The 261,371-nt window shown below is 41.4% G+C and overlaps 8 protein-coding genes and 2 long non-coding RNA genes across 22 annotated transcripts in view; 7 read left to right on the forward strand and 3 right to left on the reverse strand.

The window, feature by feature from the left end:
• Positions 1 to 34,745: 34,745 nt before the first annotated feature.
• On the reverse strand, positions 34,746 to 69,411 carry PPA2 (inorganic pyrophosphatase 2). Its single transcript, XM_053940328.1, has 12 exons — positions 69,251 to 69,411; positions 67,553 to 67,617; positions 65,829 to 65,873; positions 57,591 to 57,644; positions 55,054 to 55,173; positions 52,599 to 52,685; positions 51,175 to 51,301; positions 43,455 to 43,582; positions 41,596 to 41,681; positions 40,523 to 40,592; positions 35,978 to 36,017; positions 34,746 to 34,924 (listed from the first exon to the last, which is right to left on the reverse strand). Exons 1-12 carry the CDS (start codon positions 69,378 to 69,380, stop codon positions 34,896 to 34,898), a joined length of 981 nt encoding a protein of 326 aa, XP_053796303.1. The 5' UTR covers positions 69,381 to 69,411; the 3' UTR covers positions 34,746 to 34,895.
• Positions 69,412 to 79,529: 10,118 nt separating this feature from the next.
• Positions 79,530 to 115,225, forward strand: ARHGEF38 (Rho guanine nucleotide exchange factor 38). The gene is made up of 14 exons (XM_053940845.1): positions 79,530 to 79,719; positions 90,259 to 90,455; positions 92,913 to 93,036; positions 97,434 to 97,581; positions 100,560 to 100,577; positions 104,545 to 104,744; positions 105,242 to 105,375; positions 107,169 to 107,273; positions 108,442 to 108,564; positions 110,346 to 110,666; positions 112,430 to 112,570; positions 113,697 to 113,895; positions 114,074 to 114,333; positions 115,040 to 115,225. Exons 1-14 carry the CDS (start codon positions 79,533 to 79,535, stop codon positions 115,223 to 115,225), a joined length of 2,343 nt encoding a protein of 780 aa, XP_053796820.1. The 5' UTR covers positions 79,530 to 79,532.
• Positions 115,226 to 121,126: 5,901 nt separating this feature from the next.
• Positions 121,127 to 138,742, reverse strand: INTS12 (integrator complex subunit 12). Of its 4 annotated transcripts, none has more exons than XM_053940788.1 (8): positions 138,654 to 138,742; positions 137,144 to 137,297; positions 132,160 to 132,323; positions 130,104 to 130,250; positions 129,406 to 129,593; positions 125,530 to 125,689; positions 124,077 to 124,229; positions 121,127 to 122,322 (listed from the first exon to the last, which is right to left on the reverse strand). In XM_053940788.1, the coding sequence occupies exons 3-8, from the start codon at positions 132,313 to 132,315 to the stop codon at positions 121,741 to 121,743; spliced, it is 1,386 nt and encodes a 461-aa protein (XP_053796763.1). In that variant the 5' UTR covers positions 132,316 to 132,323; positions 137,144 to 137,297; positions 138,654 to 138,742; the 3' UTR covers positions 121,127 to 121,740. The 4 variants fall into 4 exon arrangements, with proteins under 4 accessions (XP_053796763.1, XP_053796762.1, XP_053796764.1 ...); XM_053940787.1 differs by lacking the exon at positions 138,654 to 138,742 and adding an exon at positions 137,801 to 138,009; XM_053940789.1 differs by lacking the exon at positions 138,654 to 138,742 and adding an exon at positions 137,366 to 137,485.
• A 63-nt stretch (positions 138,743 to 138,805) lies between these two features.
• Positions 138,806 to 184,006, forward strand: GSTCD (glutathione S-transferase C-terminal domain containing). 5 transcript variants are annotated; one of them, XM_053940781.1, is made up of 13 exons: positions 138,806 to 138,825; positions 141,127 to 141,231; positions 142,581 to 143,012; positions 144,201 to 144,662; positions 147,885 to 148,139; positions 148,849 to 148,942; positions 172,327 to 172,442; positions 172,678 to 172,722; positions 173,108 to 173,236; positions 175,261 to 175,394; positions 177,069 to 177,099; positions 180,991 to 181,060; positions 183,326 to 184,006. In XM_053940781.1, the coding sequence occupies exons 2-13, from the start codon at positions 141,139 to 141,141 to the stop codon at positions 183,460 to 183,462; spliced, it is 1,998 nt and encodes a 665-aa protein (XP_053796756.1). In that variant the 5' UTR covers positions 138,806 to 138,825; positions 141,127 to 141,138; the 3' UTR covers positions 183,463 to 184,006. The 5 variants fall into 5 exon arrangements, with proteins under 5 accessions (XP_053796756.1, XP_053796761.1, XP_053796757.1 ...); XM_053940786.1 differs by lacking the exon at positions 173,108 to 173,236; XM_053940782.1 differs by lacking the exon at positions 138,806 to 138,825 and having other exon boundaries at positions 141,132 to 141,156.
• A 6,526-nt stretch (positions 184,007 to 190,532) lies between these two features.
• Positions 190,533 to 200,008, forward strand: LOC128787524 (uncharacterized). 6 transcript variants are annotated; one of them, XM_053941709.1, is made up of 15 exons: positions 190,533 to 190,619; positions 190,834 to 190,981; positions 191,456 to 191,597; positions 192,382 to 192,674; positions 193,444 to 193,538; positions 193,943 to 194,012; positions 194,528 to 194,631; positions 195,067 to 195,121; positions 195,299 to 195,390; positions 195,782 to 195,836; positions 195,950 to 196,035; positions 196,430 to 196,484; positions 197,630 to 197,777; positions 199,331 to 199,385; positions 199,716 to 200,008. In XM_053941709.1, exons 2-13 carry the CDS (start codon positions 190,973 to 190,975, stop codon positions 197,660 to 197,662), a joined length of 1,089 nt encoding a protein of 362 aa, XP_053797684.1. In that variant the 5' UTR covers positions 190,533 to 190,619; positions 190,834 to 190,972; the 3' UTR covers positions 197,663 to 197,777; positions 199,331 to 199,385; positions 199,716 to 200,008. The 6 variants fall into 6 exon arrangements, with proteins under 6 accessions (XP_053797684.1, XP_053797685.1, XP_053797688.1 ...); XM_053941710.1 differs by having other exon boundaries at positions 195,785 to 195,836; XM_053941713.1 differs by lacking the exons at positions 196,430 to 196,484; positions 197,630 to 197,777; positions 199,331 to 199,385; positions 199,716 to 200,008 and adding an exon at positions 195,496 to 195,608 and having other exon boundaries at positions 195,950 to 195,981.
• A 460-nt stretch (positions 200,009 to 200,468) lies between these two features.
• Positions 200,469 to 201,546, reverse strand: LOC128786594 (uncharacterized). Its single transcript, XR_008430354.1, has 3 exons — positions 201,380 to 201,546; positions 200,637 to 200,780; positions 200,469 to 200,549 (listed from the first exon to the last, which is right to left on the reverse strand). It is a non-coding gene; the product is annotated as an uncharacterized LOC128786594 (long non-coding RNA).
• A 4,110-nt stretch (positions 201,547 to 205,656) lies between these two features.
• Positions 205,657 to 212,002, forward strand: LOC128787461 (translation initiation factor IF-2-like). Its single transcript, XM_053941622.1, has 11 exons — positions 205,657 to 205,743; positions 205,958 to 206,112; positions 206,587 to 206,728; positions 207,485 to 207,564; positions 208,405 to 208,508; positions 209,095 to 209,307; positions 209,674 to 209,728; positions 210,151 to 210,242; positions 210,655 to 210,724; positions 211,226 to 211,329; positions 211,729 to 212,002. The coding sequence occupies exons 2-11, from the start codon at positions 206,104 to 206,106 to the stop codon at positions 212,000 to 212,002; spliced, it is 1,143 nt and encodes a 380-aa protein (XP_053797597.1). The 5' UTR covers positions 205,657 to 205,743; positions 205,958 to 206,103.
• A 10,593-nt stretch (positions 212,003 to 222,595) lies between these two features.
• On the forward strand, positions 222,596 to 226,594 carry LOC128787435 (uncharacterized). The gene is made up of 6 exons (XM_053941570.1): positions 222,596 to 222,682; positions 222,897 to 223,051; positions 223,526 to 223,667; positions 224,453 to 224,742; positions 225,512 to 225,606; positions 226,011 to 226,594. Exons 2-6 carry the CDS (start codon positions 223,043 to 223,045, stop codon positions 226,366 to 226,368), a joined length of 894 nt encoding a protein of 297 aa, XP_053797545.1. The 5' UTR covers positions 222,596 to 222,682; positions 222,897 to 223,042; the 3' UTR covers positions 226,369 to 226,594.
• An 11,111-nt stretch (positions 226,595 to 237,705) lies between these two features.
• Positions 237,706 to 241,666, forward strand: LOC128787408 (uncharacterized). The gene is made up of 6 exons (XM_053941509.1): positions 237,706 to 237,792; positions 237,995 to 238,149; positions 238,624 to 238,765; positions 239,550 to 239,815; positions 240,584 to 240,678; positions 241,083 to 241,666. Exons 2-6 carry the CDS (start codon positions 238,141 to 238,143, stop codon positions 241,438 to 241,440), a joined length of 870 nt encoding a protein of 289 aa, XP_053797484.1. The 5' UTR covers positions 237,706 to 237,792; positions 237,995 to 238,140; the 3' UTR covers positions 241,441 to 241,666.
• A 17,525-nt stretch (positions 241,667 to 259,191) lies between these two features.
• The window catches only part of LOC128787207 (uncharacterized), a 3,109-nt gene continuing 929 nt past the window's right edge, over positions 259,192 to 261,371 (forward strand). Inside the window, exons 1-2 of the long non-coding RNA XR_008430611.1 lie at positions 259,192 to 259,805; positions 261,007 to 261,154. This is a non-coding gene — a long non-coding RNA (uncharacterized LOC128787207). The remainder of the gene's footprint in view (positions 259,806 to 261,006; positions 261,155 to 261,371) is intronic.

A 261,371-nucleotide genomic window follows, 5' to 3' on the forward strand; every position in this document is an offset into this window, starting at 1 on the left:
GACAAATAGACAGCAAAACACTGAATTTGTTTGAATATTCTAAAACCATGGTGCTATCCAAGAGAATGGTGTCTTTTATTTTATCAGTGAAACAGTTAATGCCTTTATAACAAAATGTCAATGATGTAGTCAAATGTTCTTCAGCAACAGGGAGGACCTTTTCATTCATGTATGTATTGAAGTTACCTTGTGTTAAAATAAGCTTACTTTTTAACATATGGGAATTACAAAGACCTCTGGATTTTGCTCATCCAGTCAAGTCCTAGAAAAGGACAATAAAATAGAGAGAGAGATATTTTTTTTTAAATAGTGTTTCAAAAGCACTTTGTCTACCTAAGCTTGGCAACTTGAACAATGCTAAGGTACTAAGACATTAAAAAAAAAAAAAAAGAAAAAGAGTTTACTTTGATTTTAAAATGCAAAGATAATTTTTTAAACTAAAAAAGCTTTTAAATACTTTTGGTTTAGCCATGCATCAGCTAGTGGGCTACATATCCATTTTTAATACAGTCAGTTATGGTAAAAATGGGCTTACTGGATATAAGGGAATACTTTAGTACACAAAACACATTTTTTTCTGGTGCTCATCTCACACATCTATACTGTAAACTCTTTTCTACTATTATTATGACAAGTTCATTGCTCAAATATGTACAGTTTTAAGGAAAGAATTTTATATTAACCACAGGTAATAATTAGCAGCATGCAACAGATTACACCTAGTTAGCTTGGGCTTCTGCTGTTTCTAGAGATCTGTGTGCTCCCACTATGGAATGGCAGAACTGCTTTTGTGTTGATAATTATGTACATTGTGGTGCAAGTCATTTCTCAGTGCAAGTGGCCTCTTTTCCAGAAAGACTGAGCAGACCGATGCCTACACAAGATGAATGAAACAGGGTTAGTTCTGTGCGATTCCGTTGATTAACAGAAAATAAATAGGCAGCTGGCTTGCTGTGGTGGTTTTAAATCATTAATTTCTATTAAAAAAATTTAAAAAGCAGGAGAGTTGTATAGTAAATTAAATTGTAAACAAAACTTTTTTTAACGCAATGCTTTAGTATTTTAGTACTGTAAAAATATTAAATCTATATATATTTGGGTTTTGAGCTGAATTCACAACATGGTGCTACTCAGCCTGCTACAAATATATCATAATGTGAGCTAAAAATACATTAAAAGGTTTGAGTGATGTTCCTACTTGTCATATACCTCAACACTAGTTTGGCAATAGGATATTGAACTGAGTGTGAAAGTTTATATATTGTATACCATCTTTTTCCCCCAATAGCCTTTGAAAAAAACAAAAAAAAAGTAAACAAAAAAACTCTCAATACTTGACATTTTAGCAAGTATAACTTGAATTTCAACTTTTTTTTTTTTTTTGGTTCTAAAAATTCAGGGATATTTCAGCTCATGTTCTCCTATGCCAACGTGTCACCTGTGTGTATGTAAAGCTGTTGTAGGTTAAATATATTATTCTTGGTTTTTTTGTTTTTGTGGGGTTTTTTTTGTTGTTTTGGTTTTTTTGGGTTTTTTTGGTTTTTTGGGTTTTTTTTTTTTTGTTTTTTTTTTTTTTTTTTTGTTTTTTTTTTTTTTTTTTTTTTTTTGGTTTTTTTGGTTTTTTTGGGTTTTTTTTCCAGGGATTTAATGTTTCTCTTTTGAATCCCTTCTCTTATTTTTCTTGTACATGTATTGTGTAACTAAAACTAATTTTGTAAATTTGTTAGCTCTTTTTATTGTAACAGAAGTGTTTAAGAGATTTAGAATGTTTTGACTGTTTCAAATGATTAAACAAAAAGAAAGTAGAATGCACTGAGCTGATTAAAGGGAAAAATGTAAGGCAGGGGTTTGGCAAGTGACTGTTTGCTAGAGTTGTTCAAGTCACTCTCTAAACAAGGCTTTTTGGATACTGTAATGAATAAAATAAAATATAAAAAGGTACAGTCAGTACAAGGGCTTCCCTAAACATGCAAACCTCCATGTCCCAGCTATATCTTGTGCAATATACTGTAAGATTAAGTTTGGTCGAAAGAAATTCTATCCAACAGAATCACAACCTAACTCAAGTAAATCAAAGGAGGCCTTTGGGTTTAATGGCCAAATATTTATTATGGCAATTTTGTTTTTTCTCAGTCTGTGACTTTATCCACTCATTGAAACAAAAGTTTCACCTTTTTCGGAAAAAAAATGATGGTTATATGTCAGATTAAGTAAATCACTATATATCTTCATCTTTTTGTGATTTTTTTTTTTTAATCCTATCTAATTCATGTAATCCATAGTAGATGTTTGGTTAATATGCCATGCACTGTCATTTGCCAAACTGCTGGCAGCAGGAGCAGGAAGTTTAGTTGGTGAATCAGTTTTGTATTGTAAATACCTGAGCTGTAATTTTTGGTGTACAGAACCCTGCCTCAGTTGGAACGAATGACAAAGCAGAGAGAGTTGCTTGTATAGGATTATCAGGTCGATTATAGCCATACTTGAAGATGCTTCTGAGAGTTGTCAACTTTACTTGAATGAATTTTTCATCTTGATTGACGCACAGCAGTATAAAGTTCACTTCTAAAGCTAGTGGTTAACTCGTGTAGGAAACTTTAGCAGTTTGACACTAAGGTAATGAACTTCTGTGTGCATTTTCTATGCTTATGTTCTACTTTTTTTTTTTTTTACTTTAGTTTCATTTATTTTCATGAGATGTTTGGTATGTCTATAAAAAGAATCCAAGGATGGTTATAAATACTGTAAGTATTGTAATGTAATGCAGGTTATTTGAAAGCTGTTTATTATTATATCATTCCTGATAACGCTGAGATGTGGGTGTTTTTAATAAAATTTATATTTATTTAATGCACTCTAAGTCTGTCTTGCAGAAACTTGTCTTTCCTTGTCATTTTTACCAGCTAACAACAAAGGAGGCATCACACTCAAACAAAGTGCATCACTAGGGACTTCAAAACAGGAAGCCGAGACATCACATTTATTCCTAGTTCTGCTTTGACTCTTACCTCTAAGAGGATGGACATAGGCTGCTGAGCCCAGGCTACTGCTCCATAAAATCTGTGTTTACAGGGAAGGAGGGAGGCTTTTTTATGGGCAGGAAGAGACAGTAGAGCTTAACTGCTGGTTTTCCACTGGTGTTTGTGTACACAAATTAATATGGCTTATTCACTGTTCCAGTGCCCTCACTGCTCAACTAACAGCCACAAATGCACACCTAGCAGAGGCAGGACAAGGGGGAGACTCTAAGCATTCATTCATTTGTTTGGGGTATTCAGCTGTACGTGGTTAAGCATTTTTCTGCTTTATTTCAAATCACTCCCAAATGGTGGGATGCTCCAATAAATAGTATTGTGCCAGGGGAGATTTAGATTGGAAGTTAGGAAAAAATTCATCACCAAGAGGGTTGTAAGATTGAAAAAGGCTGTCTAGGGAAGTGGCTGAGTCACCATCCCTGGAGCCACTCAAAAGACCTGGGGACATGGTTTAGTGGTGGACTTGGCAGTGTAGGTTTACAGTTGGACTTAAAGACCTTAAGTGTCTTTTCCAACCTAAATTATTGTGACCAAGAAAAACCCCAAAACCATTAAAGCCAAAAACCTCAGGTATAATCTAAATCACTCACAATCTAGAGAAAAGCAGAAGCACAAAGAAAGTGTGTCTGAATCAATACCAGGACATACATTCTTGGAGGCATCAGACAAAAGCTTGTTCTCCTGGTCCCCTTGTTTAACTTCAGGGGATATCAGGACTGAATTCTGAAATAGCCTATTCTGTGGGAGAAGACAGAAATTACTCTCTCCACAGTTGCAAAATTGTTTCTGTGACAATAACAAGAATTTTCAAGCTTCCTTTCTTAAGAGCCTGAGTTTGTTGTCAGCACTGGTCACCCCATCCATCAATGCCACACACCTTGGAAAGCCCCCCTGCTACACACATTCAGATCACTCAGTGTCACGGGAGCGCAGCAATTTCACACTCAGCAATCTGTAAAGTTCCCCCAGCTCTCAGTATATTCCCAGATGGGAATGTCTTGAGGCAGGCTAGCACCCTGCATCAGCCAAGTGCTGCTCTTTTCTGTGCAGAGGTGCACGTTCCTGCATCAGCCAGCTGAACAGACGGATGCAGCGGCTTTAACAGAGCTCTCACAGCCCTTTAGCCTTCCTTGGAAAAGAATCCTGCCATTAATGAACATCCCCACTGGCTTTCTTTCAGCATAATTTCTTCAGTGCACTTCCAGAGATCTCATTCCAGAGGTGCTAACACAGCACAATGTGCTCATAGCCAAGACCCAGAGAAGTCAAACCAGACCTTCCCATGACACTTCTCCCAGGAACACAGGCTCTTCCCAAGACTTGGGCAGTTTGCTGCTGTGCCTCAGGGGGCCGTGACCACTCACTGTCACCACTCAAACCACTGGCTGTAGCCCCCATACAGTGGTTACAACTGGGAATGCCCAGCTGAGCATCCAAACAGCTTCTGCCTCAACTTTTCACTCATTTCCTACCTTTAGTCATCTCAGAGAGAGGACAATGCAGCTTTTTCACAGGAATGACTGGAAAGCCTGTGGTGACAAGCCAAACCAGGGTGAACAAACCCCAAGCAAAAATTAAGAGCAACAAGTAATTATGCTCAGAGATATGGAAAAGTATCCAACACAAAAAGGATGAGAAGAAAAGCACAACATTTCTCTTGGAGAAGCAAAGCAACTTACAGAAGGCAGGGATTAAGTCGTGGGCAATGGTGGTTTTGCTATATGCACATTTTCAACACACTTTCAAATAGGAAATGTTTTAGAAAAGCTCAAATCTTTTCACTCAAGTAAAGATCCAAGCAGAGGAACAAGACCTTGGATTTAAACATAACCCCTGTGATTTACCCTCTCTGCACAACAGAGTCTATAGAAATGCACATTCTCTTGCCTTTAGGCTGTTCCCAAGAGCAAGGCCCTACCAGCAGAGCTCTCTGTTACTTCTACACTTGTGTGATGAGTGCTGCCCCAAACTTGCAAAGGCTTGCTGTAATCCAGCTGCACTGATACTAAAACTGGCACGTATCATCTCAGCAGCAAATTAATACTCTGCTATTTAATTGACACAGTAACATTTCTTTTTCCTGAAAAAGATGCATCTGTCAAGTTCCTGTTACAGTCGACTCTGTTTACCTAAGGCAGACACAACTAATAGTTTTGAGGCACATTTTGTCTCAGAGAACTGAGTTCCACCCCCACCAGCCCATGAGCCACAATGACTGCTCTCTGTGCATCACTCTGAGACACTCTGCTTTCCAACTATGTTCATGCATTAAGCGAGTCCATTTACTTTGACCTGCAAATTATTCCCTAAGTTAGTTTAATTAGGGAAAATATTGTGCTAGGATAGATTCTTGCAGAATTTTGGAGATAAGTCAGCTCTATGTTTTATTTGCCTCACCTCTAACCAGCAAAGGTAGTATCTGTCATCAGCACAGAAAGTGCTGCTGATTTAAAGAAACAAGAAATGCTCATTTTTAGAGGGAAGAAAAATCTTGCATGGAGAGCAGGAATGTGAGAAAGAAGGAAGAGATCTGCTGGTCTAAAGACCTCTGGAAGAGGTCTAAAGATCTACTGCTGCTGTCCTTTCTGATGGGAGAACACTGAAGCTAGAAGCTGCTTACTTGACTTGGATGTTGCAACATGGGGCACTTAAGCCCCAGACAAACACCACTGCCACTGCAGCAAAGTGGGGGCAAGGGGCCCCTGTCCAAGCAGGGGAACATGAAGGAGGGATCCCCAGATGATAGGCTATGGAGAAGAGAATTACATACCTCCTACAACATGCTGTAAAAACATCTCCAAGGCTTTTCTGTTTAGAAATCTCTTTACTGTTGACTTCAAAAGATCTCCTTCCTTGCAAGTTTGTGAGAACAAGGCACCATTTTTTCTCCCCCAAAACCATTTTGCCATTAGTTCAGGTGTTTGGAGTACTCACAACCTCGGCACTCAAGTCCTCCATGTCTGAACAGATTCAGATCACCATCATTCTAAAAAGCTTGAAGTACTCTGGGGTACACACAAGCACATCCCATCAGCCCCTTCCATCCCACATCACCAAGAAACACTTCCCAACATTATATGAAGGAGTGATGGAAGCCTGCTGTTCTCCTTCCTTTTAAAATGGGGTTTAATCCTCAGTGTTAAAACCAGTGCCATCCTCTTGTTTCATGAAGAAGCAGAACACCACTGCTGGAGGCAGTCACAGGAAGGTTTGCAGGGATTTTTCTTTTACAACCCATTTCTCTCCCACTCAAGATTTGCTTCAACTACCACACTAAATACTTTGTCTTCATAGTATTTTACACAAGGAAAACCATCCCAGGGTAGGCATATTTCCTCTTAACGTCATGGCAACAGCTGTACGCTCCTAAATCACAGCAGAAAAGCCAGCCTGGCAGGAACAGCTTGGGATGGTGGTTCAGCTTCCTTTTAGTTTCCACTGCATTAGCAATTGAAACCTCATTGTATTTTGAGGCATAATCATCTTCCTCTTATTTTTCTGCTCCCATTGTGATTATTTGTAAAAATGACAGCACCATTATCTTCTTGTATGTAACACTTCATACAGACCACTTTGGTAAAGAGATTCAACTGGAGGGGATGGCTTAAAGTGCTGTCTGCTCTGAAAAGGGCTGGGTAAAGTGGCATCCTGGGGCTCCCAGTCTGCATTTCATTTATTGTTGTAGGCCAGTGTGCCTGATTTGGAAAGGGGGGGTGGCATTTCCCTCTCCCCCGCACCTCTCCCCAAACAGATGCAACAGATCTCCCCTGACTGGCCCTTCTCCCCACCTATGCAGTCCTGGCTCTGTTGACATTTGTACAGGCACAAAGCTGGCCAGATGGCAGCAATCCAGTTATAATTAATGGGAGCAAATGGTTTGCTATAAACAGAGGAAAGGTTGGCATGGGGGAAGGTGACAGATGTCAAGCAAAGGGAAAACATCTATTAGCTGTTCCATCCTCCAGTGCCACCCCAGTGCATTTGTTTTGCGTGACAGCCCTTCAGGCCTTGGTTTAAAATATCCAGACTCCAAATATTGGGTCTGTATTCAAACATTTGCAGCATCCACACAGCCCTCCTAAGCCAGGATACTGGAAGGGATTGTATAAGGCAGAATTTTAAAACCTCAGGCTTGCCTGCTCTTCAGGAATTTATACAGTCTTATAATCAGTAACTCTGGCAAATCTCCCCTTTGTCTCTTCTGTGAACACTCTCCATACCAGAAGCAAGCAAAGGTTTTGTCAGAGGGCTGCAGTTTGCAGGCATTTATTCTCCCAGCTCTTAAGATGAAAATGATTGTTCATTTGCACGAAAGAATTCCAGTACCTCTGGCACAGGATGCAACCAAGAGCAGCCTGTTTCCACCTGGACCCAGTTCCTGCAGGAACCTTAGGCAAGCTGCAGAAACTCCTCAGCTGAGCTGCTCCAGGGAAGACAGGGACCAAGTCCATGGCACAGTGCATATGTGTCACAGAGGACACTCTGGGCTCCTCTTGTCCACAGCGCCAGGTAAGAAATACTAGCACAGAGGAAAGTCACCTGTACTAAGACAATGCTGCTGTGAGAGGATGCCAGGTGATACCAGCCAAACCAGAGCAGTACAGGGAGGAAAGGGCAGTCTGGCAGTTCTGGAACACTCAAATTGCCAGGCAGAAACCCCAGCCTCATAAGGTGACAAGACAAAGGTGAACCTCTCTCATAGGACTACCAACATTTAGATCTGCTCTCTTGGTAATTTTCTCAGCAGTAATACACTGGCATTTTGCAGAAGGATTTGCATCTCAGGACTCCTAGCCCCAGCACAAGCAGAACGCAGATTCCAAGTTAAATAAAATTGAAAACCAGATGTGTTTTTGACAAGGAAACCAGGTCAAGTGTAGCCACAAGGTTTCAGATCTGCAGCTGTGCCTGTTACATGAAGAAAGCAGTGCTGCCTCCTCCTCCACCACATTCTCTGTTGCTGCACAGCAGCAGCTGCTTCCTTGGGAAAACCAGGCAAGCAGCTTCGTTACACATTCTCAGACTCACCCCAGAAAAATACATTTTAAGTGCAAGGGAAAGAAAACTTCATAAAGTCTGAAGAGAACAAGTTTTCTGTGAATCCAGCAAGTATTTCTATGTGCTCTCTTCATGCATTTGCAGTTAGGCACTAAGGAACTACCCAGATACACAGCTAAGTATGTATGTCACAGAGGATGGCTCAGGCTGGAAGGGACCACAGTGGCTCGTCTGGTCCAACCTCCCTGCCCAAGAAGGGTCAGCCTAGAGCACATGGCACAGGATTGCATCCAGATGGTTCTTTAGTATCTCCAGTGAGGTACACTCCACAATCTCTCTGGGCAATCTGTTCCAGTGCTCGGTCACCTGCACAGTAAAAAAGTTCTTCCTCATGCTCAGGTGGAACTTTCTGTGCATCAGTTTCTGCCTGCTGTCTCTTGTCCTGTTGCTGAGCATCACTGAGCAGAGCCTGGCTCCATCCCCTTGACACCCTTCCTTCAGATACTCACAGACATTGATGAGTTTCCTTCTCTGTTGTCTCTTCTGGAGGCTGAACAGACCCAGCTCCCTCAGCCTTTCCCCCTAAGAGATGCTCCAGTCCCTCATCACCCTTGTGGCCTCTGCTGGACCCACCCCAGGAGCTCCATGTCCCTTTTGTGCTGAGAAGCCCAGAACTGGACACAGCACTCCAGATGTGCCTCACCAGGGCTGAGCAGAGGGGCAGGATCACATCCCAAAACCAGCTGGCAATGCTCTTCTCAATACACCCCAAGATGCCAATGGCCTTCTTGGCCACAAGGACACCGCAGGCTCATGGAAGGCTTGTTCTCCATCAGGACACCCAGGTCCTTCTCCACAGAACTGCTTCCAGCAGATCAGCCCCCAGCCTGTGCTGGTGCCTGGGGTTATTCTTTCCTATGCATACGGTCAGGTACAGCTGACATTTAACTAGCTGGGAATATTAGAAGCCACTTTCTTCCTCTTCCTAAGAAAGCAGTTTGCTGCCAGTTGATAGTCACAAGTTACATGTGGCTGTTAAGTTACACTGTGAAGATCTTTCTACAGAGAAAGCCATGGATTGTCACTCTAGGAAATCTAGTGCCCTCTTTTAGGAGTGTTATACTTGTGCTGATAAACAAACCAAAGGTTTGCTGCATATGTGGGGCCTGCCTGCTTGCCTCTAAAGCACAGACCAAGCGGTGAGCAGACACTGTTTGATCCGTGGAAGGTCCTGCTGCTAGCCAGTATTCCCAGACAACTCCTGCAAAAGAGCAAAGTGCTTGCTTGCTCAGTTAACACCGATAAATCAACTACAGTTAAGAAGAGAGATTATATATTACACAACCTCTTGCCACAGAGGCTGGAAAGAGATCTCTTGCCTACCACACACACAAACATCTTCCAAAATGCAGCTGGGTTCCTGTTAGGAAGCATGGTCACTGTTTTTAAATGACTGCCTTGAAGAGATTTCAAGCCTTCAGTGCAGGGGAAAGAGCATTAGTCCAAGACATGCCTCTCCTTGAGGAAGGGGATTCCTCCTGCCACTCAACCCAAATCATAATAATGCATGTGCTAGGCCAGAGGGAGAGAACTATGCCTAAGGGGAAGCATGACTCTGTAGTATGGGAATGAAGATCTTTGCTGCCTATTCTCATTTCTGCTTATGGATGTGACGTTAATATTAAACAGCACATTAAAAGACAGTGCTCAGAAATAGCACTTGACCCCTGCCTTCCTCTTCACAGGCAAGAACCTTCCCCCGTAGGCTCTCTCCTTTCCCAGCTACAATTTAAAAGCAGCCAAAATAGAGGTGTGATGCTTATCAGGAGCTTGGTTCCCCCGAGCATTGAGTCTACTTTGATCACAACTTAGGCAAAGAAATTCTTCATTTTGGGGTCAGGTCACATTTCCCTATGAGCTGTGCTGTGGGACTCCCATTCTAAGCAGTCCTGAGTGGGTACAAAAGGAAAATCCAGCTGGTCATAGATGTCAGGGAGGTTCCTCATCTCCAAGGGTAAGTAGGGACTGAAGAGGGACGAGACAGACTGCAGTCTGGATTTCAGCATCTAAACTCTGCTTAGAGCCTTCTTCAGATATCCAAACCCCTAAGCTCATTTTCTAGGTCACAGTTCCCTTCCAAAAGGTTCTGCTCCAAACCACACGAGAATGTTACAGCAATAAACACATTATCAATTTAAGTGTTCAGATACTGTGGTAACAGCATCTGATTTTTGTATGCTTGATCTGGGCAAGATTAACTTTTTTTTTTTTTCTGTTAATGTTAACTTTCTTTTTTCCTGCTTTAAACTTCCCCTGTTATGAGGTAAGCCCTATTAAACCCCTTGGCTTTTCCTCATCTTTGCTTTAAAAGTACCTCCTTTAGAGAACTGTTCTATTGTCAAGCAGTTTATTAAAAAAAAAAAAAAAGAAAGAAAAAGAAAGAGTGGGTGAGGGAGAATGAATGAAAGAGACAGCTTTCTGTAAAATCTTCCAGCTCATCTAGTCCACCTCAAAGCAGGTATAGACAAGAATAGCTGCTCAGTGTGTGTGTAAAATTGTTTTACCAAATGTGGAAGGAAAAGCATTGATTCAGTCTCACAGACACGAGAAGTCAGGATTGCACAGAGCTGCCATTAGTGCTCTTGCTGCTGTGAAATCTGAAAGGAGTGGAACGGCCACTCGCTCAGAGGCCAACATAAAGGCAATGAAGGAAGCCAAAATTACTCTTCTGAATTTCCTCTCACTGCTGCTATAATTGGGCACCCCAAGGAATTTTCTTCTTGCTCACAATGCTGAGCAGTTAAACCCATCACTGCATACATAGTAGGCAGCACAAAACTGTCAGATTTTTCGTTGATTTTTCATAATATGATCAATCAAATAATTCACTATGACCCATAAAATCCTATGTGCATCATCAAAAGATGGGAAAGATGCTGAACAGAAAAAAAACCAACCCAAAATACTAAAAAACCCCAGAAACAGAGATGCAGATCTACTTACTGCTTTTTTCTCCAGTAAAAGTCCATACAAAATTGTTTCCTTTCCAATTCTAATCAAATCAAGTACTGGTGAGGGGAAAAGCCAAAGCCCATTGGCCAGAATCAACTTTCAGCTGGAGAAGTGCCACACAATTCAACAACCATGCTTGTAGTTGCCTCAACAGCCAGAACGGTGTTACAAGACTGGCTCTCAGCACTACAAACACAGTGTATTCCCTTGTTTGGAAACAACAGCATGAAACACTAAACAAAGCAGCCCCCCGTGCAAACTTTACCAGCTTGCAGTGAACTGCCCCAAATGTCAAGCTGAAAAGTGCATCTTGCCACTGGCTGACAGCTCTAGAGGCAGAAAGGGCCTATCCCAACTCATCAGCAGTGACCTCGAAGAGCTGTTGGGGACTGCAAATGGCCCTGGGGCAAAAGGTGTCTTCTGTTGGAGTCTCCCCCAGATTGGGGTGACCCCAGGAGGTGGCAAAGTCTCTCCTCCAACCCGGGCCTTCAAAGAAAGACTCAGCAGTCTTCAGTTGTCCGGTCTCAAGGTAGTTTATTGCATGTTATCTCAAGGCACACACACTCCCTGGCATTCTCTCCAACTCCTTCTCCCTCTGCGTCTCTCTCCATCTCTCTCTCTCCATCTTCCCTGCCCAAAGGCTGGTGCCGTCTTTTATATCACACATTACGTATTAAATGTTTATAGTTTTTCCCCAATGCCTATCACCTATATTGAACAGTGACTTTCTACTCTAAACCAATCTGTGAGTGCCAACATCACCATGAACATGGGGGTTAGGAAGGAGAAAGAAGGAGGACAGGGCACGCCCAAATCCCTCCATCTTAGAACTTCTGACCCCCATGTACAAAACTCAGACCCCTCTGTACAAGGCCTAAAACCCCCCTGTACAGCACTCCAAAATCCTACCTTTTACTTTGTGATTACTTCTATTATAATATCTAAACTTCTGTGATTTCTTGTTCTTCCTGCAAGGTTGGTAAATTGTTCCATGGGTCAAATTCAAAACCACAGGGGTTTCCGGCTGCCTGCCAGGGTCTCAGATGCTTCTGACTTGGACCCGAAACATCCAAGAGTGTCTGAGGGACACCTTGGGTTCCGACAGTCTTCTACTCAAATGCATTCTTTGGCCCATTGGGGTAAGATTATTACAGGTGAAGACACTGACATTCTCTTCCTCAAGTGTAAATCCATGTGTGCAGAAAGCAAAACCCCCCATCACTGAGGCTGAAGGGCCATTAACTTTAGAGCTGGGCTTGATCATCGCTGTGGGTCCCTTCCAACTCAGAACTTTCTGCAAAAGAATGAAACAAATCTTGAAGTCTATAGAAAAAGCGTGGCCAAATACACTACAAACTCTTGGAACCTTAAAAGGCTTCAAGCTGTGCATGCTGAAAACCTTGGAAAGCCACCTGATTATTGGAATATAAACAGGTACTTCAACTACTTTTTAACATCTCACATTAACTAGCCAAAACTCAGCTGGCCACTTTGAGAAGTATTTGAGTGCAGACTAACTGTGGATCAGACTACAGTAACAACCATTTCCATACTTATTGAAACATTTTTTTTCCTTCCTCCAATTGTAATTGGGGGAAGAAATCTGTAATCTGTAGATTTACAAAGTACACCTTTTTTTAAACAATTTTTGATTGCTCACAGAACAGTCCAGATAGACTGCAAAACCTAAGTTTTGGGATATAAGTAGTAGAGATTCTGGGAACTGGTTATGAAATGCAGAGCTTTCTCAGAGCCTTGGTTTACAGGGCTGAGCTCAGCAAGTGAGAGCTGTTTCAGAAGGCACTGCTGTGACACTCTTGTCCTTTTAAGATCCAAGAAACTCTCACAACAGCCTAGTTCTCCAAAGGTCCTTCCCAAAAGGCAATTCATAAAGTTTGAAAGCACTAAGATGATAGTGGATATGGGACTTGTGGAAAGCTCAAGGCAAGACAATGTAGCCATTCTGCAGAGCGCTAGAGAATAACCACAAAGGTGTAAGAACTGACAGAGATGTGAGTGAACTGCACTCACCCTTGCCCATCAGTCAAAGTACAACAACTGGGCAGAGTTTGCACAACTCCAGCCAGGCTCACCACAGCCTTTACTCCAACATGCACACAAGCTACACTGAACCAGAAGCACCATCTGGTAACTGCTACCAATCACAGTAAGATGTGGACTGGGGATTTCTGAGTGGATCCTATGTGACAGAGGAAAGGCTGGCATGAAAGAAAGAAAAAGGAAAATGCTTCATCTCATTCCATATTCTCCCTATGGAAAAAGAAAAAAAATGTAACAAATGGTGAAAAACAGCACAATTCTGGCACAACACAGGAAGAGGAAGGAGAGGGAGGACAGTCTGAAGGGAGAAACTGTTATTTTTTTGTTGTGGATGCCATTTCACCATTGCCTGTTCCAAGCTGCAGGAGTCAGGCCGAGACAAAGAGGATCATTCACACTGCAAAGACAACCTCCTGAGTGTCCAGTTTCTCCATGGGCCACACAAACCGTGACGAGACAGCAGTACCTACAGAGCAGCCCCTGGGAACCAAGCTTGGTGCATCCATGGGAATGGCAGAGAAATCGATCCCAGCAGCCAGAATTCAGGCTTCAGAGCTGCAGCACAGGACTACCAGGACATCAAAAAAACCTACAAAAAACTCTCAATTCTGTGCAGGGCTCAGGGAGTTTCTGCAGCTTGCAAATTCCTCCAGGGATTTTGAAGATTTCCTTCTTTGCATCCATTTTCAGGTGCTGAAGAGATCTAGTCGCACAACAGGTTGGAAACACATTTCTCCTAACAGAGAAGGAGGGTCTTTAGTAAACACCATTTCCCAGGCTGTTACTTCTGCTTGGGACACCCAGACTGTTGGGGAAGATGAAATAGGAAAGCCCTATAAATATGATGGCCTGGCAAAAGATTTAGAAAATACAGATATTGAGATGAGAACAAGATTTGAGATACCAAACCTTAATTACTGAGCAACTAGAAAACAATAGTATAGCCAGATTGAAAGCAATCCCCCCTTTCTGATTAAACAATGTCCTTTACCTACAGATAGATCCTAAGGTCAAGTGGAATGTTCTGTCTCACCCCGCAATGTATGGTTCATCCCATACCTGTAACCCTCCCCTGAAGTATCAGGTATCTGTAACCCCATTGGCCCAAGTCCTGTTCCAGCCCACCTTGAAGCCCCCTGATAAGGTGTGGCCGAGGGACCGGACGCTTTCTTGGACCTTCCTCTTGGGACCCTCACCTGGAACCCTCTCTCGCTCTCTCCCCCTGGGCCTGCCACGAGTTGCGGCTAGCAACTCCAAGCAGGGCCCTTCACCTTTTACAATAAATCACATTTTCTAAGACCTGACTTCAGAGATCACTCATCTCCATCCATCCAAACCATCCAGGAACCCAGCGTTCCCTGCACCAGACTTTTATGCATCAGTAACAAGACCTCTTACATCTTCTAAGAAATCCTGCTTTCCTCATCCCTCAATAGTCTCAGACCTTTCAACCTCACTGCACTGTGACTGCAGCTTTGCAGGAGCCTTTCAGAGCTGTCCCCTCTTCTACCTGGATCACCAGTCTAACTCAACAGCATCAGCTGGCAAAGAAATTTTAAGAGCAAAAATAAAAAGCCATTCTGAGAACTATTAGGTGAATTCTACTTGCCATTGTGCTATTTCTGTTCACAGTGGAATATTTTAATAAATTGTATACTTGTGCACTACCTTCCATCAGTCAAAAAAATGCCCAAACCTGCTTATGTCTTCATGACATTTTCCTGCTGGGGATCTTTAATACTGTGGCCATCAATACTAATCCCAGGAAATGAACAAAAGCCTTCAACCATCAACAGGAGCTCGCACAGGACTCTACAAGGGAACATCATACCAGCTTTTGCAGCCACCAAAATGCTTGTCAGAAGTTCCAAAAGAATCATATCTATTCAGGAACTCAATAACCTGTTTATCATGCCTACAGAAAACAGCATTATAAAAAGAATACTTGTGACCTGTAAGAAAATTAATAAAAAAGCTTATCTCACAGAGTGGCAAGGAATGGAATCTAAACCAAGATCTAAACCTTAAATTTTTAACTTTTTTATTTTAAGACATCTTGAAAATGAGAAAGTTAAAATGGAACTGGGGATGACTAATTCCCTTGGGCTGGAAGATGGCATGATGACTGGATGGCTAATAGAAATAAATTATATTCTGAAAGTCTAGGAAAAAAGTAATACACTCTAATGTAACTAGCAAACAGGAGGTAAGGAAACCCAAGGAGCAAATGTCAGAACTTCCTCACACATTTCAAGCAAGTCAGTCCCACTCTTTTTCAATGTCTTTCACAGGAAGAAAACGCCTACACTTCTGTAGCCAAAACAGACCTCTTGTAAAATGGCCTGACTCATTCTGGATACAGTCAGCAGGCAAGTTTATTTATTTGGTCAACTGGCAGTAGGTTGTGTAAACAGTGTAAGATCACCAGGTTCCTTCACCTGCTCTGTGCCAGCCTTGCTCACGCTGGGCTTGTCCCCATTGGAACGGGGACATTCCATTGCTAATGAGCACTGCAAGCCTCCACCCTGCCCAATTGGGAGCTGTCTCAGTTCCAATAGTTACACTTCTAACACAGGGTCCTCCTTATCAGCTGAAGGGAGAGGTTTCACCCTGCCAAAGTAAATGCTTGCAAGGTCCACAGGAAGAGAGCCTAAGCTGTGGCTCCTTCTGTAAGGCACAGAAAGCATTATCAGTGTTAGTAAACAGTGAGAAAGGTCAGTACCAGCCAGTTAATAAACTAATTCATGCTCCTTAACTGGAATTCAGTCCCAAGGTTAGTAAAGATCTAGCTGAAACCTGAAATGTTTCCACATGCAGGCAGCATCTCAGATTTCTCTTTGATAACCCAGGATTCAATGGCATCCTTCCCCTTGAGAGGAGGTTTTACCTGTTTTCTTGGGCCCCAAGACACTAACCTAATTTAAACATACGAGCTCTTGTGCTCAATCACGTATTTACTTCCAAAATGTGTTATTATATTAACAAAATAGTCTTACCAATGCTGTATTAAAAACAAACAAACCAATCAACCAGACAATCATTAGCTTCAAGAGCATTTAATCACACAGCCTGAAAAAGTTTAAATGCAGGAGCAGACTTGTCCATAAATCACAGAAGCCCTTTTCACTTTCCAGTGACAACACAAACAAACTTTTCACTTTCTCACAGCCCATCAGAAGAGCCTTAATCACAGCCTCACACTCATTCCCTCGCTCATTAAATCAGAACAGATGCCACACCCCTCATCACGGCCCATCCTTGGGTTTGCTCACACCTCCAGGCAAGCAGGCTGGGACGGTATTACAGACCTCTCCCAGGCTATTTTATCACATGTGGAGCACAGAAAGAACATGGGTAGTTACAGCACAGCATAACCCAGAGTGGTTTTATCATTTTCCAGCTGGGTTATATTTAATGGGTTTTCTTAAATTTATTTTTTTAGAAGTCATACAGTAAAAACAATCAACCAAAAAAATAAAATCCAACTATCCATTATCAGTTACCAGGTGCTTTATTTACACAAAGTATTTTCACATGTTTCAGTGATTTCTTTTCTGACAGTGCTGAGAGCTAACAGCAATGAATTCAGCCACAGTGGGACTCGAGCAGCTCCACAGGTGGCATTGTAGGGTCTAACCAAACACAAGGCCTTGGGTGGAACTTGGGACTGTGTCAACAGAATCACTGAGCTCACCCAAAGTCCAAAGACAATCAGGTTCCTCAGGAGATGCAGGCAAGTGGCAGAGCCCAGCCTCCCTGGGACCTTCAGGTCTTTTTGAAGAAGCAGCATCACTGGTCTATGATGCACATCCTCTGATTAAAAAAAACCACCTCTAGTCCTACTTTCAAGGCAGGAGTCATTGCTTTTAGACCATGACTCATTTGGCATTTAGCTGAGATGTGGTAGATTAAGCTTAAACCCTCTCCATTTCGGAGAAGATCCAATTTTATAATTCTTAGCTCCCAAGAAAGCATCCTAACACTGAAGCTCAGGCTCTATCCCAGAGCCTGAGCTTTCTCAACTCTTCCAGTGGCTGCTCATGCATTTTCATTATATGGAGAAGAGCATGAAACACTAGAGCCTCTCCCTTCACTTCAGATACAGGCACTCAGACTACAGATCTCTTAGGCTGCAAGATTAATTCAAAAAGTTGGATGAAGGCTGCTCCCACTGAAAAACCAATTGTTTCTACCTCACTGGAAAACTCCACTGTAAGGCACAAGGCAAGGACTCCAAGCCCCGAGCCCAAGGAAGGAGTTAAATTGCTGCCTCCTCACAATTACCTACTACCATCATCTTCTTTCCTGTTTAATTGAGCTTCGCATTTCAGCCACAGCTGCCATTTCATGATGGGAATTACACTTCCACAGCACCAGAGCAATGATACCCGAGATGGCTGTAAAGAAAAAGTCCTGCTAAATCCTGTCAGAGCAGTCACACTGCAAGGAAGAGTAACACATACTCTGAGGTGCAGACATGGTGGGAAGGATAAGAGGCAACAGAAAAGACAGTTGGTACTGCTCTCCAACACACTCTTAAAATCCTTCAAATTTTAAGCTACAAGATTTCTTGCCTGTTACACTGCTCAATGCCTTCCACACTCACCAACAGTATGTATTAAACTGAACACACCTTCTTAACTTTTTTTCCCCCTAAAAGCTGCCATGATCTACCTTGGAAAGAGACCTCCCCTCCTTTGCTCTTATTTTGTAACCTCACTTAAGAGGCAGCAGGTGTACCCTGGGAAGGAAAACCCTCCCCTCACTGCTAGAGAGCAGCCCCCAGCCCAATGCTGGACTAGTCCCAGTCAAACCCACTCTGCCCAGCTGCAAACCCTCTCAATCAGCTAAGGGAGAACAGGTGAACACATTACTAAAAAGCTGCAGTATTGTGTCAAAACCAGAGCAGGTTCAGCTGGGTGCTCTCCTCCTCAACAATGTCTGTCATTTTCACCTATAAACTGAAATACTGTGCCTTTGACTGATTCTGTCTCATAGGTATGCCAGTTTACCTTTAAAAAAGTGGAAATGACAAAACCTGTTTTTTGCATTCCTCACAATTAATTGGATTTAACTGGGTGGGGAGGAAGGGAAATCTCTCTGCACTGGTTTGGTTACTTTCTGTGTAATGGTGTAATTCAGCTTTTCCCTGACACTACAGAACCCAGCTATGCCTTGCTTAACAGCAAACTCCCATTCTGGGAGTCCAGACAGTTTCTGTGGCTCCAGAGCAGACTGTCTGAGACTGCTGTCTGGGGCACAGAAGCATAATTATACTAATTATGAGAGAGAAAAGATAATAGATAAAGAAGTTCTTTTCCCTAATCAGCTCTAGGTCAAAGCTTTACCTACAGCTAACAAGGAAATAATCTATTAATGAGCCCACATCAGGAACCAGCATAGTCACAGCAGTGCAAACACAGAAAGTCATAATTTGCAACAAATGGGTTAGAGCTACATTTAAAAAAAAGCTGCAGTCCTGGGCTTATTTAGCTAAAGACATTATTATCTTTAAACTGCAACTGCCTTAGAACTTGGTCTGTTTAGAATGAAGGGATCCACCTAAAGCAATGAATACAATATACTGGTATTTCAGAGTTAGAACAAATTCTCAAAGTCCAAAACAACCTCTGAAAATGCCAATGCATTATACCAGGTATTTGGAAGACAGTTTTTCTTACTTCTCCTGCTAAGCATGTTGCTTATTCAAGAGAAAGATGCCATCTATTCTTGAATGATGCTAATGCATATATCACAGAACTCTGGGTGTTAGACCATCCCAGGCAGCTTAGAGCTTTCTAGAGAAAGTGGACTCTTTCTTGTACAACTACTTTATTGTGTACTCTATATACAGTATGTTGTATATTGTACATATATGTATATATTATGTACTCTATATACAGTCTTTCTTAATAGAGGACTAAGAAATTGATTGACAAAAATATTAGTGCAGACTTTGGATATGCTACAGCTGGATTTTTTTTTTTTGTCACAGCTAGTAGACATCCCACCAGCGGCTGAAGTGCAACAGGATGCAAAGAACTGATTGTCAGTGCTGTGCTTGTAAGAGCATGGTGATGGCACACATTAGAAGCTATCCTGGCTATGTCTCAGCTGTTGCTGTGACTGGTAATATTTTCAGGGTAGCTGGCTGGAAGCAAGCCTGCTTTTTTTCTGTTTTTCTTTCAGGGAAGAAGGAATTGCACAGATGCAAATCACAACTGACAGGTGCTTCACCAGCAGCCTGAGGTGAAGGTGGGACATGGGGTCTGGGCTTTATGGTAGCTCCTCTAATTCTATTTCACCTGTCATAATTACATAGTTATTGGAGGAGTTAATGTATATTTTATATGCAGCCTGCTGGGAGGAAGGTTTGGGAAGAAAGAAGTGCCAAATGCTACTTTTCCTCTGTAAAAGCACATACTTCCAGAGTGTTGTGGTGTTAATGTCCCCTAAGAAACAAGCTGTTAATCTTTTTGTGGACCTAGGTTTTTGGCGCAGTAGGGCTGCACAAAAGGACATAAAACTATTGCAGTATCCAGATTTTGCAGCAGAAGCAACAGTTGTGATTTCAGCAAGCAAGTTCCGCATGCAATGTGCAGGAAAGAGCGCAGTCGACGTAAACTGCTCTCTGCAGCATGAGCCGGTTCAACCAGCACCAGGGAGCACCGAGGAGAGAGAAGCTCCTTAAATCCCCCTCTTCAGGGGCTCAGGCTGTTCATGCAGGGCAATAGGAGGCCATGCTTTTCATCTGCAGTTCAGCATGCTGAGATCTGCCCTGCCTACCCCTTTGCTCTCATGAGGAAGGGCAACATCTCCACTACACAGCATGAGCAAAGGAAGCAGCAGTTTCCTTGCCCTTCCTTAGCAGTTACAGCACTCATTCAGGATGTGGGAATAAAACATAGTTCCGTGTCTACATGCTGGAACTCAGATCCATCTGCTCAGTTTTGCAAGGGCTGAATTTCCTCAGAAATTGGAGAACTGAACACTCTGAATCATTGTGTAAAATGACCTGTCTGGAAGCTGCTTGGATGGAGCACTGCAGGGAGAGCAGCCTGTGTATGGCTCAGGTGACACAGATGTGCCACAGCACTTAGCCACGAAGAAAAAAACAGAAGTGTTTATGACAATGGCAACAGCAGGACTGTCCAAGGATTTATGTATGAAAACCAAGGATCATATGGTTTCCAAATTTAGATGGCCACAAGCAGGCTGCAATAGGAGCTGCATTAGTTCTTCCTGCAGACCAGTGCTTGTGACTTCCATGCTCCAGATCAGAGGCAGGATGGACAGCATCTCATATCCACGATAATCAGGCCCACCAGAACAGAGCCCAAGCAGAGTGCTTCCCAATAACCCAGACATAAATAAATCATAGGACTAGCTGTTCATTCAGAAAACTAAACAAACAATATCCAAGGCCATGCTTGCTTCCCTGTTAGTTATTAAAATTTCCCAAAAAGAAACAATGCTAAAACTGTGTACCTGCTAATAATTTGCCTGTAATTTCCCATGTTTTATAGCCAAGCAGCAATCCAGGATTGCAGCCTGAGAAACACTTGAACAATGGTGGTTCTTCAAATACTACCATCCTTTTCTAAAAATATTTCATTTCTGAAGATAATGGGGAACAACTATCCAAAACAAGGCAAGGCAGCATCCCATCTTGTGTTAAGAAAAGTCTGACAACCTCATGTCAAAGACAGAGGTCATAGCTGCTTTTTTGTGATCACAGTTAACAGTTCAGAGACAAATAAGGAAAGCACTCACTGTAGTGGAATTGTTAGGTTCAGCTGGGAGAATGGGAGAACTAGCTTACACTCTAAACAGGATAAACCAGCTCCTATCGGTTTACATAAAACACCCTAAATAACAATTCCAACACCATGTGTCAAATCACTGAACCAACAGAGCATAAGATCAAATTGCTGTTGGATAATCAACAGGGCCTCTGAGCCAGAGTGTGCTTATCTTCAAAGAACTGCTATTCACCTACTGATTCTTTAAGGCATCTCATGCTCTTACACTCTAATTTTCTTTATAAAATATTAGAATGTCAAAAAGATGGTAAAGGGAAAGTACAAGCATATAACGGAAAACATCTAATCTTCTCTGTTCAAATGCACCTCAACAGACACAGGATGGTCCTAAGCACTGCACTCCTCCCGAGTCCCCTCCTCACAACCCTGCATTTCTAATATTAATCTTCTAGACTCTCATCCAGCTGAAGTGACCTTGGTTGGTGTGCAGAAATTACTTTATATTGCTACATACTGCATTTAAACATTTCTGCAGTGCACTGTTTCTGGTCTGTCTGGCTGAAGTAGCTCTGCCTCAGTATGTTCCTATGCTTTTATTTCTGCAGCAACCATTCAATCACTGTACCATTCTTAAATAATATTCTAGAAATGACACAGCAGAAGTCCATTTTTATTTGTACCAGCAATTACTGATCACTGCCTGTTTCTCAGCTTTTGGGGTGGTTTGATTGTTCCTGAGTTTTTAGTGCTTTTTAAGGATAGGATTCTGTTTTGATTTGAAAACAGGAGAAAGAGAAGGGAAAGTAATTGTTAACCTTAAAAATCTGTGTACATGAAAGCTGTGTGTTCTTTTTCAAGTAATGCAAGTTATTTCCTGCCTTTTTGTTTGTGATTGCAATTACTCTTATGTTGATAATGTAGGAGTCAGAAGCCAATCTGCTTGCTTTTAACTATGTTGACCATGCAAAGCAGATTTTAATCTAAACAATAAGCAGATTGAAGCCAGAAATAAATATTGGTCTCCAAGTAAAGGAAGCCTACAGGATATTCACAAAGTAATATTTTTCAGGATTGGTTCCACTGAAATTTGTAAAGTGAAATAAATTGGCAACAATTCCCTTATTGACAAGAACAACAGAAACCATAGTAATTTTAAATAATGATTTCCATTTCTTAACATTTATAGAGACCACTAGTTTTTTGGGTTTTCTGACTTTTGGGTTTTTTTTTCCTAAGTGATTACACAGCATAGATGTAGTTAAACAGAGGATCCAAAATACATCTGCCCACCTTTGTCAGTGCTGCATTTCCCCTGACTTATTTAGTAAAAAACAAATTACACTCCAGATTTATGGGGTCTGAAAAAAAGCCATTAGTGAGAATTTGATTTGCATAATTGAAGTATCACCATGGAAAGTAAATGCTATTTATTATCACAAAAAAGCAACAAAATTGAAGTGGTGTTATTAGGTGTTCACTTGCATTGCAATGGGGAGAAAGGTCAAAAGCATTCAGCATTTTTAAAAAAGCAAAAATATCTTCAAAGTCACTCACTTCCAAACACCTAATTCATTCCTAACAATTCACTATAGCTCCCATAATTTATGAATCCCAAGGATGCACTTAAACATCTGCAATTTCATTATTTTATGTTTTATACCATTAGCTTAAAATTTTGATGAGTCATTGTGCAGGTAACAAGTCGAGAAGCTGAATATTACTACTGCAGGAGAAGCAATGAACCTGGCTGTTCACCATGATCAAGAAAGGATTATTTCTTGTGACAGGTCATAGCAGAGGATTTTCTTGCTGTTGTTTAATACCCGCAAGAGCTGAAAAAACAGCTGCTTGGTTTGAACATTTCAAAATTCCCCAATGAGAAAATTACCTTTGTTTTTGACGTCTTTTGTGTTTTGAGGAGGCTTGTTCGGTTTGTGTTTTTCAAGAAAAAAATGCAGAGATCACAACCAACTTGTTTGAGATCTTTCAAATTCATAAAATCTTTTTTACCAAAGTATAGCAGCTTTCACGAAAAACAACAGAGTAGACGTTTCATAATAGCCACATGAAATAAACACGGCTGTTTTATATATACATTCAGCAAAAGGTACTGAAAATTTGCCATTTGCAGAATGGCAGTGAAATACTATGCAGCCAGTAGTGAAGAGCCTCTTACTCCTGCCCTTACAGAGAAGCCATGGACACTGGTAGGGCCACATCCCTTGAGGATATCCTCTGCCTCACAGGACTTGCCTTTAGCCACAGTCTAACCCCTTATTCCAGTTTTCTCTCCCCTTGTAATTACAGGAAATGAAGCTGGTGTCTCAACTACTCCGTGACTTTCAAATTCACACACTTTCTCCAGAAGTTGCTTCATCACAACCCATAGGTGCCTCTCACATCCTTTTCTGATGTGTTCTGTGAAGCCTGAGAATTACAGGAACAGATCTAAATCAGCCACTACCCTGTCTGCTTCTATCTCCTCTACCCGATTTCTGCATTTAGTGTTGGACTAAGTTTAGAGAAACTCTTGTCTGATTCAGCAGTTCTGCTAATGATCACACAAGGAACACCACCACTGGCTTGCCGCACCTAAATGGTAACAACTCCTTTTAGAAGCAGCATTCCCTTGTGACACTGGAGTTTCAAACAGGCTAAGAGCAGTAATTCACCAGCTTCCCTTCATCTAGGTCAGGTTTCCCAACCCGTGGTTTCCACACCATGCATGATGTGCAAAGCCAACTCGAGAGATAGGCACTAAAACCAGACCCGCCCACAGTTGTTTCTGTGGAGGAAATAGGAGCAGCAAATACTGCCCATGCAGCTCAATGCTTCTTCCTCTTGTGCCTGCCAGCAGTCCCAGACCTGCTACCACGTCTCTTCGTGTGCAAAAAGTTAATGCTGAAGGCGGAAATCAACAATCTTTGAGCGTTTACTCATTTGGACAAGATTTCTTTTGCTGTCCTCTAGGCCTGGGTTTTCACAAAAGCAGGCTTTGTGTACAAGGGTATTTATTTCACTGTTTTCACTACCCAGCATGAAGTACAGCACCAGAGATTCTCCCATGCCACATGACAGTGGGTCCCAGCAGTCCCTCTGCTTTCCCCTTCCCTGACTTGTGCTTCTGAGGTAACCAACAAATTACTTAGTGAGGATGTGAATAATGTGACCATGCAGCCATGCAGCTGTGCTCAGTCATCTGACTGCCATGTGGCATTAACTTGGAAGCTAATCTGGATGAAGCTGTCATTTGCTTTCCCCTCAGCTCACCTTCCTTCTTTCCATACCTCATGAAAGCCTCCTGTAGGTTCAAATAGCATTTTTCCACTCAGGGTATTGCAGCATTTGCCACAAACTCATTTCAACATCAAGAAAGCAAAACTTCATAACCAAGTCCTGCATGGGGGTGGGAGAAAGAAAAAGCAACGGCAGTAACTCCCATCTCCATGCCCACCTCCACAGGCCGCAGCATACTCCCAGAAAAGCAGTCCTCTGAGCCGACACCCTGCACCACTTCCCCTTTCCTGTCGCCGTCCCAGCGCAGGCAGCGAGGGGGAGAAGCTCTGTGGTTGCTGCCTTGGCCCCTTCTGCCAGGGAAGCAGGAGGAGGCAGGGAGGGGAGCGGCTGCCCGGGGAGCAGCGGCGGAGCTACCCCTGCTGCTGGCGGGCAGAAGTGCGGGGCGCGCCGGCTCTGCCCTCGCCCGGCCCCGGGCCAAGCGCTGCGGGAGCGCCGGGAGGCGGCTGCCGTCCCCCACTGCTCAAGGCCACGCTCCCTGTGTGTAGGTGCTTAACCGAGAGTCACCCAAAGGTCATTAAATGACTCCGTCTGCAATAAAACTTGAAAGTCCTGATGCTGTAAATCTGCCACTTGCTGAGACCACTAAATCACATATAGAAATCAACATCTGTAGTAAGTCTTCAGTTTCACAAAGCGTGACCATGCTTCAAATTTGGGATCTGGAACGCAAGAGACAATTTTCCAAGTATTTCAGAAGGAAAAATTACACCGGACTTGAGACCACTGTTTGTTTTTGATAGTTTTAAATGTGACTTAATATTTACATAGCTCCCTCCTTCAAGCATATTTCTTTTCATTTGCCCGCACCACTGAACTGTGTTCTCCAACGAACTTCCATAAGTGATCACCTTAATGAAATAAACCATTGTCTGTTCTAACTCGATACAAGGAATTGCACCAGGCCACTGGATACAGGGCAGTAAAAAAAAGCCATTAACAAAAATTTGAAAAAAAACACGGTGAATGTATGATCAAAGGTTTCTGTAAACATGGAAGTACTACTTCTGTTCCACCTGACATTTCCACCTGCCATTTCTCTTCCTGGATCAGTGCCTGCACCCTACAGGAACTTTTTTTAAGACACTGTAACTAGGAAAAGAACAAAATTGAGACTGAGAGCTTGGCGGCTTTTAAGAAGTGAATGAATCAAATGTTCCCCCTAAGATCATGCTCCTTTCAGAAGTGGTTGGGGCCTAAAATATCTGGGGAAGTTGAGGCTACCACCTCTCTAACCCCTCACCACAGTCTGACCGTGTTCTCAGAATGAGAAACGAGCTACTGTGGTCAGTGTGTCACGGGGTTTTTGCAAATGATACAGAAAAGATGATGGGCTCTGAGACACAAACCCGAATACATGGGCCCTCTTTCATTCACTCCTGCTCACAAGTATAAAATCAGAACTGTAATGCACAAGGTGGCATAGTCTCTCATTTTCATATATATCACCTTCTTTCACCTTCAGCACCCAGACAACTCCAGTTCCAACACTTCCTACAAATCTATGTTCTCCAAAAAGGAGCGCACAAGCCCTCAGCTTGCCTGCACGCTCACTATCCCCAGTCTCAGAAGCAACAGCTCAGCAAGGAGAAAACTCTCTAGAGCTCTACTGCTGCCTAATCCACATGCAGATCAATTTTTCCCCTGTGTAAATTCCTCAGCTTTTCATTCTCCATTGTACAGCTCTTCTGCTGCCTTCTTGTCTCAAAAACAGTCAGAATGCCTCTGGAGGCAGACATATTTCACATGGGATGCCAACAGTCCATCTTCTGCAGAAATAACTAGTGGCTGGATCATATTATGATGCTAAGTCCTTGTCAGCCCTCTCCACGAACATCTGAAATGGGCCTAACTAGAATTAACAACTTTGGAAGGGGAAAAGGGAGGGAGGAAAAAAAAGAAAGAAAAAAAATGGCCTAGTGTTTGCCAACAAACAAACCATAAAAGTTCCGTTGAACTTCTCCTTTCTGCCTTCCTCAGATGGTTCTCTTTTTCAGATGGAAAGGGGAACTGTATAAAGAAAGACTTTTCTGATCCTCTTTCCAAACTGGCTTAATTATCATCCAGGGTTTGAGGCTGTTAGTCACATCATCCTACCACTACTGTGATCCTACCAAGTAATGCCCTATTCCTTACTGTTTAAAACAAAGTCTAGAGATTTTATTCCTGCATTGCAGTTCCAGTTCTGACATAATCTATGAACAGACCATTTCCTCTGGCTGTAACAGAGATGTCCATCACTAACTGTTCACACCATGCTTTGCTCAGTTACCACTTCCTCAAATCTGCTGACTTGTTCAGTCTGGTTATCCTTCTGATAGACATTTCTATCAAAATACCCTTGCTTCAGTTAAACAATCAAAGCTATAACACTTTGAAAGCCTGATCTGAGAGGTGGAAAGCTCATGAGGCATTTGATACATTCAGATGTTGTGCATCAACAGCCTTTTGGGGACAGTCTACTCAACTGCATCAGTCCTACCCATAAAATCTCCCTCCCAGAACTACTGCTTAATTTAACATAGCTACATTGCGCATTGTCAAAAGAAAGACATGTAACATTTTCTAGTCCCCTAACAAGAGGGAGGGAGGATGGAATAAAATTCTGGATATACTCACCTTCCTGTCCCTCACTCTCATGAGCTTCAGGTTCAAGCAGAATACCTCTTGGCATTCCCCCTCTACACTGCTGCACAAGGGATTAAAGTAGTGATTAGAGCATTGTCTAACAAGGACAAGTCTGCCTCAGCCCATCTGAAAAATTAGACAGGAAAAAAAAGCAAGATATACTCAATTGATTATCACAGCTGTTTTTTGCAAGTAATACTGTAATTCAGTTAATAAAGTTGCAACTGAGTTTAACTTGGCTCCAAGTCCTTTAATGTAAATAATCTGCTGCTGGCATTAAACATGTTAACATTTGAGCATATGGTCGAAACACCACACTTCTACTGAAACAAACATCATCAGCGTGAATAAAAAGCCAAATACACAGACTCCTACACCAGAACATCTTATTAATGGAAAACTGCTAACAAATATAGTTATTTATTGGGACCCTATGAATAGTTCAGCTTGGATGGCTACAGTCTCATCATACAAATATTTTCAGCCACCCTGCCAAAGGAATTGCTTCTGGTTTATACTTTCATTAACATACAAGACTGGAAGTAAGAAAAAAGAAAGAACTGCAGTAGGTCTGCATTATGTGCAGAAGTTTCTTCATGTATTAAAAGATTTTAATTTCCCACCCCTGCCACCATGTGTGAGGTGAGAGTTCTCTGTCAGTGCTGCAGAAGTATTTGACTGTAACACAGGCTAGGTAGGTCAGTAATCTCCAAACCAGCTCAAAGGGTTTGTAAAAATAATTTAAATGATGCTAGCTTAACCCCTGAAAGGCAGTGACTCTTCACTCCCAAACTCTTCATTCTGGACGCACCTTAGAAAAAGACATGAAGGTTGGTGTCATTCCTGAAAGCTCCAGGATTCAGCTGACAGAAGGACACAACAGATGGGGTTTTGTTCTCGGGAAAAGAACTTCCTCGAGGTAAGTCATACTTTTACCTCCTCTGTGAATACAAGGCTTCCTTTTCTACACCTCTGCAACATGTGGTACGTAGGTCAGCAAGACATTAAGATACAACACCATGCATTTAAGGTCCCAGTATCCTACATTTTTACTATTTAGGGTATGCTAAATTTATCCTGCTTACATGGCTGTTTTGTGTTACAAGCAGCCAGTCTCCTCCACATAACACAGAACTGTCAAACAATAGCACCATAACATTGCATTATGGAAGGTGAGGGGCCAGGGTCTGTATAAAGCTCTCCTCTTTCACATACCAGCCACTGCCCCTGAGTAACCAACTGGTGTTCACCTGCTCCTCAAGTTCTCTCCATGGCACAACAGCAAAAGAATTTAATTCTTCTACCATATCTTACCTTTTTCTTATGCTTATGAGTGTTAGCTCTTTGAGGTGGTAGGTATATTTTGATGCACCTACTACAATGCTCTCTGATCATGGTTACTAGTTCTAATAGATGCAGAAAATGGTTATGGCTGCAAAATTAGGTTTCTCCATGATTAATATTCTGGAAAGTAGCATCTTTAAAAATCAGAAAAAAACAGTTTTCTAGATGTTATACAGAATAAGCATTTTATTTTTAAGGATACTCTATCATTTGATGGGTCAGAATACTTCAGTGCAACATGGTTTTGAAATGAGTAATTTAAAAATAGGCATTTTAAAATAGGAAAATGTATAATTTAAAAATTCAGAAAGCAAAACCCAAAGAGAACTTGGAATGAGTCAGCTACATCTATTCACTATGCAACTAATCATCATAAAGAAACCATTTCTGCTAAACTTATTTTAATAAACTTATATTTAGAAACTGATTAGGCTTTTAAGTTAAAAGGAAAAAGTTTTAGGAGCTGCCATGCATATGTTCACTAACTGCTATGGCTTGCTTGGTCCCTTCTTGGAAAAGGACCTATCTCCCATCCCACTCCTCATCCCTATTTCTCCCCGGTCTTTGAAGAGATTTCTTTTACACGAGATCACCAGATCACATACTCAGTGAAAAACATCACGTGCTGTGCAACTTGCATACATGACACTTTCGGGCAGACCATAAGGATATTGGTATGATTCAGATTAGCTATACTATGTATGCAACAAAGAGCCTGTACGTCACAGAAATATCATTATGATATTTTCAAGAACTGTGTCACTTCTTCCAAGAAGTGTGAATTGAAGAGAGACATCTAAGACTAATTTGCATTTCAGTTGGATGTATCTTGAACCATTCCAGTTCAAGATAAGGTGCTAAATGAATCCAAGAGCAGACTTTACAAAGCAGATTAGTAATCGGGGAAGAACACCTTTACAGGGCTTGAAAAAAAGGGACAAAGAGGTTGCAGTGACACTTAGGTCCACAAAAACACATCTCAAATATGTTGTTGTATTGGGACAGGAGATGCCATTTCCTTTCCCACATCTGAGTCCCCTCAGTCTCTCCTCTTGTTCTCCCAGTTGCATGACTAGCTACAACTTTCTTTTCATATGCACTTCACAATAGTGCTTATCCTATTTTCTCTTACAGGATTTCCCTTCTATGTATACACAGCAATAGAAACTTTCTTTGACAGGATCTCAAAACTCCTGAACACTTAGAAGCTTTGTGCTGCCAACCTACAGAGTCAGAGAGACATTTGTTAGTAAACGTATTTCTTTGATCTTTAAGGTTTTTAAGCCACTAATGTCCACAACATTACTGTAACATAAACAGATACTATCCCTATTTATAGACACAAAGTGAGGGAGAGGTTTGCATGGTTTTTCAGTCAGAAAGCTCTTGATTCCCAATTCATAACATACAAGGAATCTAGTTAAAGCAAGACAGTATGAGGCAAAAAGTGAATTTCAGTGAACAGCTATCAGGGGAATTTTGTCCTCACCTGACTGTACCTTCCCTCTTATCCCAGCTCTCCAAGGAAAGCAATTTTCCACTCAGTTAGATGTGATTTTTTACTACACTGTAAATTTTTAAGTAGCGGGGTATTTTTACTTTGACTCTTAAACCAGTTTTGTTCCCAGGTCTCCTATGATTTAAAGTTAAAATGCTCAAAACTTCCAGGTGGTCAGGAGTTATACTTTGAATTTGGCATTTCTGCACTCCAAAAAAACCCCATGATTAGGCCCATTAGGGGACTTAAAGGCCTGCTTAAAAATTGAGTCTAGTCTCCTAAAGAACTCACAAGGACAAGATGCTAATTTACACCTTGAACTTTCATCACCACTGATGCTCTTTTCACTCTTAAAATACTTATGCCATCAGACAACCCTTGGGCAGATCAGTCTGACTAGCAAAGCCTGCATCTTCAGCCAAATCCTGCAGAAAGCCTGTCAGTATAGCCCGCTCCTCACTGCAAACAAAGCTGAATGAATCCCACATTTTCCAAGACACTGGAAGGAGCTCCCCCCTCTCAATGCTGGGGCAAGTCTCTTATTAAAAATCAGACCTCTCATAAAAGAAACTTTTTTACCCATTTTACAGGTGGAATAAAGATGACTTGGCCTGCTCAAGCCCACAAGGTATGCCCAAGCCCACTATGGAGAAGCAGAATTTAAAGTTAATTCTTTGTAGTCCTTGTAAAGCTTTTGACTACAGGTAGATGTTTACTCTTCAGCAAATTAAAAATGTGAAATACAAAATGCTTGAGAGAATTCCCAAACTTGTAGTTGGTATAACAGCAGTGGGCAGATTACTTAGTAGACCAACCAGGTGCATAACATTCCAATATCCCTATCCTCACACACAGACCAATAAATGAGCACAGGACTAGTAACAGCTAAAAAGCACAACCATTTCAGTGACTACACTTACTCTCTTCATCCCAAAAGAGAAGCCTATAAGACTATACAGTGATTTTTTTAGAACTGGACACTGCACAGAAAACCAGATTTTCAGGTTTGAAAAAAACCCCTTAGTTTCCAGGTAAGTATTACTACACACACAGAAGCAAACAACTAGGTGTGCAACTGAACACACAAATTTGCATATGTGCTCTAACACCTGAGTAATGCAAGTATTTTTCTTCCAAAGATAATGAACAAAAAAATTAGTAATAAACTTGGTGACATCTGTAAAGAATCTACAAACTTTATGAGGATGTTTTTAGGGAAAAAGCTAAAGGGCAGCACTGCTCTGGCACATAAGAAATATTCTTCATGCAGAGAATAGTAAAATTATTTCTGTGTTCTGCATTTTCCCTTACAAAGAGAAACCCTTTTTTGACCCTTGCAAGTAGAGCAAATCATCAACAAAATCTTACATACTGACTTAACATGCTGAATTACTGACGAGACTGACTCAGTTGTAACTAACAGATCTAGAATGAAAATTTAAAAAAAACATGCAGCACTACTTGAGTTCTGCCCAGAGCATTTTAGAACTTCTGCTACAAGAAGTAGTGAAGAATTAATTAGCCAAAGATGACAAATAATTGCAAAGTGATAATCTGCTGCAGTGAGCTTGGCTTTTTTTGGTCTACTCTCTAGACCCAATCTGTAGCTTCAGGAAGAGAACACAGCAATAACAGTGAGCTATGAGAAATCAAAGACTCTGTGTGGGTGTATCAGTCAGTCAACATTGCTGAGCACCGAGGCCATATCTGCATAACCCAAGAGACTCCCAGGAAATCAACAGTATATACAGTTGCTGCTTTCCATTATCTACCCCCACTCAGGTGGCCAAAGATTAAAGCACTATTTCTGAGCACTTAGGGGATGCAATTACAACTTTCGTGTGGTAGGTAAGCCTTCTTCCTTGACAAGTGCATCCTATCGACCTCTCTAGTTGCATGAAATCAGCATTGTTATGTATTGCCTTTATTTTTTAGGCATGTTTTAAAGCATTTCAGTCATTCCTATTTAGAATTCTGTTCATTATTTTTATTTGCCTGAACCTCTTGGATTCTTTCTGTTCTCTTAAAAAAGCTGAGCTTTTTTCCTGTTTGTTCTCTAAATCCCAGAACTCTGGTCCATAGGCAATGGAATCCAGGTTGTCAAACCTGATAGGAAATCACCTTACACTTTACAGCAAGGGCAGAAAAAACAAACTCTTTGCACTCTACTGATGTAACACTGGGCCTGCGTTTTCACCAGAAAAACTGAACTACAAGCCATTAAAAAGATTCAGTCCCAGCAAACGCAAAGGGAAGCATGAAATACTTCAGTCAGTTTAATACTGCTTTATGCTGTAGCTCACAAGTGTTAAACACAGAAAAGTTATGGCAAGGAGTAACATCTCCTTGCATAACATCTATGAACAGTTCTCCCAAACATACCTCAGAATGACTTCCTATTCTTCCAGAGGTTTTCAGAGTATATCCATTATTACTAACAGCATGACAATAACATCCTGACAGGGACAATACCATCCTTTTTTCACAGTCCTTTTATTTTCACACTTTAAAAGAATAATGAACATTATTTCCACGTAAGTAAAACTCAAACCTCACTTTTGACTGGGGGGATTGATGTGTGAACTCCATGCCAGTGAACGGTACTATTTTGAGCAGCAGCTAATGATTTACGTAAGTAAAAAGAACCCTCATTGTTAAACAGCAAGGGGAGAAAAAAGTAACCTCTCCTTTCTCTGCAAAGCGGAAATCAGGCCAAAAATGTATCTTGAAAGAAGTATGTACATGTGAGTATTATATATTCAACCCAGAGAAAAATACAGATAGGATGGATTTATTTTCTGAAGAAAAAAGTGATGTTTCTCTTTATGTCCTCATTTCCCAGAGATACCAGTATCAGATATAAAAAAGTTTCTTTCATTAAACTATTGAAAAGTGAACACTGCTACACTTACCTTCCTGCTAAAATGAAAACAATTTTAAATAGAACAATATATGCAAATAAACACAAACAGAAGACCTAGCTTGTGAAAAAAGAAAATAAAACAAAAAAATTGCTTATTTCAGACTTTTTTCCCTAGGATCCAAAAAATATATTCTAATTTCTCTGTCCTGTCTCTCTACAGCTCCTTCATTATGCTTAATTTCTGAAAATTTTCAGTGGCATCCAGTGCATTCTCGCAGCAAGGCTATGTGTAACAGCACATCTTTATATCCCACCCGGGAAAAATCTTCAAAGAATGAACATGAACACTTTCCTTCAAACTACTTTCACCATGACAGTCATCTGTTTATATATTCAATATGAAAGAAATATTTAAACATTTTCAAATTTATGGTAGTATTAGGCATCTCTGATCACTTCAGTTTTCCCAAGTACTATTTGTTACTTCCCTGCAGAAGGCCTTATATGATTTAGAAATTTATTTTTGCTTCTGAGATTCATAACCACATTCCAGAAATATACTTAGAAATTAAAGAATACTGCTAAAATTTACATGAAGTAAAAATGAAGTAACTTATCTTGACAGTTCAGCACAGGTGCATTTGTAATTAACATTTGGTCTTCACATGGGTACAACTTTTCACTCTATGTCTAAAAATAAAAGCTAAGAAAAAGGACAGCAGTGATTATGTAGTGGGAAAATAATTTGATTTACATAGTACCCTTCATTGTTCAGCTGTCCTTAAGCACTTCAGAAAACAGCAAGCCTCCTAGGTGTACTACCATATGGGAAAATACAGCAGCTGTTCTGTGAGCTACAAGAACTCACCTCTAACCAGAGAAATCTCATCCTGCGAGGCTGCATGCGAACACAAGGCACTCAAGAAACATTTACTCTGTTTAAGAAAACCCGCGGGTATAACGCTGCATGTACTTAGAATTCTTAAGTATAAAATAAAGCATGGGAAATCAGTGCTGTAAGTGTATGTTGGATGCAACATGTCTCTTGACTACAAAAACTGAAAGTAGCCCCTAATATCTGCATTATGCAATATGTTGCATTTCTCCTATCACACCTAAACCCTCTGTATAAAACAATGCAAAACTCTTATGCAGATGGAAGAAATTAATTTCCTCTTAAGTCTGGGGCCCAGTCAGATCTCCAAAGTGACTGGTGCTTGTACACTAAACAATACACTAGAGGAGACAAAGTAAGGGAAATTTTATCCTAAAATCAAAGAGACATTCCCAGAGGTGAAACCTTTCTTACTAAAAACTTATTCTTTGTAAGGAAAAGTTAATCCTTTCTGGCAAGCCACAGCCTAACTTTTGCAGTTCTTTGTCTTCCATTTCCACCCTATGACAGCAGTGCTAACCTTCTGTTTCCGTCATTGGACAAAGCAGACAATGCTCACCTTTGGTCTCAGTAACAAGCTGGATAAAGCTGTCTGTCTATATTATCATTTCCTCTCTTTCTCCTTAATATCTGCCTTTTTTGTCTTTAATGAACACTGTGGTACAGATAGGCCAGACATAATCCTGCAGTAGGAAAAAATGGCAGAGATTTGTACCATGAAAGCACAAAGCTCAGTTCTGTACATTTTATTAATCTTGTTATTAATTATTGAACAAATAATTATCAAAAGCATACACAGTTCTAAAAATGGAAGCTTTCCATAAGGAAAATCCTTCCTTTGTGATGAAACACACAAGTTATCAAAACAGGATGTAGAACAGAGAGCACACGTGCATCCTTACTTCAATTGTTATGGCATTAGTCCTTCCTAGTTGAATTAATCTTTGGAGGAATGTTGTATTTTTTTTAAAGCAAGCATGCTCTGTTCCTAACTCTATGAAGCCTGCAGAGACAACTGGGCACAAAAGTGAATGCAACTCAGGAAACAGTCACCTATCAAAGAACATGGTAAACTCCTAAGCCTCTTACATAAAGATTACTGTCAACTTCAAACGGATTATAGTCAGGGTGGCCAGAAAAGCCCTCAGACAGAAATTAACACCCAATGCACCCAATGACTCAATTATTCCAAAATCTGGAGAAAAGGGTTGAAGACAACTTATCTCTCATCTCATTTGGTACACTTCATGAGTGGATAAAAGCAGTTCTGCAGTTCTCAGATTCAGAAACAAGCAAGCAAGCAAACCCCTCCTCTTCCCTCTGCTCCACCCTACACAGGCATAGAAAGAAAATATTCATTTTATAATGGCAGAGTTTATTTACATTAGAGAAGGTTTACACAAGTTGAAAAGTTGTTTCAACAGGAATCCAACAATCAGTGCTTTTGTCCATCTTCAAAGAAAGGGATGATTTTTGATGATGCACCTTCAGAAGACCTTGATGATCACTTAGGAAAAAAGTACCAGGAATCAACTAAAACAAACAAACAAAAATACAAGAGCTACATTAGTTTTATACGACCAGACATACACAAACACTTGAAAAAACAAGATTCTGCCCTTTCAGCTACTTTCCCTCTCATAACAATACTGCTATGTTAGCAGTATTAGCTGTGTTAGCTCTATTCTCCACCCTATGAAAAGCATGGCCTCAGAATAATATCTGTTCATTTTAACTGTTAGGCTGTACCAATCCTGCAACAAGTTATAACACTGTTGTGACCATTCATGGAAAACATCACAGATCAGGCAGATGATGTTCAGTTTTCTGTCAGAGGTCTGAGATCTAATACTTTGGTAAATAAATGCTATTTATTGGCATGCCATATAAAGGCAAATGGAATGCAACTTGCTTTCCCATGACATAGGCTACACAGATGTTGCTTCTCAAACAATTTGGCACTCGGCTCATGACTAAGTTTAACTTAGTATTTCTGTAACTCCCTCCATCTCAAAAAGCACATGTGTCCTCTCTATAGTCCCTGCCAGTAGAAAAATCTTTTTTAAAGTAGTTAAAACTGAAAATGTAGGATGCATTCTTATTTCTTAAAGAAAAACACATGTTCTGTTAACATGAAAAATAGTCGTAACAGTGAAAGGATAAAGTTTTGTCTTTAGAACTTACACTTGAAAAGTAGGTATGCTAATGTCAATTTTAGGAAAAGGAGCTGTTTATTTGATTAGTTAGCTACTGTGAGAAATGGATAAAAACTAAAGCAAAGCAACCTATCTCCTTTAAAAAGGATAAATGTCATGCATTTGCCTTGCATGATCAGTAAGAGAAAAATTTTGTCTTCTTTCTTTTTATATGGACTACACTTTCACTCAAAAGTAATCTCCCACAAAGCATTCATGAATTTCTGTTCATGTTCTATTTAGAAGGAGATAGGCAATACCATATGACAGGATATAACTATTATAATTTTCAAAGACACAAAACTGCCTTTTTGCAACAAAACAGTTTTCATGCCAATTTTTAAAGCCAGCAATTAAGAGAAGTCATAAGACATCTGAGGAAAAAAAGTACCTTCTGGTGAAACAGGATCTCCATTCATAAACACTGGTGCCTAAAAAAGAGGAAAAAAAAAAGACAGGAAAAAAACCCCAAACCAACATTTCAGTACTTACTTAAGGTTTCACAGATAGCACCCAAATTCAAAGGTATTTTAATGCTCAAGTCAAGAGATATTAAATAAACCAGAATTTTCTGTTGCCCCCACAGGACAATATTCTACCTTACAGATTTCTCACCCCCACTGTACAAATTTCTTTGTTGCTCATAAATGACAAAACAAGCACATGAACAATGAGTGATAGATTAATACCTTACCTAATGCAATGGAGATTTTTGATGACTGTATCACCTTTGAGAATAACAGGATTTGTTGTTTACATCTAAAGAGTATAATAACTAGAAAGGCATTTTTATGTGTTTCACTGTCAAGTTTGCATGTGAATATATACACACACACAATTTACATTAAATACACGCAAACAATTTAAAATAAATGTGTGATGATACTCTTTTAGAATTCCATTTTGACAGAATAATTCAGTTCTGTAGAAAGTGACTATTTTTTTTTAAATTCAGGTCTGGCATTTCAAAGCTGGATATGCCTCTATTCAATCACAGGAGTGCACAGCCTGTCTTGTCCTGTAACTTAAAGGACGAAATTAAAGACACTTTTAACACATCTGGAATCACCCTGCCTCATGGTGAGGATGTAACAATTTTCCACTGCCCTTCCTTAGCACAGCAGCACTCAGGCTGAGCTGCACTGGTGTGACACAGCCTTCCTGAATCTGGGCAAGCACAGGACTCCAAACACTGAAGAGCAGAACAAAGCCTGTGAGGAGGGAAGGAAGAAGCAGGATTCTTCTTCCCACATTGCCCAGGATAATTGCCTGCATGAGAAGGTTATGTGACTGGTCTGAAAGGAGGTACCAATATGACAAACATAACCCAAATCATATCAGCAGAATATCCCCTCTCTTTCCAGCAAAATCCAAGCTTTATCTCGTAAGGCAGGGAGATCCAGAGGTCACCATTTATAAGCAGGTGCCTGCCACTTCTGAGCAAAAAGCTTGAGATAAGGACTCGGTACTTTCTCACCATGACCAGGATCAAAATCTCACCTCACTGAACCAAGAATCTCTTCACTACACAACACTTTCATCTGGAACACCATTTAAAAACCAAATAAAATAATTAATTAAAAAAAACAAACCCCAGACTAACAACCCCACCGACCTCTTGTTTCACAACTGGCTACTACAGAAAATTCTACCTTTACTAAATCCCAAATGGAAATGTCCTCACAAAAAGTGTATAGGGAGAAAGGCAATAAATAAACTTTCTTGCTTAGATCTGAATCATTCAAAACACATCAATAAATACACAGATTCAAATTCGGCTGGAGATTTCCTTAAATTATCAGGAAAAGTCAAATATTTTTCCCTGTAAAACACTGTTCTGCATTTTATCAAAAGAGACAATCTAGCAAAGCTTTCCTAGTTCATTTGCCAGTATTATAAGGAAGAATTATGTGATAAGTCTGAGAAACATTGCTCTACTAACTATATATAGATTGTCTTGGAGATTTTCCAACTTGCAAAGCTTCTTCACAGAGCAAGTAATTCTTAGGATTAATATTTAACAAAGGCTTGGTGGTTCTGGTCAGTTTTACAGACGGCAACACTTAAAAGGCTGACATAAACAGTGTATCTTAGCACTAACACATTAATCTATAAAGCTCTATTGCTCCTGGAGTTAGTGTGCAACATAAACTGACACTGGAGCTGAGACACAGATGAAACAACTTTCAGAGGCTAGAGAACACCAGAAATTTTCACTATGTAGTGTTAAAAATTAATCTAGATTTGTAGTTGCAGAGGTCTGGTGTAATTTTGGCTGGTTCAAATGTTCAGTATGTGCTCTTAAATGCACAGTTTATCTTCTATCTCTTTGGAATTGATGGTCATGGCAATTCACCTGCTGTAGAATCATTCTTAGTTTGCCCCCAATACAGATGACAGTACACATGCCAACCATCTAGAAACTCCTTCAGTGGAGTGGAAATTCCCCAACCCAGACAAGCCATTCTACTCCCTCATCTGTAAAGTAACAAAAGGTCAAATAATTCTGTGAACAACTGGACTACCTTGGGAACCACCCAGTCAAAATCTATAGGAAACTCTGATTAATGCACCCTTGGTAAGGATTTGAATCTTTTCTATTTGGTTCTGTTATAGTTCTCTTGGCTCACCATAAAAACTCTTCCATAGCAATAGTGAGTGTTGCCTCTTGGCTTTTGGTGTCTTTGGGTTTTTTTGTTTTGTTCTGGGCTTTTTTTGAGAACTCAATATATCTGATTTAAGGCAGTAATCACTCACTCAAAAAGGCTCAAAAATGCTGCAACTGAAATCTGACACTGGAAAAAGAATTGTAGGGAACCAGTTCTCACTGCAGAAATAGCTCAGAAATTTTGCAGTAGCTGAAATATGTTTCTTACTGTACTTGCATACAAGATCTGCTTCAGCTTTCATTATTTTGTTTTTATCGAGGACCTAATAGATGGATATAAATTAGAAGAAAATGTGTCTGCTTTTTGTTTAAATTAAAAAAAAAACACCAACAAAAAACAACAAAAACCCAAACAAAACCCTCTGCAAACACAGGCAGCTTTCATTTGAAATCACCACAGCCATTAAAATTCTGCAGCCAGCACTCACGTAGTTTCACTTCAGTGTGAAAGAGATGAATGTCTGACAACCAAAGCATGCAGTGTAGTGTATTAGACAAAAAGATAACTGCTTAAAATGTGCAAGTCAACCTCCCTGCTTATATTTAGAGTTCAACTGTCCACGATTCCTATTTCAAGGCCATTTTACTTTTTTAATTATTGCAGACTGGCAACTGCATGCAGTAGGAACAATATTTATAACAGAGTATTGCATATTTTCCCTGTCTGGAAAGCACCAAGAGGCAGCACCCTACAAAGATGTAATTAAAATACTTAGACTGAACTGAAACAGAATGTTAGAAAGGAATATCTGGAAACAACTTTACAAAAACATTATCACTTAAATGAATGTGAGGCACAAAAAAAGAGAGGAAGTCATACTATTTGATAAGAAGGGAAGCTTTCAAAAAAGAAAGGCATTACAGTTAGATACAAGGTATCTATTTTATGAACTGATTTTACTAATTTCCTCCCCTCCCCGAAAACCACAGAAAAAAAAAAAAAGATTTGTTATTGAGAAACAAAGTAAGACATACCACTCATTTAATAATTATTTACCCTCAAAGAGCAGAGAATGCAAAAGGAAATATTCCTTTGCACATTTGTCATAATTCAAATATATTTGGACTTGAAGTTTTAGTTACATTTAAAGACTCATAGTTATTGTAAATTTGAAAGTACAGAGAAGGTAAATACTTGCTTATAGCTGTGACTGACATGTCTAAAATCATATTTGAATTCCAAATGAGTTTTTCTTTCACTTAAAATTTACAGTCCCATTAATCAACAGTCACAAAAGCAAGACAGAGATGCTTTAGAAGAAGTGCTGAAAGCAAGGTATCTGAATAAGGAAAAGTTTGGTTTGACACATCTTTATGACCTAAACCAACATTTCTTTCCAACCGAGAGTCTTATTTTCTTGTGACAAAACAGCATCCAGGACAACACATTCTTATTAGAAATGCTGTTGGAATGTTAACTGCACAGACAGTGGATGGCGTGTCCTTTGACACCTGAACTTGCATAATTACTGTGACTGTTGAGGTGAAACACTGGGTGCCCTGGCAGCCATGTACACATGCAAAGTACCTCATGTGGCCATGAGCACAGGCTCAATCACAGCTTATGCTAGAAAAGAAAAAGTAATACTTGGGGGCACATTTCTCCATGTAGTTTCTGGTAACCTTGCTTAATTTCTGGCACCGAAACTAGTGTATTTTGAAATGGAAAAAAATCTCCTCCACTAACATTTACACATGAAAGCATAAAACCTGCAGGACATTTTTCTTGCCTGAACAGGAAACCTGCGTGTTTTAATTTTATGTTAATTTTCAGAATATGACTGGTATTCTTTAAGAAACATTCAAATAAGCATCCCCTCTCTTACAGCATTGCATTTAATTATGCAAGTAGACAAACAAAGGATCTGTTTAGTGATTAGGGACTACAGTCAGCTCATCAATGAGTTCTAATACTGGGTGGTAACTCATGGCAACAGAGGAGACAGAGAAGACAGTGGGCTAGATACAAATACCAGTCCATCTTGCTATTCAGGATCAGAAGAAACAGCACCGCAGAAAGAAAAAAAAAACAAAAAACAAAACTCCAGCAGAACAGTAATGAACCCTCCAGAAAGTACAATTGTACCACTGCAATGAAAGGTTTCTATCACAACGATTACATTTCCCCCATAACCTTTCTGCTCCTTCTTTTACTTAAATTTTTGCTTAAGGAAAGGCCAATTCAATTTAGCTGTTTTATTTCAGTTTTGGAGCTCTCAACAGTCTTTTCCAATTAATCATTAAAAGAAAAAAAGTAAATATCCTTACTGACTGCACAATCGATTGGGCATCCTCCTCACTGCAACAAAACGGGCTGCCACTCACCAGAATATTTGTGCTGAAAAATAAAATTTAAACCTGCTTTATCCATCAGTGGAAAAGAGTCACATGCAATTAAGTACTTATGGAAAAAACCTACCATCACATATCAAGCTCAGAAATGTGTATCTGCAAGAGATGAGGAAGCGAAAGACACAAAGTAATGCTGGAAGGAACAGGTGTGTGGAAGGGTGTTCTTTGTTTCTTTGCGTTTGAGGAGGTGTGTAGGCTGTGTATTCTGTATTAATGCAAGCAGTGCTCACACACAGTGCTTCTGGCTTCTGCTTCTGTCCTGCAGAGGACAACAGTCAAGAAGCTAAATCCCCCCAAGAAGTCAGCAGAAATAAATTGGCACTTCCCCAGGGAGCTGAGGAACACCTAGATGGCTAGCAGAGATGATGCGAGTACACCCCATCTCTTGTGCCCTGCAGGATAGCCAGATTTGGAGGCAGATCATGGAAGTAACAGCAGGTTACTTCAGCAATCCACCTGTAGTATCTAACAAGAAGGAAAATCAGACCAAAATTCTGCTCCTTCATAAAGCAGCAGATACCCATAGTATTTCCATACAAACTCTGGGACCACATCCTTGGCAGAAACGTTTCCCCTATGAGTCTATATCCTTTCACACCAAAAATGACTTGGATCATGAGTTTTTAAGATCCTACAGAATAAACTGCACAAACTTCAATTCCCCAAAGTAACAGAATGAACAGTAACAAGACGCCCAAGATTCTCCCAAAACAATACTGAACACTCTGGGACCATTTCTCAAGAGTTGAAGTAATGAATGTCACATCTATGTAATCAATACATTTCTGGAGCCACTTACCAGTAAATCATCAATATACAAGGAAGAATTAGTCAATCATACTTTATTATCAATTAATTAGCAAACTCATTAATATTCCTGTCATCTCAAATTAAAAAAAAAAACTAAGCAGTTCATGGACAGCTGCGACTTTTTGAATAGCACCGGTATAGTACAATATGAAGAGCAAGAGATGTGACTGGATACGTACCACTTTATAGTGCCTCCATCAACTTTTTTATGAAGCAAAGCTTTCCAGTGTTCATGGGTAGATTTAATAATTTCAACAGCAAAATCCTAGTTTACAACAAGGAAAGTTTTGTAAATTAAAATGTTATTAAACAGAAAAAAAGCCACAGAACTAGTTTATTAAAACATACTATTTCCTATGTTATTTTAAGGCACCTCCTTTGAGGCCTCATTAAATTTCCCTTTTTATGTAAAGAAACAAACTTCACTATTTATCAAATATATTGGCAACACATTCAGGACTTTCCCTCAGTCTGCAGCCACAAAACACAAATGCTACGTGAAAGAAATTGAATCAACACTAGATGCTACAGGGATCCCTACTGCTGTAGAAAATTGTACCAGGCTGTAAATGGGATCAAGTGTGTGAGCTATGACTCCACCCTTACAGATGCAGGTCACAGTTCAGGTTTCCCCTGTAGAGAAATAACTTGCATTTACTTTATTAATGCCCAATCATATACTTAAGCATTTGCAAGATCAAAACATGTCAGCTGCTTAACAGTTTCTGCTTGATTGAAATAAAAATATTGGGGGTGAGGATGAAAAAGCTTCCAAAAATTAAAGTACAATAAGCACTCGGTGTCCAGATGATGACTGCTAGACTTGCAAAAAGCTGCCAACTGAACATTCACATTTATTAACAAGGAGTGACTTGGAAAAGTGCCACTGGAACACTATGAACTTCACCAGAGCTGCTGGAGCACAGCCACAGTTGCCTCACCACATCCTGGGTCTCTAGAAATGCTTGAGAATTATTCAAATGCTCCAAACCAGCTATCTCAGGGCATTTAGTGCCTCCAGGCTGAACTCCAATGGCCTGACAGGGATACACTGATCTACTGTCACTCCACAGTGCAGGAACACCTCTAAGAGCAGTTCCTGGGTGAACAGGGGAGAGTTCAGGTTATCAAGCCCTACAACTCCACAACTGATTGATTTAAAAGGCAGTTTTAGTGCAGAGGGGAGTCAGGGCATTTCTTTAACCAGACAAATCATGTAAAGTTGCCTGTGCTGGTTAGAAGGCATTACGTAACTCTGACAGCTCCCTGCAAGGCTAAACTGGCTGACACATGGACATCATTCACGAGAAACCTGTGATTCTTTGCCAAGAATAATCTACACAGAGTGTGCAATACACAAGTTGCAAAGCAATTTTATTCAAATCATATCCAATTTCTCTAGAAAAATCCATGTATTTCCTCCAACAAGGTCTATTCTCTGGTCCAATCTCCTTTCAAACATTGGTCATTCTTACTGTAAGTAGTTTAAAAAGCCACTCATTTTATTCTAAAAAAAAGAAACAAAAGAACAAAAAAAACCCAGAAAATAATTTTTCAAGCCAAACACTTCAAATGTTTTTACAAAGATTTACCAGAAAAAAGTATTCCTTGAGTAAATACAAAATATGAAAAAATCTGTAACCCATTGTCTTAAACTACATACGCCAAAAGCAAAAGTCAGAAAAATTTACCAACAGGACTACAAAAACACCTGAAAAGACAATCTGTTCATTACTCTGACACAGAGAATGAAAATGCTTTGAAAAACACCTACAAACACACAGATGCATGTGTAAATCTCATCAGGATTAGGACTAAATTTTTTTTCAGACTTTCTTTAATGACCTATGCATTTTCCCTGAACAAAGTAGAAGGCAGAAAACATTATTTAATCCTAGCCTAATTAATTGTACACAGAAGTCCCTCCCATCAAAATTAATTTCATTAAGCCTTTTTCTTTATGATTCAAAAAATTCTAGGATGTATTACAGCATCCACATAACAGAATGATGCATTTTTAATTTTGCATTATCTTCACCTTGTTTTTAAATTCTCCATTAAAAGCAAAGTGATTTTCTGGTTTACCATCAGGAACTTTATATAATTGGAACCAGTCAACTGTAGCCTCAAGATAACCCGGTTTGTGCTTCTTGACATCATCGATATCTGTAGGTTAAAAGGATAAAAAAAAAAAAAAAAGACTTGAGCATTTTCACTCACAGGTTTCAGAACATTAATTTTTAAAATTTTCCTAAAGAATCTGAAGCAAATTGATTTCACTGAATACTTTCAAAGTCATTGTTAAACTTCACTTTATTGCATTAGCTGCCCATAGTGCTACCTCATGATTTCACAACCACACTAAGCAGGTAAACCAGTCGTCTCCTGCCCTTCATTAATTAAGACCCAAAGGTACAATGAATAAAAGGACCATATTTGTGTCAGGAGAAGAAAATTCCATATTTATCTCCATAGTCAGTTCTTGCAATACTTAGATTATTCACTGACGTCATTTTTTCCTCCAGCAACTGCAGGGGCTATGAGCACTTTTTGATAATGGAAGAATAACTATAAAAACAATTTCAACACATAGATCTTTAGACCAGCACCTCTAAACAAAATACAGGCTTGACTTGTCAACATTATATTAAAAGGCATTTTTTTGCTCACTTTAGTTTGAAATTCATCCCATTCAAGACATGACAGAGATGTGCCAGGAGCTCTAAACACTAACTTTACTGATAACCTTGTGGTATCTGCATACTCACAGTGATAAACAATTCTACCTCTACAATCCTGATGGACAAAGATGTGATAGGACACAAAGAGGAATGCATTCAATTTGTGGGACACCCTTGTGAAGCAGAGATGAACACTGCCCTGGTGTGTACAGTAATTCTGCTTGAAGACTACACTGCCATATCAATGACACAGTTCTTGATCCACCCCTTACCTGCTGTGCATATCAAATTTTAATGGGCTGTCCATTGGGACTACCACCACTTCTGTCACTTGCAATAGCGTGGTCCTACCAACCCCTTAACAAATTAACTCCCTGCCCACATATTTACCTGGAAAAGCTTTGAACACTGTTCTCATTATTTTGATGTAATAAAGGATTTCGTCCATCCCAGAAGCCAAATACTTTGTAACTGGTGTAATCTTCTATTTCCTTTCCACAGTCACTTCTGATGGAAATGGGAGCCGACTTTTTACTGCTGTAGTCTAACAGCTATTTCATAACCTCACTCTGCTCAGGCCACCTGCCATGTTGTTACTCTCCTCTAGTGTTTTGCAAGTCACTTGCTCATGTGTCTGTTCCTCATTCCTTCTTGCTTTCTCTCAGTACTGCCTGGTTACTTCATTATCTTCTCCCATAGGTATGCCTCACTTGATGACATCTGGTCGGCAGTGATTTCTGCTAAGATACTCTTCTGTCTATCCAGTCCTATAAAATCAGAGTTGCTTAGTCCATGGAATTGATACCTAGTCATGTGCTTTCCATCTTTAAGTACCTAAATGTCTTTTAAAATTTCATTGTGAACCTGAACAAAGACATTAATGTATTTCTGAAGAGAATAAGAGAAGAGAAAAGGTCTTGTGCTACAGACCATTCAATTCTCAGTAGACCACCAAGGGAGATGACATGTAGACTGAACTGGGAGGCCAGACCTATCTGAGAAGACATTCTGAGTGTTAATAGGCATGTCATAGATGCCACTGCCAAATTCCACTGCATTACCACTAACCAAAGAATAAAGCATAAAACCTTGAAGAACCCCATGTAAATTTTTGCTTTGCACACACTTTTTTACAGGGCTACGTGTTTATGGGCTCAGAGTAAAACACATTTTGAATTTGGCTGCTGGCCATCTTTCTGTAGGAGATCAGGAAATTTCACTGGCAGAATCCCAGAAAAAAGCAAGGGCACATAAGGCTGTGCTAGAGGCAGTCTTCTAGCTGAAATACGTGTTTAAGAGCACAAAAAGCTTTTCACTAGGGTGGGTGGGCGAGACCAACCAAGAAGGAATGATTTAGAAAAGGGTGGGATCTTGGTTGGAGGCCGAATGCTTCATTTGGGCACTAATAAAACTGCAGCTCCAATTCAAATCAGTTTCAGGACTCCAATGTATCATCCTGTTATCTCCAAGCAAGAGAACATCCCTCTTCCAGCCTGAGCCATTGTCATCTCCTCCTCTTGTGAAGTTTGAATTCACAATATCTAACACTTGTTGAAGAGACAGTATCTCCTCAAGTTTGTAAAGCAAATGAGGCTGCTGCAGCAATTTCCTTGGCTCCCAGCAGTGGACAAACTCCAGACCTCCATCTCCAGACACTACTTAAATTCAAGCATACTTTCTCACACTGCTGCTCCTTTTTTCTGGTTCCTGTTCCAGCAAATGTCTCTCCTAACTCTGCTTCTCCACTCCCCCTACTTGGTTATTTGCCTCCTACTCCCATAAAAACTGTACATCAAAAGTGCTTTACAGTCTACTAACTGGCACTTGGTACTTTTCTCCATCTGCTGTCCCTTATTTAGAGGTTTTATTTATAGTTATTTGAAGGACGCAAATATCAGGATAGGCTTTGGGACAGACTCTCATTATCTCCTTTTGTTAGAGATTTCATCTTCATGGATAGAATCATCTCCCTGAATTTCACACTCTCTCTACAGGAAAATACCTTGCCTAAGTAAAATGACTAAACACAATCATACTCCAGCATTATATGGATGGATTATACTCTAGTTTTGAGGACTTAAGAAGGGGGCATTGGTTGCTTTTATTTCCTGGGTTTCTTGCAAGTTATTCTCCTTCATCCCTATGCTTCACTTCACTATTCTTTACTATAAAGGACAGCTACTGAACATCAAATGGAATTTGAAAGCTTGACTTCAAAAAAAAAAAAAGGACTCCAGAACCTCTATATTATAACGGAAGTTGGTGGCAAGAAGAAGAAAAAAGTGCAACCACACAACAAAACAAACCCCAGAAAAGTATCCTTGCTGTTGCTGTGGAGTCAGCATGTAATACAAAATACAAGGAAAACAGCAGCTCTTGCATCATTCATTCAACAGCCACCTCTTCAGTTCATTAAAAGTCACCACAGAAAAAACTTAAAAGACGGTTTGTCTTCCACTGAAATCTAAACAGCCTCTTTGGGATATCAGGGGGGAAAGGAGAAAAACCACATTCAGAAAACAAAAAAGTAAGCAAAGCAAGGTAAAAGAAAAGATCACAATAAGCAGTATGATAATTTACTACACTAATATCTACAGAAGATAGCTTCAAATTATTATGATTTTTAAAAAAGCAAACAACTTAGATGTCTTTTCTGCTGCAAACACTGTCAAGACAGTCTTGTTTGACACTGACTGCTTATCTTCCCTTAGAGCTATGTACTCACACTGATGTTAAAAGGGGCAGGTTGGGCAGCAGCAAGTATTTACATGGGCCAAAGCAGTTTCACCTCTGCCAGCAAGCCCTGCTCAAAGTAGCAAAGCAGGTCAGGCTCCCGCAGGTATGTTATCAGCATGTCCCCATGGGGCTCTAAGTGGGAATTTCTCTACACTGCCTGCATACAACCATAGGTCTCATTTTTATGGGCACCAAAGTTAAGTGCCAAGGGTTAAAAAGAGACAGTGGATCACATTAAGGGTTGCAGTTCAGTGTCCATAAGGAAAATCCCTAGAGGCTGGCACCAAGAACTGCTGCTACCTCTCTGTCAAGGGAGTGAGCTAACATGAATGCAGATCCCAATTCTAGCTGGCTTTACAGAAGAGAGCAACAAAAGCATTTGTACAAAACTACCATTTTTAGTACAACAGATGCTGCTTCTTGCAAGCAAAGCTAAAACAACATGTTTGCAGCAAGCTTTCTAAACAAGGTCTGTGGGAAGAGAGGACATATGTTTTTAATAACATCTTATAAACATTTACAGGAAGCAGCAGCTACATTCCATATAAAGGCTTTTGGTGTATTTTGTGCAGGGGGTAGGAGGGAAGCCTTGGTACAGCAAATTAATTTCCTTATACTGAGTGCTTACACAAATCCACAACAAAGGTCTTCTGGGCCTCTGCTGCTTCTCTGTGAATAAATACACTCACATGCATCGAGTGTATACATATTGTCTGTAACAATATATAGTGCAAAATATACAATATGCCTTAGTTTTGCCATTTATGGTTTGATCACTAAACCCTATCTTGAAATGTGTATTGTAAAAGCAGCATGGCAACACAGCACAGATAACTACACCAGTGCCAGCAAAAGGCAGCACAATAAAGCCAGCAGACATCACCGACTGCTGTTGAAGAGATCTTGGCATCTTTCCAGTGAGCAATGGCAGCAAATATGGCTGCTAAGATTCCAGGCCAGTAAATCACCTCCAAAATGCCATGCAGTATATATGATGAGTCCAATTTGTAGAAGGAGGGCAAGGTGACCTTTGGAAAGCCAGACTTCATACACTGCTTCAAACACAATTCCTGCTTCAACTGCCACTGATTTTTAAAACTTCTTGTCCAGTATGAAGATGCCACATACATTTAGATCAAATCACAGCATAAAATCATCACTCCTCCCTTCTGACCCGAAACTAGAAAAGCATTAGATATACAAGTGAACTTCAGTATATTAAATTCAATCCCGACTATAAGAATTTACTTCTCCTCCTGGCTATTTTACAAAAAAACAAAACAAAACAAAACCAAAACAAAACAAACAAAAAAAATAAACACCAAACAAAAAAAAAAAAAGAAGCAACAACAACAAAATAAAGAAAGCAACCCAGCCTATTACACCATCAAGATTTAGTGTTTCAGTCTGTAAAGAGGAGCTTTTAGGGCTTTTCTCAGAGTTGTTTGGTCTAAAGTTGCTCCACTGGTCCACTAACAGCCATCTGCCTAGCAACTGCCTGAGTAGAAACACAACAGCCACAAAGACAGATCTTAATTAAATAGATAAATCTGAACATGTCTAGTTGAAATCTAAAAGCAACTTTCTCACACAGATGTCTACACGTGACATACCACTTATATTTCATGAGAGATTGTCCCCATGCCCTCCAGAATTAAGCGCTATTATTTCAAACAGATTACTTTACAAGTCAGTCCAAAAAGACACTAAGACCCTGCTATACCTACTGATGACACAATTCCCACTTAAACAGGAGATAAGCACTGCCTGTGATTCCTGGGTATTGTCACTGTACACAAGAGTTTCTCACTGCTCTGTGTGAAACAGAGAATTCTAGGCAGGGCTTCCAATTTAAACCAGTATTTATCAATAAATGCCTGCACAATACAGTCTAGTGGAGTGCTATGAATAAACAGCGAGAAGCACTCAGAAGTTGTGAAGTTGTGACTTCTGAGTTCTGTGAAGTCTCAGAAAAATCAATTGCGCTTATGAGAACGATCACAATCCCAGAAGAATAACCCAGGTGCCTGGGGTGTGCTTAAAGAGACAAGGGGAGTTAACACACGGTGTGGGCTCAGGATGGGGTTTGCAAGTAATCACCACTGTGGCGTCTTGAAATTATCTTTTCCAAATGTTCACTGGGGGCTCTGCACATACTGAGCTGAAAGCAAATGTGATGATTCTCAGTGCAGTTGGAAATCTTTAACAAATGATACAGAAGTGACTGGACAGGATTAGAAGGCAACACTTAGTCTCATCTTCCCCAGGAGGCCACCTCCGTAACACAGCAGCACATCAATTACAGACGGAGAGACTGGTTTTATCCGTAGCTGCCATCCCTTTATGCTGAAATAATTAACAACTTTGGGAAGGGGGAAAAACAAGTATAAAAGGACATATTGTACTGCCTGCTCTGACAGATTTGTTTGTTTTCAGACTGAAGAATGATTGCTGTTAAACACTGCAAGCCAGTCATGTTTTCTGAAAGCAGACAGGGGCGCTTTTTTCCCCCCTTTTCTTTCTTCTGTAAATCTTGGGCTGCAACTCCAGTCCCAAAGGGAAATCATATTAAACTGGATAAGTAGTTCTACACTTCTCTGAATCTCAGGACAATTCTCTTCTTGAAGTTTTGCACATATTCCCTGATAAGAAAGGATGCACATAGGAATCAACTACAGGCAATGGTTTGCCCATTCCACCCACTACTTTTTCTTCTTTTTTTAAGACTAAAGCTCTTACTTCTCCCCGCCCAAATAAACTAAAGCTGTAATGGAGCTGATATAAATCAGTCATTACCTGGAAAAAAAAAAAAAAAACAAAAAACAAAACCAACCAAAAATCCAGGGAGAGCTTTCAAATACAGACAATTAACCCCAAATAATAAATAATATTGGAATAAACTACCACCATTTTGCTCCTGCTTAGTAGAATCCTTCTGAATTCTCTCATCCACTTTTCTGACCATATTCTCTCAGAAATTGCCAGGGAGGAAAGGTAAGTCTTTAAGCAGAACCGTGTCTAGAAATGAAATGCTATTCACTTTTAACTACTGACACGTATATTGCATTTTACTGCACATTACAGAGTGGTTTAAATTGATACTGACATTAACAGCAAACTATTACTTACTCTTTCCTTAAGCTGAACTTCTTAATCTCTAACTGTCAAAGTAGTTAAAGAGTCATAAACACTATGCAGTAATTCATCTGCCCAATGATTTTAATCAGCATCAACCCAAGAGTTTCCTTTTCCTCATCTCTTCTTCTCCCCTTCTTTCCCCACAAGTCAAGTATTCTCCATGTGAAAGAATTTCACCTGCAAGAAAACTGAGAATGAAGGGCTAGTCTAGTGACATACTTTACATTCAGAAACCATGAAAAAACCTCAATGGCTGAGTAAGACATTTCCTTAAAAAGCTACTGGATTGCTCTATTCTTACAGAATGGCCACTCCGCACCTGGGTGCTCCCTTACCAACAAAGAGCAGACTGTCATTGTACATACCTGATGGCATATATGGTTTCTGGTTTCCCAACAATCAGTTTTAGACAAACCTCCTCACTTAAGTCTCATGATTCCCAATAATACTCCATTTGAGGAAGCAAATCTCCATTTATCCAGACAAAAACTGCACTTTACCTGTGCTATGAAAACTTAACTTCTTGCAGTTTTAACACATCAGAATTACACCAAATATGCTATTCACATGGACACACACACTTCAGTATTTGAATACCAGAAGTCTGATCACAGGGAGGACAAATCTAAGCAGGGTATTTCCCCCTGCACAGCTCATCATCATCAAGGCTGATTAGGGTAAGCTGCATTAGCAGTTTATTTTGCTAATTTTCAAGCTAAAAGGTGAAACCTAATTGCTCATAGTAAGCAGCAAACTCTGGAAGCAATCCTCTTAAAAATGGGAAGACATTGGAAATGCTTTTTTTTGAAAGCAACACAATGCCTGTAAATATAAAAGGAACAAAGGGAAACAGTAGTGTGCTACATAACATAGAGCAGGTAAATATGCACTATTACACTGTACATAAGCCTGTAATTACTGGAGGTCACTTTCTAAGAGTTGTGTTTCAGAAGTCAAAAAACTTTTTGCATGGCATGTTCTCTTGAAAATCCAAGACAACCATTTTAGAAGTTTAGTGTGAAAGCACATAAGCCCTACTTGAAGGCAGTACCTGACCTAAACAACAACAACAAAAAAAAAAAAAAAAAAGCACCTTGCCTTTCCACTGTCTGCCTCTTCTTATGCTGGGAGGCCTAAACTCAGGTACCATTCTGCTGTGCAAGTTTATGACATAACTGCTTTAGGAAAGACAAAAATACTTGCCATGGATTTTCTGAGCTTCTGGGTCATCTGCACTGATGGCAATTATCTTCCAATCTGTCTCTCCTTCATCAACAAGAGCTAAAACACCCAAGACCTTCACCTGAACAATCTCACCGGAAGAACGAACCTGAAACAGAAAGTAATGCCACATAGATTTGGAAAGCAACAAATGAAATTTCTCTCTTACATTAAAAAAAACAGTTTTACATTTTTGACTAGCAGGCTGTAACAAAATTGCAAGATAGATCTGCAAACCCAGTACACATCTCTCTAGTATTTCTAGCCTTTCTCCCACCATTACTACTCTCCAATCCTCAATTCTCCAGTCAGCATTTATTTAAGTAGACAAGTAGCTAAAATTTTTTTCCTTCCATTTTACCCTAGCTCCCCCACACTTTCTTGGTCTTCCCTCCAAACTGTAAGTCAGAAGTGTCTCATACTCATTTTTTAACTTCTTCCTGTCCCTTGACTCTCTACTTTCTGAACTCAGGGTCCTAATTTCTGTCTTACTGTTCCTTCCTCTGGATTCCAATATACACATATAAACACACAGCACTTCCCCAGAAATACCAACACAACCATTTTTGCATTTTCTTTGGAACCTTCTCCCTACCAGCTAATATTTCCTCTTTAATGCTTTCTGGATCCCCTGAAATTAATCTTTAGGTTTCTTACCCCAAATAAATATATAAAGCGGCTTTCACTGAAGTCACCAATTAAATTTCCCCTTACCTAAATATCCTAAGAGATCCCTCTTTCAAACTCATCCATTTCATAACCTCATTTTTGATACACAGCATTGCTCCATTCTTTGCTGCCTCTAGAATTTTCTTTCAGTGAGCTAAACCTTTCATTTATACCTACTAGTGGTATTTGCTGCATCTCTTTTTCAGCCATCCATTCCATGACTCTTAACTCTGCAACACTGCAGCAGGTTCCTGTCTTCTCTAGAAAAGAGGATCTACTTCTGTTAGCACCCATGAGTAAAATCAAACCCACCTCCTTTGTGGGTCTGACTTTAGAATTCTAAAACACATGATGCTGTCATATTTCCTTATTCTTGAGCAACCTATTCCTAGCCCCAATACTGCTAACAGGGAAAAAAGAAATAAATCTTTTCTTTCCCCAAAAACCTTAACGATCACTTCCTTCACCCAAAACTTACTGTCCAGCTATACAACTTCAGGATGTTGTTCTTTTATCTTCCCTTTTAACCAGTAGAAATCCTACTTTCCCCTATCCTTTTTAAAAATCCACCATTTTCTTACCTATTCTCTCCTTAAATCCTCTATTGATACTTTTGTCAGTCCCTAACATAATTAACACATCTTTTCTTGTTTTCTGTCTGACCGTCTCTTTCAGAAGTTGCTACCAAATTATTAAGTTAACCTTGATAAATTAAATTAATCCTGATAAATACAAACCTTTGAACCTATTTCACACACATCAACAGGATCATTATCCCCACAACATCCAGTAATGTTATCCGTATGGTTTGGATCTTCCCAGGTCTGCCAGGGAAAAGAGAACTATCAGTTAGCTGCTGAACTGCAATTACAACTCATCTTACCACTAAATTACAAAGATTAGCAAAAGCAACAATAAAAACATCAGCTTTCTGAGAACAGGCTTGCTCAATGGGAGGAGAAAAAGTAAACAGCCAGTGGACTGACACTGAGTAACTCATACTCAGAACAAGTGACATGAGGATTACTGAGGCCATATTTTTCCTGTGTCAACAGATACACTTTACCCAATTGCAGTAATTATGGCATCAGAGCACCCTGAATATGGATTTTTCTAGTTACTAGTGACAGTGGGATCAAGCTAGGACATCTTACAATTACATTTTTGTTATACTTGTTAAATACCATGATATTAACATAAGTTGTTTTCTAACACAACTAAGCTTTGAGCTAACCAAAAACTCCTATACATAGATTTGTCAGCACCCAATAAGCTTTTTAAAAATTTTAGATTTAGGTATGAAGTATTTCTGAGTATTTTGAGACATGTATATTCCAAAGGACAGCTAAGAGTTTAAGACCAAACAGGCAAGTTTAAACCCCTGCTCTGAGCACTGCACAAGCAAGGAATCCTAGCTGAGTTATACTAACTTCATTACTACACAAGTACTTGCTTTTACTTTTACAAGTAATGAATAATTCATTCTACAGTTGAGAAGCTTTTCTTTTAAGAATTGTGAGTCCAATCTGGTATTGTTGAAAAGATTACAGAAAACTTTCTTTTCCAAGGAGCTGCACTGCTACTCCTATTGTCCATGATCGTAACTCCACCTCAAACTTGTTCTTGAGAACTTGACTGATACTGGAAGGCAAAATGGTAAAAAGAATATGCTTAGGTGTTTAGGTAGCAGAATCATTACCAAAAAAACCTGCTGAAGTGAAATAGAGACTTTAAACTTAATATTTATTTTTCTAGTACGCTTCACAGAATCAACTAGGTTGGCTGGAAAAGATCTTGGAGATCATCAAGTCCAACCTATGATCTAACACTACCTCATCAATTAAACCATGGCACTGAGTGCCACGTCTCATCTTTTTTTTAAACACCTCCAGGGACAGTGACTCCACCACCTCCCCTGGGCAGCCCATTCCAATGCCTAGTTAGTCCCTCTGCAAAATTTTTTTTCTAATGTCTAGCCTAAACTTCCCCTGGCACAGCTTAAGACTGTGTCCTCTCATCCTTCCAAAGTGCTTTTTATTTAGGACTGCATTATACCAGTACTTCTCTTCTGCCCAGTCACACCTCTTCTCTTCACCTCTAGGTTAGAAGGAAGGAATAGTATTGTTCTCTGGACAGCACAGCAACTTCTGCTATGATAGCAAATAGCCAATAGTCTAATATAATAAAAAATTAAAATGACAATTATGTTCAGCCCTCCCCAGCTCACCAGGGATGCCAAACATTTCTCCTGAGGAAAGCATTTTACGTACAAAATAATGCACTTTGTACAGGAAAATATTCACATTTTCAAATAATTCTGGCTTTACACTAAGGAACATACGAACTTCAAAACATTAAATGGAGTTACTGGTTTCCAACTACACCTACTTGGAAACTTTGTCTACTGACACTGCTGACTGGACAAGACCTTCACTGCTGTATTCAAGAACCTGCCTAGTATCTCCTCTCCAGAGATCAAACATGTAAGCAGATTTTTGGGACTCAACTTTCATTAATTATACAGTTAAGTGCAAAGAAAATAAATTACTCTTTTCAAACTCCATCATGTTCTTCGGTACTAACTGAAGTCTAATGTGTTATTCACTGAAAAGAAAAAAGTTTAAAACTTTTCATTATGCTCAAAATTCAGCCATTAGATAGGCTTTTTCAAGGCTCAAAGTTCAGAATGTGTCATGATCAGTAAAGTCTCACAGTTCAGAGAAAAGTTAAGGACAGCAGTTGAGGTTTAATCTAAAAAAGAACAGCACTTGCGTTCCTCTTTGTTAAAGATATTAAGAAATCCCAGTTAAAATTGAAGCTGCAGTACATGAAAATCCTAAATGAGTTTTTAAATAAATGCCTTGTTTAAGCAGAAAAGGTCTACTTGACAAAGTATTCTTGAATGGCAGACAATGACAATTTAATTCTGCCACTACAGAGACAGACTAAAGATTTGAGATTTCTTGATCATTTAACTCCTTCCTGAAAACACAGTTCATATTTATTCCCACACCCAAATTCTGATCAATATTTATGGACACAATAAAGTTCAACATAAAAAATCCTGATTTACAAATGTATCAAAGAGAATCACCCCTCTTGCAGCTGATTTGCATTCAGGCAGTAACCAAGACTTACAAGGCAATTTACACAGAAGACAGAAAACTTTCACCATTATAACAAAAATGTTACCTGTGGGAGGGCACCATAATTCCATATATAACCCTTGTGAGGAAAGATATTTGCCACATATCGAAGCTTGCCTTTCTTTGTATCATGTTTAATGGGATTCAATGGCTCCTCAGTGGCAATCTAAGCAGATAGTGAAAAAGGGCGGGGGAGCAGGGAGAGGGAGAGAGAGCAGAAAAGTGTTAAAATGGAAAGCAGTTCATTCCATACCCAACCAGTGAGAAAGATCCATCTGGCAGCACATGCTTGTGGTTTGAGGACTATTAAAACTACTGTAGCCTCACTGAATCTCCAGGGTCATATTCAAAACGCAGCTTATTAAGGTATTAAATAATGCTGTAAAGTATGCAAGAAAAAAATGAATCTAGAAGAGAAAGTAATAAATTTCTAAGGAGGCTGTCATGGTCAAACATAAAAACTGAAAGGAACTTAAGTCAGAAGCTCTTGCACTTTATAGTACAAGTTTAACAGACATACAAATGGTGGCACAACATCTTTCAACAACAGGGGCTTTGACAGCCACAGAGGAAACGTTTCATGTTCTTGCCCTCTGCTCCTTGCTCTCCAATTGCAAACACCCCTTCTTTCCATCACCTCTCAGCATACAAATGCTTTTTCACAAGCACAAGTTCCTCATAGTCACCAAACCCCAACTTAATGCATATTTAGAACAAGTTAAGCTACCATTTGAAGAGGGAATTCTTATTCCCAAAGAAGCACTGGCAGAAGAGCTGAACTACAGCTGAACAGTAACATCCTCCCCCAAAGCCCATACACAAACCACACAGGTATAGTCACTGCCTGAGTTACCCACCACAGCTAATTTGCACTGTAACCACCCTTTGACCCTCCAGACCACAGCCCAAACCATGTTAGCTCGGCTCTTGCTTACAAACACTCATATGAGTGGCAAAACATTTGTTACAGGCTCAAGTGATTACATTCAAGTGGTGTATAGCTCCCCTGCATATGCACACAGCCCTCAGTCCATATTCATTTTATATCCCTGTCGTTTTACCTGAAGCACTGTCACCGAAGTCATCCCAAAGGAATTCCACCTTTTAAAACCACTCCAACCTGTCAACCTGTATGTACTCATTCCAAAAGTAAACCCTCCCCAAGAGCCAAGATGAAGCTTCACACATTTCTGGCTTCACACTGGATTCTACCTGCTTCTGGTCATAACCTAACAGTGAAGAGCTCAAACAGATCACCTGGGACATTGATGGAAGTGGAGCTCAGCAATGCTTTTTGTTCATGGAAACTGGGACAAAGAGGAGTAACTGAGGGCAGCAAGGAAGAAGAACAGAAATATAACAAGCTAAGGAGCAGAAGATCTGTTGCAGAAAATGTAAAACTGGGTAAATATTCACACTACTGCAAGGCTTAATGTCCTGAAGTCCCCATTGCATGTGAGAAGAGATAAGCAGACAAGATGTGGTAATAGCAGGTATTAGCAGCTTACCATGGTCTGGACTGAAGGACTGCCAGGACACAATGGCAAGGCGACTACCTTAATTGATGCAGCAAATTTTAAGGATATTAAAGGTTAAATATTGGGAAACTACATCTAGTCTCCTCCATCAAACCCAAAAAGCCTAAAATCAATGATTTCTAAACCTAACAGGACAAACTTTTCTAGCCTTGATATAATGTGCTGAAAGAAGCATTGGGAGAACAACCTGTGCTTTAGGCAGAGTTCAAGTAGCATTATCAGAAGGATCCTCTGCAAAAGAGAACTCGGCTGCCACAATAAATCATGAGCTTAAAATAAGGGGTAAATATCTGAGGTAACTCTGCTTGAAGAGTAAAAGCTGTGATGGCAAACACAGTTCTATCATCAGGGAAAGGAGAAAAAAATTCTCAAATAGCTAAGGAGGTTCTTTGGCATTATTTTCAGTAATTAAAAGAGTTAACAGCTCAACCACAAACTTCCTTAAAAGCATCTGGGAAGCACGCCTAAAATTAATGCAAATGCTCAGGAAGACAGGACATATCCTGGTGAGATCTCTTGTTTCATAAACACTACAGATACGTTTACTACTTGTAAAATATCTCCCTGCAGGAGTTCATACTTTCAATCAGTGAAGTCCCCAAATATTTTTTTTTTTGTTCATAAGGAAATGCTCTTTTAGTTTCAACTCCATTTGTTGGGATTTGGCCTAACACACTATACAGTGGAAATGATTAATTAAATCATCTGAGTGGAGTGTTCCATAAGCAAGCAAGCATTAGTCTGAATTCTGGAAAACACCCTAAAAGTCAGTACTCCAGGACTCTGCTGCAGATATGCTGCACTCTGCAGTGAGAGGGCTGTCAAGAAGCAGTGCCCAGCTGCTTTTCCTGCTTCCACCAAGAAAACAATTATAAGCTCAACACTTCCTATAATTTCAAGAAAAGCATATGCACCACTTCAATTTTTTAACATTTTAATGTGCAAAGAGCAATCCAAACTGTGATTAAACTCTGCCTACTGGAAGCCACTGCATTGTTGTAACTTCCACAAATACCTATATAATCAAGGTATTTTTCTTAATTACCTCCATTTTTGCATTAGTCCAACGAGGCACTTCTACAATCATATTAAACAGGACCTAAAACAAAAAAATAGTGACAGAACTGAAAATAAATTCCACTTGACAATTAGTATTTTACAGTAACACAAATTCTCTCCTGTGCATTCAGCAGCAACATACATCACATTTCTCTATTACAGGTGCTTGTATTTGTACAGTTCCTTTACGGCAACCTCCATGGTTCATCCTTTCCCTACCTCACCCCTTTAAGAAGATGGGCAACAACAAGCAATGGAAATACCCCAGATGGTTTTTGTTCCCATGTCAATATTACCCTTTACAAAATGTTCAGAATGTCCATGGAATGGTTTGCCATGAGGCAGAGGTTCAGTCTACTTGTCAAAGAGGATAGAATGTTTCTATAGGACAGAGTTAGCTTCCCTTAAGCAGTGGAAAGGACAATGTTTTGGATTTTTTCCCCCAAGGATTTATTCCTTCAGGCCCTCCTCTTTTGGCTTACTGTTTTGTAAAAACTCATGCAAATGACACTTCTGTTTCTCAGTCTAATCTGGTTCAAGTGAGCCAACATTAATCCAAAAGCAATGGCAGAGGAAGGGCATGGACACAGACACCTCACATTAATGTTAGCCTTCTTCCTAACAGAAACAAAGCGAAGGATTTTAAAGAAGATGGTGTGGGAGGAAAAAACCCAATAAACATGTAAACTTGCATGTTTTTATAAGAAAAACAAGCAGTTTACACCTTCTTAATGAGGAGGTTAAAGCAACATTTTCCAAAGAGAAAAATTCTGTGTAACTGCCATGAGATTTCTTCTTATGAAGCTGAGTTAAACCCTACCAAGGAGCAGAGTACTACTGAATTGGGTAACTACAACAAACCATCAAGCAAGGTCTACAACCTGTTTTAGACTACTACAATAACCTCAAAAATATCACATTGCCTGGGACATCTCTTCACAGCCAAGGAAAACTCACAATGGTATTAGCAAACAGGTCAGGAAAGAAAATGTTTTTGTAGAAATTTGTAAGAAAAAAATATAAAGTTGAACCAAGCGAAGACTTGCACTGACACTCTAACTACACCACAATTAAGGCTCCAGTGAACTGGAAATATTGGTATTTTTGATCCTTGTACCCTGCAGCTGCAACAAACAAACAGCATTACCAGGGTCAATGTCACAGTCTGATTAAAAGTAATTCCAGTGGTTCTATGATCATCTCCTCCCAAACAAATCTGGAATGTGGAAAGCAAGAAAGCAAAGGAAAATCCCAACTGTCACTCAGCATTTCTACTACGAGATCACAAGCTATGCACAATACTGACAGCCAATTCCCAATAAATTTAAACTATATTTGCCATCCGCAAGTACTGTGCCCATACTGCAATCACTTCTCCCAATCAGGTCATGATCAAATAAAAAAAAAAACTAAAAAAGGAGAAAGGTTTCAGATAAGTCTCAGTTTCATGAAATACAACTTATGTATGTAAGAATAGTTGAAACAAAAGTAAAGAGGGCTCAAAAATGTCAACACTGAGCAAGCAGACAGAACAAAGCAACATACATGCATGAGCAGGTAAGAGAAGGGTTGGAAGAGAGCCAAATAAAGTATGCACATCCATCTGGGAAACACTTGGAAAAGAGAAATGCACAGTATGAAAGCCAGTGCTGACAAGAAACTCTTAGGGAACTGCCAAGCAGGTCAAAAAATTGTTCTGACTGGTAGCTACAGGCAGAAAACTTACGAACTACTGGAATTATACAGGATTTCTTCCCCTCCACCACAATCCAATATTTTTGTTGTTTAGATGCTGCCATATGCTTTCCTGACCATGTAGAATGCAAAGGCTTCAGTAGCCTCTATACTTGGTTTTGAGCTTTTAATTAGTCAACAGTTAGTCCACGTCTTCACCAAACCAACTGTCAGGGTTGGACTACACTGGACTGAAATTAATGCAATGCTGCTCTCAAAAACATAATAAAACCACTTGGATTCAACTCAGCTTGAAGACCAGGCCCTCATAATTTGTGGTATCAGTCAAACGTGAATTGTCAAGAGTCTTAAATGTGACAGCCTGACAGATTAATTTGTATGCAAAAAAAAATCCCCAAAAGTACTCTCTCTAATGCTAAGCTGCCACAAGCATTTACAAAAGATTAATGACTTCATTCCGTGTTTGCATTTAAAAATAAAAAGTTTTATTTATAGGGCAATCAAATTTTCATAGTGGTAAAACTAGATTCACTCATGTGGAAAGGAGAGCACATACTAGATATTTTGACAGACTGAAAGAGCACTAGACTACCTAGCATTTTAGGGTTTTTTTCCTCCTCTTTCCTGTCTTGTTTTCCTCCTTGACTAAGTATCACACAGGAATGTTTCCATCACTCTTTTTTCCCCTAGACCAAGCACCTATTCTTTCTAACCATTTGAAAGTTGTCCCCCATCCCTTGCTGTAAACTGTCCCTGCCTCAGCTGAAAACATAAATGTAAGTGTCAGACACCACCTGTCTCCACAGATTACCATCTGCATGTGTCATTCAGCGGTTAGTTTTGGCTGGTGAATGCATCTGGTAATTGGTATTTTTATCTCAAATCAGTAAAATAAAAAATTCCACCTCACCAACCCCCTAAGTAAGCACTTCTGCCCCCTCAAGCAATGGGAAGACTGTTTCAAAAGCCCATTTGACACACCTTCAAATCACAGCAAAAAGATCTCTCATTAAACAAAACTATTGCTGGCAAAGTTTACCATTTTACTGCCTTAGTATATCAGCAGTCAATTGGCCTGCCTGTGAGATCACTGCAGTCCGGATTTAACCCAGGTCTGCAAGAGCCTCATGTAAAAGACACTCCAGTTCATGAGTGCCAACCATACATCAGGCTGGCCGACAGTTTCCTCAGGACAGTATTCCTGGAACAAGCAAGAAAAGAGGACGAAAGTGTCCTAGATTCAGAAAAAGGGACAGAATCCATCTGCCAGGGAAAGGGAGCTGAAGAGCTCAGAGGGACACTCAACCCAGAGTATTGTGCAGCTTGTTTGACTTTGGGTCAATGTGAACACAAGACAGATATTTGTACTTAAACCTCTATCATACCTTGAAGAGGTGATGTGGCAGGGGAGGTCTCAAATCGACTTGCTCAACACAGAAAAGTCAAAAGTACATTTCCTAATTCCTAAAACTGCATAAAAAAAATCAGCAGAAAATTACATCAGTAGGAACAACCAGTATGTGTAAATGATACCCTTTATTTCCTAAGTAGATTACATGGGAACTCACGTAGGTTCTAACTGTTTGCTTTATTCGGGTGTTGTCTTTAACACTTCTTGGCACCTTACTGCATTCCATTTCAGCTGAACATCATTTCTAAGGTATCATGGTTAGTTTTTGTTGAGACAAGCAAAAATGTCTCTCCTTCACACAGAAAACAGAAAGGGTTTTTGAAATTTAAAAAAAACACAGAAAGATAAAAAGATATACAAAAATGCTTCAGCATATTTGTACAGAAAGTATTGAGAAAAGGAAGGAAAATACAGACTGTTACACCAGGTAAACATTTAGTCATCAATCTCTCCTCTAAGACTGATAGCCTTAAAAAGCAACTAGTTTTTATCAAGTTAAACTACTTTAAAAAAATCTAGTTCTGGCTGTATGGATTCTTACAGAAAATAACTCATTTTCATCTGGGGCTGCTTTTAGAAACCCGAGTATCCGAAAGAAAAAAAAAAAATCCATGACCTTTCTGATGCCTGCCTTTCTGGACTGCCCTATATCCCTCCCCAAACCAATTCTTCCTTACCTAACTTTCCCTTTCTTGTTCAACTAGTTTCTTTCCCAGTCATTCCAAAGTTCCTTATTTCATACACTTGAGGGAAGGGTTTTCAATAGGTATGATTTTGCTCAAGGGTTGCAACCCTTAATGCTCAGCTTTGAAGGTTCAGATAATTTGAGGCAGATGTGGAGTAACCTCTATAGATTGCAACTTCCATCACCATGCATGACAAGAGATATGCTAAAGCTTACAGTTACTTTGGTAGTTTTTACAGTAGAATGCTTAAAAAATCTAAAAGCACTAGAGGCAGCCATTTGGGGGCTGCTGACTCTTTGTCATAGAGAAGTTCCGAGTCCAGAAGAAAGAGAGAAGAAAAAGCAGCTACCATTTCCTTTTTTTTCCTGTCTGCTCATTTGCAATCTGGCAGGGATTCTCATCAGCCATCAACTGAACATGGCAGCATGCACCTGAGGACTAACAAGAATGAAAATCATAAGCTGCAGTCTAGCAGTAGTGTGAACAAAGGGTGATGTTTAAAAGGAAGAAAGAAAATAAAAGAAAAAAAAGGAGAAGCTAAATATGGATTGTCATTAAATATATCCAGAAATAAATGGAGTGGGACTTCCTTATCAAATGAGTAGCCAGCCATGTTATAAGCATTCCCAATGTAGCACTTGCTAAAAAGTATTTGCCAATTAAAACAACAAACCAGATGCCGGCAACATCTGGACACCAAAGAGAAAGTGGAACTTCTCCAATATAAATTAACATTCCACATAACAAAAGAGGAATGCAATGTCCAGTATAAACAGAGTGCCTGCAGTCTCTTCACAGTGTACTTCCCTCCTGTTATACTGGAAAGGGAATCACAAACATCATGCAGGTACAGGTAGGTTTTACACACAGGAATCTCACTGGTGTCAGACACATTCTCTGATAAACCAGTTATGGGACACATTCACCTGCAAAACTATGCCATGTACAACCCTGACATGGATAAATATGAACCACTGGCTTTCTCAAGTTTAAGGAACCTTGGATCAAATCACTGATGTAACTTTCTCAGTAAACCAACAGTACTCTGGGTAGATTTCAACTGGATTGATGAGTGAAGATTACTTCCACTCTCAGCATTTGTTCATCTGTAGGAACACAAAGCAAGGCAGCATCTAGTGGACACTTCCATAGTGAAAGTCTAGGCAAGTTCAAGCATCAGGGTGAAAGGTTCACTGATAACCTAAAATTTGGAACACAAATCCCTGACCACATAAGGGACACACTGTAGCCCAGGTCACATATACTGAAAAACTGTCTAACATGACCAAGGACAGTTACAGAGACTGTAATTAAGGCAGAACACAAAATCAGCACAAAGTGTGCACCTGCTCTGCACGGAAAGTGATGACAGCTTCTCCTTTCTCATGAAGCATACCAACTTTACCAAATGACATCTCTGACACTAGTTTTGAACACTGCTGGAAGCACAAGGTCAGATCACCTATGCAGACTGCATACCACCCTGATGAGCCCTTAAATCTCACCTGACTAGTTAATTTATCAGAAGTTTTTGGCTCACAGAAGCATCTCAGCTGAAGTCCACAAGGGCATCCCAGCAATGTGCAATCCACAGGATGCAACAAAACAAAACCTGTGTTGTTTTTCTTACTATTTTTTTTTTCAAATGCTCTTGTGAATATCTGCAAGTTAGAGGACTATAATCTCTACATGCTTGGACAGACTCCTTACCAGGGCCAGCATTTGAAACACTGTATTCCAATTACACCTGGGCCCTCTGAAAGACACCACATGTGAATATTTCTCCAAAGACATACAATGACAAGTAGATTAGAAACCCTTTCAACTACAGCAGGGAACAGCATATCATGTTGGCCTTGAAAAGAAAATGATGACCTCTTCAAACCTTCTTCCTGCCAGACAAGGAAGACCATATTCAACAGTCAGGTTCCAAAAGTTTTGACTGTAAACCTAGTGGAAACATCCACTTTTCCAGAGATGTGAAACTTTTGAAACCTGTCACAGAGGTAATTTTAAGACTGGAGCTGAATATTACTTCTTTCAGCATAGTTTCTACCTCAAAGTAACTTCTTTCTTGTCCTCAAACAGCCAAAAACCATCTGCAAAAGCAAAAAGGTCAGCTGTCAGCAGAGTCAGCAAAGCTAAATTTAACTGAGATTTGGGAAGGTCTAAAATGTTACACGAAATGGTTGAACTAGTGAAAACAGTTAATACAAGAACACATAAGTGTTTCCCTTACAAACTACAAACTGAGACTGCAAAACAGCCGACACAGATTATAGGATGTGCACTCTCTATCCTACAAACGTTGAAAGCTGAAACTTCTCTAACTTTGAAACCTTTTCTGACATCAGGAACACCAAGAACAATTTAAAGTAGATTAGACTGACTGAAGAGACTCTTCCAAAATGATCTTCATTTTCCATAGCTAGACTGCCATCTGATAAACACCAGTTCAGCATAATTTAACAAACTTAAATTAATTTAACTCTTAAGAGGGCTTGCTTTTGTCCAGAGTAACAAATAACTGCCACCCTAAAAGCATAAATTTCAAAGATGTGTTTCCAGGGCAAGAAGAACTATCACTTTTGAATTCTGGTCAAATTCAGTGGAGGATTAACTGAATAACAGGTATCAACAGCAGCCTTTGTATTCCTAGACAAGAACTAGGAGTTCAGGGCTTCAAAGGTCTTCTGAAATCAGTACATGACATTAAATTCCTCATTTCCCCTTTATTCCCTGATTAAGCTATGCTTTCCCTGCATACAAGTACACAAGGATGCATCTCTCATCAGGCAAGGTGAGGAAAGCTGCTGAAGAGCCCAGTATAAGAAGAAACTGCTTTCCTGAACACAAAGATCCCCCTGTTTTCTCTCCCCTCCTCAAATCCGTAAGATCATGATGAAAAAGGTGTTCTCACATTTCACCATCTAAGTACATTCAGGAAGCATACAGCCTGCATATGTTTGCCTAATTGTATCAAAAGCCTGCTAGGATTGAAATGCACATTTGCCTTTGTTCATTTTCTGTAGCTCTATTAAACCACAGTCCAGAACTGTCTCACAGCAGGAATTATGTGAAGCAGCCCGGGAGGCTACACTGGCCAAGGAAACAAGAGCAGCTCAGCCTCACTGGCATGGTGCCCCCCTTTCCATAGGCTACTAGAAACATGGTTTTCAAGAAGCTACCATGCTTCTCACAGCACAGACAAATGCAGTTTTGAACAGTTTCAGACGCTGCATGAAATGTCTTTGCACTGGCCAGTATCTATAAGTAGCTAAGACACAGAATACTTGACTTGCCAGCAGGAGCTGTAAATAAGAATTGATGTTGCAAGACAATGATTTTTGATAAGTCTACTGGCACATACTCTTTCTCCTGAATAGGTCCTCTTTGAGGCATGATTCTACATCTTCTAAACAACACCTAAAAGGGCATCAAGCTACAGGAAATCTAAAAAGCCTTACTTGAGCATTGTAGCTTGAATGAATCACAGAGCAAAGGGAGAGGAAACTCATAGTGCAGGACTGTGTGGTGACTGCTGTACAGCACAAGAACCAGTGCACCACACACTGGCTGCCAAACTATGGGAACCCAGACAGAACAGTTCTTTCACATCAGATGGGTAGCTACAGTTTTGCAATATGACTGGCCAAACACACAGGAGGAGATAAGGACTGGGACACACACCCGCCCACCCACATACAATGGCCTTAAAGCATAGTTTGGCTCTTTTTTTCCCTATCACATTCTTTTACTAAGTTTTAGATGAGCCTATGCCAGGCAAAGCACAGCAAAAAATGTTATATTTTGGAAAAGGCACTTGAATAAATAAATCTTGTTTCACAGTAAAAGCCTGAACAGATCTTCCATGCTTTCCAGGCTTCTGTCAGCCTTAATTTCAGTTCTGGATAATGCTGAACCATTAGCAGATGTGGTTTTTCTCCCTTTGGGCTTCCCAGCTGAGTACAGAAAACAACATAACCTCAGCTCCAAGATACTCAGTATAATTTCTGCCCTAACATACTTAGGATTTTTGAAGTTCTGTATATAAACCAAACATTATCCACAGTCGGAGAACAATGAATATTTCATTAAGGGAGGTTTTACTGCAAATATTTCTGAACATAATAGCAAAAAAGATAACACATCTACACTGCAAAAGTCATAACAAACCTTTGAAAGACTGGCATAAGTGTTTGCCTTTGAGAACATCTTGATGAATAAAGGAATTCTGACATTTCTGTCCCATTCAAAGAGGAGAATATTAAATCCCTTTAAGTCTTCTCCTAAAAGACTTGCATTTGAAGATATGTCAACTATATTCAGTGACAGCAAGTTCACTCTGCAGAAAGTGATGTTGGAAAGGAAATAGAGGAAATAGTTGGGGGGAAAAAAAAAAAAACAACAAGAAAAAAAAACTCAGCAGTACCTCAGATCCAGTAGTCTTTGGCCTCTTTGCAGGAATTTCTTTATCCTATAGGGAAAGAGTGAAGTAAAGAAGTATATAAAGAACACTAGACAGCAACATTATATTCACATAAATACAGGCAACAGCACTTTGCAATGCAATTGAAACAGCCCTTTGTGAGCACAAAGGCCTAAATTATAACTTTTAAAATTAAGTACTCAGTTTTGTTTCATTGTGAAATTCTAACCTTCGAGACATTAACAAAGGAAGATAAAAAATGTACAAAGATACATTTACTTTCTCCCAGCTACCAAGAAATTTGAGCAGCAATTTAAGTCTGTAGTCAACTAATTGAACAGTCATCCTTCTGTACAGTTGAAGAAGACAAAAACCAATCCAAAATAAACAAAACCAGTACAAAAAATAAAGCTGGATTTCTCCATCAAAGTCTATAAATCTTAGACAAGGGGATGGAAAGACTCTAGCATACATCCTTAAGTCATCCTCCTGAAAACAAGGCAAATTAACAGAGACCTTAACCATGACTTCCCTTCTTGCTCACCCTTCAGGCCCTATATTGGGTAGAGTGCTATTTCCCCACTCACACACTAAAATGAAAGTCTCTCCACACTGATCAGACACTCTAATTTACCCTACTGGCAGAATCACACACTATAAGCTACTCCCACAAACTTTTAACTCTAGGTGCAGGCACAGCAAGGCCTCTGGGAACATGTGATGAAAATGCCCATTGCTTTTCCAGCAATAGCATGAACTGAACATGGTATCTTAATAATGACACTCTGAATGGCCTGCCTTTCCCACTGACAAGCACTTAGGTCTGCTGATTGAAAAGGTTTCACTCAGATTTCTAATATCTCGGATTTAATAATTTAGGAGATTGGTTCATCAGTTCAGGAGTCTCCATATGAACATGTTCAAACTACTGACCTTTTGCACCACTCATATCACCCATAGAGACTCGGCAACAAAACAAGAAAACGACTAAAACTCCCCCAGCCTGTTTGTGTCACAAGCACCCTGTGATAAGCAAACCTCAGCCTAAACCAAAGACTGGCAGTTCTCCCATCAGTGACAGACTAAACAGCCGTTTCATTATTGCTGTAATGAAACCCCAGGGAGGGCAGCTAACAAGACGTGACAGCGCTCAGCTGCACCTCGCGCACTGCACTGCGAATCTCCAAAGGTGTGATTACCACTTCTCTCCTGGGCATTGCTGCTGGCTTCCAATTCTAATGCTCCTTTTGGGAATTAAAGACATACACCATAAGTTATACAAGTGTGTGCTGTACAACCACGACAAAGAAATGTACACTTTTAATGGCAGGTGTAGAAAACTGCTAATTCAAAAAGAGTAACAGTACAAAATTAATTCAAGCACACATAAACACAAAACTAAACGCAGAAAATTATCACAAGATACAGTGAGGGTTCTCCTGCCCTCAATCACTTAGAGACTTAAACAGATACCTAGGCTTGAATAAACAGCAATTATGTTTCACTGTAAGTTATTAAATTCAGTAGAGAAAATTTGGTGCAGTCATCATGCCTGTATTACATAAGGCATCAGTCTGGGTTAGAGTGGTCCTTTCTGGCACTAAACATTTCTCTGTTGATTACAAAAAAAAAAAAAAGCTTTTAAAACCTGCACTTTTATCTAAAGAACAGCAGAAAAACTATTAGCATTTTGAAATTAATCGTGTTTCAAGGCATAAAAAACATACCTCTTTAGATCCAGCAAACAAGGGAATGTCATGGAATGGGGAAATATATTTACCATCTGCATTCTCTGAAAGACAAAATGAAGTAGCATTGCAAACCTAAAGATATGGTATAAGATGTTGGTGTTGCTAAACATCACACAATACAGAAATGTGTGTATGCTATGACTGTGCATTGGTTAAACTTTTTCTGAAGTTCAATTTCAAGCACGTACCTACACAGAGGACAAGGAATTTGAGTGTTTTGACAAGGATTCATTAGAATCAAAGTTATTGCTTTAGAATTCAACACTATGCTTCTCTTCTACCTGGCAATACAAGCTATACAAGGATGAGAAGATTCTTTCATTCTTTTCTACTCCCTGACCAAACACAACAAATAAAAAAAAAAAAACACCAAACCCAAGGAACCCATTTGCATCAGTAGGGTTTCTAGCAATGTTGCCCCTATGATTGCACTGTATTTCTAATTAAAAGAGTTTCATGACCACAAGTCCACCCAGCGTAATAGGCTAAAGTCTGATCAAGAGGAGCGAGGGATGGGAAAATTGCTCTAGGCCCTTGATATGAAACACCACACCTCGAAACCAGCAGAAACAGACCTTAACTCAATGGGGGTCCAATCTGCACTGCAGCCTTGCCCCCACTCTGGAAAGAAACTAATTTCACTGGAGCATATGCTTAAGTTTTCCAAGTCCAAGTATCACATCAAAAAAGTGCAAACACTAATTCAAATCCCAAGGAATTTCTTCTCTGGTAGCATCCCTATTCATAGTAAAGGAAAAAGCAGACAAGGCACCTCACTTTGCTTTGGACTTTTGACCACCTCAGCAAAGAATAGTAAATGGAGTTGATGTGCGATGCCTGGAAACCTCCCAGGTGCTCCTCCCAAATCAAAGAAAGTTTAGTGGTTGGCTGTTTATTCCACCAAATAAAGTGACTTTCTCTAGACGATGTCCTGCACTGGCAGCCCCACGAATGAGCACAAGGGAGCTCTGGCAGTGCTGCCAAGCAGGCACACACCGCCTCCGCTTCTCCCACACCAGCAGACGTCAGAGGTCTGTAGGTCAATGGACCAGAAATGTACAAAGCCACTGCGGTAGGACTGGCACACAAACAAGACAACACTGTTACGAAAATACGTAATACTGAACACGGCACACCCTCAGCTCTCGCTGGGTCTTGAGACGCCTCCTGGAGCACTGCCCGTGCCCTCGCAATGTCACTCGCCGGCCCCCGCTCGGGATTGGAGCCCCACGTGTTGGATGCCAGCCTTCCGCCTCGGTGACGTGTCTGCTGGGAGGGAGGGCTGCCCTGGTCACAAGGGACACGCTGGGCTGTCACACCACAGAGCTTCTCACTACTATCACTGGGGTGCCACAGGCCCCCGCGGCCAGGCTGCCACTACGCGGCACCACGGCGGCGCTTCACTCACGGCGTCCTCCGGAGCTCAGCAAGGGCAGGGCTGGGCCGGGGCTGAGCAGGCCCAGCATCCCCCCTCCAAAAGCCGAGATGTCTACAGGATCTGCTCTCACTCTCTACAGAACCACTGCTCTCCCCCCTACAGCAGTGAGAAGGCTCGGGGGCGATACCTCAGCCAGCCCGAGGAGCCGCCGCGGGAGCGGGGAGCCGCCGCCACCTCCGTGCGCCGCGCGCGCCGGGGGAGGAAGGGGTTTATGGAGTCCGGGGACTGCTACTTACTAAAGTAGAGGCGGTAATCGGGCGAGTTGGGGCGGCCCCGCTGTTCCGTGCTGTAGCGGGACATGGCGCCCAGGCGCCCCCACCCCCGCGCCACCAGCAGCACCCGCGACAGCCCCGGCGGCGCTCGCATGATGGCGGCGGCCGCGCGCCGCCTTCCCTCCCCTTCCTGCGGCCGCCGCGCCGGCCCTGCCCCGCCTGCTGCGGCCCCGGCCGGGCCCAGGGCAGCGCCGCGGGGGAAGCAGAGGGGCTCGGGGCTGCCCAGCCTCCAGGGAGGGCTCCAGCCGGTTGAAATTTACAGTAACGAAAGCCAGCCCCTCCTTGAGGCGGTAGGTGACCCCAGCGGGAGCCAGGCAAGCTTGCGCAGGCGGTAGCCCAGGTGTACCCAGGCTGAGGTGCTCGCAGGCCACCAGCACTGCCAGGAGGGGGAATGCCAAGAGGATGGAGCCAGGCTCTTCTCGGTGATGCAAAGCACTAGGGCTCGAGGGAGTGGGCAGAAGCTGACACACAGGAAGTCCCACCTGAACACGAGGAAGAACTTCTTTACTGTGCAGGTGGCCGAGCACTGGAACACATTGCCCAGAGAGGCTGTGGAGTCTCTGTAAAAGGAGATACTGAAGAACCATCTGGACACAATCCCGCTCCATATGCTCTAGGCTGATTCTGCTTGAGCAGGGTGGTTGGACCAGATGAGCTGCTGCCTACCCTTCCAACCTGACCAATTTGGTCATTCTGTGAAAAGTGTGGATGCAAAATTAGGGATGATGGTACCAAGGGTTGCTATCCTTACCCGAGGCCCACAACAGAATGAAGATCCTACCTGCTGCTCCCTAGGTACAGGAATGTTAGTTTCTTGGCACACATTTTTATGTCACCCAAGCCACTCTGTGTCTGCTCTGTTTACAGCTGGGCTGTTTGCATGGGTTCCCAATCAGAGATAAATTTTTATACTGAACCCTGCTGATACTTCATTTAGATTCTGTATTCATCTTGTATTGTTTTTAAAGCATAATAACTCTACATATGATCTGATTCCTTTAAATTCCCTTTTCATTGATCCTTGAGGATGATTTCAAAAGAATTTCCTCTGTCAATAAGGATGGCAGTCCTTGAAGTAGTGCTTCTTATTTGTGGATCTTTCAAAAATTCCTGAAAAGTGACAAATACCACTATTTGCATTTCATTGGAGAGACTGAGGCAGAATAACTTTTGTTGCATCATCACTCTTAAATCTCAAGCCAATTATCTTGTGTATTCATCTTGAAAGGTGGTCAATATTAGCTTTGAATGTTAATTCTGATTTGAATTACCCTGAACAATTTCTGCAGGCTAACTCCATGTTACCCTCATTATTTTATACATTATTTTAAATGTTATTGGGAATGGTTTTTTTTTTTTTTTTTTTGCAGCAGCAGCAGCAGCAGAAAGGCTAAGTCAGTATCTTCCTTCAGATTTAAGCAGCATATAACTACTTCTCATTATTTGTTCCCTTTAGTACTTTGGTAGGTCAAGCTTCAAAAGTGTTGGGATTGTCTGCTCAATGTGTGCAGCAAGGACACAGAATTATTTTACACTAGAGCAGGAGATTTTCATGATGGCCTCACTACTGTTCCCACATGTACTCTGAAATGTTTCAGTTGGAGCTCTGGATCTTTGATGAAGCTGTAGTCTAGTGTGTGGATTTCCCATTACAAGAAAGCTCTGGGGGAAAAAAAAAGCTATGGTCTCCTCTGATTTGTGCCACTGCTTGCTGCATTTGTGACAATAGACATCTCCAGAAGAGCAGAGAGGCAATTTTGCAGGGCCATTGCCCACTTCTGCAGAAGCTACGAAATAGTACTTCATATTTCATCAGAGGAGTTGGCATCTGAGTTCACCAAATGCAAGATTTTCAGGGATAATCCCCTGAATTGAACATGTAGGGGTAAAATTCTTCATAGAATCATAGACCTGGTGGGGAGGGTCCTTAAAGATCATGTAGTTCCCCCTGCCATGGACAGGGACATCTTTTACCAAACCAGGCTGCTCAGAGCTCCATCCAACCTGGCAATGAACACTTCCAAGGATCACATCCACAACCTCTCTGGGCAACCTGTTCCAGTGTCTCACCACCCTCACAGTAAAGAATTTCTTTGTTATATCTAATCCTAGTCATACTCTCTTTCAGTCTGAAGCCACTCCCCCTTGTCCCATCACTACATACTCTTGTAAGAAGTCCCTCTCCATCTTTCTTCTAGGCTCCCCTCAGATACCAACAGCTCTCTGTAGTTCTAAAGTTTTTAAGGTTGTATAGAAGGCAAACAATCTGTTTTTCATGTGGAGTAATTAAAAAAAGGGAAAAACCTATATAACTGTTTTCTATTGTAATAAAATCTATTATGTGCTTTCTTTGAGTTGGCCTGCTGCTGAAATGGGCAAAGCTAAAAGGAAACATGTGCCACAGGCCTAGCATTCCACCTCTGTTTAGTTCTGAGGCATCTGGATTTCATTTATGGAAGGTCAGAGCCTTTGAAAATCACTTACTGAGAATACACACAGGATTTTTACACTTGCAAAGCTGACAGATGGGTGTAAGATTATTCTAGTAGGAGTCCAATTCATATATATTTTCCTCTACAAGCTGGAAAGTGAAACACACTGCAGTGTCCAGGCATCCTGGTAAGATGCACAAAGTCTGAGCACAGAGTTCTCCATTGCCTTGTGTTGTGAACATGGTCTTACCTAAAACTCTCTCATCTGTAATGGGAAATCAGCTGTGAAGCACTTAGAATTTATGAAATATAAACAAGTTTTTGTGCAGGTGCTGTTTAGATGCATAGATAAATGCCATCATGTTACCTAGCAAGGGTAGATGATAGAGCAGAAAACTACAGTGACACCCTGCTAATGCTACCAGAGCAGAGAACATGATGTTTTACTACTCTAAGGTATCCAAAATTATCCTAGTACTGCAGAAATAGTAATTCTTTAAATAGGTTTGATTGTATTTTTCAGTGTTGTGCAGTGTATTACACAGAATATAACTGAAGTACACCAATACTCCTCAAGTCATATTTGGGTAAGACCAACTCCCTGGTTAGAATAAATTTACCTACCATCCTTGAATCTTTGAAACAAATCAATGTCTTGGTTCCAATATTTACCTTGAGTAAATTCTCCAAAATTACCAAGTCTTTTACTGCCAAGGGATTTTTTTTTCACATTCATTCCCAAGCATTTTGCATCTAGCTCCTTGCATATCATTCCAATTGGGCCAGCAAAAAGCATTTATAGGACTGATGCCGTTCATTTACCTTGTAACAGCTCCCACTGAAAAACAATCAAAATATTGCTATTTATTTCAATGGAATTAGAGCCAGGTCCTTAAGACTTAAGTAGAACTTACATGGTGCTTAGGTTTTATGCTTGCCCTCTGCACAGGGGTGAATCTCATTCCAGCAAAATGCCACTGGAGTATAGCAAAAACTCAGCAGCAATATAACCATCTAAGCCTGAAGGACGTCCTTATTTCAAAAGTTTGCACTCTGCAGTGTACATTTACATGGATTTTAGATAAATTTTTATATACACACATAAATATTTAAAAATTAATGTTTTGCCCATTAAAATGCTGTACAAAATAAATGCGGAAAATATTATCTATATTATAATTTAAGGAAACCCATCCTCCTGAATGAAAATAATTTTCATCTTTTCACCTAATAAAGCTTTGAAGTATTTCATTAGTATGACTATGTGCTATTTCAGTGCGTTTGCTCTTGGCTGGTGATCACATCATTATCATTAAATTTTGCTGTAATAGAAGTTCTATCTCCATGGCTTATAAGACCGTTAATCTGAAGGAATCAATTCTTGCCAGCCTTCTGTTTTACTGCTACCTGTATGCAAAAGTCACAGCCGGGTTTCCTCCCTGCCCAGCCACCTCAGTGGAACAGGTCACTCCCTGGGCCTGCTGGCCAGTGCTCACTCGTTCAGCCAACACCATCTCCCCCAGCTGCCAATGGACCAGCTGGAACCAGTGCTCCCCTAGGGCAGATCAAGCCAGGCAAGGCTACCTGAGGCAGTTTAGGGACTTTGGGCTAAGTTATTCAGATTGCTTTTCAGCCAAAGCAAGTTAAGGGCCATGAACAACTGGTGCAGGTCTTTGCACTGACAGTCCTCAGCAGGAGAAGGATGATGAATCATTGGAGTCGGTGACCTCTTTCATTGGCACAGCTGGATTTGGCTGTGAGGATGTCTAGAGAGGATGTCTACAAGCAGCCAACTCACATATGGATTTGTATATTGCTCACTGATGGATGCCTGATGGCAATGAAAGACTGCATCATCTAACTGAAAGGAGTCATTGTGTATTTCAGTAACTAGAATTAGGTTTATCAGGTTACATTACTTTCCATCCCAATGTGAATAAGAACAGAGGCTCCTATCCCAAAGACACTAAGTACCTTGGGTCAAACTGTGAGCCCTTGTTTTGTAGCAGTGAACTCACTTCAGTAAGCCAATTGCTTTAAAGAGACTGGTCTATTGTATTTATGCAAAATTTGGATTTAGTCATAATACTCATTGCTGTTAGGAAGATTTTAAGTTTACACCCTGTCTGTCCCTGAATAAATTGTTTGTCTGAGCTGTTTTGTTTAAGCTGTTTGTTTCTTTTTTAACCATGCTTTTTGTTAGGATCCCCTGTGAAGTGTGTTAGGATTTTCTTGCCAGACTTAACTTCTCTAGACCTCTGCCTAGAAAGTGATTTGCCTATGAAGAGGCCAGGACACCACAACTGAGTTTCTGACTAGTTTTGTCAGATATGTCCATTTCTTCCCTCCTAGGTATCTGTACTGAGTTAATTTTAAGCTCTGTGAACCAAGGATTTTCAACCTACCCTAACTCAAATTAAACTTGTTTGTGAGTATGAACTGAAGCTAATTTTTTTAAAGACTCTTATCTTTGCTACTCTAAGGCACCTCTCCCATCACAAAAGAAAAATCACCAAATAGTATTCCCTCTGGTTCATTCTTTCATTCATTCTTTCACAAATGTACACAAACAGGAACATAGAGAGAAAGAAAAATAGGGTCCAGTTCAGCTATAAGAATACTGTCTGGAAATATGAAATTTTAGTGTGAAGTTGCAAATCTATAATGATTCAAAATAGAGACCTAGAAGGAAAATCTTTCCAGTTGCTCATAATAGTCCATTTTTAGGTTCCATTCCTCTCTTGATTTGTGAATTGCCAGACATAAGGTTCTCAAAGAATTCCACAGAAAATATTTCATCTTGGTAATTTCCATGCCCTCATATTTTACACTGAAACACACAATAATGAAGAATCATCTTCCTGTTCTTTTACCTATGCCTCGCTCTCTTGCTTGTCTTTCCTCATTAGCTTTGATATCACAGTGCCATCTACTAGATCAACAGAGTCAGGTTATTTTCCTTAGAAAATTACATGGCTGTAACACTGAAGAAATCAAAGGGCTGCTCAATTTCCTGGCAAGTTCTCTCTCCTTCTCACCTCCCAACCCTTTCAAAGCATCACTGCCCTTACATGTCCCCCTTTGGGAGCTGGCCCAGCTCCAAGCCCATCAGACCTACACAAAGCCCTGGCTGGATAGATCCACAGCACTGCAAGGACAATTCAAGCCCTGCTGACCCTTTTCTCAGCATCCCTTCTCCTCTCTGGCAGGTGTTTCAATTTGAGAGATGGGTCCCCCTCTGTAGGCAGAAAACACGTCAGCCTTTTGTGTGTGTAAACTGGAGCAGAGGCTTTGTTTGGAGTAAGAAAGCATCACAGCAGTCAGAGGAGATAGATTGCATATCTTGAAAGGCTGAGCCATCCCTTCTTAGAAATATCCACAGCCTAGCCTGAGCCCCAGCAGGCATGTACTTTATGATTTTTTCCTACAAATATTTAGACAAGAAACACTGTAGACAGGGCTAAAAGAAATTATCACTGTGCACTTACTTCTAAAGACCTGTTTCTCTACAGGAATCACCAGTCTGGCAAGATCAACACTAGGAGTGAAGGTGAGACTGCCACACTAAATAACTTTTCACCTACGAGACAGGCTTTTTTCTCTTTTTGTACTATTGAAAGGTGTTTGAAGTTTTTTCCTATGTATATTTCAAAGTAATTGTGATTCAATCGTTGTGAAAAATCAGCATGTAGACTCCAGTTTTACCTATCCCTAAGCCTTATCTTTTTATTGCTTTTTTCCTCACCTGTCATGCTGTTCTTATCTTACCAGTACTGTTGCAAACAGGTAGAGTGTACGTACCAGCCACTTTCCTGTGCTCAAAGTCCTCGATGGGCCTTACACAGGATTGTTCTTATCAAATCCTCCACGTTTTGCCCCTCAGAAGACATTTTTGCTATGACACGTGCATACAGGCTGAGTGACAAGGTACAGGCTTCCTTTTATTTGCACTGAGGCTTCTCTGTATGGAGATGGGGAGCTACAGAGACATCTGCACTCTTTGCTGTCATGCTTCACCTGTGGGGAAGGTAGGACAGCTTTCTGCAGCAGTACCATGGTACCTTTCTGCTTCTCCACTGCCTGTCAAGTGTGATCTCTTTACATAGGTGAAACTGACAGTCACTCTGCAGCTGCAGACTGAGACTTTCTTTTCCTTGGTGTGTGTGCTGGCCATTGCAGTGAGCAAACTTGGAAATGCCAATCCCATGCCATTGCCACAGGTCTCCAGTGTTGGTCTGTGCATCCACTCAAAGGCAACAGGCATGGCACTCTACCCACACCGGTATTTTTTGTATAACTTCTGGGATCCTAAGTTATAAAGAAATCTTCTGTAACAGCTGTGAGGTATGACAAGAAAACAACTAACTGTTTGCTTACTTAATGACCATTAGTCTTTATGGCGCTTCTGGTTCATTTATAGCTCAGGACTGAGATAAAGGTTGGCATTGACCCTACAACAATCAGCTCTTGTATGTGGCCAATACAGTTGCTGGGGAACACAATGCCAATATTTTCTGTGTTGACACCAGCACCTGTTCTGTTTCTTAAGCAGGGTGGCTTCTGTGCAAATAACTCCTGTGAGTGTTCGCATCAACTGGATTCCAGTTCGCTGTGTAGAATTGAGCATAACAGAGTAGTTAAAGAGATTTCCTCATTCATTGTAAAAAGAGCATCTTGTCCATGTACATACCATATATTCCTCATGTCTTATGGATTAGTGACTTTGGTACTGTTTTCCCATCAGTTGTTAATGGGGCCAGAAGACAGCAGGAATAAATTGAAATTGCTCATACTATTGGGAGTGGCAGTGAATGCTTCTGACCCGTGCTTTCTGTGGTCAGAACACACAGTTCTGACCCGTGCTTTCTGTGGCATTTTGTTATAGTCAGTAAAGATCAGCAAACAGTAATAAGAGTTTATAGGGGTCCTGCTCAAATCTGTTACAAAACAATAACATTGTTTTTATGTAGTCCCTCTGCTGATTGCCAGGCATAGCCCACAGGTGTAAATCCACGATGGGATTTAATGTGATGATGGATAAACCCAGTTGTCTCTCAAATTTCCCTCCCTCCAAAGGGGATAGGGAAGCCACCAGTTCTGAACATGTCCCACTCATTTGGAGTATCACAGAAGATATGGTATTTTCAGCCTTTCCAATGTTGGGCGGCACAGAGGAGATATTTTGTAAGTTCTCATCTATATTCTGAACTGTGGTGTAGGCTTGCTTTGGGCTCCTGGCTTTCTCCAAAATAATGCTGCTGGCTAAAGCCATGTAAACCATTCCAAGTACAACAGCAGCAGCAACTACAGCTGGCCTTCCCCATAACAATTTTGTTGCTGAATGAACATGTACTTTTTCACTCCCTGTGACTGAGTTGAAGAGGAAGAAGAAGACAACTTTTGCATGTGGGGAGATTACTGTCATAATAAACACCTGAGCAAACTTTACTATATCCTGTCTTGCCTGTAACTCTGCATATGTGCCAGAACTTACAATGCCAAGAATTCTATTGAGTTTGTTCTTCCACCTTCACCCAGCCAAGATACATTCCCCAGTTCTCCTCCAAACCATTTTAATTTAAATAAATATAATGAAATCTCATCTAAAATTATGAGACCTCTGTTTTCTGAGAAGCATGACACTGAAATCATGGTGGGGAGAGATATCTTCTCGGGGTAATTCTGGCCTAAGCAACCATCAGCCCTACGCACAGCTGCTCGTATTTGCCCTGTGTCATCCCCTGCTTCATGCTGCCACAACTGCTTCCTTAGCTGGTTGAGGAGCTAATCAGAAGCAAAAATCCAGATGGAAAATAGCCCAGGGAAAAGGGGAGAGGGAAGGAGTTTTCTGCCAGATCAGTTCCTCCATCTCATCTCAAATGCGTGTGTTTACGCCCTGCAGCAATAATGGGAACAAATTCATCTGGGGAAGGGGGGCAGTCAGGGTGGTGACTATTTAAACCAGTTTTACCACCCTCGATGAATACCAAGCTCTTGCTTCAAATAAAAGCTCCTCCCAAAGTCCCCAGTGTAAGGAAATTGTCTGGTTGATTTCTCTAGCTCCCACTTTAGTCTGTGTACTACTTGTTGCTAGAGCTTTGATGCTTGTCACAAGTGTGTCAGCAGTCTGTCCCTGCCTACGCCTCTCCCTGCTGTCACCACTGCTTTGCCTTTCAAGGAACTTTTGTGGTCTGACTTTCAGAATACAGAGTTTCTTAGGAAATATCAAAGAGGAGGCAAGACGTAACACATGAATTGCCTATGTAATATGTGACTCTCTGTGTGAGCACGAAGTCTTCCCAGTGTTCCCCGCACCACTTTATTCCTCTGCCAGGCTGTGTTTGGGCTGGACACTTTGTGCAGCACTGGCATGGTGCTGCAATTTGACATAGTTTATTGTTATTGCTTAACAGTTTCATAACCTCTTACTTTCACTACTGGGTAGAAATGAAGGGCTTTGATGAGGAGATTGCATTACAGGACCAGTTTTGTAAAGAAAAACAAAACTTGGAAAAGAGGTTACACTACTACGTCTCATCCCAGCTTGTTTTTTACTAGACAGTCCTTCGGGGACATAGCGTGGCAGTGCTAAAGCCAAACGCTCTGCCAGCCTCTGTCAGAGGGACATTAGTTGTGTCCCCTGGCAGATGTTGTGGCAATAATTGTGCGTGAGACTGACACCGATTAGACTGCACCACGGGGCTCCCACCAGGCATTTCCTACAGCAGCGAGGGCCGCAGGTTTGGGTATCACAGCAGCAGCAGTGATTGCTACTGATGGCTGTTGGGGCTCTTCCCAGGATAAGTCCAGTCCAAGCTTAGATGCCAGCAACTCCTGCTGTTTTGACATGAGCTTGATTAGGCTGGCGCTACAGAGGATCACTAGACAGCACATGTGTGCCAGAGGCCATTGCTAACAGACAGGATAATAAGATCTCTTTCAGGAGCTAATCCAGAGGGTATTATGAACAGGTGTTTTGGTGTCCGCTCCCCTGGCTATCACAGCATGGTGGTTGGCTGTGGTATCCTTCTCAGGCCCTTGGCAGGCTTTCACCTTGGTTTTGGCCCCTCTGTGTGGAGCAGGACAGAGCCTGGTTTGAGACAAGCATCAGCTCCATGCTGCTTCCTACATCCTGGAGGGGCTTTCATGTCCTTCTCAGCCCTTTGCTTCATTGTCCTGGGGGACTGATCGCCTTTCAAACCTGTAGAGCCGGTGTTTCCAGCCCAAAAGCTACACCTCTCAGTGGGGTCAGGAGACTGGCAGATGCAACTTGATATGCAAGGAGCTGGGGACCTGACCAGGCTGTCGGAGTGAGGGTCGAGTGGGTGGCTGGCCTCCCCTTCCCACTGGCCTTGCTCTCTGCTTCCACCTGGCCGGCAGTGCAGAGAGGGAAGGGGGCTGCCGTGCCACGCTCGGGCATCTCCCTGCCAGAGCCTGGAGGAGGCAATTCCCGCTCCTCTGTGCCGGCACCCCCGGCCCTGCGGCGGGGTGAGGAGCGTGCCCTGCAGCAGGGAGAGGGCCCGGGAGCGGCTGCGGTTTGGGGCTGGCTCTGAAAGCGGCCCCGCCAGGCGCGCTTGCACACAGGGCAGGTGAATGCAAACGCTGCCCGGGGCGGCAGCTTCCCGGGGGTGGAGCTGCTCCGGCACAGGTGGCAGGGCTGAGCCCGGGGCCCTGCGGAGCCTGGCGAGCCCTGCTGCAAAATCAAGGCCAAAGCAACCAGTCTTCACCTGGGCAGGGCGGCCACCTCCCTGAAAACCGAGCTATTGTCCCCCCTCCACCTCCACCACCACCACGCAAAGCTGTCCCTGGCGAGCATGGACTGTCCGGGGAAGGAAGGCACCGGGGGAAGGAAGAGGAATTTGACCCTGCTAAGGAACAAGCTGTACATGGGGCAGAGGAGGAGGACGGAGCCCGTGGTAGAGAGCACCACCACCGCCGGGGACCACGGCAACTTGAGGAGGAGTCAGTCCGACAGGACAGAGTACAGCCAGAAATTGCAAGGTACTGGGGAAGCTTTTGCGTGCTCTGCTACCAGGGATGCTCTGAGCTGGGGAGGTGTCTCCATGCTCTCCAGGCTGCAGCCTTCAGATAAGGAAGGGAATGGCAGGCTCTGCCCCCCCGCCCCCACACCCACAGCTGGAATGAGCAATGGCCCCTCTCAGCCTTGTCCCCCACCTCCAGGCTGTGAGATGTTTCCCCTAATTTTTCTAAATGGTGTTTTGTAGACGGGACACAAAATATAATTGAAGGTTTTGGTGAGTGCCTGCAAAACTCGTATGCAACCAAATCTTTCTCATTCACCAGAATGCATTTGCAGCACAAACAGTAATGTGAAAATAGGATGGCTCCATCCTATCTGTCTTTGGCTGTTGCATTAAGCGGGGTATGTGCCAAGTCATTAGAAGCATCAAGGACTTTTTTTTTTTTTTCTCAATTAAAAATATTGTGGTCTATAAACTGTTGCATAGATTGTAGAAGCCTGAACTAAAGTATGTCCAAATACATGTTCAGATGGATATACTGATGAAAATTATACCATTCTGTGATTATGGAGAGAGTTGCTTTTCAAATAACCAAATTGCATATGAACCGCAAATTGTAGTAAAGTATGTCAGTACTGGATTTGTCAATCAAAAATTAAATGTGATGCCACAAATTGAGGAAAAGCATGAAGAATGTGAATGGCAATTTCTGGGAGTGCTCTGGAACACTAACAGATGAATTTCTGTGGGTTTCCAGGGTTTTGAACAACAGAGTTTGAGTATTATTATAACTGTGTATTACTAATAGTGCTATAACTGCTTAGTGACAGTCATTCTTGCAACCATAATCCTTTATGAGGAAATAAAATAGAAAAATACTTTGGATTGCTGTACTGTGGTTTTGATGCACTTAATTAGGAAGTTGCATTGCTTCAGAGAGACAATAAAAGCAGAAAATAAAATAATAAGCCTGAAAATAATAGGTTTTCTGTGGGGACTGCATATGCTGAGAACAGAGAGGTTCATCAGTTGTGCTATTCCCTTCTCATGACAGCTAATCAATGAGAAGGTGAAAAATACTCAGGTCAGGCCCAGGATTCAGGAATCTGGCTGGGGTGTTTCAGGGCACAATCATGGATCGCTGTGGCAAGCTCCTGGCACATGTCCCATCAAAACAGCAGATTGTAACTCGTGAATGGGCTTGGCCAGGTGAGGTCAAGGCTATCAGAGAAGTATCCAGCAAAAAGGTGTGAAATCTTTCTGTCCTGTGTCAGCCGTATTCAAGCCATGAATGTCTCCTGTTTAAAATCTGAAGCCGAAGCAGTGGGGAAGCCCAGGAAGTCATGGCAGAGCGTGAGGTTATGTTTATGGCAGCAGTCCAAGGAGACAGTAAATCCAACTTTACAGCTCCTGCCACACGCTGAGACTGCCATGGCCGCGTATTGCAAAGCACGGTCTGGTATCAGCTCACTCTGTTTGCTTGCGTTTGTTTAAGAAAAACAGGGATGGGTTAAAAAGGTACCTGCAGGCTTTGCATTGGATTAGAAGTTGCCTGTCGTCAGAGTGAAAATACAAAGGCGATAGAAATTCCTATAAAGGATATTTGCAGTCGCCATAGAAATGCAGTTGTGTGCCAAGACCTGACCTGGATCAAATTTTTCTGAGGAAGATGTGCCTGGATCTGATAACGATCACGGATCCCGGACCTAATGTGCTGCCTGCCCGCACTGACGTTGTGCTGTGGTTGTACACCTTTGTGTTCTGCATTTTTCTCGTAGTACTTGGATGCAAAGCAGCTTACAGCAAGGAAGTGGTTTTGTTGGCACAAAGCTTTTGAGTTTTTCATTCTTGTTAAAAAAACCAGCAGCTCTGTTGGTGACAGCTTGTCTGGTGTGTGTCACCTGGTCGGGACTTTCTGATCACCCTAGAGTGGTAAATGCTTTGTAAAAAGATACAAATAGTAATTTGCACTTGCCTCCAATACGAATTGTGGGAAAAGCTCTGTGTTTTGTTTCCTCTCCCTTCTATTGGCTCCCGTTAATATGTTCTCTAACACATAATCTGCAGACCTGGGCTAGGTATTAGCACAGACAAGGATGTGTAAGACAGAGAGATGCAACAGCGGCAAGCCCTGCAGAAGGAAATCTGTGAATGGGGCAGGTTTGCACAGGTAAAAGTCAGGGGCTGCAGGACCCTGATCTGTGCTAGTGGCGGGCAGCCTAGGCAGAGCACAGGGACCAAGGTGTCTTTACAGACCCCGGCGCCTACATCAGCATTGCAGTACATTTGTGCAAGGTGAAGCGTAGGCGAGGCACCTCTCGAGGGCCTTTCCAGCCCCCTGCATACTCTAAAGTTTTCCCTGAGTAGGAACCGGGCTGCTGCCCTCCTCAGCCATTTCTAGCAGCTCTGAGGTATATGCTCAAAATGCAGCTCAGTGTGGTGGAAATAGAGGCCCCCAAATAAAAGCCTGTGAAGAAAACAAAACAAAAAACCCAAGAGAGCAAGCAGTCAGGCATAAAAACTCCCAAGAATCCAATTTCTGCGTTTGGATTTCTTTTAAGTTTTGTTTTATACAGTAGACCAGTGTTTTCTATGAAGAGTGAGAAAGAGATTTTCTCACTCTAGATCTCCAGGGTAATCGAGGTGGTTTGTTCTGTCAGTCTACAAACAGCAGTGCACAATAGCATTGCCAAAGGTGAAAACTTCTGCAAGTGTTTTTCACTTTAAAATTAAGGATTCGTTAAGACACAAGAAAGCATTTTCTTGGTTAATGACTACAGTAGATGCATCTATTCAATAGCTTATCTGGTGTGAATGGCCATGCAACGTTTCCTGACTTTACTCTTTTTAAAAAGGAAACAAGATGCAAAGTAACTATTATATTCTCAAGGAGCTTGGCAAGCATTCCTGCCTGTACTTCAGCTCATCCTGTGGGATAACCAAATGCCTGCCAGCCTCATTTTAGATAGGGGAAAATAAGGTGATTGCCATCAAATGCCAGGTTCATGATAAAACCATGCAGTCATTTAGAACTTAGATTACACTTGCATACTTGGAAGAGTCCCAAAATACCTTGATCAGGCCAAATATATTTCTTCCATCAACTGGACATTACTTTTCTGAAGAGGGAAGAGTGGGGTTGAGGAAGATATATTCACTAGCATCTGTGGTGAAGATGCAGAAATAACATCAAGGATCATTATAAGAGCTAAGGCAGAGCTCCTGTGACATTTCTATGCATTGCACTGCTCTACATTCACTACAAAATTCAGCAAGTATATTCTTTCAAGAGGAATGAAGAAGTTGCAAAACAAAAAGTGATATTTAGCATCTCTATTTTCAAATGTATTATCTATAGCTGGTTAGCTGGTATGAATTATCTTTTATACAGTGAAAATCCATCAGTAGCAGCTTTAAGAGTAACTATATTAATATTTATATATTGTATGAATGTTGGGATCAGTCTTTGAATTAACCCAAAGCTTCCAGTCTGTGAGTACCTGTATATTTCAATAAAAGGGGTTTGCTTGATGCAGTTATTGGCACATAAATGTTTGCAAGATCAGGGCAAATTAGCATAAAGATGCTATTAACTAAAAAGGGCACACCATGAAAAGGCATTTGAAACATAGTTCACTATCTGTTAGGTTTTGGGCAGATTGCTGGGTTTTGTTAATAATTCTATGCCAGACTTGTGCTTGCTGTGAAAAATGAGCTACAGAAAGTGGTGAGTTTCCTGAAGGACTCAGAGATCACATTTTCAGTGCTCAGCGAAACAATTAATGCCTCAAAAAAAGCATCCTGTCTTTCAAATTATTACATATTAACTCCCTTACAACTCTGGCTGTGAAAGGGTCAACTGCCCTGGTAAATGATTTGCACACAGTTCAATTTAAAATGCATCAGGGACAGACCCATATTAGATAGTGATTCAAATCACACAGCTGCCACAATACACTGCCTCAGAGCTCACGTCTGATCCCTGAATGCCGTGTGTTTTCTCTGTCTAATGTAGTTATGAGAAATAACTAACACCAGTAATGATGCAGAAACCAGCAAAATTATACAAATTCTTGGAAAGCTACTATCTCTTGCTGTACAAAAGCCCAGTCAGAGGCAGCTCATCCACCTTTGCTCCATCTCAAGCAGGGCACCTTCCTCCATCCCATCCTCCTCCTGCTTGCAGAGCACACCACTCCTTCCTGCATGGGCTGCCCATGCTGTCAGCTTCTTGCACCTCCCACCAGTTGTAAAGATCCTCTGTGTCACTTCTCAGTTCCTTATTTGCTTTGTGTTAACTTTCTACGGACTACAATGCAGATAATATCTTATTTCTCTGCAGAATGTATTGATCTGTGGTGCTGCTGGCTTGCTAAAGTACAGTAAGGAGTAAAATTTCAGGTTATTTCCTGATGTGCAGGAGATGGCTCGATGCAAATTGTCCCCCCTGTGATAAGAAGTCACGATCTAACAAATACTTCTATTTTCTCCCATGCAAATTCAGGCTCGGGGGATCTAATTCTGTTAACTTGTGCTGCAATAAAGCTGGAGTTGTTCCTTGAACTTATTGCAGTGTCTGTCAGGCTGGGAAGTGAGCTTATCTTTTTAGAGCAGAATCCATTTTGTGCCGCAGTGTTTGCACAGCACTTAGCACAACCAAGCCCTGCTGTGGGGCTGAGGACTCCTAGGAGCTACCGCAGTAGAACTGGCAACTGCAGCCCAAGGGAAGACTGGGACACAAGGAGGGTTACAGATCCTCCTCTGAGCATATTAGCAAACATTTTATTAATTGGGATACTTTGCATTGTGGGCCACAGTTCATACAGCTAATCCATGCCAAATCTTGAGGTGCTTGTGTCCTGGAGGAAGTGGTTCAGGTACAGCTCTTCCTCAGTTCCTGCTCTATTAACATACTAGCTCAGTGCCACAGGGATGGTGTATTTATACCGGTATGTGACACCCTGGGAAGGTTTATTTGTAAGTATTGGAGCTAACAATAAGGGCATTCTTCTGTCACCTGATGATAAGCTTTCTTCCCTTCCACCATGGTCACATGAGAGCTCTCTGTAGTCCTGTCAGCACACTCATAATTAGAGCGGTCTGCTGTCAAGGAATTGAAGAAAGAACCTGCATGTTGAATGTAAATATTCTCTGTACCTTATGGAACAGAAAAATGATCAAAGATTGAATGACCTAATTGCACAGAAGTCTCTGATACAGATTTTATAAGCAAACCTGTTGCCCAGGAATACAGGTGCAAGGTCATTCCAGTCCTGCAGTGTTTTCTTACTGGGCTCAGAAAAGGGGATTTTTGCATGTGTTGCTCACAGCCTGTGCACAGCAAACCTGCTCCTGTACAATGCTGCTGTTTTTCTTTTATTGAGCCTCTCAATAAAAGAAAAAAAAAAAAGGTTTTCCTCAAGCCCCTCCCAATACTTTTCTATTGCAATATCCAAGTTGGTCTTCAGTGGCCTAATTTGCACCATGTTTGTACCGTATTGTTGCACTGTAAGAACTCTGGTGGGAACTGTAAGGACACCCCATGTGGTCCCTCACAAAGGGAGGGGCATCTGGAGTAAAACTCTGGTGCGTATCTAATATGATGCACTTCCTTTGCACAGAGTCACACTCCATCTTTCCCCACTGCTTGTCCTGTTTTAGGCTCCCTCACTTCCATGGATCCCAGTGTCTCAGTGCCCTGCAGCCTTCCCAGCCTTCCACTGCTCCTGCAGTGGATGCAGGCGTGTAGAGAACAGAGCCAGAGCGACAGCATGAGGAGGGAGAGGAAAGCTGCCTTGGCGGCAGTCTCTGGACTTGGCTGCCTGCATTTCATTCCCAAATCCAACTGATAAAAGTCGGTGTACATTCCCTTGTGTAATTGCTAGGTTATCTGAGGGTAAAGGCTATCTGAGGACTTGCTTTCACAGAGGAATAATTTGTCCAGGGTGATAAAAAACTCATGTTTAACATGTGAAAACACAGTAATTCTGTAATTTGTTTGTTATACCTTGATAACTTATGCTTTCACCAGTCCCTTGTGCCAGGCAAAATCCTCGTATCTGTGCAGTGCAAGTACAGAACTCACATTCCTTTGGCATCTTTCAAATGCTGCCTAAGTAACAAAAAGGTCTGTAACTCACTCCACGCACCAGCATCACTGTACTTGTTCCTATATTCTGTGCTAGTTCCTTTGGTTCCACATGGGAAGCACTGGAATGGGGAAAAATCTGGGTCCCCACACCAAGAGCAAATGTAATATCCAATCAGAGCATCTTACCTGGGAGCAAGGATGGATAGGACAGACCTCTTGGAGCTGCTCACTCTCTAGACATGAAAGCCAGGGAGATTTATGCACAGAGTGGCTGCTCCTCTGTTCACTTGATGTGGGTCCCTGTAGTGAATGAATAAAATGTAAAGAGTATTTCTCCACTACCTCTTTGAAGATTAAGGTTTGAAAATTAAAGTATTAAGTTACCTTTAAAACAAACTGCTAGAAACTGCTTTATTTCAGAAAATGAGGCATCCTGCTGAAAGTTTTTCATAGAGTTTTTAGTTGATACATTAAGCGATCAGCAGACTTTTGATACACCAGAGCAGTGAGCAACAAACTTTTGATACATTAAGCGAGCAAGAAGCAAACTTTTTGATACACCAGGGAGCCAGCCAATGAACTTCATGAAGTGGATGTGATGATTGCTGCTCTCAAAACCCTCTAAAAACAAACGCCTAAATTGTCACTGGGGGGACTGCGCTCCAAAAATCTACACAGTGCCGGAATCTTTGCTGTCTGTGCTGTCCTTTGCTGTCCTGGCTGCTCCAATGAGGCTGCCCATGCTCCCCATCTCGCTCTGGTCCTGCTGCTGTGGCGCTGCTCCCTTGCTGGGTCACTGGACTGCTCTTGGAGAGACTTCACCGGAGAAAGACCCACTGCACCCTTGCGGATCTTCGCCATCGCACTCTATAAGCCAGCGCTGGACCCATGGTGGTGGTAACCCCTTTCCTGTGCTTCTTGTAATTATTCTGGCATTTTCCTACTTTTCTGATTTTCTCTGTTTCTTTCCTCTTTTATGAAAAATAAAATCGCATTATCGTTCTGGATCCCAATATTTAACCTCCTTTGTGTTTTAATCTCGCTTTCAGGTATGTTTAGCACCTGGTACTTTTCTGCAGTTGTGGATTGAGGCAAACCTGCCTCTCCTCCCTTTAAGCAGATTGGAACAGTCCCCCAGTATCTCCCCTGGGACTAGAAGAGAGCTGCTGCATTTGCACATTGCAAGCTCTGTTCCTCCATGCCCTCACCACATTGTGGGATGTCTCCATCTGGGGGACATCTTTAGACTTCACACTTGCAAGAAACTGCTTTTGTAGCTTTTGTCCTTGTCATCACATAATGAACCTCTTGTTTCGCGCAACTACAGTCATGTACTTCAATACACAGTTGAAAAACCTACGTCATCTCCAAAGGAATGTCCTCTAGAAAGGCAACTCCTGCAGATAGCTGACATCACAAAAGCATTAATTACAAACATTGCCTTCTACTTTTTATTCTTATGTCTAGTAAAAGTTCCAGTTCATTTTTTGTAAACGGGGCTTAAGACATAATGGTTTAATAATCTATTCAACAGACTATTTTTTCATTTTTCTATACTTGGTATCTCTGAGGACAAATGAGTCAAATTCTTACTGTAGCAGTTAATCCTCAGCAATGTCTTTTCCTGCTAATCCTCTCTTCAGCTGTTCCAGGGCTGGTACACATTACCAGGTAGAAATGAGTCTGATTATATTCCAGATATGCACTCACTGTTTGTGCAATCATTAAACTTGCACTTACTCCACAAGGATTTCAGCAAACTACTAATGTTCTCAGACTGGTCAAAAGCAATCAACTGAACATGAAATCATACATTTTGGCTGTAATCATCACATCAAAATCTTGCTGTTGCATTCTATAGAGACAGATACGCCTGAAATGAAAAAGTGAACATATCAAGTGAAAATGGAAAATTATATTACATTTAACTAAAAGAAACATTTATTAAAAAACATGTTTTCTATAAGGAAACAGCATCTAACTAATATTTCTCATGATTACTTCTTCCTGTTGAGAATAATTTTTCTTTCCTGGCATTATTATGTATCATGCAATAATGATAATAGATGAGCCCTGACCTAATTCAAGAATCAAATTTGATCAGGGCTATCTAATGACACAAACTGAAAGAACAGCCTCTCGAGGGATTATGACTTCCAGCCTGAAGTGAAATACAGTGGCTTTATTTTGCTCATATAATGGCCTCCCCTGCCAACAGTATAACAGATTAGAAAGTTGTTTTTTTTATATAGCATCTTGTATTTACCTTAAAATTCCCATCTGATATCATAACATCTGTGTCTAAGACAAAATTACACTTCTGAGATCTTCCTCTCTATGCTTTCTCAGGAGCTGCCCTGAACTCTTCACACGCAGTTACATGCATGCAAACAGTTTCACACCCAATCTGAAGAAAAATCCTGATTTTGGTGCAAAAGTGAAATAGAAATGGATTGTTCATGTGGTTCCTTGTGAATTTATAAATGTGGTTGCATACTGTAAGTTTTTAGACAAAAAAGTACTTGCTGCTTTAACATGCCAGCAGCAGGCAAGGCAGTCCCGTTCTGCAACCCTAGCAGTAAATTTCTCAGAGGGAGTTGTGAAGTGATACTGGTACCAGTTTTGCTCTCCTTCTCACTAAAGGCAGAGTCTGTAATATTCAGCACACAGCACCTTTGGTGGATGAACTCTGCAGCAGTGCAAACCCTTGTGTAGTTCATGCACTCACACCAGCACAAACTCATCAGTGCAAGGTTAAGCCTAAAATTCTTTTGATAGCCAAGGCCTTGCAGAGGGAAGACATTCTCTTTATGTTTCCATTTCATTGTCTCTCTACAAACTCGAGGACAAAATGTTCATGCCTGTGTTATACACAAACTTCAAGGGTAAAAACTCCAAGCTGAAAAGTGTATCTAAATACAAAAAAGTTTGAGAAAACAGCTCCCCTACTCCTCTGCCTTCCATTCCCCCACCCAGGTCTGTTTAGGTTCTTGGTCCTCACTGTTTAAAACTAGTGGTGCAGAGACAGACGTGCTATCCCAAAAGCAGCTATTTAAAGCTATCTGTGGTCACATCAGTCTCACTTGAATACCTGGTACAAGATTCATTAATAAAAATCTGTCCTTTCTGGATATCAGTGGCCAGCATAATTGTAGAAGGGATGGGCAAAGATGATATATTGGATTTATCATATTTTGCACCTCTTGTTGGAAGATGGCTCAAATCCCTCTGTCCTGAATGCTGCTTGGCTCCCACAAGTCCATCTTTGGGCTATCCTCTAACCCTTGGCTGGTGTTGTAGGGGCGAGTTGTGCTGTTTGATGCTCACTGGAGTGCTCATGACCTTACCCTTAACAATCGATTCAAATAACTGCAATATAATCAGTGAGCAAAGCTCCTGATACTGCTTTCTATTACCTCCTTCAGTACAGTCTGTACAAGAAGCTGACATGAAGGTGTAGCAGTCTGACTGTCAGCAGAGATTCCCATCCTCTGCTGCTGAGCAATGAAAGCTGGGGCTGTCAGAGCTCAGCCTGAGTGATGCAGACTTGAGCAGGCTAATGATATGTCCATCTTTGTTGGTACTCTGCACCATCTTGTGGCTAGCAGAAAAACACCAGAATAGCCACCAGCAAGTGGGAAGACCATCATTACAGATAAGTAGTTTGTGTGCACATCCTGTAATGTACATAAATTACCCATCTGTAGAAGAGTCACTTGCATTTTCATGTATTTGAAACAAAACAGATATCCTAGGTGGAAAGTACTGAAAAACAGTGAAGAATGTCCTAATCCAAATGATCTCTGTTCCAATAAACAGTTGTTATTGATCCTTAAAGATTTTCTCATATTCTTCTTGAATTCCTTTGTCTCTTTCAAAAAAAAAATTTTTTTAAACAGAGCTGGAGGATTCATCATCATTGTTAGTAACATTGTCTTCACTTGAAAGTTTGTCATCCAGTACTTGCAGTCCTCAATTTCCCATGAATAGACTCAACGTTACATTGTACAGAACAAAGGTTATTATCGTGAAGCTTTTTTATGGTAAACAGCCTTTTTCTTTCACAGGAGCACATTTTTTTCCATCCTCCAAATCATAATAGAAGTCAGACCACGACTGCTTTCAAAGGAGTAGAAGGGCATCAGCTATCCTTGAATTTCAGTGTGACAAGAATTAGACTCGCCCATGCTCCACAGAAAATTTCTTCCCGATACCAGACATTAAACCAGGGAACCAGTAATGGGTTATCCCCTTAATGCCAAATGGATGAGTTGCTTTGGCATACCCCTGTCCACTTTTAGAAGAAGGAGATGGGATGACACTCAGTCTGATTTGGGTTTGCCATTTCTTATGCTTCTTTTCCTGCTCACCATGGCCATTTGTCCACCACCCACGGTCACGCAGGGCAAGCTGGGTGAGCATGTGGAATTATGACACTCCTCACAAATCTCTTCCTTTTTTTACCAGAAAAAATGGCTCCACAGGCGGTGTCCTCAACCCCTGCCACCCCACCGCAGGAGGACAAAGAAGAAGAAGAAGTCAGCAGACGCATGATGGCCAGGAGGGTGAAAATCATTGCAGAACTCTTGCAGACGGAGAAAGACTATATCAGCGACCTGGATCTCTGCATCAAGGAAGTGATTCAGCCCCTGAGAAACATGCAGGTGAGTGCCAGGGGTGGAGGATGAGGCGGTGATGCCGAGGTCTCAGCTCAGCCACGTTCTGCTTGCAGACAATCTCCATGTAAGCACAAGTGTCAGCACAAGAGAGACATGGTGCTGCGAGTGGATCTGGAGCCGGTGCTCTGGGATGTGATGTGTCAGGGCTCTGGTGAGGAGTGTGGAAGGTCAGATATGCTCCTGATCACTTGTGCTGCACTTGTGTAAAGCCTGCATTGAGGTACTTGTCCAGAGGTCAGCTTGAATATTCTATCCCTGCCTATGGGCTGCAGTAGCAGCTTCCAGCTCTCCCATCTGCTCTGTAGTTATAACCCTTGTTACGTGCCATGGCAGATGTTTACTGGTACCTCCAAAATGAAGATTTTTTTTTTGGAGTGGCATGAACCTCTGCATCAAGGTTAAATTCAGTTGTTAAGATAACTTTACGCATCCTTTCAGACAGCTGTGGTGGATAAATACCACGCTTGACAGGCTAGTGAGGATTTGGTATATTTGTATTCCACACAAAAGAGGTACATTTAAGAAAGAAGGCTCATAAACTACCTTTCATGGGAAAGACCTTATTAGGCCAATGATACCTATTTTCTTTTCAGCTGAGGCTTCAAAGAGCACTGTTTCCTCAGCAGTATTTCAATTTGAAGAAAAATGGTGCTGGAAATAGAGGAGATTGTCCAGAGAAAGATTTGTGTTTGTGAGGCCTGAAACATAGCATCCACAGAGGCTGCACGAATGATATCTGCTGCAGAAATAGAATAAAAATAATTTTAAAGAGACCTTAACCCACATAATCTTTATGCAGGGTTTTGTATTAAACTGGTAACAAAATACAGGTGCAGACACCAAAGTGTCTTTAGGTGACTTTGGCAGTGCCTCTTAACCTGTGCTGCTAAAACTCCTGCAGGATATTTTTGCTTTTCTAAAACTCTGTCAGAATTTGTTCCAACCCATTTTCAGAAGAGCTGGCATCTGCTGACACTACTTTAAGGAGTTCTTGACTTCTTCTTCCTCCCTCACTCCTTCATCCACTTAGAAGTAGTCCCCACTTGACTTCCTTTCCAGCCTGACCAGCAGTGAGCAAGAGTATTCTCTGGTTGAACTGGCTGAGATTTTTGACAAATGTGCCATATTCCATCACTCTTTTTCACCCAACTGAAATAATTATTTTTGATTCTGTCCTTTGTCACTGTGTTAATGTGTGGAAGTGTCCATGTATGACATAGTTCCAAATACTGTGTAGACATGCCAGGGAGGAGGTCAGAAGTCCTGTGCTAGATATATACAGGAAAAGTAATTTAGAGATTAAATCTGTCCTAATCTAATAACCTCTGCATTTTTGAAAGGTTTTCAGAAATGTTATATGTTTTTAATGCTAGTTGTCCAATAAACTACCATATTGAAAGTTTATAATGTGTGTAGAAAATTGGTCTAGACAATGAATCTGTTTCATATTTCCAAATGGATAAAACATGTTTTAGCCCCTATAATGCTTATAAAGAAATTAACTGCATCAGTATGAAAGCATATTTCTGATTTTGTTACAATAGCATGCAATTTGATCCTCCTGGCATCTGGTAAGCTGCTATGTAAATCAGCAATTCTCTTCCAAATGGAGAGGTAGGTTCAGAGACTATCGAGATGGGTGATGAAATTGTCTCGTCTTTATTCTCAGTATGAGCACATTACCACTGGTAATCTCCAATGATCCCCAAATAGTAACTATTGCCCAGCTGTGCAATGAAAAGTACATGTCCTGGAAATCTTTTACTTCCTGTAAGATAAGGAGAGACACAGAACCAAATTTTCTGTTGGTAGAAATTGATACAATTCACTGAAATCCATGTTGTGTGCCCAGGCTCTGTAAGAAGTTCTTTAGGTTGTATTAGTATCCCGAATTAGAAATGTGTTTCTTTTAGTGGAAGTTATATGATCTTGACTTTGGATTTATAGGACAACTAACTTAAAATGGCACCAGCTATCTAGAAGTCTTTGTACCTGGTAGCTATCACCAAAGTGCCAAGCTCTCAGTTTATGTAGTGGCCTCTGATAGTGAGAGGTAATCAGGGAATCAAACCCACTGTCAAGTATTGTTTTCCCCAATGGGAAAGTAAACAAACATTTCAAAGCCAGCTAAGGATCTTTTCTTTATTCAGATGATAATATTTATTTCCTTTCTAGGTAAACAGTTTCAGATTAGGGATAGTTCAAAATTAGGTTAAAAACACTTGATAACATACACTTTGTCAACTGCGTCAACCATATTATACTAATGTGAAAACTGTGTATGTGTCCTTGAAGTCAAAAGGAGGATGTTTATATGAGGTTTTGCAGAAGTGGTGCTTCCTGGAGTGTTGAACACTCAGGGCATAGCAAGAGAAGCTGTGTAATACACAATGTCCTTCTTTATCCTTTGTCAGTAGCTGCTTAATATTTGTATTCCATTAGATTGCTCGCTTTGACGTGGATGGCTTGTTTAGCAACATTGAATTGGTCCATCAACTATCAGCCAAACTGCTGTCATTGTTGGAAGAAGCCACAACAGATGTGGAACCACCCATGCAAATAATCGGTATGTTTACTGTCCTCTTGAGTTCTACAAAGCTACGTGAAAGAATAAATACTCTCCTGTCCTCTACTCTTATCAGAATTAGCTAGTACCCCTCTCAGAGGCTGGCATGCTAGAAGCTGTCCAAAATGACATTTGAAACCTGTCCAGTTGCTGTACTGTACTTGTATGATTATGATGCTTTTTTCCCATCCATCTGAATGCTGAGAGAAAGGAAAGGAAAGGAAAGGAAAGGAAAGGAAAGGAAAGGAAAGGAAAGGAAAGGGAAAGGGAAAGGGAAAGGGAAAGGGAAAGGGAAAGGGAAAGGGAAAGGGAAAGGAAAGGGAAAGGGAAAGGGAAAGGGAAAGGGAAAGGAAAGGAAAGGAAAGGAAAGGAAAGGAGGCCTATTGCACTGAGTTATACATCTTACTGCTAAGATCTGTTTAATCTAGTTTGATATTGCCTACCTAAATCCACTTGTGCTGACTCAAACTCTTATTTTGCATACTCAGAGTTGTGCTATTCATGAAAAGCATTAAAAATGTTTGGAATAACAAGCATGTCAAACCCCAACCCACCCCAAACACTCTAAACATGTATCTACTGGTGATACAGTTCCTGTAAGAGGTGGTTAAATGTGCTTGACAGGGACGCGGACAGTAGAGAAAGATGTAATGAATCTGAAGTTTGTGGGATTCTGTGTGGGAATGTCTGTAGGGATCACAGGTTTTTTCAGCAAATAGATTGGCCCTGGATATGTCACACCAGTCAGAAGTTCTGCAGGTCAGGTCATGAACATTAAGGCTGTGATTCACTTGACATTCTGGCACAGCTGGAGAGATTTAAGAAGTTACCAGCACACATCAGCTCTCCCATGACTGCTTTGTCAGTGCAGAGGCACCTTAGTGTGAGCTACCTTAAGGGATCAGGTGAGAATTCTGAATTTGCTTCAGTGCAAAGCCAGACAGTTTAGTTTTAAAAATTAAACAGTTCTGTTTAAAAAACTTCCAGCTGTGATTCAGAGGTCAAGAGAGGTTCTTTCTTTCCTAACCTGACCACATACCACAGGTACCACCTTATAAAAAGTTCCCCTCTTCTCTCAAATAATCGGGTAAAAATATCAGTTGCCACTTTACTAAGAAACAGGATATTAAAGCATAAGAGGCATGGGAAAAGTATTAATCCTAACACGTCTCAATCTGGTTTGCCAGGGCAACAGCTTAACGTAGTTTGATGCGTCTGTGTTGTTTGGCAGTATTTCTGTAAAAGTGCATCATGATGAGTCATACTCTTAATAAGCAATGTTCTATTCTAGCAGGAAGTGCCTTTCTCACAGCCAAGAGAATCATGCTATTAGTTCCCTGCCACATTCAGAAGTAAAGACAAACAGTTTCATCTACCTATTAGGGATTTCTTCAGAATCAGACAAAGAACCATGAAAATGCATGGGATCATTGGTCACAGAGTCGGCTAACTTATAACAGGAAAAAGGTTGTCAAGTAAGGTGTGAGACATTCTTCCAAAGGCTGAGACAAAAATAGGGAGAATAATTGCATCACTATGAGCAGTAATTTACTAGATTTATTGTCCTCTGAAAGTCCATCAAAGTAGTAATTTTGTTTTCAGGATCTTCAGTGTAAAAATTGTTGAAGCCAGTCTATAGAAAAACCACACTCATCATATTCTATCATGTTTAATGTATTTAAAAATCTTGCATTGAAGCATCTTACTTTGGAGGGCAACCCAGTCATGGTGAGGTTCAAAAAAAGTGATAATTCCCTGCTTTGAAAGCAAAGCAATGTGGTTGCTCATATTCATGTCTTATTTTAGTCTATGTTCTCCACACTTTATGCTATGTCCACATCGACAAGTGGTAATGTCCAATAGGAGCAGACTTGCAGAGTGAGAGTTTCTGCTAAGGAGGTGGTATCCATACTACACATTTTAAGAGTTCTTACTTCAGCTCGATTGAAGTAAGTAGCCTATGCCTGTGGATGGACATGCCCCTTATGGTTGGACTGCATAAGATGTGCCCTTGGAGTGTGTCTTCTGGTAATTATCATCCTCAAAGGGATCCACTTTGTGTCACTGTGACTGCTCCACCACACAGCCAAGGCCTGGGAGATAAGGACTAATGAGTGGTTGGTTTCAAACCCCATCTCCTAATCTGAGCTAAAATAGGTTAAATACCTTTTGTAGTTATTTCCTGATTTTTTTTTCTCCTCTCTGTTCTGGATACATATTCTTCATATTCCTCTGTATATGGAAGAATATGAAGACTTAGCTTTAGCTATTAGACTCCTTCCTCCCTCTCCTACTGCTGTCCGCACTGGAAGCACCACTGAGAGCAATAGGAAGAAAATTCACTGCTTCATTACTCAAGCCTTCCTCCCTAGGAATTTCTCTTTGAGACTGATGACCAACATACTCCAGAAGAAGCATCAAGGAGATTTGCATCTCTCGGAGTATTTTTAAAGCTGTGCCAAATACAATGTGGTTTTGGTCCATAAAGCAAGCTCCCAGAGTGATATACCCAAAACTCATCTGATTTGGTCCGTACAGCTCAGAACCAAGATGGGCTTTAGGTTTTAGAAATCCACCTGCTGTTAAAAGGCCCTGTTCATGAAATCAGCACATGATTTTTCTCATCATTGAGCATCAATGGCAGTATCTGTCACTGTGGCACAATACTTCAGTGAACAGAACTTGCCCAGCACTTTCCTCCTGGAGAAGCTAATTTTCAGCCTGTAGTATATGCTGAAATGAGCTGTAAGGCTACGTGACCTCACTTGAGGGCTTAGCGTAATTCAGACCGTGCTAAGCACTTGGAGTTCTGCTTAATGTTAGCGAAAATTGTGAGAGCTCATGATCTCTAGAATCTGGTGCCAAGCAGGTGGGATCAAGGTTAAGGCTTGTTAAGGTTTCCCTTTAGGTTATTGGCTAATAAAGACCTGTATAGAGTTGATGGGAAAGCCAGGATGTAATGTGCATTGTTAGCCATCAGCATTAGCACTAAGCACAAGGCAGAGAAGACAGCTAAAGAGCATTTAACTACAGGATGCTGGTGCTTTTCTGACTGTGCCCTTACAGTAACTAAAATGTACTGTAGTGGTCTTAGCTCCTCATTGTTTTTTCCCTTATTTGCACCCTGAAACCAATGTGCATTAGACAGCCCAGTTAACCTTCGCTGCTAGGGGAGAAAATCCAGGGCTGTGTTACTGTGGTAACTGAATCATTTTTCACTTTAAGATGGAGCAGTTCAATGCAATGTATTATGGAACAGCACACTCCGGTCAGGACGAAACATGCAGGATGCCTGACAGCTCAGCGCTTGCTCTGCGAATGAATAGAGAGCTCCCAATTAATGCAGTGTTCAGCTTTTAACTTTAATAATCATTGCTGTAACTCAACAGGAATGTTTATAAACATCTATTTGGACTGGTTGCCACACAGATATCATTTTCAGTAAATGCCCGACAGGAGTTTTCAGCATTGCTGTTGTTTATTATGTGCATTTCCGAAGATGCTGATCAGGGGCTGCTGCATAAGTGTGTAAGAACTGAAATAGTATCTCAGCAGAAGAGGTGAAGCATGCTGTCCTGCTCAGATTTCTTACATACACAGAACCAGACACAAGAGTTTTAGGCTGAGAGAATTAGGCTCCAGAAGTAAATGGGAAATGAGTGTAGGACTACTTTAGTGCCTCTAAAATTCCCAACTGTTCTTTCTGGGAAAATGGTGGTGTGAAGGACTGGAAATGGAAATGTTCTTCCTCTTCAGCTGTATATAAACCTAGATATTATATAAAAATGGCTGTAATCCATGGTGGTTTTATTTAATTAGGGGAGGGTTGGAGGTTTTTCTTCTGTCGTGTGGAGAAAATTCTCTATTCTAGGTCATAATAATTGCCATTTCAGGTTTTGCAAAACAGATAAAATTGAAATGGCTAATGGAAGATAAAGTCATTATTCCTGTTATTACTCATTTAAATTCACATTCATGAAAGAAAGTCAAAAGGAAAACTAACAGGCTCACATTCATCCCTCCTGCCAGCCCATGACACAAAAATGGTCTCCCTTTATTAGTTAAGCTCTCCTGTGTGTTTTCCAATGAAGGGGCATTAAGCTGGGGCAGTGAATTAGGAGGCTGTGTTTGAAGGGGTGTGAGGTATAGAGATTTCATGCTTTTCCCCTGAGGGAATTTTTGTGCATTAACACAGATATAATGGTGCCTGGCTATGACAAAGATGAGCAGCTGAGAAATACATGTAATAAATAATGCACATAAACACGCAGGATCATTTCTAAGGGAAGTAAAGTGGAAGCCAGCCTTTTTAGCTCACGGCTAATGTGGTGGAATAATAAAACTCCTTCTGAGATGCTGTTGTCTGACTTGACATGCTTTGTTTTTCTCCTTAACAGGGGAAGTGTTCTTGCAGATTAAAGGCCCACTAGAAGACACATATAAAATCTATTGCTATCACCATGATGATGCACACACCATGCTGGAATACTATGAAAAGGATGAAGAACTGAAGCAGCATTTAAGAGACTGTGTACAGTCCTTAAAGTAAGATCTTTTCAAATGATGATTTCCGTCCATAGTCAGTTGCCTGGCAGGGAACATTTTAAATGGATGTAGATGAAAGGTCCCCTGTAAATCCGGAGTTTTATAAGGCTTGCTGGGAGCTCTGGCTTATGCTGCTTTCATGAAAAGATGACAAGCCAGGGGCCATGATTAGATTTCTTTCTCTCTAAGATGGCCAAAAATAGCACAAGAAAGGTTGTTCTTTCCTTAGTTTCAGTGCCCCATATTGGCAAAAAAAAAATGCTGCATCATACCATGGCCTATTAGGAACACCTTTTCCAGCTCCCAGGAAACTTGCCGCCCCCTGTGTTCAGCAAGTCTGCTCCTTGAATTGGAATAGCCTGTTACGGAGCTACACAGGTGCGCTGGCAGTTCTGGGTTGCTGCTACAAGGCCCCAGGATCTGGAGCTGCTGTGTAGTTCCCAACTCCTCATGAAGGGGATATCTGAGAGCAAGCTGCCAGTTCCCACCAGAGGGAGGTGCTTTGTGCCATTGGCTCCAATGCCAGTCCCTCGGGAAAATGTGTGGAGAACTGGGGATGTTGCCAAATAATGGATCCATATGTCTTCCAGCACAGCTTCCTCCTGCAGCTAATGGCAGGGACCAGCTCATCCACTCCATGGAGAGTGCTTCTCTTCCCACCCATAAATCCCCTTGCCCCTCACTTTCCTAAAAGCATCACACAGAGGTGTTAGGGGGGAACATGCTGCAGATTCAGACCAGAGGTCTGGCTCCAGCTCCAGGAATGGCCCATGGTGCACACTTGTAGGAGAGATATAAAGTTATCACAAATAAAGGAGTGTACACCAGCAACAGATATTTCAATCACACACTAATTTGTGATTGGTCTGCAGAGATCTGTTAAGACTTAGGAGATGGGAAGTATGTCCAAGTGAAATCTGGAAAGAGTGGTGAAGGAAAATACTAATAATATTATAAGAGAAATGTTTGCCTTGAAGACAGGTTATGTTGAAAATGAAGTTTGTGCAACATGTCTGGCTACTAAATATATAACAAAATATATGTGCAGGATTCTCAATTTTTAGCTACCCTGGAAGTTGAAAGAAAAATTTTCATATAAAATCAAGCCTTCAGGCTAATGGATGGCCAGGTATTTCCCCTAAGTGGGTGTTTTGGTGCTGATGCCTACAATAATCTTTCCTGACTAATCAAGAGAAGCCTCTACTGTCATTCATTTATTCATGCTGCTGAGGCAAGGGGATATGGAAGGAAATAAAGATAAAAAATTATGTCCATGTACATCCCAGGGTTGATGTTGCCACTTGAATTTCAGAGCCAGCAAGAGATGCTCCTGTTCCTAAATCAGAGTTAGGCTTTGTGAAGAGAAAGGATATTTTGTGCTGAGCCACTGTAACCTTTGCTAGCAGGAAGTGACAAGGACTTCCTTACAATGAAGCCTTGTTTTGTCTTATTCTTTTCTGATTAGCCTTTAAATAGGAACCAACAATAAAAGCACCGGTGTGTGTATATTATGTTGTGATTTTTCCCAGTGCCTAAAGATTGCAGTCAATTCAGGTATTAAGACCTGAAAGTGCATGCTGAGATACAGAATTGTGATCATCTAAAACTGTTTCTACCCATTGGAGAATATTTGCCCTAGGAAGAAAACTATGCAGGATTGTTACCAAATAAGTTACAGGCTGTTTTCCATTGTGAGACATAACAAATGTGGGGGCTGGTGCTGACTATCTTTGAAAAATGTTTACTTGTTAAATATTTTTCTTTTCCCTTGGAAAGAATATTGTTCCACTTTAAAACATCTTAAATGAGCTGACATTAGTAGGGGCTTCTGTTCCTCCGCTGAGTAATATCTGACATGTGAAAAACAAGTTCTATATCAGGAGCAATTTGAGAGTGGCACTCCGCACATCTGTACAGACAAATCAGATTTAATTAGCTATGTTGAGATTCCTGTTCCTTTTGACTGAAGAGGAAAAAATCCATCCCAAAATGTAGGTGTCTGCACTGGAGACATGTGCAAATCCAATTTCTGTAGAGTCCCGTGTTTCAGCAGTGATTATGCAAACTGGGGATGTTGTTTGCTAGCCTAGCCAAAGGAATGCAGCTGGTAAAAATGAAAGGATGCTGGCAACTACCTTCTCAGCTTTCAGCCTGAAGTAGCTCGGTCAACTATTACAGGGGCAGAGGGACGTCACAAGCACACAAAATGCTGACAGTGCAGAAGCAATGAAAGCAGCAGCTTCCAGATGCTCAGATAGGCACTGGTGGGCCAGCAGATAAGAGTGCAGGCAATCAAAAAAGTGTGGCTGAGGATGTGATGTCAGTCAGGAAAACCTGATGCAGAGATGGAGATGTTTGGTTCTCTTGCATTTGAGTGTATTCATACCATAAGAAAACATTCTATGCACAAGTTTGCAAACTACAATTTTAAGTCCCTGATGCTTTCGGTATATGTATCAACACCATCCTACTCCTGAGAGGTTTCAGTTGATGTGTAGTCTACAAAAAACTTCACAGCTTCGTTGACTCTACGCCCTAAAATGCTGAAATATATTATTTTTCTTTTAAAAACACATTTCTGTTTAAAGAGAGTAGACAGAAATATATGTAAAGTGTAAGAATGATGTTTAGTTTTACTTTTTGCATTAATGGTTTGATGTTACCTACAATTGTTTGCAGAGTGATCCAAACTTCCTTCTCTAACAGTGTGAGGACAAGGCTGGGTCTCACAGCCAAAGCCAGGTTTCTGACAATCCTTTCTCATTTGGGGCTGTCCATTCAAAAAGTTATAGGGTCAGACTCACAAGTACCCTCTGGCTGCTTTGTGCAGTTCTGCTGACACACAGCAGCCATAAACCTAAGTTAGCTTGCCAGTTATGGCTACCCTGTGTCACTGAAGTGTATCTGAGAATCTCTTGGTCTGTATAAATCCTTTTAGGAGGTATCTAATGCATGTTTTGTTTTCTTCACTTTTGCAGAAAGAGATACGAAGAAGAGTAAGTACTATGCCTTTTTTTTACATTTAAAATAATCTTTAAATTATCTTTGATTTATCTTTAGTATGTTTAAAGCTGTACAGGTGGAAATTTTAAGAACACAAGCCTTTTGTGTCAGTATAACCTGGAGAATTTTCCAGGACATATACAGAATGCTCTGAGGTTTGCAAGAGTGTCAAATAGTATCAGTCTTTGAAATCCAATTTCCTGCTACAATTCAGGCAGGCCTGCAAGTAAAGCTATTTCTGAGCTGACAACCCCTTCAGTAGCCCTATGTGAGAAGCCCACCTTAGGATCTTCTGCCAACAGTGGCTGGAAGAACGTCAGAAAAGAACAAGCTCATTGCAACTTAGCCAGAAAACTCTCCCAGCCATTGATGAGTTGTGGTTAAGGTACTTCTGTGCCAAATGTGACATCTTTGAAAAGCTGTAAAGGATAATTTATCACAGCTGCAGTTTCTGAACATCCAGCATGTTGGGTTCATTGAAATGCAGCACTGCCTGTAGTTACCTGCAGTGAGAGGTCAGAGGAGGGGTTGTCTGAGCTGAAGAGAAAGATTACAACCCCAGACAAAGTGTTAGGAGAAAGGAGGAGCAAGTGTGGTCTGTACTGGCAGGAGAGGAACAGACCTCAAGTCAAGTCAGAGAATTTGTTAGTCAGTCAATTGCATGTTATAACTATGATCTGCACAAAATACACTTTGAAAGACTTGCATGTTGAAACTCTACTCTTGGGGGTTTCAAGCTTTTGTCTGTGATAGGAAATAGTTTCTCTGCGTTTTGTTTTGATAAGGGATATTCCTGTGTACTCCTGTCCCACAAGGAGTGTGGTTCCAAGTGATACAAAATATCCAGAGGGTCACAATATGATCATGTGAGGAAGCAACACATACAGAAATCACACAACACTGGCTGTTCTGCTTTGTGTAACCCTAATAGATATGAATGTCTGGTTTTCTCCTTCAAACAGTTTCCAGTGGAATGTAAGAGACAACTCACTTTCGAGTTTAAAAGGACTCTTACAAAGCTGTGCAGAGTGCAATGAGCAGGTTTAGCTGTGGGACCCTCCCTGAGCTTGGCTACCTCACAGGCAGTGCACTCAAGAAGTCCCATCACCTGCAAATCAGAGGTTGCACAGTTGCAACAGCCCTTGGGCAGGACTGCACCCAAAAATCTGATTACTCCTGAACTGGAAAATACAGCGTAACTCCCCCCAAATGGTCTGTGATGTTGCTGTTCCCAGACTGCTTTTCATTCAAGCACGATCAAGAAAACAATTACATAAATACCAGACAGTGCTGCCCTTTGCTAGCAGCTCAATAGGTTAAATTCTGCTTGGCTTAACAACTGTGCAGCCTCAGTGAATTCCCTGGGTTTGCTTGAGAGACTTATGGCACAGTGAATTATTTGCCCCGCATGTCTTGTACTAAAATAAAGCCATGCATAGCAGACCATGAAGCCCAAGATTCTGCTGCAGCCTGATTCCTGCTCATCATCTCAGAATTGGCAGCTGCAAATCACACCAGCCTCAGCCCAGCCGTACCATGCTGGCTGTTGTGTTTGCCACTGGACCAAGCTGCCTTGTAGTGAGAGCAAATGAAACTAAATCCTGCCTCCCCTGCCTTTGTGTAGCTCACCACCACGGGCTTTTTAAACAAGTGGGAATGTGTCTGTGACTTTGTTTTGTTGCGAGGCAGGAGGGAGGCTGTGCCGTGGAGCTCACTGCAGTTTGCCAGTACTGCAGTTTGCCAGCTGCATTTACTGCAGCACTACGGTAATCATTTGCTGTGAGATTAGTACAGTTACATGTGACTTAGGATACTTGCTAAATTCAAAATAACGTGGGGGGAAGGCTGAAGTAGCATCACAAATGAATTATCAACTTAATTTTCTGCACAATAGATGTCACAAGGCGTTACTCTCCTGCTTGAGTGCTGTGGCAAGGCCGTGTCCTGCCCAGCAGCCGGTGGGTCCTAACAGGGTGCACTGCAAATGGGACTCGTCCAGGGAGAGTGGCTATCTCAGCTAATCTTGCTGGGGAGAATTAGATGAGTCGAACTTTGTGGCATTTAGTGCCCCAGGGAGTCATTATCATATAACAAACCTGCTATCTCTCACACCATATTGCAAGACTGTGTCATGCAGATACCGAACAGAGGGCTGTTTATCACTTGGGCAGCTGTCCAAAGTGCAACTATATAAAGAGAAGACAGTTGAAGATTTTTCCATTCATGAGGCAGCTTTTATAGATTTGCATTCATAGGGCTTTTCAGAGAAAACAATAACAATTTAAGATTTTTTTTCATTATTGCTGCCAGAAGCTGAAAGAAGGAAAAACAGCTCTCTATTTAATGTAAGATACAGGGGAAATGAGGGGGATTGAAATGATGAGAATGTTTCAGGACATGAGGAAGCCTTAAAAGGCATCTACTGTTAAATTTTTTTCATGCAGAACTTTTTTACAGATAATGCCTGTTTGAGAGAGATGGTTTAAATATGCAGATGTCTCTTCTCAAAGGCATTCAAATTGTTAGTTAATTAGTCAGCAAGTAAGGATTGGCTCTTGTACTTTTTACACATATAAAAGTAGGAATGAAGGGTTTTTCCTTTTACGCTTTCTGTTGCACAAAACAATAGATGTCAGCCTGCAAAACCATTTGGCTGTTCCCTATTTTCTGTACTTCCTTCTACATTGTGTTATTTCATCTTTCCATATGCAAAAATCCTTCTTTGTCTACCCTTAACTCTTGCACAGTTAATGTCAAAAAACATTTTCTTCTCCAAAAAAGCCTTTTTGGGCATGCAAATGGAAAGCTTGCGGTGTTTTATTGCCTTCTACACTGTCACCAGCAGCTCATGTTCAGTTTCAATGGGGAGGTGTCAGGTAGCTGGTGCTGGAGCTGTGCCTGGTGTGCTGAGGAGTGTGCTGTCATGAGGGGAGGCCGTGGACATGTCTGTCCTGCTGCTGGAACCTCAGCAGTGGCTGGCCCTGGTCTTGGCCACCTGGTGTTACCCGTTCTGGAAACCCATGTTTCTACCAGCCACATGAAGGTAGTGAAGGCACATGTGGTTCAGTCCTTCCCTGTTTCCTTTGAGGCTGTTGTGACAGCCCACAAACTGCACAGACTCTCCCATTCCAGCCTGGAGAGTAAAAGCAAAGGCTTTTGTCTGGAGCAGGGAGTGAGTTCAGCTGGCTGGGGCCCAAGACCTTAGGGGGGCCTTCATGGCCTGAGCCACTTGAATGCCTGGGGATGCTGCTCTGCTGCCCCTGCCCAGCCAGTGGGGATTGAGCCTAGAGCCACAGCGCATCCCTGTGCCCATACTGGAAGCTGGGACTGACATGCTCTCATCCTTCTGCCACCCTGGCCAGTTGCCTGCTTTGCCTTTATGTAAAGGATCCTTCCAGCAGGTTGGATCAAGCCTGTGTGAATATCCTGTGGGTTCAACATTTCCCCAGGCCAGCTTTGGTACCCTTTGGAAGCTGAGGCATCATTAGAAATAACTGACTGGCAGGCAGCAAAGAAAAACCACAGGTGAAAGGCCGTAGAGCTTAAGGGTCACTGTGCCAAGTCAGGGGTGTTGTGAGAAGGGATGCACTCTGAACAGGCATCCCAGTTACTCACAGCATGGAGATGTTGCAGTTTTAAGCCTGAGGGCCCAGAGCAGGATGCACCAGCCTTGCTCACATGCATTTCTCAAACTTCCTGTTATTTGTTCTTCCACCTACATCTCCCTTCCTGAGTGTTGTGATGTGTGAGTTATACCATATGCACCTTTAGACTGAGTGGGATGGTTTCAGAGCTAATGTCTGCTAAGTTCTGAAAACAGAAAATTCAGAGACCTGGGGTGTATTTCTCATTGAGGGGACCGCTGTTCCCTCACAGATTTATCTTATTTTTTGACTTGAGTGGTAATTGCAATTCAAGGAATTTCTAATTTTGTGACAATTATTTTGGTGTAAATTACAGAGGAAAGCCAAATCTAATGGACCTGGGATCCCTATTGATCAAACCAGTGCAACGGCTGATGAAATATCCCTTGTTACTCCGTGAGCTCTTGAACTCAACTCCTGCTTCTCACCCTGACCACGAGGCACTACAAGATGCCCTTTTTGCTATGAAAAACATTAATATGAACATCAATGAACTTAAAAGGAGAAAAGATTTAGGTAAGAAAAGAGCACAGAAAGTTCTTTCTTTGTGGGTTTGAGCTGGCCATTACAAGACATATTTCAGCTCAGATATTTCACTATATAAATTTTAGCTGGTGTCACTCAAGTTGTGTAACACATTGAGTTTCAAGAGGGTAACAATGCTTTATTGTCCCTTGACCTCAGCCAACTATGTTACCTGACTGGTAACTCCAGTATGAAAATAGGGAAAGAATTCATATTATAGTGTCTGTAATGCAGTTGCAAACACTGATAATAATTAAGATGCAGTAATAGCAATATTTTTTTTTAGATTTGCCAGGTCAAAGCCCTAATTTCACTCTTCCCAAGGTTAGTGTTTATAATGGGTTTTTCATCCTCGAGCATTTTCACACAAGATTACCCCAAATTATATCAAAGTGTCTGCTCTCAAATGGTTTCATATTTGTGTCCCTGTCCCTGTGAAAAGTCCCGCGAATACAGACTACTGATGTAATGAAATTCTCTGTCTGCAGTGCTGAAGTATAGGAAGAATGATGATGATGAAACCCTTAAAGAAAAGTTTTCTCGACTGAATATTCACTCCATTAGCAAGAAGTCCAAGAGGGTCACCAGCCATCTGAAAATACTGACGAGAGGAGAACCTCAGGTACTTACTCATCCAACTGCAGATTTGCATTGACAGCTTCAGTTCTGCTTTTGCAGGGTGTTTTTCAAAACGTGTTGGAAATGGAGTTTGTGGTGCTGCTTTTTTTCCTGCCTAATTTATAATGTCATTTTCTGACTGTCACAGAAGACAGGAAAGATCTTTGTGATTGAAATAGAAAATAATGTCATGTGTTCTCCACCTTTTCCTTTTTCACACAACAGTTTCTCAAACTTTTGGTCTTCAGCAGAGAGGAAGTGAGAGATAGTTCTGTGAAACTCAGCCTGAGGTCAGCATTTTGCAGATACCCTGGCAATAATTATTGTCGAGGCTGAGAACCTGTTCAGTCCATCTTGCTCATATTGTAGCATTAAGGTTTGGAATCCACCAAGGAAGATGAGCAATACCTCTAATTAGGAAAGGCCACAGGGTTTGCCTCTACAAGTGCAAAGACCTGGAACCATCAAAACTACAAAGAACTCTGTGATGAGTCTGATGGGTGTTGGGCGGCCAAAAGTAAAATCCTCCTTCATAATTTCAAAGTTATAATTCAAAATCTATCAGGATAAACATTTTCAGGAAAGCTTAAATCGAAATCTCAAAGAAAATAAATTATAAATGACCTTGAAAATTATATCCTGTGCACCTCACTGCATGAGATGGCTGATTATACAAGGTCACTTGCCTTCCTAGATGTGACTTTACAAGATACATGCCATTTTTTCCCGGTTTGTTTTTTTATCAGTATTTCTCCTCTTTCTCTGACCCAAATCATCCACATATATTTTTTTCTGTCCATTTATTTATACAGCGGAAATTTTTGTATTCAGAATGTGACAGACACCAGCAAGGCTATAAGATCAGAGAAAAAGGGAATTAAATTTGATTAAGAGGATATGTGATTTTTTCTTTTACTTTTTTTTTTTCTCTTTAGAAACTTCTGGTTTATGTTTTCTTGGTTTTGCTTCTAATTAAGCTTTAAACATTTGAGGATCATTTTAGTATCAGAATGCATCTGTTAGAGATTCAGCCGTCTCTCCTGCTTAATTAGACTGAGAAAGTTCCCAACTCACGTCTTGAAACACGCTGACACCCCCACGGCAAAAGCACTAAGACGTGACTTGAGATTTCTGAAGCCCCTGCGGGAAAAGACGGGCAGAAATGACCGCGTTTTCAGGGTGTTCCCAGCCGGCATAAAGAAGTTTCCCGAGGCCATCGGCGGCTGCCGGCGTTTCCAGAGGAAAGGCTGGCACGGCTCCGGGATAACAGCTCCACCTACAGCCGGCGTGCGGGAGAGCGCCCCGGCACCGCGGGTGCGGCCCCCGCTCCGAAATATCCATCCCACCTTTTCCTCCGAAATAGCCATCCCACCTTTTCCTCGGAAATAGCCATCCCACCTTTTCCTTGGAAATATCCATCTCACCTTTTCCTCCGAAATAGCCATCCCACCTTTTCCTCGGAAATATCCATCCCACCTTTTCCTCGGAAATATTCATCCCACCGTTTCCTCCGTCCTTTCCTCAGGTGGGGCAACAGCACACAGGAAAATTAAGTGTTTTGTTGGTCGTGTAGTAAAGCAACTCCCTGCTCCCACAAGGATTAAAAATTAAATTCTCTGCTGTGTTGTCCAGTGGTTTTGACTTTTCTTGAATTACAGCTGGAGCTTGGGAGAATTAGGGATTGATCTGTTTTCAAAGGGAGGAGTTCAGGGATTTTTCTAGCAGTGCTCTGGATGTTTCTTTCATTAGCCAGGCTCCTTTGGGCTGCCAAAATAACAGAGCAAATGTCTATTTTAGGTGAAAGATGGAACTTTTAATAAGGAAGAAAAGTTGTTTCAAAGTCTAGAGAAGACTGTGAAATTGTGTGTGAAGAACATTTCGCTCTGTTCGCAACATCTCCAGGTGGGTACAGGCCTTTTTGCAATCTGTGGTCACAAACTCTGTCCATAACCAGTTTTACACACATTTCTGCCACTGGCTGGGCAACACCAAATTATTTATAAGCAGGGCTGTCTACATCAGAATATTAAATAAATATGCTGTTCTGCCACTGCATTACTGAACCTATGGCAAAGAAGTTTTGAAGCCCACACTTTTGCATTTTTCCCCTGACAGAAACAGGTTCTGTGGAGACCCACAGGTGCAGAGAAGAAGGTTCTCTCTGGTGGCACAGTCAGGCCTTTCAATCTCTGTATGAAGCTGTCACCCCAATTAGCTGCAGTGAAGGATTAACTGCTTCTCATTAAAGATTGAAGAACTGAGCTGCAGCCACATGAATTAAAATATTCTAAAATACATATCCTGGATGGAAGGACTCCTTCCCTTTTCCTGTGTTTCGGTTGTGTTGAGGGCTAGCATTAGATGTACAGAGTGCTCGAGTTCTCTAAAATGTCTTTGCTTCAACCCTCCTCTCCAGAGATGAAGGTTGGTTTGTGATTTATCAACCTGCCCCTCCCATGGACTACTTGCCAGTTTTGTAGATGGCATGAGGCCTGTCCAAGTGTAAGTGTGCCCTAGCCAGGCAAGGAGGTTGTTTGGGAGATAGGCAAGATCAATAACCAGCTGGCCGGGGCTTTTGGCAAATGCACCGTGTTTGGTTCTGCAAACAGGGAAAGGCCAGGGAGCTCAGCCAATGAGGGCTGTTGCCTGGAGTGGTGCTGACAGCTCCTTATCCAAATGGATCCACACTTCATTAAAATTTAAATTTTGAGTAACTGAAATACACCACTGTAGTCCTACTTAGTCCCCCAAAGAGACTTTTGAGGATGCATGGTAAGCTAGCTTCTTGCTGAGGAGTAGCTGAATTCCAGTGGGATATTCATTAGTTTAGGGCATAATTCTTTCAGTTGAACATTAACAGCTTGATTCTTAAGTAGTTTACATTGAAAATAGACAAAGCACAGGAAAATATTATCACCTTAAACAACCTCACAATGACTGGAAACTGCACAGGTGTCAGAGATGGAAAATATTTCTGATTCCAGCAGTATTATTGAGTAGATGCATGAGTGAATGCAGCATATTAATATGGATTGTAATAGTTTCATCTTCCTACCATCTTTTCATTTAGGATTCTCTACATCTGGCTGCCCAGAATATAATTGGGCTTCAGGAAATCCTGCAAGATAAAGATGACGAAGTCAATGACTGTTCAGAAAAACAGACCAACATTGCAAATCTGTGTGAAGACTTTGTAAGTTAATGCAATGTCCAGTATTACACAGCTATCTGTATGTCTGAGAAAACAGCTGTATGTGAGGAAGACTAAGACAGAAAAGAGGAAAAAAAAAAAAAAAGCTTAGGAATGTGGTGGGGAGAGAGAAAGCGACATAGGAATCTTTTGGGAAAGATAATTGGGGGTTTTCGTTGAATTTCTGTAAGAACTAAGATGAAATACAATATAAATGCATTGTGTTTTCCTTAGAAGAACTAAAGCAAACCTGTCAAGCTAAATTACTGGGTTTATACTAAAATCTTTGTGTTAAATTTGTATCACCTGAACAGTTCTGTATTTGTTTCACCTGAACTTTAGAAAAGAGCAGCAGATTGTTGCCTTGCAACTTTTCTTACCAGCACTTGCAGTTTGAGTGACTTTTGTGATTGATAGTGTGCTTATGTACTGTTAGCTCCTGGAATCACAGATCTGTAAAAATCTCAGAAAAAAGCCTCTCAGATCATCAAGTCCAGATATTAACATAGAGCTGTCAAATCCTTCATATAGGGAAACCATGAAAAATCCAAATATAGCATATAGTAATTAATAAAGCAATTTAAAAAATAGTAATAGTTTTTCAATAGTCTTCTGCTTTCAGAATTAAAATGAACTCTATTGCCTCACTATAATAAGATACTTAAATGTCTCTTCAAAATGGGACAGGCTGCTTATTCAAACAGCTGCTCAAGCTGGAAAAATTCAGAGGTGGAGGTACATTTGACAATAATGTATATCTTCCTCTCTCATAAGATTTTTTTGAAAAAAATTCAGGCCAGAAATTCCCAATAGCCTCTTTTTAAGAAATTAGGTCCAGCAGTTTGGAAGAATTGTTTTCTTAATGCATTAAAAATCAGTTCACTAAACACAGCCCAGTTTTTCAAGTGGAAATAAAATAGGAGCTATTTAGCCAGTGTACATCATCTTGGCCTTGGAGAGCAACTCTGAGGCTAAAATGGATCTATCCTCACCTCTGATATGTTTTCGAGAATGCAGAAGCAGCTGCTTTTTTATTCTCACATCCAATCCAACAACTTAATTCACACAGAATGTCCAAGAGCTTTAATATGATGATGAATTTCACTCACTACAAGCCTGTGCTTTATTTGAACAAATGACTTACAAAAATAAATTTTATTTCATGCAATATTAATCCCTTGAGACAATTAGAGACTAATGGAAAAGTCTGAGGAAGACTGGTTTTTTTACCAGGTGTCTAATTTTGTTGATTACTAGAGATAAAACCAACAAGCATAACCTAATTTAATCAAATCAAATGATTGTTTGTGTTTGCTTAAACAGGAATTGAGTTACAGCTGTTTCCAGGCGAGAAAAAAAAAAAGAAAAAAAGCAGCTTTGAGGGAATTCAAGGCTGCCACTTAATAAGACCTCATTGGCTTTAGACTGTATATTGGTGTGGGCCTTCCAGCTAAGGAAATACCAAGTTTATTTGATCACTTGACCAATCCTTGCTGTTTTCCCCCAGTGGCAGCTCCCTAGGGGCAGTACCTGAGGCTGCATGCTCCAAGGGACCACTGCCATTTGCAGACACTGTAAACTGAAAAACTAAGATCTAAAAAAATAACATCTCCCATTATGAACGAGATTATAAGTCATGCTGGACCCTGCTTGAAACTGCCTCTGGCAGCAGTGTTTTGTGAAGAGTGATTAACAGATTGCTTGATGGGCTGCCATCAGGCTCAACCCCTTATGGCATCTGAAGGACTGAATGAATAAGGTAATGAGAAGTTTATACTTTCCAGATGGCTCAGCTGGACAAGCTTGTCTTGACTCCTCTCTCAGCACTGCAAGCCCTGTTTCCAGGCCCTCAGAAGCTCATCCAGAAGCGCTATGACAAGTTGTTGGACTACAACAGCTACCTTCAGAGGTCAGCTGGAGAAGAGCTGGACCTGGCAAAGAAAGACTATGAGGCTCTAAATGCACAACTAGTGGAAGAACTTCAGGTATTCAACACAGCAGCCAAAAAGATTGTGCTGAACTGTCTACATTGCTTCATCACCCTCCTCAGGAATATTATGTTTGAAGCACTTCAATCAAACTCTGCTGTCGTGGTGCCTGTTCCAGTAAGTACATTAGAAACAGGTGTAGCTGTGCCTTAATTTCTTTTTTCTTCTTTCTGTATGCTTTGGCTAAAGTTATGTAGGACTTATCTATATATCTACAAAGCTACACTGATTTACTGATTTCGTGATTTTATTTGTTCTGCTGAGCACAGTCAGATTTGGGGTTATTTTCCTTTGCAAGCTTAGTACAATTAAGTTCATAGAATCAAAATTGTTTGGTTGGAAGAGATCTTAAAGACCATCTAGTTCCAATTACCCTGCCATTAACAGGGACACCTTCCACTAGACCAGGTAGCTTAAAGCCCCATCGAACCTGACCTTTAAAGCTTCCAGGGATAAGGAACCCACAGTTTCCTTGCAGAAGCAATTTCAGTGCCTCACCAGGGTCCCAGTAAACCAGTGTAAACCTGCCCTCTTTCAGTTTAAAGCCATTCCCCCTTGTCCTGTCACTACATGCCCTTGTAAAATGTCCCTCTCCAGCTTTCCTCTTGGCCTCCTTTCCATACTGAAGGCCACAGTAAGATCACTCTGGAGTGAATTTGAGAAACCTCTGTTCTGAACTTTTGTCAGACCTGGGCTTTCCATTGAGAATGATCCTAATGGACCTGTTCCTGCTGTTGCAGTGATAGTAATGGTAAGAATATTACAGGGAGGCAAAAAGAAGGCAGCTGCTAGCATATTTTAGCATGTACCCTGACTAGCCCAGAAAACACAGGAAATTATAAGAAAGTACATGAATGCCTCCTTTGCTGCTAGACTGCAGAGTCACAGATGACTGCAAAAGAGAAACAAGTTAGGAGATCCAATGAAATAGTTTTTATGAAAATCAAGTTGCTTTAAACCCCAAATATGATGTTGAAACTACTGCAGATATCTCTTGGCAATAATGAATAGCCTCGCCTGGAGGACTTGAACCTCCTGAGAAACACAGCTGCAACAATGCCTTCCACACATACTAATCCACTCACCTGAACAGAAGCAAGGCTGCTTGGGAAACACACTCTTGTAAGGCAATTCTGGAATATTCCTTTCCATCAAGGCTGGAACAGAGCACATTATAGTAAGGGGCAGCTGAAAAATTAAGCAAACAAGCTATGGTGTTTAATGGGAAAATGAAGGCTTTTTCTGCATGAAGAAATCTCATCCCTGTAATTTGATATTTTCATGTGTTGAAAGCTGTTGTATTGGGTATTGTTTTCTGTGAGGTTCTGGCTATGAAATTACCTTCTTTTTCTTTTTTTTTTTCCTGTTTACATCAGCAAATGCTTTTGGTATTATGCGTAGATGTAAAGCACTTATCCAGTGCCGCAGACAGAGACTCAGTTATCCAACAATTCTTAACCTGTTGGCAGCTCTCAGTTGCACAAACACACAGCTGTGGGGTAAACTACTCCAAGCCTTGCAGCACATTGGCCACTCTGATAGCTGCTGAGATGCCCATTTGCATCTGAAAGCAGGTGGCTTAGTAGCATAAATGCAAGGCTCTTCATTTTCATCACCATTTAGAATATTTTTAATGATTTAACTTCAATTGCTATGTCTTTTAAATGTAATAGCATTTATTAGAAACTTTCTTTAAGTAAAGACCTTTCTTCTCTTTACATCTCATATGTAGAAAGTGCACTGCTTATGGGCTCTGCAGAAAATAGGCATAACTTGTCAGATTTCCTGACTCCTAGCACTCAGCAAATTAAATTAAATCTGCTCTCTCCAATTTCCCTACCATTTTGTACATGAGATCTAACCCACATTTGTGTTTGCAGCTGTCCTCCTCAAGCATCTGTGAAGTGCAGAATGAATTGATAGAGGAGATTCACAAGCTGAATTTTGTAAAAGAAAACAGCAGTGCAATCTTTATTGAGAGAAAATTGAGCCTGGAAAAAAAGAAACCTGTTCCTTCTCCGGTGAGTTCCATACATCCAAATTGTCTATGAACCATCCTGTTTTGATCACTTTTGAAACAAATCAATTTTTATGCCACCTAAAGGCTTTGTCTCTCCACTGTGACGCTGAATCAGGTTATTGGAGTGAAATGTTCATTGACCACTAACTTCTGAAGATTTTTCACTTTTTTCATGTTAATATCTTGAAACTCCACTTGAAATTACCTCTGATTGCCCTTAGGCCCTTAAGCACATGGTAAGGCTAAGGTATACTTTGGTACCTTCTTTTGTTAAATATTCTTATGGTGCATCTTAGTCTTCTAATTCAGAATTTTTTTTCCTAGCTCTGGTTATGTGTACTGGTGTTCACACATACATGCACAAACATACAAACCCACAGCAGAAGATTCAGAAAATCCACCAGGAAATCTGTGTTCCAAATCTTATCAGATATTTCTGAAGGTTTTAGGAGTCTAGTTTACAGAAAAATAAGGACTTGGGTGCAGGTTTACAGGAGAAGCTGGGGCAGTTGTAGAATTCCTTTCACCATCAGTGAAGGCACAGGTACTTTTGCTTTTTGGTATGTTAAGATCCCATTGATGTGCAGCACCCCCCTCCCTGTCCTCTAACCAAACCCTTGGTTTGATGGCATCTTGCCCTCATTTAGAGCAGTAATTTCACACAAAAAGCAGCCAGTTTGGGTACCACTGATTTCTTTGCCTAAAGCCTTATCATGGAAATTGTTATGTGGCCTTAGCTCACCTAAGCCCATTTTTGGATTATGCTTTTTTTTGTGATATTACATGGGAATACAAAGGTCATAGCTACAGAAAACCAATTAAGCAGGAGAGAGTTCACATACAGAACACCACCTCTTTGAGAGCAGAGGACAGACTAAGAGGTCTTTAATTAGTGAAATTCCTACATTTCTTTAAAATCTGCCCTTTACTGCTCACCTGTTAATATAGCAATAATATAGTGGGACAGGTTCTTCCTGCATATGCAGAGGAGATTTGGTCCCGGTGTAAGTAACTCCTTGGTCTGTGTGTAAAAACGCTGGGTCACTTGCCACATGCAGCACACACAGATTTTTATCTGGAAATGGTCTCAGCATTACTGAGGACAAATATAATTTGTTTGTTTGCAGCTGGAGTCCCCACGCCAAACAGAGGAGCACAGGTCCAAGCTGCTGTCCACGTACAGCACCGAGTCGCTGTACCAGGCTAAGCGCAAGTGCAATGCCGCGCAGGAATTCGACATTGACTTGCATGAAGGAGAGCTGGTGGCTGTTGTGGAGCAAAAGGACCCCTTTGGAAGCACAAGCAGATGGCTTGTTGACACAGGAAGTAAGTTCTCTGCACAAATATCCCAATAACAGCTTCCCTTTGGGATATTGATTTCTTTTCATTCTGGCCCCATCTGTTTGCCTATGTCATACTGGCAGCTGCATAAAATGGTTGGTTATGAAATGATTTTACCAGCATTTTGCTGTTTATTTTTCTGTCCCTTTATTCTGGTTTCTAGTCCTCACAGGGTATGTGTATTCCTCCTTCCTGAGGCCTTACAATCCAGCCAAAGCACAGAAGGATGTAGCAGAAAATGGCTTTGGTGATGATGATTTTGATGACATCAGCCTCTTTGTCTCTTCACGGCCCCCTACTGACAGCAGCACAAAGAGTCCAGGGTACAAGAAGAGTGACAGCACCTCACCTTTTCACTTCTGTGAAAATCCTGTAATTAATGGCACGGGGACTGGTGCTCTTCAGGGTATGGATGATCAGCAGGTAAGTGTGATACACACTGTGCCTGTCTTGTTCCTATTTAAAATCTGAAATTATACTGTTAGTAATTTAAATGGTTTCCTTACACACCAGAAAAGAGTGGCACCAATCTGTCAGTGTGACACAGGAATTTGTTATTCTCTACTCTTAAATATCTGTGAGGTAGGAAAAGAGAATCAGTTAAATTGTGAATTACAGTCCCGTGTCACAGAAGACACTCTTGATTCATCCCACTCCATGTATGCCTCAAGGTTCTCATATGGAGCAGGAACTTGCAAAATAGCTCAGTTCAGGGAGTTTTCCAACTTACTGGGGACAAGAAAGCTGTGACAAGAATGCTGATCAGCAAGGCACAGAAGTGACCTGTGTGCCACATTTGAGCACAGGAGCTTTAGGAGAGGTGATTCTCCATGAGGAAACCTTGCTGAAAAATTCTTCATCCAATCCATGGCCACTTGGTGTGAACTGAAAACCTTATCAGTGTTGTAAGGTGAGGAGGTCTTGGAGATTGATTTGTTTGTCATGCAGATGCTTCAATTTTACTTTTTATTTGGCCCTGTCTATAAATTTCAAGCCATGGAGTTGAATGCTGGTTTGTACATGTTATGACGTTTCTGTATACAGAACTCCTACTGACACACAGCTACACAGTAACATGTGGCTACACTTTTCAATTCTGATTTTTGTTTATATGGCTTTCCTTTTTCAGCTCTTCTATGCTGTTTATGCATTTCAAGCTAGAAGTGATCAAGAACTCAGCCTTCAGGAGTACCAGAGGGTGAGGATACTTCGATTTTCTGATCTGAGTGGCAATAAGGAATGGTGGCTAGCTGAAGCAAAAGGTCAGAAGGGATATGTACCATCTAATTATCTAGGGAAGATGACATATGCTTAGGAGGGGAAGGTCCTGTTGAGCCAGACTCTCTGAAGCAGACAGAATAAACAGCTGTTAGGTTTGCTGCAAGCAAAGCAAGCTCACAAGTGATTGACAGAAGCCATGGTATCCAGCACACAGATGATACTGAGAACCTCCATTCTCCAAAAGCCATCACCTTGTCAAGACCTGAGGGAGGAAACATTTAACAGGAAGACTGATTCTGATTAACGTGCTGAAGAGCTTGCTTTTCTATTACCCCATAATTTTCTCTTTTGTCAAAGAGTCGTACATCAAGACTCAACCTACAAGTACAAATCACAGATGAAATTACATTTTTCTTCCATGGTATTTAGCAAATAATATTCAAGATGAAGAGAATTAGCCTTGAAAAAGGACAAATTCTGTCATCAGAGATACTGTAGGGTGAGTTGTTCCTGAGCTGTTATCTCAGTGAACACAGACACATCTTAAAACTTGAGCTTTTTTGATTGTCTGTTTTTATCCTCAGCTGTTTTTGTGAAGAATCTTTTTTTCTCAGTGGAGATTATTGGATTGGGAAAAGAAAAAGGGCTTCATTTTTAAGGAAACATTTCAACTTAAGACATACCAGGTGTGGTGGTACCAGTGACTAGTCCCAGGGAAGAAGGGATGTTTAGTTAAATATAGAAATGCAGGAAGGAAAAGAGGGGACACTGGAAACAGGTACTGTGACATAAAGAAGTTATAATTTTCAAATTAATTATGCAACTGCTTCATATGGTAGAAACAGTTTGTAGCAATATGGAAGTGCCCCAGGTTTGAGATTCACATATGTCTCCACACTAACTGCTTTAGTGCAAGATTTGTGGGAAATTTACTGTTTAAAAAAAAAAAAAAGAAAGAAAAAAAGAAAAGCCGAGTGGTGCCTTGCAATGACTATTTAGTGCCTCTCTGATTCCTTAAGTCAGACTTAAGGAATGACTTAAGATCCCTTAAGCAGGGATCATAATATCTAGTCAATAAGTTTCTTTAGGTTCACTGATTGCAGTGATTCCTAGATCAGGCTGGTGCCCTGCACTTAAGATAGACTGAATGGTGACATCAAACAGGAAACACTTCCTTGTGATTCTCATTGGTATCTTAGTGCTCGACACAAGGTATTTCACCACAGCAATGCCAAGGTCCTCTAGTGATTAACGAAGACCTGGTGTAAAGCACTGCAGAAAGGAAACAAAAAAAGTGATTATGCCTGCTGCAAATAGTGCAACTGAAAGTAAACTGTCAGGTATTTTCTGTATTGCATAATTGCTTGTGCTGATGACAAAAATGACAACACTGTTACAATCAAGGGGTGTGGGGGGGCAGGTAGTGTTGGTGATCAAGGGTAAATAGTAATTGTTCTAAAGCTTTTGTCTGAGTTTCTACTTCCCATAATTTGAAGAGTGATGTTTGAAGATTAAATTATTCACAATGCTTAGTGAAATGTAATAGAAAATAACCTGTCAGCAAAGAAAGGATGAGAAAAGTTAGGGAAGTTGCTACACACAATAGCTTCTCCTGTACTGATGAACCTGGTTTCGTTTTCTTTAATGTCCTCAATTTTCAGATTATTTTTATAGAAGGGTAGAAAAAGTTGTCAGTCTTGCTCTGAGACTGAATGCAGCAGGGGATCACAGAGATTAAACCTGAAATTTGTGCTGGATTAAATCATATGATAGAGAAACTTTTAGAGTTCTCAGAGATAGATATCCAGAATCTGGTGTGGGAATCTTTGTGTACTACTGCTATCCAGTGAGCATTATTTTGCCTTATTGTATATCACCTCAGGCACTTAAGCCTTGCTGTTCCCATAGCAAGCAAAAAGGGTTCTCAATCATTTAATGAATTAATTTAGCTGCTTTTATGGAAAGCTTCACCTTTGGTTAAAAGAAGAAAATAAAAGTGCAGAGGGAGTATCAGCTTGGAAGAATGGACTGAAAGACTCACTGCTACCCTTTTACTGCTTTGGCTTTTACATTTTGAGATTATGGGGAAGATAAACATAAGACAGTTTTCAGCTATGTCTTAAAATTTAGAATATTTTGAGATCTATACTTTCCAATAGATGAAACACTTTTAGAAATTACTGAATTGTACTTAATAGGCTTAATGCAGTCATGTAAGCACAATGATGAAGTTTTGTATTTCAGACAGTGAAATTAATCAAGGGAAAGAGGAAAAAAAAAGATTTCTGAAGTCTTAGCACTGAGAACTCAGCTTGAGTCACAGGAGAGCACAGATTTTGAGTGTTAGATACATTCACCATGAAGAATCAGACTCTGTGAAGCTGTCTCAAGGAGTACTCAAATGCTGCTTTCCAAAATATTCGCTAGGTATCCTGATCCTGAAGTAACAAGGAATGAAGGATGAATGGAGTTGACCACCTGAATTTCTGGGTGATCTGGGAACTCCTAGTAGGCCAAATGAAATCCCTGTAGGATTAGGGTCCATAATAATTTTTATATTGTGGGATAATTGTATGACTTTATTGTGACCTTGTAACTTGGGATCCAGTAAAAGTATGTAATTAGGTACCCAGGTGTATTGGCTTAGTCCATTTCAGAAATTCAAATTGTTAGCCATTATCATTTGATACTATGAATATATCACACTTTTATTTTTGTTTAAAACAGATGAATGCAAACAGCAATTGCAGAAAATTAAGAGATGTGCCTTGAATCTAAAACCTTCCAAATTAAGGATTTACAACAATTCATATTTTTGTTAAGACAGTGCTTTAAATACTAGAAACTGAGCTGTGTTAGGGCTCCAGAAATTCGTAAGAATATGCAGTGGTTTTGATCTGGATTTTTTTTTTAATATAAGGAAGGTTACAGTAGTCTAAGAGCTTTCTTATTCTCATTAATGACAAAACTAATTTATTTTGATTGAAGCAGGGACAGGCTGCAGTTTGCTGGATTGATCTTGCATTTGTTCAAATGTGTGTTTTACTTGAGCTATTGTGACAATAAATATGTACAAGTACTTCCAAGATTGGGTCCACTCAAACTGAAGTGCTTCTCCATTCAGGGAATGTTTTTATGTGTTGCCATTGATAACCTGGAACCCAGAAAATGTCCAAGCCAGTACACAGTGGAGTCCTAGGCTCTGACCTTTGGCACCTCTGTGCTTCACCATCTTCCCTTTGGCTGGGTGATCTTTGAGTAGGGGTTCAGCTTTTCAATGCAAACACAGATTGAAGAATTATTACTTCTGACTTTTCATCTTTGGAAGCTTCACTGAGTAAATTACCTCCTTCAAACACTAAAGTATACTTTTGCTGTCATTTTAAGATAGCTTTTAAAAATGAAGATAGATGAAGTGGACCTACCACCTGCACTAGGAAACACAGCCATGATAATCCTTGTTCCCATAGATCCGTTACTGGTAATTCCTATTACAATATAGTTTGTTGAGAAATAGTAAAAAAAAAATCTTCTTTTAAATTATTGTAATAATAAAAATCTATTTTTGTAAAGATCTTTCTTCTTATTTATGTTTTTAAACATTATGTTTTCCAGAAGCAAAGAGCTTTATATGCTATCCAAGATCTGCCTGCAAAGTTAGCAGAGGAAATAGTTGCCTCAGATAAAATGCTGCATCTCTAGGATGCATCCTAGCTTATTGATCAATACATTAGACTTTTCAAGCACTATCAAAAATACTAAGGAAGTTTAAAAATACTCTTCAAGGTTCCAGATGTTAGCATAGCTCTGTTCTTTTCCAGCTGCTCCTGAGATTGTGACCACTATGAGCTGTAGAAGATAAAAGTTTGTAAATCACAGAGCCTTGTGTTAGACCTTTCTTTTTAGACACAGGTATCACCAGCATCCCCTAGTCCAGCCAGAAGGAGCACTCATGGAACCAAAGTAACCTATAATTTCACATTACTGAGGGTATCAGAAATTGGGCATCTATGAAAAAAACATCCTATTTAAGTGGAAATAAAATACTACCACACCAATTTCTAAAACATTTAAGAAAAGTCAGGTAGCTATTTTTATAGTAAATCACAGAGCAATTTGGTTTGGGGATAGAAAAATCACAGGACTATTTTCCAGTTATTTTTACTAAATAGGAGGCATGCTTTTCAAATTTCAGACGGGCATTCCTTCTTCCTGCCCTACACTACATTCCTCAACCTGACACATGACTTCAGTCAAACAAGCCTGTAGAACAGACTCCTTTCCTGAAAATACAGTTGTTAATTCCATCCTAACTGTAACATCAAAGCAGAAAGCAACTGTTCCCTTCAATCTTCTCTATTTTTCAGCAGTGCCTATCTAACATATTCAAGCGAAACACTTGATTTAAAAGACCTGGTCTTTGCTATAAATCCTTTCTGATATAATACTTCAAAGAATCACAATCCTAACTGACATTTTTATACCAACAGAAGATGACTTTGTATTTCATTTAGGAAGCTGGGGAAGTTAGAGTGGAAGGAAGTCTTTTGCTGATGCAAACTGTACCTGTATTGCAGATTTTGCTAATGCGGTGCTATCAATGAGTGCAGCCAGACTTGGCCTTATTAGAGGGAAAAGAGAGGCACGCATAAAAAGCACAGCATCACTTATTTCATTCTGAATGGAGGGACCCTACAGTCCATCTACACCAGAGTTATAGATGCAAAGATGAATCAGGTCTGAAGACTATTCTAAATGGCACTAGCTACCACAATTTGAAAACAAGGATCGTTCTTTTTCTGCCTGTGTTCACCCCACTGGTGGTACCTAAAGTAATGGGCACAGTTGAGATGTAAGCTCCTGCACTTTCACAAGCAAAGCTTTATGTATGTTCAGAGGCAAGACAGAGGCACCTAGCACCTTGAACACTCCTCTGGGAGCAGGTTTTACTACTGGAATGAACACTTCACATAGGAGCACTTGGTCATTTAGAGAATCTATCTTCACACTACTTTTTAGTGTAGGCAACAGTCTTCTGATTAACACTTAGGGAGAAAATATGCCTTCTGTTTGCTAATGGAACCTGCATCAGTGAATTTTCCTACTAGGCTACCATTAAAAACCCTCTGTGCTGGAAAGGAGGAAGGATGGGCTGATCAAAAAGCAGTAAAAGTTCTGGATTCCTCCTCCTCATGCTGTTATTTTTACACAGCCCTGGAAGCTGCAGGCACTACAAAGATAAAACCTTTATTTTTTTTTTCCCTCCACAGGAAATAATAGCTGAAAAATATTCAAATTTTTCAGGCAGCTGAGACAAACCTGACTAAATGAAACTATTCCTTTGGCTGTTTAAGGAACTTCAGCCTAAATCTTAATTGTGAAGAAAGAAATGAGGTATGGGAAATAGCTGCCATGTTTCAGCTTTACACACACTTAAAATATAGGACAGCAAAGAAAAACAGTAGCTTTCACCTACCTGTGCCAGTCTGTGTGGTGGGTTGACCATGGACAGATGTCAGGTGCCCACCCCAGCTGCTCTGTCACTCACTCCCCTCCTCAGCTGGGTAGGGGGGCACAGAAATAAGATGGAAGGGTCATAGGTCAAGATAAAGGGAGTGAGAGATCACTCACCAATTACCATCATGGGCAAGACTTTGCTTTGGGAAGATTAATGTGATAAGGAGAAAATAAAACTGGCCATGCAAACCCAATACAGTCCAAGATGTTTTCATGTTTAGAGATGCTCCCCTCATCACAGAAGGAATGGAGGGAAATTGCCACGTGCTGGTCACAGAGAGCAAGACTCAAGGTCATTTTCCAGTGCCCACCTTGAGCCAATTCCAAGCTGAAAACAACCTGGAGCAGCTGGGATGAAAAGAGGGAGCACAAACTATGAAGTACAGGTCAGGGGTAACAGTGGAGAGCTGGAGTACCTGATATTTCTCAAATACAGGATGGTTCTCTACATTTTAAGAAAACTTGAAGACAGTTTTGACTCTCTTCTGTTCTTTTTATTTGAAGTTTCTCACTGTATAAAACCAAAACAAGCCAATTTAGCAAACTACCAAACCAAAAATTTCAATTTAAATACACTGTTGTTGAACAGTTAAATTTTAAAATTAAAGTATTTTTTCCTCTAACAAGCTTTATAATTTGAGGTAATAAACTGCACAATGTTGAACATCTGAAGCATTTTAAGTATTAGAATATGGGGCGAAAGAAGAGTGGCAATGACTTCCCAGATTAATAATCCTTTTATTATTAACATCTAAGAATGATGGTTTACCAAGTTCAATTTATTAAGTATCTACACAAATGTGGGGGTTTTAATATTAAAAAATACCTGACATCTACAATTTCAAGTTTCAGTGCTCTGAGCTACAAAACCAGGAGCATGTAATAATGAATTCCTCTAACATATTAAATTCACAGATTTGGAAAGGCAGAAGGAATATCAGAATTATTAAAGTTTGACCTTCTGTATAACATAGGGTTTGGGCTTCCCTGATTTAACCTCTTTCAGTCCAGTACCTGGGAGATTTCCTTTAAGTAAAACACCGACGCTGCTGTCTCACTGCACACAACCAACAACATCAGCAAGCAGCCTGACTATTTCTTGAGCTTCTTTTGAGCAGCCTTCTTCTTGACCATTTGTAGCCTTTTCATGGCGTTGAGCTGGGACTCCTGCGAGGTCGGGCCCTTCAGGGGCGCCGGCTGGTTGCCGGTGTCAGCCGCGGCTTTGCCGGCGCCGCCCGCGCTGCTGCCCGCGGTGCCGCCGCCGCCGTTGCCGCCGCCGGCCGGGCCGCCGGTGCTGGGGGCGGCGCTGCTGGGGCTGGGCAGCCCCGCCTTGCTCACGTTGTCGCTGCTCACCGAGCGGCTCAGCGTCGTCTTCCCCAGGGTCAGCGGCGGAGGAGGCTTCAGCTGAACGGGGTTTGTGCTGTTGTTGGCAGAAGCTATTTTGGCCCCCAGTCCTGTCTTTGAAGTCGCCAGCCCTGACAAACCCACGGGTTTCTGGTTATTTGAAGAAGCTGCAGGTTTCCCGCTGGCACTCTGCGCTGTCGATCCCAGTTTGGCAGTTGATGGGTTGGCAGAGGAGGTTTTGGCTGCAAAAGCAGCCCATCCTGTAAGGCCACTCGTTGCTGAGGAGGAAACACTTGTACTGGCAGAGTTCCCCGAAACTGCTGCTGAGGTCTAAAATAAATAAGCATTCTTATTATAGCAGCATCTATTTGTGTAACACATCACAGCAGGAATACACTGAGCCTCTGATTCAGTTCTTTTCCCAGGAACACCCAGTGAGTGGACAATATTTCACCACTGGTCACCACAGTTGAAAAGTACTAACAAGAACAGGAAAGGATGCCAGGTGCAGCCAACTTTTAATCTCCCAGGCACAAAGAACATAGTATCCCTTCTCCCCTTTCTTCTGTACACTTAGCAGACTACCACACAGCACTGTGATCTCTCCATGAACAATAAAAGCCCAAATTTGTGAACTATATAAAAGGTGGTGGCTTGTCTTCTTTTTTACTTATTTACTGTTGTTACCAGGTGTTACTTTTCAACAAGCTGACAGATGCTCAGACAAAATCAGACACTGAGCAATTAAGCATTGCATGTACTTTAAGAAACTGTTGAAGTAGCAGTATCTAAACTGTTTCCTTTCTTCTTGGTTCTTAGCAACTTGTACCACAGAGAGAATGAAAAAAAAAATACTATCCTATAGTCTTTTCCCATTCACGTACTGCAAAAGACAAACTTTCTGCAAACATGGGTTCCCTTTGCCTGTGAAGCAGGCACACTATCCACACTGAGTTCCCACACCTTAAACTCTACAATCACCAGGCTTCAGGTGAAGATGATTTGTTGATTTAAATCAGAGTTCGACCAAATGGCAGAGTCAAAACAAAAACTAAACCTCTCTATTAAAGTAATACTCCTTTTATACTATACCCAGACAACTTCTAAACAGTAAAGTTGATGGAAGAAATCAGGCCCCAGGTCTTACAACCTGTTTAGGCACATTCTGCTGAGGTAAAAAAAGTCATTCACAAGTATAAGTGCTAGAACAATACCCATCCTAGTATTCATGATGGTTTGCATCCAGGCAGAGCAATGGCAAATATACCTTTGAGCACATGAATAAATGCTTTGATTTGCAGATAAAACTGTGTTTTCCTAAGAAAAGATCATGCTTTATTAGACTACTCTGTTATTTATAACACTGCTTCTGGTTTACCGCCTTTGACCAATTTGACCTTTTGACAATATTTTAACTTGGAAAAACAGAAACATGAGGCAACACAGAATTAAAGAAGAGAATCCCAGAATGGTTTGGGCAGGAAAGGACCTTAAAGATCGTCTTGTTCCAATCTTCCTACCATGGGCAGGAATGCCACCCCCTAGATCAGATTATATTTAAGAAGCTCCTAAATTAAATCTCACAGAGTCAGCAACACTTTCCCTATAACCATCTAGGCTAGAAAAGACCTTCAAGATCATCAAATTCAAGTGTAAACCCAGCACTGTCAAGACCACTGTTGCCACTTAGAGAAAAAGACTTCCAAGTGTCAAAATACACATAAGTTACTTGACTAGAGAGAGCACATAATGTATTTTATACAATTCATAGAATCATAGAATTATTCAGGTTGTGGAAAGGACTTTGAAAATCATCTAGTTCCAATCTCTTTTGCTCAGAGCCCCACCCAGCCTGGCCTTGAACACTTCCAGAGATGGAGCATCCATGTGTGAAGTGAGGCTTTCCCCCCACATTCTTTCAGTGTTCATGCAAACCCACTATGCTGTGCTACTACTCAGTCCACATAGTGTAAGAGACTATTTTCAATTATGGTTCTTATGTGAAAAGATTGGTCTAATTGAAAAAACCCTATTATCTGTGCAGTGAAACAAACTCTTCCTCTGGTAAATTTAAACTACATTACCTTGACTTCTGTTCTCTTGAATGCCAGAAAAGCTGGTGGGGTCTCAGGTTTTAACTTGATTTCTGGTTTCTTGACCAATGGATCCTTCAAAGCTGGTGCAACTGAAACCACTGCAGGAGCTGGTTTTTGAGGTGGTTTTTGTGTCTTCTGAGCCTGTGTAAATGGTAGGAAAAAAACACCCTGAATAAGTTACGGGCCATATAACGTGGACTGTTTTGACTGTTAACAAAAAGCATGAGCATTTTAAGATTGCAATCTAGCCTTTACAATTACAAGGTTTAATGGCCCCTGAGAAATGAGGCAACAGGGGATGTGGAGATGTGCTGGGTATGGTACTGGGGACAGGGTCCAGCCAAAAAGCATCCTGAACAGAATTTGCTATTTCAGTGTGGAGAGAGTGGCAGTGTTGATACTCGGAGAGCAGGAAAGCACTGGGCATTTACAGGAATAAGGCAAAGACAGGTGAACTTGCAGAAGACAAGGACACAGTCCAGCAGTACTGGGATGTAGACTGCAAGAGCCTGCTAAGAAGTGGCAGGCAAAATGGCAGAATTCATGCCAAAACAAAAAAAGGAAAGGCCATACTGAAAGCAACTGCTCAATGGCTAAACTGGCTACCCTGTGCAGGAACTGACATCGAGCAAACACTCCTCTGAGTTCGAAGGCCTGATGATCATCAGAATAATCATGTATTTCAGTCAATGTTGGTACATCCTAGGCCAGGATCTTACTTTCCCTTCTTTCCTTGTTTCTTAGTGGAGCCATTTCAACAGATAACACTTGCTAGTTATTGCAAAACAGTTTCAAAAGACATTTTCTGCTGTATTTTTCTGTATTCTGGGTGTGATTTTAAAACATCAGAACTAAAGTCACTAATGTTGCATGCACCCAAAGCTCTTATGTTTCTTTCTCATAATGAGATGAGTGGGAATCTGGTAGGATACTGTTCAGTCATGCAGATAAATCAAAATAAAGGCTTTTTAAAATAATTTTTTTGAAACTTGAAACTCTCAGCTTATTTTTGACCCTGAGAACATTCAACACATCCGATTGAAATTGGCAGTCTTGTCCTACAGGAAAAGAACCATTCATATCCAAAGCTGATAAGAAAACTTAAACTGCTGGGCTATTACTAAAAGCTGAGTATCACCTGAAATTTAAAAAAAAAAAAAAAAAGGTGTTAACTTCTGCTTGCCAAGCAGGAAACAATCCTATTTCACTCTTGTTCACTCACCTTCTGATTTTTAAAAAGCTTTGTTTAAGAAGCGCATTACAGAATACTCTTTGAGATGCTACATTAAAAACCACAGCTGCAGCAAGGGAAGCACTGCTGAGAAAAATGGTTCTCCAATGTGCTTCCTAAGACTCGTCTAACCCAGGAAATATTCTCACACAGTAGAAATAGCCTGCTGTATTCAAATAGTGCTCACATGAGAAAAAAACTGACTCCTACCATTCTCTTCATCTGCCTGGTACAGCGGGCACAATACCAGACAAGTCGAGGATCATTCACTTCCTTGTCTGTCACCTGAGGTTTATGGCAATCCTGGTGGTAGAGATTATGGCACTCCTGACACTCCACTAGCTGATTCACAAAAGTAACTGTCATTTGCCTGCAGAGCAAATAGTTAAGAACAGATTATGGGAGAAAGCACTTAGAGGATTATCCAATTGTTGAAAATTTTGCAAGGCTCAAGATAAAAAACAAAAATATTTTTTCTTCATATATATTTTCTACCTGTGGCAAATTGAATGTATCCCTTTTCTTCCTGTATCAGTTCTTCCTAACTAACATTTTAGAAATTTGGTATTTTTTAAAGGCAATTTATTTCAAGAGATTTGAAGACTTCCTAATTCTATTAAACATGTGTATGTCACAGTCTTGATTTCCCTGTTTGATTTTTAGATTAGAGATGCAAGTCTTGCCTGCTTTGGTTCATCTGGGCGTTTTATGGATACATCACAGCACGCCAATTATGACTTCCTCATTAAATAGCATATGAGGGACAGTCTCCATTTGGGTAATTTTGCTGTCAGCTGCAAAGCAGTACAGTTCAAGAACAAATAATTTCTCAATGACAAGCATGTAGGAGTGTAGGAGTGCTTTCTGCTGCAGGATTTAAAAGCATCATCACCCAAGCTCTATGCTACTTTGAAGATGTTTTATTAGCAATCCCTTTGGTCTCTACCCCATAAACAGACACGCGGAATTTGAGATAATACCAGAATCATGGAGAGATGGAATAGAAAGGATTAATTGTGCAGTCCTGCCTTGAAGCAAACATGCAAGCTGGTGATGAGGGTTTCATTTTTGCGTGGGCCTTGCTGAAAGTAATCATGCTGTATAAATGACACATTAGTGATATATACATGGCTGGGAGTCTGCCTGTGAATTACCCAAATACCATTTTCCTAATGATTCCTTCTTTCAGATGACAAATCAAGCTATTTAATTGCTAAGCTGCTTTTGCTCATATCCCCGAAGAGCAGGTACCCAGGTAACCATGGAAACTCTATTTGTAGATACATGGGGAAAGGTAATCCCTTATTTCTTTATATAACAGAAAAACAAAGTCTGAAGGTATTGTCCACGTAAGTACTGGAACATTCTCTAAGGAAGACTTCTCTTTTAAACAGGCTACTTAAAAAGAGAAAGGGAAACCTTTCTGAAATTCTAGGGACCATTATTTGGCATTCAGGATATTTAAAAGATATTTGGTTTGTTTTTTATTCCTAAATAAACTGGATCAGAACAAATGGTCTCAAGAAGGGAGACTCACCCCATTTTAAAATTACAAAAACCAGTCCCCAACTGATTAAAAACAAATGAACTCTTCATGCTCAGAAACACGTTAAACCACTTACTTTAAAATTCTAAGACAGCTAAGAAACAAACCTAATGATTTTTTACCTTCAAAAACCAACCAATAAAGAAGTATTAATAGAAAATTAGGTTGTTATTTCCAAACCAGTCTTTTAAATTTTTTTTTTTTTGAGAGGAAAACTTTGCTATCATCTACAAACGGCATGTAGTATTTCCTCTTTGTACAACTGAGGAGCCAGTGAGGAGCCTCTGTAACTGGTAAGTTGTCCTGATTTTCCCAGACTACAAGTACTGGAGAGGATGAAGTTATTTTAATACTCCCTCCCTCCTTATGCCTAACTTAGTAAAAAAGAACAACTAACTTGATATAAAAGAAAAAGAAGAAAAACACCACAGGCATCAACAATAATTACACCTAATCACTATGAAAATACATTTGACACTTGGCAAATCTTGAAGAAACATTCCATGCCTCTGCTTTAGTTTTTACTTCTATAAATATTCAAAAGCACTTTTTTGCATTTGTGAACCCACAGCTGGGTTCTTGATAGCTTGTCTTCTCAAGCAATATAAACTCTTTTGCTATGAACTCCACCTATTCTGCAATTTGACATGTTTTCATTTACAACTGTTTGAATAATTAGTTATTAAAAGATGTCATTTTAAAAATGTACAGGGATGTTATTATTTTGGCTCAAGATATTACCCCAAAAAAGGGTGCAATAAATAGTGGAATACTGTCTGACCAATGTGCTGGATTCAGAAATTTAAAGCACAAGTCCTGTGAAAAACATCCAGTCCAGTGTGAGCTGGAGACAGACAACCATGTGACATCAGTTTCAGCAGGTTCCATGTAAAATGGAAACAATCCAGAGTGTTGGGGTGACTGCTGCCACTCTCTCTCTAATGAGTTGTTCCTTCCCCAGCAGTGCTTCTCCCACTGTCTGGCATCAGAGATATTTTAGCTAGCCAGGGTAGATACATCTTTTGCAAGAACACTTGAGTTGGTGACCATGAATGGGTAGAAGCAAAGCCTTCAGGAGCCAGTTTAAATAAACAGGGATTGTGGAACAGCTAATGGAACTATGTATCTGGCCTGTGCCTTTCAAAGTCTTGGCTACACTGGGCACAGGAGTTGCATTTTCTTTCTTCTGTTTCTTTACTTTGCAGGCATTTCTCATAATGCCTGCAAGTGTTTTACTTTGCCACGGAAGACACAGAATTAATCATCCACAGCAGGTCAAGACTGTATAAACAGAACCTCATTATCCCCTCTTACCAAACAAGGTAATACCTTACTATTTTTAGTAGCATTTTAACATACCACTAAATGGGGCTTTGCCTCTTTTAGGAGACAGACAGGAAAAATAGAATTTACAGGAAAAAAGGTAAAGTTCAGATATTTATATACTTCTTCTTTTTTCAATATCTATAATAAGAAACTAAATACTTGATCTAACACATGGGAATAACATGAAATCCCATCAGTCCCCAACTGGTCACCAGCATAATCATCTGTAACTACAGAAATTTATCCTCTGTGCACTGACAACACTTCCCTATCTTCACAACAGGAACAACCATGGAAACGATGAAAGAATAATATTATAGGACACCGTTTCCCAACTGACTCAACCTGAGCTAAAATACATACTGCTGCCAAAAGGCCTGTCCCTCTTCTCTGTCCTGGCTCTACACTCCTGCATCCACACATGTGCCAGCATAAGAATTTACTCTTACTGAGCTGATTGAAACTCAAACCTACTGAAAAACCCATGTGGAGAGCTGATCCAGCTGATCACAAACTGTACTGGCAATACACCCCCCTAAACAGTCCAGGGAAGGAGGTACAACTGGGAGAGCCAAACTGTTCCCTTTGGCAGCACTGGGGCCTAACAAGGATATAAATGATCTGTGAAACAAAATCCTGATGTCAGTGATTTGATCCTAGGACAGTTATTCAAAAGTATTTTGTACATCTGTTAACACTAAATGGACTGCTAGTACCATTGTAATAAGTCCAGTTTTAGAACCTAAAAACAACCTGTCTTCACTGCAAGATATATTTGCTGATAAAACATGGCTATGTGTAAACTAATGTCAAATGATTAGAAAAAGTAGAGCAACACATACAGATCTCATAGTAATACCACCTGAAAGTGCTTTCAGATGAGAACTGATTTTTAAAAAAATGCTTATTGCTAGATATTAATATTTTGTTTTCCAATAATTGAAAAATGTAATTGTCATTATAGATTTTGCATCTTATCTAGTTTTATTTTTCACTTGTCCCTTCCTGCAGAAAAAAAGCTGGTTCACTCTCTGAAATTCCCATTTTCAAGAATCCATTCTTATTCATGAAGGAGCATTAAATGTATTAGCAATTTTGGATATTAAGTGATTAAGTGATTTCTGGAATAAAAACTTTGAGAAGCATTAACTCAGTGGTACACAATTTAAAAAAAAGTAACTACACCTAGCTGGAAAGAAGCAACATTGACTTACCTGCAAACAACACAGGCTAATCCCATTTCCATAGCAAAGTCATCAGCACTGGTTTCCTCAAAGCTAGATAAATCAGGCATGGATAAATCCTTGCTTGTCTGAACTGTAATAGGAGATGAACGAGCCTCTTGCTTCTCTACCCTGGGCTTCTTTGGTGCATCAGCTCCTTCAGTAGGATCCCCTTTTGTCTATTAAACACACACACAGAGAATGTGAAAATACAACGAGCTAACAGATTATTAAAATGCGTTAAAATGGAACAGTTATATTCACAGTATAAGAAGGTGTACTTTACGCAGCGTACACACAATGTATTTCTTTAATTACATACTTTCTTCAAAATATTTATGAACTCGAAGCTCAAGCCGCCTTTTTCTACTTCACCTCAAAATCTTTGAAAAAGCTTTGGGAATATCCTATTTCAACTTGCTACATTTTAGTAATCTCTTATGAGATAATATCTTAGGATTTAAAACACAGAATGGTTTGGAAGGCACCCCTTAAGTCCAGCCTCCCCACAATGAGCAGGGAAAACAATCACAGAATAACTACAAGAAGACATTTATTAGATTGCCGAAATGGCAACATGACTGGCTAATGTAGCTCACAGGCTAGATGAGTTGAAAAGGGGAGCTTTCTCTAAAACACCTTTGGGTTTATTAACCAAGTTATTTCACTAGAGGACAAAAATAACTTACTTTGTCTGCAGATCTCTTTTCGGTTTCTTTTTTCACCTTTTCTGATGCAGTGGGCTTGCCATTGTTGTTGCCAGAAGGCAAACTGGATGAAGCTTTAGGCTCTTGCTTAATGGGTTTGGTGACAGATACTTTTGGTTGCTCTACTTCCTGGAAACAGAAACAAAAATTGAAGCCAAATTCTGCTATTGAGTTTCTACCTAATTTGCAAGTAGTGAGATAACAGGACAGGCAAACAATATGCCATACAACACTGATCATCTACATATAGACTTTCTAAAATAAAAACCCATTTCTTACAATATTTTCATATCACATCAACAAATCACCATTTAAATTGCAGAGAAATAGTAAAATCTTTCCTTACCACTCACCTTTCTGAGGACAATATGCTCCTTTTCCAAAGACAGATCCTCTTTGGAACATTAATTAAAAAGGAGATTCTGCTTTTAAAATTCAAAGAGGCAATGAACATGAATTTTCAGACAGTTCTAAGGACAAAATTCAATATAAGCTAAAAACACAAGCTGACAACTGATATAACCAGACATCAATAATTCATTCCTTCATGGAGACAAATATTGACCTCCTCTTAATCTCAGTCCATATTTGTCTATCAGATTAATAAATTTAGATCTCAACAGAAATCAGTGGTGATCACTAATGACACATTAATGTCAGCAAATGAATAATCAGGAGATCCTGTAAATGAGTGACCAGTCACACTGATGGGCACGAGCAAGGTATCCCCTCCCAGCTGGTAAGATGGGAGCAATTCTCTGCTGTATACTGGGACAAGTCCTAAGGCCTGAGCTTCAGCCCTCCAAAGTTCCTTGACTTGACTGTGGTAATCCTGTGCTCCCTACTCTCTTCTTGGATTTCATGGTCAACCACAAATTCACCCTGCAGCCTGCAAATGCAAGGAAAGGAATGCTTGTACTTTTTTTCATTTTTGACCTTTGCAGTCCTGCTGATATTAGATATATACTGAAAAGAGAACAGAAGATTTCTTCCTCTGGCCTGAACCTCAATTTCACCTAAGGGTAGGTGACTTCCAGCCAAGCTGTTATTAGAATTGGCTTCCCAAACCTCTTTGCACTGTTATTCAGCTCCCTGCTTCATCTTTAAACCACACATTTCTTCTTTGAGCTCTGAGATAAAGGGCACCTGAGAGTTTTGAGACCTGTGTTAGGTTTCAGGGAGTTAACAAGATGAACAGAAAGGAGTTAGACCACACAGTAAAGTATGATGTATGCTGAGCAGTACTATTGCCTTTCAGTTATTGGGAGCCACGTAGAAATGAAATATTGCCAAATGTATCAGCATACAGACCATCATTAGAACACAGCAGGCTGACATGCAGGCATCCTAGGGGAGAACAAGACCTCATTATCCATATGGCAATACACAGCAGCACAAGGATGTCCCTGCTTAGCTATTTCCATACGCTCATCTTAAGAGTCAAATATTCTCTCTAGCAGGTGTTCAGTGATTTTCAGTAGATGAAAAGTAATGTTTGTCCATTGGACAGCAATGGTTTCAGCCTGCAAATAATTTCTGTTTTGAACCATTTGGTGCTCTTCTCATATGACTTCATCAACAGAATTTCAAGGAAAGAGATAAAGATATACACTTAAAGATAAAGATATACACTTATAAAGATATACATCTTTATAGGTAAATAGCTTATTTTGTTCCTTATTTCTCTGTGGCAAAGGTAATCTATACTTTAAAGAACTTTTAGCTCTGAAATGGAACTGCAGAAATATGTAAGTTTGGGTGCGCCTTACACAGCATGTCTGATATAATGCTGAATATCTCTTTTATGTCTTGGTGGATCAACAAGGTAAAGAGATTTTCTTCCCATTAACTTCCATTAATTGAATGGATTATGTTGTATGGAGAAGGGGAATGATGAATATGAACACTCCATAATTACTTTTTCTTTTTCCTCAACTTCTGATTCTCTTTTAACCTTTCAGCTGTAAAAGAGGAACCAGGAACAGCAGGAGCTTTATTAAGGCACACAAAAAGGAGCCATGCTCCCTAACAGCAGTACCTTCTGAGAGGGACGATAGCTCGAGTCAGTTCCTCTGGCCAACGACTCGTCAAGAAGTGCTTTCAGCTTTTCAGCAGAGTCCTTACTCTTTGAGTGCAAAAAGCCCAGGGCTTTCAGAAAAATGGGATCCAGCTCCAAGTTCACTGTAGCAGCCATAGTTGTGTCTTCAACGTGAGTTAAAAGAAAAAAGAAAAACAATGACAACTTTATTCACATAGAGCATAATTCAAACAGCATGTGGCAAATAGAAGATTTCTTTTCTTTTTAAAATGAAATTATATTAAACCACAGCAAGGATTATATTAATCCTTGAATTAATTATCATTAGAAGATAACTATGAACTTCAGTGCTGTAGAACTTAGAATATGACTGGACATCTGGAATGTCAAATTTATTCTTTGGCATATATGATATTCAGAAATGAAACTCATCATATTTACGTAAATGAAAAAAAATTCATACTCTTGATATTTCATATATAAAAATATTGAAAAGTATGCAAAATAAATATTAACTTCAAGAAAAGCAATTACTACCGTTCTCCTTAACACTTTTTGCACATACAGTGATTTCTACCTCGTTGATCATTTATGAGAAACTAGGAAAAATCTTACTTGTAGAAAAATTAACTTTTGAAACTTCTAAAAAGAACAGCTCATTGTAACAGATAAGATATAAACAGCTAGTGTATTGTTTTATATATTTATATATTAAATAGCTGAAAAATAAAATTTTAAATGTAGCTGAAACAGTGAAAAAATTTGTAACTCAGATTGTGACCTATCCACATACTCATGTGACAGTCCAAATGTAATGTCAGATAATGACTATCTAGAGCTGCAAGATGCCACAATGTCCATGGAAATTGAATCAACTGAGGAAAAGGTTACAAGAACTTTAAAAAATTGTTTGCCCCATAGCATTCCTACACTCTGGAGCACTGTGTTAATTTCTTTAAAAAACTCTAAGGAACAGCATTTACACCAGAAATTGTTCCTACAAAGATAGGTACCTAACTTAAATCAGTAAATGACAACTAATAATTTAAGAAATAATATGGGAAGTTTCCTGATCTTTTCTAAAAATGTATGAGAAGTGTTATTGTTAATAATCCCTTTAAGTCTAATTTAAAATACATCACGATGTTTGTGGGTTTGGGTTTTTACCTACATTAATCTAGAAGACATTCTTGAAAAGCCTTTCATTAGTTCTTTCATAAAAGCACTGTCTGGACAGCGTTTTCAGCTGAAGCTTCTAAGGTTTTGTCCAATGAATTCCTTTTGATATTCATGGCAGTGAACTTTTACCTCTCTGGCCAAAACACCAGCACTGGCAGGCTGCTCTCTCAACACCTGCCTACCCGTCCCCAGGAACCTTTATCTCATGCTGAGCTTTCACGAGACACCAGAGAATCACTTGACTGAGATCATCAAGGGGTTCAACATACAGAACTTCATAGGGATTTTATCAATGGACCCAGCAGAGAGTTAAGAAACCTCTTCAAGAGCCCCTTCTCTCTTCCTTAATCTTTGGTACTTGACAATTCATTTTCTGGTGGCCACAGAACTTCTGCCAGGAAGTGCTACACACCAGCTACTCGGCTGTATCACTGATCAAGCACACACGGCGCAAGCCCCGTCCCGGCAATTCGGTCTCTCTCTGATGATTACAAAAAGTGAATTCACACAGAAAGCACATACCCTCTTTTCTCAATCCATCTACCTCTGATAAATGTTCAGGCTGCTCTTGAGATCTGTGGGTAGATTATATCCCACATTTCTTTGTTCAGTGAACATGCCTTCCAAGCGTCAGTACCACACACTCTTAAACCAGGACTCTGCTAAACCCTCTGTTGAATGAAAACTGCAGAATTGATACACTAATTTCAGAAATTTTGTAGAACTCCCTGTTAAAAAAAACATCCCTCAAGTTCTTCTCTGAGCAAAAGAGGAATTCTACTAGGAGTATATACTTGTGTACATGAGAAACAGGCAGCCTCAACAGCCATTCTCTAATATTTTGAGAATAAATGTAAACATAATTCAATTTTCACCTCTCTGAAGGTAACACTTCCCAGATTTGTTTCTAGCTATAGCTTTTTAAAAACATATATTGAAAGGGACTGTAAAACCCCAATTTTTAAAAGGGTTCTCCATATTTATTCTTTTATTTGCTATGTAATTGCAGCAATTCTTTCTGTTCTTGAGGACAATTATAATGTTCTAGGCTACTACGCTTACGACTAACAAATCACAAGAGATTTCTCAAGAGAAGAGAGGAAACTGGGCTTAGTAAACAGTTCAAGTATGCTCAGTTTAGTCATGTATTTTCAAATTTCTATTAGTGAGTTAGAGAAGGTAAGTATATTCAATGAAAAGATGAACACATCAGTAACTGTCTTAAAAATAACATTATCTGAAAAAAGCAAATTGATAATTATGCTCTCCTTATGGGACCATAGTAACACTGCTGTCAAACAGGCTATTAACAACATCTGTCCTGGTCCAAAAGGCAAATTATTGCCTTTGGTAGTGGCCCTTTCCAGATGTTCACAGATCAAACCATTTCTAAGTATCAACCAGTGGTTTGACACTTATAAACCTAAGATCCAATTTCATTCATTCGTGTTTTCATGCACAACTGTTCCTCTGGCAGTCAAGTCAGCATACAGCAATGTGACAGCCTTGCGACAAGGACAGCAGAGCGTTTCAATGATGATGCCATAGGCTATTCTGCAAGACAGACCTCCTTGACTTTCTTCTTGAAGTAGAATCTTTGTACAGGAAATAATTCAAATGCTGTTTAGAAAAGAGTGAGTATGACACTGTCTTTTCTGCATTAGATTGATAATGCAGCTGTGAGATCAGAGGGCTGTGTTAAAACCTTTGAATTCTGAGCAGAACAAGTTTTGCACCAAGCAAGCACATCCTTTTGCAACCCAGCATTCACCCATCAGCCTAACCCTAAAAGCATCTTTCTCAACCAAGGTGGACTATTCCAAGTGATCTAAATGTGGATGTGACAGCCTGGTCAGAGAGCGAGAAAATGAGATTCGTTTTCTCATAGTGGACTTGTGAGACTTTTAGAGAGTTGTAAAGAAACGATAACTTGTTAGTATAAACAACCTGCAGGTGGTGTTTTCCTACTCTGTTTTTCTGTTCTTCTCAAGGACTGTTTGTGAGAAAGATGTTTTTGTTAATTAGCCAATCAAGTAGAATGTGTCGAAGCTGTCTATAAAAGAGGAGAGTTTTTCGTATTAAAGCGGCTGTTGTGCAAGCAGCCTTCTGCTGAATCTGTGTCGTTTCTTGCTCAATGGCGACAATCTAAATCCATGGGGAAACATAGATGTTAATCAGTGAGTTGCTATTCTTAAAACATACAAGAAGTTTTGGATTCTTTCATTTCTTGAGTATACCACTGTCTTCTGCCAAATACAATCCACCTTAACTGTGCACTCTACAGAATACATGGTCTTCCAACTTAAGACTTATTAAATTTATAGGATGCAGGAGCCCTCTGCCTTTCTTCATTCATTTGCCATCTACTGTTTTGCATACTTGTCCATGTATTATCTTATTCATCATAACTTGCAGCTAAATGGATCTACTTCCATTTTCAGGTATGGTCATATATTCAACCATCTGTTTCTGAGCTCCATTCCTATTATTTTCTGAGGCATGTGTACTACTAAAGATGTTTTTCAAAGAAAGTACACACCTTCTATTTATATTGCAATGCTATTAAGGACTTCTGCTATAATGGCATCCTTTTATAAACTCATCAATATTTTTGTTTTTTTACTGCCACTTATGATTAAAAGGCCTTTCACTCACATATTCTTTTCAGCTACCTTCAAGATATGTAGCAGTTACCTTAAAATACAGTCACATGAATCAACAACTTATAATTCCTTCCAACACATTCACTGCACTGCTTTTCATTTACCACCATAAAAACAATTCACTTTTCCCTGTCACTTTGGATCCTTTTGTTCCTCAGAATTTACCCTCTTCCTGACTACATCTATTAACAGTGACAGTGGCAGATTTTGCTTATTTACCAATAATGCTTCTTCCAGGTCACTTTCAGATCTGATGAGTCTTAAGAAGGTAGATCTAGGAAAGTCTTAAAAGCAGGAAAAAAAAGAACTTCTATTTTCAGCTACTTAACTATCTTAATCAGCACTTGATTTATGACAGGATAATTTCTCAGTTACTTTCCACAAGGGACATTTCAAAACTCACGCACTTCAGTAGTCTGGATAACTGTATTAATGAGAACAATTGTATTAATCCATTCTAATTTCCTTGTCATCGTCTTCAAAGAATCTTTTGAGACACGTGTAAGATCTCCTGCTATGAAGTTACTAGTACTGGCATCCTTAATTTTACCTTCTATTCTACAACATATTTTATAATGTTCTTTTAAATTAGTATTCCAATCAGTATCACTACAACCAGCTTATCCAATATTTTAAAAATTACATTAATGCCTTATATTTGCTGTTTTCTCCACAAAAACAGTGAATTATTTCAGGATTACAGAATCATTCCTTGTGTGAAGGGACCCTGTGCAACCTCCTGGTCAATGCAAAGTCAACACTGAATTCAGACCAGCTTGCTTAGGACTCTTCCAGCTGGATCCTGAAAATCTCCAAAGACAGGAATGCAAAAATCCATCGGGCCAACCTGTCCCAAGGCCTCACTGTCCTCATTTCCTTGCTTTGAATTGGAGGTTTTAAGTTGTACTGTCTCTCATTCTCCCATTGTGCATGTGAGTATGAAGACTGGCTCTATATCTTTCCAATAATACCCTCAGGAAAATTCAAGCTTCCATTATATCCCCGTAAGCCCACAGCAGCTGGTATCCAACACTCCCTCCAACTCCAGATCTAGCTATTTAGTCACAGAGGACACGCCAATTGATCAGGCATGATTTATCCTTGGCCAATCCTTGGCCAAACTGGCTCTTCCCAGTTTCTACCTTCTTTTGCCACAAATGGCTTCTTCCACGATCCTTTCACAGGAGGAAGGAATGAGGCTGAACAGTCTGTAGTTCTCTTGCTTGTCCTTCTTGCCCTTTATGAAGATAAGATTTGCCTTTCTTCACTCTTTGGGATCTCCCTCAGTCTCATGGCCTTTAAAAGAAAGCAGCTTTGTGAAGATGCTGTCAGTTGAATGACACCCAACCTTGAATGAAGTCTACCTGGGCCCATGGACTTATCAGGGAAACAATCCTGCTTCAATCCTCTTCCACAACTTGTATTCCTCCTCTCCTTAAGCTCTGCCTTGTGGCAAAAGGCCCTGGGAGACCTTACAGTTCAAGTCTGTGGCAAAGAAGACATCAACTGTTTGACCCTCATCTGTGTCTGCTGTCAGTAACAAACTTGTTCCACGCAGCAGTGGTGATGTATTTTCCTTGTGAATCCCTTTCCTGATAAATGGCATGATCCTTGTGAGTGCCTTTCAGCTCAGGATATTTTGTGATAACTGTACCTGCACAACTGAGATTTGCTAAGCCCTGCTACCACTGAGCTTCAATATTCTGCAGAAAATGGACCTGATGATGTTTCAACATGTCACTGCTCATTGGCTTAAAACACGGGCAAATTGAGTACGCCCCCACTACTGCATTATTCACCTTTGCTTTATTCAACGTCCACACTGAAACTTATCAAGTGTACAAATTCCTGGGTATCATTTCTCAGAGAGAGAAGCAAACTTTAGTTAAAAATGAATTTCTGAAACAGCTACGCCAAAGCCAAGACGTGACCCTCCGCAACCTACTCGCTGCAAATGTCTCCCTGGGATTTCTTTTTACCAACGAAGGAAAGGCCTCCCATCTGAAAGCAACACTTTAGAATGCTCAAAAGAATAAAATGCCACCCTCCTACAACCATTATATATATATATATAAAAAAAAAAAGCACGGGAGGGGCCGTCCCTTGGCACCATCGTGTCCCACAGGGACAGCGCGGCCGCCGCTCCCTCCGGGCCCCCCCCGGACACCCAAAGCTCGCCCGGGCCCGAGGGGAAGAGCGGCCAGGTGTGCCTGAGGGCTCTCTCTCCCTCCCTCCTGCCAAACATCCTATTTCTCCCATCCAAGCTTGCCCTCACTGTCCTCTGCCAACTCCTTTTTTCTCGTCCCAAATGCCTCTTCCCGCTGCCAAACCTGCTCTTCCTCCCCCCCCCTAAATTCCTTTTCTCTTCCCCAGACCCCTCTGCTCTCTCCCGATCTCCCTCTTCATCCCCGCTCCCAAACCCCATTTGTGTCGTACTAAATCCCTCTTCCTCCCCTCCTCCCAAACCCCTCTTCCCCCCCAACCCCAAAATTCCCTCTTCCTGTTGCCAAACCCCCTCTTCCCTCTCTCAACTCCCCTCTCCCTTCATCCTCCCAGTGGCTCTCTTCCTTCCCCCTTCCCACTTCAAATTTCCTCTTCCCGATTCTCTCTTCCGCCTCTCAAGTCCCCTCCTCCCGCCCGCTGGTGTCTCACCGGAGACGAGAACGAGGAGGACGAGGAGGAGGACGAGGAAGGCGCCCAGGCAGGTCCGTCGCCACCGCAGTCCCCCCGCGCAGCGCGGGCCGCGGGCGGCAGTTCCGGGCGGTGCGTGCGGGCCGGGCCGCGCAGGAAGGGGCGGAGCCGGGGCGGCAGCGGCCGGGCCGGGGTAAGGACGAGGAGCGGGAGAAAGGGCAGGATAAGAGGGAAGGTGGCGGTGGCAAAGTCCCGGGGCTGGTTCGGCAGCGCTGCGTGGGCACCGAGAGCGGCTGAGAGCAGAGGCTTTAGGGAGCGGGGCTGCGAGGGAGCTGTGGTTCGGCGGTGTCGCTCTCTGCAGAGCTCAGGCGTGTGCTGCTGTCCCGTGTCCCGGCGCCGGCCCCCGTGTCCCGCCCGCATCTGGCTCTCCAGAACCGTCCACAACTTCCACTTCATCCGTAGACCCGCCTGCAGCTCGGGTCCGAAGCTCTTCTGTGCTTCCCCCTTGAGTGCAGGGTGGCCCTGAACGCGTCCAGTAAATGGATCGTCTTGGATAGAAATACAACTCCAGGCTCTCAAGTCATGTGCCTTAAAGCACAAAAAATGCTTTGCGCTAAGTTAAATGTTTGCCGCGTTTTTAAGTGGCATTATATTAAACGTTTCTTAAATGCTAATGCGCCATCTTAACAAAAGTTCCATTTTACTGTGTGGTAATCAACAAATGAATAGGATCTTTTTCATCTTTTTCCTTTCAAAAGGAAGAGGATGTTTATGTACTTATTTATTTGTCTTTAGTTTTTATGGGAAACACTTGTTTTTAAAACAGTGTTTTTCTTTATTACGTTGTTAACAGGGCAACTGAGTGAACCTAATTTAACTGTGGTTTAGAGCATGTTGAAAGGGAGGAGAAAATGGTAAAAAATAGCACAGCTAGTGAAAGTTACACTTACATAATATTTATAATTTTAAAGTAGGTGTCTTTTGTACCAAAGGTAGGCAATGCTATTTATCTTTGCCGTTTAAATTATGGTACAAATCCCGTATTGATCATTGTTTTTAATTTTCTCTCTTTCAAGCAATGGCTACTGTAAATATGGCCAATAGAACAAAAATCCATCTCTTCCCACAGAATTTATGGTCTAATTAGAGAAAAAAGTGCTAGGAAAAAATACCATGAGCAAATGGTGCAATGTCTTACTAGGTTTGGTTAATTCTGTATTGCACATTTCATTTTATTGTGTATGTCTGCATCTGCTTTTGTCTCAGTAAGCTGCCAAGGAATTAATAACATTTAATGAATGGGTTGTAGTTTTGTGAAAAGACTTAAGCGAGAATGGACAACCAGGTAGGCTGTTAAGTTTTTGAATTGAAAATCTGTGCATGAATCCACAAGGAATATAGATTCTTCAGAGCCAAAGTATTGAAGAGCACTGGTATTGGAAACAAAAAATACAGGAAGTGACTTTATAATGTCAGTGTTTAGAGACAAAATGTTGAGAGAAATTCTCCAAAAATATGGGAGAGGGGTTGAGTGTGGCAGTGTAAGGGTGTACAGCTCAGTTGAAGTGATGATTCAAGAAGGCCTTTCTTCTACACAGGAAACAATGAGGAAACAGAGGTAAAGTTGCTTATAGACAGAACTCCTGGACACGTTATTTTAGTTTCTCCCTGAGAGATTTGAGAATAAAATTAGCCTGACTGTAATTTTCATTGTCGTAGACTGACCTTAAAAACCCCCAAAATCTCACAGCCAACCAAACAACACAGCCATATAGAAAAATGTCCAAATTTTTGGCTTGCCCTAGGACAGACTTCCAGTGCGACACTGAACTATAAATTCTCTTTGTGCTTTTGCTTTTTCACATATGTTATAGGAACACAGGAAACTTTCACCTTGCAAGGCTCTCTGAGAGGAAAGTCTGTGAGATGTTCAGTTACTGGTGTGGTGGAGAGACACAGAAATTTTTGCAATAACTAACAATTCAAATAAATCCAGACTGAATGTGTTGATATTCTAATGACTTGTGTATCAAGCTGCAGTCATTATGGAAGCCCAGTTTGTTAAAATTACTTGTAAGAAGTTTTTAAAAATAAATTTTAACAACAGGTGATTAATAGATGGAAACTATAGAATAATACTAGTATTTCTGAATACTTCGGAAATAGAAACCTTGTCAGGGTTTACCAAAATATTTTGCAGTTTTGCATAACATGAAAATGACCAATATAGCTGATTGAGTCCAGGAACATCAACTAGAATAAAAAATTGAGTGATTAGGTGAATGTGTATTTCTGAGTGGTTTGCATGCCCAGCAAAAATGGACTTCTGAGTTATTTGAGTTCCCATGGAGAACAAAAATATTAACCCAAATGCATACAAGAATACTTTTTAATATTGAAAGAGGTACTGTAGTCAAGAATAGGAGTTTAAATGCTAGAAGCTATGGGTGTGACTGTGGTAGCAGTAACTCTTCTTCATTTACCTCTCTGGCAGTGCCTTCACTGGATGATTTCTACCACAGAGGTGTGCTTAGGATATAGAGTCTGTCTCAAATTCGATGCTGTCAAGATTTACCCAAATAAAATATCCTGTGGTAAAGTAGGTATGGCATTGTGTACTCTCCTGTTCTTTGTGTGGCAGTGTATTAATTAAAGAAAAACAACAGTACTCCTAGCAGAGCCACTGTTCTTATCATTTAGTGGTTTAAAAATGTTTCACTATAACAGACATTAGTATTCTTAATGTCAGGTAGACTTGATTTTATTCTTCCACTCCCTCCTTTTGGGCAATTGTTTTGGCCCTCTGATAGGTAATATAAAATAGTAAGTGTGACGTACATGTCTACATGGAAAAATAAATTTAATAATCAAGATGTATGAAATGAAAACTTTTTTTAAAAAATACTTGCATCATACGTGTAATTGTGCAAAGACCTTATTAATCTAGACAGTTATGTGAAAGACTGGTGCTGTTCCAGTGTCACTCATGCTTTTTGTATAAGTATATAAAACCCTATTCTGGCCTTTCTCAGCACCGTTTAAATTTCTCTTCCTCGCTGCGCTGGAGCTGTGGCCTGTGTCACTTGTGGTAAGAGAGCCATCTAGTGTCTGATGCTTTCCAGTGCCACCTGTCATCTCTCAGGTAATGGGCAATTCCGCTGAGTGATGGAGCAGAAAAATTACTGCACCAGTGCCTTATGTTAAACTCCTATGGAATACTGTAATAGGAAAAAATGTAGCTTTCAACCCACTGGAAGGAAAATTAATGTGAGTTTTTAATATACTGAGAAGATAATAATTTCAGCTTTACTACTGTTGAATTCGACTGCTTTAAAGTAGTTGTGTGTTTGAGGTGTTCGTGTAGTATCATGAGATGAATGTTTATTTGCTTGTGAGTCCTTCAGTTATTATCTCACCCAGCTCTGGATTAATTTTTAATACAGAAACCAATATTACTTCCCATGGCCTAAATACCTGCTATGAATGCCTTTTAGCAGTTACAAAAAGACAGATGTTTGTATTAGAGAACAGACTGTTGTAGATATGTGCTCAGGAATTTGTTTTTTTTAAATAATATATGGTTAATATTGTGGAAGATTTTAACAGTAGAAAACAAAGCCTTGCTCTAAAATGTTTATGCACTTAAAAATTGAAACATTTTCTTTAGGTTTTAGTTGATGTCAGATCTATGCTAAAATGTAAAAAAAAAAAATTACAGAGATTATTTTCCTATCCATGATCTTGTATATGAAGAGACAGTGTATATGTGAAACCATTCTTTTCTCTTAAGAAAGGGCCCACCAGTTATTCATGCAGGATGTCTTTAGCAGTGTCTTATTAAAATTAGTTGTAGCAGATAGTGGAAGAACCAGTGATCTAATTTTTTTTAATTTTTTTTTTTTTACTCTGTATTCTTTTATGGATGTTGTACTCAAATTTCTATTTCAGGAACTTAATCTCAGGAAGAAGATGAAAGATAATGTCGCTGAAGAACATTTATATTTGGCTTTTTCTCATCAGTACAGAGATAGTATCTTTCCTCTTCATACATCTATCTCACTGTTTTTGCTATCCTACTGTGACTGCAAATTATTTAAAGTTTTTTTAGTGCCAACTGGCGAAGATGTGGGTGATCAGTGTGTGACAAAAAACCTCGTTGGCGATCTTGAGGTCCACTTAATCTCCAGGTGTCAGCTTCCAGTGGTTGTGCAGAGCTGCAGTTTACCTGCTGTTGTCATGAAAGATGACAAATTCTGCCGAGCTGGGCTTTCTGTGGTCTTAAGACATATAATACAAAAAACATTTGAGGCAGATCCATCTAAAAAGGATGTTTTGGAACTCTTGGGCTTTAAGAAGACCTGCTTGAAAGCCTGTGCTGAAGTGAGTGTCTCTCTCTTAGATACATTGATTGGTTTTTTAATAAGCATTAAATGCTCTGAAGTAGACTCTTAATATTGATGTCAAGTAAGTTCTTTTAGTAAAAAAACTTAAATTTGCTTAGAAAATGCAATTTTCTCTATGGAGAAGTACCTGTATTTTTGCACAAAGATGAAAAATAATTATTTTTGAAGATCCTACTTTTTAGCAGCACAAAAAGAACCTTAATGTTAAAAAGAAGGTCAGATCTTTGCTTTATGTCTAGCAGTATGAATTATAAAGTTTGAAGTAAACTAAGAAACACCTAATTTCTTGCTGATTTTGATTTCAAGAGCACTGTATATTGTTAGCCTTCATTGTCAAGGTGACTTTTGTTTAGCTTCCTCACCAGGTTGTCCAGTGTCTTTTCAGCAGAGTGGCTAACTGGCCAGGTGGTCAGTCCCTAGCCTGTGCCATTCCAGGGGATAAGTCCCTCCTAGGTGTGGAATATTCTGAATTTCACATCAGTTCCTCTCAGCTCATTCCCTAGTCTGTACAGGCTCATGTGAATAGCAGCTCTACCTTGGAGTTTGTTGGGAATTTGTTGTCTGCTCTTCTCAATTCCATGTCATCCTTGATGGGAGTGTATTCCATTTCCCCCCTTTAGGTAAACATGATGAAATGGGATAGGCCTCAGCATAGACCCTTAAAGATTTCCACTCCTAACTGGCCTTCAGGTAGAGTGTGAACTGTTAACCAACACTACCCTTTGAGTTGAGATGTCAGTCCATTTATCACACAGCAGTTGACTCATCTGGCAGCTCATCCATCTAGACTTGGATTCCTCACGCCTCTCAGGAGGCAGAACTCCACCCTGGCATGATTGCTGTTTCCATGGTTGCCATTGATCACCGTGCCTTCAACTCAGTTCACAGATTTATTTCTTATGAGTTACACAGCCACCCTAATTTTATGTCAATAATAAGGAAATTAAAATATGCTGTACTGGATAACCGTTGTGTTATATATAAGATTTAGCTTCCTAACTCTGCTGTTGTAAAAGCAATACAGAAATATCTGAGTTTCTAAGATTAACAAAGAATATATTTAAAGCTGGAATTCCTTTGTTTGAAGTGATTGAATAACCAAAAGTTACCCTGGATTTTGTTTCTCTTTCTGTAGAGAGATTAATTATGTAAATTTATTTGACAGGTTAGCCAGTGGACCAGGCTGTGTGAGATTGGCATACCTCGGGCTGTTGAAAGATTTTTGACAGCCTCTCCAGAGCAGTGCCAGGCTATTCCTCCTGACATTTTACTGTTGGAAAGGAAGCTTGGAGAGCCTGTCCGAGTACACAATGATGACAAAATTCGAAGGCAGAAACTTCAGCAACAGAAGGCAGGTGCCAAGGCTGCAGTGCCTGTGCTTGGTGAAGAAGCAGCAGAGGAATTAAAAGTAGGAGATGTCCATGAACATCCACCATCAAGTTTGGAACTGAGTGTAGCTTTCTCCAAACTACTTGCCCAGGGAGCACCAGAGGCAATCAACAGGGAGGCCCCTCACATCAGGAGAACAAAAACCTCTGACCTTCCGCTCTTGGACCACGTTTTTGCAGAAGGGCTTTATTTTACTGTGGCAGATCTAGTGCTTTTGCCATGCATCCATCAGTTCTTGGTAAGCTGACAAATTCTGCAAATACCAATTAGTGTACTTGTATGTTTTTTAGGAACCTAAAAGTTGTAAAATATGTTAATTTGAAACATATAATGGTTTTTTCAATGTGACCTTAACCCAAAATCAAAGATTTGTCTTGTTTTTGTACAAACACAGAAAACAGGGATTGGTGAGGTCACTAAAGTTACTTCTAGATACAGAGCATATCAATGGTTAGTAAAGCACTGTTAAAATATTATACTGAAATATTTTGGCACCAGTTTGCCCAGAAAATAATAATTTAAAAATACTAGTACAGGTGACTTGAGCTCAACTTAAAAACTAGTTCTACAGTGGGAAAAACTTCTGTGGTAAGACTGTGCAAGAGTCTTGCTCAGCACAATCTGTGTACTTAGTTTTATGGGGATAGATGCATAGGAGAGATTTAAGGAAATTACAACTATGTCTTTATTTTCCATCACTGCAAAATGATTCAGTGAGTTTGCCTCCTACAGTTCTATTCCTGCAGTTACTGTATGAGATTTATAGCTAAGCTGGTGTCTATTCCAGGAACATTTGCATTTTGATTTTGCAAGCTGGTTTGCCAAATTTTCCTTATGGTGTTTGAAAACAAATGGAATTCCTGGAGAAGATGCTGTTAGTCAGACAAAGGATAACAATCTCGAAAATCAAGATAATGACTATCAAATATTAATAATATGACAAGTGTCCACTTTATAACTTCTTTAACTGATATCATCATCCTCAGTGGATTTCTGTATGATGATGGCAGCAATATGAATGCCTTTGAATTGAGATGAGTTATTTTACAGAAATGCTTCTTAATTCACATCTGCTTTGTTTGTTTTGCAAATCACGTATTTGGAGATAAACAGCAACTTCTGTATGGATGATACTAAACAAAAGTATTAAGACAAAATGCTTTCTTGCTATTTAAAAAACTTTAATGTATTTCAGCCTTTGTTTTTCCAAGACCTTTTTAAATAAGAGCATAACATTGTACAGTAATATTTGATTTACTGGTGCTAGGCATGAGAAGATTTTTGCATCAGATGCTTAATTGATTTCAGCAATGTAGTTGGGATCATTCTTTGGAGGTACTGTGAGCAGCCAAGAATTTTGTTTTTATTGACTTTTTATATGTTACCCTTGAGCCCTGGTGTTCTGCAGTTCATGAGCTAGGTATTTTACAATACACTTGTGTTAGCTTACACCAAGGATTGCCCTGAAAACCTGGCTTTCAGTTTCGTTTTTATCTAATTTACAAGAGCTCTGGGATAATGTTTGTTTATTTCTGTTCTCTGGTGAATGATCATTTTCTAAGCAATTATACCTTGATGCCTACAGTTGTCATCAAAATTGAAAAACTTGCATTTGAAAACTTCTTGCAGGCAGTGAGTTGAAACTGCTCTTGTTGATGGAATTGAATTCCCAGAGTTCAGTTCTGTATTAAATTGTTATTTGTCACTTGTATAACTGGACTTCCTGGATTGTGTTTAAAAAAATCAATGTAGTTGCAGTTCCACTTGGAATTAAGGGTGTGAATAATAATGACGTCTTAAGTATGTGTTTGGAAAATATCATTCTATAAATATGAGGAGACCTGACTAGCTGATTGTAATTATAATTACCAAAAGTAAGATAATGAAGCCAAAGTGTTGTTTTTCATTACCTCATTTCATTGCTGTTATCATTCTGAGGTTACCTTTGTTATGCCTTCTATTAGTTGTAACTGTTGAAAATGAATAGAAGTACAACAAAAGCTCAGGTCCTCCTCTGGGAAAAAACACTATTCACTTTTTAAAATACAATTTAGAACACTTGATAACAAGTTTAACAGTGCCTCTTAGAATTGCTTTCCAAAAGATTTCTTCCTTAACTGAATTAATGTGGTTTTGCCCGTGTTACTATTAGGTTATTAAATTTGACACTAAAGTTACACAGTTCATCCTTTTGCTCCTTTAGCTATTGCTAATTACTTGTGATTGCCCTAAGCATATTATAAACACAGCATGCAGGAGAGCTGTTGGAAATTTCATGTAATTTCAAGTGTTCTTTACCAATTTCTATTCCCAGTCTTCGGACAGCCCTGGGGAAGAATGCGTGGCCTTTTCTGCCTGTTCTTGTAATCATGATTTTTAATTTTCTGTTTAAAGCAGGCACAGCATCACAGAATAGTTGAACTTGGGATAACTGAGGTTGGAAGTCCCATCTGGAGCTCATCTTGTCTAAGCACCCTGCTCAGAGCAGGGTCAGCTAGGGCCAGATGCCCAGGATCCTGTCTAGTTATATTTTGAGTGTCTCTAAGAAGACTTCACAACCTCTCCTGTAAGAGGATGATCTCCATTGTTCTAGAACATTTGGGAATCGAAACAAAAGTTATTTAATTTCATCAGGTGCATCCTTTTAAAAAGTAGCTGGACTGCATCTTAAAAAGTGATTTGGGTATATTTTTTTTTTAAATATGTGCAACATATTCTTACTTAAGAAATGCTTTTATTTCATTTTTTACACTTAAAATGCTAGTTTCTATTGGAGGCTACATTAACTCATAATCACATACACTTAATTCAGAAAATAAATATACTAGGTACCATTTTTGTATAAAAATGTGAAATTAAGATTGTAGAAAGTAATACATGATTTTAAAAAATCAGTACTAATTAAAAAAAAAAGCTGCAGATGTAGTGCAAAGACTTGATTAAAGACCAGGGGTAATGTATGCCTGTTAACCACAAAGTCTGAGGTATTTCAGGCTTGTCGTTCCCAGCAAAACAGCTGTTGGTGGATGAGCTTTTAAGGGGTACTTGTGGGAAAGACCATTCCGGTACCATAATGTCATGCTAAGAGTTCATTGCAAATTACTGCACTGGGTTTTTTGTCTAACGACCAACCAAAGCAAGTAATTCCTATGTCAGGAAATAGCACATATTTAAGAGTATTATTTATATGGAGTTTTCCTGTTACTGACTGAAATTATGATTAAAATTGGTCATGTGAACCTTTTCATCCTACTGAGCAAATGGGAATTGCAGATAAAGTTTAAATGGCTGACTGGCAGTTCCACCTGGAGCTCTGAACCAGCTGATTTTTGTATTGCCATCACACTGTGAGTGCTTGTGCTCAGCATGGAGCTGAGCTTACTCCTGTAGTTTATGCCTTTTGGTGGCTTGTAGTAAGAAATTTACTGTAGCCACTAACCTTCTCATTTTATTATTTTAGGTTTCCAGCAAGAAACAAGGCAAAAATCTGGTAAACTTGCCGCTGATATCCAATTGGTATCAAAGAGTTCAAGAAGTACCTGGAGTAAAGAAAGCTGCTGGCAAATGCAACATGCAGCTTCTCCAGCTTCCAGAGTTGGTGTCTGCTCCTGAGGAACAGCTACAGGACTCCACTTCAGTTCCTGATGAGTTAGAAGAGGATAATGAAGACAGTCATTTTATAGGTGGTCCAAGGCCAACCATGACTAAATTAATGGTAATTTAAGCTGTTTAATGAGTTATTTTTATAGTCATAATTGCTTGGAGTAGGTAGAATTTATTAGAATTGCACAAGCTAATTTTGACAGCCTTGAACAGTTTAATATCCTTTGTTTGTCTGAAGTCTGATACATGTTGACTTAGAAATGATTCTACTTTTTTTCTTCTCTTCTGATATTTGATTCATTCAGGAGTTGGGCAAAGATAGGACTGTTGGAGCCCTATCAATAATTCTGAATAATCAAAGTAACTTTTTTTTTGAATTGCAATACTGTCTTTCTCTTTTAAAGATATTTATATAAAGAATGACAAAAAACTGTTGCTTTTATGTTTGGCTTCATTATCAAACCTTTTCAGTTGGGTTGGGTTTTTTTTTTTTTTTTGTTTTGCTGTTTGATTAAAGCTTTGACCATCTGGGAACCCTAATAAGTTTTGTTAAAGAAAGCTGTCCATCATGTTCCATAATTCAATATTTTTTGCATAGAAGCTGACAGCACTTCCTAAAAAAAAATTAGGAGGGTTTTTTTGTGAGAATGAGGGAAATACATAATTTGAATGTTGTGTAATGTAGAGTCATCTGCCTGTCCAGTTTCACTTAAACTGACAGTGTTGCAGTTTGATCTGATGCCATTAAATTTAGTGAGAATTCTGATACCATCTTAAGTGGGTAAAAGGTTTTAATTTATTTTTTTCCTCCTTTCATTTAGGAAAATGGAATTGAAGCAAAGTTTTCTCTTCATCCATGCCCCAGCTGGACCCTAGACTGGACCAGTCTTCCATCTGCAGTCAGTCCTGGGGAAGGTGAGGGTTTGTATGTCTGTTGTGTGTATTTAACAGGGTCTTCTTATGGTGAAGCTACTTAACTGTTTCATAAGAAAATAGGCCAGTTTTCAATATGTTCCAGACCTAAGACAGGTAAGCAATTTCAAATCTGTATTAAAATTCAGTCTGTTTGTGACACATGTGACATAACTTCCCTCAGGTCATCAACAGCTGATGAGCAAACTGGGACCAAAAGATTGGCCTTGATTTCGGTCAGCCGTTGACACAACCCAAAAATCCTAACCAAGCTCAGTGCTTGGTTGTGTTGAGTCTTCTATCCATAGAAGTAAAGGCATCCATAGATACCTTCCATAGGAATGAAATTACTGTGGTTGTCATTATATACAGACAGTAAAAGGAGGGTGGCAGGTCAGAGTATAAAAGTGTAGGTAGTCACAATGTGAGACAGAAGGAAAATCAGATATATCATGTGATTATTTCCCTGTACTGATGTATGTCATCATAGGAAATGTTTTCATTTTTTCCCTAGCAAGGCAGAAGCTGGAAATTTTGGGAAGAGGGGCTTATTGAAATAAGACTGTTGAATGAAAATACTGTGCTATTGTTGATTATATGTGAGGTTTGGGAAAGAGGAGATTAATTTGTGACCAACAAAGAAATGCAACATATTCTCTGTGGTTTTATTAGGCAGCATCAGAAAGGGGGTTTTATTCCTTTTTGGAACTTCAGTCAATTGTGGAGTTTTTGCTTGTGTGTGAGAATGGATTCATTGTCTTCAGGTTCATTTCCTACTTGCTGCAAAGGCTTTGTGAGTATTAAGATCAATTTGGCTGGATATGATTAGAGGTGCTTCCTTTAGGCTAATCCAAAGCACATTAAAGGGAAGGGGAAAGTGTGTGAATGTGGGGTTGGACGGTGATAACCCTTGTTGCTGCTTTATTACTCTGAGGATATATGGAGATAGAAGCCTTTGGTAGTGTCACATTTGTTCATCAAACATTGTGTTTAGTGTGAAACAAACAAAAAAAGAGATTTTTTTAAAACAAGAATTTATTTTTTCCTTTAAAACAGTTTTTTATTTATTGACTTTTTTGTCCAACTGTGAAATTCAAGAATGAGAGGTAACTGACCTACAGTCTTACAAACCCTTACTACTTTTCTCATGAGTTGAAATACTTGTTAAGCAGGAAGTAAAAGAACTTAAAAGTACTGCTTTATTTATGGTATTTCATTTGAAATGAACCATCATTTCAGTAACAGTATGTATGAGACGGTATTTTACTTACAGAGTAAAACAGTGTTTACATTTGTAGTTTAGAAACATCTTTGAAATTTAAGTACCTCTGAATAACACAGGCTAGAGCAGTAACACAGAGCATGGTATTCCAGTTCTGTGGAATTAACTGATGTTTTGATTAAACAGTCTTGGCTACCAAACAACAATCCTGAAGGATCAGTATTAGCTTCAGTTTCCAGAACTGTTATTAAGTAAGGGATAGTTTATTGTAGCATGGCCTCTCAACAGAGAAAAGAAAACTTTGAAAATTTTCTAACCCTCATCATAAACAAAATTAGTTTTAATGAAAGGAACAGCACTTAATGATGTAATTACCTTCTAACCAATATAAATGTTTGTGACCTTGTGTCCATGTTAAAGTTGTTTGTAATTGCTCATAGAACTGAATAACATTATAATTGTGGAATAAATGGTGTATTAGATGCAGAGCTGTTTGATTTGAAATGGCCAAAATTGATTCGGTATATCCAGGTTATTTCTGGGATTTTTTTTTTTTTGTGCGGCTAGGTCACTCTTAATTTGTTCTGCTTTTTATGTTGGTATTACCTTTTGAATATTTTGACTTAAAAATGCTTTCTGAGTTGAGAATACATTATGCTTAAAAATCAAAGATGGTTTAGGGAATCTGACATTTTATGAAAACTTTTGCTAATGAAGATATGCAAATTGTGTATTTTATTTTGAAAGTTAAAAGCAACTGTATTTTTAAAATTAAATCCAGACTGTCATTTATTCTGTAAAACAAAAAGAGTTTAAATAAACACTTTAAAGTTCTCTATTTCCCTTTCAGGCCTGTCAGAACTTTTTGAAAGACTTTGAAGATTTTTTTAATAGTGTTTTAGTCTATTTCAATGTCTCAGGCATCCTGAAGCAGGAACTCATCCTTCTTCTTCAGCTGATCTTTCCATATCAGAGAGCTCTTTGCCTGCAAGCCACATGGGTGCAACAGTCCAAGGGAAATTCAACTGAAGCTGCTTCTCATTAACTTCCCCTTAAGTTTCAGTTTTGTTGCACTCATTTAAATAAGTTTAAACCATATTTGTGTGTGCATTATATTTTGCAGTTCATGATTTGGAAATCTCTGATGGCAACACAGCCAGGTTGCTTCACATTCTTGAGAAGACTACATACTTGAGAAGTAAATAATTTTCAGTAAAAAAGAGAAGGCAAAGATGCTCATTTTTGTAATACAGGCAATACTGGTGTATCATCTTTTACTGGCTTGCCTTAGAAAGAGTATTCTTGCAAAACTTTGTATTTCATATGTGACTTCTTAGGATCTTTTCAGGGATATAACATTGTGTAGTTGGCCTGAGGACAATTTTCATGCAAATTTGAATGCAATTACTAATTTTTAGACAAAAAGTTCTTCAGGTTTAACTGGAAATAATAGCTTAGGCATGTCACCAAACTAGATAACTCATGGATGGCAATGTACACTGTTCCTACTGTTACTGTAGTTTTCCTCCCTTTTTCTTTTGTGATTGTCTTGGGTTACCAAGCAAAACAAGGAAAGGGAATTAATTATTTTATATTTTTATAATACCTATTTGGAGACAGGAGGCAAAGCTATTACATGTTAAAGTTAAATTAGTATGTAGTAGTGATTTTTAGGTACAATGATTTACTAAAATGAATACTCTTTGAAAACATAGCTGGTTTCCATGCCTCATGAAATCAATGCATATGCATTGTAAGGAATACAAGCTCAGTATATTTATGCTTGCTTGAAGTCTGTTGCATTTTCTTAAATGATGTTTTGATCTAAATGACAAACCTACAGCCTCTGAAATACTCAAAATCTGCAAAGAAAAAACTACTGTTGCTAGCATATCTTATTAAAAATCATACTAGAAAGAGTGATACCAAGTTCTAACAGATGCATTTTGATTCAGGTGAGGACACATTCTCCTTGGTGTTTGGCCTGCTCTGTAAAGTCTTGTTGTGATGAGTGTTTGATGGACTTCCATGTGGCTGATAGTCATACTGGAAGGTGTCAGCTTTGTTTCAGTGCCGTGCTTTGTGGCCTAAGTGTAAGCCCTCAGAGAATTACTGAAGCCTTAATGCTTCGTATTGAATATCCCCTACAACAAAAGTTCAGGTTTTGATGAGGTCTAATTCCTGGAGTTCCTTAATTTGCAGTTTTAATTTTACCTGATTACTGATTATTTTTACTGTTCGCAAGTCCTTGTTAATTGGGAGTTTATTAGGCTTTGGAGAGATTTGTTTTGTAGAGTTCTGCACATAAAGTTCAGTGTGTGCTTTTTTAGTCCTGTTGTGGTTTGTTTTTGTTTACTGAACATACTAAAGAATTAGAATTAAATACTGCAGTTTGGCAGTTGAAATGTTTTACAGATTTATGGCTTGAGTATTGAAGACAATTCATAGTGATTTGTTTTTGTAAATTCACAGTTGTCTTGGTTCTAATAGTTGAAGCATGTTCTTGATTAACCCACAATTAACTTTGACAAAATGTCTGCACTTGACAGTCAGTGGCCTAAACTGACTTTACCTGCATAGAATTTGAGTGAATTTGATCTGCCCTAGATAGAAAAATAAGTTTTATTTGTTAGAATGTGAGGTTTTTTGCTCTTTTGTCTCTGAAGTTATTAGATACGTGGGAGGGCATAAACCCCAAAAACATTAACTCATAGGTGCCTAGCAAATATTTTTTAACAAGTTGTTAAATTAATTCTTCATATCTTAATCAGAAATCTTTAATAAATGCTAAGTAGCCCGCTAGGTAACTCTGCCCTTTGTTTCATTTAAACTATTTGGTCTTTCTTTTACTCCTTATATAATTGTAGTAGAATTTACTAGTTTCCTTCTCCCTTTTATATTTCTGTGTTCCTTATTCATGGGATTGCAGAGCCCCAAAGTTACATTCTTCATCTCTTAAACTAGAGGTTTAGAGGTTACATTTGTACTAAAGTACTCCACAGTATGGAAGTATATGTCATTTTTCGTGGAAGATCACTACTGAGGAGTGAAGGAGTGCTGATCCATTCTAGCAGTTATGGTGTGGAACAATGTCCAGCAAATATACAGATGATTAATATGATTCAAAAAGACATTTTCTTTTGAACATGGCTCAAAATCATCATCAGAGGTATTTTTGAGGAATAGAAATATAGAAATTAATATCCTTTAATGGTCAATAAGGTGTACTTAAGAGTGATGTGGTGCTATAGAGTGTCCCTTTGTAGAGAAGGCAGTGATGACATATTTATCATATTTGTATTAATTAGAAAGATTTAGGAGGAGGAGGAGTTAACACTTTTCTATCTCCAAATATTCTAGATATGCTATTGGATAAAATGTTAAATTGTTGTTGACATTACTCTTCATAATCTTTTTCCAGAATATACTAATATCTTAGTATTTCCAGTTATTGTAAAATTTAAATTGATTTTTTGTAGCACCAATCTTGACTTTAACAGGGATATTTGATCTGCTTTACTATTCTTGCTGTAAAATGCTTTCACTGCTTATTTGAAGATTGTTCTGTATGTTTTGTCATTAGACTTAAATCCCAGTTACATCAATGGTAGGGTGTATGGCTTGTGTCCTTTAGCTCTTCTGTGTCACCTGTTTGCCATATCCCAGCGTGTGGGGATTCATAATTCACTTACCCGTGTGGCATAATTAACACAAGGATTTAAACTTCTGGGTTTTTTACCTGTCTTTGCAGTATTTTTGTGGGTCACTTACATTGCTGTTTTCTGCACATTGTAACTGAGGGACAGGTGAGTTTTAACATAGCTGTTCTGTGTTTCCTCTGCAAAGTCTAAGTGGTCCTTTCAGGCAAAGGCATCAGGAGACTTTTGGTACCCCTGCAGCAGCACTTTGGTTTTTTGACTTTCTTCAAAGTGTAATGTTTAGTTGTGCAATCTGTCTTTCAAGAGCAGAATCAGAGTTTTTCTCAGCTCTGTTTTTCTCAGACTTCTGGAGCTTAAAATCTTCACAAACCACAGGAGGGCAGCACAATCTCTTTGCATATCGAGCTGTACCTGGATGGATGGAGCTGTATCCTGGACTAAGGAGTCACCCTTGAGAAAGATGCTTTTTATGTGGCAGTTTTCAGCTCAGTAATCTCTAGTCCCAAAATTTGGAAACCCCTGTTGTAAAAAATGATTTAAAACATTTTTCCCCCTCTTTGAATTAGTGTTGGTAATTTAACAGTTGACACATTCATTGTGCTGGAGTACACCTGAAAGCATTAATTGCTGAGGATGTATAAACATATAGCAGAGTAACACCTTCTGCCTTGAAAGTTTTCAAGTCCAAGAAAAGAGGTAACAGCTGAGCAGGGAGTGAAGGAGAGGGAAAGTTGATCAGCTCAACTTCTGCTGGAGTTTTATGTTCTTTGGGGAAAAGGAGTAATTCTGGGAAGATATTTCTAAGGAAATGAGGAGCATAATGGAAATTTCTGGAAATTTTTTTCTGGCTTACAAGTAACAACATGCAGAGATTTATGCAAGAGATTTTCTTTTAATTGGTCAATAAATACTGCAGTAGTTCAAGGGCCAATGTTTTGGAATTAAAAAGTATTGTAGGCTAGGCTGTGGCTGCAATTCAAAGGAAAGGGAAATAACTTATTGAATATGTTAGAAGAAAAAATATACAAATGAAAGGATGTAAAGGAACTAACCAGTAACTCACTAATTTTTTATTTTGTAGCAGCACTCTGAGCACATATGTGACCATCCTCATTAGGATGGGAGAAAAATGGAGGTCAGAATGTGAAGAGCTGTGTGGCCTAAACATTGCAGAGGAGCAAAACATTGAAAATGAACCCCAGAAACAAGGCAAAAAAGATTCTCTCTTAATTGAACCTCTTATGAATTCTCTTCCTGATATAATCTTGCTTTCAAAAATAAAGGCACTGGGAAATTACACAGAGGATAAGATCAGATTGACTAAGTATGAGAAGGAAGGTGTAGTCTCTGCTTATGCATAGAAAAGACTACTACCTAGAAAGCAAATGAAACTGAGCCCAAGTGTATCTCCTTCTCTTTCTCAGTGACAAAATTGTGCAAACACATCAAAAGAATTAAAATTATGTTCTCACTCAAATTTATTGGCACTCATATTTTGTTGTGGTGCTAAGTCCTTGAAAAACATTATTTGTTGTTGCTTTGAGGGGAAAGTAGGACTTGCTGGAAGTTGAAATACTTCATAGATGACTTAATTTTTTTTATGCTCTTTGGAGAACCCATTAGATTATTTGTAGGTTATTTGTGAATAGATAATTCAAGCTGTGTTCTTAATTTGCAGTTTTGATTTTACCTGATTACTGAAACTCTATTAATCTCTCCTATTTATTATTTAATATCCTTAAGTAGTTATTTCTAAGGCTACTGATAGTTTCCAGAGTCTGTGATTGCCCAGATTTTATGTGCATTCATAAATTATCATAGTCAATAAAATGGAGTTTTATTTTGTGGTTATTAAACTAAACAGTTTCCTTCAGAAATGCAGGCAAACATGTTTTGAACAACTTATTTTCCAATGTCACAATTTTGTACATTGCAAGTATAGAACAAGTATAGAAGAGTACATCAGAATCATTACCAAGGTATTGTCAAGTTCTGTGCAACATTAGTGAATTTCTGGGAGCTCTTCATTGACATTTTATAAGGAGTTGATGAATTACAGGATATTTCATCCCAGCACATAAAACGTACCTTGAAGATAATGTTTGTGCTCCAAGGTGAGCGCTGTGCGAGGGGCTGCATTCACCTTCTTCTTCCTTCCCCCAGTCTTGCTATGTTGCAGAGTTGAGGTATGGAATTCGTTTCCAAACCATAAATCAGCTGTGACAAAGCGTGAGTTAAGGAGGAATTTTTCTGTCTCTTGGAGTTGCTTATGGCTTCCATCTGCACTTTCATTGGTTTTGGATATTCGTGTTAAGAACCATGAATGCATTACTTGATTTGGATACAGTTTTACATTGGATAAGGTCACGAGTTTGCTTTTGGCTTTTCCTGAAGGCAAGTTTTTATGCACAGTCGTTAAAGTTCTAATCTGAAATTTCAAGGAAGTCAGTACTGCTTTGTTTAAGAAAAACAACCCAAACCTAATAGTGTTAAAAAAAGTGTAATTATTATTTTGAATGATTCATAATCTGTTCTGAGTAGTTTGATGCTTTCAAAAATTTTAATTACACAAAGGAAAGGTCAGACTACTGTATGTTTAGTGTTTTATTGAAGGTGGTATTAATTATTTTGTACTCTAAATGCCTCTTCTCCAGATGGTTTGGAAATGCTTCTGAAAAGTTAATTTTTGGCTCATGTCTCATGTCAAATTTCTGGCATCTTACTATAGCAGTATCAAAAGGAGTTCACATCCTTTAGGAACTTTTAAAGTATTGAAGAGCAAATGCAAGTAGGAAGTTCATCTCTTTTGTAGAATTATTTTGTAAGTGTAGAAGAACTGGAGAATAATCTCAATATTAAAATGAGTCAAACCTGATCTGAAGCAATAAAATTTGTCCCCTCCTAGTGTGGAATATTGATCTAAGCATCCAGAGGTAATGGAGAGAGTTATGGTGCTTGTATTTCAGCTTGTGCGTCTGTCATGGAGTTGTCAGTATTTGTGCTGATGTTTGAGTGGCTCATGTCATGAGTGTGAGTAGACCAGTTGAGATATCATTAATGTAGTCATTCCATCAGCACACTTTCCCTAGAATTTTCTGATGTATCTGATTGGTGAAGGGCTCTTAAATCTGCTTAAATATCTTGAATATCCCACTTGCAGATTTTCCATGTGTTCTTGTGTTTTTAGTGACAAGATACAAGAAACAAAAGAACATCCTCTCACCTTGAAGTTTAAGATACTTCTTAGTGCTTCCATGAAGCTCAAATGGACAAACTTTTTACCTTGGCTCTTGGTTGTATTGCATGTTTTCTGCAGAATTTCATTTGTTAGGAACCAGAGTATGCTGGACAAAAGTAAAAATGGACTCTTAAACTCTGCTGTTTTATACAAACACTCCTTGCTGTCGTAAACTTCGTACCTGATGCCTTTAAGGCTGCACTGAACATCAGCTCAGGTTGTAAATGGTTCTAGGCTGGATACATAACATTCAAGGCTGCATATGGAAACTGCTTTTCTTTCTCTTCATAGCTTGAGACGGGGAGAAATGTTGGTGGATGTCATGGACTGCCATGAGCTAGATTTCATACGGCATCCTGGATGGGGTCATGAGTTTTGGTACAAGTTAAGGGGACTTTAATTAACCAGTGTCTTTAGCAAACAACACAGTGATTTTACTTGCACAATATTTGCTAGTTTTGTGCAAGAAATAAGTCAATTTATAGATAAAATATCTTGAGTCATGCCCCATATTTCTATTACAAAACTGTAAGCAAATACTGTGAAAAGTCTTGTAACTAGGAGGTTTATATTTTTTTTGTATGTACTTTTAGAATCAAGGGTTAAGAAAAGGATGTTTGCTCTTGAACAGCTTCTGAATTTATTCTTGCAGCTAATTTGGTTCTTTACTCATAAAGTATAGCTTTTCTATGTGTGCTAATACTGAATATTGAGGAATATAATCATGAAAGCCAACATAAATTGATATATAGCCATCTTTCAAAATTGTTAGTGTTCTATAAAGTATTTTTTGAGCACAGTCTATTACTTGACAATTTTTGTGAAGCATTGCCATTATTTCTTCAGTATGCTCTCATCATTTTTGAAAGCCTGAAAATGATTTCTTCATTAAAATAATCTGCTTCTCTAAAACAAACCTCCAAAAAACCCAGCCTGAAACTGAGACAAAACACTTCTTAATCCTCTATTTTATGCTACTCAAAAACATCTGCCAAATGGATTGCTTTCCATCTTATCTACAGCACGTATTTGACATTCCTCTGCTTGCGCTTGTTACCGGATGCTTTGGCCCACTTGCGATCTCACTTGATGTATATTGGCATTATGAGCTCTCTGTAACTTAGTTGGATGATGTTAGGTAAGGCATAATGCAGAAAAGAAATCATACCTTCAGTCAAGTTTTCTTGACATTTCGGATCTTAATTGTTTTGTAAACCAAGTTTAGTTTGTTCTTGTTTGTGTCGCCCACTTTTTTTTTTTTTTTTTTGTGGTTAATACATGCATTTTGCACCTCTATGTTTTTAACTGTACCATGAAGATCATGGTCACAGCTGATTCCCACTTGTAGGGAGCAAGTAGAACATATGGCAGAGATTATCAAGGTTGAACTCCTATTTGAGCCACAAGGTCAGGAATTTAATGTAAAGATCAGGTTGGTAGGTTGTTGCAATGACAAACAGCGGGGCTGAAAATCACAGGAGTAACTTTCTGCAAAACACTGGAGTTGCTTGTAGATTACACATTGCCTGGGTTTGTGTCACATTCAAAACATGCAGGTTTAGGTGAACACACTTGTTCCTGATTGTGCTGTTGGAAAGATGAGCAGATTTTGTGGTATATTTTTTCCTGAAAGTCCTGCAAGGATGAGTTAATCTTGAATAATTACGTAGTATCTCATGTCTAGTTCAAGACTCTTTATGAATGTGGAGGGTTTTTTTAATAAGTTGTTGATAATTTTAATAAATACGGAAATAGTTGTTTAAAAACTCTCTGTTTCTTAAGCTAGCTAAACAGATATAAGGAAACATCCTTTTGACTTTGTTTTTATTTAGTAAATTTAATTTTTGCAGTGGCGTGTAGAGCTTACTCTTCCTCACTGCAACCAGATGTGTACTTTGTTTCAGAGTAGAAATAGTCCTGCTGAGGTCATGTAAAAACTGAGCGACAAGAGCTTCAGTAGAATCAGAACTTTTTAATTTTATGTTCTTCATTAAGATGACTCAGATTTGCTACTGTGCAGTATACAAAATGCTGAAGAAATAAGCAATGACTAGTTATTTCTTTCAGTTTGTATCAGAAATATGATACATAGGTGAGTGCTCCCTACTGCAGGAATTTTATATTTCATTTAATTTTGTTGTGTGTCAGAGAGGGACAGAGCACAGTGCTCAACAAATTTTTCTGAAGTATTTTCACTACTAATTAATTAATTAAAAGAAAAACCCTAGCACTGTAATATTTTAGTTATTAACTCAATACAGCTTTGTGGAGAATTCAAATCTTTGAGAACATGGTCTGTTGTCCATTTGTAAGACATCCAGTGGCTGCTACATGAGTAAAATTAGAAGCATACTTTGTTATTATATTTTTGTATAAAGCTGCATTACAAGAGAAGAAATAGACTTTACAGACTTTGATTTATCAAAGGATCTTGAATTCCTTTGTACTTAAGGGGGGAATTGAACAGGAAACCATTGATTCTCTTCTATGCTCAAATTTCAGTGCCTGTAGACTATCTTGCATTTTTCTGCCACTTTTATTTGCCATTATGCAGGTACACAGTGGAGGTTGTGATTACTGTTTTGCAGCTCAGATTTTCATGGCTTATTGAATTAAAAAGACCTCTTAAAATTACTGAATACTCAGTTAAGGATACTTCTGTAGTCCCATACAGTCTTCTTTCTTCCATTATAATAAACACTTTTCCATGTAATTGCAGTATTTTTTTTTTTTATAGATATGCTTGTTCTGACTTTGGGTCTTCTCAGCTTGGTTTACTCCAGAAGTGGTTTAATCTAAGTATAATAAAAATCCCATCAAATTGCCTCAAAATAATCCCACTCTTAAAGCAGAAACACCCATTTAAAAGATTTTATTTGTATAACACTATTGGCTTGACTGATGAACCTTCTCACTGTGAGTTAGGCTTTGTGCTGTGCTGCATTAGTTACTGTCAGAACAGTTTTGTGCCTTTGGCTTGAGGAGAACTTGCACACAACATCCATACCCCTTTAGCTTACTGTTCTCCAAATGCATCCTTTGCTCTCTGGGTAAATAAGGGCTCAAGCATCTGCAGAACATCTGTCTCAGAGCTCCCAACAGGAGTGTGGATGTGTCCTGCTCTCAAAGGTGGGGTCCATGCAAAGGTGAAGGATCCCTGTGTTTCTCAGTTCCTTTCACGTAGTTAGGGGAGCTTTTATTTCCTTGAGACCAGTATTACTGGGATCTTTCCTTCTCAATTCCCTGCACAGTTAAAAGTCCAGAGAAAGAATGCTGGCTATCAGTGTGTACATTGTATGTCGAATGGGATGCAGTAGGAATCTTGCAGATTCTTCTGTGTGGGGTTTGTGAATAGGAAAACCTAGGACAGTGGACATGACATAACAGAACATGCAAACTATTAACTATTCTGAAGAAGGTAACTATTGCTGTCTGAGCTTGATATGCATTTGCTTAAGCCCAGTTTGTGTGTGTTCATATGACAGGCCAAAGTTGTTCAAATATACCAAATAATCCTTGCAGTATAGAGGTTTTCTTTTCCTCTTTATGTAGGGATTTTAGAATGTCCTCATTTTTTAAATGATGTGAAGCATTCCTATAGCCATTTATCAGAAATGTGTGCTTTTATATATTAGAACAAATTTTATGTTTAAGAGCTGCTAGCTGAGACACTGCCTAGCAGATGCACTACTGAGGCATTTCTTCAACAGGTACTTCTGTAAAGTAGTAATTTTCTGTAAACTATTCATTTGTTTCAATGCTAGACATGCCCTCTTACAGTTTACTTAGTGATTATGGGGTCTATAGCCACAGATACTTGGTGACCTATTAGATCAATTTCTGCATCAGCATTAAAAGATGATGACGGAGTAAATGTTGTCTGTATGACCTGCAGTACCACAACTCTATCCACATTTGGTGATGGTGAAGGAAAAGGAGTTCTGAGATGGTTTTTGCACTAGAAGAGCAGTAGGGCCTCCAGAGGTCTTACCCAAAAAAACTTTGCTGTGATGACTTTTTGTACTGGGCTTTTTTGTTTGTTTTCCAGCTTTTGGCTCCTTTGACATTATACTGGCACATGAAGTTTGTGTCAAAGCCCATTTGCTACATAACACACTAGAAATAATTATCTGTTGTTTGATTATCTTAGGTTTATAAGTCTATGTTTAGTTGTGTATTTTTTCATTAAAGCAGATGTTTCATGAACATGCCTTCTGGCAGTTAGTGGGAGATATATTTTCTTTTTAAATTTCTGAAGGCAGATATTTCTTCAGTCTGAGTCTGTTTAGTTGAGGGAGCTGATTAATTTCTGTTGGAAAAGAGTTCATAATTTTTCATTTCTGTTGGCTTCAATTTACAGAAATTCAGCAAGCTGTTTGAATTGACTTTGGTTCATGCTGCACAGTTTTTGTCTCCATCCCCTCAAAACTTTGTCTAATTTTGTTCACATATTATAAAGTAACAATATGAGGACATAGGGGATACTGTTGTACATTTTCTCCTTTAAACTAATTAGTACAGAGTTTTTGTGTGGGACATAAATTTCTGGCTGACCTTTCTGTTTAGTTAGGTGGCCTTAAGTATGCTGGTAGTTTGTAGAGTAAACAGAAGTGATGTGTAAAGCCGAAAGTGCTGCTCTTTGTCTGCAGCCAGCTGCTCCAAGTCGCTTGCTGTGGAAGGGCCAAATGAAGTCATGACTTTGTTTCCTAATGCTCCTACTTGAAAAGCCTGGGGAGCTGGAGTGCAGTACTGGGCTGGTGCCCACAGTTTCATTAGCTTTTTTTTTTTCCCCTGTTTAAATCCAGGTCTCTCTGTTTCAAAGATGGTTGAAGGGATTTATGGATTTTCTTGATTATTTGCTTTCATAAACTATGTAAGAATAATACAAAAGGCCACCTGGCACGAAGCTGCTTACGACACAAGAAAAAGGAACCTTTTATTATTAGAGCCATTGATTGGGCAACAAGTGCCAATTTCATGTATTTGTTGTCTTGGAAACTCTTGCCTCTGCTTTGGATTTCAGGAAAATGAATTAACCTGTGACAGTATTTTCAAGCTTGGATACTTTTATTCCTTATAATAACAGAACACCCTCTTCTGCTCTTTTGTCAAGCATGTATGTAGGTAGTGGAGAACTGTGTGCAGAACTAAATTTTCATCAGTGTTTCTGAGGTTATCTTTCATTGGATTAGCCGGAATTAAAAAAAAAATCCACCATTAGGCAGCTTTTGAATTGATATAATCAGCTTTTCTTTTAGCTGGTATTTTATACATGCTCTGAAAACCTTCTAGGAATGTATTTGTGATGTGTTGTGTAGCATAAGCTGACCAGTTCTGTGTTATTTGAGAGGAATTTCCCCCTTTTTTTAGTGTGTAGTCCTTCAGAAATGCATTAAAACACATTGAAATTTTATTTAATTCTCATCTTCTAAGCTTGATGTAAAATGTTACTGTCTTCATGTTGCATGTTTTTGACTTGTCATTTCTATTGATGGCAGGATTGTTAAACTTCACAATCTTTCTGACATAAAGGGTGCAATAAAGTAGCATTACTTGCTAATGGGTGATTATTGCTATGTAATATGATCCAGATGACTACACTATTGTTTATATATACTGAAAGGAAAGGAGTAGGTATTTATTTTGTTTATTTCTTTGGTTTGTCTTCCACTGTGTCATAATTTGTTTGTGCTGATTATAGTCAATTTGTGCTTTACCTAACTTGGCAGGATTTGAATGGGTCATTTGGATTACTGACAATAATGAAAAGGAGCACTTTGAACAGAAGCATTCTGCAAAATGCCCTGATTCTGTTAGTGTGGATAAATATCTGTTACAACTTTAAAGGTGGTGGTGGTACCAATGGACTGGCTGTCTTTAGGAATGTGTTTGTTACAAAGCCTGGGTTATTTTCTCTAATAGTAAATGCCAGTCTTGATTAGCCAGTGGTCTGGTTCTTTCTGCTTAGTTACAGCACTTTTCCAAGCTGAGAATGCTGAGATACATGTTGGTTTCAACCCGAACTGGTTACTAAGAGCACTATAGACGTTTTAAAGGGCAATTTAGGAACTGTACTTGGCCGTGGCATGCTACCTGCAAAGCTGCACAGCAGGCATTCTGTAACAGGCGCTTAATTGTGGCTGAGGGACTGCCATCTCAGCAGCTTGGGGCTTACTCATTGTGCCTTCATAGTCCGAGAAAGCACTGGAGGGAAAAGAGTGTGGAAAGAGAAATGCTGATTGAAATTTTTTGTTAGTCGTGGTTTTGATTGTTTGCTTTTCTAAAATCTGTCATATGAACTACTAATGGCAAAAGTTTGTTTATTCCAGAGTGCAGCTCTGGAGGTTAAACAAACTTTAATGTTTATCATCAGCATTTACAGTGGTAAACTGGTAACCTGGCACAAGCAGATACTGATATTCAACATCAGAGATTAAATGAACGCTTATCCAAAGCTGGTGAGTCACTTAAATTATATGGAAAATATCCTATTTAGCTATATATTCAAAGGAAATAATTGTGTTTGCTATCTAACCTGCAGTTCATTTTGATTCCCCTCTGCCCCAACTTTGCTTCAAAAATTAATTAAAAAAAAAAAAGAAATGAAAAAAAGCTGAGTGGTCAAGCAGTTACTGTTACTGAATTAAAACCTTATGATGGAGCTCTGTAATTCCTGTATTTCCTCTGAACTCTTGAATGTTTTTTCAGCCCTTTTAGCTAACATAAAGCACATGAATACCAAAGACACTCATTTCATACAGCAAATTTGATTGAATTTCCTAAAATTTTCTTAAACTCCAGATTTATACAGGATCAAGGTATAAGTGCTGTGATAATTGCAGTTTGTAGATCAGACAATTCAGAGAATGGAGAAATGTGTAACCTTGGCCTTTCCATGTGCAACTCGGATGGGATGTCTTTGTTTGGAAGTTGTATACAGCCATTGTGAAATGATGTTATTTGCATGTTGAAATCTCAGTTATCAAACCTTTGCAGTGTGGGATTTAATTTTCATAATGACTGAAATTCAGGATGAAATTTCAAGGATGGAATTCCTTTTCATCAGGATGTTCTGGAGGAATTCCTCCAGCCATTCATCTTTGTAAAGTAAACAGGCTTAATGTGTGAAGTTAAGCTGAAAGTCCTGCTGTTTGTCCTGCAGCCATTTGACCAATTGCTTGACACATAAGGGCTAAATGAAGCATGTCTGTCTTTCAAGCAGGTTTTTTTTGTTTCTAGTTTATTATTTCAGGTTCTCTCACTCTTATTGATAAGCAAATCACAGACAGGAGGTGGTGATGGGAATTCATGAGTTGGTGTACAATGTATCGGATTGGTTCTTTTGGGCTTTCCTTTAATTCTTTGCAATTCACGACTTCCTTCCTGTACAGAGGCAATTCAGTCCTTACCTTTTCCTTAACAATCAGTTATAAACAATTCAGCATAAGGAGCTCAGAAAGGGAAGTCTCTGTTCCTGCTGCCTCTTAACTGCTGAGAGCTGGTCCCCTGCAGGCAAGCTGCTGCTGGCCAGCTGTGAGTGTGAATGGCAGGGGCTTCTGGCCCCTGCTCTGACCTCGGCAGCAGCTGCCTCTGGTACCTGCTGGGGAAGGAGCTCTCCTGTTTTCACAAGGACAAGCACTCTTAGTCCCCGGTGAGAACTGACTTCAATTCCCCTTTCTCAGCCAGACAGTAGCTGTTAATCAGTATATTAGGCTTGTGAGAGGTAAACAAAACATTTGATTCTGGTTTCCTGGTCAGGCAGTGACATCTTAATTTGAAGATACTTTGCAGAAAGCAAGCAACCCCTGCCTCCCAAGCCTGGATATTGCTGACATTTGGTATAAGACTGTGCATAGGTAGAGCAGCACTCCTTTTGGAGTTAGAGACCTTTTCCCACATTTAGTACAGCAGAGGCTGCTTTTCCCTTTCCTTCATTCTTCACCAAATGTTTTATCATCTTTCACTTTTTAAGTTTTGTATTGCTGTACTTTCTCCCTCACATCTTACACTTGGCCATAAGAGGTAGGTGGGTTTGGGCATGTAAGGAGCATAAGATACAGGCAAAACAGCTGGCTTGATGGAATATTGACCCTAAAGGGGTGAAGGTAAGGCGGAAAGGTGAAGAAAGAAGAGTGGGAGAGAGGGAGTGTATGAATACATGTGCAAAGAAGTGAAAGAAGGGTGACTGCAGAGTCTTTTGTTTTTGCCCATAATTCTGTCATGACATTTTAAAACAAAATAATTCCCTAATCTTAGGTATTCTAGAAAAATAGCTTGGAAGTATGACTGTCAAAGGCTTCAGAATGAGAAGAAGGGTGAACCGACATTCTCAGCTTAAATGTGTAGGAACTGAGAACTTTGTAACTAATCTAATGTTTTGGGAAAGGTGCTGACACATGATATTTGTGAAGATTGCTGTTGGCAATAACATAATGTGAAAAACTTGGAAGAACATGGCTAGCAAATACATACTAGTGAGGATAGCACTCATTAATTTAAGTACATATAGAGGCTTCATAATGTAGTACAAAATAGTTTAAAAATAGTGTAAACAGTAGATTAATGTGTTAACATTCTGTTAGGTCTTTGTTTTCTAGTTTGCTTTTTGCTGAATATTTAGAAAAGTTTTGAAGATAATTGGGAAAAAACCAAACAAATCTTTTTAAAGTAGAACGTAGTTACATTCAGGGGGACCTCAACATTAATTTTCATTTTTTACTAATGTTTGTATGTCTTTATGGTTTTTAAAGATGCCTTTTATTGCTTAAAATACTTTAATGCAAAAAAAAAAAAAAAAAAAAGAAAGCAGGCCAAGTTCCTGCTTAGGTTGTCAAGGGTCAGTTTTCATAGCTGTCTGACCTTTTTAGACTACACCAAGATAGTGTATATGAGATGTAGGGGGTTTTTGTTTCTGAAGTGATAAAACTATTTTGCACAGCTTGCCTTAATAAAGAGCAGATTGGTTAGTAACATCAGGAGGGACTCCTATCTAAAAAAGCCCAATAAAATGCTCTCATGGAGTGCTGTTGTCTTTCCTGTCCTTTTGATTATTGCCCAATATATTTTAAATCGCGCATTGTAGCATTCTCTTCTCCTACTCCCTTGACTGTAGCTAAAACATCATCACATTTCATCATAACCTATGTAATAAAAAGTAATATGGCCTGTGGGATTTCCTTTTCTGGCCTTACCTGTTGACTCAAAGTGAATGCTGCACATTCTCCAGAGGGGTAGTTTATAGGCTTCATTTGTAATGTTTAGGAGGTTTTGTTTGTTTGTTTTCCCCCAGCCCAGTGAATGCTAAGGCCATTTTTACAATATGTGCAGATGAGTGACTTTAGAATACTGCTCATTCTCCGAGGCTTCTCAGGAACATTCAAGTGTTCCAAGTCTGGTCTTTGCAGAATGGAGACTGATGCCTTCTCAGCTACCAAGTGCAGAGTAGCCATGTGTTCAAAAAATGTTGGCCTTTATCAAGCCATTTGTTAGTCCCAAGCTTCTCAAAGGTTATTTAAAAAGCAAATCACAACTTTCCTGAAAACCTAGTAATTGTTGGGATGAACTGAAATAATGCAGTGCTCTGATAGGATTCCAACTAGGCCAAGACAACTTAATAGCAGTTTTCTTCATTTGATAGAGATTGCTGCTTTTGGAAATATGTGAAGCTGCAGAGTTGGCATATGTGCCTGTTACCTCTTAAAAAAAGTAAACATTTACAAGCCCTTCTACCAACTAGTAATGGCATGTGGGATGTTTCCAAACATCATAGTTCCAAAGTATGTTTAGATAAACATCCAGTAGGGTGGAAAAAAGCTTAAAAAAACAACGAAAAAAAGCCCAACCACCTGCATCTGAACTGTGTGGATAAATGACTGCTGATTACTTTTATTCATAAAAATACACTCTGGCCTTCAGGATATGTTTGCTTCTGCTTCATACAGGCATATTATAAAACAAGGTATTCCATAAAAAGTTAGTATTAAAAAGGAAGGAAAATTAGGTTTTCTGCATTGCAACTTCATCTATAAAACAGTGTTTTCACTGAATCTCTAGCTCATATTTTAATTCTCCAAGAATGAATGGAGAGAGAACTTGAAAATGGGAGGAGGTGGAGTCTGGAGGACAAAAATAAAAGCACAGCCCTTTGGTTAGTGTTGCTGGGTGGTTTTTTTTCAATGTCTGGGATAAAGTGGTATATTTTGTGATGGGACTAATGCGTTAAAACTGATGCAAAAGCAAGGAAATACTTATACAATCAGAACTAGATGGTTTGGTTGTTTTAATTTGCCCCAACTCCATTACTTTTGAACTTAAATCAGAAAAGTGCTTTAAGAGGAAACCAGTATTTTCATATTACTTGTGTTAAAAGAGAGATCAGAATAGCAATTTTCAAATGTAAAGAAAGAGCAAATGAATCAATAATAACCCTAAGCTATCTGGTTGAACAAATGTTTTAGCCTTTGTAAACAAACACATCCATTTAGTTATAATATAATAGACTTCTATTTCACTGAGAACTAAAATGTGATAATAGATTGTTTTGAGTCATCTCTGTTAGCAGAGTTAGGAAATGGGCAGTTACCGTAGATGCTATTCTGTTTTACACTGTTTTCTCTTGAGAATTGTTCAGTGTGCAAGCTTCCTTCCTTGCAATTCTTTCAATATAATATCCAAATTTAGGGAAAAATAAAAGGTTGGTAAATGTTGTCTCTTGGTCACACAAATAATAAAGCGTATCCTTTAGTCCTTGCATAGGAGTTTATACTTGGTTAAAGAGAAGAAGTGAGTTACACTCTGAGGGCTTCACTTATGACTGTGTGCATTGAAAAACCTACAAGAATTATTACAATCTCTCTTTATAAGTACACAACAATTCTTTTTGGTGCTAAAAGCTGTTTGGCTTTCTGCACCAGTGTCACAGTGCCTGGAGAAGGCCAATGAGGAAGCTGAAGTGTACATATTCTGTTTACATATGGCAAGCAGCACTGGGACATAACTCAACAAGCAGTGAGAGACCCACGCCATATGGAGTGGTGTAGCACCCCACAGAGAGCCTGGGCATCCCTAGAAGTAGTAGTACAGGCAAGGGAATGGTAGAGAAAGGAATTTTTTGTTTGCCTCTGCAGTAACAGGGCTCAAACTCAGAGCAGAGAAAGCCAGCAGAGTTGCCTCATGATCTTGTGTTAACTGCATCTTTCTGCTGCAGCTTGTAGATGTGCCTTTTGGAAAGGTGTGAGCATTTAGTTCTCCTGGTGGTATTCAGAGGTCTCTGGCCCCTCTGTCTTCATAGCTCATTGTAACTCTGTGAGATTCTCTGCAGAGTGAGAAAGCATAATACTTTCCCACCTACAGGTTCCTTTTGGGTATACCTTGGGAATAAAGTCTCAGTAAAGCAACAAGATCAAGAGAATGAAAAAAAACCATTAACATTTGCTGTAGTTTTCTCTAAATAAAAAAAGTCCAGCATAGAGTTTTGGCTGCTAGGATTTTTGATACTTCATGATGCTTCAAAGTGGTGTTTTTTTTTTTTTTTTCTTTCTGATGATTTTTTTCCCTGGCCTTCCAAAATGTGAATTAGACTTCTACATTGCTGAAGGTAGGATAACATAGAAATATTATCTCAACATAATGAAAGTGCTGATTAAATACTTATTTTAAAATTTCATGTTGTTCAGAGTTAAATGTTTCCATTTACTTTTAAATGAGAGTGATTCTTGAAATTTCACCTATTGTGTAAGTTAGTTGCATTAGATTTTGGGGGCTCTGATGGACCAGAAAATGTAAAAGCTGTGAAACTTTTTTAATAATTTGATTATGTTTTCGTTGTGAATTCCAGCAGATTAGGTATCCCACATTATAAGAAAGACTTTAATGATCAAATTCAACAGGTTTTTTAAAACTACTCTTTTAGAGGCCAGCCTTTGAATTCTGCATTCAGGTCAGAGCTCAAAGTCTGACCCTTAGGCTTAACACAGATAGTTAAAGAAGTATATTCTTTGTAACTAAGAAGCAGACTTTCAGTGTCAGATACTGTTTAGTCCAGTATCACTCAAACAGCCAGACTGAGTTATTTGACAACTGTAAGGGAGTTGAATGTAAGGAAAACAATTTCTACTGAGCCTGACAAGTGAAGAGCCAAGGTCAGTGTTATTCTACAATCTAGATTGCACTGAGGAATTGGTTAGAGACATTTTGTGGTGTTAATTGTTTTATAGCTACTCTGGTGTGAAAGTCTGCTTTATTCCCAAAGCTGAAACCATAAGAATGTAACTTTTTGCTTCTAAATAGACAGATTTATCTCAGTGAGGAGGTATTCAAGTCCCAGTGCAGGATGTGGTCTGACTTCTCTCTCAACAGCCGTGCTTGCTGGGTCCCCTACTTAGAGTTACACCCAAGTGAACAAGCCACAGACCCACTATTTGCTGTATTGAATTCAAGTAGTACTCAAAAAATATAATCATCCTTTCTGCCCAATCAAAGTTGTCTTCCTCCACTATTATAAAAGATAGAAGAGAATTGAGACACATTTGCCTCCTGCATGCCTCTTTGCCTTTTGATGTAGTGTGTATTTCAGACTGTGATTCCAATGGGTCTTTGCCAGGGCATCCTTGGAGATGATGTTGAGACTGGCTGGCCCATCTCCTGATGCTTCTTCCCCTCTCTCCTCTGGTGTGGTCATGCAAAAAGTAGGGAACAGATACTGCTGAAAGCTAACAGGTTGCTGCTTGGAAGGAGGGGAAGAGAATTGCTGGGAGGTGGTCCCAGGCTGGAGAGGGGGAGGGCACATCTTGAGCTTTCAGCACTGGCCCACATAGATTTAATAAAAGCAGCTGAAGTTGAAGAAGAACATTGTTTAAGTCACCAAGGTGACCAATGGACCTCAGCAAAGTTATTGGCTTTGCTAATTGTATTTATTGCAAGATTTGGCAGAGTTCTTTGGAAGAAGGTTTGTCGGTATTATTTTTGACTGTTGAAAGTATTTCTTTGTAAATAAATGTTAGCTGAGCTGGATTCCTTACATCTCACAGCACTCATTCAGAGACAGTGCATTTTCATGGGGGCACTGGCATTGCGCCAGTGTCAAACCATGACAGGAAATAATTAGAATATCCTGAATTATCTAAGGAACTACCATTAAAAAAAGCAGTGGTTTCAGAAAAACTTGTTCAGTTTAGTATAAAACAGTTAAACGTTATCTGTTGTTTTGTCGTTACTGAGCCTTTTTGCCATACTTAAAGGGTATAGCAATGAATACACTTCCCCTGAATTTCCATGAAAAGTAGAATCTTGTTATCATTTGAATTAGTTAACCAAGGCTTATGTAAAATGAAAAAGATACTTCTGCTGAAACAATAGAAGTATGCAACCCTACTGTATGTAATAGGAGAAAGCACATACTGTATTACATGTCTGTATTGGTAGCTGTATGTGCAGATGTACTGTGGTAGGACTTGGAAGTTGAATAGAGTTAAATTCTTAGAGGTGATGTATGGGGTGTGTTTTTTTTAAAGGGTACTTTAGTGACTTTCTCAAGTTAAACTTGAAAATATGGAAGAATTATTTGAGGACTAAAGGATTATAAGAACTTGAATGCTGACCAAGATAATACAAAAATAATGGGGGCTTTGCCTTCTGAAAATTTAATATTTATTTGTGTCAAAGTGCAAGACCTCTGAATGCACAGAAACGTTGAAGTTCTGCTTGACATGGGCTGAATTAACAGTAATGTTGGATTTGTGAAACCAAATAAAATATTTTTGTTGTGACCATTTATTGAAAACTGATTTTTCTGGGGCTGTATGGCAATCTATTGGTTGGGTTCTCAATGAAGGAAGAAAATCATTTTATGGGGGTCTTTCAGTGTATTGTATAAAAATGTCAAGTTCCTCAAGGTTTTGTCTTATAGGACTAAATTTCAAACTACTTTTTTTCTTACTGTTCTTGAAGACAGCAATTAACATTGCTTACTATCACAGCTCGTAAAATGCAAAGTGAACTGTAGTATTTTTAGATGCAGAAGTTTTGGTTGAATATATTTCCTGTTTGCTGTAATGAAGGACTAGTTAGCCATGCTAACTAACATTCTCTGCAGGCAACATCACAGTTTGCTGTGTTTCTGTAATTCTGGTTACCAAGTTCAAAATACAGAGGTAGAGCAGGCAAAAGTCCTATTGATTCAAGCTTGATTTTATCCATCTTTCAAGGGACTATTTACTACTTATTGCCTGCACAGTAAAAGAGGATGAAGCTTGTTAGTTGGTGACCATGAAGAGTTAATTGCGAGAGTGTTTGAAGACCATTGGGTAATTCTTAAACAATTCTTTTTCTTAATAATTTAATACTCATGAAGTTGACTGAGTACTAAGTAGTGGATCTGGTTTTGCTGATGAAACCTGTGACTATTTCACTTTTTAATTTTTAGGAATCCTAAAATTTGTTTGCTGATTTTGCACAGTATGAAAATTTGATGGTGTTTTCAGGAGTTGTACTTAATACTAAAGAGTCATTGCAGTACTTTTTTCTTATTGTGAAGATGAGCTGTCGATATCTGTGTCAAACTCTGCTTTCTGAACAAGCAAAAAGAGTCTTTAATAGATCTGTCAGCACTCAGCCCCACTGACAGAAAACACAGCCTTACAAATAGATAAGTGCTGACTAAACAAATTCGTTATATCTGAAGCAACTCTGTGTTGGACTTTTCCGAGCACATTTGAAAGAAATTAATAGGTTTTCCAGTTCTGGTTATTACAGATGTGATGGAAAGCCAGTCTTTGCTATGTAGAAATAGTCACTTTGAGAAGTACCCTCTTGCACATGCAGTAATTTAAATAAATAGGGTGGGTTAGTATGAAAAATAAAAATTGACAGTAGAAAGCGTACAAGTTTTAAAACCAAAATGCTAAAGGATAGTGTATATAGATACAGTAAATGAGGATTTATTTTGATAACTTTACTGTGAATGTGTTTGAACTCTGTCTCTGGGCATAATCACAGGATTGGAGCAGAATTAGGCCAGAGCTTACAGGAAGGAGTTCGATTGCTTTACATTAAGTTTATAAGAGTTTGTTCCTAAGGATACATTAACAGCAACAACTAGAAAGTTAATTTTGGAGAAGGTTCTACCAAATATTTAATACGTTAAATATGAATTTAGCTTGAAGTGGCTTAAGATGTGCAAGTGTTCCAGTCATTTTTAATCTCAGCTATAAATGGCATTTGCAGTGTTTTGCAGTTACCCGTACTTAGGCATTTTCTCTGTCATCCCCAGGAAAGATGTCTAGAGACCGGGCTCTCAGGAAGCAGCAGCAGCTGAATAATTTGGTAGCAGCAGTGACAAAGCTCGCGAGACCTGGAGATTTGATTGTGGATTTTTGCAGTGGAGGGGTAATGTATATTTTTGTTTATGTGGTGCATTTTCTTTCAGCTTTCATCTCTGCAGTGCTGGGTGGTTGCTGCCACAAAGCAAAGCAGAAGTGCAAATGTTGAAATTTTAGCTTCTTTCAAAGGTTCTCTCATTGGTATGGGAATGCTCATCACATAATTAGTGAACAACAGTGAGTGTTCCCTTTTCAGCGTTGAAAAGTGACTCAGATTTTGGTTTTTGTTTCCGTTTTCACAGGGCCATGTTGGAATTGTTCTTGCTTATATGATGCCATCATGTCAGGTAAATCCTCAATAAAAAGATTTCTGGTAATCATCTTAAAAAGATGTGTATGTAGAGAGGACACATAAAAGTCACAGTTGTCTCAGCAGAGGACTTAGGTTTGAAACATGCAAATTTTTTAGCATAGTCCCCAAATGTGTCTGGTGCTTTCCAGAGAAGATAAAAGTTATAGGAAAATATAAAATATTTTCAAGCTGATTAATATTGGCAAGTATTAAATGCCTTTGATTGTTCCTGGGTTTCCAGCTAATCATTTTGTAGATCTCAGACTCTGCCACAAGTGATTCAGAGGTTTTCTCAACAAACTACAAAGTTTTTTGCTTGGTAATGTACTTCGATTTCTCAGTATTATTTTGCCTTAGTTTCTCCTATGTGTGGAATCTAGGTGATACTCATAGAAAATAAGGAGTTGTCTCTGATCCGTGCTAAAGACAGAAGTGATGAACTAGGTTTAAACAACATTTGGTTCATTCAAGCAAATTTGGACTACTTTAATGGGACTTTTAACATTGGGGTAAGTGATTATAACTTTTCCACTTCAAAACTTCAGTGTCTGATTAATTATTCTTAAACAACTGATATACATGAGAGAATAAAATTCTGTATGTCCTTACAGACTGTGAAAGTAAATGAGATTAATTCTAGTCCTGTCTAGAATTTTGCAGCTCTAGTGAAGAATAAGGCATAAATAGTGTTTTGTAGCTCTGTAAATACTTCTGTCATCTATTTTTTTCATACTGTTAATAGAACATGAACCTCTGTGACAAGGCACAAGCTTTCCATGCAAGACTGACTGTTCTTTAAATCATCCATCTAAAAGCCTGTTTTGACTGTAGCTGGGGATAGGTAATGCTGAAGGTTCATGGTACATGAACAGTGCTGTTTAACTGTTTGGTTGGTTTATTTAAGAAAGGACAAGAAATTTAGTGCAGGAGAAAGAGGAGAGAATAAATTGTTTTAGCCCAGTCCTTCCAAGTGTAAATTTCCAATTCTCTAGCTTTATTTTCTGTGCTACATTGTCAATAAATCTGTGGGTGAACTAGAGAGCTGTTTCAAAATACCAGGATCTCATGAATAAGACACTGAATTGTGTGTGTGAAATAGTTGTTTTATGAAGTGAGTCTCCAATTTTGTGGTCATTGGAATTCCTGTCTTGATTTCTGGGGGCCCATTTTAAAGGTTAATACAGTGTTAACCCTGTGGAGTTTTTATTTAATAAAAAAAGTATTATATTCTCTCTTTCAAGTTTTGTGACAAGGGAGATATTGAAGTATATGTCAGAAGAGTCCACTTGGAAATCCTTCTTTTCCAGCCCTTCATTTCCAAATACCTACATTAGTCTTCATATTTTATTTTGTTTCAGATAGTGAATTCAATATATAGGGTATACTGAGAAAGCTTTGTCTTCAATTTTATTTGGGATTTTTTCTTAACTAAATGGGTTTTCAGAAAGCCAAAGAAGAAGTCATTTGGTGTAACAGGTCATACAAGCTCAGCAAAGCTACTGGTTTATCTGCTGCTGTTTTAAGGTCTCTTTTTCTGCATGCAAAGCAGACATCTTTGTTTTCCGCTTGGATAGATGAGGAAGTAACTATAATTGCATTCCATGATAATCTGATAGCTGTGATATTAAGAATCTCTTCCTGATGTTAAACTAGTTTAATTTTGTTGTTAAATTCATATGAGCAGAAAATTTCATTGCACAATTATTTTCTTGTAAATTTTTTAGTGTTCTGCCTGAGACAAGAATATTTGTTTCCATCTGTGTGCAATTACAGTTCAGTTGATGATTAATGGTCTCCTCAGCTGAGCTTATAGCAAGCAGACTGGAAACAAAAAAGACTTTGTTTTAATGTATATCTGAGAGCAAAGTTTTTACCTTCCCAGTTGCTCTAACTTGAAAAACAGCTTTGAACTCTGAAATCTGAGTTCTGCAGTCTTAAACATCTTCTCTAAAAAATTAAAGGTGGGCAAATTGTATTTGATGCTCCCCCAGCTCCAGTGTTTGTTTCCTATAGGTTTTTCTCAGTACTTGAAAATCAAATTATCTAAATTTATGCATAATTTTTTTCCTTTAGATGTGACCTTCAGGTATATCTGTTTCTTCTCTTACTGCTTAGTTGAAGTCCAGTTTTGACATAGTTCTTTGTATTTCTGAGTTCTTTTTGCTTGACAAAAAATTCTGACAAATCACCACATAGTTTTTCTGTTATTATGTATTCCGCAACTACTATTTTTCTGGAGATTTGTTTTTAGTTTATTTGATATCACAATGAAGTGCACCTGCCTTCTGAGTGATTTTGGTGAGTGACCCTTCTTCAGTGTTGATTCTTTGTTAATGAAATAAATTTTCCTCAACATAGATATAAAGGAGAGGAATGAAAAACTGGAGAATTGAGGACCAGACCTTTGGTGTATCAGCTTTAGTTGCAAAAACTTCCTCGTGCATTTAATTAAGTCAACCAAAAAATGCTGGATTGTATTTAGAATGTTCCAGTGATTAATTTTCTTGTTTCCTTGGTTGTTTTCCTGCTGTAGGTGGCCCTGCACGCCTGCGGGGTGGCCACAGACATGGTGATTGAGCACTGCCTCAGGGCACGGGCATCCTTTGTCATCTCCCCCTGCTGCTACGGCTTCATTCAAAATACAGTCAAGTTCAAATATCCACGCAGGTAAACTAAAGCTTGCAAGATAAGCCCTAAAATATCAACTTAAGTAAGGGAATAAAATCCTAGAAGAGTATAGAATTAATCATTTGAGGGCCATTGAGAGTGACTAGGCTAAGCTGATTCACATTTACAAGGAAACTGTTTCCTCCTGTTTGTCAACCCATCCTCACAGGCAGATTGGTAATTCCTGGATTATTTTTTTCTGGATTTATCTAGTCATGGTTCAGAAGGCTTTATACAATCAACATAGTAGATACAGTATCTTATATACAGACCTTCTACCTTAAAATCACAAAGTTCATAGAAAGCTCATGAAAATTACTCTAAAAAGGGGAATTGACATTTTAATGTTGGGGGAAGATGTAAGCAGTCAGTTTAAAGAAATCGGTCTGGTTTTTACCACAGTTTACTGCCTGTAGAACTCCTTTGATTTATTCCAAAGTAGATAAGCTCTCCTGTGTTTCAGTTCATATTTTTAATACTTTTTCAATGAATTGTGTACATATTTTGTCTTCAAATCTGCCTTGTGGGAGATACTATTATATCTCATGCTTAAGAATTTTAATGCCTTTGGTATAAATAAAATGTAAAAGATAAGCATAAAGTGGCAGAAGATAAGAGGTTAAACAGCCTTCTGAGTCAGAACTAGGTAGAGGAAAAGAGTTGTGTTTTGGTTGGCTTTTTTTTTTGTTCATAAAACTGAGCTTTGCATTTTGGATGCCCAAGATGAATTAGATTTAATTCTACCAGGAATTACATCAATGACTTAAGTATATATTTGCTAAAATAAGAAACTGAAAGATGCAGTCTCAAAAGGTATCAACAAATCTAAAGAGATATTATGCATTCATGTGGAATATTTTTCATACTTTTCTATAATATCAGAGTGTTCTTTCTATGCACAGAAGTGCATAAAAAGCAATCCTTTATAACTTGTTATAACTTTATAACTTATAACTGTTCTTCCTTACTCAATTTGATACATCCATCTATTTTGTTTTGTCTTGTGACAAAATAAAACAAATAAGTCTCCTAATGAAGAGGCAATAAAATTCCAAACTTTCTAAAAATTATCAGTCATATGATTTTTCTCATTGGCTGGTTTATGTTTAACTTTTTATCAGCTGCATTTTTAGATTACAAAGACTGGAAATGATCACTTAGAAAACTTTTGTTGCTGTGGATGCTGCAAGAATGTTTGTGTTTGCTGAAATTTTCAATCTAACCTCATAAGTCTATGAAAAACTATCGACCTGGTCTTGAGCTACATTTTAGGTTTTGCTTTTTTTTTTTCCTTATGTTATAGGATCATAAAACATGATAGCCTGGCTGTATCCCCATAATGGCTGTGTTCTATACTCAATTCCATTGTTAAGACCTTTTAGCTTTGTGATACAAGCAAAATATATGTGTATTATTAAATATTTGTAAAGTATTTGTGTGACGATGAGAAAACCACAGTAAGTATTTGTTAGCATTTTTAATGATTTAAAGTGAGAATTTTTATTAATACTAGGAAGACTGGAACTGTAATGGGTTTTGGCATTTTTAAAGCCTTTCTGTATGATACAGATAATGCTGGGTTTTTAAAAATGTGTTCAAGTATACAATGATTGCTTCTGTTTTCCACTTTTGCTGTTTTCACATGTGAATTGATCTATTTATTTTTTTTTTCAGTCATCAGTTCAAAGAAATTTTGTCCTACAAGGTATGTAAAAGGACAGAAGCAAGATGTTTATGTGCAGTCTCCTGCATTTCAGTAGGTCTTCTTATCAAATGAAATATAGGTGGTTATCTTCTAATTGTGAGGAGGGGCATGTGTAAGTGAAATGTTCATCATCTGTGCAGGTGCCACTGTGTTTTCTCTCCACCATCCATTTTAAAGGCTTTTTTCTTCAATAAAATTAAATAGTTTCTCCACAAAAAAAAAAAACATTTTTTTGTCATAATGTATAAGTGAGCCATTCCTGAGGTACTTCAATGTGTATCAGTTAAAACTTACAGGATACCAATTTGTTTAGGTGTTAAATACAACTGTTGTAATAAACATTAGATTCCTCCCTCTAATTTATGTCTAAAACATTGGACATAGTAAATGGGAAGAGCTTAAACAGGTCAGCAAGAATTTAATACAGTATTTATATTTTATACAGTTTTTAAAATGTTGTTCAAAATGATTTTTAAAATATTAAAGTGTGTTTTGACCCTGAGCAGCTGGGGTCTGTGAAGATAATCTGAGAGGAAATCAGGAGAAATTATCACTGAAGCATACAGATCTGATAGAGTGAAGGGTAACAGGAGACTGGAAAAGGACAAGAGCAGAGAAATGGGCAGCAGAAAACTGGTACTGGGCTGTTAAGTTTTGTCTTGTTTATACTAGTTAGTGATGAGCAACCCAAAATTTGAAGGTTAGAGGCACTTAATGGGGCATGGAAAGAACATGTTTCCTTTTGAGAGAAGCAGGGTTATGTAAATTTACAGCTCAAATCCTAGACAGGACTCTTGGCTTTTACAATGTAGAAATGATTTTTTGGAAGTGCAGAATAAGTCTTTGTAACAGAAATATGGAAATGAAGGAGGGTATTTCTAATATCCAAATGTTTTTGGAAACAGTGGGCAGTGCAAAGATAATGTATGTGGCAGGAAAACAGAGATTATCCTTTTTTAATCCCTAAATTAGAGGGAGTTTTAAATATTCAGAAAATCTCCAGCCATCTTATAAGGGAAGTTCAGTTATCAGGTAATAAATGCCTTTTGAGATTCCGAAGATTGAGATTGAGATTCCAAAAGCCAGATGATGGATTTGGAGTTGCCATTATTTTTTCCCATGATTAATGTTCCTTTCAGCATCTCTGCAACATAATTTCAAAGAACTCGGGTTTCAGTTCAGAAAAAAATTATTTACTAGCATTATTAAACCTGCTGACAGTACAGAGAGAGATGGTGTCAATTATAAAGTCAAGGATGCCTAGATTAGGATAGTGCGTATAATCTCATTGCAACTCCATGAATTTCTTCTTAATCTGTTAAACCATGGAGATTTAAATCATGGGATTTGTCAGTATTGCAGAAGCTCCAGAATTTTATTATTTGTGTTGCAGCAGGGCACAGGAGTCAAAGATAAGGCTGAAAAATATTGCTGCTCTTAGTAACATGAGAGTCTATACAATTGGTCTAGGCTGGTTGGTGCCTCAGATAATCCTAGTTATAAATAACTTCTGTTATGCAGCTAGCTATATGTGTTTTTATATTTCATATTAATAAATTCTTACAGGTTATTGGCTAAGAGCCAAAGTTGCCATGTGTTAGCCAGACATTGTCTGTGTCACCCACTCCAGTTCCCATTTTAAATTAATTTCTCTTATCTTTCATTTTAGTGAGATCTAAAACGACATCCAGAAGTCTGGCATTTCCAGAACTTTTTTGATGAGAACATTATGCTATAATTCATTTGTTTATAGTTGCAAGGAATAAGGTTATGGTAGCTGTAGATTTTTACTATGATACATTTTGAGACTCTGTCAAGACACAAGGAGAATTGGAAAGTAGAACTGTATAAATTTGCAAATACAGCTTTGGAAATTTAATAGGAATTGAACAGGTGGGTGTTCTAGGAAACAAATTAACTCTGTATGCACACTTTGGGAAGTTTCTAATCATTGCTTTAGAAATGCTTTTTTATTTCACCCAACAGGGAATATGACAATGTAATCATTGTGTCAGGGAGAAACAATGTAGTCATAACAGATTCTAGTTTATCTTTTTGGATCACACTGTAAGAAGCCAAGGATTGGAGTCAGTCCAGATTTTCAGGTAAAGTGACAAGACTTACCTTGGCTCTGGTCTGGTCCAAAGAGCTGGGAACTTGCTGTTGCAAAGAGCCAAGTTCTGTCAGGTGCGTGAAGACTGGCGAGGAGTTGTGTGCTAACGTGGGTCTTCACCCTCTTCTATAGATCCCTCTTTTTCTCCCCAAGCTGCCCATCACTGCTGCTTCTCTGCTAACAGTGGCCACATAGTCCATGGGACCCCTTCTTCCCTGTTCTTCATTGGTCACATCTGGGTTTAACATTTTCACCTCTTTTGTACTACAGGAGTAGCCATATTTGAACTGAACTGACTGGGTGTAACATGTTTAAAGCCCTAAATGTGTTATGACATGTTCTTATTTTGCTTCCATATTTTTTATGAAGCTCTGAGCTGGAAATCTTCCTGTCAATGCACTGTACTAGGGAACAAATATCCTTGCATCAAGATATTATAAATATGTTTAAATGAGTGATATTTCTGTATCAAGCGATTATAATATTTCATTTTATAATATATGGGAATTTTTTTTGAGGTCAGATGTCTATTTATGAATTGGTGGAGTGTACTGGGGGAATTGCCATCTTGATTTAATATGAAGGTTTTTTGTGGAGTGAAGGTTTGGATGTTTGTGGCCCTCTAAAAAAAGCTGGAGTAAGTATCCTTACTTCAAGAATACTGGAAAAACCTGAAGTATCCTTAGGTGAAATTACTCTCTCCACCTGTTACAAGAACCAAATCTTTAAAATCATAATTTTATGTCAGGCAAGAATAAAAAAAAATCTTTTTGATGCAAGACACATGTCCTTGTTTCAGAATTATAGCTCTGGAAACTTTGCTTGGGAGAGCACTTTGTGTTGTTGCCCATTTCAGTTTCCTCCCCATAACATTGCAGGAGACTTGGGAATGTTGTGTGATTCTAAGATGGTTCTGATTTACTCTGCCCTGCTCTGCTCTGTACTGAGTATTGCAGCTGTCCCACAAAGCACAGCTGTCATCAGAGCAGTAGTTCCACTGCCACACCTGCAAGGCTCTTGCTCTCACCACCTGGCTAACCTACCTTCCTGGGCTTGGCTGGTCTTTGAGGAGCCATTGTGCTGGCACGAGTGGTGGGCATTGAAGGCAAGTAAGGATGGGGCTCTGCTGCTGCACCCTCCCCTGCACTATCCCCCTGGCTGAGTGGGCAGGGAGAAATTCTTCTATAGAAGTGTCTGCAGAAAATTTTAATGAAACAGGGGTAGTTTGAAAGTAAGTTGTGCTCCTTTTGTTGGAGGAAACTTTCCTATTCACAGCCAGGTATTTTTTGCCTTCAGGATCTAATTGGATTTGGCAGGGCAGAGGAAGTTTGACACACCAGCCTATCCTGGGATTGAAAAACACTACTTGGGAGAAATGTTCAAATCAACTGTTAAAGAATTTTGTCTCTGCTGCTTATTGATGCAGGAAGGCTGCCCTATTGTAACTCTGCTAAAAGATGGCTGTGTTGCTCATCAGTTATTGAAGGCAAAATTAGTCTGCAGGATGTCTTTGAAGAATGCTGTCTTGTATACATTGCATCCCATTCAACTACTGTAAAGAATTAGGAAGTTTAGCAAGAAACAAATACTTATGAGGAGAAATGAGGCAGTGATTACAAACTCTTGACTTAAACACGTGTTTGCAGTATAAAAATTGGGATTTCCACACAAGTGAATTTTTTTAGAAATACTGGCTTCAGTGTGGTAGCATTTCTGATACACTTAAGCATTTAATCTGATTTTTCTTGATGAATCTCTTTTTTTTTTCTTTTTTATAGGAGCACATGATCCTTTGCAGATTTGCAGATCAGACAGCTGTTCAGCTTCCACCTGAACGCAGGCTAATTGGTATGAATTTCTGCAGCTGTTGTATAAACCATGCCAGTAATGGTTTTACCTTGATGCATAAAGGAAGAAGTAGGACATTTATGAATGGGGAATTAAGTAGATGTCTTCAGATGACAGTTGAAAAATTTAAGTTTTGTCACATTTCACTTCTTGCTGTTCCCTTCTTGCTATAGAAACGTTTTTCTTCTTCCAAAATCATCAATATTAAAGTGACAGTTTGCATTTTACTGTCTGGCATTATTGTTTTGATGGAAGCTGTAAACTAGCTTCCAGGTCAGAAAAGACAGAAGGGGCTAGGAACTCAAAGTCTGCTTAGAGATAAGTCTGCTTTTTAGGCTTAGAATAAACATTTACAAAGTATATTGAAGCAGTACTAGCTAATAAGCATAATATTTTTAAGAAGCTTAATTTGAACAATTGAAAGTATTTCTTATACTCGCTGCAAAAAAGGAAATAATAAAGATCCTGTATAAAAGCTGACAGTAAATTTGTCAGTTTCTTTTGTCATCATCACAATATTTGAAAAACAAATTTTAAAAAGGTCAGTAATCTCTCATTACTAGTGTTGGACTCCATGCTGTGGACTGAAAATTGAAATTGGACCCAAAAAAATTTTTTTGAGAGATTGTAACTTTTATCTGTTCTTAGTGTCTGAAACTGCAGGGTTTTTTGGTTTTTTTTTTTCCACAAGTGCAACTTCTAAGTGTTTTGCCCTGACAGGGTGTACATTTGTAATAGTAATATTAGAGACAGTGGCCATTTTGTTCAACCAACCACAGAAGGTGGTTTTCTATGAAACCACAAATGTGGAAGGATAGGGCTACAAAATGTCATTTGCAGAGTTCTCTCTGGTTGGTTATATAAACTAGTGATTTCTCCCTGCAACATACAAATTCATACAGGACTGATTTGGAAAGATCTTTTTCAGGCCCTCCCTTATAATTGTATCTTTAAATTGTCTCCAACCCAATTACTACCCCTCTCAAATCTCAAGCTACCAACAGAACTGAGTCCAAATGTCATAATAGTGAATTCAAAGTACTGAAATTCTTTTGTAACTAAGGAATTCAGCTGATAAGGAGAAGATAGTTCTGGGCATGGGCTCACTGTGGACAGACAGAGTAGGTTGGACTGAGCCCTGCATTCAGTTGTGATGTGCACCAACTGCTCTGAAATACAAGGATACTGCAGGGTGTGTTGGTGTCACCTGCCCAAAACTTCTAGAGGCACCTGACCAGGGTGCATAACAGGTCTGGTAATGATACAGGCACAAAAGCTCTTTATATATTCAGGGAAGAGAGGTAAGCTGTTCCAGAGGGTAGTTTGGAATGCCAGACTCCTATTCTAAAGGCAAACAGGTTGTGCTCCTGTCTCTTCATCTCAGACCCCAAATACATTTAACTATAGAATTCTGTCAGGCACAAGGGAAGAGGCAGGATCATTGTGTTTGAGACTGAAGCAGGATTGTGCCCTGTTGACTTGAGACTGTAACTACTAGTGATAAAACATTTCAAAGTAGCATTAAATTTTCCTTTCAATAGAGTTTCAAGCTGCTGAAAATACAATCTGACAAGTCAATTCTGTTTTTTGGAACATAGTAATCAATTATAATGAGTAAATAAGTAAAGACAAATGGTCCCATCATCTTGTCATGGCTGTATCATAATAAAAAACTTTTAAGCAGAAAAAACCCTCTATCCTTCCTGTTTTTTCTCTGCAGGTAAATCTAAAATAAGCTTATTTTGCATTAACAATTTAGTAGGTTTTTTTATAAGTAGTTACAGTAATATGTCTCATATCAATTACACTGGATCACTTTTTTGGTATTCTAGTCTATTGTTTATGTTCAATAACCAGAGATTTTCAGATTTTAGGTGAAAGTGCAGGAGGGAAACAGCTATGATTATAAAGGGAGTAGAAGTCTGGTAATTGAGAGGGCTAAGGGGTAAACTAGGCATTTTTCTTCTTCCCATTTACACTAAAGCATGTTTTTTTCTGGAAGTTTGAGAATACTTTTAAATAGTTGTGCCTTTCTTCATATATAAAAAGTTAATAATCTCTTCAAGGTCTTTGCTAAATGAGGGTTAGAAGTCACAGATGTCATTTGGAACGTAAACCAGATTAAGATGTTTTTTAAAGTAGATTTGGAACTTATTTTTTAGATGGCTTACTGATGTGTTTTCCTGACATTGAATATTTATGTGCACATTTCTGATAATGTTTCTACATTTTGAGTTTCTGTGCTCTCCCTTGATCTCATTTTAGGAAAGCAGTGTATGGGACTTGTGGATCTGGATCGGGCATGGGCTGCAGAAGAACATAACTACTCTGTCCAAGTTATATCTATGGAGCCAGAGAGTTGCTCTCCAAAGAACAATATGTTTGTGGGCATCCCTACTTAGAGTGTGAAACTTGCATTCAATTTGAAGCTGAACATAAATTTTCAGTGTGTAATGGCATCCAGCAGATAGAGGCAACACTGGGAAGCAGACATCCAGCATCTTGAACGCATTGCCTTCGGAAAGGGAAGCAGCCCCCAAAGTCCTAAAAAAGCAAACTGCATGCAGAGCATCACAAATCAACTTGTAATGTGTCATTAAGCAACTTTTGGTTCTCATACTGAGAAGTTTCTGGATCTAATGACTGTGCATGGAATTTTATCCATCTGTAAAAGCTTAGAAAAAACTGGCTTTGTTGAAGGAAAGGTGATTTCCTTTTCAGTAAAGCTGTGTCTTGGCTGCTTGGAAATTGCATTCATGGTCAAAACAGCATTTGTGTTCATAAGCAGAGCAGTTATCAGCCAGCAGTGCTGATCACCAGAGGAACAGAGAAGATCAAATTTACTGTGTTACTGAAGATGGCTGTGCAACAGGTGGTGGCCTGTCTTTGCTAAAGAATTCCATACTACTGTAGGAAGATTATTTTTAATAAAAGTTCATCAGAATACCTTGGGCCTCAGTCTGCTTATTAAAAATATATTATACCTTGCCAATAATTTTTTAAAGAGTTCAGAATTGCCTTTAAATATTATGCAAGGATTCTGTAACCAGGCATTTGACATTTGGTTGAAAGAAACCATTGACGAGAAAGTGGGAGCTAGACATGATGTTAGCGAATGGATCCTTCACTGTTGCATTGGCAATAGAAGTGTGTTGATTCCTATTCATAAAAAACTTGCTGTCCAGAAGAAATATTTAAGAACAGTTCATGTGTCTACATACATCATCTTCATTGATTTGATATTCAGTTTAAAAATTGACAAAAGTTGCAGTGTGGAACCATTTGAAAAGATAATTGTGGTTACACTGCTCTAAAATGAAAATAAGCATTTGCCTGTGCTCCATTTCCCCCCAAATTTTAAATCGCCTGTTGACACAAACACAATGGAAGGTAGCTCTTAATGAGATTTTTACTGCATATTTAGGAGTTTTACACATCTGTGAATTCTGCCATGTTTCAATTTAAATAATCTGAAGTTTGAAAACTGTGACCATAGCTTCAGGACATGGCTAACTGAATTACAAACAATAGGTATTGGAGCAAAAAAAGGATCCAAAAATACTTTATTATTCATGAAACTTAGATATCTGAAAGATCTAAATACTTGGGTTTTTTTTAAATGTGAACACATGGAACGCTACCCACTTATTTAAAAAGCACAAAAGTGAGGAAGGAGGAGTGAATTCCTACCTTTAGCCTGAGTTCTTCCATAGATAATGATGAAATACTTTTTCTACAGCTATCTGTGGTTACAGGAGGAACTGGAGTTTTGAAGAATATATGACAAATACAAAATACATGGTGATACCAAGTTGTCTCAAGAGTTTTCTGCAATACTTGCCCAATGGGAATTCAGTTTCTGAATTAGTGGTATGTCAATCTGAACATTAGTCATGTTAAATTACTTTTCTGGAGTGAGCAAATTTTTCTTTATGACCTCCTTCCTGCTGAAGGAAGAACTTGTCAAGGTGAGGCACCTGTTGGAAACTGTGATGCTGTTTACAGTAAGGGTTTTCACACTTTTCTGCTCCAGAGTGTGGGTAGCAATATCAATGTTTTAATTATAGTGGTATTGAACATTTGGCATGGTTTGATACTATGCATTAATACTGAACTTTCAGCAGAGCAGAATTCTGTGCTCTTACATGCTTCACATTTTTTTACAGTATCTGTATCAAGTGTCTGTAATAGTTTTTTGATCTACCTGAAAAGAAGGAATACATTTGGGATGTGTGTTTTTTTTTTTTTTTTTTTTTTTTTTAACAGGCAAAACCGGGATTTCTTAAAAAGAGAGGTGGAAAAGGAACTTTATTTGGACAAATGTCCAAGAGTTTATTGGGTGCTTCAGATGGTCTAGAAAAACAGGTTAAGTTAAACAAGAATCCAAATACCAATCTGTGTTTAATTTGTTGAATTTTTTTCCCATTTTATTAAAGTATCTGTTTTTATGTTAATGACAGTTTCCCACAGGTGTTGCTTACTTGTGACTTAAGTAAATTATTTTGTATCTGCAATCCCACAAAGAAATAGGCTTCACAGGAAGAAAAGATATATAGAAGCAAGGGAGAAGACCTGCAGAAGTAGTGCTGTGTTTATATGCATGACATCCCATTTTTTCTTGGATGAGCCAAACTATACAAAGTGAGTTTATGACAAATTTTTTTCCTTCCCAAAATTGGGAATATTTTATTGGCATCTCACAATATCCATAATTTTGGTGGCTTACAGGATTAGTGAGGCTGCATTCCGTTTGTGATACTGGTGTGAGCTTGTTGCTATTGCATCATTGGGCTCTGGTTTCTTCTCAGGAGAACAGAATCTTTCTCATGTCCAAGGATGGAGTTATGTTACTATGAATAGTAAAGCCTGAACTATACTACAGATGAACTGATGCTTATTGAAAACTGAAGAGATGAAAAAAAACAAAAATCAAGATTTGCAGCAAGAGGTAATACCTAATTCAACACAGATTAAATTGCTAAACTGTGGCATGTACTTTTCTCTAGAAAGACGAACTCAGTTACATTAATTTTTAGGTATGTTACTTCGCCCTATGTTTCTGTATACATAAATGGTATGGAATAAATAGAGGCCTAAAATTGCCTAAACAAGGTGACTAGACAGTGTGGTCCTGGTGAGTGAACAACTGTTCTGGCAGGTAGTTATGCAAGGAGCTATCTTGATGTCCAAGGTGCATATATAAATACTATTTGTATTTTCCATTTGTCTGGCCCATTGGGATCAGCTACAGGGTGAACAAAATGCTGTCCTAGCATAGTCATGATTTTCCACTGACAGTCTTTTATGTTTCCCTTGTAGGCTGTAATGCTGGAAAAAGTAACCTTATAAAAGGAAACAGATGACCAAGCCTTGTTAAAAGTTAGTAATCTGTGTGGACATGTATCCTTATTTTTGGTTTTTCATTTAGTCTTTATTGTGTTATTTATCTGCTTCTTCAGCCATATTTCAAGAGATCTTCTTATTACCATATTTAGGCATTAATAACAAGGGACATTCCTAGTAGGTTCATTGTGCCCCTTAATTTTTATGTCGCTTGAGCTAAACAAAAAAAGGTAAAACGTTACGATTATTCTGATAAAGCCATTTTTGATTTTTGGTATTAATGAAAACTACATGTGTGGTCAAAATTAATCAAAGATAATTCTTCAACAGACACAAATAAAATTATTTAATAAAGGTTGGCCATGAATTTTAGACTGATGTTTTCTGTTTCTCATTTCTGCTAGACTTTTAGCTACTTGGTGGATGCAACGACAGTAAGCAGAAATGTCTTTCTAAAAGCTATATTCCTAGGTGACATGCAATGCCAGGTATTCTCATTAAAAGGAGCATTTAAGGAAACCATTTATGGTCAAGTAAATTTAAGTAACCTGCAATGAAATGGCACTCAGCTGATTTTATAAGAGGTTTAAACAGATGCTAGTATGGCTCAACACCATCAGCTGAGGCAATTTTCTTTTAAAATTTTGGTATAGGGTTAGTAATTAACCCATTCAATATGTATATGTATGTATATAATTTTTAGAAAGTATTGGTCTAGGAAAGCACTGATTAGCAAAAAAGTAACTGAAGAGTTAAAGCATTGGTTTCAGTCGCAGTGCATAGTTGTCAGCAGAAGGAAAAGCACATTTTCCTTTAAGCATGATCAAGTACTTTCAGTGCTTTTGCCTTGGACCATTTGCCTGTCATAACAAATTCCTTATGTACAATCTCAGTCTAAGTTCCTGTGGGTTTATTACCATTTTTTAAACAAAATTGAAACCTAGGTATCATGCATTTACCTGTCTATATGTCTAGTTACTTACATGCCTCTAATAAAATGAAGAAAACCTTGGAACTTTCCATGCTCAGACCTGCACTTAAGCTACCTGGCCATCAAGGTTTCAGTTCAGTAGCTTGTGCTTAGCAAGTTTCAGCTTACTAAAACTATCATTAAAAGAAATTCAATTTTCTAAGTCAATAATATATTAAGATTCTATACAAAGAGTAAAACTGAAAGCAACTTAATTTTCTTTGCTTGTAGCTTTTATTTAATCAGAAATTACATGAGTAAAGAAGTACCCTTCTCTGCAGTCTTCTCATAGGGAATTTAAGAAAATACTTTTATTTTCAAAATAGATAAAGATGCTGAGGATAGTTTTATAATAAATCACTTAGGTGAATTTAAACAATACAAGCAGAGGAATTAACATTATCCCACTAATACCCTCTAAAAAGATGATCAGCCATTATAATTTTCCCCTTTTTTTGTCTCACTTGCTGGACTTCAGGCCTGAAATGTGTTTTCCTGGGCATGAAACATACAGAGCAAAACAGGAGTGAGCCTTGGATGGCTCCTGTCCCTGTCCCCCCACAATGGGGAAGCAATGTGAAGCTCTTTCACTCTTGTTTTTCCCCCTTCTTAACGTGGGAATAATGTCACTCATTTTCTCTTAGAAAACACAGACTCCAAGTATTCATGTGCTCCATTGGAAAGAGCTGTCTAAAAGCTGTGAGATTATTTGACCCATAATAGTTAGGGCTTCTTCCCAATCTTAAATACTTGAAATTCTTGCTGTAGCAATTTTAGCCCCTACCTTTTCCTTATTTTGCTTTACCAGGTATGCTGTCTATACACTAATTACTGCTGCTTCCGACACACAGGGACAAAATAACTAATCTTTTATGTCAGACACAGCTATGGGAAATAGAAGTATGTGCTTAATGACTGAAGCTCAGCTAAGGTTAGTGCATTGTCTTTGCACTACAGCTGAATCCTAATGACAGTGTTCCAAAACTGGCACAGTAAACCAGTGTGTTAGGTATCCTCATTTAATGGGTGGAAAAAGGGAAAGAGTCTGGAATATTTTTAATCAAACATTTCTGGATCTAGATGTCACCTTATTTCTGCAATCCACAGCAAGGCTTTGAAAGCTGCAGTTTTTCAGATAAGTTTGTTTCCAAGTGCAAAACAAAGATCTTTATCTCCTCTTCTGACCCACACCTCTGCCAGCTGCAATATTATCAGATCACCTGGTGCAGTTCAGGAAAATAGAGGGTGACATGCTTTAATTTTATTCTCCCAGAGGATGCATAGGTATGTAAATTCACACCTGCTTGCCCCAGGGATGCAGGAACCCCACTGACATTTTCAGTGTCAGGATTCCTCCTCCTTATACTTTGGATTTAATTTAGGCCCTTTGTGGAGGTAGAAAGCTGAGTGTGTGCACAAAGCATTACCACAGCCCTGCTGTATTGAAGAGGGCAGTTTTTAACAAAGCCACGTAGAGAGATGCAGGGATGTGTTTTCCAGAATACACATGGCACAGGAATGACTCCAGTACAAATTCCTTCAAGGAGTATATGGTGCACACCCCATGAAAGGGAAAATCCCCAAACAGCTCCATCCATCATGGGGATAGGAGAAGAGGTTTGAAAACCAGACCAGAAAGACAGCATATTTGCAACATTCATTTCTCATAATCAGTGCTTTTGGATTCCTACAAGAAGCTTAATTACTCATATATTAAATGTATATCTGGAATTGCTTTAGTGTCTTTGCGTTTTTATATAAAGTGTTAAATCTCCTTTGGGATTCTTCAAAAAATGGAAAAGTCATCCCTACCCATTCTTCAACACACAGCATGTTGTCAATTACCCAAAAGGTTGAATTGTAATAACAGAGAAACTTTTGTAAGAAATGAGCCTCCTCATGTAGAGCATGAGCTGAACATATCCTGGTGCTCTGCACAGCACTGGATCAATTTCCACCATTCTCTCCACACCCCAGAGCACCCAAGGGGACCAGGGGCTGAGGAGCAGCCCTGTACCTGGCAGGGCTGAGATGGGTTCCCTGCTGCTCTCAGGAGCCACAGCCCATCCTTCTGAACACAGGTCCTGTGGCAGAGTGGCTAGAAGGAAAACTGAATACTACTTCTGCTTTTTCTGCTGTGTCACCTTCCATAGCAGAGCAGGGCCTCGGGAGGAAAGTGCTGTCCCCGGGAGCAGAGCAAAACTCCTCAGCCCTGTTGGGCAACTCTGGTAGAGGAGCAGCTGAACACCTGAAAATGTCAAGACTTCAGAGACTTGAAATAATGATCTGAACTGTTAGACTTTCAACAGTTTGGAAAAAAACCCAAAAAACTTTGATTTTGTTTCAATTGCTGTTTACTAGGGTTACAGTTCAAACACTCCAATAAGAGTTAAAACAGCGACAGACTAATAAACCTGGAGGAGGAGGGTTAAGGAAGGGTTTAAATGTCTTTCTGATTTGGGGAGGTGTGGCCTGGTGGGGTTTCTTTAGCCACAGAAAGGCTCCAGTGATGCTCGGGTTCCTCGGGCTGAGGGCGGCGGGAGGTGCAGCTGTGCCCCCCCCGCTCTGCCCCGTGAGGCCCCACGTGCGGAGCTGTGCCCAGCTGTGCCCAGCAGCAGCAGGATGTGCCTGTGGAGCAGGGCCGGAGGAGGCCGTGGGGATGGATGCGTGGAGGCCTGGAGCACCTGTCCCCTGCAGCCAGGCTGGGAGAGCCGGGGCTCTCCCGCCTGGGGAGGAGCAGGGTGCGGGGAGGCCTCATTGCGGCCTTGCAGCGCCCAAAGGGGGCAGAGAGCGATGGGGGAAGGGGAAGGGTTTTAGACGAGGAGGGGGAGATTGGGATCAGATGTTCGGAAGAGCTGTGAGGGCGGTGAGACGTTGGAACAGGCTGCCCAGAGGAGCTGTGGATGCCCTGTGCCTGGAGCGTTCCAGGCCGGGCTGGGCAGGGCCCTGAGCACCCTGGCCTGCTGGGTGGCAGCAGCAGCAGCAGGTGATTGTTGAGGTGCCTCCATGGCCTTCTGGAGCTCCATGGCTGAGCACAGCGGACAGCAGTTACCTGGGCATGGAATGTTGCCACCGGTTGCCAGGGGCACTCCTGCTCCCAAGGTTCTGTTGGCACGGAGTCTGTTGAGCCAGTTGACGGATTCTCTGCTGCGCAGCAGACGCGGAGCATCCGTCTTCTCCATCCCGGGAGGGAATAGAGAGCCATTTGCTGACATTTGCGAGCCAAACTCTGGACTGACCGTACGGGTGAGTGCAGACCATTCTTGCAAAGGCTTCTGATGCTGTGGGGCTGGGCTGGGCTGCAGGATGGGCTGCAGGTGGGCTCAAGTCCCAGAGTCACAGACTTTGCCTCTAGCTTTGCACGAGACATGGGGACTCGGGAATGGGAGGCTTGGAGCTTGGGGGTGTTCAAGAAAACTGGCATTCCGAATGCATAATCTCTCCTCTACTTTCCTGATAGGTTTGGAAGAGCAGTTTTCTGTCACTCCGAAAAATCGGCAGTGGGCTGCCCAAAGGAACCAAAGGGATTGATCACATCCCTGACATTCCTTTTTTTTTGGAGTTTGTCCCACTTACTTTGACGGTGGTTTTTGATCACCATGAGCTCAGTAAGTACTTTGCTACTCAATGCAAATCTGATTCTTGAAACGTTTTCCAGGGTACTTCTAGAAAGCATTTCACGCGTTTGTAGCAAATGTAGAGGAACAGAAGCCTTTGAAAACTTCATGGAACTTGATGTTCTGGAATTGTGAAGGTTTTGAATCTCTGTGGGTGTTAGCAGTAGTGCAGAAATGCTTACGGTGTGAGCAGCAGCCTGCTGGAATTGGGAACTGGTCTCCTCATTTTCAAGCCATTGGGACAGGACCTTTCTCGGGGAGGCAGCTTGTCGGAGATCAGGGGTGCCGTCTTTTCCCTGATGTGATGTGCTCAGGTGGGAATGGCCCATAGCAGCATTTGGTGTGCATTCCAGCCTTTGCAGGAGAGTTTTCTGTATCCTTGTGTGCTGTCATTGGTGTTGCAAAAACCGAGGGCCATGTTCATATCAGTGGCACAGAAAATGCTAAGGCTTTGTTCCCTCTCAGCGTCAGCGAAAGCGCCCTGGAGGAGCAATTGATTCCAGACCAGCTCGGAAACGGAGCAGGCTGCTGCCCTCCAGCGCAGGTGGGACTTCGCAGACGGAGCCAAGAGACCTTGAGGAAAGTGCTACACCCGCTTTTGAGCCTGGTAAGAACAGAGACTGCTTCTGGAGGGTTGAAGACCATCTGGCCATGTGCTTTTGCCAGTTTCTAGGCCCTTTCCTGGGGAGGAAGGGAAGCCTTGGGATTGAGGAAGCACCTGGAATGGCATCCCTAAACAGCGAGCCTTCAGACAACTGTTTTGGTTTGTTACTGAGATCAGTATTGCTGCTGCTCCTTATTGCTGCTGTTATTGGCGGCCAGTGAGAGAGGAGCTGTGTAGGGAAGGTCCTCAAGTGCTGCTCAAAGACCTGAATGCGTGTTCTGATGAGTTGGCAGTCACTGCATCTTCCACAGTGGAGGGTGGCGAGCTGAGTTTGGGATCTCCCAAGCTGGATGAAGATAAGGAAACTTTGTCATTAGCTGTGGCCCATCCTTCAGGGGAACATGTACAGCATGATACTTTAAAATTAGGATCCCCTCTATGATTACAGTTTTGGTGGGACTTTTTTCCCACTGTGTGCTAAACATTCCCCTATATGAAATGAATCATCTGTTGATGTGAACCTCCCATAAGCTGTTGTCATTGAACAGAACCTGTGAGGAGCTCAGCTGCTCTTCTTCTTGTGCTGTCCCTTCAGAGGGACAGGGCTGGCAATGCTCCCTGTGGACTGTTGAGGGCAAAGCTTGAGTGAAATGTTGGACACATTCCTGAAAAAAAAAAGACCTAAAGCACAGTAAATCCAACCTCAGCCTATTCCACACTGGCAACCCATTTCATTCCTCTGCAATCTCTGATTTGATTCTAATGTTATCTTTTTCAACTGGTGAAGAAGTCATAGATCTCACAGGTGAAGACACCATAGATCTCACAGGCAAAGATGTCATAGAGCTCAGAGTTGAAGATGTCATAGATCTCACAGGTGAAGACGTCATAGATCTCACAGGTGAAGAAGAAGTCATAGATCTCACAGGTGAAGAAGAAGTCATAGATCTCACAGGTGAAGACACTGTAGATCTCCAAGGTGAAGAAGTCACAGATCTCACAGGCGAAGACGTCATAGATCTCACAGGTGAATCTTCGGAGCCTGAAGTCATCATTATCAGTGACGATGAGTCTCCTATGGTAAGTAGTGAATGGCACACTCCTCTCCATCTTGCATTCAAATTAGTTTCTCTTGAGCTCCTGGGCCTGTCTTCTGGCATCTAACTATCTCTTTGAGTATCACTTGTAGAGAGTGGAAGAATAATCTAAAAGAGCTTGTTGCTTCCGTGATTTAAAGGAAAAGGAAGGGGGAGGACAGGAAGTCTTTGACTTCCCAAATAAGAGGTGTTTTTGCTGCAACATCAGTTTAAGGTGCTCTTATCACTGAGGTGCCAAGCGCAACTGCAGCTGGCTGGGGTACAAACTAGATGTATTTTTATTACTCCAAGTAGTCTTTAAAAATGTCACTTTTTTTCTTTTCATTTCCCCTGCTGTTTGAAAGAATAGCCCTTGATCCAGCCCACAGTGTAGTTTATTCCATCAGTTCTGGGGTGTCGCTGCTGCCGTGCAAAGCAGAATATGCAACAGGCATAACATCAAGGGTACCCCCTGACAGCGTTATTCCTGAGCCTTTGCAAAGGAAAGGCCTCAAACTTTACAACAGAACCTGCATGACCCAGCTCCAGTTCCACCAAAAGCAAGAGTGGGTTTGGGTTTGGGGTTCTTTCATTAGCAACTGTTAATCTAATACAACATATTTTTGGATACCACAGCGCATTTGCCAGTTTGGGGGGTAAGAGAGGGAAAGAAACAGCTCCAGGCCTAAATGCAATTAGGAAACTGCAATGGGGGAGCGGGGAGTAGAGTGTTCAGGTGGTTCCTAAGTGCCTCCATGTCTACCCCATTGCAGGACAGGGAGCAGAGCCAGCAGCAGCTGCATCTTTCCAGAGCATCAGCCGAGCCACTGGCAAGGGATGATGAAGAAGAACCAAGAGACATTGATGGGTATGTGACAGATAACTTGACTCTCTAAAATCCAATTTCTGATACTCAGCAGAAGGAGGTTTTGCCAAGCTTCTGGGTTCTGCTGGATTCTGTGCCAAAACTTCAGAATTGGAATAGAGTGGCCTGATGGAAAGAGAAGCAGTTTTAAAAAACCCAACAAAAGAAACAAAAAAATCCAGTAGAGACCATTCTTCTCTGTGCATGAAGCCATTACTGAATGTTTCTTCAGTATGGCTTGGAATGCTTGCAGTATGTAAAAGCTGTGGGAATGATTGTATTGCTGGGCTGAGATATTGCTAAATCAAAACAGGGGATGTTTTAAGTACCAACATTTTCTTTAGTGGCAACCCTTGGTGCCCAGGAAATAAATGGCTCCATGTTTAAATGGCTGCATGTTCTTCTAGTTCCGCTCTCTCTAGTGATTGGCTGCTATTTGATTTCGATCTTCCATATTGGTCAGATGAGGACTCAGAGGTGAGGATCCACATGTCCTTGTCCTTTCTGGTTTTTGGGAGGGAAAGGGACAAAAGGGGAGCTGCACAACTCAGTTGTTTTAGGTGGGTGCCACGGGCAGCTGGCTGGAAGCACAGCCCTTGCTGGGAAGCTCCAACTTGCCCATTCCTCCAAGTCCCCTCTTGCTGGTGTCCACAGAGGGAGAAGCCCTTGCCAGGATGGCACTGGCAGATCTGTCTGTTCCTTACAGTTCTAGCACTGAGTGACAGACTGCACATAGCCCAAGTCCCGTTTTCCTGGTGCCGATAGAGCAGCAAACTGGAATTCTTTACTCCCAAATTTCTGTTGTGGCTTCCTTTCTTCAGCAGTGGTTCACCTTGTACTGAGTGTTTATGGATATCACATTTGAATGTTCCCTTTTCAGGGAGAAAGAGGGAAAGAAACAGCTCTAGGCCCAGATCCAGTTAGGGAGCTGAAACAGGGGAGGAAGGTATTCAGGTGGTTCCTAATTTGTCTCCATTTCTACCCCACTGCAGGACAGGGAGCAGAACCAGCAGCACCCACATGTTTCCAGTGCATCAGGGAATTCAGCTGATCTACTGGCAAGTGATGATGAAGAGGAACCAAGAGAGGTTGATGGGTATGCAAGAGAGAAAGTGTCTCTCTAAACTCTAATTTCTGATATATGGTAAAACTGATTTTTTTTGCCAAGCTTTTGTGTTCTTCTTGATTCTGTGCAAAGCAGTTCAGACCTGGAATAAAGTGGTCTGTCTGGAAAGGTAATAATGAAAAGAAAAAAAAAAAAAAAAAAAAAAAAAAAAAGAAGAAAAACCCAACCTGCAAAATCCAGCAGAAACCTTTCCTCTCTGTTCATAAAGCCATTTAGGCAAATGACTTCTCACATGCTGAAATTCTTGCAGTACATAAAAGTTCTTGGAATGATTGTGTTGCTGGGATGGGATATTGCAAAATCAGGATATGGAATGTTTCAATAACTGACAGTTTGTGTACTGGTAACTCTTGGTTCACAGTGAAATTAATGGCTGCGTGTTCTTTCTGGTTCTGTTCTCTCTAGTGCATGGCCAGCAGGTCCTGCTAGTCCTCTGGCTGAGGAGAATGAGGCCTCAGAGGTGAGGATCCACATGTTGATTTATCCATCCAGCATGAAGTGTTTAGGGCTGTGTCAGCAGAATTTGCTCTTCTGGGGGCGAACAAGGGAAAAAAACAGCTCCAGGCCAAATTGAATTAGGGAACTGAAATAAGGGAGCAGGGAGCAAGGTGTTCAGGTGGTTTCTATCTTGCTGCAGGACTGGGAGCCCCCACATTTTTTCAGAACAGCAGAGAATTCAGCTGAGCTACCTGCAAGGGATACTGAAGAGGAACCAAGAGATAATCAAGGGTATGGGAGAGAGAAGTTGTTTCTCTAATTTCTGATACATGGTAAAGCCAATTTTTCACTAAGCTTTTGGGTTCTGCTTGATTCTGTGGCAAAACATCGGACCAGGAATACGGTGTCCTGAAGAGAAGTAATGGAAAAAACAAGCAGCAAAATCCAGTAGAAGCCATTCTCCTTTGTGCATGAAGACATTATTAAATGTTTCTTAAATAAGGCTTGAGGTATACTGAAATGCTTGCAGTACATAAATGCTCTGGGAATGATTGTGTTGTTGGGCTGGGATGTTGCTAAATCAGAATAGGGAATGTTTTGATTTCTGACAGTTTCTGTTTCAGCAGTCCTTGGTGCCCAGTGAAGTTAATGCTGTGTGTACTTCTGGTTCTGTTCTCTTTAGCAGATGGCCAGACGGTGTATACGTTGCTCTGTTTCCGGTGTATTTTTACCCAGGGGTAAGGACCCACACCTCCAGCCCAAGTCCAGTTAGGGAACTGAGACAGGGGAGCATGGAGGAGGGTGTTCAGCTGGATCCTAAATTGCCTCCATTTCTACTCCGTTGCAACAGTGGTGGTATTTGCAGCAACAGCTACATTTCATCAGAGCAGTGCTAGCGATGGGGAACAATGAAGAGGAACAAAGAGATAATGATGAGTACGTAAGAGAAAATATCTCTTCAAAGTCTAATTTCAACCATACAGTAGAAACAGTTTTCCCAAGCTTTTGGGGTCTACTTGATTCTGTGTGAAAAAATCTGACTTGGCATATAGTGGCCTGTCCGGAAGAGAAGCAACTAACTGGAGAAAAGCAAACACCAAAGTCAAGAAGAAACCTTACTTCTCTCTTCAGCAACACTGAATACTTCTCAGAAAATGGCCTGAGTTGCACTGCAGTACATAAAAGCTTTTGGAATGATTGTGTTACTGGGCTGGGATGTTGCTAAATCAGAATGGGGGATGTTTCAATCTCTTACAGTTTATGTATCAATAACCCTTGATGGACAGTGGAACTAATGGCTGCATGTTCTTTCTGGTTCTTTTCCCTCTAGGGCACAGCCAGCAGGTCCTGCCAGTCCTCCAGCTAGTGAGGATGAGGACTCAGAGGTGGGAATCCACATGTTCTCATAATTTCTACTTTGTGGGAGGGGAGGGGACAGAGGGGGAGCTGCACAACTCAGTTGCTTTAGGTGGGTGCCACGGGCAGCTGGCTGGAAGCACAGCCCTTGCTGGGAAGCTCCGACTTGCACGTCCCTCCAAGTCCCTCCTTGGTGGGGTCCACAGAGGGAGAAGCCCTTGCCAGGATGGCACTGGCAGATCTGTCTGTTCCTTACAGTTCTAGCACTGAGTGACAGACTGCACGTAGCCCAAGTCCCGTTTTCCTGGTGCCGATAGAGCAGCAAACTGGAATTCTTTACTCCCAAATTACTGTTGTGGCTTCCTTTCTTCAGCAGTGGTTCACCTTATACTGAGTGTTTTTGAATATCACATTTGAATGTTCCCTTTTGAGGGAGAAAGAGGGAAAGAAACAGCTCCAAGTCAAATCCAAATAGGGAACAGGAACAGGGGAGGAGGGTGTTCAGGGGGGTTCCTAAGCTGCCTCTGTTTCTACCCTGTTGCAGTAGTGAGAGCAGAATCAGCAGCACTCACTTCTTTGTTTTTCAAGGCAGCGGCTCTTTGGGCTACTGCTTTGAATGCTCTTAAGCAAACTTAGAGGGTGATACCCTACCCTTCCTCACCTCCTCTGCTGTAACTGCTTTCTGAGCTGGGGTTTGTGTGCAGCACCAGGGGGGGCTCACCAAATCTCATTGTATCTTCTTTTCTCTCCCTTCCCATGTGCATCGATGGAAGCTTCTTGAAGGTGAGTGGATGTTTTACAGTTGGTAATGGAATTGTCTTAAACGTAGCTGTTGTTTTTGGGGTTCTTTGTTTTTTGTTCATTTGCTTGGTTTTGTTTTGGTTTTTTTTTTCCAAGAAACTCAAGAAGCAGGGATTGAAAATGCCTTTAGCAAAAGACAAAGGACTGTGCTTTAATAGACCAAGTGTGCTGGTCTGTAGCAGAATAGTCACAATGTCTGGAAGGGTCCAGCCTTACTATTTGGGAAAGTAGTTTGTTTAGGATTGTTTTTAACCAAGCTGAACAGAGTCCATTTAAAATAGGAACCATTACTGACTATTTATATAACTAATTTCAAGGGTAGCACCAGGGAGAGAGAGAATAATAGGTCTAACTTCTGACAATTAACTTACAGTGCATGGACAGGAAAGGAGAAATGTTACACTGAACAGCCAGGAACAGGTGGCTGGCTCTGGTAATGGAGCAGGAGCTAATGATGTACCTGTGGCTGACTTAGCCCCTGCAGAACAGGGAGCAGAGGAGGAGGACACTGAAAGTTCAGAGTACGTATGGCTCGTGCCCCACCAAACACAGAATTCTGTGCCTTTCTTTCTTTTCTGTGTAGGACTAAGTTAGACAGGAATGCCTGGGTTATCTTTGAGGCCTTCCCATACTCCATGTACTTCCCTCCTTCTCCCATGTTGCAGGATGATCAAATGATACCATTTGCATTTTGGGAGAAAAAAGCAGCCCAAAGCAGATGTACATCTTTGCACAGAGCCTTAGAGATGAGTGTGGGGGTATGGCAAGGAAAGGGGATTGGTCCCAGGCCATAGCTCAGTATTGCCTTTGCTTTTTTTGACAAGCTCTAGTAGTGATGTTGGACATGGAAATGCTTCCATTGTAATCAACGGGCCTTGGCATCACGGGGCCAGCAGGCAGCAGCTGGGCAAATTCTAACAAAAATTCCCTGCTGGAACGGTGCCAGCTGGTTGCCTTTCTCCTGGAGCTGGAGCCCTTCTTCCCAAGGTAGATTTTTTTTTGCACACAGGCAGTTGTGGAGGTCATGCTTTTATGGCCACTGCTGGATGTCACAAGCCCTGGTTTGCTTGCTTCTGTGATGGAGATCTTGCAGTTCAAGCTGGATGCCTGCACAGTAAAATCCCCATTCTGCAGAGGGACAGGAAAGTCCTGCTCCAGGAGCACTCCATCAGGATAAGATGCAGTTCATTAGACTGATTAAATTAAACCAGGTGTCTGTGTCACTAGGGAAGAACATGAGAATTATGGTATAAGGTTTTCTAAAGTGTTTTTTCGGGGTGGGGGGAAAGACACAGGTTTTAATAAAGCTGGTGTGCTTTGAGCCTTTTGGAAAGGCAACGTAGGAGACAACTTGAGTATGGAACTTTTAGGTGTCAGGTCTTAAATATGCCACCTAAAGGGGTTCTACTATCCTAAACCATCATGCATTTTGGCAATGAACTTGTCGATGTTTAAGTTTTGGTTGTTAAGTCTGTAGGTGAACAAATCCCTACCCTTGGTTAATATAAAGAAGAAATGCTTTGTTCCTCCAGTCTCAAGCTTCTCAGTTACTGAATGTAACTGCTCTGTTTAGTTGAGGCTGAAAGAGCTCAGTGCTGCAGCATTTAAAATTGACCAAAGGCTCCTTCCCAGGGCTGGATCTCGCCAGAGCTGTGTTACTCTGTAGTTTAAAACGGGGTCCTGGAATGAATATTCTGGGGTGAAAATAGGACAGCAGAGGACAGCAGGATGCTGTAGTTACAAAGCTGTTACTGATGACCTGCTGGAAGTCGAGGTTGCCATACACAAACTGGCCAGTGCTAGAGACTGCTGTTACTTCAAATCCCAGAGCAGGGTGACTGACTGCACCTTTCTCCTAGTGAAAACCAGGACACCCTTTCCCTCAGGGCAGGGAGACCCCAAGTCCTCATCAAATGCAGCAGACAGAGACTTGGAGACAGCAGGGCTCTTCAAAGGAAATGTGTCATGGCTAGTCAGTGCAGTTGTATGAAAATGTGAGACTTTATGTATCAATAACCACTGAAGTGTGGTTATATTAACAGCTGCATGTTCTCTCTGGTTCTGTTTCCTCTAGTGCACAGCAAGGAGTTGTCATTAGGTGTCCGATTTGCATGGAATATTACGCAGAGGTAAGGATCCACCTGTTGTTGTCCTTTCTGCTTTGTGGGAGGAGAAAGCCAGAAGGGGAGCTGCGCAAATCAGTTGGATGATGTGGGATGCTGTGGGCAGCTGGCTGGAAGCACAGCCCTTGCTGTGAAGCTCCACAAGTCATCAATGTAGAGGGAATGTAGGTGAATGTAGAGGGAGAAGCCCTTGCCAAGATGGCACTGGCAGATCTGTGGGTCCCTCATTATTCTAACTGATTCAGAGATGCTCTGAGTCTCATTTGCCTGGTGCCAATTGAGCAGCAAACTCAAATTCTTTCCTTCCAATACGTGTTGTGGTTTTCTTTCTTCCAGTTTGTGCGACGTGGACGACAGCTTGTGGCAGCCCTGTGTGGCCATGTCTTCTGCAGTAGATGCCTCCCTATTGCCCTTGAGGCTTCTCACATGTGCCCAGTCTGCAGAATGTACCTCGATCCAGAGCTGTACCATCACATTTATTTATGAGTGCTTCTGCTTCTCAGGACAGACTGAGATGGATCTTGGACAACAGGCGGTGTAGAGACCTGTTTCTTTACGTATATAGTTCTTCCTGTATATAGTTTCATTTTTGCTGAATTCAATTTAAATAAAGTTTTGATTGATTTTAACATACTGTGTCTGCTCTTCTGTCTGCACTGCGCTGATAGACAGAGATGTTGAACAGGTGGAAATAAGGCTCTTTGTTGGAGCACTCAGAAGCTCATTCTTTTCATCTCCCTGTAGTCATTGATTTGGGGGCAATGTGCTAAAGCCATAAGCTTGGTAGTTCTTGTGGCCAGCGTGTGTTGTACGGGGAAAAAGAAACAGGCCTTCCTTGTGGGGCAAGGCCTTGCATTTCTCAGGGCAGACTCTGGTGGGTGTTTTGGTGAAAATGTCATGATTTCGGTGCTCTGAAGATTGATGTAACAGTAGGTTGTTCACAGATGCAAAGAAAAGAGTTTTTGAGAATAACTTGTAGGTATCCAGACAGCTTGTTTATGGTCCAAGATGCTCCATTATGTTGCGGTTAAAGCATTCCATTGATGACTGCCAGCTGATGACAGGAGCACCGCCAGCTTCTCTGAAGCTCTTCACCCTTCTAAAAGGCCTGTAAGCTTAAGGGCAGTCACAAGAATATAGATGTGTAGACTGCTGTGTTCAACACTTAGCCTGCAAAACAGGAGACAGAAGTAAGTAGTCAGGTGAAGAAACAAAGCAACTGCCATGAGCATCACCATCATCACCATCACCATTTACCTTTCCCACTGCAAAAGCAAGTTGTCTCCAGAAGGGACAGGGAGCTAGCAGCAGCTCCTAGACCCAGGGTGCTGTCATGGGCTGGCAGCAAGTGTGGCCCCATCCATCACAGGGAGTTACGTGGGATGTGCCAATGGCATGTACCTATAGTAAAAAAGGCAACCCCAACGGGGAAGAAATGATGATGTCTGGCTCCAGGTCAGAAGGCTGAAGGATAGCTTTATTAAAACTAAACCATATTACATATCATATACTATTTAAAGAGAGACTATCCTATTCTACATACATCCTTCTTACCTATCTATCAACTAACAACTCGTGACTGCCTGCGGAGAGTCCGAGACACAGCTGGATCCAATTGGTCATTGAACCCAAACAACCGTCACCAGAATCCAATCAAGCAATCACTTCAGGTAAACAATCTCCACACCAAATTCCACATGGGGAAAACAAAAGAGCAGAGATAAAGACTGTTTTCTCTTCTTCTCTCTGGGCTTCTCCTGAGAGACAGAATTATGTCTCTCTGTCCAGAGAATGTGAATGCCCCATGTACCTGTCCATATATTCGGGAGAATACTTGTGCTGAAGGCACAAGTCTTTAACCACCTGCAGGGCTAAGCAAGACTGGCACTTCCCAAGCTCTGCTACTCCCTTAGAAGTAGTTCATATTAGCACTGGGGGTTTTGCTCCTCCCTGAAGCCACCTGAGGACGGCTCCCATCGGAGCCTGCTGGTGCAGCTCACCTGATCACAAGGCTGGGTTTGTTTCCTCTTTATTTGGAAACCAGCTTTGCCACTGCCTTGATTGGGCCCACGTGGGGCATTGTGCTGCCGTTGCTTATGTTATGGTCTTAAAGGCAGTCACAGTGACTGACCTGTGAGTGATGTTTACTGTGTCCCACTAGTCTGCCAAGGTTTCCATGCACGTCCTTGATCCCGAGAACAGAAGTGATAGGCAGAAGTGCCCAAGGAAGAAAAGCTGAGATGTTTTCTTCTTTTTTCAATCTTTTTTTTTTGCTTGTTTTAAAATAAAGATTTTGCTTAAGCCCAAGGAGAATCTGAATTTGTGGCCTGCCCGCTCCCTGTGTACAGCAGCAAACCTGGCCCTCTTGTGCACCACTGGGCTCAGGACATGTGGCTAGCTGCAATGGAACACAAGTTTCAGGACACCTTGTTTGTCTTCTGCCTTCCCCAAAAATTATTACTGATGTTTTGTAGAGTCTCTTGGAGTATTTAAGCGATTGAAGTCATTGACCATGCTTTCTGACAGGCAATAGTCTCTCTCTGTGAAGTTTTGAACTGCTGAGTTAGATCAAATGCTGATGCCTTTGGGGGCAATAAAATAATTCCAGCTTAGGACAAAAAGTGAATTATAATTCAGAATAATTCTTGGTAGAAAGAATATACTGTTTAATTGCAGCCACAACAGCTATTTGATTTTGAGATAAGATGTGGTTACCATAGTGACCCAATTCTTAAAGATAATTTTTGCCTAACACTGTATAAAACACTATATGATATAAAGCACCTGCCTTCACAAGAAAGCAATTTATGAAGATGCGTTTTCCTAGTGTTAGGTCTGGGGTATGAACAAGCAACATAGCCTATATATGGAAAAACATTCCCCATTTGGTTACTTCCTGAAAAGCCCTATATGCACATTTCCCTGCAAGCACACTCATAGATGTCTCAGATTCAGAGCAAGACACAAATCTTGCTCAGCTTTCAAGACCATGTAGACTCTGTGGAGGAATTTCAAACCTCTGTGGAGAATTAGAAAAAAAAATGAGAGAAGGGAATCAGAGACATATTTGTTCTGCCGAACAAGCCACCCCCTACTGCCCACCATCAGGGAGGGTAAAAAATGTTTTTACTTTAAACAGTCTTGGAGGAAACATACTCTGAAATCACAACCATTGCTAGAGTCAAGCAAAGCACATTTTGACACATGAAGTGAAATGCAATCCTCAGTGAGACTGGTACAAATGATCATTTGTCAAGACTATCACCTTTTTGGGGCTTCTTTTGGCAATCCTTGACTATTTTGCCACACCCCTGTGGCAGATTTAGAGACCGGTCTAGGGTTTAGAGAGAGTGGTCTAGCAGGATTGCTCTAGGGATTGCAGACCTGTCCCTGTGGCAAGTTGTGTGGGAAGCTGGGTGTCTGGCTGCCCCCCCCCCCCCGCCAATAACATGTCCTTGGCAGCCTGTGAGGACGATGCAGCCCTTTTTTTGCTTGGGTTGCCCGGTAGCGAAACCAACTTGCCCATGGGCAGGACCCCTGTGGGCAACCACGGCCAAGGTCATGGGGCTGAAGGACTGAGCTGGTTGCTTGTGGAATCCAGTTGTTTGTCTACCCTCAGATGAAAATAATTTTGGTCATTAAAGACAGTGAGTTGGAGAGAGAGAGGCAGCACTGATCCAGCTGGGGCGGAAAGTGGGTTTTCTCGTGTCATTGTAGGTTTTTTTGTCATCAGTGATTGCCCTGCAGTGCTTTGGTGTACAACATCCTACACTATATTCACCCTTCCTAAATTACTGCACGGCCCTTGCTGGGATCCTCAGGGTAGCCCTGATTTGGGAGAGTACAGAGCTGACAACCCCTGCACAGCGAACCCTGGGTTTCTCACTCCCTGAGGTGTCTTCTCCTCAATCTCCTTCTCTCTCCAAAACTTCCTGGCAAACCATAGCTAATAATGTGAAAACAGCAGTGCTCTAACTCCAGGTGTTTAGTACTTGTATTAATTAATTATTAATTTTATTTTTTATAATAAACAAAAATATATTATAAATAAAATGAAAATAAATATTAAAAATTAAATAGAATAAAATAAACCCGATTTTATTCATTAATTAATAATTAAGCCAGCTCAATCTGGGCTTAGTTTAGGCCGTTAGATTTTATTTTTGGAAGTCAATATATGCAAACTTCTTCCTTCCCGAAATGGAAAAGCATTGGGTGTTTCAAAGGTCTTGCACCTTGCTTCAAAAGAGACCCATGTGGGAGGAGATGAAACAGGAATGTGGCCTTTGCAGCTTCCCTGGGATGTGCAGCGAAGGGGCAGGAAGTTTATCTCCCTCTCACCACCAAGCGATGAATATTTTCAATGGCTGCTTTAATTAAAAAGTATTGGGCCTTACAGTAAAGGTCTGCCAGCCCCTGCTGCTGCTGCTGTCCACCAGGGACTAGGGAGATCAAGCCTTAGAGCCTTCAAATGTTTGACTTAAGAAAATCTGCCCCTCTTCCTCAGTGCTCTCCTGTCCCTTACCCATGATGACACATTTCTGCTAAAATCCCTCCAATACTGTCCCGAAACACGCGTAGTGCTGAGTCCATGTAGACAACCTCAGCTGCACCTGGAGCACGAGTGGACAGGCTCTCTGCTTTACCACATGGGATGTTTCAGACTCCTGTAAATCCACTTCATCTCACTTTAAACACTTTTGCTTTCCAAAAATGTTGGGTCCAAAGGGCAGAGGTTTAGATAAGAAAAAATACTAAAGGAGATTTAACACTTCATATGAAAATGCTAAGATGCTAAAGCAATTCCAAATATCTATTTAATATATAAATAATTAAGTACCTCATACCAGTCTCAAAGCACTGAATATGAGAAATGAGAAATGCGGATGTGATGACCAGAGCAAGACTTTGCTTCAATTCCCAGACACAAGACTCAAAATATTGGGAAAGTCATCCCCACCCATTCTTAAACACTCAACACCTTGCCAATTGCCTAAAGGCAACAACTGTAATAACTGAAAATTTGTTGTAAGAAATGATCTTCCTCGTGTAAAGCATGAGCTGAAAATATCCTGATTCAGCATTGGATGAATTTCCACACCTCTTCCCACACCAGAGAGCACCCCATGGGACCAGGTGCTCTCAGGAGCATCCCTGCATGTGGCAGGGCTAAGATGGGTTCCCTGCTGCTCTCAAGAGTTCCAGCCCAGTCCACAGGTCCAGTGGCAGCATGTCAAGAAGGAAAACCAATTATTAATTCTGCTTTTTCTGCTGTTTCACCTTCCATAGCAGAGCAGGGCCTCGGGAGGAAGGTGCTGTCCCCGGGAGCAGAGCAAAACTCCTCAGCCCTGTTGGGAAATGCTGTCAGAGGAATAGCGGAACACTGGAAAATGTCAAGACCTCAGAGACTTGAAATAATGATCTGAACTGTTAGACTTTCAACAGTTTGGAAAAAAAACCCCAAAATCTTCTGAGTTTATTTTAATTGCTATTTACTAGGGTTAAAGTTAAAACAGCGACAGACTAATAAACCTGGAGGAGGAGGGTTAAGGAAGGGTTTAAATGTCTTTCTGATTTGGGGAGGTGTGGCCTGGTGGGGTTTCTTTAGCCACAGAAAGGCTCCAGTGATGCTCGGGTTCCTCGGGCTGAGGGCGGCGGGAGGTGCAGCTGTGCCCCCCCCGCTCTGCCCCGTGAGGCCCCACGTGCGGAGCTGTGCCCAGCTGTGCCCAGCAGCAGCAGGATGTGCCTGTGGAGCAGGGCCGGAGGAGGCCGTGGGGATGGATGCGTGGAGGCCTGGAGCACCTGTCCCCTGCAGCCAGGCTGGGAGAGCCGGGGCTCTCCCGCCTGGGGAGGAGCAGGGTGCGGGGAGGCCTCATTGCGGCCTTGCAGCGCCCAAAGGGGGCAGAGAGCGATGGGGGAAGGGGAAGGGTTTTAGACGAGGAGGGGGAGATTGGGATCAGATGTTCGGAAGAGCTGTGAGGGCGGTGAGACGTTGGAACAGGCTGCCCAGAGGAGCTGTGGATGCCCTGTGCCTGGAGCGTTCCAGGCCGGGCTGGGCAGGGCCCTGAGCACCCTGGCCTGCTGGGTGGCAGCAGCAGCAGCAGGTGATTGTTGAGGTGCCTCCATGGCCTTCTGGAGCTCCATGGCTGAGCACAGCGGACAGCAGTTACCTGGGCATGGAATGTTGCCACCGGTTGCCAGGGGCACTCCTGCTCCCAAGGTTCTGTTGGCACGGAGTCTGTTGAGCCAGTTGACGGATTCTCTGCTGCGCAGCAGACGCGGAGCATCCGTCTTCTCCATCCCGGGAGGGAATAGAGAGCCATTTGCTGACATTTGCGAGCCAAACTCTGGACTGACCGTACGGGTGAGTGCAGACCATTCTTGCAAAGGCTTCTGATGCTGTGGGGCTGGGCTGGGCTGCAGGATGGGCTGCAGGTGGGCTCAAGTCCCAGAGTCACAGACTTTGCCTCTAGCTTTGCACGAGACATGGGGACTCGGGAATGGGAGGCTTGGAGCTTGGGGGTGTTCAAGAAAACTGGCATTCCGAATGCATAATCTCTCCTCTACTTTCCTGATAGGTTTGGAAGAGCAGTTTTCTGTCACTCCGAAAAATCGGCAGTGGGCTGCCCAAAGGAACCAAAGGGATTGATCACATCCCTGACATTCCTTTTTTTTTGGAGTTTGTCCCACTTACTTTGACGGTGGTTTTTGATCACAAAACACCATGAGCTCAGTAAGTACTTTGCTACTCAATGCAAATCTGATTCTTGAAACGTTTTCCAGGGTACTTCTAGAAAGCATTTCACGCGTTTGTAGCAAATGTAGAGGAACAGAAGCCTTTGAAAACTTCATGGAACTTGATGTTCTGGAATTGTGAAGGTTTTGAATCTCTGTGGGTGTTAGCAGTAGTGCAGAAATGCTTACGGTGTGAGCAGCAGCCTGCTGGAATTGGGAACTGGTCTCCTCATTTTCAAGCCATTGGGACAGGACCTTTCTTGGGGAGGCAGCTTGTCGGAGATCAGGGGTGCCGTCTTTTCCCTGATGTGATGTGCTCAGGTGGGAATGGCCCATAGCAGCATTTGGTGTGCATTCCAGCCTTTGCAGGAGAGTTTTCTGTATCCTTGTGTGCTGTCATTGGTGTTGCAAAAACCGAGGGCCATGTTCATATCAGTGGCACAGAAAATGCTAAGGCTTTGTTCCCTCTCAGCGTCAGCGAAAGCGCCCTGGAGGAGCAATTGATTCCAGACCAGCTCGGAAACGGAGCAGGCTGCTGCCCTCCAGCGCAGGTGGGACTTCGCAGACGGAGCCAAGAGACCTTGAGGAAAGTGCTACACCCGCTTTTGAGCCTGGTAAGAACAGAGACTGCTTCTGGAGGGTTGAAGACCATCTGGCCATGTGCTTTTGCCAGTTTCTAGGCCCTTTCCTGGGGAGGAAGGGAAGCCTTGGGATTGAGGAAGCTCCTGGAATGGCATCCCTAAACAGCGAGCCTTCAGACAACTGTTTTGGTTTGTTACTGAGATCAGTATTGCTGCTGCTCCTTATTGCTGCTGTTATTGGCGGCCAGTGAGAGAGGAGCTGTGTAGGGAAGGTCCTCAAGTGCTGCTCAAAGACCTGAATGCGTGTTCTGATGAGTTGGCAGTCACTGCAGCTGCCACAGTGGAGGGTGGCAAGCTGAGTTTGAGATCTCCCAAGCTGGATGGAGATGAGGAAAACCTGTCATTAGCTCTGCCCCATCCTTCAAGGAACCAATCTACAGCATGGTGCCATAAAATTAGTAATTGCTGTGGTTTGTTTGTTTGGTTTTTTTCCCACTGTGTGCTAAACATTCCCCTATATGAAATGAATCATCTGTTGATGTGAACCTCCCATAAGCTGTTGTCATTGAACAGAACCTGTGAGGAGCTCAGCTGCTCTTCTTCTTGTGCTGTCCCTTCAGAGGGACAGGGCCGGCAATGCTCCCCGTGGACAGTTGAGGGCAAGACTTGAGTGAAATGTTGGACCTGAACCTAAAGCTCAGTGAATCCAACCACAGCCTGTTCCACAGTGGCAGCCCATTGCATTCCTCTGCAATCTCTGACCATGCTTCTAATGTTCTCTATTTTCAGCTGGTGGAGAGTTCCTAGATCTCACAGGTGACTCTTCAGAGCTTGGAGTCATCGCTATCAGTATTGATGAGTCTCCTGTGGTAAGTAGTGACTGGCACAATCCTTCCATCTTGCATTCATTAGTTTTCTGGCCTGTCTTCTGAAACCTTACTGAGTACCCTGGCCTCAAAGGTTGAAAGATGGCTCTGATTTACCACTTTAGACACAGTTCCCAGTCAGCCACAAGCACGCTCATGAACACATCAGCATGCCTGAGAACTGCTTGCAGAGAGTGGGTGAGCAACCTAAAAGAGGTTGTTGCTTCTGTGATTTAAAGGAGAGCACAGGAAGTCTTTGACTTCCCAAGGAAGAAGTGTTTTAGCTGCAACATCAGTTTAAGGTACCTCTGTCACTGAGGTGTAAAATGCAACTGCAGCTGGCTGGGGTACACACTCATTCTGTTTCTTATTCCAAGAAGTCTTTAAAAGGGTCACATTTGGTCTTTTTTCATTTTCCCCTACTATTTGGTAAGAATATGCTTGGATCCAGCCCACAGTGCAGTGTATCTGCTCAAATTTGGCGTGCCACTGCTGCTGTGCGAAACAGAAACATGCAGCAAACATAGCATGGGAGTTATATCCTGACGGGGTTGTTCCTGAACCTTTGCCAAGAAAAGACTTCAAATTTTACAACAGATTTTGCATGACCCAGCTCCATGTGCACCAAACGCAAGAGCAGGTTTGGGTATTGGCTTTTTTCTCTTCAGTAGCTGTTCATCTAATAAGTAGTGTTCAGACTATCACAGGTGAAATTGCCAGTTTGGGAGAGAAAGAGAGAAAGAAATGGCTCCATCCCAAATCCAATTAGGGAACTGAAATAGGGAAGCAGGAAGTACAGTGTTCAGGTGGTTCCTAAGTGCCTCCATTTCTACCCCATTTCAGGACAGCCAGCAGAGCCAGCAGCAGCCACATCTTTCCAGAGCATCAGAGAATTCAGCCGAGCCACTGGCAAGGAATGATGAAGAGGAACCAAGAGAAGATGATGGGTATGTGAGAGAGAAAGTGTCTATCAAAACATGAATTTCAGATAAGTGGTCGAAGGAGGTTTTTGCCAAGCTTTTGGGTTCTGCCTAACTCTGTGCAAATACTTCAGACCTGGGAAAGGAATGATGAAGAGGAACCAAGAGAAGATGATGGGTATGTGAGAGAGAAAGTGTCTATCAAAACATGAATTTCAGATAAGTGGTCGAAGGAGGTTTTTGCCAAGCTTTTGGGTTCTGCCTAACTCTGTGCAAATACTTCAGACCTGGGAAAGAGTGGCCGGCCTGGACGAGAATTAAAATAAACCCAGCAAAATCCAGCAGAAGCCTTTCTTCTCTGTTTGTGAAGCCTTAGCTTCTTAGAAGCTGTCCATCTAACATGGAATGTAAGAGAATGGCTGGACACACTGAATGCTTGCCATCCATAAAAATTCTTGGATTGACTGGGTTTCTGGGCTGGGATGTTGCTTAATCAGAATAAGGGATGTTTTAAGTACCAACATTTTCTTTGTTAGTAACCCTTGATGTCCAGTGAAATTTTTCTCTCACGTTTAAAAGGCTGCATGTTCCTCTGGTTATGCTCTCTCTCTAGTGCATGGCCAGCAGGTCCTGCTAGTCCTCCGATGAGGGAAGGTGACAACTCACAGGTGCAGGACAAGGATCAGAGCCAGCAGTACCCACTTGGCTCCAGAGACACAGAGAATTCAGTCGAGCTACGGGCGAGTGACAGTGAAGAGGAACCAAGAGATAGCAACGAGTATGTGACTGATGAAGAGTCTCTCCAAAGTGCAATTTCTGATACAAGGTAGGCACAGGTTTTTGCCAGTCTTTTGAGTTCTACTTGATTCAGTTTGGAGAATTTTTACTTGACACGTAGTAGTTTGTCTGGAAGAGAAGTAACGGCAAGAAAACCGTAAAAAACAGCAAAATCCTGGAGAAGCCTTTCTTCTCCATTCAGGAAGTCATTATTGAATGTTTCTGGCATTATGGATTGCGATACACTGCAATGCTTGCAGTACATAAAAGCTCTTGCACTGACTGTGTTTCTGGGTTGGGATGTTGTTAAATCAGAATGAGGGGTTATTTCTGTTTTTGCAATTTTATGTCTTGGAAGCCCTCTGTGCTCTGTGAAATTGACAGCTGCATGTTCTTCTGGTTCTGCTCCCTCTAGTGCATGGACGGCACGTCTCGTTAGTCCTCCGACTTGTGAGGATGACAATGCAGAGGTGAGGATCCACAGCCCTTGCTGGGAAGCTCCAACTTGCACGTCCCTCCAAGTCCTTTCTTGATGGTGTCCATAGAGGGAGAAGCCCTTGCCATGATGGCACTGGCAGATCTGTGTGTTCCTTATAGTTCTATAGCATCGAGTGACAGACTGCACATAGTCCAAGTCCAATTTTCCTGGTGCCAATAGAGCAGCAAACTGGAATTCTGTGCTCCAAATTCCTGTTGTGGTTTCTTTTGTTTAGCATCTGTCCATCTAACACAAAATCTTTAGACTAATCATTGGGCCTTTTGGGGGAGAAAGAGGGAAAGAAAAGACTCCAGGCCAAATCCACTTAGGGAACTGACACAGGGGAGCAGGTTGCTCAGGACTATTCAGGCAGCTCCTAATCTGTCTCCATTTTTACTGCATTGCTGGGAGCAGAGCCAGCAAGACCCACTTGATTCCAGAGCAGCAGAGAATGCAGCTGAAGTACTGGCGAATGAGAGTGAAGAGGAACCGCAAGATACTGAAAGGTATGTGACAGATAAAGTTTCTCTTCAAAGTCTAATCTCTGATATATGGTAGAAAACAGGTTTGTGCCAAGCTTTATGGCTTTTCTTCTCTGTTCATGAAATCCTAATTGAATGTATCTTTCAGTAACACTTTAGTAACACTGAAGAGGCTGAGGTACATAAAAGTAATTGGAATTGGGCTGGGATGTTGCTAAATCAGAATAAGGGATGTTTTACTTTCTAACATCTAACATGGAATGTAAGAGAATGGCTGGACACACTGAATGCTTGCCATCCATAAAAATTCTTGGATTGACTGGGTTTCTGGGCTGGGATGTTGCTTAATAAGGATAGGGGATGTTTCAAGTACCAATGTTTTCTTTGTTGGTAACCTTCGGTGCCCAGTGAAATAAATGGCTGCATGTTCTTCTAGTTCTGCTCTCTCTAGTGATTGGCTACTATTTGATTTCGATCTTCCATATTGGTCAGATGAGGACTCAGAGGTGAGGATCCACATGTCCTTGTCCTTTCTGGTTTTTGGGAGGGAAAGGGACAAAAGGGGAGCTGCACAACTCAGTTGTTTTAGGTGGGTGCCACGGGCAGCTGGCTGGAAGCACAGCCCTTGCTGGGAAGCTCCAACTGGAACATTCCTCCAAGTCCCTTCTTGGTGATGTCTATTGAGGATGGCACCGGGAGATCTCTGTGTTCCTTGTAGTTCTAGCATTAAGTAGCAGATTGCACATAGCCCAAGTCCAGTTTTCCTGGTGCCAGTAGGGCAGCAAACTGGAATTCCTTACTCCCAAATTTCTATTATGGTTTCCATTCTTCAGCAACTGTTCATCCAACATGAAGTGTTTAGTATTAGGACTGCAGTAGTTGCCCTTTTTGGGGCTAACAAGGGAAAGAAAAGGTTCTAGCCCAAATCCAATCAGGGAACTGAAACAGGGAATTAGGATAGAGTTTCGAGTGGTTCCTACTCTGTCTTCATTTTTACCCCACTGCAGGCCAGGGAGCAGAACCAGCAGCACTCACATTTTTCCAGATCAGCAGAGAATTCAGCTGGTCCACTGACAGCCCATGACGAAGAAGAACCAAAAGATAATGATTGGTATGTGAGAGTAAAATGTCTCTCTAAATTCTAATTTCTGATATATAGGAGGAACAGCTAAGCTTCTGGGTTTTGCTGAGGTCTGTGCAGAAACTTCAGACCTGGAATATAGTGGCCTGTCTGGCAGAGAAGTAAGCAAAAGAATCCAAAAAAACACATAGCAAAATCCAGCTGAAACCTTTCTTTTCTTTTCATGAAGTCATGATTGAATATTTGTTACAGTGTGGCTTAATATATGCTGAAATGCTTGCAGTACATAGCAGCTCGGGGAACAGTTGTGGTGCTGGGCTGGGATGTTGCTAAATGAGAATAGGTGTTACATGTTGGTAACTCTCTGTCCGCAGTGAAATTATTGGCTCCATGTTCAAATGGCTGCATGTTCTTTCTGGTTCCCTCTAGTGCATGGCCAGCAGGTCCTGCTAGTCCTCCGATGAGGGAAGGTGGCAACTCACAGGTGCAGGACAGGGAGCAGAGCCAGCAGTACCCACTTGGTTCCAGAGAGGCAGAGAATTCAGCTGAGCTACGGGCAAGTGACAGTGAAGAGGAACCAAGATATAACGATGAGTATGTGGCAGATGAAGTGTCTCTCCAAAGTGCAATTTCTGATATAAAGTACACACAAGTTTTTTGCCAAACTGTAGGATTCTACTTGATTCTGTGTCATGGAATCTGATTGGAACCATAGTGGCCTGTCTGGAAGAGAACTAATGGAAAAAAAAAACCCATAACAAAAAAGCAAAATCCCGGAGAAACCTTTCTTCTCCATTCAGGAAGTCATTATTGAATGTTTCTGGCATTATGGATTGCGATACACTGCAATGCTTGCAGTACATAAAAGCTCTTGCACTGACTGTGTTTTCTGGGCTGGGATATTGCTAAATCAGAATGAGGGGTTATTTCTATTTTTGCAATTTTATGTCTTGGTAGCCCTCTTTGCACTGTGAAATTGACAGCTGCATGTTCTTCTGGTTCTATTAACTCTGATGAATGGCCAGATCGTTTTGAGAGTCCTCCAACATGGCAGGATGACATTACAGATGTAAGCATCATGTTCTTATCACATGTTCTTGTCCTTTCTGCTTTGTGAGAGGGGAGGAGACAGAGGGGGAGCTGCACAACTCAGCAGCTAGGTGGGATGTCCTAGGTGGGATGCCACAGGCAGCTGGCTGGGAAGCACAGCCCTTGCTGGGAAGCTCCAACTTGCCCATCCTTCCAAGTCCTTTCTTGGTGGTGTCAATAGAGGGAGAAGCCCTTACCAGAATGGCACTGGCAGATCTGTGTGTTCCTTATAGTTCTAGCATTGACTGACAGTGTGCAGATACCCCAAGTCCAGTTTGCCTGGTGCCAATAGAGCAGCAAACTTTTTTTGCCCCAAATTCCTGTGGTTGTGTTTTCCGTTTCTCTGCAGCTGTTCATCCAATATGAAGTGTTTAGGGCTAACAAGGGAAAGAAAAGGTTCTAGCCCAAATCCAGTCAGGGAACTGAAACAGTGAGGCAGGATGGAGTGGCTTCAAGCAGCTCCTACTCTGTCTCCATTTTTGCCTGTCTGCAGGACTGGGAAGAGAGCCAGCAGTACCCACTTCATTCCAGGTCAGCAGAGAATTCACTTGAACTACTGGCAAGCAACCTTCAACAGGAACCACGAGATATTGAATTGTATGTTACAGATAAAGTGTCTCTCCAAAGTGTAACTTGTGATGTGCGGTAGGCACAAAGGTTTTTGCCAGTCTTTTGGGTTCTACTTAATTCTGTAAAAAAACCCAAAAAACAATAACAAAACAAAAAAAAAAAAACAAAACAAAAAACCCAACCCCCCTGAAAAACCCCAACAAAACCAACAAAACAAAAAAAACCCCACAAAAACAAACACAAACAAACAAACAAAACCTAAACCAAACAAACAAACAAAAACAAACAAACAAACAACAAAAAACCCCCCAAAAAACCCCCAAACTAAAACCCAGTAAAATCCAGGGGAAACATATCCTCTCTGTCAGGATGTCATTATTCAATGTTTATTATATTATGGATTGTGATACACTGAAATGTTTGCAGTACATAAAAGCTCTTGCACTTGATTGTGTTTCTGGGCTGGGATGTTACTAAATCAGAACAAGGAGTTATTTAAATTTCTTCAATTGTATGTTTTGTTGGTAACCCTCTCTGCTCTTTGAAATTGATGGCTGCATGTTCTTCTGGTTCTGTTCCCTCTAGTGAACCACCAAGAGGTTTTATTAGTCCTCCAAACTGGGAGGATGACAATGCAGAGGTAAGAATCCACATGTTGTTGTAATTTCTGATTTGTGGGAGGGAAAGGAACAGGAAGGAAGCTGCACAAATCAGTTGTTTTAAGTGGGTGCTACGGGCAGCTGGCTGGAAGCACAGCCCTTGCTGGGAAGCTCCAACTTGCACATCCCCCCAAATCCTTTCTTGGTGGTGTTCATAAAGGGAACAGAACCAGAAGAACATGCAGCTCTCATGCCGCAGTAGTTCTAGCATTGTAGTTCTAGCACTGAGTGACAGACTGCATATAGTCCAACTCCAGTTTTCCTGGCGCCGATAGAGCAGCAAACTGGAATTCTTTACTCCCAAATTTCTGTTGTGGCTTCCTTTCTTCAGCAGCTGTTCATTTAACGTGAAGTGTTAAGGTTATCGTAGCAGAATTTGCCAGTCCGGGAGAGAAAGAGGGAAAAGAAACACTGCCAGGTCAAATCCAAATAGGGAACAGGAACGGGGGAGGAGGGTGTTCAGGGGGGTTCCTAAGCTGCCTCTGTTTCTACCCTGTTGCAGTAGTGAGAGCAGAATCAGCAGCACTCACTTCTTTGTGTTTCAAGGCAGCGGCTCTTTGGGCTACTGCTTTGAATGCTCTTAAGCAAACTTAGAGGGTGATACCCTACCCTTCCTCACCTCCTCTGCTGTAACTGCTTTCTGAGCTGGGGTTTGTGTGCAGCACCAGGGGGGGCTCACCAAATCTCATTGTATCTTCTTTTCTCTCCCTTCCCATGTGCATCGATGGAAGCTTCTTGAAGGTGAGTTGATATTTTACAGTTGGTAATGGACTTTTATCTAAAATGTAATAGTTCTTTTTGTTGCTCTTTCCCAAGAAACTCAAGCAGCAGGGATTGAAACTGCTTTTAGCAAAAGGCAAGGGGCAGGGCTAAAGCGTGTGTGGTGTGGTGGCCTCTGTCAGTCACAGTGGGAAATCCCTGCAGTAAAAGTTATAGCTGAATACTTATGCAGAAGGAACTTTAATTTGGTAACACTTTCTGCCGTTTTAATTGATTAGTGGTTGATTAGTTTTACATGGACACTGGAGTTGCAGAGGTCATCGCTGCCTGCGATTTCTGAGAGTTAAAAAGCAGCATTTCCTGACCCTTTTGCTGTTAGAGACCAGGCCATTAAAAATGGTTCTTCCTGTAACTTGGTCAATACGTTGTCCACAAAAATTGGATTTGTTACTGGGGTGCAACAGGTAAATAATCATACACTTGAGAGAGACATTGGTTGTTCATTTCAGTGTTTACCAGTCTGGGTGCTTAGTGGTATTTCACAAATCAGACAGACCCACTATCAAAATAACTTCTATTATTTATAAATTTTATCAAACAAAGAAATTAGCATTAATTGGTTACAAGTGACACGGTTATTTTCTTAGCTAGTATTCTGTCTTCTTTTGGTTAATGATCGTCTCACTTCTCACTGTAATTAGTCCACTCAGTCCATTGCTCAGTCTCCCTCTTCTTTTGGGCTGCGGAGTTTCTTGAGGTGCTGCTCCATGAGTCGGTGGCCGCAATCTCTCCCTGCAGGAATTACGTTCTACCAGTCAGAGCTGATTTCAGGAGAGTTGGGTTTCTTAGTTTCTTCCTTATCTTGGGAGTTGTGCCAGATGTCCTTTTGGCCCCTCAATTCTGCATTTTTTGTGTCCACTCTCAGTGGGCATCCTTCTCCCCAGGCTTTGTTAACCCTTCCCCAAATCTGAGCTCCTTGAAGCATGTCAAGCCCTGAACATTAACAAGGCAATTCTACCAACAAGGAATTTGCCCATGGGCATCACTTAGAGCTTGTTTGTTAGCTGCTGTTTATTTAATGGAATAAATCTCCCTTCCATTTGATTTGGTTTGAAAGTATACAAGGATCAAATATATCAATATAAAGAGCATCCTTCCTTAAGAAATCTTTCACATATTCTACATTTTGTATCACATGTAGCTCTATTTCCAAATTATCTTATTTCAGGAGAAAGATGATGACAATTTCTGATGGGATACTGCTCCAAGTAATTTTATAGTTTCCAGGGACTCTACATGAGAATCTCTCATGTCACCTTTTATAGCCGTATGTAGGCTGAACAGAGCAAATATTTTTGTTGTTTTGTAGCAGACTAGTCACAATGTCTGGAAGGGTCCAGACTTAGTATTTGGGAAAGTAGTTTGTTTAAGATTGTTTTAACCCAGCTGATTAGAGTCCATTTAAAATAGGAACCATTACTGACTATTTATATAATTTGTTTCAAAGGTAGCTCCAGGGAGAGAGAGAATAATAGATCTAACTTCTGAAAATTAACTTACAGTGCATGGACAGGAAAGGAGAAATGTTACACTGAACAGCCAGGAACAGGTGGCTGGCTCTGGTAATGGAGCAGGAGCTAATGATGTACCTGTGGCTGACTTAGCCCCTGCAGAACAGGGAGCAGAGGAGGAGGACACTGAAAGTTCAGAGTACGTATGGCTCGTGCCCCACCAAACACAGAATTCTGTGCCTTTCTTTCTTTTCTGTGTAGGACTAAGTTAGACAGGAATGCCTGGGTTATCTTTGAGGCCTTCCCATACTCCATGTACTTCCCTCCTTCTCCCATGTTGCAGGATGATCAAATGATACCATTTGCATTTTGGGAGAAAAAAGCAGCCCAAAGCAGATGTACATCTTTGCACAGAGCCTTAGAGATGAGTGTGGGGGTATGGCAAGGAAAGGGGATTGGTCCCAGGCCATAGCTCAGTATTGCCTTTGCTTTTTTTGACAAGCTCTAGTAGTGATGTTGGACATGGAAATGCTTCCATTGTAATCAACGGGCCTTGGCATCACGGGGCCAGCAGGCAGCAGCTGGGCAAATTCTAACAAAAATTCCCTGCTGGAACGGTGCCAGCTGGTTGCCTTTCTCCTGGAGCTGGAGCCCTTCTTCCCAAGGTAGATTTTTTTGCACACAGGCAGTTGTGGAGGTCATGCTTTTATGGCCACTGCTGGATGTCACAAGCCCTGATTTGCTTGCTTCTGTGATGGAGATCTTGCAGTTCAAGCTGGATGCCTGCACAGTAAAATCCCCATTCTGCAGAGGGACAGGAAAGTCCTGCTCCAGGAGCACTCCATCAGGATAAGATGCAGTACATTAGACTGATTAAATTAAACCAGGTGTCTGTGTCACTAGGGAAGAACATGAGAATTATGGTATAAGGTTTTCTGAAGTGTTTTTTCGGGGTGGGGGGAAAGACACAGGTTTTAATAAAGCTGGTGTGCTTTGAGCCTTTTGGAAAGGCAACGTAGGAGACAACTTGAATATGGAACTTTTAGGTGTCAGGTCTTAAATATGCCACCTAAAGGGGTTCTACTATTCTAAACCATCATGCATTTTGGCAATGAACTTGTCGATGTTTAAGTTTTGGTTGTTAAGTCTGTAGGTGAACAAATCCCTACCCTTGGTTAATACAAAAAAGAAATGCTTTGTTCCTCCAGTCTCAAGCTTCTCAGTTACTGAATGTAACTGCTCTGTTTAGTTGAGGCTGAAAGAGCTCAGTGCTGCAGCATTTAAAATTGACCAAAGGCTCCTTCCCAGGGCTGGATCTTGCCAGAGCTGTGTTACTCTGTAGTTTAAAACGGGGTCCTGGAATGAATATTCTGGGGTGAAAATAGGACAGCAGAGGACAGCAGGATGCTGTAGTTACAAAGCTGTTACTGATGACCTGCTGGAAGTCGAGGTTGCCATACACAAACTGGCCAGTGCTAGAGACTGCTGTTACTTCAAATCCCAGAGCAGGGTGACTGACTGCACCTTTCTCCTAGTGAAAACCAGGACACCCTTTCCCTCAGGGCAGGGAGACCCCAAGTCCTCATCAAATGCAGCAGACAGAGACTTGGAGACAGCAGGGCTCTTCAAAGGAAATGTGTCATGGCTAGTCAGTGCAGTTGTATGAAAATGTGAGACTTTATGTATCAATAACCACTGAAGTGTGGTTATATTAACAGCTGCATGTTCTCTCTGGTTCTGTTTCCTCTAGTGCACAGCAAGGAGTTGTCATTAGGTGTCCGATTTGCATGGAATATTACGCAGAGGTAAGGATCCACCTGTTGTTGTCCTTTCTGCTTTGTGGGAGGAGAAAGCCAGAAGGGGAGCTGCGCAAATCAGTTGGATGATGTGGGATGCTGTGGGCAGCTGGCTGGAAGCACAGCCCTTGCTGTGCGTCATGTCACGTCAAGTCACGTCTTGGAATTGGTGAATGTAGAGGGAGAAGCCCTTGCCAGGATGACACTGGTAGATCTGTGCGTCCTTTGTAATTCTAGTTCCAGATGCTCTAAATATAGCCTGGTGCAAATTGAGCAGCAAACTCAAATTCTTTCCTCCCAATACATGTTGTGATTTTCTTTCCTCCAGATTATGCAAAGTGGACGACACCTTGTGGCAACCCTATGTGGCCATGTCTTCTGCAGTAGATGCCTCCCTATTGCCCTTGAGGCTGCTCTCATATGCCCAACCTGCAGGGCGGAACTCAATCCAGAAGTATATTTTCCCATTTATTTATGAGTGCTTCTGCTTCTCAGGACAGACTGAGATGGATCTTGGACAGTAGGCAGTGTAGAGACTTGTTTCTTTATGTATATAGTTCTTCCTGTATATAGTTTCATTTTTGATAAATTCAATTCTAAATAAAGTTTTGATTGATTTAAATATAGTCTGTCTGCTCTTCTGTGTTGGACTCTGCTGATTGTCGTTCTTGTGGCCAGCGTGTGTTGTATGGGGAAAAAGAAACAGGGCCTGCTTGGGGTGAGAGGGATTCAGTTTCTCAGGCCAGACTCTGGTGGACGCTTTGGTGGAAATGTCATGACTTCATTGCTCAGAGGATGGAAAGAGTAGCAGGTTGTGCACACATCCAAAGAAAACAATGTTCTTTGAGAATAACTGGTACATTAACAAAGTGCTGCATTTAGTGTTGTAAGGTTTCATTAGAATTAGAATCTGGAGGCTTTTGAAGGAATGTGTTTTTGAATATCTGAAGTTGGTCACTGACTTTGAGCTGTTGGCAGCACAACTGTGCTGCAGCTTCCTTCAATTACAGCAGTATAATCCTAAATTACACTGAAGAGAAACGCAATTGTCCAGAGATATAATAACTGGACATAGTAGTGGAAAGAAAATTACTTCTGTTATACAAAAGTAACAAAGAGGCTGTCATGGTTTGACACTGGTGCAATGCCAGTGCCCCCATGAAAATGCACCTTTCCAATAATTGCTGTGAGATGTGATCAGGAACAGAGCAGAGCAGGCCCAAGCTTAATAAGAAAGGGAAAAAAACTTTATTAAACTACTACTACTATAAAACACACATACACTAAGTCCAGGAGGAAGACCCTCCAAAACACTCCTCCTCCCTCCAGCCAATTTACAAAAAAACACAGTGAGACACCACCCAGGATTCCTGATCAAGTTGCCACCCTTCGGATACTCAATCCATCAAGGGAGAGAGGAGTCTCTCTCGCACCATAGACCCCCCAGGAAACACAGTTGCCACCCTTGTGTTTCCATGTCACATGTGGCAACCGCCCGGAGAAAATCTGCCAGTGTGACACTCTCATTTCCATGTCACAGTGCTCTCACCACTGTGCATGGACAGACTGCTCATAGGGCTCCTTTAAGGATGCTTTGCCACAGACCAAAAGAGACAACAGTTCAGCTTCTCATCTTGGGACCACAGTCCCCCCCATTTTCTTCCTCCCCTGGGGCCGAGGGTCCAAGAACAGGGATCATGTTCTTCTTGAAGACAGAGGGCATCACCACACCCTTCTCAGCTTTTCTCTGTTCTCTCCATTCCTGTGCTGGTAGTCGCTGAAGCAGGTCTCTTGGCTCAGCATGGCATCCCCTAAAAATGCAGTCTCTGTTGCAGGAGAATTTGGTTCAATCTATGGCTAACAAGAAAAGTCTGGCCAAAAGCTACTCCATCATCTCCTCCCGCCCAAAAAATTTTCCTCTTCCAACATCTCGGATCCCAGACTGTCTCTCTTCTACTTCAAATCAAGGAGGAGTAATATTTTACAAAGCCTTCATTTCCCAGGAAAGGGTTAAAAGTTCAGACTCCCTGGACGGCTGAAATCTCTGCCCAGAATGGCAACTCCCATCTCCCCTGCCCTGGGCATCTCCCCTGCCCTTCTCCTTCTCCCCTGCTGGCAAATTCCAGGTGCCTCTGTCTCTTTCCCTCTGTGGTGGGGGAACAAAAGCATCTCCATTTTCTCCACCCTTCCGTCCACAGGAGCTGGCCCGGTTCCAGACCCTTCACCCCTGGCCTACCTTGACCAGGCTGCATGGCTTCCCTTCCCCCACGCAGCCTGTGGCTGGGCAGGGGAGAGTCTGCACAGCACTCTGACTGGAACCAAAGAGAGTTCCCCTGGGAGTTCTTGCTTTTAACCCTCTGTGTTCTCAGAGGCGTGTCCATGCCTTTAGTGGTCAGTCCAAATGCCAACATCCAAGCCCAAGCAATGATTGGTTTGACTACCAACTTCCTAAGAAAATTCACTTCCATGTCAAACCATGACAGAGGCAAAGACAGATCTCAGGTAAACAGTGGAACAGTAAATTCATTGTGCCATGATACAGAAAACTCAGATGACCAAACTGAACAGAGGTCCTCTGTGTGTTAAAAGTTGGTCATCTGTATTGACATGAATCCTTAATTTTGGTTTTACATTTTTGTCTTTATTGTGTTCTTTATCTGCTTCCTCAGTCATATTTCATGATGTCCTAATATTGCCGTATTTAGGCAGAGGTAGTAATAAACAAGGTTCATTGTACCCCCTAATTTTTATGTGGCTTGGTCTTAATAAAAAAATAAGAACATTAGTATTAGCCTGATAAAGTGATCTTCTGATTTTCATTTCTAACAAAACCTACTTGAGTTGTCAAAATTAAACTCAAAGATAATCCTTCAACAGACACAAATAAAATTATTTAATTACAGGTTTGCCATGAATTTTAGACTGATGTTTTCTGTTTCTCATTTCTGCTAGACTTTTAGCTACTTGGTGGATGCAACGACAGTAAGCAGAAATGTCTTTCTAAAAGCTATATTCCTAGGTGACATGCAATGCCAGGTATTCTCATTAAAAGGAGCATTTAAGGAAACCATTTATGGTCAAGTAAATTTAAGTAACCTGCAATGAAATGGCACTCAGCTGATTTTATAAGAGGTTTAAACAGATGCTAGTATGGCTCAACACCATCAGCTGAGGCAATTTTCTTTTAAAATTTTGGTATAGGGTTAGTAATTAACCCATTCAATATGTATATGTATGTATATAATTTTTAGAAAGTATTGGTCTAGGAAAGCACTGATTAGCAAAAAAGTAACTGAAGAGTTAAAGCATTGGTTTCAGTCGCGGTGCATAGTTGTCAGCAGAAGGAAAAGCACATTTTTGGCTCATTTCATTATTGATCTGTAGGTATAGTAGAAGAGGGTTTTTTGAGCTTTGAAAGCCAGACCAGAAAGACAGCATATTTGCAACATTCATTTCTCATAATCAGTGCTTTTGGATTCCTACAAGAAGCTTAATTACTCATATATTAAATGTATATCTGGAATTGCTTTAGTGTCTTTGCGTTTTTATATAAAGAGTTAAATCTCCTTTGGGATTCTTCAAAAAATGGAAAAGTCATCCCTACCCATTCTTCAACACACAGCATGTTGTCAATTACCCAAAAGGTTGAATTGTAATAACAGAGAAACTTTTGTAAGAAATGAGCCTCCTCATGTAGAGCATGAGCTGAACATATCCTGGTGCTCTGCACAGCACTGGATCAATTTCCACCATTCTCTCCACACCCCAGAGCACCCAAGGGGACCAGGGGCTGAGGAGCAGCCCTGTACCTGGCAGGGCTGAGATGGGTTCCCTGCTGCTCTCAGGAGCCACAGCCCATCCTTCTGAACACAGGTCCTGTGGCAGAGTGGCTAGAAGGAAAACTGAATACTACTTCTGCTTTTTCTGCTGTGTCACCTTCCATAGCAGAGCAGGGCCTCGGGAGGAAAGTGCTGTCCCCGGGAGCAGAGCAAAACTCCTCAGCCCTGTTGGGCAACTCTGGTAGAGGAGCAGCTGAACACCTGAAAATGTCAAGACTTCAGAGACTTGAAATAATGATCTGAACTGTTAGACTATCAACAGTTTGGAAAAAAACCCAAAAAACTTTGATTTTGTTTCAATTGCTGTTTACTAGGGTTAAAGTTCAAACACTCAAATAAGAGTTAAAACAGCGACAGACTAATAAACCTGGAGGAGGAGGGTTAAGGAAGGGTTTAAATGTCTTTCTGATTTGGGGAGGTGTGGCCTGGTGGGGTTTCTTTAGCCACAGAAAGGCTCCAGTGATGCTCGGGTTCCTCGGGCTGAGGGCGGCGGGAGGTGCAGCTGTGCCCCCCCCGCTCTGCCCCGTGAGGCCCCACGTGCGGAGCTGTGCCCAGCTGTGCCCAGCAGCAGCAGGATGTGCCTGTGGAGCAGGGCCGGAGGAGGCCGTGGGGATGGATGCGTGGAGGCCTGGAGCACCTGTCCCCTGCAGCCAGGCTGGGAGAGCCGGGGCTCTCCCGCCTGGGGAGGAGCAGGGTGCGGGGAGGCCTCATTGCGGCCTTGCAGCGCCCAAAGGGGGCAGAGAGCGATGGGGGAAGGGGAAGGGTTTTAGACGAGGAGGGGGAGATTGGGATCAGATGTTCGGAAGAGCTGTGAGGGCGGTGAGACGTTGGAACAGGCTGCCCAGAGGAGCTGTGGATGCCCTGTGCCTGGAGCGTTCCAGGCCGGGCTGGGCAGGGCCCTGAGCACCCTGGCCTGCTGGGTGGCAGCAGCAGCAGCAGGTGATTGTTGAGGTGCCTCCATGGCCTTCTGGAGCTCCATGGCTGAGCACAGCGGACAGCAGTTACCTGGGCATGGAATGTTGCCACCGGTTGCCAGGGGCACTCCTGCTCCCAAGGTTCTGTTGGCACGGAGTCTGTTGAGCCAGTTGACGGATTCTCTGCTGCGCAGCAGACGCGGAGCATCCGTCTTCTCCATCCCGGGAGGGAATAGAGAGCCATTTGCTGACATTTGCGAGCCAAACTCTGGACTGACCGTACGGGTGAGTGCAGACCATTCTTGCAAAGGCTTCTGATGCTGTGGGGCTGGGCTGGGCTGCAGGATGGGCTGCAGGTGGGCTCAAGTCCCAGAGTCACAGACTTTGCCTCTAGCTTTGCACGAGACATGGGGACTCGGGAATGGGAGGCTTGGAGCATGGGGGTGTTCAAGAAAACTGGCAATCCAAATGCATAATCTCTCCTCTACTTTCCTGATAGGTTTGGAAGAGCAGTTTTCTGTCACTCCGAAAAATTGGCAGTGGGCTGCCCAAAGGAACCAAAGGGATTGATCACATCCCTGACATTCCTTTTTTTTTGGAGTTTGTCCCACTTACTTTGACGGTGGTTTTTGATCACAAAACACCATGAGCTCAGTAAGTACTTTGCTACTCAATGCAAATCTGATTCTTGAAACAATTTCCAGGGTACTTCTAGAAAGCATTTCACGCGTTTGTAGCAAATGTAGAGGAACAGAAGCCTTTGAAAACTTCATGGAACTTGATGTTCTGGAATTGTGAAGGTTTTGAATCTCTGTGGGTGTTAGCAGTAGTGCAGAAATGCTTACGGTGTGAGCAGCAGCCTGCTGGAATTGGGAACTGGTCTCCTCATTTTCAAGCCATTGGGACAGGACCTTTCTCGGGGAGGCAGCTTGTCGGAGATCAGGGGTGCCGTCTTTTCCCTGATGTGATGTGCTCAGGTGGGAATGGCCCATAGCAGCATTTGGTGTGCATTCCAGCCTTTGCAGGAGAGTTTTCTGTATCCTTGTGTGCTGTCATTGGTGTTGCAAAAACCGAGGGCCATGTTCATATCAGTGGCACAGAAAATGCTAAGGCTTTGTTCCCTCTCAGCGTCAGCGAAAGCGCCCCGGAGGAGCAATTGATTCCAGACCAGCTCGGAAACGGAGCAGGCTGCTGCCCTCCAGCGCAGGTGGGACTTCGCAGACAGAGCCAAGAGACCTTGAGGAAAGTGCTACACCCGCTTTTGAGCCTGGTAAGAACAGAGACTGCTTCTGGAGGGTTGAAGACCATCTGGCCATGTGCTTTTGCCAGTTTCTAGGCCCTTTCCTGGGGAGGAAGGGAAACCTTGGGATTGAGGAAGCACCTGGAATGGCATCCCTAAACAGCGAGCCTTCAGACAACTGTTTTGGTTTGTTACTGAGATCAGTATTGCTGCTGCTCCTTATTGCTGCTGTTATTGGCGGCCAGTGAGAGAGGAGCTGTGTAGGGAAGGTCCTCAAGTGCTGCTCAAAGACCTGAATGCGTGTTCTGATGAGTTGGCAGTCACTGCATCTTCCACAGTGGAGGGTGGCAAGCTGAGTTTGGGATCTCCCAAGCTGGATGAAGATAAGGAAACTTTGTCATTAGCTGTGGCCCATCCTTCAGGGGAACATGTACAGCATGATACTTTAAAATTAGGATCCCCTTTATGATTACAGTTTTGGTGGGACTTTTTTTCCCACTGTGTGCTAAACATTCCCCTATATGAAATGAATCATCTGTTGATGTGAACCTCCCATAAGCTGTTGTCATTGAACAGAACCTGTGAGGAGCTCAGCTGCTCTTCTTCTTGTGCTGTCCCTTCAGAGGGACAGGGCTGGCAATGCTCCCTGTGGACTGTTGAGGGCAAAGCTTGAGTGAAATGTTGGACACATTCCTGAAAAAAAAAAGACCTAAAGCACAGTAAATCCAACCTCAGCCTATTCCACACTGGCAACCCATTTCATTCCTCTGCAATCTCTGATTTGATTCTAATGTTATCTTTTTCAACTGGTGAAGAAGTCATAGATCTCACAGGTGAAGACACCATAGATCTCACAGGCGAAGATGTCATAGAGCTCAGAGTTGAAGATGTCATAGATCTCACAGGTGAAGACGTCATAGATCTCACAGGTGAAGAAGAAGTCATAGATCTCACAGGCGAAGACACCGTAGATCTCCAAGGTGAAGAAGTCATAGATCTCACAGGTGAAGAAGTCATAGATCTCACAGGCGAAGACGTCGTAGATCTCACAGGTGAATCTTTGGAGCCTGAAGTCATCATTATCAGTGACGATGAGTCTCCTATGGTAAGTAGTGAATGGCACACTCCTCTCCATCTTGCATTCAAATTAGTTTCTCTTGAGCTCCTGGGCCTGTCTTCTGGCATCTAACTATCTCTTTGAGTATCACTTGTAGAGAGTGGAAGAATAATCTAAAAGAGCTTGTTGCTTCCGTGATTTAAAGAAAAAGGAAGGGGGAGGACAGGAAGTCTTTGACTTCCCAAATAAGAGGTGTTTTTGCTGCAACATCAGTTTAAGGTGCTCTTATCACTGAGGTGCCAAGCGCAACTGCAGCTGGCTGGGGTACAAACTAGATGTATTTTTATTACTCCAAGTAGTCTTTAAAAATGTCACTTTTTTTCTTTTCATTTCCCCTGCTGTTTGAAAGAATAGCCCTTGATCCAGCCCACAGTGTAGTTTATTCCATCAGTTCTGGGGTGTCGCTGCTGCCATGCAAAGCAGAATATGCAACAGGCATAACATCAAGGGTACCCCCTGACAGCGTTATTCCTGAGCCTTTGCAAAGGAAAGGCCTCAAACTTTACAACAGAACCTGCATGACCCAGCTCCAGTTCCACCAAAAGCAAGAGTGGGTTTGGGTTTGGGGTTCTTTCATTAGCAACTGTTAATCTAATACAACATATTTTTGGATACCACAGCGCATTTGCCACTTTGGAGGGTAAGAGAGGGAAAGAAACAGCTCCAGGCCTAAATGCAATTAGGAAACTGCAATGGGGGAGCAGGGAGTAGAGTGTTCAGGTGGTTCCTAAGTGCCTCCATGTCTACCCCATTGCAGGACAGGGAGCAGAGCCAGCAGCAGCTGCATCTTTCCAGAGCATCAGCCGAGCCACTGGCAAGGGATGATGAAGAAGAACCAAGAGACATTGATGGGTATGTGACAGATAACTTGACTCTCTAAAATCCAATTTCTGATACACAGCAGAAGGAGGTTTTGCCAAGCTTCTGGGTTCTGCTGGATTCTGTGCCAAAACTTCAGAATTGGAATAGAGTGGCCTGATGGAAAGAGAAGCAGTTTTAAAAAACCCAACAAAAGAAACAAAAAAATCCAGTAGAGACCATTCTTCTCTGTGCATGAAGCCATTACTGAATGTTTCTTCAGTATGGCTTGGAATGCTTGCAGTATGTAAAAGCTGTGGGAATGATTGTATTGCTGGGCTGAGATATTGCTAAATCAAAACAGGGGATGTTTTAAGTACCAACATTTTCTTTAGTGGCAACCCTTGGTGCCCAGGAAATAAATGGCTCCATGTTTAAATGGCTGCATGTTCTTCTAGTTCCGCTCTCTCTAGTGATTGGCTGCTATTTGATTTCGATCTTCCATATTGGTCAGATGAGGACTCAGAGGTGAGGATCCACATGTCCTTGTCCTTTCTGGTTTTTGGGAGGGAAAGGGACAAAAGGGGAGCTGCACAACTCAGTTGTTTTAGGTGGGTGCCACGGGCAGCTGGCTGGAAGCACAGCCCTTGCTGGGAAGCTCCAACTTGCCCATTCCTCCAAGTCCCCTCTTGCTGGTGTCCACAGAGGGAGAAGCCCTTGCCAGGATGGCACTGGCAGATCTGTCTGTTCCTTACAGTTCTAGCACTGAGTGACAGACTGCACATAGCCCAAGTCCCGTTTTCCTGGTGCCGATAGAGCAGCAAACTGGAATTCTTTACTCCCAAATTTCTGTTGTGGCTTCCTTTCTTCAGCAGTGGTTCACCTTGTACTGAGTGTTTATGGATATCACATTTGAATGTTCCCTTTTGAGGGAGAAAGAGGGAAAGAAACAGCTCTAGGCCCAGATCCAGTTAGGGAGCTGAAACAGGGGAGGAAGGTATTCAGGTGGTTCCTAATTTGTCTCCATTTCTACCCCACTGCAGGACAGAGAGCAGAACCAGCAGCACCCACATGTTTCCAGTGCATCAGGGAATTCAGCTGATCTACTGGCAAGTGATGATGAAGAGGAACCAAGAGAGGTTGATGGGTATGCAAGAGAGAAAGTGTCTCTCTAAACTCTAATTTCTGATATATGGTAAAACTGATTTTTTTTGCCAAGCTTTTGTGTTCTTGTTGATTCTGTGCAAAGCAGTTCAGACCTGGAATAAAGTGGTCTGTCTGGAAAGGTAATAATGAAAAGAAAAAAAAAAAAAAAAAAGAAAAAAAACCCAACCTGCAAAATCCAGCAGAAACCTTTCCTCTCTGTTCATAAAGCCATTTAGGCAAATGACTTCTCACATGCTGAAATTCTTGCAGTACATAAAAGTTCTTGGAATGATTGTGTTGCTGGGATGGGATATTGCAAAATCAGGATATGGAATGTTTCAATAACTGACAGTTTGTGTACTGGTAACTCTTGGTTCACAGTGAAATTAATGGCTGCATGTTCTTTCTGGTTCTGTTCTCTCTAGTGCATGGCCAGCAGGTCCTGCTAGTCCTCTGGCTGAGGAGAATGAGGCCTCAGAGGTGAGGATCCACATGTTGATTTATTCATCCAGCATGAAGTGTTTAGGGCTGTGTCAGCAGAATTTGCTCTTCTGGGGGCGAACAAGGGAAAAAAACAGCTCCAGGCCAAATTGAATTAGGGAACTGAAATAAGGGAGCAGGGAGCAAGGTGTTCAGGTGGTTTCTATCTTGCTGCAGGACTGGGAGCCCCCACATTTTTTCAGAACAGCAGAGAATTCAGCTGAGCTACCTGCAAGGGATACTGAAGAGGAACCAAGAGATAATCAAGGGTATGGGAGAGAGAAGTTGTTTCTCTAATTTCTGATACATGGTAAAGCCAATTTTTCACTAAGCTTTTGGGTTCTGCTTGATTCTGTGGCAAAACATCGGACCAGGAATACGGTGTCCTGAAGAGAAGTAATGGAAAAAACAAGCAGCAAAATCCAGTAGAAGCCATTCTCCTTTGTGCATGAAGACATTATTAAATGTTTCTTAAATAAGGCTTGAGGTATACTGAAATGCTTGCAGTACATAAATGCTCTGGGAATGATTGTGTTGTTGGGCTGGGATGTTGCTAAATCAGAATAGGGAATGTTTTGATTTCTGACAGTTTCTGTTTCAGCAGTCCTTGGTGCCCAGTGAAGTTAATGCTGTGTGTACTTCTGGTTCTGTTCTCTTTAGCAGATGGCCAGACGGTGTATACGTTGCTCTGTTTCCGGTGTATTTTTACCCAGGGGTAAGGACCCACACCTCCAGCCCAAGTCCAGTTAGGGAACTGAGACAGGGGAGCATGGAGGAGGGTGTTCAGCTGGATCCTAAATTGCCTCCATTTCTACTCCGTTGCAACAGTGGTGGTATTTGCAGCAACAGCTACATTTCATCAGAGCAGTGCTAGCGATGGGGAACAATGAAGAGGAACAAAGAGATAATGATGAGTACGTAAGAGAAAATATCTCTTCAAAGTCTAATTTCAACCATACAGTAGAAACAGTTTTCCCAAGCTTTTGGGGTCTACTTGATTCTGTGTGAAAAAATCTGACTTGGCATATAGTGGCCTGTCCGGAAGAGAAGCAACTAACTGGAGAAAAGCAAACACCAAAGTCAAGAAGAAACCTTACTTCTCTCTTCAGCAACCCTGAATACTTCTCAGAAAATGGCCTGAGTTGCACTGCAGTACATAAAAGCTTTTGGAATGATTGTGTTACTGGGCTGGGATGTTGCTAAATCAGAATGGGGGATGTTTCAATCTCTTACAGTTTATGTATCAATAACCCTTGATGGACAGTGGAACTAATGGCTGCATGTTCTTTCTGGTTCTTTTCCCTCTAGGGCACAGCCAGCAGGTCCTGCCAGTCCTCCAGCTAGTGAGGATGAGGACTCAGAGGTGGGAATCCACATGTTCTCATAATTTCTACTTTGTGGGAGGGGAGGGGACAGAGGGGGAGCTGCACAACTCAGTTGCTTTAGGTGGGTGCCACGGGCAGCTGGCTGGAAGCACAGCCCTTGCTGGGAAGCTCCGACTTGCACGTCCCTCCAAGTCCCTCCTTGGTGGGGTCCACAGAGGGAGAAGCCCTTGCCAGGATGGCACTGGCAGATCTGTCTGTTCCTTACAGTTCTAGCACTGAGTGAGAGACTGCACGTAGCCCAAGTCCCGTTTTCCTGGTGCCGATAGAGCAGCAAACTGGAATTCTTTACTCCCAAATTACTGTTGTGGCTTCCTTTCTTCAGCAGTGGTTCACCTTATACTGAGTGTTTTTGAATATCACATTTGAATGTTCCCTTTTGAGGGAGAAAGAGGGAAAGAAACAGCTCCAAGTCAAATCCAAATAGGGAACAGGAACAGGGGAGGAGGGTGTTCAGGGGGGTTCCTAAGCTGCCTCTGTTTCTACCCTGTTGCAGTAGTGAGAGCAGAATCAGCAGCACTCACTTCTTTGTTTTTCAAGGCAGCGGCTCTTTGGGCTACTGCTTTGAATGCTCTTAAGCAAACTTAGAGGGTGATACCCTACCCTTCCTCACCTCCTCTGCTGTAACTGCTTTCTGAGCTGGGGTTTGTGTGCAGCACCAGGGGGGGCTCACCAAATCTCATTGTATCTTCTTTTCTCTCCCTTCCCATGTGCATCGATGGAAGCTTCTTGAAGGTGAGTGGATGTTTTACAGTTGGTAATGGAATTGTCTTAAACGTAGCTGTTGTTTTTGGGGTTCTTTGTTTTTTGTTCATTTGCTTGGTTTTGTTTTGGTTTTTTTTTCCAAGAAACTCAAGAAGCAGGGATTGAAAATGCCTTTAGCAAAAGACAAAGGACTGTGCTTTAATAGACCAAGTGTGCTGGTCTGTAGCAGAATAGTCACAATGTCTGGAAGGGTCCAGCCTTACTATTTGGGAAAGTAGTTTGTTTAGGATTGTTTTTAACCAAGCTGAACAGAGTCCATTTAAAATAGGAACCATTACTGACTATTTATATAACTAATTTCAAGGGTAGCACCAGGGAGAGAGAGAATAATAGGTCTAACTTCTGAAAATTAACTTACAGTGCATGGACAGGAAAGGAGAAATGTTACACTGAACAGCCAGGAACAGGTGGCTGGCTCTGGTAATGGAGCAGGAGCTAATGATGTACCTGTGGCTGACTTAGCCCCTGCAGAACAGGGAGCAGAGGAGGAGGACACTGAAAGTTCAGAGTACGTATGGCTCGTGCCCCACCAAACACAGAATTCTGTGCCTTTCTTTCTTTTCTGTGTAGGACTAAGTTAGACAGGAATGCCTGGGTTATCTTTGAGGCCTTCCCATACTCCATGTACTTCCCTCCTTCTCCCATGTTGCAGGATGATCAAATGATACCATTTGCATTTTGGGAGAAAAAAGCAGCCCAAAGCAGATGTACATCTTTGCACAGAGCCTTAGAGATGAGTGTGGGGGTATGGCAAGGAAAGGGGATTGGTCCCAGGCCATAGCTCAGTATTGCCTTTGCTTTTTTTGACAAGCTCTAGTAGTGATGTTGGACATGGAAATGCTTCCATTGTAATCAACGGGCCTTGGCATCACGGGGCCAGCAGGCAGCAGCTGGGCAAATTCTAACAAAAATTCCCTGCTGGAACGGTGCCAGCTGGTTGCCTTTCTCCTGGAGCTGGAGCCCTTCTTCCCAAGGTAGATTTTTTTGCACACAGGCAGTTGTGGAGGTCATGCTTTTATGGCCACTGCTGGATGTCACAAGCCCTGATTTGCTTGCTTCTGTGATGGAGATCTTGCAGTTCAAGCTGGATGCCTGCACAGTAAAATCCCCATTCTGCAGAGGAACAGGAAAGTCCTGCTCTAGGAGCACTCCATCAGGATAAGATGCAGTTCATTAGACTGATTAAATTAAACCAGGTGTCTGTGTCACTAGGGAAGAACATGAGAATTATGGTATAAGGTTTTCTAAAGTGTTTTTTCGGGGTGGGGGGAAAGACACAGGTTTTAATAAAGCTGGTGTGCTTTGAGCCTTTTGGAAAGGCAACGTAGGAGACAACTTGAGTATGGAACTTTTAGGTGTCAGGTCTTAAATATGCCACCTAAAGGGGTTCTACTATTCTAAACCATCATGCATTTTGGCAATGAACTTGTCGATGTTTAAGTTTTGGTTGTTAAGTCTGTAGGTGAACAAATCCCTACCCTTGGTTAACACAAAAAAGAAATGCTTTGTTCCTCCAGTCTCAAGCTTCTCAGTTACTGAATGTAACTGCTCTGTTTAGTTGAGGCTGAAAGAGCTCAGTGCTGCAGCATTTAAAATTGACCAAAGGCTCCTTCCCAGGGCTGGATCTCGCCAGAGCTGTGTTACTCTGTAGTTTAAAACGGGGTCCTGGAATGAATATTCTGGGGTGAAAATAGGACAGCAGAGGACAGCAGGATGCTGTAGTTACAAAGCTGTTACTGATGACCTGCTGGAAGTCGAGGTTGCCATACACAAACTGGCCAGTGCTAGAGACTGCTGTTACTTCAAATCCCAGAGCAGGGTGACTGACTGCACCTTTCTCCTAGTGAAAACCAGGACACCCTTTCCCTCAGGGCAGGGAGACCCCAAGTCCTCATCAAATGCAGCAGACAGAGACTTGGAGACAGCAGGGCTCTTCAAAGGAAATGTGTCATGGCTAGTCAGTGCAGTTGTATGAAAATGTGAGACTTTATGTATCAATAACCACTGAAGTGTGGTTATATTAACAGCTGCATGTTCTCTCTGGTTCTGTTTCCTCTAGTGCACAGCAAGGAGTTGTCATTAGATGTCCAATTTGCATGGAATATTACGCAGAGGTAAGGATCCACCTGTTGTTGTCCTTTCTGCTTTGTGGGAGGAGAAAGCCAGAAGGGGAGCTGCGCAAATCAGTTGGATGATGTGGGATGCTGTGGGCAGCTGGCTGGAAGCACAGCCCTTGCTGTGAAGCTCCACAAGTCATCAATGTAGAGGGAATGTAGGTGAATGTAGAGGGAGAAGCCCTTGCCAAGATGGCACTGGCAGATCTGTGGGTCCCTCATTATTCTAACTGATTCAGAGATGCTCTGAGTCTCATTTGCCTGGTGCCAATTGAGCAGCAAACTCAAATTCTTTCCTTCCAATGCGTGTTGTGGTTTCCTTTCTTCCAGTTTGTGCGACGTGGACGACAGCTTGTGGCAGCCCTGTGTGGCCATGTCTTCTGCAGTAGATGCCTCCCTATTGCCCTTGAGGCTTCTCACATGTGCCCAGTCTGCAGAATGTACCTCGATCCAGAGCTGTACCATCACATTTATTTATGAGTGCTTCTGCTTCTCAGGACAGACTGAGATGGATCTTGGACAACAGGCGGTGTAGAGACCTGTTTCTTTACGTATATAGTTCTTCCTGTATATAGTTTCATTTTTGCTGAATTCAATTTAAATAAAGTTTTGATTGATTTTAACATACTGTGTCTGCTCTTCTGTCTGCACTGCGCTGATAGACAGAGATGTTGAACAGGTGGAAATAAGGCTCTTTGTTGGAGCACTCAGAAGCTCATTCTTTTCATCTCCCTGTAGTCATTGATTTGGGGGCAATGTGCTAAAGCCATAAGCTTGGTAGTTCTTGTGGCCAGCGTGTGTTGTACGGGGAAAAAGAAACAGGCCTTCCTTGTGGGGCAAGGCCTTGCATTTCTCAGGGCAGACTCTGGTGGGTGTTTTGGTGAAAATGTCATGATTTCGGTGCTCTGAAGATTGATGTAACAGTAGGTTGTTCACAGATGCAAAGAAAAGAGTTTTTGAGAATAACTTGTAGGTATCCAGACAGCTTGTTTATGGTCCAAGATGCTCCATTATGTTGCGGTTAAAGCATTCCATTGATGACTGCCAGCTGATGACAGGAGCACCGCCAGCTTCTCTGAAGCTCTTCACCCTTCTAAAAAGCCTGTAAGCTTAAGGGCAGTCACAAGAATATAGATGTGTAGACTGCTGTGTTCAACACTTAGCCTGCAAAACAGGAGACAGAAGTAAGTAGTCAGGTGAAGAAACAAAGCAACTGCCATGAGCATCACCATCATCACCATCACCATTTACCTTTCCCACTGCAAAAGCAAGTTGTCTCCAGAAGGGACAGGGAGCTAGCAGCAGCTCCTAGACCCAGGGTGCTGTCATGGGCTGGCAGCAAGTGTGGCCCCATCCATCACAGGGAGTTACGTGGGATGTGCCAATGGCATGTACCTATAGTAAAAAAGGCAACCCCAACGGGGAAGAAATGATGATGTCTGGCTCCAGGTCAGAAGGCTGAAGGATAGCTTTATTAAAACTAAACCATATTACATATCATATACTATTTAAAGAGAGACTATCCTATTCTACATACATCCTTCTTACCTATCTATCAACTAACAACTCGTGACTGCCTGCGGAGAGTCCGAGACACAGCTGGATCCAATTGGTCATTGAACCCAAACAACCGTCACCAGAATCCAATCAAGCAATCACTTCAGGTAAACAATCTCCACACCAAATTCCACATGGGGAAAACAAAAGAGCAGAGATAAAGACTGTTTTCTCTTCTTCTCTCTGGGCTTCTCCTGAGAGACAGAATTATGTCTCTCTGTCCAGAGAATGTGAATGCCCCATGTACCTGTCCATATATTCGGGAGAATACTTGTGCTGAAGGCACAAGTCTTTAACCACCTGCAGGGCTAAGCAAGACTGGCACTTCCCAAGCTCTGCTACTCCCTTAGAAGTAGTTCATATTAGCACTGGGGGTTTTGCTCCTCCCTGAAGCCACCTGAGGACGGCTCCCATCGGAGCCTGCTGGTGCAGCTCACCTGATCACAAGGCTGGGTTTGTTTCCTCTTTATTTGGAAACCAGCTTTGCCACTGCCTTGATTGGGCCCACGTGGGGCATTGTGCTGCCGTTGCTTATGTTATGGTCTTAAAGGCAGTCACAGTGACTGACCTGTGAGTGATGTTTACTGTGTCCCACTAGTCTGCCAAGGTTTCCATGCACGTCCTTGATCCCGAGAACAGAAGTGATAGGCAGAAGTGCCCAAGGAAGAAAAGCTGAGATGTTTTCTTCTTTTTTCAATCTTTTTTTTTGCTTGTTTTAAAATAAAGATTTTGCTTAAGCCCAAGGAGAATCTGAATTTGTGGCCTGCCCGCTCCCTGTGTACAGCAGCAAACCTGGCCCTCTTGTGCACCACTGGGCTCAGGACATGTGGCTAGCTGCAATGGAACACAAGTTTCAGGACACCTTGTTTGTCTTCTGCCTTCCCCAAAAATTATTACTGATGTTTTGTAGAGTCTCTTGGAGTATTTAAGCGATTGAAGTCATTGACCATGCTTTCTGACAGGCAATAGTCTCTCTCTGTGAAGTTTTGAACTGCTGAGTTAGATCAAATGCTGATGCCTTTGGGGGCAATAAAATAATTCCAGCTTAGGACAAAAAGTGAATTATAATTCAGAATAATTCTTGGTAGAAAGAATATACTGTTTAATTGCAGCCACAACAGCTATTTGATTTTGAGATAAGATGTGGTTACCATAGTGACCCAATTCTTAAAGATAATTTTTGCCTAACACTGTATAAAACACTATATGATATAAAGCACCTGCCTTCACAAGAAAGCAATTTATGAAGATGCGTTTTCCTAGTGTTAGGTCTGGGGTATGAACAAGCAACATAGCCTATATATGGAAAAACATTCCCCATTTGGTTACTTCCTGAAAAGCCCTATATGCACATTTCCCTGCAAGCACACTCATAGATGTCTCAGATTCAGAGCAAGACACAAATCTTGCTCAGCTTTCAAGACCATGTAGACTCTGTGGAGGAATTTCAAACCTCTGTGGAGAATTAGAAAAAAAAATGAGAGAAGGGAATCAGAGACATATTTGTTCTGCCGAACAAGCCACCCCCTACTGCCCACCATCAGGGAGGGTAAAAAATGTTTTTACTTTAAACAGTCTTGGAGGAAACATACTCTGAAATCACAACCATTGCTAGAGTCAAGCAAAGCACATTTTGACACATGAAGTGAAATGCAATCCTCAGTGAGACTGGTACAAATGATCATTTGTCAAGACTATCACCTTTTTGGGGCTTCTTTTGGCAATCCTTGACTATTTTGCCACACCCCTGTGGCGGATTTAGAGAGACCGGTCTAGGGTTTAGAGAGAGTGGTCTAGCAGGATTGCTCTAGGGATTGCAGACCTGTCCCTGTGGCAAGTTGTGTGGGAAGCTGGGTGTCTGGCTGCCCCCCCGCCAATAACATGTCCTTGGCAGCCTGTGAGGACGATGCAGCCCTTTTTTTGCTTGGGTTGCCCGGTAGCGAAACCAACTTGCCCATGGGCAGGACCCCTGTGGGCAACCACGGCCAAGGTCATGGGGCTGAAGGACTGAGCTGGTTGCTTGTGGAATCCAGTTGTTTGTCTACCCTCAGATGAAAATAATTTTGGTCATTAAAGACAGTGAGTTGGAGAGAGAGAGGCAGCACTGATCCAGCTGGGGCGGAAAGTGGGTTTTCTCGTGTCATTGTAGGTTTTTTTGTCATCAGTGATTGCCCTGCAGTGCTTTGGTGTACAACATCCTACACTATATTCACCCTTCCTAAATTACTGCACGGCCCTTGCTGGGATCCTCAGGGTAGCCCTGATTTGGGAGAGTACAGAGCTGACAACCCCTGCACAGCGAACCCTGGGTTTCTCACTCCCTGAGGTGTCTTCTCCTCAATCTCCTTCTCTCTCCAAAACTTCCTGGCAAACCATAGCTAATAATGTGAAAACAGCAGTGCTCTAACTCCAGGTGTTTAGTACTTGTATTAATTAATTATTAATTTTATTTTTTATAATAAACAAAAATATATTATAAATAAAATGAAAATAAATATTAAAAATTAAATAGAATAAAATAAACCCGATTTTATTCATTAATTAATAATTAAGCCAGCTCAATCTGGGCTTAGTTTAGGCCGTTAGATTTTATTTTTGGAAGTCAATATATGCAAACTTCTTCCTTCCCGAAATGGAAAAGCATTGGGTGTTTCAAAGGTCTTGCACCTTGCTTCAAAAGAGGAGGGATGTGGGAGGGATGAAACAGGAATGTGGCCTTTGCAGCTTCCCTGGGATGTGCAGCGAAGGGGCAGGAAGTTTATCTCCCTCTCACCACCAAGCGATGAATATTTTCAATGGCTGCTTTAATTAAAAAGTATTGGGCCTTACAGTAAAGGTCTGCCAGCCCCTGCTGCTGCTGCTGTCCACCAGGGACTAGGGAGATCAAGCCTTAGAGCCTTCAAATGTTTGACTTAAGAAAATCTGCCCCTCTTCCTCAGTGCTCTCCTGTCCCTTACCCATGATGACACATTTCTGCTAAAATCCCTCCAATACTGTCCCGAAACACGCGTAGTGCTGAGTCCATGTAGACAACCTCAGCTGCACCTGGAGCACGAGTGGACAGGCTCTCTGCTTTACCACATGGGATGTTTCAGACTCCTGTAAATCCACTTCATCTCACTTTAAACACTTTTGCTTTCCAAAAATGTTGGGTCCAAAGGGCAGAGGTTTAGATAAGAAAAAATACTAAAGGAGATTTAACACTTCATATGAAAATGCTAAGATGCTAAAGCAATTCCAAATATCTATTTAATATATAAATAATTAAGTACCTCATACCAGTCTCAAAGCACTGAATATGAGAAATGAGAAATGCGGATGTGATGACCAGAGCAAGACTTTGCTTCAATTCCCAGACACAAGACTCAAAATATTGGGAAAGTCATCCCCACCCATTCTTAAACACTCAACACCTTGCCAATTGCCTAAAGGCAACAACTGTAATAACTGAAAATTTGTTGTAAGAAATGATCTTCCTCGTGTAAAGCATGAGCTGAAAATATCCTGATTCAGCATTGGATGAATTTCCACACCTCTTCCCACACCAGAGAGCACCCCATGGGACCAGGTGCTCTCAGGAGCATCCCTGCATGTGGCAGGGCTAAGATGGGTTCCCTGCTGCTCTCAAGAGTTCCAGCCCAGTCCACAGGTCCAGTGGCAGCATGTCAAGAAGGAAAACCAATTATTAATTCTGCTTTTTCTGCTGTTTCACCTTCCATAGCAGAGCAGGGCCTCGGGAGGAAGGTGCTGTCCCCGGGAGCAGAGCAAAACTCCTCAGCCCTGTTGGGAAATGCTGTCAGAGGAATAGCGGAACACTGGAAAATGTCAAGACCTCAGAGACTTGAAATAATGATCTGAACTGTTAGACTTTCAACAGTTTGGAAAAAAAACCCCAAAATCTTCTGAGTTTATTTTAATTGCTATTTACTAGGGTTAAAGTTAAAACAGCGACAGACTAATAAACCTGGAGGAGGAGGGTTAAGGAAGGGTTTAAATGTCTTTCTGATTTGGGGAGGTGTGGCCTGGTGGGGTTTCTTTAGCCACAGAAAGGCTCCAGTGATGCTCGGGTTCCTCGGGCTGAGGGCGGCGGGAGGTGCAGCTGTGCCCCCCCCGCTCTGCCCCGTGAGGCCCCACGTGCGGAGCTGTGCCCAGCTGTGCCCAGCAGCAGCAGGATGTGCCTGTGGAGCAGGGCCGGAGGAGGCCGTGGGGATGGATGCGTGGAGGCCTGGAGCACCTGTCCCCTGCAGCCAGGCTGGGAGAGCCGGGGCTCTCCCGCCTGGGGAGGAGCAGGGTGCGGGGAGGCCTCATTGCGGCCTTGCAGCGCCCAAAGGGGGCAGAGAGCGATGGGGGAAGGGGAAGGGTTTTAGACGAGGAGGGGGAGATTGGGATCAGATGTTCGGAAGAGCTGTGAGGGCGGTGAGACGTTGGAACAGGCTGCCCAGAGGAGCTGTGGATGCCCTGTGCCTGGAGCGTTCCAGGCCGGGCTGGGCAGGGCCCTGAGCACCCTGGCCTGCTGGGTGGCAGCAGCAGCAGCAGGTGATTGTTGAGGTGCCTCCATGGCCTTCTGGAGCTCCATGGCTGAGCACAGCGGACAGCAGTTACCTGGGCATGGAATGTTGCCACCGGTTGCCAGGGGCACTCCTGCTCCCAAGGTTCTGTTGGCACGGAGTCTGTTGAGCCAGTTGACGGATTCTCTGCTGCGCAGCAGACGCGGAGCATCCGTCTTCTCCATCCCGGGAGGGAATAGAGAGCCATTTGCTGACATTTGCGAGCCAAACTCTGGACTGACCGTACGGGTGAGTGCAGACCATTCTTGCAAAGGCTTCTGATGCTGTGGGGCTGGGCTGGGCTGCAGGTGGGCTCAAGTCCCAGAGTCACAGACTTTGCCTCTAGCTTTGCACGAGACATGGGGACTCGGGAATGGGAGGCTTGGAGCTTGGGGGTGTTCAAGAAAACTGGCATTCCGAATGCATAATCTCTCCTCTACTTTCCTGATAGGTTTGGAAGAGCAGTTTTCTGTCACTCCGAAAAATCGGCAGTGGGCTGCCCAAAGGAACCAAAGGGATTGATCACATCCCTGACATTCCTTTTTTTTTGGAGTTTGTCCCACTTACTTTGACGGTGGTTTTTGATCACAAAACACCATGAGCTCAGTAAGTACTTTGCTACTCAATGCAAATCTGATTCTTGAAACGTTTTCCAGGGTACTTCTAGAAAGCATTTCACGCGTTTGTAGCAAATGTAGAGGAACAGAAGCCTTTGAAAACTTCATGGAACTTGATGTTCTGGAATTGTGAAGGTTTTGAATCTCTGTGGGTGTTAGCAGTAGTGCAGAAATGCTTATGGTGTGAGCAGCAGCCTGCTGGAATTGGGAACTGGTCTCCTCATTTTCAAGCCATTGGGACAAGACCTTTCTCGGGGAGGCAGCTTGTCGGAGATCAGGGGTGCCGTCTTTTCCCTGATGTGATGTGCTCAGGTGGGAATGGCCCATAGCAGCATTTGGTGTGCATTCCAGCCTTTGCAGGAGAGTTTTCTGTATCCTTGTGTGCTGTCATTGGTGTTGCAAAAACCGAGGGCCATGTTCATATCAGTGGCACAGAAAATGCTAAGGCTTTGTTCCCTCTCAGCGTCAGCGAAAGCGCCCTGGAGGAGCAATTGATTCCAGACCAGCTCGGAAACGGAGCAGGCTGCTGCCCTCCAGCGCAGGTGGGACTTCGCAGACGGAGCCAAGAGACCTTGAGGAAAGTGCTACACCCGCTTTTGAGCCTGGTAAGAACAGAGACTGCTTCTGGAGGGTTGAAGACCATCTGGCCATGTGCTTTTGCCAGTTTCTAGGCCCTTTCCTGGGGAGGAAGGGAAGCCTTGGGATTGAGGAAGCACCTGGAATGGCATCCCTAAACAGCGAGCCTTCAGACAACTGTTTTGGTTTGTTACTGAGATCAGTATTGCTGCTGCTCCTTATTGCTGCTGTTATTGGCAGCCAGTGAGAGAGGAGCTGTGTAGGGAAGGTCCTCAAGTGCTGCTCAAAGACCTGAATGCGTGTTCTGATGAGTTGGCAGTCACTGCATCTTCCACAGTGGAGGGTGGCAAGCTGAGTTTGGGATCTCCCAAGCTGGATGAAGATAAGGAAACTTTGTCATTAGCTGTGGCCCATCCTTCAGGGGAACATGTACAGCATGATACTTTAAAATTAGGATCCCCTCTATGATTACAGTTTTGGTGGGACTTTTTTCCCACTGTGTGCTAAACATTCCCCTATATGAAATGAATCATCTGTTGATGTGAACCTCCCATAAGCTGTTGTCATTGAACAGAACCTGTGAGGAGCTCAGCTGCTCTTCTTCTTGTGCTGTCCCTTCAGAGGGACAGGGCTGGCAATGCTCCCTGTGGACTGTTGAGGGCAAAGCTTGAGTGAAATGTTGGACACATTCCTGAAAAAAAAAAGACCTAAAGCACAGTAAATCCAACCTCAGCCTATTCCACACCGGCAACCCATTTCATTCCTCTGCAATCTCTGATTTGATTCTAATGTTATCTTTTTCAACTGGTGAAGAAGTCATAGATCTCACAGGTGAAGACACCATAGATCTCACAGGCGAAGATGTCATAGAGCTCAGAGTTGAAGATGTCATAGATCTCACAGGTGAAGACGTCATAGATCTCACAGGTGAAGAAGAAGTCATAGATCTCACAGGTGAAGACACCGTAGATCTCCAAGGTGAAGAAGTCATAGATCTCACAGGCGAAGACGTCGTAGATCTCACAGGTGAATCTTCGGAGCCTGAAGTCATCATTATCAGTGACGATGAGTCTCCTATGGTAAGTAGTGAATGGCACACTCCTCTCCATCTTGCATTCAAATTAGTTTCTCTTGAGCTCCTGGGCCTGTCTTCTGGCATCTAACTATCTCTTTGAGTATCACTTGTAGAGAGTGGAAGAATAATCTAAAAGAGCTTGTTGCTTCCGTGATTTAAAGAAAAAGGAAGGGAGAGGACAGGAAGTCTTTGACTTCCCAAATAAGAGGTGTTTTTGCTGCAACATCAGTTTAAGGTGCTCTTATCACTGAGGTGCCAAGCGCAACTGCAGCTGGCTGGGGTACAAACTAGATGTATTTTTATTACTCCAAGTAGTCTTTAAAAATGTCACTTTTTTTCTTTTCATTTCCCCTGCTGTTTGAAAGAATAGCCCTTGATCCAGCCCACAGTGTAGTTTATTCCATCAGTTCTGGGGTGTCGCTGCTGCCGTGCAAAGCAGAATATGCAACAGGCATAACATCAAGGGTACCCCCTGACAGCGTTATTCCTGAGCCTTTGCAAAGGAAAGGCCTCAAACTTTACAACAGAACCTGCATGACCCAGCTCCAGTTCCACCAAAAGCAAGAGTGGGTTTGGGTTTGGGGTTCTTTCATTAGCAACTGTTAATCTAATACAACATATTTTTGGATACCACAGCGCATTTGCCAGTTTGGGGGTAAGAGAGGGAAAGAAACAGCTCCAGGCCTAAATGCAATTAGGAAACTGCAATGGGGGAGCGGGGAGTAGAGTGTTCAGGTGGTTCCTAAGTGCCTCCATGTCTACCCCATTGCAGGACAGGGAGCAGAGCCAGCAGCAGCTGCATCTTTCCAGAGCATCAGCCGAGCCACTGGCAAGGGATGATGAAGAAGAACCAAGAGACATTGATGGGTATGTGACAGATAACTTGACTCTCTAAAATCCAATTTCTGATACACAGCAGAAGGAGGTTTTGCCAAGCTTCTGGGTTCTGCTGGATTCTGTGCCAAAACTTCAGAATTGGAATAGAGTGGCCTGATGGAAAGAGAAGCAGTTTTAAAAAACCCAACAAAAGAAACAAAAAAATCCAGTAGAGACCATTCTTCTCTGTGCATGAAGCCATTACTGAATGTTTCTTCAGTATGGCTTGGAATGCTTGCAGTATGTAAAAGCTGTGGGAATGATTGTATTGCTGGGCTGAGATATTGCTAAATCAAAACAGGGGATGTTTTAAGTACCAACATTTTCTTTAGTGGCAACCCTTGGTGCCCAGGAAATAAATGGCTCCATGTTTAAATGGCTGCATGTTCTTCTAGTTCCGCTCTCTCTAGTGATTGGCTGCTATTTGATTTCGATCTTCCATATTGGTCAGATGAGGACTCAGAGGTGAGGATCCACATGTCCTTGTCCTTTCTGGTTTTTGGGAGGGAAAGGGACAAAAGGGGAGCTGCACAACTCAGTTGTTTTAGGTGGGTGCCACGGGCAGCTGGCTGGAAGCACAGCCCTTGCTGGGAAGCTCCAACTTGCCCATTCCTCCAAGTCCCCTCTTGCTGGTGTCCACAGAGGGAGAAGCCCTTGCCAGGATGGCACTGGCAGATCTGTCTGTTCCTTACAGTTCTAGCACTGAGTGACAGACTGCACATAGCCCAAGTCCCGTTTTCCTGGTGCCGATAGAGCAGCAAACTGGAATTCTTTACTCCCAAATTTCTGTTGTGGCTTCCTTTCTTCAGCAGTGGTTCACCTTGTACTGAGTGTTTATGGATATCACATTTGAATGTTCCCTTTTGAGGGAGAAAGAGGGAAAGAAACAGCTCTAGGCCCAGATCCAGTTAGGGAGCTGAAACAGGGGAGGAAGGTATTCAGGTGGTTCCTAATTTGTCTCCATTTCTACCCCACTGCAGGACAGAGAGCAGAACCAGCAGCACCCACATGTTTCCAGTGCATCAGGGAATTCAGCTGATCTACTGGCAAGTGATGATGAAGAGGAACCAAGAGAGGTTGATGGGTATGCAAGAGAGAAAGTGTCTCTCTAAACTCTAATTTCTGATATATGGTAAAACTGATTTTTTTTGCCAAGCTTTTGTGTTCTTGTTGATTCTGTGCAAAGCAGTTCAGACCTGGAATAAAGTGGTCTGTCTGGAAAGGTAATAATGAAAAGAAAAAAAAAAAAAAAAAAAAAAAAAAAAAAGAAGAAAAACCCAACCTGCAAAATCCAGCAGAAACCTTTCCTCTCTGTTCATAAAGCCATTTAGGCAAATGACTTCTCACATGCTGAAATTCTTGCAGTACATAAAAGTTCTTGGAATGATTGTGTTGCTGGGATGGGATATTGCAAAATCAGGATATGGAATGTTTCAATAACTGACAGTTTGTGTACTGGTAACTCTTGGTTCACAGTGAAATTAATGGCTGCATGTTCTTTCTGGTTCTGTTCTCTCTAGTGCATGGCCAGCAGGTCCTGCTAGTCCTCTGGCTGAGGAGAATGAGGCCTCAGAGGTGAGGATCCACATGTTGATTTATTCATCCAGCATGAAGTGTTTAGGGCTGTGTCAGCAGAATTTGCTCTTCTGGGGGCGAACAAGGGAAAAAAACAGCTCCAGGCCAAATTGAATTAGGGAACTGAAATAAGGGAGCAGGGAGCAAGGTGTTCAGGTGGTTTCTATCTTGCTGCAGGACTGGGAGCCCCCACATTTTTTCAGAACAGCAGAGAATTCAGCTGAGCTACCTGCAAGGGATACTGAAGAGGAACCAAGAGATAATCAAGGGTATGGGAGAGAGAAGTTGTTTCTCTAATTTCTGATACATGGTAAAGCCAATTTTTCACTAAGCTTTTGGGTTCTGCTTGATTCTGTGGCAAAACATCGGACCAGGAATACGGTGTCCTGAAGAGAAGTAATGGAAAAAACAAGCAGCAAAATCCAGTAGAAGCCATTCTCCTTTGTGCATGAAGACATTATTAAATGTTTCTTAAATAAGGCTTGAGGTATACTGAAATGCTTGCAGTACATAAAAGCTCTGGGAATGATTGTGTTGTTGGGCTGGGATGTTGCTAAATCAGAATAGGGAATGTTTTGATTTCTGACAGTTTCTGTTTCAGCAGTCCTTGGTGCCCAGTGAAGTTAATGCTGTGTGTACTTCTGGTTCTGTTCTCTTTAGCAGATGGCCAGACGGTGTATACGTTGCTCTGTTTCCGGTGTATTTTTACCCAGGGGTAAGGACCCACACCTCCAGCCCAAGTCCAGTTAGGGAACTGAGACAGGGGAGCATGGAGGAGGGTGTTCAGCTGGATCCTAAATTGCCTCCATTTCTACTCCGTTGCAACAGTGGTGGTATTTGCAGCAACAGCTACATTTCATCAGAGCAGTGCTAGCGATGGGGAACAATGAAGAGGAACAAAGAGATAATGATGAGTACGTAAGAGAAAATATCTCTTCAAAGTCTAATTTCAACCATACAGTAGAAACAGTTTTCCCAAGCTTTTGGGGTCTACTTGATTCTGTGTGAAAAAATCTGACTTGGCATATAGTGGCCTGTCCGGAAGAGAAGCAACTAACTGGAGAAAAGCAAACACCAAAGTCAAGAAGAAACCTTACTTCTCTCTTCAGCAACACTGAATACTTCTCAGAAAATGGCCTGAGCTGCACTGCAGTACATAAAAACTTATGGAATGATTGTGTTACTGGGCTGGGATGTTGCTAAATCAGAATGGGGGATGTTTCAATCTCTTACAGTTTATGTATCAATAACCCTTGATGGACAGTGGAACTAATGGCTGCATGTTCTTTCTGGTTCTTTTCCCTCTAGGGCACAGCCAGCAGGTCCTGCCAGTCCTCTGGCTGAGGAGAATGAGGACTCAGAGGTGGGAATCCACATGTTGATTTATCCATCCAGCATGAAGTGTTTAGGGCTGTGTCAGCAGAATTTGCTCTTCTGGGGGCGAACAAGGGAAAAAAACAGCTCCAGGCCAAATTGAATTAGGGAACTGAAATAAGGGAGCAGGGAGCAAGGTGTTCAGGTGGTTTCTATCTTGCTGCAGGACTGGGAGCCCCCACATTTTTTCAGAACAGCAGAGAATTCAGCTGAGCTACCTGCAAGGGATACTGAAGAGGAACCAAGAGATAATCAAGGGTATGGGAGAGAGAAGTTGTTTCTCTAATTTCTGATACATGGTAAAGCCAATTTTTCACTAAGCTTTTGGGTTCTGCTTGATTCTGTGGCAAAACAATGGACCAGGAATACGGTGTCCTGAAGAGAAGTAATGGAAAAAACAAGCAGCAAAATCCAGTAGAAGCCATTCTCCTTTGTGCATGAAGACATTATTAAATGTTTCTTAAATAAGGCTTGAGGTATACTGAAATGCTTGCAGTACATAAATGCTCTGGGAATGATTGTGTTGTTGGGCTGGGATGTTGCTAAATCAGAATAGGGAATGTTTTGATTTCTGACAGTTTCTGTTTCAGCAATCCTTGGTGCCCAGTGAAGTTAATGCTGTGTGTACTTCTGGTTCTGTTCTCTTTAGCAGATGGCCAGACGGTGTATACGTTGCTCTGTTTCCGGTGTATTTTTACCCAGGGGTAAGGACCCACACCTCCAGCCCAAGTCCAGTTAGGGAACTGAGACAGGGGAGCATGGAGGAGGGTGTTCAGCTGGATCCTAAATTGCCTCCATTTCTACTCCGTTGCAACAGTGGTGGTATTTGCAGCAACAGCTACATTTCATCAGAGCAGTGCTAGCGATGGGGAACAATGAAGAGGAACAAAGAGATAATGATGAGTACGTAAGAGAAAATATCTCTTCAAAGTCTAATTTCAACCATACAGTAGAAACAGTTTTCCCAAGCTTTTGGGGTCTACTTGATTCTGTGTGAAAAAATCTGACTTGGCATATAGTGGCCTGTCCGGAAGAGAAGCAACTAACTGGAGAAAAGCAAACACCAAAGTCAAGAAGAAACCTTACTTCTCTCTTCAGCAACCCTGAATACTTCTCAGAAAATGGCCTGAGTTGCACTGCAGTACATAAAAGCTTTTGGAATGATTGTGTTACTGGGCTGGGATGTTGCTAAATCAGAATGGGGGATGTTTCAATCTCTTACAGTTTATGTATCAATAACCCTTGATGGACAGTGGAACTAATGGCTGCATGTTCTTTCTGGTTCTTTTCCCTCTAGGGCACAGCCAGCAGGTCCTGCCAGTCCTCCAGCTAGTGAGGATGAGGACTCAGAGGTGGGAATCCACATGTTCTCATAATTTCTACTTTGTGGGAGGGGAGGGGACAGAGGGGGAGCTGCACAACTCAGTTGCTTTAGGTGGGTGCCACGGGCAGCTGGCTGGAAGCACAGCCCTTGCTGGGAAGCTCCGACTTGCACGTCCCTCCAAGTCCCTCCTTGGTGGGGTCCACAGAGGGAGAAGCCCTTGCCAGGATGGCACTGGCAGATCTGTCTGTTCCTTACAGTTCTAGCACTGAGTGACAGACTGCACGTAGCCCAAGTCCCGTTTTCCTGGTGCCGATAGAGCAGCAAACTGGAATTCTTTACTCCCAAATTACTGTTGTGGCTTCCTTTCTTCAGCAGTGGTTCACCTTATACTGAGTGTTTTTGAATATCACATTTGAATGTTCCCTTTTGAGGGAGAAAGAGGGAAAGAAACAGCTCCAAGTCAAATCCAAATAGGGAACAGGAACAGGGGAGGAGGGTGTTCAGGGGGGTTCCTAAGCTGCCTCTGTTTCTACCCTGTTGCAGTAGTGAGAGCAGAATCAGCAGCACTCACTTCTTTGTTTTTCAAGGCAGCGGCTCTTTGGGCTACTGCTTTGAATGCTCTTAAGCAAACTTAGAGGGTGATACCCTACCCTTCCTCACCTCCTCTGCTGTAACTGCTTTCTGAGCTGGGGTTTGTGTGCAGCACCAGGGGGGGCTCACCAAATCTCATTGTATCTTCTTTTCTCTCCCTTCCCATGTGCATCGATGGAAGCTTCTTGAAGGTGAGTGGATGTTTTACAGTTGGTAATGGAATTGTCTTAAACGTAGCTGTTGTTTTTGGGGTTCTTTGTTTTTTGTTCATTTGCTTGGTTTTGTTTTGGTTTTTTTTTCCAAGAAACTCAAGAAGCAGGGATTGAAAATGCCTTTAGCAAAAGACAAAGGACTGTGCTTTAATAGACCAAGTGTGCTGGTCTGTAGCAGAATAGTCACAATGTCTGGAAGGGTCCAGCCTTACTATTTGGGAAAGTAGTTTGTTTAGGATTGTTTTTAACCAAGCTGAACAGAGTCCATTTAAAATAGGAACCATTACTGACTATTTATATAACTAATTTCAAGGGTAGCACCAGGGAGAGAGAGAATAATAGGTCTAACTTCTGACAATTAACTTACAGTGCATGGACAGGAAAGGAGAAATGTTACACTGAACAGCCAGGAACAGGTGGCTGGCTCTGGTAATGGAGCAGGAGCTAATGATGTACCTGTGGCTGACTTAGCCCCTGCAGAACAGGGAGCAGAGGAGGAGGACACTGAAAGTTCAGAGTACGTATGGCTCGTGCCCCACCAAACACAGAATTCTGTGCCTTTCTTTCTTTTCTGTGTAGGACTAAGTTAGACAGGAATGCCTGGGTTATCTTTGAGGCCTTCCCATACTCCATGTACTTCCCTCCTTCTCCCATGTTGCAGGATGATCAAATGATACCATTTGCATTTTGGGAGAAAAAAGCAGCCCAAAGCAGATGTACATCTTTGCACAGAGCCTTAGAGATGAGTGTGGGGGTATGGCAAGGAAAGGGGATTGGTCCCAGGCCATAGCTCAGTATTGCCTTTGCTTTTTTTGACAAGCTCTAGTAGTGATGTTGGACATGGAAATGCTTCCATTGTAATCAACGGGCCTTGGCATCACGGGGCCAGCAGGCAGCAGCTGGGCAAATTCTAACAAAAATTCCCTGCTGGAACGGTGCCAGCTGGTTGCCTTTCTCCTGGAGCTGGAGCCCTTCTTCCCAAGGTAGATTTTTTTGCACACAGGCAGTTGTGGAGGTCATGCTTTTATGGCCACTGCTGGATGTCACAAGCCCTGATTTGCTTGCTTCTGTGATGGAGATCTTGCAGTTCAAGCTGGATGCCTGCACAGTAAAATCCCCATTCTGCAGAGGGACAGGAAAGTCCTGCTCCAGGAGCACTCCATCAGGATAAGATGCAGTTCATTAGACTGATTAAATTAAACCAGGTGTCTGTGTCACTAGGGAAGAACATGAGAATTATGGTATAAGGTTTTCTAAAGTGTTTTTTCGGGGTGGGGGGAAAGACACAGGTTTTAATAAAGCTGGTGTGCTTTGAGCCTTTTGGAAAGGCAACGTAGGAGACAACTTGAATATGGAACTTTTAGGTGTCAGGTCTTAAATATGCCACCTAAAGGGGTTCTACTATTCTAAACCATCATGCATTTTGGCAATGAACTTGTCGATGTTTAAGTTTTGGTTGTTAAGTCTGTAGGTGAACAAATCCCTACCCTTGGTTAACACAAAAAAGAAATGCTTTGTTCCTCCAGTCTCAAGCTTCTCAGTTACTGAATGTAACTGCTCTGTTTAGTTGAGGCTGAAAGAGCTCAGTGCTGCAGCATTTAAAATTGACCAAAGGCTCCTTCCCAGGGCTGGATCTCGCCAGAGCTGTGTTACTCTGTAGTTTAAAACGGGGTCCTGGAATGAATATTCTGGGGTGAAAATAGGACAGCAGAGGACAGCAGGATGCTGTAGTTACAAAGCTGTTACTGATGACCTGCTGGAAGTCGAGGTTGCCATACACAAACTGGCCAGTGCTAGAGACTGCTGTTACTTCAAATCCCAGAGCAGGGTGACTGACTGCACCTTTCTCCTAGTGAAAACCAGGACACCCTTTCCCTCAGGGCAGGGAGACCCCAAGTCCTCATCAAATGCAGCAGACAGAGACTTGGAGACAGCAGGGCTCTTCAAAGGAAATGTGTCATGGCTAGTCAGTGCAGTTGTATGAAAATGTGAGACTTTATGTATCAATAACCACTGAAGTGTGGTTATATTAACAGCTGCATGTTCTCTCTGGTTCTGTTTCCTCTAGTGCACAGCAAGGAGTTGTCATTAGATGTCCAATTTGCATGGAATATTACGCAGAGGTAAGGATCCACCTGTTGTTGTCCTTTCTGCTTTGTGGGAGGAGAAAGCCAGAAGGGGAGCTGCGCAACTCAGTTGGATGATGTGGGATGCTGTGGGCAGCTGGCTGGAAGCACAGCCCTTGCTGTGAAGCTCCACAAGTCATCAATGTAGAGGGAATGTAGGTGAATGTAGAGGGAGAAGCCCTTGCCAAGATGGCACTGGCAGATCTGTGGGTCCCTCATTATTCTAACTGATTCAGAGATGCTCTGAGTCTCATTTGCCTGGTGCCAATTGAGCAGCAAACTCAAATTCTTTCCTTCCAATACGTGTTGTGGTTTTCTTTCTTCCAGTTTGTGCGACGTGGACGACAGCTTGTGGCAGCCCTGTGTGGCCATGTCTTCTGCAGTAGATGCCTCCCTATTGCCCTTGAGGCTTCTCACATGTGCCCAGTCTGCAGAATGTACCTCGATCCAGAGCTGTACCATCACATTTATTTATGAGTGCTTCTGCTTCTCAGGACAGACTGAGATGGATCTTGGACAACAGGCGGTGTAGAGACCTGTTTCTTTACGTATATAGTTCTTCCTGTATATAGTTTCATTTTTGCTGAATTCAATTTAAATAAAGTTTTGATTGATTTTAACATACTGTGTCTGCTCTTCTGTCTGCACTGCGCTGATAGACAGAGATGTTGAACAGGTGGAAATAAGGCTCTTTGTTGGAGCACTCAGAAGCTCATTCTTTTCATCTCCCTGTAGTCATTGATTTGGGGGCAATGTGCTAAAGCCATAAGCTTGGTAGTTCTTGTGGCCAGCGTGTGTTGTACGGGGAAAAAGAAACAGGCCTTCCTTGTGGGGCAAGGCCTTGCATTTCTCAGGGCAGACTCTGGTGGGTGTTTTGGTGAAAATGTCATGATTTCGGTGCTCTGAAGATTGATGTAACAGTAGGTTGTTCACAGATGCAAAGAAAAGAGTTTTTGAGAATAACTTGTAGGTATCCAGACAGCTTGTTTATGGTCCAAGATGCTCCATTATGTTGCGGTTAAAGCATTCCATTGATGACTGCCAGCTGATGACAGGAGCACCGCCAGCTTCTCTGAAGCTCTTCACCCTTCTAAAAAGCCTGTAAGCTTAAGGGCAGTCACAAGAATATAGATGTGTAGACTGCTGTGTTCAACACTTAGCCTGCAAAACAGGAGACAGAAGTAAGTAGTCAGGTGAAGAAACAAAGCAACTGCCATGAGCATCACCATCATCACCATCACCATTTACCTTTCCCACTGCAAAAGCAAGTTGTCTCCAGAAGGGACAGGGAGCTAGCAGCAGCTCCTAGACCCAGGGTGCTGTCATGGGCTGGCAGCAAGTGTGGCCCCATCCATCACAGGGAGTTACGTGGGATGTGCCAATGGCATGTACCTATAGTAAAAAAGGCAACCCCAACGGGGAAGAAATGATGATGTCTGGCTCCAGGTCAGAAGGCTGAAGGATAGCTTTATTAAAACTAAACCATATTACATATCATATACTATTTAAAGAGAGACTATCCTATTCTACATACATCCTTCTTACCTATCTATCAACTAACAACTCGTGACTGCCTGCGGAGAGTCCGAGACACAGCTGGATCCAATTGGTCATTGAACCCAAACAACCGTCACCAGAATCCAATCAAGCAATCACTTCAGGTAAACAATCTCCACACCAAATTCCACATGGGGAAAACAAAGGAGCAGAGATAAAGACTGTTTTCTCTTCTTCTCTCTGGGCTTCTCCTGAGAGACAGAATTATGTCTCTCTGTCCAGAGAATGTGAATGCCCCATGTACCTGTCCATATATTCGGGAGAATACTTGTGCTGAAGGCACAAGTCTTTAACCACCTGCAGGGCTAAGCAAGACTGGCACTTCCCAAGCTCTGCTACTCCCTTAGAAGTAGTTCATATTAGCACTGGGGGTTTTGCTCCTCCCTGAAGCCACCTGAGGACGGCTCCCATCGGAGCCTGCTGGTGCAGCTCACCTGATCACAAGGCTGGGTTTGTTTCCTCTTTATTTGGAAACCAGCTTTGCCACTGCCTTGATTGGGCCCACGTGGGGCATTGTGCTGCCGTTGCTTATGTTATGGTCTTAAAGGCAGTCACAGTGACTGACCTGTGAGTGATGTTTACTGTGTCCCACTAGTCTGCCAAGGTTTCCATGCACGTCCTTGATCCCGAGAACAGAAGTGATAGGCAGAAGTGCCCAAGGAAGAAAAGCTGAGATGTTTTCTTCTTTTTTCAATCTTTTTTTTTTGCTTGTTTTAAAATAAAGATTTTGCTTAAGCCCAAGGAGAATCTGAATTTGTGGCCTGCCCGCTCCCTGTGTACAGCAGCAAACCTGGCCCTCTTGTGCACCACTGGGCTCAGGACATGTGGCTAGCTGCAATGGAACACAAGTTTCAGGACACCTTGTTTGTCTTCTGCCTTCCCCAAAAATTATTACTGATGTTTTGTAGAGTCTCTTGGAGTATTTAAGCGATTGAAGTCATTGACCATGCTTTCTGACAGGCAATAGTCTCTCTCTGTGAAGTTTTGAACTGCTGAGTTAGATCAAATGCTGATGCCTTTGGGGGCAATAAAATAATTCCAGCTTAGGACAAAAAGTGAATTATAATTCAGAATAATTCTTGGTAGAAAGAATATACTGTTTAATTGCAGCCATAACAGCTATTTGATTTTGAGATAAGATGTGGTTACCATAGTGACCCAATTCTTAAAGATAATTTTTGCCTAACACTGTATAAAACACTATATGATATAAAGCACCTGCCTTCACAAGAAAGCAATTTATGAAGATGCGTTTTCCTAGTGTTAGGTCTGGGGTATGAACAAGCAACATAGCCTATATATGGAAAAACATTCCCCATTTGGTTACTTCCTGAAAAGCCCTATATGCACATTTCCCTGCAAGCACACTCATAGATGTCTCAGATTCAGAGCAAGACACAAATCTTGCTCAGCTTTCAAGACCATGTAGACTCTGTGGAGGAATTTCAAACCTCTGTGGAGAATTAGAAAAAAAAATGAGAGAAGGGAATCAGAGACATATTTGTTCTGCCGAACAAGCCACCCCCTACTGCCCACCATCAGGGAGGGTAAAAAATGTTTTTACTTTAAACAGTCTTGGAGGAAACATACTCTGAAATCACAACCATTGCTAGAGTCAAGCAAAGCACATTTTGACACATGAAGTGAAATGCAATCCTCAGTGAGACTGGTACAAATGATCATTTGTCAAGACTATCACCTTTTTGGGGCTTCTTTTGGCAATCCTTGACTATTTTGCCACACCCCTGTGGCGGATTTAGAGAGACCGGTCTAGGGTTTAGAGAGAGTGGTCTAGCAGGATTGCTCTAGGGATTGCAGACCTGTCCCTGTGGCAAGTTGTGTGGGAAGCTGGGTGTCTGGCTGCCCCCCCGCCAATAACATGTCCTTGGCAGCCTGTGAGGACGATGCAGCCCTTTTTTTGCTTGGGTTGCCCGGTAGCGAAACCAACTTGCCCATGGGCAGGACCCCTGTGGGCAACCACGGCCAAGGTCATGGGGCTGAAGGACTGAGCTGGTTGCTTGTGGAATCCAGTTGTTTGTCTACCCTCAGATGAAAATAATTTTGGTCATTAAAGACAGTGAGTTGGAGAGAGAGAGGCAGCACTGATCCAGCTGGGGCGGAAAGTGGGTTTTCTCGTGTCATTGTAGGTTTTTTTGTCATCAGTGATTGCCCTGCAGTGCTTTGGTGTACAACATCCTACACTATATTCACCCTTCCTAAATTACTGCACGGCCCTTGCTGGGATCCTCAGGGTAGCCCTGATTTGGGAGAGTACAGAGCTGACAACCCCTGCACAGCGAACCCTGGGTTTCTCACTCCCTGAGGTGTCTTCTCCTCAATCTCCTTCTCTCTCCAAAACTTCCTGGCAAACCATAGCTAATAATGTGAAAACAGCAGTGCTCTAACTCCAGGTGTTTAGTACTTGTATTAATTAATTATTAATTTTATTTTTTATAATAAACAAAAATATATTATAAATAAAATGAAAATAAATATTAAAAATTAAATAGAATAAAATAAACCCGATTTTATTCATTAATTAATAATTAAGCCAGCTCAATCTGGGCTTAGTTTAGGCCGTTAGATTTTATTTTTGGAAGTCAATATATGCAAACTTCTTCCTTCCCGAAATGGAAAAGCATTGGGTGTTTCAAAGGTCTTGCACCTTGCTTCAAAAGAGGAGGGATGTGGGAGGGATGAAACAGGAATGTGGCCTTTGCAGCTTCCCTGGGATGTGCAGCGAAGGGGCAGGAAGTTTATCTCCCTCTCACCACCAAGCGATGAATATTTTCAATGGCTGCTTTAATTAAAAAGTATTGGGCCTTACAGTAAAGGTCTGCCAGCCCCTGCTGCTGCTGCTGTCCACCAGGGACTAGGGAGATCAAGCCTTAGAGCCTTCAAATGTTTGACTTAAGAAAATCTGCCCCTCTTCCTCAGTGCTCTCCTGTCCCTTACCCATGATGACACATTTCTGCTAAAATCCCTCCAATACTGTCCCGAAACACGCGTAGTGCTGAGTCCATGTAGACAACCTCAGCTGCACCTGGAGCACGAGTGGACAGGCTCTCTGCTTTACCACATGGGATGTTTCAGACTCCTGTAAATCCACTTCATCTCACTTTAAACACTTTTGCTTTCCAAAAATGTTGGGTCCAAAGGGCAGAGGTTTAGATAAGAAAAAATACTAAAGGAGATTTAACACTTCATATGAAAATGCTAAGATGCTAAAGCAATTCCAAATATCTATTTAATATATAAATAATTAAGTACCTCATACCAGTCTCAAAGCACTGAATATGAGAAATGAGAAATGCGGATGTGATGACCAGAGCAAGACTTTGCTTCAATTCCCAGACACAAGACTCAAAATATTGGGAAAGTCATCCCCACCCATTCTTAAACACTCAACACCTTGCCAATTGCCTAAAGGCAACAACTGTAATAACTGAAAATTTGTTGTAAGAAATGATCTTCCTCGTGTAAAGCATGAGCTGAAAATATCCTGATTCAGCATTGGATGAATTTCCACACCTCTTCCCACACCAGAGAGCACCCCATGGGACCAGGTGCTCTCAGGAGCATCCCTGCATGTGGCAGGGCTAAGATGGGTTCCCTGCTGCTCTCAAGAGTTCCAGCCCAGTCCACAGGTCCAGTGGCAGCATGTCAAGAAGGAAAACCAATTATTAATTCTGCTTTTTCTGCTGTTTCACCTTCCATAGCAGAGCAGGGCCTCGGGAGGAAGGTGCTGTCCCCGGGAGCAGAGCAAAACTCCTCAGCCCTGTTGGGAAATGCTGTCAGAGGAATAGCGGAACACTGGAAAATGTCAAGACCTCAGAGACTTGAAATAATGATCTGAACTGTTAGACTTTCAACAGTTTGGAAAAAAAACCCCAAAATCTTCTGAGTTTATTTTAATTGCTATTTACTAGGGTTAAAGTTAAAACAGCGACAGACTAATAAACCTGGAGGAGGAGGGTTAAGGAAGGGTTTAAATGTCTTTCTGATTTGGGGAGGTGTGGCCTGGTGGGGTTTCTTTAGCCACAGAAAGGCTCCAGTGATGCTCGGGTTCCTCGGGCTGAGGGCGGCGGGAGGTGCAGCTGTGCCCCCCCCGCTCTGCCCCGTGAGGCCCCACGTGCGGAGCTGTGCCCAGCTGTGCCCAGCAGCAGCAGGATGTGCCTGTGGAGCAGGGCCGGAGGAGGCCGTGGGGATGGATGCGTGGAGGCCTGGAGCACCTGTCCCCTGCAGCCAGGCTGGGAGAGCCGGGGCTCTCCCGCCTGGGGAGGAGCAGGGTGCGGGGAGGCCTCATTGCGGCCTTGCAGCGCCCAAAGGGGGCAGAGAGCGATGGGGGAAGGGGAAGGGTTTTAGACGAGGAGGGGGAGATTGGGATCAGATGTTCGGAAGAGCTGTGAGGGCGGTGAGACGTTGGAACAGGCTGCCCAGAGGAGCTGTGGATGCCCTGTGCCTGGAGCGTTCCAGGCCGGGCTGGGCAGGGCCCTGAGCACCCTGGCCTGCTGGGTGGCAGCAGCAGCAGCAGGTGATTGTTGAGGTGCCTCCATGGCCTTCTGGAGCTCCATGGCTGAGCACAGCGGACAGCAGTTACCTGGGCATGGAATGTTGCCACCGGTTGCCAGGGGCACTCCTGCTCCCAAGGTTCTGTTGGCACGGAGTCTGTTGAGCCAGTTGACGGATTCTCTGCTGCGCAGCAGACGCGGAGCATCCGTCTTCTCCATCCCGGGAGGGAATAGAGAGCCATTTGCTGACATTTGCGAGCCAAACTCTGGACTGACCGTACGGGTGAGTGCAGACCATTCTTGCAAAGGCTTCTGATGCTGTGGGGCTGGGCTGGGCTGCAGGTGGGCTCAAGTCCCAGAGTCACAGACTTTGCCTCTAGCTTTGCACGAGACATGGGGACTCGGGAATGGGAGGCTTGGAGCTTGGGGGTGTTCAAGAAAACTGGCATTCCGAATGCATAATCTCTCCTCTACTTTCCTGATAGGTTTGGAAGAGCAGTTTTCTGTCACTCCGAAAAATCGGCAGTGGGCTGCCCAAAGGAACCAAAGGGATTGATCACATCCCTGACATTCCTTTTTTTTTGGAGTTTGTCCCACTTACTTTGACGGTGGTTTTTGATCACAAAACACCATGAGCTCAGTAAGTACTTTGCTACTCAATGCAAATCTGATTCTTGAAACGTTTTCCAGGGTACTTCTAGAAAGCATTTCACGCGTTTGTAGCAAATGTAGAGGAACAGAAGCCTTTGAAAACTTCATGGAACTTGATGTTCTGGAATTGTGAAGGTTTTGAATCTCTGTGGGTGTTAGCAGTAGTGCAGAAATGCTTACGGTGTGAGCAGCAGCCTGCTGGAATTGGGAACTGGTCTCCTCATTTTCAAGCCATTGGGACAAGACCTTTCTTGGGGAGGCAGCTTGTCGGAGATCAGGGGTGCCGTCTTTTCCCTGATGTGATGTGCTCAGGTGGGAATGGCCCATAGCAGCATTTGGTGTGCATTCCAGCCTTTGCAGGAGAGTTTTCTGTATCCTTGTGTGCTGTCATTGGTGTTGCAAAAACCGAGGGCCATGTTCATATCAGTGGCACAGAAAATGCTAAGGCTTTGTTCCCTCTCAGCGTCAGCGAAAGCGCCCTGGAGGAGCAATTGATTCCAGACCAGCTCGGAAACGGAGCAGGCTGCTGCCCTCCAGCGCAGGTGGGACTTCGCAGACGGAGCCAAGAGACCTTGAGGAAAGTGCTACACCCGCTTTTGAGCCTGGTAAGAACAGAGACTGCTTCTGGAGGGTTGAAGACCATCTGGCCATGTGCTTTTGCCAGTTTCTAGGCCCTTTCCTGGGGAGGAAGGGAAGCCTTGGGATTGAGGAAGCTCCTGGAATGGCATTCCTAAACAGCGGGCCTTCAGACAACTGTTTTGGTTTGTTACTGAGATCAGTATTGCTGCTGCTCCTTATTGCTGCTGTTATTGGCAGCCAGTGAGAGAGGAGCTGTGTAGGGAAGGTCCTCAAGTGCTGCTCAAAGACCTGAATGCGTGTTCTGATGAGTTGGCAGTCACTGCAGCTGCCACAGTGGAGGGTGGCAAGCTGAGTTTGAGATCTCCCAAGCTGGATGGAGATGAGGAAAACCTGTCATTAGCTCTGCCCCATCCTTCAAGGAACCAATCTACAGCATGGTGCCATAAAATTAGTAATTGCTGTGGTTTGTTTGTTTGGTTTTTTTCCCACTGTGTGCTAAACATTCCCCTATATGAAATGAATCATCTGTTGATGTGAACCTCCTGTAATCTGTTGTCATCCAATAGAACTTTTGAGGAGCTCAGCTGCTCTTCTGCTTGTTTTGCCCCTTCAGAGGACAGGGCCGGCAATGCTCCCCGTGGACAGTTGAGGGCAAGACTTGAGTGAAATGTTGGACCTGAACCTAAAGCTCAGTGAATCCAACCACAGCCTGTTCCACAGTGGCAGCCCATTGCATTCCTCTGCAATCTCTGACCATGCTTCTAATGTTCTCTATTTTCAGCTGGTGGAGAGTTCCTAGATCTCACAGGTGACTCTTCAGAGCTTGGAGTCATCGCTATCAGTATTGATGAGTCTCCTGTGGTAAGTAGTGACTGGCACAATCCTTCCATCTTGCATTCATTAGTTTTCTGGCCTGTCTTCTGAAACCTTACTGAGTACCCTGGCCTCAAAGGTTGAAAGATGGCTCTGATTTACCACTTTAGACACAGTTCCCAGTCAGCCACAAGCACGCTCATGAACACATCAGCATGCCTGAGAACTGCTTGCAGAGAGTGGGTGAGCAACCTAAAAGAGGTTGTTGCTTCTGTGATTTAAAGGAGAGCACAGGAAGTCTTTGACTTCCCAAGGAAGAAGTGTTTTAGCTGCAACATCAGTTTAAGGTACCTCTGTCACTGAGGTGTAAAATGCAACTGCAGCTGGCTGGGGTACACACTCATTCTGTTTCTTATTCCAAGAAGTCTTTAAAAGGGTCACATTTGGTCTTTTTTCATTTTCCCCTACTATTTGGTAAGAATATGCTTGGATCCAGCCCACAGTGCAGTGTATCTGCTCAAATTTGGCGTGCCACTGCTGCTGTGCGAAACAGAAACATGCAGCAAACATAGCATGGGAGTTATATCCTGACGGGGTTGTTCCTGAACCTTTGCCAAGAAAAGACTTCAAATTTTACAACAGATTTTGCATGACCCAGCTCCATGTGCACCAAACGCAAGAGCAGGTTTGGGTATTGGCTTTTTTCTCTTCAGTAGCTGTTCATCTAATAAGTAGTGTTCAGACTATCACAGGTGAAATTGCCAGTTTGGGAGAGAAAGAGAGAAAGAAATGGCTCCATCCCAAATCCAATTAGGGAACTGAAATAGGGAAGCAGGAAGTACAGTGTTCAGGTGGTTCCTAAGTGCCTCCATTTCTACCCCATTTCAGGACAGCCAGCAGAGCCAGCAGCAGCCACATCTTTCCAGAGCATCAGAGAATTCAGCCGAGCCACTGGCAAGGAATGATGAAGAGGAACCAAGAGAAGATGATGGGTATGTGAGAGAGAAAGTGTCTATCAAAACATGAATTTCAGATAAGTGGTCGAAGGAGGTTTTTGCCAAGCTTTTGGGTTCTGCCTAACTCTGTGCAAATACTTCAGACCTGGGAAAGGAATGATGAAGAGGAACCAAGAGAAGATGATGGGTATGTGAGAGAGAAAGTGTCTATCAAAACATGAATTTCAGATAAGTGGTCGAAGGAGGTTTTTGCCAAGCTTTTGGGTTCTGCCTAACTCTGTGCAAATACTTCAGACCTGGGAAAGAGTGGCCGGCCTGGACGAGAATTAAAATAAACCCAGCAAAATCCAGCAGAAGCCTTTCTTCTCTGTTTGTGAAGCCTTAGCTTCTTAGAAGCTGTCCATCTAACATGGAATGTAAGAGAATGGCTGGACACACTGAATGCTTGCCATCCATAAAAATTCTTGGATTGACTGGGTTTCTGGGCTGGGATGTTGCTTAATCAGAATAAGGGATGTTTTAAGTACCAACATTTTCTTTGTTAGTAACCCTTGATGTCCAGTGAAATTTTTCTCTCACGTTTAAAAGGCTGCATGTTCCTCTGGTTATGCTCTCTCTCTAGTGCATGGCCAGCAGGTCCTGCTAGTCCTCCGATGAGGGAAGGTGACAACTCACAGGTGCAGGACAAGGATCAGAGCCAGCAGTACCCACTTGGCTCCAGAGACACAGAGAATTCAGTCGAGCTACGGGCGAGTGACAGTGAAGAGGAACCAAGAGATAGCAACGAGTATGTGACTGATGAAGAGTCTCTCCAAAGTGCAATTTCTGATACAAGGTAGGCACAGGTTTTTGCCAGTCTTTTGAGTTCTACTTGATTCAGTTTGGAGAATTTTTACTTGACACGTAGTAGTTTGTCTGGAAGAGAAGTAACGGCAAGAAAACCGTAAAAAACAGCAAAATCCTGGAGAAGCCTTTCTTCTCCATTCAGGAAGTCATTATTGAATGTTTCTGGCATTATGGATTGCGATACACTGCAATGCTTGCAGTACATAAAAGCTCTTGCACTGACTGTGTTTCTGGGTTGGGATGTTGTTAAATCAGAATGAGGGGTTATTTCTGTTTTTGCAATTTTATGTCTTGGAAGCCCTCTGTGCTCTGTGAAATTGACAGCTGCATGTTCTTCTGGTTCTGCTCCCTCTAGTGCATGGACGGCACGTCTCGTTAGTCCTCCGACTTGTGAGGATGACAATGCAGAGGTGAGGATCCACAGCCCTTGCTGGGAAGCTCCAACTTGCACGTCCCTCCAAGTCCTTTCTTGATGGTGTCCATAGAGGGAGAAGCCCTTGCCATGATGGCACTGGCAGATCTGTGTGTTCCTTATAGTTCTATAGCATCGAGTGACAGACTGCACATAGTCCAAGTCCAATTTTCCTGGTGCCAATAGAGCAGCAAACTGGAATTCTGTGCTCCAAATTCCTGTTGTGGTTTCTTTTGTTTAGCATCTGTCCATCTAACACAAAATCTTTAGACTAATCATTGGGCCTTTTGGGGGAGAAAGAGGGAAAGAAAAGACTCCAGGCCAAATCCACTTAGGGAACTGACACAGGGGAGCAGGTTGCTCAGGACTATTCAGGCAGCTCCTAATCTGTCTCCATTTTTACTGCATTGCTGGGAGCAGAGCCAGCAAGACCCACTTGATTCCAGAGCAGCAGAGAATGCAGCTGAAGTACTGGCGAATGAGAGTGAAGAGGAACTGCAAGATATTGAAAGGTATGTGACAGATAAAGTTTCTCTTCAAAGTCTAATCTCTGATATATGGTAGAAAACAGGTTTGTGCCAAGCTTTATGGCTTTTCTTCTCTGTTCATGAAATCCTAATTGAATGTATCTTTCAGTAACACTTTAGTAACATTGAAGAGGCTGAGGTACATAAAAGTAATTGAAATTGGGCTGGGATGTTGCTAAATCAGAATAAGGGATGTTTTACTTTCTGGCATTTCTGCATCAATACCCTGTCATGCATGGTGAAATTAATGGCCATGTGTTCTTTCTGCATCTGTTCTCTATAACAAAAGGCCCTCTGCTAGCCTCCTCTGCGTGATCTGCAGGAGTTGTTACTCACAGGTAAGGATCCATCTGTTGTTGTCCTTTCAGATTAGTGGGAGGGGAAGGGACAAAAGGGGAGCTGCACAACTCAGTTGTTCTGGGTGGGTGCTACAGGCAGCTGGCTGGAAGCACAGCCTTTGCTGGGAAGCTCCAACTTGCCCATCCCTCCAAGTCCCTCCTTGGTGGGGTCCATAGAGGGACAAGCCCTTGCCAGAATGGTGCTGGCAGATCTGTCTGTTCCTTGTGGTTTTAGCACTGACTGATAGAATTCTTTACTCCCAAGTTTTTGTGGCTTCCTTTCTTCAGGAAAGGAAGTTGTGGCTTCCTTTCTTCAGCAGCTGTTCATTTAACGTGAAGTGTTAAGGTTATCATAGCAGAATTTGCCAGTCTGGGGGAGAAAGAGGGAAAGAAACACTGCCAGGTCAAATCCAAATAGGGAACAGGAACAGGGGAGGAGGGTGTTCAAGGGGGTTCCTAAGCTGCCTCTGTTTCTACCCTGTTGCAGTAGTGAGAGCAGAATCAGCAGCACTCACTTCTTTGTGTTTCAAGGCAGTGGCTCTTTGGGCTACTGCTTTGAATGCTCTTAAGCAAACTTAGAGGGTGATACCCTACCCTTCCTCACCTCCTCTGCTGTAACTGCTTTCTGAGCTGGGGTTTGTGTGCAGCACCAGGGGGGGCTCACCAAATCTCATTGTATCTTCTTTTCTCTCCCTTCCCATGTGCATCGATGGAAGCTTTTTGAAGGTGAGTTGATATTTTGCAGTTGGTAATGGACTTTTATCTAAAATGTAATAGTTACTTTTGTTGCTCTTTCCCAAGAAACTCAAGCAGCAGGGATTGAAACTGCTTTTAGCAAAAGGCAAGGGGCAGGGCTAAAGCGTGTGTGGTGTGGTGGCCTCTGTCAGTCACAGTGGGAAATCCCTGCAGTAAAAGTTATAGCTGAATACTTATGCAGAAGGAACTTTAATTTGGTAACACTTTCTGCCGTTTTAATTGATTAGTGGTTGATTAGTTTTACATGGACACTGGAGTTGCAGAGGTCATCGCTGCCTGCGATTTCTGAGAGTTAAAAAGCAGCATTTCCTGACCCTTTTGCTGTTAGAGACCAGGCCATTAAAAATGGTTCTTCCTGTAACTTGGTCAATACGTTGTCCACAAAAATTGGATTTGTTACTGGGGTGCAACAGGTAAATAATCATACACTTGAGAGAGACATTGGTTGTTCATTTCAGTGTTTACCAGTCTGAGTGCTCAGTGGTATTTCACAAATCAGACAGACCCACTATCAAAATAACTTCTATTATTTATAAATTTTATCAAACAAAGAAATTAGCATTAATTGGTTACAAGTGACACGGTTATTTTCTTAGCTAGTATTCTGTCTTCTTTTGGTTAATGATCGTCTCACTTCTCACTGTAATTAGTCCACTCAGTCCATTGCTCAGTCTCCCTCTTCTTTTGGGCTGCGGAGTTTCTTGAGGTGCTGCTCCATGAGTCGGTGGCCGCAATCTCTCCCTGCAGGAATTATGTTTTACCAGTCAGAGCTGATTTCAGGAGAGTTGGGTTTCTTAGTTTCTTCCTTATCTTGGGAGTTGTGCCAGATGTCCTTTTGGCCCCTCAATTCTGCATTTTTTGTGTCCACTCTCAGTGGGCATCCTTCTCCCCAGGCTTTGTTAACCCTTCCCCAAATCTGAGCTCCTTGAAGCATGTCAAGCCCTGAACATTAACAAGGCAATTCTACCAACAAGGAATTTGCCCATGGGCATCACTTAGAGCTTGTTTGTTAGCTGCTGTTTATTTAATGGAATAAATCTCCCTTCCATTTGATTTGGTTTGAAAGTATACAAGGATCAAATATATCAATATAAAGAGCATCCCTCCTTAAGAAATCTTTCACATATTCTATATTTTGTATCAGATATAACTGATGAAAATTAAATTACAGTTTATCAACGGCAAAGGAGAAGGGCCACCCTGAACAGCCAAGAACAGGTGGCTGGCTCTGGTAATGGAACAGGAGCTAATGATGTACCTGTGGCTGGCTCAGCCCCTGCAGAACAGGGAGCAGAGGAGGAGAGAACTGCAAGTTCAGAGTATGTATGGCTCATGCCCTGACAAAGATGAAATTTTGTGCCTTTTTTTTGTTTTCTCTGTAGGACTAAGTTATACAGGTATGCCTGGTTTATCTTTGAGGCCTTCCCATATTCTATTTCCCTCCTTCTCCCATGTTGCAGGATGATCAAATGACACCATTTGCATTTTGGGAGAAAAAGGCAGCCCAAGGCAGATGTACAACTTTGCACAGAACCT

This window comes from Vidua chalybeata, chromosome 4, assembly GCF_026979565.1.
Source record: "Vidua chalybeata isolate OUT-0048 chromosome 4, bVidCha1 merged haplotype, whole genome shotgun sequence".
Lineage (NCBI taxonomy): Eukaryota > Metazoa > Chordata > Aves > Passeriformes > Viduidae > Vidua > Vidua chalybeata.

Excerpts from the sequence above, each read along its gene's own strand:
- PPA2 (XM_053940328.1), bottom strand. The coding sequence starts at position 69,380 with ATGCGAGCGCCGCCGGGGCTGTCGCGGGTGCTGCTGGTGGCGCGGGGG. Across the intron at positions 52,686-55,053 it reads ATTATGGTGCCCTCCCACAG|ACCTGGGAAGATCCAAACCA; the intron begins GTAACATTTTTG and ends TTTCCCTGGCAG. Across the intron at positions 34,925-35,977 it reads AGATCCTGTTTCACCAGAAG|TTGATTCCTGGTACTTTTTT; the intron begins GTACTTTTTTTC and ends TGTTTGTTTTAG.
- ARHGEF38 (XM_053940845.1), top strand. The coding sequence starts at position 79,533 with ATGGACTGTCCGGGGAAGGAAGGCACCGGGGGAAGGAAGAGGAATTTG. Across the intron at positions 79,720-90,258 it reads GTACAGCCAGAAATTGCAAG|AAAAAATGGCTCCACAGGCG; the intron begins GTACTGGGGAAG and ends TTTTTTTACCAG. Across the intron at positions 104,745-105,241 it reads TAAAAGGAGAAAAGATTTAG|TGCTGAAGTATAGGAAGAAT; the intron begins GTAAGAAAAGAG and ends CTCTGTCTGCAG.
- INTS12 (XM_053940788.1), bottom strand. The coding sequence starts at position 132,315 with ATGGCTGCTACAGTGAACTTGGAGCTGGATCCCATTTTTCTGAAAGCC. Across the intron at positions 125,690-129,405 it reads TTAGCCTGTGTTGTTTGCAG|GCAAATGACAGTTACTTTTG; the intron begins GTAAGTCAATGT and ends TTTGCTCTGCAG. Across the intron at positions 124,230-125,529 it reads CCAGGCAGATGAAGAGAATG|GCTCAGAAGACACAAAAACC; the intron begins GTAGGAGTCAGT and ends CCATTTACACAG.
- GSTCD (XM_053940781.1), top strand. The coding sequence starts at position 141,139 with ATGATTTCTACCACAGAGGTGTGCTTAGGATATAGAGTCTGTCTCAAA. Across the intron at positions 143,013-144,200 it reads GCTTGAAAGCCTGTGCTGAA|GTTAGCCAGTGGACCAGGCT; the intron begins GTGAGTGTCTCT and ends TTTATTTGACAG. Across the intron at positions 172,443-172,677 it reads TGGATTTTTGCAGTGGAGGG|GGCCATGTTGGAATTGTTCT; the intron begins GTAATGTATATT and ends CCGTTTTCACAG.
- LOC128787524 (XM_053941709.1), top strand. Across the intron at positions 193,539-193,942 it reads GAACCAAGAGACATTGATGG|TTCCGCTCTCTCTAGTGATT; the intron begins GTATGTGACAGA and ends ATGTTCTTCTAG. Across the intron at positions 196,485-197,629 it reads GTGAGGATGAGGACTCAGAG|TGCATGGACAGGAAAGGAGA; the intron begins GTGGGAATCCAC and ends ATTAACTTACAG.
- LOC128787461 (XM_053941622.1), top strand. Across the intron at positions 206,729-207,484 it reads TACACCCGCTTTTGAGCCTG|CTGGTGGAGAGTTCCTAGAT; the intron begins GTAAGAACAGAG and ends CTCTATTTTCAG. Across the intron at positions 209,729-210,150 it reads GTGAGGATGACAATGCAGAG|AGCCAGCAAGACCCACTTGA; the intron begins GTGAGGATCCAC and ends TGCTGGGAGCAG.
- LOC128787435 (XM_053941570.1), top strand. Across the intron at positions 223,668-224,452 it reads TACACCCGCTTTTGAGCCTG|AAGTCATAGATCTCACAGGT; the intron begins GTAAGAACAGAG and ends CAACTGGTGAAG. Across the intron at positions 224,743-225,511 it reads GTGACGATGAGTCTCCTATG|GACAGGGAGCAGAGCCAGCA; the intron begins GTAAGTAGTGAA and ends ACCCCATTGCAG.
- LOC128787408 (XM_053941509.1), top strand. Across the intron at positions 239,816-240,583 it reads GTGACGATGAGTCTCCTATG|GACAGGGAGCAGAGCCAGCA; the intron begins GTAAGTAGTGAA and ends ACCCCATTGCAG. Across the intron at positions 240,679-241,082 it reads GAACCAAGAGACATTGATGG|TTCCGCTCTCTCTAGTGATT; the intron begins GTATGTGACAGA and ends ATGTTCTTCTAG.